The sequence below is a fragment of the Aotus nancymaae genome, unplaced genomic scaffold, assembly GCF_030222135.1.
Source record: "Aotus nancymaae isolate 86718 unplaced genomic scaffold, 86718_ANA_hifiasm-v0.15.2.pri h1tg000057l, whole genome shotgun sequence".
NCBI classification, from domain to species: Eukaryota; Metazoa; Chordata; class Mammalia; order Primates; family Aotidae; genus Aotus; species Aotus nancymaae.
The window spans coordinates 37,172,825-37,435,782 of NW_026988471.1; the positions used below are offsets into that span (position 1 = coordinate 37,172,825).

Genomic DNA, 262,958 nt, shown 5'->3' on the forward strand with positions numbered 1-262,958 from the left:
TTCTCTCTGTTCTCTTTTTGGTGTTCTGCCTATCTTGGCTCCCAAACCCACTCTCTCCCCCATCTGTGGTTACTATACCTGAATCAAGAGGAGTCAAATCCTTATTTAAAAAAAAAAAATGCTTACTCCGGGTGCACAGCTCAAAAAAAAGCATTAATTAATTAATTTTTAGCTGTCCAGAAAAAAGGCAGTGATTCCTAAGGAAAACTTTTCCCTGCCACCTCTCAGGGAGACACTCCTTCTTATAAGTCTATGAGAAAAGGAAAGCACAGGGTACTGAGAATATGAGAACTGACTAGAATCTGCCCTACATTGTATTAACCTTCGTGGAGATGGTGTAAGATAGAAGACATGGGCCAGGCATGGTGGCTCATGCCTGTAATCCCAGCACTTTGGGAAGCCAAGTTAGGTGGATCCCTTCAGCTAAGGAGTTTGATACCAACCTGGACAAAATAATGAGACCCTGCCTCACAAAAAAACACAAAAATTTTCCAGGCATGGAGGCATGCACTTGTAATCCCAGCTACTGAGGAGGCCAAGGTGGGGGGATTGGTTGAGCCTTGGGAGGTTGAGGCTGCAGTGAGCCAAGATCACACCACTGCACTTCAGCCTGGGTGACAAAAAAAAAAAAAAAAAAGATAGAAGGAAATTTCCTCCCTGTGAGAGGTAGAGATTTAGATATCCATTTGTGGAAACCACTCTCTTGGCTGAGGTAACCAAGATGGATGGGTCAAGGTTAGAGTAGGGAAAAGCCAAGGACAAATATAAAGCAGTGACATCAATAGAAGTGTTGGATATTGCTGAGGCTGAAATGAGATACATTGCACTCTGAGAATGAAAAAGCCTGTCTATGTTGGGGGCCAACTGCATCTCTGTAGACCTTGTTATCTTTTCAGTGATGTGTTTCCTGGAAGTTTTGTTTAAACTACACCACACTTGCAGACTGTTGCTCCTGAAGATGTGTAAGAATGGTTGACAGAAATGAAAAAGTTGTTTCTCTGCGACTATGTGGAGTTCTGGACACAGGCAGTGCTGCTTCAGGTCCAGGTTACGAAAAACAGAACAGGGCTGCGAAATTGGCCTTGGAGACCTGAAGCACTGGAGGCACTAGAAAGCAATGAGCTAAACCCAGTCTCCAATATTCTCATGATGGACTCTGTAGGCTCCTTCCATTGACCTGAGGGGTAGTGACCATTGATTTGTCCCAGAAGTTGTACAGTGACTGTCACTAATGAACTGATTTGCCACAGGTGAGGTTTCCTTTGGGGTAGTGGACAGGGAGGAAATATTTTGTAGGGACAGAGGGAAACTGGAGTTCCTGCTGGAGTAGATGTGGACAAGAAAACGGACTCTGGTCTTGGCTTTATCTTTGTACTTGAAAAGTAAGTAAATAGAATAGAAGAGAATAGAATAGGGACCCTGGGTTATTGATTGGCAGAACAATTTTATTATATCCAAAGCTAGTGAATCAGGGTCATTGGAACAGACCTTCTAAGGGAGATCAAATTAAGAACATGAAGGGTTGCCAGGCATGGTGGTTCACGCCTGTAATCCCAGCACTTTGGGAGGCCAAGGCAGGCAGATCATGAGGTCAAGAGTTTGAGACCAGCCTGGCCAAGATGGTGAAACCTCATCTCTACTAAGAATACAAAAATCAGCCAGGTGTGGTGGCGCGTGCCTGTAATCCCAGCTACTCAGGAGGCTGAGGCAGGAGAATTGCTTGAACCTAGGAGGCGGAGGTTGCAGTGAGCCAAGATTGTGCCACTGAACTCTGGCTTGGGTGACAGAGCAAGACTCTGTCTTGGGGAAAAAAAAAAATCAAGGGTTTCTGGGGCCAATACTTGTAGGAGCCTGGACATGGGCACATGCCTTTCTGGCACAGCCATTCACGTTGAGACTTGTGGGCATCTTCAAAGGCATATATTAGCCCCATAAGGGGTAGATGGGTTTCCACCTGGGCTTACTGCTTAATATTAGGTGTCCATTTTTTTCTAGAGCAAGGGATAGACAGCTGTCCCTTATTAATGCAAGAGGGAAATAATGATCCTTCTTACCTGTATTCATCTGCAGGGGCAATGACTGAAACTGGGATACATGAGCATCAGTAGGGCTTAGTGGAAAGAAACAGCAGCTTTGAAGTTCACATCCCAGCTCTATCTACCTCTTGGTTTTATGACTAAGATCATTAACCTCTCTGACCTTCAGTTTCCTCTGCTGTAAAGTAAAGGTCTCTTTCTTGCATTTTTCATTATGATTATAGATCACGTAAAGTATTTAGCCCAGTGCTGGCACGTGGCAATAAATGATAGCCATCATGATTACTGCTCTAATAAAGCAGCTCTTTAAAGTCTAAGAAGGGCTTCAAGAGCAAGAACGCAATTAATAATAATACCTGTTCATAATTTCATTTAATCTACAAAATACTTCCATTATTGACATCATCCTTACCATCAGCCTTCTACAGAAACTGGGGCTTTAAAATGTTATATAATCTCTTCAAGGCCATATGACTGGTAAATTGAAGAGCTGAGATTTCAATCGAGTTCTGTCTGTTTTTAGAGCCAATGTTCTTAACCGTGTATCTTCAGATAACACACTGGCATTGTGGCTAGGCACTCAAAACTATATTATCACATTCTACAGACAACTAAATAGCTAGAAGCATAGCTTCTGGATGTCCAGGAGACTGTTTTGAATAGCCAGAATGGACAAGATCCAGAATTAGGGCACCCATGATCAAGATGACCACATTGTCCTAGATGAATTTGGTAGCTCCTACTTGAACGACTGACTTCTATAGAGTTCATGGGTGTCTTGCAGTTATTAAAATAATTTGGTAGCAGGAGGAACAAAAGTTCAAATCCAAAAACTGGACTTTTTATGTTTAGAAAAGTAGATAGATACTGGTTTTTTAATTACAATTCTCCTACAAAAAAAAAAAAAAAAAAAAAAAAAAACTGTGGCAGGAACTCTAGGCAAAATATAATATCCTATAGTACATCTTTAAAAATAAAAATGAAGGAGTGAAAGTAAACACCATGACACGGAAAATGTGCTTGCAGCTTGAATCAAACATTGCCATGTACTTTAGGCTCCTCTGAAAACGGGGTAGTGAATGGTGTCCTTCTCAGACAGCCTCACTGGACCACGCCTAACGTGTTTCTCATAACTTGCCTGCCCTCAGGAATGCCTTTGAAATCAGTGGGAAATCCAGACTTCACAGAAGGAACTCCATATCTTGGCCTCTTTCAAGATTAAGACAATATCTACATTGGCCTTATTACAGCCAACATACTGTACTTTTAACTGGAGAGCAGCCAAATCTTTCCTTTCATCTCACACCTAAGCTTCATTCCCAACTCCCCAACTGGCTGGCTGGTTGGGAGGAAGGAACACTGCACCTTGACAATGCCCTTAGAGTCACTGCCCTTGTTGTAACCTATTTAATTCTTGGATTCACTGCCACTAGAGTCATTTCATCATTATACTTTGATGGTGAAATATGTACTGACCTCAAACACTTCCTCCCAGTCTCACACCATTTCTCCCCTTCCCAAATATTCCTGGGGCCTGTCTACAATTATAAATACTCAGAATATGGTTTCATCTTTTCATTTTCCCAATAGTTCTTTGCTCAAACTCAAATATTGCATGTAATGCCACTGCCACTCGTTCAGCCTGGCAAATATTTATCTTTCAAGCTTATCCTGATCACCCTCTAAGAAGGCAAGATACAGTAAGACATAATACAATGATTGTTGTTTTAAGACATTTTGTTCTGTAACTGGAGAGCCGCCAAATATTTCCTTTCATCTCTGTAATTTGTTATAGAGCAATAGGTAACCAGGGCACATGTTCATTGTGTCATACCAATATATAAATATATTTATGTGGTAAATGTATAAGCAAATACCTAGCAATAATATGCTCTGAATTCAGTTGGTGCTAATCACTCTGATAAAGTTACTTGTTTGCTCCTGCTATCTAAAGCAGTGGTTCTTAATTTTTTCATGTTGCTTTTTTTTACAGGGATACAAATGACAAATGGCATTCACCAACAGGACATGTTCCATGGTGTGCCTCCATATCCATTGGTGTTCACTGTAAATGAGACTATGGGCCATGTAGCTGCCATCAGGAACAGATTTAGTATTTTGGAGAGCCTGAAGCTTCTACAAATTTGAGAAATTTCTTTAAGAAAACTAATCATGAGGCTATGCCTGTAAAGCACTTTGGGAGGCCAAGGCAGGTGGATCACTTGAGCCCAGGAGTTTCAGTCCAACCCAGGCAACATGGCAAAGCGTCATCCCTACAAAAAATTAGCCAGGTATGGTGGTGCGCACCTATAGTCCCAGCTACTTGAAAGGCTGAGGTGAGAGGATCACTTGAGCCCAGGAAGTTGAGGCAGTGAGCTGACATTGCGCCACTGCACTCCAGCCTGGGCAATGGGAGTGAGACCCTGTCTCAAAAAACAAAAGAAAATCAAAAAAGCCACAAAAAACAAATTGTGAATTAAAACAAATTATGAAAGTAAATGTTTATTTAGAATAGGAAAAGAAATCCCCTCAAAATCCAAATTTTATGAAGCTAACACATACCACAAACATTACAAACATACAGAAAATTTTTTTTTATTTATTAACTTCATGGCATACCTTTCTCAACCATATTTTCTTTTTTCTTTCTTTCTTTCTGTTTTTTTTTGAGACAGAGTCTTCTCAGCTCTGTTGCCCAGGTTGGAGTACATTGGTGCGATCTCAGCTCACTGCAATCTCTGCCTCCCAGATTCTCCTGCCTCAGCCTCCCACGTAGCTGTGACTACAGGTGTGCACAACCATGCATGGCTAATTTTTGTATTTTTAGTAGAGACAGGGTTTTGCCATGTTGGCCAGGTTGGTCTCAAACTCCTGATCTCAAGTGATCCACCTGCCTTGGCCTCCCAAAGTGCTGGGATTACAGGCATGAGCCAACTCGCCCAGCCTAAACCATTTTTTTCTGACTTTTTCACCGTATAGTCTTTGACTCTTCATATTATGCCAATTTGGGGATATCATTTCTGAAGACAGAATAGAAAGGCAATTCAGTTTTTCCTGTAGTGTATGAATAAAGTTTTTATTTATTGGTGACTTAGAAAAGTCTCTTTCAGTCTGGGCACGGTGGCTCACACTTGTAATCCCAGCACTTTGGGAGGCCAAGGAAGACTAATTGCTTGAGCCCAGGAGTTCGAGACCAGCCTGGGCAACATAGAGAAACCCCATCTCTCAAAAAAATGTAAAAATTAGCCAGGTGTGATGGCATGCACCTGTAGTCCCAGCTACTAGGAAGGCTGAAGTGGCAGAATCGCTTGAACCAGGGAGGTTGAGGTTGCTGTGAACTGTGATTGTGCCACTGCACTCCAGCCTGGGTGATGCAATGAGACCCTATGTCAAAGGAAAAAAAAGAAAGAAAGAAAAGAAGAAAAGGAAAGGAAAGGAAGAGTTCAGCAAATTAAAAATGATGGTTCATGGTGGTTAGGTGGAAATCGGCCTAGTTATCCCCTCTTAGCTTCCCTTGGCTGGGGCCCAGAAGTCACCACACACACTATAGAGGATTAAGGAGGTAGCTGAGTTAAGAACCAGAGGTCATCGTAGTGGTACAGGGGTGTTCAGTCTATGCCAGGAATCAGATGGAGGCTGTAGGTGAGATTCAGACAGACACACCAAGGAGACCTGAATCACAAAAAGGAGTACCAGGTCCTGGGTAAAAACCAACGAACAAACCATAGAGTCAGCTCCAATTCCAGGGATACGAGTGCAAGGGACCCAGGAAACAGACTAGCCAACTCACCTCACAGCAGAGCCCACCGAGGCCCCACACAAGAGCACTAAGATCCAGACACACATCCCAGGCCCCCTCCCGCAGCTAGATGGTCACACAAGAAACCTTCCCACCCTGTCTGCAATCTTGTTCCTTTAACTATTGTTCAAGGAAGGAGTAGAAGAAACAACGGAGCTTAAGATACCCAGAATCAGATTCTCAAGTCACAGAGGAAACTCCCTGGAATCGTCTGCTAATACTTAAAATAACATCTAACATTTATCAGGTGCCTATATGTGCCAGGAATTCATATGACAGTAATAATCTATTACTTTTTTTTTTCCAGTTAAACCTCACAACAACTCTAAAACAGATACATTATTACATTTTACATTTTATGCTAAAAGACCTGAAGCCAAGAGAAATTAAATAATTTGCCCAAGACTAGCCAGTGTATAAAACAGTGGAGTTGGGCCGGGCGCGGCGGCTTAATCCCATCACTTTGGGAGGCCGAGGCGGGCGGATCATGAAGTCAGGAGATCGAGACCATCCTGGCCAACATGGTGAAACCCCATCTCTACTAAAAATACAGAAATTAGCTGGGTGTGGTGGCGCGCGTCCGTAATACCAGCTACTCGGGAGGCTGAGGCAGGAGAATTGCTTGAACTCAGGAGGCAGAGATTGCAGAGAGCTGAGATCACACCATTGAAAAAAATATAGTAGAGTTGGCTTTGACCCCACAGATAGAAATCTGGGGTTCACACTCGGACTACTAAACTCTGTTGCCTGTAGTAGCTTGAAGAACTCCAGATGTATGATGCCAATAGCCCTTGGGGTTGGCCTGACCATCCCCGACCTCAAGTCCCTTCCTCGAATTAGGATAGGTGATGAACAAACCATCCAAGGGTTCAGAGTTGTCAACTCTCCACTGTTGAGTCAAAGATCATGTTGAATACTTATAGTGTTTCCACTGGGCTTTTTTTTTTCTTTTTCTGTTTTTTGCCACCACCATCACCATGTGGCATCAATGGCAGATCGCAGAAGAGAAAATGAGTGCTGCTCCAATGTATTCAGTGTAGTCTGCTTCTCAGATTCAGAGCACAAGTTGCTCTGTGACTGGAGAATTGTGTATCTGCCATCACTACTCTGCCGATACCACATTGGGGCTGTTACCCATTGCATTAAGTCACATGGGCATTGCAAGGCCTATGTGACGTTGGTGGACCCCTACCCTGCTTTTGTTGCCCAATGCAATGCCTATGTGACTTAGCAAAATTCCCACTCTGCTTTGACTCCACATATTTTCAGAAAACAGGGGCTGGGCGTGGTGACTCACGCCTGTAATCCTGGCACTTTGGGAGGCTGAGGCAGGCAGATCACGAGGTCAGGAGTTCAAGACCAGCCTGACAAACAAGGTGAAACCCTGCCTCTACTAAAAATACAAAAATTAGTCAGACGTGGTGGCGCATGCCTGTAATCCCAGCTACTCAGGAAGCTGAGACAGAAGAATCACTTTAACCCAGGAAGCGGAGGTTGCAGTGAGCTGAGATCATGCCACTGCACTCAGCCTGGGCGAAAGAGAGAGACTCCATCTAAAAAAAAAAAAAAAAGAAAATGAAAACAGGATGCCTATGGTCAGAGGTTCCTTCCTGGGCAGCTTACTCAATCTCTGAAGAAGCTCTAACTTCATTATAATCCAATTTCCATACTAAACGATACTACCAGGGCGCCATGACAATTGACAATTATCATGACAACAGGAGGAAACCAAAAAAGGACAAAAAAGAGGCATCTCCTTGATTCCAAGTAAATCTCTGTCCCTTCCCAAGAAAAAGCAGGAATATACCTCTCCTCGATCTTAACACCCAGCCCCTTCAAGAATACCCTATATGTGTAACTTCCTAGCTCCCAGGAGCTGAGAAGTTGATTTGTGAGCTACGCTCCCATTTCTCCCATTCTGTCGCCATGAAATAAAGCCTGCACCGCCTGACACTCACTTTCAGTTTTGTGTAGTGACTTTACAATGCTGAACAGAAAAGAGCCCCTGTTGGGGTAATTGAGAGACCTGGTAACAGGGTTGTGCTGGCAACAGCAACCCACACCCTCCACCTTGTACCCATTTTCTGCTCCATTCGAGAAGCCTCTGCGGCACCTCAATGGTACACTCCCTCCCAGCACAATGATGTGGTACATATTTTTAGAAATAATCACACTTAGCAGGGCATGATGGCTGACGCCTGTAATCCCAGCACTTTGGGAGGTCAGGTAGGCAGATCACAAGGTCAGGGGTTCGAGACCAGCCTGACTAACATGGTGAAACCCCGTCTCTACTTAAAAACACAAAAATTAGCCGGATGTGGTGGCGCGCACCTGTAATCTCAGCTACTTGGGAGGCCGAGGCAGGAGAATTGCTTGAACTCAGGAGGTGGAGGTTGTGGTGAGCCAAGAGTGCGCCATTGCACTCAAAAAAAGAAATAACCACACTTGCTACGAATAACCCAGAGACTGGAGCAGCAGTGCTCCAGGTTCCAATTCTGAATTTGTGGTAAGAACCCTTGACAATGTGTTTAACCTTTATGTACCTTCATTACCACAAATCTGAAGGGAGTGCAACATACTAGTATTATTTATAGGCTTGTTGGTTGGTTATTTCTTGAGCAAGTGTTGATGTTCGTGTGATTCTGTGCCCAGCCTTGCCATCCCCTCCAATACCCGCTCCATCAGCATCTGTTTCCCTCAGCACTCTCAAGATAGAGCCATATTCTTGCAGCTGCTGACAGTGCCCATAAAGAAAGCCAGGGTCTGTGCCAAGCATGCAGACTGCTGATGCTCCTAGAGTCTCTGGTCCACTGGGTACCACAGCTCAGAAGAATTCTGTGCACAGCTATGCTTTGTTCCTAACCAATTCTTCTTGTGCCTAAAGATTCTCAAAGTCTCTCATGAATAGTTTTGCAGTTTCTTGCTCTCACCTCTTGCCGGGAATGCCTCAAAGTCTCATGAAGCCAACTCCTCTGTTTCTGTCCTCACCCCTCTAACCAGGGGTCTCTGACACCTTCCAAGAGGGCAAGCAGGGAAGAGAGACTGTGTCTCTTCCCCACCATTCACTTCTCAGGCCTTGCTTGCAATGAATCCTACCTGTCTTCCCCACAAGGGCCTGGATGTTGACCAACCCAGCACAAAACAAGGAGACAATAATAGGTGCAAACTGACACTGGGAAGAAGGAGGCACGAGCTGAAAGGGACTGAAAAAGAAATATTGTCCTCACTAGTTACATTTTGGCCCCAGCTTGGTAGGTCAAAGTTGCCCCATAACAGATGCTTATGATAATCATAGTAATTTCAGCATAGATTCAGTATTTTCCTCCTGTTCTTATTTTAAGTAGGGAGAACCAAGAATGTGCAGGTCTATATGGGAAAACAGCATTTTTAGATTCCAATTTATGGGCATATTTAAATCTGAAGGTCAAGACCTACAGCACCCTTGTATCCCAAATTAGGGCTCTCTCCTCAAATACATTCATGTTTTCCTTTAGTTCATCCCTAATTGACAGTGACTGAGAGGATTTTATCACATGCAGCTCAATGACAAAAAGCTAGAGGGGGGCCGGGCGCGGTGGCTCACGCCTGTAATCACAGCACTTTGGGAGGCCGAGGCGGGTGGATCACGAGGTCAAGAGATTGAGACAATTCTGGTCAACATGGTGAAACCCCGTCTCTACTAAAAATACAAAAAATTAACTGGGCATGGTGGCGCGTGCCTGTAACCCCAGCTACTCAGGAGGCTGAGGCAGGAGAATAGCCTGAACCCAGGAGGCGGAGGTTGCGGTGAGCTGAGATCGCGCCATTGCACTCCAGCCTGGGTAACAAGAGCGAAACTCCGTCTCAAAAAAAAAAAAAAAAAAGCTAGAGGGAATTCACCATGTCTGTAGGTTGGATACTTGTTCTTTACAAGATTGGCAGGTTATTTCTATCATAAAAGTTGCAATTGTATAAAAGAACACAGACTCTTTCGGTCTAATTCTTTGACAAGGAGAACTACTATTGAGTGGTTTTAATATTATAATACTTATATGAAAACTGGAGAGCTGGTAGTCATTCTGCAGGGAGCCGAAAGTGGTGGAGATTAAGCACTATATTCAGAAGACTGCTATGTGGCTATTTCCCCCAAGTAAACCAGGAGAGTTACAGGAGGCCACTGCGGTTCCAGGTATACACTCAGACGCTCTCAGAAGGGTGGAAGAGGCCGGGTGCAGTGGCTCATGCCTGTAATCCTAGCACTTTGGGAGGCTGAAGTGGGTAGATCACAAGGTCAAGAGATCAAGACCATCCTGGCCAACATGGTGAAACCCCTTCTCTACTAAAAATACAAAAATTAGCTGGGCATGGTGGTACATGCCTATAGTCCCAGCTACTGGGGAGGCTGGGGCAGGAGAATCACTTGAACCCGGGAGGCTGAGGTTGTGGTTGCAGTGAGCTGAGATTGCGCCACTGCACTCCAGCCTGGTAACAGAGCGACACTGAAGAAGAAGGAGGAGGAGGAGGAGGAGGAGGAGAAAAATAACAGGCCCCTGATGAAAAGTCAGGGAAATGATCCTGAAAGACTAGCTTCTCCTGGTATAAATAAATAAATAAATAAAAGTCAGGGAAAGGAATATGGGATAAAGGAGCTCCTTGTGAGCAGCCGAGAATGGGAAAGAGGGACAAAGAGGAAGTTAGATTTATGAAGGTGTAACTGAAACAAAGGAATGTCCATTGTGTGTCCAGAGGAAAGAGAAAATTAGGCACCAAAAATTCTGGATCCAAAAATAAAAAAGAGAAAGAATAGAATGTACTTGAGTCCAATATGATTCTGGGGAATCCAAACTCAATCACTAAATAATGGAAGTCCCAAGCCCCACAAGCAAGGAATGAAGAATAACATCTTGGTTTCTGGTCTGTCCTCTCCAACATCCACTAAGGCAATTCCCCAAAGCAGTAATTTAGCCAGCTATTTACTCCCCTTGTGGGGCAGGGAGAAGGATGCAGACAACAAAGGTGAGAGGGAAATAGGAAGGACAACAGCAGCAAATACTTTAATAGAGGAGACATTTAGGAGGTGCTGCTAGGGAAACAGAGAGAAATGCAGGATCTACAGGGGGCGGGGATCTGGTAGATCCAGCCTGGGGGAGCAGTGTCTGCAACGGGCTTGCTAATAGTGATCACAGCCAAAAGGTGCTTTTGTAGGATTGAGATCCTTTGATAATCTGGACCCTTTACAGTTCACTAAGCATGGTGATTTAAGTCTGAGTGCAAGGTCAGGCTCAGTGGCTCATCCTGTAATCCTAGAAACTTGGGAGGCTGAGGCAGGAGGATCACTTGAGGTAGGAGAATCACTTGAGGCCAGGAGTTCAAGACCAGCTGGGCAACATAGCAAGACTCTGTCTCTACAAAAAATTTAAAAATTAGCCCAGCATGGTGGCGTGCACCTGTAGTCTCAGCTACTCAAGAGGCTGAGGCAAGAGGATTGCTTGAGGCTGCAGAGAACTATGACCACACCACTGTATTCCAGCCCAGGTCACAGAGACCCTGTCTCAAAAGGAAAAGAAAAGAAAAAAACCCTTCAAGATGGCATTTGATTTCCTATATAGTACACCTAGGGATATGGTATGGGGCACAAGCTCCCAATGCACCACAGATACCCAAAATAGCTCTCTTCTCCCACCAGTGAGACCTCTGATCACACTCAAGCCTTCAGCAGGTTCCTCCACACACAGACAGTTGTAACCTGTGGAGGCCTTTTCTTTGAACATAAAGGCCAACGTTAAAATTCATAGCCCACCTCTAATAAATTCTTTGTGGACACAATCTAGTCTTGAGAGAAAAGCTGGGCATTTTCAATATTCTAAGTGGTATAAGCATTGATAATACATTTTTCAGTTAGGATGCTTTAGGAGAAAGTAACAGAAAACCCAATCAGAAATGGCATCAATAAAAAGGAGAAGATAATATCTCCTATCACAGTAAGGTCAAAGGCAGGATGGTTTCAGGTTTGGGTTAACTCACTGCTCAATTACAGCATTAAGGCACCTGCTTTGTTTTGTTTTCCAATTTACTGCTTTTTTCTTTCTCTATAGGTTGACTTTTGTCCACATATTTACCCTGCATAGCTCAAACTGATTGCCAAAGTTGTAAGTGCCCCATAAAGATACAACAGGGGAACAAATGAGTGTCTATTTCCTGCCTTGAATCTCTTCTCATTAGAAGGAAAATTTCCCAGAAGCCCCCTTAGACTTTTCCTGAGCCTCTTATGTACTCAGAAGTGCTATACATGTCCACACCTATACTAATTTCTGGCAAGGAAAATGGACTCAACATGATTAGTTTGATATAATCAAGGTCCACGCTGCTTTGGGTTGGAACCAGTTTTCCCTGAAACATTTAAGTTGCCTGATATCTGAACAAAATTGGGATATTGTTAGCAGGAAGAAGGGTAGAATGGCTGATGGAAGGGCAGCCCATAAACTCTGTCATTGATAAGAACACTGGACATGACTTCAAGCACACTCTGACCTACCATCTCCTCTTTTTTCTCCTATAATCCACTTGTCACAAAGTAAATGTCCCTTTCACTTGGGTATAATTGAAGTAATGAAGGCCTTTCTAGAAGAGGAAGCCCTGAGAACCAGTCAAGAATTCTACAGTTCCCAGAGAAATTAATGTGAGTTACATGTGGTTTATGCTGCCAATTGAGAAGCTTAAGTTACACCACTGATGATGATAAAGAACCTTCCAATTATCGCTAAGCATCAGCCATGTGCTGTTCTTGTTCTTCCCTTGACCTGGGTTGTGTACAGAGTTCCTGGGTTTCAATGAGGCCTTGTTGCATGGTTGAAAATTCTGGGCCAGGTGTGGTGGCTCAAGCCTATAATCCCAGCACTTTGGGAGGCCGAGGCTGGCAGATCACAAGGTCAGGAGTTCGAGACCAGCCCGGCTAACATAGTGAAACTCCATCTCTACTAAAAATACAAAAAAAACTGGCCGGGCATGGTGGTGCACGCCTGTAATCCCAGCTACTCAGGAGACTGAGGCAGGAGAGTCAATTGCTTGGACCCAGGAGGCAGAGGTTGCAGTGAGCGGAGATTGTGCCCCTGTACTCCAGCCTGGGTAATAGAGGGAGACTTCATCTCAAAAAAAAAAAAGAAAAAGGAAAAAGAAAATTCTGTTTATCTTATTGTCACATGTATCCTTATAATATAGCCCCCCATAATTTGAAGTGACTTGAATAAATGTTAGGTTTTTCCCTTCAGAAAATCACCTTAGACAAGAGACTTAGGATTGGGAGACTGAATGAAACCTGAAGCTTTGTTTTGTTTGATACTCATATAGTTGACTTACAAAGTGATTTTTTAAAATTTTAAATTAATTACAAACATTTAAAGTCAGAAAATTACACATATTTTTTAAAGTGTGCCCCATCTCTACAAAAATTTAAAAATTAGCTGGGTGTGGTGGCACACGGCTGTAGTCCCAGCTACTTGGAAGGCTGAGGTGGGTGGATTGCTAAGCCGGGGATGTCAAGGCTGCAATGAGCCATCATCATGCTACTGCACTTTAGCCTAGGAAACAAAGCAAAACCCTGCCTCAAAGAAAAAGAGGTACATTTCTGGTTTAAAAAAATATCTGAAGATCTGACCATCTGAGCCAGTCCACTTAAACAGTGATCACTGTCTGAAGCTGACTAGTGGATCTCCCTTTGATCACAAACAGATTCTCCCGCTTGCCACAGACTCCGTTTCTCACTTGTGCTACCTGCCTGGCTCATCTCCAACATTTGAACTCATGGCCCCTGGCTACCTAATCAAAACCACCTATGGAGTTACCTAATGGAGTCATATCCAGTACAGTAACCAAAACAGCACGGTACTGGTACCAGTACCAAAACAGACACATAGACCAATGGAACAGAATAGAAATCCCAGAAATAATGCCACACACCTACAACCATCTGATCTTCGACAAAGTTGACAAAAACAAGCAATGGGAAAGGGACTCTTTATTCAATAAATGGTGCTAGGATAACTGGCTAGCCATATGTGGGAGATTGAAACTGGACCCCTTCCTTATACCATATATAAAAATCAACTCAAGACCAAGACTTAAATGTAAAACCTAAAACCGTAAAAACCTTGGAAGTTAACCTAGGAAATACCATTCTAGACATAGGACTGGGCAAATATTTCATCACAAAAATGCCAAAAACAATTGCAACAAAAACAGAAATTCACAAATGGAACCTAATTAAACTAAAGTTTCTGCACAGCAAAAGAAACTATCAACGGAGTAAACAGCTTACAGAATGGGAGAAACTATTTGCAAACTGTATCTGACAAAGGTCTAACATCCAGAATCTGTAAGGAACTTATATTTACAAGCAAAAAATAAACAACCCCATTAAAAAGTGAGCAAAGGACAAGAACAGACACTTTTCAAAAGAAGACATACATGTGGCCAACAAGCATATGAAAAAATGCTCAACATTACTAATCATTAGAGAAACACAAATTGAAACCACAATGAGATACCATCTCACACCAGTCACAATGGCTATCATTAAAAAGTCAAAACATGTAGCCATAAAAAAGAATGAGATCATGTCCTTTGCAGGGACAGGAGTGGAACCAGAGGCCATTATCTTTAGCAAACTAACAAAGAAACAGAAAACCAAATCCTGCATGTCCTCACTTATAAATGGGAGCTAAACATCAAGTACACATGCACACGAAGAAGGGAACAACAGACACTGGGGCCTACTTGAGGATGGATGGTAGGAGGAGGGTGAGGGTCAAAAAACCACCTATTGGTACTATGCTTATTATCTGGACGATGAAATATCTGTAGACCAAAACCCAGTGACATGCAATTTACCTATATAACAAACCTGCTCATGTAGCCCTGAACCTAAAATAAGAGTCGGAAAAAAAAAAAAAGAGAGAGTTGGCCAGGCCCGGTGGCTCATGCTTAAAATCCCAGCACTTTGGAAAGCCAAGGAAGGTGAATCACTTGAGGCCAGAAGTTCAAGGCCAGCCTAGGCAACATGGTGAAAATCCCGTCTCTACTAAAAATACAGAAATTAGCCATGTGTGGTGACACACACCTGTAATTCCGGCTACTTGGGAGGCAGGAGAATCGTTTGAACCCGGGAGGCGGAGGTTGCAGTAAGCTGAGATCACACCATTGCACTCTAGCTGAGGCAACAGAGCGAGACTCCACCTCAAAAAAAAAAAAAAAAGAGTCATAGCCAGTTCTGAGAATGAAAAGCAAATACACTGACGAAGGAATTTCAGGAAATCTGAAACATGAGGCCCATCCCGAAAGAAAAGGCACTCTGAACCTCACAGCTCTTCTTCCTTTCCCCACAAATTTTGGGAAGCTGGCCAACCCTGATAGTAGAAGAGTAGAGAATAAAACATCCCATTGTTTCTTGGTCTAGTGTACAACAATCACTGAGTCATGGGAAGCCCCAGAGCACTAGATCTGATTACCTGCTGATCATGATTTCAGCTTGCAGAACAAGCCTATTCCCATTAGTTGACAGTATACAATTACTAGCTGACATGCTTACAGGATCTTACCACAATATTCTTTTCAGGAATTTATTTCTTCTGCCATCCCCTGCCCACAGACACCCACATATCCTATTTTGATATGCCCGTCAGCAGGTGGCCCAAATGGATTCTGGAAACTGGCTCAGATAGACTCGTTTTATTAGCTCTCTATATGTTTCGCAAGGTCCATATTTTCTTCCTTCTTTAATCCCCACATTATGATTATGACCATTAAAACCATCTGGTTTTTTGTTTGTTTTTTGAGACGGAGTCTTGCTGTGTTGCCCAGGCTGGAGTGCAGTGGCGCAACCTCGGCTTTCTGCAAACTCTGCCTCCTGGGTGCAAGCGATTCTCCTGTCTCAGTCTTCCGAGTAGCTGGGATTACAGGTGCCTACCAGCACACCTGGCTAATTTTTGTATTTTTAGTAGAGACAGGGTTTCACCATGTTAGCCAGGCTGGTTTTGAACTCCTGACCTAAGGTGATCTACCCACCTCAGCCTCTAGAAGTGCTGGGATTACACGTGTGAGTCACCACGCCTGGCATTTTATTTAAGACAGAGTCTTAAATTGCCCAGGCTGGAGTACAATAGTGCAATCTCTGCTCACTGCAACCTCCACCTCCCAGGTTCAAGGGATTCTCCTGCTTCAGCCTCCTGAATAGCTGAAATTACAGTCACATGCCACTATGCCTGGCTAATTTGTGTATTTCTAGTAGAGTTTCACCATGTTGGCCAGGCTGGTCTTGAACTCCTGACTTCAAGTGATCTGCCTATCTTGGCCTCCCAAAGTGCTGGGATTACAGGCCTGAGCCCCCACATCTGGCCTAAAACCCATCTTTCTTGTTGGATGGCAGGGGTCAAAACTGAAAGAAAGGCTAGGAGGGATATTTCCACCAATTATTTTCAATCAGTGCCTAATGTCAAACTCAGAGCTACTAAAATGTACTAGCTTAACATCTCAGGATCTCAATCCAGAAATAGTCAGTATTCAATATGAATAAAAATATGCATAGCATGACATAGTGCTGCATGTTGAAATGGGCAATTGAGTACAAATCCTTTAGCTTATGAGAGGACAGAAATGGTTCTTAAAAATTAGTATGAATTTTTTAAAAATCAACAAAAAGGGGAACTAAGTATCCTAGAGATTATTGTGGCCTTTGGAGCAATTTCTATCACACTGGATTCAGCCATTAGAAAATCGGGTTAGTGTTATAAGATCAGACATTTTGAGTCCAAAACATCCCTTTAAGCATGGCGGGACACCACAGTGCTCTTTCCTAACAAACCAGAGTAAGATAGTCTTCTGTTTTGTTTTCTGGTAGCCTAAGGTACATGCCTCAGGAAAATGCCGTTGAAAATATGGCCGGGTGGTGGCTCATACCTGTAATCCCAGCACTTTGGGAGGCCGAGGTGGGCGGATCACCTGAGGTCAAGAGATGGAGACCAACCTGGCCAACATGGTAAAACCCCATCTCTACTAGAAAATACAAATATTAGCTGGGCGTGGTGGCATGTGCCTGTAATCCCAGCTACTCAGGAGGCTGAGGCAGGAGAATTGCTTCAACTGGGGAGGCAGAGACAGTGAGCAGAGATCGTGCCACTGCACTCCAGCCTGATGACAGAACGAGACTCTGTCTCATTAAAAAAAATAAAAGAAAAGGGTTGCAGGAGTTTGAGACTGACCTAGGCAACATAGGGGGACCCCTGTCTCTTAAAAAAAAGAAAAACTGTCAGGCGTGGTGGCGCATGCCTATAGTACCAGCTTCTCAGGAGGCTGAGGTGGGAGGATAGCTTGATCCCAGGAGTTAGGCTGCAGTGAGCTATTATGGTGTCACTGCATTCCAGCCTGGGCACCAGAGTGAGACCCTGTTTCAAAAAAAAAAAAAAAACATGGTGAGAAAATAGACAGGCTCATCCTACCTAAAGATTTTCAGCATTTGGAATGTAGGCTCTGGAGGAACACAAAGGATTTGGAAATTTTCTAGAATTTCTCTCTCCTGGTCCTTTCATCATCCTAAGCAGTACCTGAGCTGGGTGTGGTGGCTCACACCTGTAATCCCAGCTCTTTGGGAGGCCGAGGTGGGTAAATCACCTGAGGTCAGGAGTTCAGGACCAGCCTGGCCAACATGGTGAAACCTTGTCTCTACTAAATATACAAAAATTAGCCAGACGTAGTGGTATACCTATAATCCCAGCTACTGAGGAGGCTGAGGCAGGAGAACTGCTTGAACTTGGGAGGTGGAGGCTGCAGTGAGCCAAGATCATGCCACTGCACTCCAGCCTGGGTGACATAGCAAGACCCTGCCTTCTGTTGGTTTTGTTAATAAAAAATCATTTTTTTAAAAAAAAAAAAAAGACCCTGCCTTCAAAAAAAAAAAAAAAGTACCTGAAAATGGGGTAACCAGGCAGAGAACTGTGAACAGAGAGCTATTTAATCAATCTTGGAGAGATATTCCATCAGTCTTGGTGGGCTTGCCTCTGTCAGCCCACTTCAATCAGAACTTCCTCAGCACCTACTCTGTGCCAATACTGTGCTAAGGGCCATATCAAGGATAAAAGAAGCCTACGACAAAGCCCTTGGCCTCAGGAAGTTTGCCATCTTGTTGAGTGGTCAAACCTATACACATGAAGGGATTAGAGAGCAAGCCAAGACAAGAATATAATTGGGAATCAAAATTGGTATAGTCTCTACCTAATCTTAGTTTCCTTATGTATCATTTCACAGTTAAATTTACAAAATTATAAGACTTAATCTGTCCGGGCACAGTGGGTCATGCCTATAATCCCAGCACTTTGGGAGGCCAAGGTGAATGAATTGCTTGAGCTCAGGAGTTCAAGACCAGCCTGGGCAACATGGCAGAATCCTGTTTCTACTAAATATACAGAAGTAGCAGGGCATGGTGGCATGTGCCTTAGTCCCAGCTACTTGGGAAGCTGAGGTGAGAGAATCACCTGAGCCTGGAAAGCAGAGGTTGCAGTGAGCCAAGATGATGACACTGCACTCCAGCCTGGGTGACAGAGTGAGACCCTGTCTTAAAAAAAAAAAATCAAATTAATCCTAATTTAAATATATTAAAATCCATTATGAGTCACATTCAAGCATGGCTAAAGTGAAAAGCTAGACGATGACAAGTGTTGACACAGTTGTGGAGCAACTGGACCTCTCATACATCAACAATGGGAGAATCAATTGGCAAAATCACTTTGGAAAACTGTTTGGCACTGTCTATGAATATACGTATAACCTATAATCCAGCAGTTCTAACCCTGGATTTATATCCAACTGAAATCCTGTATCTTTTCACCAAAATACATGTACAAGAATGGTCATAGCAGCACTAGTCATAATAGAGCCAAAGTGGAAACAAGCCAAAAGATTATCAATATTAGAATGGATATGTAGTATATTCAGAAAATAAGATAACGCAGGGTAGTCAGAATAAACAAAATTTTAACTACAAGCAACATTATGAATGAGTCTCACCAACATAATGTGGAACAAAAGAAGCCAGACCAAAAAAGCTGACAACATACTATATGATTCCATGTATATAAAGCTCAAAAGCAGATAAAATAATTCATTGTAGAAGGACTCAGGATAAGGGTTACCTTTCCTTGGGGATGATATTTATTAAAATGAGGCAAAAGGAGAACTCTAAGGTCCTGGTTTCTTGATCTAGGAGTTGATTATGTGGTTGAGTTCACTTTGAGAAAATACACAGAACTCTTAATGAGTTACACTCTTTTTTATGTATATTATTTATCGATTAAAAATCCATAGAAGGGTCACATTCAAGTATTACAAATGCATTCACATTTCTTTAAAGATTTCTGTTAATGGACTGGGCACAGTGGCTCACACCTGTAATCCCAGCATTTTGGGAGGCCTAGGCGGGCGGATCACCTAAGGTCAGGAGTTCAAGACCAGCTTGGCCAACATGGTAAGACCCTGTCTCTATTAAAAATACAAAAATTGGCCAGGCATGGTGGTGCATGTCTATAGTTCCAGCTACTCAGTAGGCTGAGGTGGGAGAATCACCTGAACCCGGGAGGCGGAGGTAGCAGTGAGCCAAGATTGTACCACTGCACTCCAGCCTGGGCGACACAGTGAGACTCCTTTAAAAAAAAAAAAAAAGATTTCTGTTAATGGAGAATTGAAGCCCAGAATAGTTGTGGAAATTGACTTCCAATAGTCTTTACAAGGACCAGAAATTTCATGCTTCCTAACTCCCTGTTCTGTCACTGATTCTCTAGGCAATTTTAGAAAAACATTATTCCTATTACCTCAATTTCTAAAAATAGCGAAATTAGCTCTCATTCTTCATTCACCATCATTAGATTTGCCTTTAAGGTGAAATATGTGAAATTGTGCAGCAGTCAATGCTTTTGACATTAAATCAAAATGACAGTTCAAGTCCCTCACCATTTTCATGGCAGGTGACAAAGTCTACTGTACTGAGGGAGCATGTGATTATTGTCCAATCTTAATCGTTATCATCAGGTCATAATTAGCTGATTGGTAAACCACAAGTGAAGTTTGGGCTCTCTGTCATAAACCTTCATGTGGAAGCCAAGCTCTCTTTTCCCTCCCTTTGAGAGAGGTGCTTTCTCATACTTTACATGGACAAATTCTTTTGTTCTAAGGAGCCAGGAGAAATAACAAGATTTAGAAATATGAGGCAGAATGAGACAAGAGCTGGTCTTGATGGAAGAAGACCTGCTCCTGTCACTTATTGGCTGGAAAATTTTAGATAAGTCATCCATCCCAGTTTACTCAATTTGCTTTAAAAATGGATCTCAATTTACTCATCTTCAGACTTGCAATATTTTGAGCAAACACCACACAGAGATTCAGGGGTGGCTTCACTGTGAAGCTAATGGAGCATTATCTTAAGGGTGCCTCACTGTGCAAGCCCCTTCCGAGACCCTGGGAGGAACTTCAGCTTCTTGTAATCAAATTTGCATTTTTTTCACTAAAAGAACTTTCCCTAAACCTGTCCCTTCACCCCTGAATGTATCCAAATGTCACTGCAAATTTCTGGCATCAGAGCTCCAGCAACAAGTCAGGACCTAGAGGTTTGTAAATAGGCTTCCTTTGGTAAGCTCAGAGTCCTTCCATCCGGCACAGAAAGTCTGATACTGACATATATTTGTTTTTTTTTGAGACTGAGTCTCAGTCTGTCACCCAGGCTAGAGTGCAGTGGCATGATCTCAGCTCACTGCAACCTTCATTTCCCGGGTTCAAGCAATGCTCCTGTCTCAGCCTCCCGAGTAGCTGGAATTGCAAGTGCATGCCACCACTCCTGGCTAATTTTGTATTTTTAGTAGAGATGGGTTTTCACCATGTTGGCCAGGCTAGTTTGGAACTCCCAACCTCAGGTGATCCACCCTTCTCTGCCTTCCACCATGCTAGGCTAACATTGGCATCTCCTCCATGGGCTGCCCTACTCACTTCTCTTTTCCTTACTAGGCCCTGGACCCAGGCTTCTACAATCCAGGTCCAGGTAATCTTTCCAGCCTCATTCCCCACCTTCTCCCTTCTCCGGGTCTACTGTCTTCCCTGTACCTGCGCAAAGCCCCACCTACTTGTACCCATCCTGGCAACACACGAATCTTATGGCTCCACATTTTTGCACATGCTGTCCCGTGTGCTTTGACTGCTCTTCCCTCTCTTCTGTCAAACTCTTGCTGATCCTGCATGCTCTTTTTTTTTTTTTTTTTTTTGAGACGGAGTTTTGCTCTTGTTACCCAGGCTGGAGTGCAATGGCGCTATCTCGGCTCACTGCAATCTACACCTCCCAGGTTCAAGCAATTCTCCTTTCTCAGCCTCCCGAGTAGCTGGGACTGCAGGTGCCTGCCACCATGGCCAGCTAATTTTTGTATTTTTAGTAGAAACAGGGTTTCACCATGTTGGTCAGGCTGGTCTCACATTCCTGACCTCAGGTGATTCACCCACCTTGGCTTCCCAAAGTGGTGGGATTACAGGCATAAGCCACTGCGCCTGGCCCTCATGCTCTTCAAAGCTGAAATCTCTTATCCTCCTCCTCTGACTGCGGCTCCCATAACTCTCTTAAGGCACTGATCCCATTCTGTTATTCACTTACATGTTTGTCTTCCCGCTGTGGCCCACCCCACACTGGATTTATGAATTCCCTGAAAACATGCCCTGTTCACATCCTGCATTATCTTGCCCCTATTCCAGTACCTAGCACAATGCCAAGTAGTGAATCAATGGATGGTGACGCCCCTAATACTCAGTAGAACAGGAGGATTTGCGGTGATAAAATAAAAAATTCAGCCGAATTAAATTTAAAGGAGTTTAACTGAGCAAAGAACAATTCAGGAATCGGGCAGCCTTCTGAGCCAGAATAGGCTCAGAGATGGCAGTGCAGCCACATGGTAGAAGAAGGTTTATAGACAGAAAAAGGAAAGTGACGTACAGGAAGTGGAAACAGCTGCACTGATTACAGCTCAGCACTTACCTTATTTGAACAAGGTTCAAACAGTTTGCTACTGATTGGCCAAAACTCGGTGACTGGCACAAGCGTAGGCTGTAGTCTCTTTACTCCTCCATTTGCTACAGTTCACGATATACAGAAAAACCTTTAAGCCTAACTAAAAAAATGTAAGGAGGCAGCTTGAGGCTAAACTTGATTTAACAGAGGAGATGTCTAATTTTGCCAACATACCTCCAAACATGTAACACATGTATTATTTTTTTAACAGATACATCCCAGCGAGCCCAATGCCTAGCACATACTCAGTGTTCAATAATTGGCTGTTAATTACACGATCCTGTGCCAACCCCAGGCAAAGCTTGTGAGCCCTGTTAGACAGCACCCCTGCTCCTGGGGGGAGCTCACACCCCCGTGTGAACTAGGATCCAACAGTTATCATAAACAAAAATAACTAGATAACTTCAAATAGTAGTAAGAGTTATGAAGACAATTTTAAAAAACAATGGATAGAGGAAGGCAGTTACTGTGGGTGGGGCATAAGGAATGACCACTCTGGCAAGAAAATGATGAATGAATCTTGTCCTGGGGGTTGCTCAAAAACAAGAACAAAATTGTCTGGCTCTCTAGGAGGTGTGGTTTTAGAGAGGAGGCAGACCTGGGCTGGTTAGGGCTTGTTCTCTTGGGAAAACAAAACAAAACTCTTCCTGAAGCCCCAGCCAGAAGCAAAGCTTTTCCAGTGCAGTCCCAGGCCATTTGTCTGTCAGACCCCTGGATGGTGGAGTTGGTCTCGGTGTTTACTAAACAAACCAGTGCGGTTATCCCATCAAGATCTGAAAGAGAAACACAAAAAATTAGCATAAATACAAGGCCACCTATTCAATTAAAGTTGCAAACCAGGGCAGCTAGAAAGCTGAATATAAAACAGTCAGTGAGAGTTTTAATGGAAGGGAGTTACATAACTTGAGACATGTTTGAGACTCAAACAAAGGCATTCTTATCTCAAGATTAAAGGAAGGAAGGAAGGAAGGAAGGAAGACCAGCAACAGTTTCCAAGCACTTTCTTATAAACTTTCTACCAACAATGAGACTCAATAGTTGGGAACTGGGCAGGGACAGAAGCCTCCAGAGCTAATCATTCCTTTGGGTAAATTAGGATGTCCTCTGTGTAAGGTGTGGCTCCCTACTGGTGGTGGAGTCACCGGCTTTCAAAATCATCACCATTTCACATCCCAGGAACTGCTCCAGTTGGAAGCAACCTCTGAGACCATATGGCCAACCCCCTCCTGTTATGGATAAGAAACACTAAAGGTCATTCAGCTACTTACTGCAGAACAGGGACTAGAACCCTTGTGGTCCAGGCCAGCACCACTTCCACCCCTGTGCCTTCACCTTCAGACACGTCCACGGAGCAGCTGCCATCAGCCCACAGCTGGGAGGGCAACTGAGTATGGCCCCTCCAACCAATTTGTTGGTGCTAGACTTGACCCTCCTTCCTGAAGCCTTCCCTTCCTCCCTTTCTTTTCTTTTTCCCTCCTCTCTTCCTTCACCCTCTTTTCTTCTTTGACCTACGTCTATGTCCCCATCCCACTGGTGGCAGAAAGAGACCCCTAAACCTTGTTTTAATTTACCAGTGGCACTGGGAGACATTGGGATCTGGGGACACAATGTTTTCTCCAGGCCAACTCCTGGAAGAGGTCAACTCCCTCTTCTCTGTCTCTTCCAGCCTAAACCCTGAGAATCAGTGCCAGAACAAGGAGTTAAGCAGCATGAAATTCCTGATCTTAGTCAAAGACTGTTGGAAGTCAATTTTACAGCTGTTGTGGGCTTCAACTCTCCATTAACAGAAACCTTTAAGGAATTGTTGATGCATTTGTATCATTTGAGTGTGATCCTTCTATGAATGGTTCACCAGAAAACTGTTTCAGGAAAAACTCTCCACAAAATAATTACATTTTTGTAGGGTATTCTTTAAGACTCAACAACTTTCAGTCAGACACAAAGTCCTAATAGTAGACATATTAAAAAGAGAAATAATACATGGAGACAGGACCTTCCTGATCCCCTTTAGATCATAACTTTGAGCAGTCCAGTCTACTTCAGGTGGCTCACAGGGGAAATTGGACCTGCCCAACTCCCCTACACCACCATCAGCGAGCAGAGTCCATTCCTAGTGTCCATCACTTGCCCTGGCAGGGGAACTCTTTTTTTTTTATTCTTTGAGATGGAGTCTTGCTCTGTCACCCAGGCTGGAGTACAGTGGTGCAATCATGGCTCACTGCAACCTCCGCCTCCCAGGTTCAAGCAATTCTCCTGCCTCAGCCTCCCAAGTAGTAGCTGGGACTACAGGTGCATGCCACCATGCCAGGCTAACTTTTGTATTTTTAGTAGAGACGAGGTTTCACCATGTTGGCCAGGCTGGTCTCAAACACCTGACCTCAAGTAATCCACCCGCCTCGGCCTCCCAAAATGCTGGGATTACAGGCGTGAGCCACTGTGCCCGGCCGGGAACTCTTGAGTATCGGGAACATTTCCCTTGCTGTGGTCTGAGGTCACATCCTCTGGTGCTGTCCTCCTTGGGGATGTGCAACACTATCATACCCCATTTCTTCTTCTTTGTTATAGATGAATGGGAAGAAAAAGATAAAACCAGACACAGCTCAGAAATTCTGGCACACAAATGAGAAAAGAACTACTTCTTAGCCACCTGTGCCAGGTAGGTGGGTGGATTATAGATTGAAATCCAGCAGCATGTGGTCCAAACTGGTTCTACAGACAATGAAGTGGACCTTTGTTTGGGGGACCTGCTAGACCAGGTTGAAGTTGGAGGCAGGCTCTTCCAGCATTGGTAAGCTCCCAGAAGTGTTGGGATTACACAATCCCTCGCTGGATGTACGGGCAGAACTGGCAGGCTCACTGGAACAGAACAAAGCCTTAGGAGAGAGTTTTTTTTTTTTTTTTTTCCCTGCAACTCTGCCAGCATCCCTAAGTATTCTGGCTCTAGATTTGGGGATTTTAAATGACAAAATGATACGTCTAAAATTTATTTTGCTGCTCCGAAGAAAAGTGTAAGACTCTTTACAGGCTAGAGAACTTTAAAAGTCTTAGTTGTGAATAACTGACTTTTCCAAAACTCTGCAAGGTCAGCAAAGCATGCCACAGAGAATGAAAATTTGCGTTTCTATGGGGCCGGCTCCTGCACAGCTCCATTTCTCTTTCTTGAGCCATGATTGTCTTAAATTTGCATTGAAATAAAGGGCACCACCATCAAACTGGGTGGCTGTTGCTGGGTTGTTTTGCATTTTTCCATCATCTTATTTGGAAAGCAACGAGTCCTTTTTCATTCCTTTGGGCTTCCTCCAAGTGGAATGGTCTTTTAGATCTAGCATCTTTTGGGGTAAGTAATGGGCCCAAGAGAAAACATAGAGTGTGTGTGAGCATGTGTTTAAATTTTCTAGTGCTGTTTTTAGAGCAATTCAAGAATGAAATCTCCCCAGGGTGTCCGACTGCTCTCAGAATGCAAACCCACACAAACAGAGAGGGAGAAGGGATGCTTAAGACAGAGAGGGAGGCTCCTCTTCAGGGGCAACCAAAGCTTGGGCCTGATGGCTTACTTCTTTTCCTTTTTTTTTTTTTTTTTTTTTTTTTTGAGATGGAGTCTCACTCCCAGGCTGGCGTGCAATGGCACAATCTCACTGCAACCTTCACCTCCTGGGTTCAAGCAATTCTCCTGTTTCAGCCTCCTGAGTAGCTGGGATTACAGGTGCCTGCCACTATTACCTGGCTAATTTTTGTATTTTTAGTAGAGACGGGGTTTCAGCATATTGGCCAGGCCGGTCTCAAACTTCTGACCTCAGGTAATCCACCCATATTGCTCCCATAGTACTGGAATTACAGCTGTGAGCCACCGTGCCCAGCCAGGCCTGAGGGCTTCTGATTGCACTTCTATAAACCACCATCTGCCTTTACTGAGTGTAGCCAAAGGAAGGTACCATAGCACATCTCCATGGTGTTTCCTCATGGATGTTGTTGAAAACCTGGTGTATTCATTATTCAAGATCATCTTTAGGAGGGTTCTCAAGATAAACATCGTTTTGGTCCTGATACCAAGGATAGACATACTTTTCTTGAGCAATTATGTTACCTTTCCGGATTTTCCAAGATGTGCAAGCAGTCTTCAGAACCCAGCCACATACTGTGGATAGATCCCCACCCAGATCCTAGCTTCAAGAGGCCTGATCCCAGTCCAAAAGCAAATCCCTGGATCTGAGTTTCTTTTGACATATCATTCATTCAATAATAAATCTTTTTTTTTTTTTTTTTTTTTTTTTTTTGAGACAGGGTCTTACTCTGTTTCCCAGGCTGGAGTGTGGCAGCATCATCATAGTTCACTGCAGCCTTGGACACCTGACCTCAATCAATCCTCCTGTCTTGTTCTCCCAAAGGGCTGGGATTACAGGATTGAGCCACTGTGCCCAGCCCATTCAATTAATCTTTCATATGACAAATATATATAAAGTACCCATTATGTGGCAGGGGATATAGTTGTGAACATGACAAGCAAATCCTTATTTTCACAGAGTTTGGAATCTAGTGGGGTTCACTCTGCTGGATACACTTGAATTTGTAGATATGCTAATGAAATTAGTGAAACTGCCTTTGCAAAAAATTATAACTGAGGAAATTATGACAGTGAAAGACATCAGACCTAACTGAATCCATATTGCTTTTTTTAAAATTTTATTTATTTATTTTCTTTTTTTTTGAGACAGAGTCTTGCTCTGTCGCCAGGCGCCAGGCTGGAGTGCAGTGGTGCAATCTCGGCTCACTGCAACCTCCACCTCCCAGGTTCAAGCAATTCTTCTGCCTCAACCTCCCAAGTAGCTGGGACTACAGGCGCACGCCACCATGCCCAGCTAATTTTTGTATTTTAGTAGAGATGGGGTTTCACTATGTTGGCCAGGATGGTCTCGATCTCTTGACCTCGTGATCCGCCCACCTTGGCCTCCCCAAGTGCTGAGATTACAGGAGTGAGCCACTGTGCCTGGCCAACTGACTCCATATTGTTTCTAACATTTAAGTTGTCCTCGTTCATTCCTGGGCATAGGCCAAACTAACCTTGGGAAGGAATTTAGTTTATGGTTTGACTCCGAAACAAAATTGATAATAGTCCTTTCTGAAAAGACCCCCTTCTTGCCTTGGGACCCGTCTGCCTTTATAGGACTAACAAATTAGCTACGAGATTAGAAATTAGGCTTTAGGGGTCATGTAGCCTCTGGCTGCAAGAGTCTGAACCTCCTCCAAATTGCTCCTGGGAATAACATCACTATTGTAAAACCTAAAATCAGTGCTTGAGATATTTTGCAGACCCTGCACTTGAGGGATCAGCTGACACCACCCAGACCGTAATCTGGGTCAACCAGTTCTGTGCTCCCACCCAGGAACAGAAAACAGCAAGAAAAACTCACTTCAACCCTCTATGAATCCATTTCTAAACTGACCAGTCAGCACTCTCAACTTCCCAAGCCCCATCCACCAAATTATCTTTAAAAACTCTGATCTCTGAATGCTCGGGAGACTGATTTGAGCAATAAAACTCTGGTCTCCCACACAGCTGGTTCTGCATGAATTACTCTTTCTCTATTGCAATTCCAGTCTTGATAAACAGCTCTGTCTAGGCAGCGGGCAAGGTGAACCCATTGGGCGATTACATTAGCAAATAGCTGAAGTGGAAACCTCGGAGAAAGACTAGAACACCAAAATGACTAAAACAACACAGGTGTGAGTGTTTAAGACGTTTAGAAAAAGTGAAAGAATTATATTCCTATTAGCTGTGTGATCTTGAGCAAATGACAACCCCTTAGTCTCAGTCTTATCTAGAAAATGATGATGCCACAGAGATTTGTAATGAGAAATACATGAGATAATATGAATTAAGCTCTTCACACAGTGCCTCCTTATATCACTTACTCAATAAATACTGGCTCTCACTACTTTTATTCCAGGAGCACCAAGAGGAGAAAGGCCCTTTGCATGACCTGTTCAGCCTAGTGTCAGAAACGGGAACGTGGGGAGAAGCAGGGTTGCCATTCTGTAGAGGCCATGCCCATGGATGTCACCCCAAGTCCTAGTATTTCCAATAGAATCATATCTAAGCCGTCTTTATTTTTTTCTCTTCCATCTCAATAATTCTAATCATAATCCTCATGTGCATCCCCTATTTTGGCTAGAAGGTAACTTCCATTTAACCTTTCCATTTTACTGATAAGAGTAGTTTTCATCTTGGTCAATGTTCAAGAGTTAGCATAAATAGAAACTCCAGGCCTTCTCACTCACGTCTCATGTTTTTCTGTTATTTGTTTTGAATGAAGGGGGAAATCGATTTGCTTTTTATATTTGGCAGTAGTAAGCAGTGTCACGTGCCATGGATAAAGACCTAAATGATACATGTTCTAATCTTGGAGTTCCTTGCAACTGGCTTTGGGGTTACTCACTAAAGTCCCTAGTCAGATGCCTCATTAAATGTGACACCTAAATGACTGACCTAGAATTCTTAGATGTACAAAAGGAGGAAGGAAAAAGAAAAGTTCCAAGGACATGGGTCCCCTTTGGTTCACGTTCCAGCCTCAATGAATGGCCCACTTCTGTTTGAAGATCTTGAATCTTGATCTTGAATGTACAATACAGGCAATGAAAGCCATGAATATGTTCAATCAAGAAGATCCCCAAATCCTAGGATCTTGAAAACCACCTTCTGTACTTCGTCATACCATTAGCCCATACCCACACTCATTTCTCCATCTATCCTCACCATTCATGATCTTGAAGAACCTTCTCCAAGGCCAAGCACAGAGAGTTCTATACACAAAGTGGCAAGTGAGAGCAAATATCCACACGCCCCAAACTGGGCCCCTCCCTACAGTTCAGAGATGGTTAAAGGAAATGGCCTTACTGTGTAAAAACCAAGAAGGGATAGGAGATAATGGAGAAATAGCAGACCAACTGTAATTTCTGCTCATCTAAGATGGTCAGACCAGTATCATAAACACAAGAGGAAGGAATGGTTCAATGAGTCCCAACTCCAGACTCTCATGCCCTTATTCTCCATAGGCCTTAGAGCACAAATGAGCTACACATAACATGTCCTCTGTTATCAAACAGGCCAACCAAGAAATGGCCTCTCTCAGCCAGCTGAGCTCAGGTACCTTGGAGCAGTGTACCAGGGATCTAAAAATATTCACTATCTCGCTGCAGTCTAAAGCTTGGAGAAATTCCTTTTAGTTCAATGTACTAGAAGGCAAAGGTCAGTCTGCCAATTCTAGGTAACCTCTGTAAACATTTGGCAAAGATCTCTGAGCATGGACCTAAGCCTAAGTGTTCAAGTATAAAGGAAGGGGAGAAACTAGTCCCAGGCAACAGGCCTCTGCATTCTCCAGCACCTTCTGCTCTTCCAGTGGCTCTGAAGTTGGTGAGAGCAGTATTGTGTCCTGTACTTCCAGTCTACTAGAAATTACATTAGATGGTTCTATGGCCTACTTTGTAGCCCAGTGAAATGGCAAAACCTACCAGGTGTGTATCACCTTATATATTGCCCTGCCTCCATTCTCCTGTGGATGAAACCAGACTTACCTGAACTAAACAGATTATATTATAAAAAAAACTTCTGGGAAATCTCAGAGTATTATCATGTTTACTTAAATGATCTTATAGCTGCTACAGACTTTGCTTTTTGAATGCAGAATATGTACTAATTTTTTTCATATCCAAAGCTCTGGGAGTCTCTTTATTAGCATACTTTAACTATTGTGTATTCTAATTAAGTGTGAATGTAGCCCTAACTGACTCCCTTGATATTACCCCAATCAGAGATCACGAAAAATAGTTATGGCGCCCAAGTATTGAGTGTCTACTATGTAGAGGTCAGGAAATGTGTCAGGGACTTTACATAAGTTATTTTGTTTCATCTTCACAATAGCTCTGTAGAATTAGCTTCAGTTTACAGCTGCTGAATCTAAAATGCAAAAAGGATAAGATACGTAAGAGCACAGGTGCAAGTGGTAGAACTCAATTGCACACTCAGCTGTGTCTGGCTCCAAATACACTGACATGACATCCTTCTTTGTTGAGTAGGAAGAGTCAGTGGAGGGAAACTCCTTTTACTTTACTTTCTCCATAAAAATATTGGAAGGAATTCATGGAGCCTTCTTTCAATAAAATGCTCATGGTGTCCACAAGATGATTCCACTCTACTCCACACCAGTGACACCTTATCTGGGGTGTTGTGAACACTTGTAAAAGCCACAGTTTTTTTTTTCTTTTTTTGAGACAGAGTTTTGCTCTTGTTGCCCAGGCTGGAGTGCAATGGCGCGATCTCTGCTCACCGCAACCTCCGCCTCCTGGGTTCAGGCAATTCTGCCTCAGCCTTCTGAGTAGCTGGGATTACAGGCACACACCACCATGCCCATCTAATTTTTTGTATTTTTAGTAGAGACGGGGTTTCACCATGTTGACCAGGATGGTCTTGATCTCTTGACCTCGTGATCCACCCACCTCTGCCTCCCAAAGTGCTGGGATTACAGGCGTGAGCCACTGCGCCCAGCCCTCACAATTTTTTTTTTTAACAGAATCTTGCTCTGTCACCCAGGCTGGAGTGCAGTGGCACGATCTTGGCTCACTGCAACCTCTGCTTCCAGGGTTCAAGCAATTCTTGTGTCTCAGCATCCCTAGTAGCTGGGATTACAGGTGCCCGCCACCATGCCTGGCTAATTTTTTTAATTTTTAGTGGAGACAGGTTTTCCCCATGTTCACCAGCCTGTTCTTGAACCTCAAGTGTTCTTGACCTCAAGTGATTCACTTACCTCGGCCTCCCAAATGCTGGGATTACAGGCATGAGCCACCATGCCCGGCCAATGCTACAATTTTTTTTTTAATTAAAAAAAAAAATTATACTTTTTTTTTTTTTCTGAGAAAAATGTGAAAACTTTTACTGTTATATTAAGAACAGGCAGTAGAAGAAACCTCTTCTGCACTTTTCAAAAGATAGTGGGGGGCACATACGCCACGCTGGAATCAAGAACACAGAGTCCAACACGTACAAAGGTCCCACAGCAGGTTATGGTTCATACAGGACTTTAACTGACCTAATGCTGACAATACAATTTGCAAAAAATATGAAAAAGCAATACATATTTCTGAAACAAAAACATACCTGTTGTAAAAAATAACACGCATAGTATCAGAACAGAACAGTCGATGGAGCAGCCGTTACTGAAGACACGCAGGAGGCAGCTGCGCCGGCCATGGTCTATACTTTTTTTTATTTTTAAAAAAAAACCCACTCTGCAGTTGTTCCTCATAATCCTTATTTTATTTTATTTTATTTATTTATTTATTTTTAAAGACACGGTTTCACCATATTGGTCAGGCTGGTCTCAAACTCCTGACCTCAGGTGATCTGCCTGCCTCAGCCTCCCAAAGTGCTGGGATTACAGGCGTGACCCACTGCGCCCAGCCAAAGCTGCAACTTAATAAGAACGCCAGCAAAGGAAGTTGACAAGACAAAGTGGGTCTGAAAATGCAAGGAACTGTTGAAGAGTAATTAGCTCGTTAGAAAGAAAAAAAAAGAGGCTGGGCGCAGTGGCTCACGCCTATAATCCCAGCACTGTGGGAGGCCAAGGCAGGTGGATAACCCGAGGTCAGTAGTTCGAGACCAGTCTGACCAACATGGAGAAACTCCATGTCTACTAAAAATATAAAATTAGCCGATCGTGGTGGCGCATGCCTGTAATCCCAGCTACTCGGGAGGCTGAGGTAGGAGAATCACTTGAACCCAGGAGGTGGAGTTTGCAATGAGCCGAGATCACACCATTGCACTCTAGCCTGGGCAACAAGAGTGAAACTCTGTCTCAAAAAAAAAAAAAAAAAGATGGGAAACAGGAGAAACAACCCAACAATTGTCTCAATATTTGAAAAGCTGTAATGTAGAAGAAATGGATTTTGTTCATTCATTTCTCACACATTTCTCAGACATCAAACATGGGCCAGATACTTGCTCGGCATTGGAGAGCAGCTAGAAAGAAGTCAAATGTGCCTGCACAGCATAACAAGAAAAACAGATGTAAAAAAGCATTGCAAGTGTGGTGATTTCTGCAAGGTATAAAAGGGAGGCAAGAAGTCATTGTTCCTGCTCCCTGAGGTACAGTAACACTGAATGACTTTTTTTTTTTTTTTTTTTTTGAGCTAGAATTTTATTCTCATCACCCAGGCTGGAGTGCAGTGGCACAATCTCGGCTCACTGCAACCTCTGCCTCCTGGATTCAACCAATTCTCCTGCCTCACCTCCTGAGTAGCTGGGACTACAGGCACATACCACCACACCTAGTTAATTTTTGTATTTTTAGTAGAGATGGGGTTTCCATGTTGGCCAAGCTGGTCTCGAACTTCTGACCTCAGGTGATCCACTCGTCTCAGCCTTCCAAAGTGCTGGAATTACAGGTGTGAGCCACCGTGCCTGGCCTAACACAGAACGACTCTTACTGGGTGAAATATCAATAGGTAAAAATGAAAGGGAGGCAGATTTCAGGGCAGAGTAAGAAAAGTTGTCCTGAGTTCCCAACAATGAGACAGGTGTCAGGAAGAAGTGAGTTCCTGTCAGTGGGAGGGTTCCATTGGTGGCCGACTGACCACCTGCCAGACACATTCCGCAAGGGATTCCCTCCTAGGAGAGGAGGTTAGCATAAGCACTCTCTACCAGCACAGATGCTGGTGTCCCAGAGTCCTGGACTTCATCTCAACAGAGTGAACAAAAGTTCTCTGAAAGAGGGCCATTTTTCAATAATGCCGTTTGGCTCTTCCAGTGTGCTACTGTCCAACAATTCAATAGAGCTGTCCAGTCTACAGAAAAGAAGGCAAGGGGCAACTTACTCCCAACTAAATGATACCCACTTACCTTTAGCAGATAAGTGAAACCTCCCCAACCCACTGTTAACAAAAATTTGAGTGAGGGAGAATTTACTGGGTAAAAACTGTAGCATCCAGAATGACAGTTAGCTGTGCCTCCTGGAAACAGTTTTTGGATAGAGAGAAATGTTTTTAGGAACCCACCTCTAACATTGCTCTGCACCATACATTCCAGAGACCACCCTTTCTTATCTCCTCAGCCTTGCCTTCAGAGGCAAGAATTGTTGAGTGCTCCTCAGGGATCCATTCTGGTAGAATGATAAGGAAGAATGCTCTTGTTTTCTATGATAAAGCCTCCATTTTCCGTTTTCCTGCTGAGGCAAGTAGCTGCAAGCCTGAGAGATTTATTATTTTGTGACTTAGGCCAATTTTGGAAGCTTGCAACTTTGAATCAAACTAGGAATGTGAAAAAAAAAAAAAAAGCAAAAAAAACAAATGTACAAACTTAGCAAGCCAGTGTGGAAAACTCAGAAGATAAAAAATATATCTCCTTTGACTAAATTATTCAAGTTGGCAACATCCCACCTCACAGATCAATTACTCATTTAATCATAATAACTTATAGCCACGTGGCACTTCAGGGACAGCTTACAAAGCATGTTCTTTCTTATTATCTCCTAGCTAGCTCTCCCAGCAGTCCTCTGCAGTGGGTATGGCTGGTGCTATCACGGAGCAGGTCCTGGACTATGAACCAGAAGAATCAGGCTTTATCTCCAGCCACCTCTTTAACTGATGTCCTTGCACAATTTCACTTAAGCTCTCAACCTCAAATTTCTCTTCTGTCCAAGAGAAGCTGAAACACTCACAAAGCTTCAGCTTCAGGGCCTGCCACTTGCACAGGTTGTGAATCTAATTTTGAATTCATCGTTTTGTGTTCTTGTCCTTAAACAGGGCTCCCCAAATTACAATTTCAGGTCACACAAAACCTAGATCAACCTCTTAATAATATTATACCTCCTCAGCCTAATTCTAGGAAGCCAAAATACGACAGGCGTCTCTATGACCTCCCTCAGCTCTGCCCCATGGCCTGTGTTGGTCATTAGGAATCCCAATGTCACAGGTGAACTCTGTTGGTGTCCCTCCTGGATGGCTGCAAAGGGCTCACAGCTGGCCTCTTCTCTGGAGAAGTGCTCTCAGCCACACAAGAGCCCCTCATCCTGGAGTGTGCACCACCAATCCCATCCAGGATAGCCAACAAATTCCTGATGGACGGGGAGTGAGCCCCTATACCCAAGGCTGCACCCCTGCCTGAAGGTGGAGCAACTCTGTGGTGCAAGTCATGTCCTTAGGGGTTAGATTGAAGCTAGACTCCTTCTGGGATCACATTCTTGCTTGGTTTCTCTCCATGTTTCATTCTGTTTCACTCACCCCTTTCTCCTACAGCGCTGCCCCACTAAGATGTGCTCCCGAAGCCTCACCTGGGGATCAGCTTCTAAGGCACCCAAGCTGAGACACAGAATAAGAAGAGTGCCATTTATTTCCTGTATTGAAGACTGTCTGGTTCACTTTCAAACGTAGTCAAAGAGCCATAAGCCTCCAAAACCCCTTGCAGCTCAGGCTATGGTGGAGATGGGGGTATATATATTCCCCAATAAGCAACTTGGTCTGAGACCCATCCTGGGCCCCAAACAAAGTCCATATACTTAATGAGTTATAAGTACCTTCAGGGCTGGGCGTAGGGGTTCACGCATGTAATCTGAGCACTTTGGGAGGCTGAGACGGGTGGATCACGAGGTCAGGAGTTCAAGACCAGCCTGGCCAACATGGTGAAACCCCATCTCTACTACAAATACCAAAAAATTATCCAGGTGCAGTGGTGGGCACCTGTAATCCCAGCTACTCAGGAGGCTGAGGCAGAGAATTGCTTGAACCTAGGAGGCAGAGGTTGCGTGAGCCAAGATTATGCCACTGCACTCCAGCCTGGGAGACACAGCAGGACTCCATCTCAATAAAAAAAAACAGTACCTTCGGAATAATACATTTCGGAGGCTGAAGGTGGAAGAGCTATTTTATAAAACCCTACACTGTGACCAACCACCCTAGTATCTTCTCAGAATCTTTTGCTTTGGGTGTTAGGAAGGGCACCAAAAGAGGAGAAAAGAATGAACAGTGGCATCGTGTCCCTTTTAATCATTCTCTTGGCACCTTCTACCTGCAGGAGATTTATAGCTAGTTCTTTGTCCTGGCTAAATAGAAGAGGAATCAAAGAGCTCTCCAATGTTGTCTATCAGTTTAAAGAGAGAGTTTAGGAGTAAAGGGATTTAGAGCCTGTTTGTGTCTCATCCCATACTCAGTTTGTGACTTTAAATTAATTAGTCATCGCCCTTCAGCACCCCCATGTGAAGCATGGAGATTTACTTCCACATCTCACAAAGACCAAAGATCCCGAAAAGGATCATCATAACAGCAAGACTGCCATCCGTAAGAGAGACATAATTTTTAAAAATTAAAAAACATAGGCTGGGCATGGTGGCTCATGCCTGTAAGCCCAGCACTTTAGGAGGCTGAAGTGGGTGGATCACGAAGTCAGGAGTTCAAGACCAGCTTGACCAACATGGTAAAACCCCATCTCTACTAAAAATATAAAAATTAGCCAGGCATGGTGGCAGGTGCCTGTAATCCCAGCTACTTGGGAGGCTGAGGCAGGAGAATCACTTGAACCCAGAAGGCGGAGGTTGCAGTGAGCCAAGATTTCACCACTGTACTCTAGCCTGGGCAACAGAGCGAGACTTCGTCTCAAAAAAAAAAAAAGATAAAGACAGAGTCTTGCTATGTTGACCAAGCTGCTTTCGAACTCCTGGCCTCAAGCAATCCTCTTGACTCAGCCTCCCAAAGCACTGGGATTACAGGTGTGAGCCACTGCCCCTGGCCAAGACATAATTTTTAATCATCAGAAAGAACACACAAGAAATTCCTCAGGAAAGGGAATAAAATGTGAGGCAGAAAGGAAATATTCATCACTCGGGCAGGTGCTTCTTGCTCCCCTAGACTCTTACCCTGAGGCATCTGGAGATAACTAATCCTCTATCTGCCTCTATTAAAGAGATAGGTATGGGCTTTGCAGACAAACTATGAGGATCTAGGACAAATCCAGGGTCATCTTTCAAGGGAGGGAGCAGCAGGTGGGCTTGATAAACTTCAGATTTCAGAATCAGGCTACAAGAAGTTGGGAAAGACTGATTCAGTGACTGGGACCCATGGAACTCACCCAAGTGAGGCTCCAAACGCGCTATGTGAACCCGAGCAGAACCACTGCTTTTCTGAGCCAGCAGCTTCCTGTAGACTCTTGGAACTGATCTCAGGATGTGGCAGCCTTAAACTTGAGTGGGGAGCAAAATAACTGTATGTGCCTTTGGTTAAATTGCTTGCTATTCATTTCCTCATGTCTCTTTTACTCATCTTTCAAGGCTCGTGTCAGATTCAGATTGAGGCTCTGATGTAAACTGTGAAGTAACAAATGTAAATGTAAGATAATAGTACCTGTGGAAATAAATACCAAAGAGAGTGAAAAGGAAAGCTCTTAAGAATTGAAAGAAAGGAGGCCGGGTGTAGTGGCTCACACCTGTAATCCTAGCACTTTGGGAGGCCAAGGCGGGAGAATCACAAGGTGAGGAGTTCAAGACAAGCCTGGCCAATATGGTGAAACCCCATCTCTACTAAAAATACAAAAGTTAGCGGGACACGTTGGCGGGCACCTGTAATCCCAGCTACTCAGGAGGCTAAGGCAGGAGAATTGTTTGAAGCCGGGAGGCAGAGGTTGCAGTGAGCTGAGGTTGCACCACTGCTCTCCAGCCTAGACGACAGAGCGAGATGTTGTCTCAAAAAGAAAAAAAATACTGGAAACTAGGTAATTTATAAAGGAAAAAGGTTTAATTGAGTCACAGTTCTGCATGGCTGGGAGGCCTCAGGAAACTTACAATCATGGCAGAAGAAACCTCTTCACAGGGCAACAGGAGAATGAGTGCCCAGCAAAGGGGGAAAGCCCCTTATAAAACCATCAGATCTCGTGAGAACTAACTCACTATCACGAGAACACAATGGGGAAAACTGCCCCTATGATTCAGTTATCTCCACCTGGTCTCTCACACAGTGGGGATTATGGAAACTACAATTCAAGATGAGATTTGGTGGGAACACAGACAAACCATATCACCTACTGTTGAGGGGGAGGTGAAGAGTCTCATGCCCAGTGTTTCCGGCAAGAATGAATCTGTCTATAGGAGTGTGCACCTGTGTCTCCCTATCACAAGCCACTGCACGTGGCCCATCTGTCTTACTGTTCTCTGCCGTGACCTCTGGTTCCAATTACCTTTCCAGCTCCCTATCCTTCCATGAACACTGGTGGCATTGGCTGGGGTTCTGTTTGTTCTAGTCTCTTTCCCAGGACAGATGGATGCTTGAATAAATATGTTGGATACAAATAGGGCACCCAAACTCTCCTTAGAAATCCCATTTTGTGCCCTGCATGTTCAGCCCAGATAGAATTCCCACGGACCAGACCAGCTGGATCAGACTCAGCTCTACCCTCGCTTAGTGGTTTGGACCACAGTTCCCCCTCCTGAGGAGGAGGGGTCTGCGGCCATTCTCTCCCCTCCACTCCAAGTCAACATTGGTTGCAATTAGCTCCCTCCTCCTCATTAGGAGCCCATAGTACTGATAATGACCATTTTTCATATCTTTTTCTAAAAATATCAGCAAAAACAAGAAAGGCACAAGATAAAAGGCTCAAAGGAAATATGAAGCACATAGTTTTAAATTTTTCACCCTGCAAAGGAAGAATCAAAGACAATTGAAATATTAGTGAAGGGAGTACAGGTAGATAAAAATATGTATTTACATATTAGTATGCTGACCCTTGGTGGGGGGAACTTTCAATTTTAAAAACTTAGCTGATAAAATGATAAAGCTTGCAAAACCCAGGATGCCTGTGAAATAAACATACCTTGCATGTGCTGCACAAATTAATATGATTTTATAATATATAAACATTGTTGATGTACTGGGTGTCATGGTTAATTTTGTGTCAACCTGACTGGGCCACAGGGTACCAGATATGGTCAAACATTATTTTGGATGTGAGAGTGTTTTTGGATAAGATTAACATTTAATTTGATAGACTGAGTGATATGGTTCGGATCTGTGTCCCTACCCAAATTTCATGTCAAATTGTAATCCCCAGTGTTGGAGGTGGGGCCTGGTGTGGAGTGACTGGATCAATGGACAGATTTCCCCCTTTGGTGCTATTCTTGTGATAGAGTTCTCAGGAGACCTGGTTGTTAAAAGTGTGTGGGGGCCGGGCATGGTGGCTCATGCCTGTAATCCCAGTACTTTGGGAGGCCAAGGCAGGTGGATCACGAGGTCAGGGGTTCAAGACCAGCCTGACCAACATGGTGAAAACCCGTCTGTACTAAAAATACAAAAATTAGCTGGGCGTGGTGGCAGACACCTGTAATCCCAGCTACTCTAGAGGCTGAGGCAGAAGAATTGCCTGAACCTGGGAGGCAGAGGTTGCAGTGAGCCAAGATCGTGCCACTGCACTCCAGCCTGGGCGACAGAGTGAAACTTTGTCTCAAAAAAAAAAAAAAGGGGTGTGGGACCACCCCGCTCTCTTTTGCTCCTGCTCTAGCCAGGTAAGACGTGCCTGCTTTCCCTTCACCTTCCATCATGATTCTAAGTTTCTTGAGGCCTTTCTAGAAGCTGCTATGCTTCTAGAAAGCACAAGAGTGCCCCTTGACCTCTTTTCTTTATAAATTACCCAGTCTTTATATTTCTTTATAGCAGTGCAAGAATAGACTAATACACTGAATACAGCAGATTCCCCTGTCTGATGTTCAATCAGTTGAAAGACTGAAGAGAACAAAAGTTTGACCCTCCCCTAAGTAAGAGAGGAATTCCTTCTGTCTGACTGCCTTTGAACTGGGACATTCGTTTTTTTCCTGCCTTCAGACTCAAACTGAAACATCAGTTCTTCTTGGATCTCAAGCCAAATGGCCTTCAGACTGGAACTACACTATCAGCTCTTCTGGTTCTTAGCACTTGAACTGGAACTACATCATTGGCTCTCTTGGGTCTCTAGTTTGCTGAATCACCCTGCAGACCTTGGAACTTGCCAGCCTCTAAAACTGAGTGAGCCAGTTTCTTCACACACACACAAACACACACACACACCCTACTGGTTCTGTTTCTCTGGAGAACCCTGACTACCACACTGGGTCATCCTCAAATAAGCACAAAGCAGATATTAAGCTGCTGGGCCAGAATGAAATAGCTTCTGCTATTCATCTAAGAGTTTGCAAATAGGTGGTGCCATGATTGTTTCCAAGCCGCATCAGGCAGGAGTGGACTTGGAGTGACAGAGTAAGAGTGCAGTGCCCCTTGACCTCAAAGCATTGTGCCTGGAGCCAAGAGGAGTAATCTGGGGCACCCAATGCCAAGTGAGGCTGGTTGCAAACAAAGTGCCAGTTGATAAAAAGCAGCTTGAAGGGCTTGGACTGGAAATTCAGGAAGCAGAAAGACAAAGGTGGGAACAGAGATGGGAAACTGTCCATTAGGAGAGTGGCTGGAGTAGCTTTCAATAAGGCCCCTGTGGCCTCACGGGGCCAGGAAGGAAGCCATGTAGGCATCAAGTGGATCTGCATATTTCTCTTTCTCCAGGAGCCCATCCAGGAAGTCCCAGAGGTGAAGGAACACTGACAGCATGCCTGTTTGTAATGCCAATTTATCTGCCAGTCAGAAAGCAGACAAGGACTTTCTCCTGCAGTCACAACTCAATCTACTGATCTCTAAAATTCATCATTCTTGTAACAGGCAAGGATGACTACAGCCCAAAACTTAAACTATCTAAGCCTCTGGAACCGAGATTCAAACTGTTTAGCGGGAAGTCCCAACTTCTTTTATCTTGACTATTGTATTTCTCACACTGGTATAAAGAACTGCATGAGAATGGGTAATTTATGAAGAAAAGAGGTTTAATCCACTCACAGTTCTGCATGGCTAGGGAAGCCTCAGGAAACTTACAATCATGGCAGAAGATGAAGGGGAGAAACAAGGCACGTCTTCTCATGGCTGGAAAGGAGGCAGGGAGAGAGAGTGAAGTGGGAATGCTACGTACTTTTAAACAATAAGAGCTAAACAACCAGATCTCAGGTGAACTCACTATCACAAGAGCAGCAAGGGCAAATCCTCCCCCACCTGCCCCATCCAATAATCTCCTGCCAGGCCTCTCCGCCAACATTGCAAATTACAATTCAACAAGATCCGGGTGAGGATGCAGAGCCAAATCATATCAACTCTTAAGGAATATGATTAACCATTTAGGTCAAGCCTGGCAAATAGAACAGGTCATTGAATGGGTAATATGATTTGGGACCCAAAATCATACAGTCTGGGAGGATGCAGGGCCTCTGACTGAAACGGCCACCAGGGGTTTTGCTAGAGCTAGCTAGTTACAAATGTGGAGAGCAGAAGGTACATCCTGTCAGAGGGCAAGAGTGACCAGTGAGAGAAGAGAAGGAGGGACCCTCATGTGGACCAAAAGCTGGAATTGCCACAGTTACTCTCATGCTTAAAATTCTTCTTTGGTTTCCTCTTGTCAATGGGGAAATTTCAATTACCACTGCCTATTAACGGGACACACAGGGTTTGGCTCAGCCCCATCTCTCTCTTTATTTATTTATTTTATTTTTTATTTTTTGTAAAAGGTCTTACTCTGTCATCCAGGCTGTGGTGCAGTGGCACAATCACCTCCACCTCCCAGGTTTAAGCAATCTTCCCTCCTCAGCCTCCCAAGTAGCTGGGACTACAGGCACTCATGCCCATGCCTGGCTGATTTTTTAATTTTTTGTAGAGATGGGGATCTCACTATGTTGCCCAGGCTAGTCTCAAACTCCTGGGCTTAAGCAATCCTCCCATTTCAGCCTCCCACAGTGCTGGAATTAAAGACGTGTGCCATAGTGCCTGACTTAGCCCTGACTCTTCACATGATCTCCAGTCTCCCTTCAGGCATCCAGACTATTGGCGGCTTGATTGACCCAGTGATGTGACCACACATCAGCTTTTCTCCCTCTGGAATAATCCCACCTTCCACATGCCCATATGCCTTGGAATTGCCCTCTCATCCTCAAGAATCAGCTGCTCCCTCCCCAGTAACCTGTCTCCCAGGTGACCACTCCCTCTTGGGCCACTACAGTAGCCTCAGCACCTATTTAACAACTCTGTAAATCCCTCCAGGTGGAGGTGACCATGTCATATCAACCACTCTATTTCCAGAGCCCAGCACCATGCGTGCCATAGAAATAGATATTTAACTGATGTCTGTTGAATCAAATTGGATTGGAATTGGCTGTAACTCCAAGGTAACAAGCCATTTTCTTTGTTGATTCATAAAATGTGTGAAAAGAAAAATGAAGTTATAAGTGCCTATCATCCCCAGACAAATTAAAAGACAAATTCCATGTGAATTTTGGATATGAATATTCTGGGCTGGGCATCGTGGCTCACGCCTATAATACCAACAGTATAGTAGGCCAAGGCAGGCGGATCACTTGAGGCCAGAAGTTCGAGACCAGTCTGGCCAACATGGTGAAACCTCATCTCTACTAAAAATACAAAAACTAGCTAGGCCTGGTGGCACACGCCTGTAATCCCAGCTACACAGGACGTTGAGGCATGAGAATTGCTTGAACCTGGGAGGCAGAGGTTGCAGTGAGCCAAGATCACACCACTGCACTCTAGCCTGGGTAACAGAGCAAGACTATGTCTCAAAAAAAAAAAAAAAAAAAAGGAAAAAGAAACCAGGCACAGTGGTTCACATCTGTAATCCCAGCACTTTGGGAGGCTGATGGCAGCAGATCACCTGAGGTCAGGAGTTCGAGACCAGCCTGACAAACATGGTAAAACCCTCTCTCTACTCAAAATACAAAAATTAGCCAAGCATGATGGTGGATGCCTATAATCTCAGCTACTTGGGAGGCTGAGGTGGGAGAATTGCTTGAACCTGAGAGATGGAGGCTGCAGTGAGGCAAGATGGTGCCATTGCACTCCAGCCTGGGCAACAGAATGAGATTCCATCTCAAAAAAAAAAAAAAAAATAGAAAAAAGAAAAAGAAAATTCTGTCAGGATATAGATGGAGGTAAAACCAAATTTGTCTCTTTAGTTTATAGTCACACTTTAGACCCAGGATTACACTCAGTTGACTTTATCTATTAGTGGTTGTAAAACAAATGGGCTTTCTGGTTAATCAAATAAAGAATCACCATAAAAGAAAACTGAAGTCTTAGGTTCTTATCCTGATTTTCCACTTACTACCACCTATGGACTTTGGGCAAGTCCCTTCAGCTTAATTCCTTCAGTTTTAAAATGTGGATTATAGGCTGGGCATGGTGGCTCACGCCTGTAATCCCAGCACTTTGGGAGGCTGAGGTGGGGGGATCATGAAGTCAGGAGTTCGAGACCAGCCTGGCCAACATGGTAAAACCCCCGTCTCTACTAAAAATACAAAAAATTAGCTGGGCGTAATGGTGGGTACCTGTAATCCCAGTTACTCAAGAGGCCGAGGTGGAAGAATCTCTTGAACCCAAAAGGCAGAGGTTGCAGTGAGCTGAGATCACACGACTGCACACGACTGCACTCCAGCCTGGGCAACAGAGTGAGACTCTGTCTCAAAAAAAAAAATGTGGATTATAACATTTTCTTGTTGAAAATGCAGGATAAGCTGGAAATAAATCTGTCAATGTAAGGTATTATTAGGCATAGATGGCCAATTTCCCAAGAATGAACTTCAAACATATTTAACACCAAAAAATATTAAACAAAGATTGCACCTTTCTTGCATGATTCAGAAGGTACTACAGTGAGTGCTCCAGGCTCTTCATGATAAATATCATTTACTATTACAACATAAATTTGTTCAAATACCAGTTCATAGACAGTTTCATTTGATAGAATGGTACATAAGCCACTTTAAAATAATATTATATCATTTTGGTATTGGCATCCTGTAGAAAAATCTAATGAGATGATTACCAAGCCAGCTTTAAGGTTTTGGGACTTAAATGGATACTTAAGAGATATAAAGGTTTATTTCAGCTCTGCCAGCGTAATCACTGTTTACTGGTCCCGAGTGGATTTGGAAGGATGGTGGTAAGCATTACAATGTGTGGTCAGTGATTCACACCCAAATCATTGTTTTCAGGCCAGCACATCAACTATTGGGCCTTGTAAACTTCTTAGTTATAGGGAGGTTGGACAGCCTTGGGGATTAGTTTCATCCAAAGAGAATTTGAAAGGCTGATCTTGACTGTAAGCCTGAAAATTCTTGTTTACCACGGTGACATAGAAAGTGCATTCAAGGGAAAATATCAGTGCTCCTTCAGACTTTCCAGAAACTATACATTGTGGTGGAGATTTCTTCATAAAGAAGTGGCCTGGGAGATGAACAAAAGCAATACATTGAGTCTAATCTAATTTCACTCAACATTAAAAGATGCTAATTTCAGGCAGGCACAGTGGCTCACACCTGTAATCCCAGCACTTTGGGAGGCTGGTGGTGGGCGGATTATGAGGTCAAGACATCAAGACCATCCTGGCCAATATGGTGAAACCCTGTCTCTACTAAAAATACAAAAATTAGCTGGGCATGGTGGTGCACCCCTGTAATCCCAGTTACTCAGGAGGCTTAGGCAGGAGAATCGGAGGAACTGGGGAGGCAGAGGTTGCAGTGAGCCCAGATCCCGCCACTGCACTGCAGCCTGGCAACAGATCGAGACTCCATCTTAAAAAAAAAAAAGAGAGAGATGCTAATTTCATTCCTGGTGGGATCAAAAAGAAAAAGTGGAAACTATTCTTGGTGCAGACTGTGCATTAAAGTCTTAGATTAGCCAGGCATGGTGGAGCACACCTGTAGTCCCAGCTACTCTAGAGGCTGAGATGGGAGGATTCCTTGAGCTCAGGAGTTCAAGACCAGCCTGGGCAACATAGCGAGACTGACCCCGCCGCCATCTCAAAAAACAAAAAAATCTCTAGAGAAATAAAACGAGTTTGGATAGAGAGGAGAACAGAGAATTGAATGAATGAGTGATTCAAACTAAGAAAAGGCTGGAAATGAGATCAAGAAATCAAAAATCATGGTAAAAGGGAAAAAGAAGCTACTTGAGAGGCTTTGAAAGATATTTCTCCCATGTAATGTTGAGGGAAGCTTTATAAAGCTTTCGAATTTTTGACATTATGTACAAAAAAATCCAAAAGTACTGGCAGTGATGCAGGTGGTAACAGTGGTCTGGGAGGTGCTAGAGAGAACCAGAAGTCAAGAGCAGCAGCAGTGAGGGAGAGTGCCTTTGCATTACTGCTTTGAAAGCACAGCCTGTGCCAGACCTTACTTCTCCAGTGAGGTCCCTGGAGCAGCAGCCTCACTGGGAGCTGGTTTGACCCGAAGAATCCCAGCCCCTGCAGACCTACTGAATCTGAATCTGCATTTCAACAGGATTCCCAGGAAACCAGATGCACATTAGATTGAGCCTTAACCTTTTTTAGGGCTCTTGCAACTCTATCTCCTTTTTTTTTTTTTGATACAGAGTCTCACTCTGTCACCAGGCTGAAGTGCAGTGGCACGATCACAGCTCACTGCAACCTCTGCCTCCCCGGTTCAATCAATTCTCCTGCCTCATCCTCCTGAATAGCTGGGACTACAGGCACATGCCACCATGCCTGGCTAAATTTTGTATTTTTAGCAGAGACGGGATTTCACCATGTTGGCCAGGATGGTCTTGATCTCTTGACCTCGTGATCTGTTCACCTCGGCCTCCCAAAATGCTGGGCTTACAGGTGTGAGCCACCACGCCAGGCCATTTTTTAAAAAATTAAGATGGGATCTCGCTATGTTGCCAGGCTGGTCTCAAACTCCTGGACTCAAGCACTCCTCCCACCTCAGCCTCCCAAAGTACTGGAGTTACAGGCATGAGCCACAGTGCCCACCCCTCTCCTTCTATTTTTTTCTTTTCTTTCTTTCTTTCTTTTTTTTTTTTTTCCTGGAGACAGAGTTTCACTCTGTTGCCCTGGCTGGGGTGCAATGACACGATCTTGGCTCACTGCAACCTCTGCCTCCTGGATTCAAGTGATTCTCCTGCCTCAGTTTCCTGAGTAGCTGGGATTACAGGTACCTGCCACCATGCCTAGCTTATTTTTTTATTTTTAGTGGAGACAGGGTTTTACCATATTGGTCAGGCTGGTCTCGAACTCCTGACCTCAGGTGATCCACCCACCTCGTCATTCCAAAGTGTGGTAATACAGGTGTGAGCCACTGCACCCGGCCACTATTTTTTCTTCTTTTCCCCTTCCCCTTTCATCATCTTCTTCCTCAAATTCCAAAAAAGCATCATGTGTGAAAATCAATATGTTGTGTGTTTACACCTCTACTTTGTCCTAATTCAAAGCACAAGCTAGCCTCAATTCATAAACACGTGAACAACACAGTTGCACTGGGCCCCAGAAAGCCAACAGGCAAGAAGATCCCTCCCCCACAACATCTATATTTGTGTCATTTATTTATACAGAGGCTTAAGTATACACAGTGCTTTGTGGGGGAACATGCCCAGAAAAGAATACAATCCTTGCTCTTTACAAAATATTTTTCTTTTTCTCTCATAACCCTAGGGAATAGCAAGGGTGGTGATGGAATTATGAAATCTTCAGACAAAAATATATAAAATGAATAGAAGGAAGCCATAGGCATTTTTTAGAGCCTCCAGACCTAAGAAAACAAGGCTCTTCCAAACAATATGCATGAGCAGATTTTTGCTTCATGTGAAAACAAGCTCTCAGTTATCTGAAGGAAGCTAAAACACACACACGTGCGCACGCGCGCACACACACACACAAGGAGATTTTAAAGGCATTCGGTCAAAGATATTTATAAAAGTACATTTTAAAAGACTGGGGTGAAGTGGTGCGATCTCGGCTCACTGCAACGTCTTCCTCGTGGGTTCAAGTGATTCTCCTGCCTCAGCCTCCCGCGTAGCTGGGATTACAGGCACATGCCATCATGCCCCACTAATTTTTGTATTTTTAGCAGAGACGAGGTTTTGCCATGTTGCCCAGGCTGGTCTCAAACTCCTGGCCTCAAGCGATCCACCTGCCTCAGCCTCCCAAAGTGCTGAGATTAAAGGCATGAGCCACCATGTCCCGCCTGGTATAATTTTAAATTTATAAAAATGTTGCAGAGATAGCTCAATGAGTTCCCATACAGTTGTCCCCCAGCTTCTCCTAATGTTAACATCTTTTTTTTGTTTGTTTTTTTAGAGAGTCTCGCTCTGTCGCCCAGGCTGGAGTGCAGTGGCATGACCTCAGCTCACTCAACCTCCGCCTCCCAGGCTCAAGTGATTCTCCTGTCTCAGCCTCCCGAGTAGCTGGGATTACAGGTGCATGCCATCACACCCGGCTAATTTTTTTATTTTTAGTAGAGACAGGGTTTCCCCACATTGGTCAGGCTGGTCTTGAACTCCTGACTTTGTGATATGCCCACCTCAGCCTCCCAAAGTGCTGAGATTGCAGGCCTGAGCCACCACGCCCGGCCATGTTAACATCTTATTCAACCAGGGTACATATGTCTAAACTAAGAAATCAACCTTGTTACAATACTATTAACTAAACTACAGACTTTTATTTGGACAGCACATTTTTCCACTAATGTTCTTTAGTCCAGGATCCCAAGTTTCATCGAACATTAATACATTTTTATATAACAATACAGAAAAATCACAGGATAATACATGATAATATCTCAGCAGTGAAACGACCCAGGTCGCGCCTGCAGGGGTGTGAGGCTGTTTCATACAGCATTGGGGGCAGGCATTCCGGCTCTCAGGAAAAACTAACATGGTTCAATGTATGCTGACTGCCCAAGGAATTTGCAGTTCACGTTAGGTAAAGGATATAAAGCTCTGATTATGAACTCTGGGGCCAGAGTGGACCACGGAGTCGAACATTTCCATGAAAAAGAGGGAAGACTTACTTTCCCAAGCCCTGAAGTCACACTTCCTGCCCCGTACTCTAGGCGCCATGCAAGCCTCAGGACTCATGCTTATTTCTGAATCGAGGTCTCAAGTAAAAAGAAGAAAAATAAACATATAGACTTGCCCCTTCTGTGGAGTCTTCTACGCCTCTCTAGGGGCCACCTTCCATGAGGCTGGTGAGGCAGGGGGCGACAGCGGGAGGGAGAAACGTTGCACACTCCTCGCCGCAGCGTCATCGGCGTCCGTGGGGGGGCTCTCAGCGATGGCTTCTCCGCTTCAGGGCCATTGGTCTTTGAGCCAGACTCGCTGCCTAAGACAAGCTAAGACTGGCATATTAGCATTCCGACTATATTTAACTTGGAATAAATTCGAGATTTAGCCCTGTAGCTGGGATGGAATTTTTCCCCTTCCCCTGCCCTCCCTCTTCCTGCCCTGGAGCTGGGTCTAGGGTGAAGCAAATGAGGGCCGAGAGGAAGATGCAGGGAGGCTCTTCCACCACCATGAGAGTGAGCGCCCGTCCCCTAAAATTTTTCACTCTGGGTTCCTTGCTTGTCCACACCTCAGCGAGGTCACCTCTTCCTCATCTGCTGCTTCACGCCCACCGTGTTGTCAGGATGATTTAGCACCTACAAAATGAAAAGGGGGCCAAAAAAATCCCCAAAAGTCTAGCTTCCCCCTGTTAAGTGTTCAAAGTGTCCTAACTTCCAGCTTTGAAATTGGACTGAAGATGAATCATGCTCCTGGCACCCCCTGGTGAGGGCCCAAGTTGAGCAGATGGCAGCCATGGGGGACCAAAAATGGAACCCTAGACAGAGACACTAGCTGGGTGACCCAAGGCAAGGTGCACTTTGATCTGGCACATCTGTTGAATCTATATATTAAGAGTTTGGGGTTTTAGAAAGAAGAAAGATTCTAGACTCTGAGATTTCCTTTTTTTTTTTTTTTTTTTAGATGGAGTCTCTGTCGCCCAGGCTGGAGTGCAGTGGCATGATCTCGGCTCACTGCAACCTCCACCTCCCGGGTTCAAGCGATTCTCCTGCCTCAGCCCCCTGAGTAGCTGAGATTACAGGCAGGCGACACCACACTCAGTTAATTTTTGTATTTTTAGTAGAGAAAGGGTTTCGCCATGTTGGTCAGGATGGTCTCGAACTCCTGACCTTATGATCCACCTGCCTCAGCCTCCCAAAGTGCTGGGATTACAGGTGTGAGCCACCATGTCCGGCTTTTTTTTTTCTTTTGAGACAGAGTCTCATTCTGTCACCCAGTCTGGAGTGCAAGGGCACAATCACAGCTCACTGCAGCCTCTGCCTCCCAGATTCAAGGATTCTCCTGCCTCAGTCTCCTGAGTAGCTGGGACTACAAGCACCCACCACCACGCCCAGCTAATTTTTGTATTTTTAGTAGAGACAGAGTTTCACCATGTTGGCCAGGCTGCTCTGGAACTCCGTACCTATAGCGGTCCGCCCGCCTTGGCCTCCCAAAGTGCTGGGATTACAGGTATGAGCCACCCAGCTGACACTCTCTGAGATTCCTGACTTAGAAATGTAAACAATGGAAAGAAGCTGAGAGAGCAGACAAGTAGTCTCCAGAGAGATCTAATTGGCAGATGAGAGCAGAACTTTACAGGTTATTGTTCTGTCTCCAGATACCCTGGACATCCAAGCAGGACTAGTAGCTCAGAATTGCCCCCAAACACCTCAGTCTTAATTTTCTCATATGAAAAATAAAGGAATTTTGATTAGTGAATGGTTATCAACCATGACTATACATTAACATCACAAGGAGGCTTTGCAAACACCAGTGCCTGAGCACCCACTGGAGATGTGATTGAATCAGTCAGGCCTAGCCACCAGTCCTTTTTAAACTCCCCAGGTGGTTCTACTCTACTGCCAGGCTTGAGAACCTCTATGATGGGTGAGGTTTCAGATTCCTTCTTTGACTCTCTGTGATCCTGGGAGATAATAGGTAACTGCTTTTTGACTTGGCTTCTTGGGATAGAATCCAATTCAGGTGTTCCCATTAAAATAACCAAAAGTGTAAAGAAAGGTTAAGGGTCCTTAATTAAGTCTTTGACCCTCTGGAAGAAGGAAGTTGGGGAAAAGACAGCCATGAGGGCAAGGTTAATGAATACATTTTAAGTAAAAACTGCTCCAGAGACTCACAGCCTCCATGGCAGCTAAAAAGTCAAAATTAAGTTGCTCTGTGTGCTCAGAAGCCAGCAGGCCCAGCCCAGGGGCATGGCCTTGTAGCCCTGATCATTATGCAGTTCCAGCTGCCCTCCTAGGCGGGTGCAGGCCCTTGAGTAATCAGCTGACAATCTCAAGTTGACCTCCTGGGAGGCCACCAAAGCCCAAAACTAGAGGTCACCCGGGTTTGACAAGAATGGCGGCCAGCCTGGGCTTCTGAGCAGCAAATGACAGTCAGCTGCAGTGAGTACGGTAGGTGTTAGAGCCTTAGCAAGTTGATCGCATGCTGAGCACAGTGAAAGCCTGAAAGGCACATGGAAGACTGGGCAACGGTGGATTGGAGGACCCAAGTCCCAGGGCAGAGGTACATCTAGTACCTCACAGTAGATAATCCTAATACAGCTGCACAGTGCATTACAACAGGCAGGCTCTTACCCAGGGCATAAAGGTGTTTTTTTCTTTGTTTTTGTTGTTTTGTTTTGTTTTGTTTCTTTCTCTCTAGACTTTCCATGTATACTATGAATGCCAAGTCCTGTGAACACCAACTGATGCTTTCAAAGAGCCTGCTGCCTCAGAGCATGTGATGTGGAACTTTCTGGTGGCCTGAGCGTGGAAGTTCTCAACCTCAGCTGCACACTGGGTTTAGTTAGTCCGGAGTGAGATCTAGGCATCAGTATATTTTTTAAGCTCCCCATGTGATTCTAGTATGCAGCCAAGGGAAAAAAAAACACTGGGCTAAGCCACTCCTGGCCGAGTTGGGGAGGTGACGAGATGGATTGGAAGGGACCATGGCAAGGATTCTTAGGGGAATCAAGGAGGAGATGAAAGGAGGACGCAGACATGGGGATCTGGCAAGTTTTCAGAAATCACTGCTGATGCCTTTTAAAGCTAAAGCCATTATCAAGTCTTATTCATCCATTCATCCACTCACCAGTGACTAATATTGCTGTGTGTCAGGAATATAAAGATGAATTAAGACCCAGTCCCTGCCCTTAGGGAGCACACAGTAGGAGAGACAGACCCGTGAACACATGGTGGTGTAATCAAAGTTGGTCATGGACTGTATATATACTCAATTCTGGGGCTCCTAGGGCACCCCATTCTGTGGGTGAGGGGCAAGCTCACCCCAATGTCAGGCGTGCTGGGAAGAGGCTAAAGCTAAAATATCCAATGAGAGCTTGCAAGGAGGGCCTTGGACAGGGGAAAGGCAAGAACTTCTTGGGCTTTCTGGGCTTCCACTCCAGAGCCTGTGTCCTGAGAAGACTGTGAAGTAGGTACTCAAGGATACTCTACTGGACAACTCCAGGGGGTGTCATTCATTTCTATTTTATGAAAACACTGCCCACTAGAGTTGTGCACCTAAGTAGCATTGCCAGTGTGATAAGAGAAGCTGACCCTGACCCGAGAGCTCTGGGAGGTACCTCTGCCATATCAAATAATGGCAGAGGTACCTCCCAGAGCTCTCGGGTCAGAGTCAGCTCCTATGAGAAACACGGGAACAGATCTAGGCCTGTGGGCTCTGAGAACAGCCACATCTAGAAGCCAGGCAGAAGATTCTCTATTTTTCTTTCCTGTTTTCCCAGAGCCTTCAGTGAAATAGAATTAAGGAGAGGTCTGTGGCCACCCTTCGGGCTGGCATGGTTCCAGACACTGGCATCCACAGTGGCCAGGGTAGTTGTGGCATCCCCAGAACTGCAGAGAGATTCACCACAACATGGGTAGTGCTATGGTTTGCACGTGTCCCCCAAAAATTCATATGTTAAAAACTTAATCCCTAATGCAACGGTGTTGGGAAGTGGGACCTAGTGAGAGGTGACTGGGTCATGAGAGCAAAGCCCTCGTGAATGGATTAGTATCATTATTAAAAGAGTGGGTTGTTACAAAGCAAGTCTGGCTCCTGATGCCTGTTGGTTTTGGGTGCTCACTTCTGCCTTCTCCCTTCCACCATGGGATGACCCTCTCCAAATGTCAGTGGCATGTTGTTGGATTGCCCAGCATCCAGAACTGAATAAATCTCTTTTCTTTGTAAGTTACACTGTCTGTGCTATTCTGCTGAAGCAGCAGCACAATGGACTAAGACAGGCAGTGACCCAGAGTGACAATCTCCCATGCCTCAGACCTCACCCAAACACCCACTGAAATACACTAGATGGAAGGGAGGCTAGAAAGGGGAGTTGCAGTCCTGCCGCCATGCTGGTGGGGATGTGCAGCCAGCGTGGGCTTAATTATTGTTGGCTTTTTTGTTTTGTTTTTGAGACGGGGTCTCACTCTGTCCCCCAACTGGAGTGCAGTGGCACAGTCTCAGCTCACTGCAACCTCCACCTTCCAGGTTCAAGCAGTTCTCCTGCCTCAGCCTTCTGAGTAGCTAGGATTAGAGGCGTGTGCCAATATGCCCAGCTAACTTTTGTATTTTTAGTAGAAATGGGGTTTCACCATGTTGGCCAGGCTAGTCTCAAACTCCTGACCTTATGATCCACCCACCTTGGCCTCCCAAAGTGCTGGAGTTACAGGCGTGAGCCACCATGGCCAGCCCTGGCTTAATTATTAATGTGACCTCATTTGTACTCGTAACATAGTGAGGCTTGGGGAAAATGTGGAAGTGGGTAAGAACATTCAAATGACACTTTAAGTATTGCATTAGATTAAAAAAAAAAAAAAAGCCCTGCATGTGGGCAAGAGGGACCCCAGTGATCTCTCTTAATATGTTCAAAGAAATCAAGGAGGGCCTCTCAGTGGCACTGTCTGAGCTGGGCCTTAAAAGGCTAATGGACCTCAGCTAAGTGGACTGAGCCAGTGACACCATCTGAGCTGGGTCTTAAAAGATGAATGGACCCCAGCCAAGCAATCCAGGTGCAGGGGACAGCATGTACACAGGTATATGGGGCAAATGCCTTCTGTGGTCTGGGAATTGTCTGTGTCTGAGACTTGAGATCTGATGCTGAGGGGCAGATGGCATCACACTGGGGAGAGATGATTGCATCAGCTTAGAAGTGTAGACCTCGTCTTGTAGTCAATGGGCAGTCCCAAATAATTCTTTTTTTTTTTTTTTTAAGATGAAGTCTCTCTCCATCACCCAGGATGGAGTGCAGTGGCGTGATCTGGGCTCACTTCAACCTCCGCCTCCCAGGTTCAAGCAATTTTCCTGCCTCCTGAGTAGCTAAGATGACAGGCACCTGCCACCACGCCTGGCTAATTTTTGCATTTTTAGTAGAGACAGGGTTTCACCATGTTGGCCAGGCTGGTCTCGAACTCCTGACCTCATGATCTGCCTGCCTTGGCCTCCCAGAGTGCTGGAATTACAGGCGTGAGCCACACCTGGCCCCCAAAGAATTCTAATTAGGGTCATGACAAGATCTGATGGGTAAGAAGACCTGTCCAGCAGTTGTGAGTTGTGTGGCACTGTTGCCAATTATTTTTTATTTTTATTTTTTTTTTGACACAGAGTCTCATTCTGTCGCCCAGGCTGGAGTGCAGTGGCACGATCTCCACTCACTGCAATTTCTAGGTTCTTTTGCCTCAGCCTCCCAAGTAGCTGGGATTACAGGTGCATGCCACCACACCTGGCTAATATTTGTATTTTTAGTAGAGATGGGGATTCAGGCTGGTCTGGAACTCCTGACCTCAGGTGATTCTCCCGCCTCGGCCTCCCCAAGCGCTGGGATTACAGACGTGAGCCATGACACCCAGCCACTGTTGCCAACCACTTCTTGATGAGATCAAGAATCCTTCCTTGCTAGCTGTACCACATCCTGCTTTTGGAAGAAAGGAGGAGAGCAGTGAGCTTCTGTTGAATCACTGACCACCCACATTTCCCCATAGCTGATGGGGAGGGAGTTGGCCATGGCCTCTGTTGCATTATCCATCGCTCATTCCCATAAAAACAAAGGGATATCTTTCAATATCTAGGCAGTACAGAAACCTTGCCTTCCACATAGGGTCTGATTTGGAGCCTCTCTGATTCAACTTACCAAGTAGCTGACTCTACGGCTGAGGGTAAAACAAAAAGAGTTCAGCTTTGGGCTGCAGAATTCAGCTTCCCAGATGGGAGGTGAGAGCTTGCTGGGCAAGTTCCTCCTCCACCTCCCACTAGTTCACTTTGACCTTCCTTGATGGTCAAACCCATTCCTCCCAACCCCCAGCATGATTCTGATCACGATTTGGGTCAACCTGCTGCCTGCCTCTCCACTTGGTCCTCTGCAAGAAAGCGGTGTGAAGCCCCTGGGCTTGTTGATTCAACAGTCATCTTTATACTATACTTACTTAGATCAGGACAAAAAATGTCTTTGTGAGAAAAGACAGACACCAGACACCATGCCTGATATAGTGTCAGAAAGAAGCACTCCTTATTCAACTGGCTTGATTAGTGAGTGTCAGACAGCTATTAGAACAGAAATCATGCTTTGGAACAACTATGTCTGTTTGTGTCATGGCAAGCCTTCACAGAGTGCCCAGATAATGCTTGTTATCATCGACCACATTAGCCAAATGTTTGGATACATCAAGATGTTGTGTGAAATTCCCTATCTGTTGCCTTAACACAAATTGACATGGAGTAGAACACTGGTGAGTCATGTTCCATTTCATGGCTGTGTGGTTTCCATGACCAAACAAACGGAGAAGAGGGCTTCCTTGGACTGGGAATCTGTGTAAGAATTTGTTTACTTAATCTGCTATTCTCCTCTTTGCCTCCTCTGTGTACATTCACCAGGTCCACCCCCAAGCCTGTGGTTCATTGCCCATTGGGTGACCTAATCCTTGAGTGATTGCTGGAATTGTCCACCTGGGACCAGTGTTTACTCTAAATATACCCACTACACACACAGATCAGAGGCCAATACAGGTGAGTCTTGGGCATGCCCATCTCATCCCATGGCAACCACTTTCTTAGATCGTCTACCTTTGTTTCCATCGGGCTGTGACTCCTTGCTCTATTTTGGTGTCTAGCTGGCTTGAAACCCTTTGTGTCTTATTCCCAGGCCCTGGTTGAGTATGATCTAATTCTGTGTCCTTGCATTTGACTGTCAACAGTGGGCTGGTACCAGCCCTGAAGCTCCCTTGTAACCACACCCCAACCTACTGGTACCAGTAAGACCCCTCCCACTCTCCTACTGGACAAGTTCTGGTTTCCCTCATGGAGAAGGGTTGGACAAAAATGAAAGATAAATCAGTTGTTATGACTAGAAAAAGTGATTACCAAGTCCTCCCTAGAATCCCATCTCATTCAGAGATAACCAAGTACAACACAGAGAACCAGAAGTGGCAATTCATCTTGCCAATCAGGCTACATAGACTCATGAGTCACCTAAGGTAGACACGACTTTTGAAAAAACAGCTGCAAACAGACCTAACACAAACACTTGCTTTTGCTGAGAGCAAATAAAAAGATTATATTACGTGGATACTAGAAACATTTCTTTTTTTTTTTTTTTATAGAGTCTTGCTCTGTTGCCCGGGTTCAAGCAATTCTACTGCCTCAACCTCCTGAGTAGCTGGGATTACAGGTACGTGCTACCACACCTGGCTAATTTTTGTATTTTTAGTAGAGACAGGGTTTCACCAGGTTTGTCAGGCTAGTCTCGAACTCCTGACCTCGTGATCCACCTGCCTTGGCCTCCCCAAGTGCTGGGATTACAGGCATGAGCCACTGCGCCCAGCCTAAGTTTTGGATTTTTTTAGTAGAGACAGGGTTTCACCATATTGGCCAGGCTGGTCTCAAACTCCTGACCTCAGGTGATCCCCCCACCTCAGCTTCCTGAAGTGTTGGGATTACAGGCATGAGTCACCACTGGCAATACTAGGAACATTTCTAAGATTCAAAGAAGAACCAAAGAATCCAGCTCTTAGAAAGACTTGGATGCAGCTGAACCTCACAAACAGCTAAAACCAGGGGCCACATCTCTGCCAGTCTCTGCTTCTTTGTACAGGTCAAGTTCCTACTCATGTCTAACGTCCAGCTTTCTCTTCACGGTTGAAAACCTGGCTACCAATAGCTTCTGGCTATTTCATCTTGCAGCTTCATCCACCAGAGAGAGGACCTCCACCCAGGCTCTCCTCTAGTCAGCCATCCTAAATCCTCAGAAGGAGCCATTGGTCCATCTTGTAATATAGCTGCTTCTACTGTGGTCCCTTGATGGGGGCGAAGGAGCAGCATGACATGACAGCCCCAAAAGAAGGGAACTGCTGCAACAAACCAGAATAGGTGAGGGTTATCACCTCATCTTTTTTCTCAGTTCCACCAATCCCAGCCCCATCTAGCAAAACAAGAATTCCCCTGTTGTGTCCCAGCTATGTCCAAAGATGAAGGCTACATACAGTCTGTTTCCACAAGCCACTTTTGGAATCCTTGCCAAGTATTGGCTTGCAATACAAAGGATCCCTTTTCTACTACAATATAATTTAAAAAACACACACACACACACACACAACAACAACAAATTGAGCTGCCCAATCTGAAGAGTCTCTGTATCTTAGGAAAAGACTTCTGTATTCTGGATTAGGTCAGTCCTCAACAGAAGGCAATATAACAGAAAGCTTACGTTCACAGATTCTGGAGTTAATTTAGGGATGAGTTCAAATCCCTGCTCCAACAGTTATAGGTGTATGACATATAGCCTCAGCTTTACTCTCTATAAATGAAGATAACTGATAGTCACTTCCTGGTGTTGGTGTGAGGATAACTTGGGGCAATGCATGAAGGGCACTTAGTATGGTACCTGGGACACAAAAGGCCTTTAATGACGCTGGATAGACTGTTCTTCAGGGATATCCTCCACCTTTTTCTGCTGTCTTCTCCCTCCTGCCCTTCTCCCTTCCTCTTGGATTCCCCGGGGAATCCACGGCTCTTCCATATGACTTATCAAGGGATCTTAATGAAACATACACTCCCACCCTAATCTAAGACCTTTCATGTCGCATTAAAACAGTGAAGATAAAGTTGAACTCCCCTAGTGTGGGTCCCAAGGCTACTTTCAGTTTGGACCCTGCCTGCCTCTCCTACCTTGCATTGTCTCCTTTAAAAATCTCACCAATGCAGCCAGGCACGGTGGCTCACACCTGTAATCCCAGCACTTTGGAAGGCCGAGGCAGGCAGATCACCAGGTCGGGAGTTCGAGACCAGCCTGACCAACATGGTGAAACCCTGTCTCTATTTAAAAAAAAAAAAAACTCACCATGCTAGATCACTTGCTATTTTCCAGATAAGTCATGCTCTTTTACTACAATGCATGACTGCAAACACTGTCCCTCTTCCTGGAAAGCCTCTCCTGCTAGCTCCAACTAACCTAACTAGTTTTTTTTGTTTTGTTTTGTTTTGTTTTGAGATGGAGTCTCGCTCTTGTTGCTCAGGCTGGAGTGCAGTGGCATGATCTTGGCTCACTTCAACCTCCACCTTTTTGGTTCAAGCAATTCTCCTGCCTCAGCCTCCTGAGTAGCTGGGATTACAGGTGCCTGCCACCACACTGGCTAACTTTTGCACTTTTAGTAGAGACAGAGTTTCACCATGTTCACCAGGCTGGTTTTGAACTCCTGACCTCAGGTGATCCGCCCACCTCGGCCTCCCAAAGTTCTGGAATTACAGGTGTCAGCCACTGTGCCCAGCCCCTAACTAGTTTTCATGATGTTTGCAATCAGGGGATTCCTAGAAACTTTTGCTGACCCCAACCCCCATTCTGAGTTAGACAAGCTTCCCCTGGCTCCATTCATGCCCATGTTTGCCTCTATCAGAGTCCTTATTACACTGTATTTGCTTGTATGTCTTAGCTATTAAATTCTGCTCTTCTTGAGAACAAGACTGCAGTTCCAGCACGAAGCACAGAGCCTGGCATAAAGGTAATGTTTAATAAAGTGTGATTGCCTGAAACACAAATGAGTATATTTAGGAAGCCATGTGTGCTGGTAGAGATGAAGACGAAATGTACAGTCCTTTTCCTCTTGTAGCTAAGTGAGCCACTGGGTACAAAACCCATGACCTTGCCCGCAACACTCCAACTGGCACTTTTAGTTGCTTCACGGGAAACAGAATTCAACACGGCATGTAAAATAGCGGATTTTAAGTCCGGAAGCCTGCTTGCCAAGTCCCTCCTCCTTGTGATCTTGGTCAAAATGCTTAACCTTGTTTGCCTTGCCTATGAACAGAATTTTTTAATACTTGGCTGTAGAAAATAAATACAATAATCCCTATAAAATTTAAAAAGTATCTTTTTTTTTTCTGAATGGCATTGTCATGGCTGCTGTTGAAAAGATGACAATTATCCCAATCTCTAAGCCAAAGTCAGCCCTTGTTCTTGAATACTATCAAGTCATTGTGTGTTACAAGGTACTACTAGTCATATTTTGTGCTTTTCTGGTGTTTGAGTATTGCATCTCAAGTGGAGAGCTGGGTCTTTTGTATTTGTCTTGAACCTCTCATGACTTTTTATAGTATTCACTAGAGCCTAACTGTGGCCCGGAGCTGTCCTTAGAGGCCACGCTGTGGGATCGGACCACAAGCAAAACTATAATGAGTTCTTCCTGGCTTTGCCAGCAAAAAACAACTCTTGGATAAGGTCAATGAATCTGTCCTTACACAGATCTCTATGCTTTCACAGGTCAGCCTCTGGTGAGGTAAGTAATAAGAAGGAAAAGCTGAAATTAACTGCAAGAACAAGGGTTGCATTATTCATCTGTAAGGATTATGTATTGGGTTTTAAGGATACATATATTAAATATTGCTAAGCTTCTTCCTGTCTAGAATTCTTAACACGTTGCTGAGGGACTCGTGGTAATTATCATCTGGGAATCCCGCTCCGATAACACACAACTCTAGAAAGGTGGACTAATTCCTAAGGTCAGGCAACGTTGAGCAAGAATGTCAAAGTGTGCAGCATGTAAAATAATCAGGTAACTATGAGCAATAAAGCCACAAATACATCTAAGAGGTTTGAATGACCCAGCCCAGGAAGGAGGAACCACGGCCTTGTTAGGATTCGCACATTTCTAAACTTTATTCTGTTATTAATGGAGCAATCTGTGGTTATAACCAACATATGGAAGCCAAAATGTAAACCTGAGACAGGAGTCAGCAAGCCTTTGTTCACTGCACAAACATTTGGGAAGCACTCACTGAGTACCTGGCACAGCAGCAGATCTATTAAGATAAGTTCCTGGCCCCAAGGGGGAGGCAGATGTGTAAACCAGTGATGTGATAAGGGCAGTGTTCCACGTGTGTACAGAGTACCAGGACAGCCCCAAGAAAGGAGTGGCTAATTCCTCCTGGGAACATTGAAAAGGATATCTTTGAGGATGTGACTTTCAAACTAAGTCCTGAGAAGCTCCTTTGGCTGAGAATTGAGGAAAGGGCATTTCAGATGAAAGAGAAAAGCAAGAGCTGTTGAACCCCTGCTCACCAGGAGCCAAAACAGGGCCTTCCAGGGCAAGCTGGCCAGGAGCCTTAAAGCCAGGCTGAACAGGAATCAGGAGAGCCAGAGAGGAGTGCCAGACAAGCCCTTTAGAGAGCTGGGAGGTCAACATGGACAAATCCAGGTCAGATGGCAACAGAGTCAAAGGATCAGAAGCAGCGGGCAGAGCAGGAACAAAGGGCTGGAGGAGATGGAGGCGACTCCTGTTTATTGGTGGCAGCCACTTGGTGTGTGGGTCTGGTTTAAAAGCGCAGGGCCAGAACGGACAAGTTTCTAGGCACACAGCTGGGTGTTTGGGGAACCGTGAGCATTCAGCAGAACAGGAGCAAGTGTTCTTGAGGAAGGAGGGAGGCAGGAGAAGACCCCAAAATTGGGGCAGGAGCCAATGGTGGAAGGTCTTTCCTGTTAGCTGAGGAAGTGGGGAATGATTATGGTAACTTAAGCTGGGGAGCGACGCAGTTACATTTGAGAAAGATCACTCTGGAAGACAAACCACAGTCGTCTTTCTGAAACTTTGGTAAACACCTGCCTGTATCAGAACACCCTGGATGCTTATTTTGAATGAATAAGCATCATTTGAGCTCCACTCTAGGCCTACTGAATTTGAACTCAATGGGGATACCCAGGAATCTGTATTTTTAAGTAACCTCTACCTGGTCATTTGAGGGCACACTAGAGTCTACAAACAGTTTGGTTCTGGGGACAGAAATAAAAGCTGCTGGAGATTGCTGTTGTCTGAGCAAGAGAAGACAGGGCTTGGATTGCGAAGGAGCTATAGTAAAGAAACATGTAAACAAAGACGCTGCCACTCAACACAGCACATGATAAGCATTTACTGAATGTGTTAATGAATGAATGGAATATATCTGGCTTTAGAGATGGATGGAATGGAGAGAGAGGTGAACTCCAAAGTATTAGGCAGAACTATATAAAATTGCCATTAGTGGATCAAAACTAGTTCAATTTGATGATAAAATCAATAAAGCTATATCTTTACCATTTAAGTTCCATCAGTATAGTATCATGAAGTCTTACGTCACTCATCCCTCACTACCAGTGGTGGCTCCAAGGGATGACTGGTAGGGGTTTAGCTCCCCTTCCATATACTCTATGATAGCCTACCAGGTGTTTGAGGGACTTGGGTTGATCGAAAGAGAAGATATGCCCATTGGAGGCAGTAACGCACCGCTTTTTTTTTTTTTTTTTTTTTGAGATGGAGTTTCATTTTTGTCGCCCAGGCTCAAGTGCAGTGGCTCGATCCCTGCTCCCTGCAACTTCTGCCTCCCGGTTTCAAATGATTCTCCTGCTTCAGCCTCCCCAGTAGCTGGGATTACAGGTGACTGCCATCACGCCCGGCTAATTTTTCGTATTTTTAGTAGAGATGGGTTTTCGCCATGTTGGGCAGGCTGGTCTCGAACTCCTGACCTCAGGTGGTCCGACTGCCTCAGCCTCCCAAAGTGCTGGGATTATAGGCATGAGCCACCATGTCTGGCCAACCATACCAGCTTTATTGAGCAGCTCTTAGACACAGTTGCAGGAGAGGGGAAGTCCCTTCTAATATGAGACTGTCCAGGTTTATGGAGGACAGCAGAAATTCCCAGGGGAGAGGAGCATCAGAGACAGAGCTTACTTGTCTAGGTGATGTCACTCAGCTACAGGGGGCGGGGAATCTCTGGGTCAGAGAGCTTGGAAGGGCTTTAGCACCTTGGGGTTTACAACCACAAGGCTCTACCTTATCAATTGCCAGCAGATACTAGACTAGGTGCAGTTTCACAGGGTAGATAAAGCAGGCAGGCCCTGAATGACAAAAACAAACAAGCAAGCAAGCAAACAAAAATCTGCTTGTTTGGGCTATTTATTAAATAACTGGATGTGTAAAAATTTGAGTTTGGCACCAATGAGCTTTTGTGTCAACAGGTCTCAGCCTGCAGGAAAGAAGTAAGTCACCCAGGGGCCAATACATAGAGGCCATCACTGGCCCATTGATGGAACACTGCCCTGGCCTGAACCACCTTGGCGCCATTCCTCCTCCTGCCCCTCGGTAGGGCAGGAAGGCTCCCTCGTGGCTTCTCCCAATGACAGCTGAGTTTGGCCAATGGGAGGCACTGGCACAAGATTGGGAGGCAGGAGAAAGGGAGAATCTGGGATATTTTTCACTCTCTTCTCTGCCTTGGGGGCCATTTATAGCAATAGCCTGCTTTGTATTTGAGGTACCCCCTGCCCCTGGGCTGTACGAACTCACCTTCTCCCTTCCATTGTCCCTCCAGGCTAAGCATCCACAGTGGCTTCCAGCTATGGCTTCTCTCCCAGCTGTCTCCTTGCCCTTGGGTTGGTTTCTGAGTCCCACCCATCATCTGTGTAATCAGTTCCCTCCCTCACATTCCCGTTCTGATTAGCCAGTTGGATCCTGACTGACACCTGTCTTTTTGTTTGCCCCAGGCCTCCAAATTGTCATAACAATATAGTCTTTAACATAGACAACTGATGTTTTCACAATCTTATGTAAAATGCACATAAAGACATCTGTAAAAAGAAACAAAGTTTAGCTATCTAAAGAATATAATCCAAGGAATGTGATGTTTTTAGCCTCAAGATAAGGCCCTCAGCCTGTACCCTTCCCTCCGTCCCTAAGTCCTTCTGTGTTGAGATCCTGAGGTCACCCTTTCACAGCAATGTTCTTCACTTTGTAGGGCCGTTCATGATCAAACATAAGCACTGCAGAGAGATGGCTGAGGCCACCTCCAGTCTAGCAGGGGTAAAATCAGAATCAGAGTGGGAGTCTAGCTCTTCCAGACTATAGTACAGTTATGAATTTGACTCTCCCCAGAGAATTCCCTGACTCCTAAAGCTGGCCAGCCTTAGTCATCCAAGATCCACTTTTATATCTTCTTCCTAAAACAAAATAATAATGAAGTCACTTGTGATCCCACTGTCCAGAGACACCTTCTATTAACACTTTGGCATAGCTCCATATCAGTTTTTTCCCTTTAAGAACATAATGGTTCTCATAGGATCTTACTGTACATAATGCTTCAGAATCTAATTTTTTTCACTTAGTATGTTGTGAACCTTTCCCTAAATCTATTAAAAAAATCTTCTGCATCATTATTATTATTTATTTATTTATTTTATTTTTTGAGATAGAGTCTCATTACGTCACCCAGGCTGGAGTGCAGTGGTGCCATCTCAGCTCACTGCAACCTCCCCTTCCTGGGTTCAAGTGATCCTCCTGCCTCAGCCTCCCAAGTAGCTGGGATTACAAGCATGCACTACCACACTGGCTAACTTTTGTATTTTTAGTAAAGACAGGGTTTGACAATGTTGGCCAGGCTTGTCTCGAACTGCTGACCTCAAGTGATTCACCTGCCTCAGCCTCCCAAAGTGCTGGGATTACTGGCCTGAGCCACCTTGCCTGGCCTGGTATGTTTATCTTGATATCTCACGTGTGTCTACCCACAACAGTGCCATAAATGCTAAATTTGAAAAAAAAAAAAAAAAAAAAAAAAAAACGATTCACAAGAGCATATTCAACTTCTGTGAATGATTTTCGTAAAATAAGGGCAGACCATGCTCTATGATGCTGACTTCAGTGGTTTTCAATCCTGGCTGCATATTAGAATCACCTGGTAAGCTTTTCAAGATTATAATGAGGGCCAGGCATGGTGGCTCATGCCTGTAATCCCAGCACTTTGGGAGGCCCAGGCGGGCGGATCACCTGAGGTCAGGAGTTTGAGAACAGCCTGTCCAACATGGTAAAACCCTGTCTCTACTGAAAATACAAAAATTAGTCGGGTATCATGGCACATGCCTGTAATGCCAGCTACTTAGGAGGCCAAGGCAGGAGAAGTGCTTGAACCTGGGAGGCGGAGGCTACAGTGAGCCAAGATTGCACCTCTGCACTCCAGCCTGGGCAACAGAGCGAGACTCCATCTCAAAAACAAAGATTATAATGAGACTGCCAGGTGGGAAGGGCTCCCTGGCACAACCTCCGACCAACCTGACCACTAGGAGAATGGGGTGGAGCCTTGGGAAGTTTGCACCATTTGCAGGAGGGAAGAGCCAGTCATCTCCTGTTCTGGGGTTCCTTTTCACCTAATAAATTCCATTTTCTCACCTGTCAAAGTGTCTGTGAGCCTATTTCATGATTGCGTGACAAGGACCCAGCTCTTAGCTGAACTAAGGAAAAGTGCTACAACAATAGGAACCTGGACTCCATCCTAGTTCAGTTACATCAGAATCTTTGAAGGAAGGGGCTGTCCTGGCATCCATGTATTTCCAAAGCTTCCCCCAAATTATAATGTACAGTTGTGGTTAGGAACTGATAATCAAAAATGGCAGAGAAAGGAAAAGGAGTTACTTTTCCCTAATCAGCATGGGAATACAACACAGTAAAAATGAGAAAAGTCAGCAATTTGAGGGCTATAAAGACTCAAGGCTGGATTTCATGGCTTTAATCTGAGAGAGCCAGTTTAACATCTTTTAAAAGAATGTGTGTTTTCTTCTGCTCCCAAAGTGCCAAGCTTTCAAGAAATGCATATCTTTTCATTATCCCTGTTTGGAAACCAGGACAACAGATGGCAGGATAATGGATTGTGTCTGCTCAAGTTAGAGTTGCTTTAATTTGTGAGACATCAAATTCATATTGACTGCGGGGACAGGCTGATGTGATTTATTTCAAATAGAAATAGAGCCTTCATGGGCTCTGTCTTTGCCCATTACCATAAGACAAAGTCTCACCTATGACCAGGACATACTGGATTGCCATTGATAGAAACTGTTTGCAGGGCTGCAAGAGGTGACTCTTGTTCTCAGTGACTAAGTGTTGGAGAATCTCCAGATGCCCCATCAGGAAGCCTGAATTTCACAGCAATAAGGGCTCCCACCGAGCACTCCACTCCTCCAGATCAGTCAGCAAAGTGCAAGGGAAGCCTTGCTTATATTTATTTATTTATTTATTTATTTATTTATTTATTTATTTGCAGTTAACACTTTATATATTCCTACATGTGCTCTCAAAAAATGCAGCATGACATTTTGAAAAGAAAATGCAATAGGTGCAACCCATTCATTCCTGAAAGAAATCATCTCCACGGACAAGAAACAGACCCTGCTTGTGGCTCTTGGCAATCCCTCTTCAGCACAGCAGTGTGAAACCAGAGCCAACCATCAGTCAGAGGCTGCCTGCTGCCAGAAGTGCTCCCAGCTCCTGGTGAGGGTGGCTTAGGGAAAATCCCCAACCTCAGTGGGAAAGATAGAGCAAAAGGAGAATGAGCCAAGGGAAGAAGAGGAAAGGCTAAAAGACAAGCAGTGATTGTCCCCTACCTGCAAAGAGGTAAAGGGCAGAGCCAAGCCTCAATGGCCAGGCACCTGCTATCCCACTCCGACCTAGAAATGGTTAACAACATTTGGAGAAGTGTCAATGATGTGAAATGGCCCTGATATATGGTTTGGCTGTGTCCCCACCCAAATCTCATCTTGAATTGTAGTTCCTATAATCCCCAGGTGTCATGGAAGAGATGCAATGGGAGGTAATTTAATCATGGGAGCAGTTACCTTCATGCTGTTCTCATGATAGGGAGAGTTCTCACAAGGTCTGAGATGGAGTCTCACTCTGTCACCCAGGCTGGAGTGCAGTGGCACAATCTTGGCTCACTGCAACCTCTGCCTCCCGGGTTCAAGCCATTCTTCTGCCTCAGCCTCCTGACTAGCTGGGATTATAGACGCCCACCACCACACCCAGCTAATTTTTGTATTTTTAGTAGACACTTCTCCTTGCTGCTGCCATGTGAAGAAAGACGTGTTTGCTTCCCCTTGCACCATGATTGTAAGTTTCTTGAGGCCTCCCTAGCCCTGTGGAACTGTGAGTCAACTAAACCTCTTTCCTTTACGAATTACTCAGTCTCAGGTATGTCTTTAGTAGCAGCATGAGGACAAACTAATACAGGGCCTTAGCAATCTTCTGGTTCAGAACTCCCAATTTACAGATGAGAAAATGAGGCCAGAGGAATAACTGACTTGCCTAAGATTGTGAAATAAATCCAGAGCAGTGTACAGAATTCAGGTCTTCTGATTCTCAGATCCTTTTACTTTGTATCCTCAATAGTTTTCAACCTTGACTTCACATTTTAACTTCCTAGAGCGCTTTCAAAAAAACAAAAACAAAATAACATACCCAGCCCCAATATTGGTGGTCTGGGGTATTTCACAGCTCCCCAGGTGATAGTCACTGAGAACCCCTGTATCCTGGCCTAGCCTGACTCAGTGGTCTATTCCATTTCACTCCATAATAAGCCAAGCCTTGTGCTAAGGACTGGAGCTGTGAAAATGAATCAACTTGCTTCTGAAGCTGCTCAGCATGTGGCAGAAGAGCACACTGTGAAGAGCGCATTCCAACAGCAGAGTGATGAGTAACAATATCAATATAAATAAGTGACAGCAGCGATTAAGTCTGTATGGGAAGGTTGAGGGAGGTGGCATTTGAGTCCACGTTTAAAGGATGAATAGAAGTTTCTTGAGAGGACAGGATGCAGAAGCGTTTTCCAGAGAGAGGGAATAGCATGGGCAAAGGCCTGAAGGTATGAACAACGTGGAGCATTTGTAGTTTGGTTTATCTAAAGCAGGGTGCAAGGTAGGAGTAGTGGAATCAGAACTATGGAGGTAGGCAAGGGCTGGGTCACAAAGGGCATTCTAGTAGAAGCCATTCTAAGAGTTGGGGATTATCCTGAAATGATGGTAACCACTGAGATGTGCTAAGCAGAAAAATGATGAAGTAAAACTTGTATCAGGAAAAGAACCCTAATGGTGGTGTCGAAATGAATTGGAAGGGGAAGAAGCCAGAAACAGGGAGAGCAGTTGAGAGGGGAGGTGAAGAGATGATGAGGGTCTGAATGAGCTGGCAACATGGACTGAGGGCAGAGGACAGATGAGCTCTGCCCTTGAGCCACTGGATTTATTTATTTTTATTTTTTGAGATGGAGTGTCACGCCATCACTTAGGCTGGAGTGCAGTGGCATGATCTCGGCTCACTGCAACCTCCGCCTTGCAGGTTCAAGTGATTCTCCTGTCTCAGCCTCCTGAATAGCGGGGATTACAGGCGTGCACCACCATGCCTAGCTAATTTCTGTACTTTTATTAGAGACAGGGTTTCACCATGTTGGCCAGGCTGGTCTCAAACTCCTGACCTCAGGTGATCTGCCTGCCTCAGCCTCTCAAAGTGCTAAGAGTATGAGCCACCATGCCCAGCCACCCATTTCATTTAGAATGTAGAATTGATAGGGGAGAGATGGTGGATTAGCCAAGGGGCAGAAAGGTCTAACTCCAACCTTACTTCTCCCTATTCTCCTTCATATACTCTGGACCGAACAGCTCACTCTCCACTTCCTTCTAAAGTCTAGTTGTTGTTTTTTTTTTTTACTTTCTTTCTTTCTTTTTAGAGACAAGGTCTCATTCTGCTGCCCAAGCTGGAATGCAATGGCACAATCATGGCTCACCGCAGCCTCAAACTCCTGGGCTCAAGCCATCCTCCCATCACAGCCTCCTGAGTAGCTGGAACTATAGGTGTGTGCCACCATGCCCGGCTAATTTTTACATTTTTTTTTTTTTTGTAGAGATAAGGTCTTGCTATGTTGTCCAGGTCCAATTCAGCCTCCCAAAGTGCTGGGATTACAGGTACAAGCCACTGCACCAGTCAAAAGCTCAGCAAGTTCATGCTCCATGTCCTGAAGAGTAGGAGGCATGCTGCCTCCTGAGAATAGTCTTCCTTCTCATCTGCATGGTAAATTACCATTCCTCCAAAACCCTGCTCAAAGTCGGCTGCTCTGGGAAGATGTCCTTGGCCCCTAGAGCCACGGGTTGAGTGCCCACAGTCCTTTGTATTCCTGTATTAAGAGAATTGTCCGATGTCATCAGTAGTTATGACTTTATACATGCACCCTGTCCTCCAACCCATCGCTGACACATAAACTCTTTTGAGATGGGGGCACTGTTTTTTTTTGTTGTTGTCTCCTGTCCTAACACAATGCATAGAAAAAATACTTGTTAAAACCTTGTTGCATGAATGAATGCCAAAGGCTGAATTCTTGAATTCTAGGGAAGTGTTCTAGAATAGTAATGATGATGATGCTTATAGGACACTGTGATCCCTTCCCATAAGTGGACACCTTGGATTTAACTAACTGTCCAGCATCATTTGGAGCACAGGGTGGAGAATTATACTGAGGAAACACACCCATGTCATTTGAATTGTCTGCAAGACCACTTGAGAGACTTACTGGGACCATCACAAGGCTGCAAACCGCATTTGAAGATCTGCTTCTGGGGCATTCTTTCCAAGGAGCCTTTTAGCAGGGCAGAGAGTGAAAGGTGAGGACAAGCCTTCTCTGCCCTGGAAAAGTGAGGCTTCTTGTTGTCATCTGGGCAATTCTCCCTCAGACTAGCTCCTCTCCCTGGCCTCCTCTGGTAACTAATGTCTTCCAGAAGCACTTCTTCCTCCAGGAATCTTGAATCTTAGTTGAGTGCTATGAAGACAGTTCTGATTAATTGATACACTTAAGGTATGCACTAGTGGTTGCTATCCTAATCCTCCCAGGAGATTACCTCTTTAAAGCATTGGAAGATTAAGGAGAATTTCAGATGCCATAGCAATTTGAAGGGAAAAAAATGTTGGCCTCCACAGTGCCAGCTCCCCTGCCATGAGGGAGACATATTTGAGAGTCCTTCAGCTCCCTGTGGGCTGTACATCCAGGCGAGAAAGTCCAGATCTTGCATATGAGCTGGCAACTGAAGGAAGAGACCTTGAATCAGCACAGCAGTCAGAATTCTGCTTGAGGGCAGCTTTGCTGAAACTAAAAGGAATAATTCTATCTGGAACAGTCTCTCTGCACATTCTCTTTCCCATGCGGCAGTTGCGATGTTAGATTAAGTCTATCTATATGTGGGGCAGAAGCAAAGTACAGGAGGATGTGGAGAGAATGATGGAAGAAAAGACTCCCACTAAACACACATATATGTCAGTTTTACCAGGTGCTCTGCCAAAAGCGGTAGGATGAACACCTTCCACACAGGCTGCATTCCTCCTGAGGAAATTGAAGAGTTTCCACTGGGAAATTCCTCCCAAGGCTTTGGCTCTGCAGGGAGCTCTTGGCTGTTTTTTAGGAGATGTGTTTGCTGCAGGAGGAGGTATGGAGGTTGGGCAAGGCAGAGCTGGTAGGGCTGGCCCAGACTGTCTCTCTCAGACAAGTCTAGACTCAGGACTGTCATCCTACCTGGAAATGAGGTCTGGTAGGAATGTCCAGGCAGAAAAGCTGCTCTTCCTGGGAAACTTGTCAGCTTTAAATCATCTAGAGAAATTCTGGGGTGGAGGCTCAGCTTGGCACCCCTAAGGTAGTTGCAAATAAGGGGTGAAAGAAATCATGCTGAGGGCAAGTTAAAAAGAAGTTAGTCAAAATGAAAAACACAACGTCTGCATCTAGAGTTTCTGTAGCACCTATTGATCAGATGGGTCAGTGTGCTCTTTCAGGGTAATGCTTGGAAGCCTCCACAGGCTTTTTCTCCATCAGGCTGCTTGACTTGATTTTATTTTTTAAGGCTAGATTCTTACGGCCCTAGACCTTTAGTCTGACTGCCAGCATTACTGGACTGGAGCCTCGCTATTGAGTATTTGAATTTTCAGTAAAAATATCTCTGTGTCTCCAGATTATACATTTTTCTACTCTTATTTTAAAAGGAGCTTCTTGCCTCTGTCTCTCTAGATTTAGGTATAGAATTTTCCGACCTCAATATGAAGTTCTTACAGACTCTAACACCAGAACATTCAATGTCATCTAAAGCCTCCAAAAGAGACCATCCCCAAGTAGGGTTGTGGGATCCAAGGTCTTATTTAGCAGCTCCTCTTTTTTCCAGGGCACCACCTACCAAACAGAAAGGCCATTTTCCAAATAGTCTTGAAGCTTCCCCACTAAGTGCCTCCTTCTGGATTGATTTGGCAAACAGTATCTAAGTACCCATCATGTGCCAGCCACTTTGCTAGACATTGGGAATACAAAGACAGTAAGACCAGAGAGAGGAAACAGCAAGCCCGAAGCTTCTTTTCTCTGCTCAGAATAGAGAACTGAGCATAAAATCTGATATTAACTTTTTTTTTTTTTTTTGAGACAGAGTCTATGTCGCCCAGGCTGGAGTGCAGTGGCGTGATCTCGCCTCACAGCAACCTCCGCCTCCCATGTTCAAGCAATTCTCCTGCCTCAACCTCCCAAGTAGCTGGGACTATAGGCATCCACCACCATACCCGGCTAATGTTTTTTGTATTTTTAGTAGAGTCGGGCTTTCACCTGCCAAGCTGGTCTTGAACTCCTAACCTTGTGATCTGCCCGCCTCGGCTTCCATAAGTGCTGGGATTACAGGCGTGAGCCACCATGCCCGGCCTTGACATTAGCTCTTAAAGATAGCCAATAGTTTTACTTCCTCAGATATTTTATTTTATTTTATTTTATTTTATTTTTTTGAGATGAAGTTTCACTCTTGTTGCCCAGGCTGGAGTGCAATGGCGCAATCTCAGCTCATGGCAACCTCCGCCTCCCGGGTTCAAGCTATTCTCCTGCCTCAGCCTCCTAAGTAGGTGGGATTACAGGCATGCGCCACCAAACCCAGATAATTTTTTGTATTTTTAGTAGAAACAGGGTTTCTCCATGTTGGTCAGAATGGTCTCGAACTCCTGACCTCAGGTGATCCACTGCCTCAGCCTTCCAAAGTGCTGGGATTACAGGCGTGAGCCACCGTGCCTGGCTCCTCAGATTTTTCTAGGGCTCACTTCCTACCATCACAGCAATCAGTCTTCTGAGTGTTGCCCCAGTGACAACTAAGTCAAACTGTTGTAATTTTTTTTTTTTTTTTGAGACAGACTCTTGCTCTGTTGCCCAGGCTGGAGCACAGTGGCGCAATGTTAGCTCACTGTAACCCCCGCCTCCCAGGTTCACGCGACTCTCCTGCCTCAGCCCCTCAAGTAGCTGGGACGACAGCTGCCTGCCACCACACCCAGCTAATTTATTTTTAGAAGAGACGGGGTTTCACCATATTGGCCAGCCTGGTATCAAACTCCTGACCTCATGATCCTCCCGCCTCAGCCTCCCAAAGTGCTGGGATTACAGGCGTGAGCCACCGCACCCGGCCTGTTGCAGTTTTTCTCCTGGCACAAATACATATCTTTGATCCTGGGAGAAAGGTGTGAAAGAAGAAGAACCAGGTGGTGGGGAAGGCCAAGCCACCCCATGCATTCTGCCTGTAATTTGGCAGTGCCGCCATCTGTTGGTTTTTTCATATGTCCAAAGTCTGCAACTGCAGTCTTCATGTCCTTCCCTTTCCCTGCAGAAAGGGATCAGGAATATGCAACTATGCTAAACCCAGCCTGAGAGTCTTGACCCACTTTTGAGAGTTTCCAGACCAATGCAGCTGAAGCTGCTATACTGCAGCTGTGCCTTTAAGAGAATCATGCAGGCAGCTGAGTTCATCTTTCTCTGAGCTGCCGTGAGGAAGGTGTGGTCTTTGTTTCTAAACATTTTTCTTAACTTGCCAGAGTCTGAAGACTTGGAGGAATTATTGCAAAACAGCTCACCTTCTCTCTTCCCCAGGGAACACAGGTTGAAAGAAACATCAAAGTCTTAAAGAGTCATTACATTCAGAGCAAGAGTAATAAATAGGCATTTATATTCCCTTCCTTTACAGTTGTTGGTACCAGTCTTCAGTTCTCAGCCCCTAGGCCCCTGACATGGGGCACTATTCTGTACAGTTCCAGAAACCGACAACAGCCATTCAGCTGTTGAAACTGCAGAGTGTTCTCCACTGCTCTTCGTTGTGGCTGTGTTTGGAATAGTCAAGAGTTAGACTACAAAATACTAATCCTCAGAACTTGGTTTTGGACCTGGTTATAAATCTCATTCCTGCAACTCTGAACAATGTGATCATTGGGAGAGTTACTTAATTTTTCCGAGTCTCAGTTTTTCTCATCTATAAAATGAAGTTAATAATAGTATGGACTTTATAGAATGGACACGATGATTCAATTACTGAGTGCGTGTAATGTGTGTAGCACAATGCATGGTACATAACTAGGGCTCAAGGCAGGCACAGCGGCTCATGCCTATAATCCCAGGACTTTGGGAGGCCAAGGTGAGTAGATCATGAGGTGAGGAGATCAAGACCAACCTGGCCAACACAGCAAAACCCTATCTCTACTAAAAATACAAAAAATTAGCTGGGCATGGTGGTACATGTCTGTAATCCCAGCTACTTGGGAGGCTGAGGCAGGAGAATCACTTGAACCCAGGAGGCAGAGGTTGCAGTGAGCCTGGCTCCACTGCACTCCCACCCAGGCAACAGTGTGAGACTTTGTCTAAATAAATAAATACATATATAAGGATCAACAAATGGCCAACAATGTGTTGTTGGTCTAGGGTGGGAGAGAGCAATATCCCTTTGACTGTCATTACCCATTGACTGGGAGGATTGAGAAGGCAACAATGTTGCCTATTTGCTGTACTTAGCTCTACTTCTTTTTTTTTTTTTTTTTTTTTTTTTTAGACAGAGTCTCACTCTGTTGCCCAGGCTGGAGTACATTGGCACACTCTCAGCTCATTGAAACCTCTGCCCCCCAGATTCAAGCAATTCTCCTGCCTCAGCCTCCCAAGTTGCTGGGATTATAGGCGTATGTCATCATGCCCAGCTAATTTTTTGTATTTTTAGTAGAGACAGGGTTTCACCACATTGGTCAGGCTTATGTGACCAACCTGACCTTACATGATCTACCCACCTCAGCCCCGCAAAGTGCTGGGATGACAGGCCTGAGCCACCACTCAGGCTACTTCATTCTTGCTTGGTCGTTTGCCTGCTGCTCTCACCAAATTGTAAAGCTCATTGAGGACATGAACTAAGATCCTGTGGCCAGCAGGGTCTTTCTACATAGTAGATAGTCAATTCGTAGATGGATGCATGGATATTTTTTCAACTGACTAGTTGAATATCACTTCTGATACATATGGGTATCGGTGCCTAGGAAATACATAATCCAAGGCTAGGAAGACATGAGCTTAATATTTACTAACATTTTCTCTTACCTGCCACCTGTTTCTCTTGAGACATTAAATCCAAGGGCTTTAGATCCTGCTGCTTTGCATGGCTGGGTTAGATTGCATATGAGAATTTTGCAAAGCAAAAAAGATACATCACGCCAATTTGCCTCTCACTTTATGCTCCTCTCAAAAGGCTTTCAAGCCAAAAATCCCTCAGCAGTCATTATGTGTAAGGCAAAGAAATTAAGAACTCTGGCTGGGAAGACATTAAATGAGTCTCTGGAATATTGTAAAAGACATATATGCAAGGTTCTATCCTTCCCCTGGATTTCTTTCTGGCTCCTTGGTACAGGCTCTGAGGAGAACAAGCTCGCATACAGGAGTTTCCCCTTGAATACTGGAAGAAGATACATTAAAATCTAGTTATGAATCACAGCAGGGTGCTTTGAATTCAGTTATTTCCCCATGCACAATGGTGTGTATACAAGGTATCACTCCTGAAGGCAACAGAAACCTATAACATAGTTTCTAAGGCACAGAGTCCCTCAGTAATAAAAAATCTGCAAGGCCTAAACAACCTAGGAGTTATCTTTATTCCCTGCCATCAGCAATCCAGAGAACGTCTTCTGTGCTTCCCCGTCCTGATCTCTTAGGAATCATTGTGAATGTGAGAGCTTGTGAAAGGCAAGTGGTTGATGAATATGAGTGGGTTATTATAGTCCAAGGTGGATATATTTAAAAAATGAGTCTGTTTGAAAAGAAAGCAAAGGCCCAGCCTGGTGTGTAATGACCCTGAGGGAATCAGAATCCCAGAGAATCCAGAGTGGGCTTTGTTTGTGGGTTTTATTTTGTTTGTTTGTTTTTGAGATGGAGTCTGGCTCTGTCACCCAGGTTAGAGTGCAGTGGCGCAATCTTGGCTTGCTGCAACCTCTACCTCCTGGGTTCAAGCGATTCTCCTGCCTCAGCCTTCCGAGTAGCTGGGAGTACAGGCACCTGCCACCACGTCAGCTAATTTTTGTATTCTTAGTAGAGAGAGGGTTTCACCATGTTGGCCAGGCTGGTCTCAAGCTCCTAACCTTAAGTGATTTGCCCACTCAGCCTCCTAAAGTGCTGAGATCACAGGCGTGAGCCACTATACCCAGCCTTTGTGGGTTTTTTTGGTTTTTTGTTTGTTTGTTGTCTTGTTTTGTTTTTGTCTCGCTTTGTCACCCAGGGTGGAGTGCAGTGGCATCATCACAGCTCACTGCAGCCTTGATATCCCAAGCTCAAGAGATTCTCTGGCCTTAGCCTCCTGAGTAACTGGGACTACAGGTGTGTATCACCACACCCAGATGATGTTTTGTTTTGTTTTGGTTTTGGTCTTTGAGACGAAGTTTCACTCTTGTTACCCAGGCTGGAGTGCAATGGCGCGATCTCGGCTTACTGCAACCTCCGCCTCCTGGGTTCAGGCAATTCTCCTGCCTCAGCCTCCTGAGTAGCTGGGATTACAGGCACGCGCCACCATGCCCAGCTAATTTTTTGTATTTTTAGTAGAGACGGGGTTTCACCGTGTTGACCAGGATGGCCTCGATGTCTTGACCTCGTGATCCACCCGCCTCGGCCTCCCAAAGTGCTAGGATTACAGGCGTGAGCCACCGCGCCCAGCCTGTTTTTGTTTTTAGTAGAGACAAGGTCTCGCTATGTTTTCCAGGCTGATCTCAAACTCCTGAGCTCAAACAATCCTCCCATCTCAGCCTCCCGAAGTGCTGGGATTACACACGCAAGCCAGTCAGTTGGCCTGTGTTTGTTTCAATAGAGCAATATGAATAGGAAAAGTTTCTCAGTGGCCTCTGTAGATTTACTGCTTGAGTGAAAAAGACTCTGATATAATGATGAGACTTCCTCTTTCATCAAGGAAAGTGTCTACCTTCAGGAAGGCCCCGAAGGCTATAATGAGGCTCTGCCTGCCCACTGAGCATGGTGAGGTGGTTGCCCTTCCCATCTTCCAAAGTCATCTTCCTCTGGGAAGCCCTGCCCAGCTGACCCCATTTAGCTTGTTCACCAGATCACTCCAGGAAGCTCTTAACCCTCACCCACTAGAACATGAAGCACCTACATGGCCCAGGGTTTCCCTCCAAAGATTTCACCATGTCCCCACAAGTAGGCTTGTGTCTGACAGGTGTTCTCAGCGGGGAAAGCAGAGGTTGGAAAGAGTGGCCATGGCGCACGTCTCTAATAATAATGGATCCCCTTTCCCAGGTTCTCACCTCCTCATGCCCCCTCCCAGGGAGCCTTCTCAGATACACTCATTGAAGTGACGCTTTCCCCCTCCCGGACTCCCTATCTCCTAACCCTGCTTTCATTTTTCCCACAGAAATTATCACCTTTGACACAATTTATTTTTATTTATGTGCTTTCTGTCTTCTTTCACAAGACTGTAAGCTTTAAGAAGGCAGGGATTTTTGTCTATGTTGTCCTCTTAGTCCAGCACCTAGAGCAGTGTATGGCACATGGTAAGTACTCAGTAAACATTCTTGGAATCAGTGGCTACTGAGAGGCAGTGCTTTGCATTGATCACAACCTCCCAGCTAACCCTGCAAGTGAATGTTGGCCTCCCCAGAAACCCGAGAGTCCTCCCCATGCAGGGATTCGGTGTCCTAAAATGATACGTTTTCACGGCTGTTGTGTTAGTGAGTGGAGTCATTCTGCCTGGTTAAAAATCTCAGAATATATGATATGTTTCCTTCTTTCTTTTTTTTCTTTTCTTGAGAAAGAGTCGTCTCGCTCTGTCACCCAGGCTGGAGTGCAATGGTGTGATCTCAGCTCACTGCAATCTCCACCTCCCAGATTCAAGTGATTCTCATGCCTCAGCTACCCAAGTAGCTGGGATTATAGGTAAGCGCCACCACAGGTAATTTTTGTATTTTTAGTAGAGATAGGGTTTCACCACATCAATCAGGCTGGTCTTCAATGCCTGACCTCAAGTGATTTGCCCACCTCAGCCTCCCAAAGTGCTGGAATTACAGGTGTGAGCCACCATGCCCGGCCTCCTATTTCTTTCTTAAACCCAAACCATTAAAAGAGCCAGACTCACCCTCTTCTTCCCCCTTTTCTCCCCGTTGGCTTTGCTTTTGTCGAGAGGTCTGCAGAAAGAAGTCAGTCCCTTCACTCTGCCCCAATGCCTAGACTCATGTGTGCCTCACTCTTGTCCCTTGTCTTAGGCTAATATCTGATCTGGGATCTCTCTCTGCCTCTCATTCTCTAGTCTTTGCTCCCAGACTGAAGAGGATGGCCATAGAAAACTACAGAACCTAACTATATGTGCATTCGTGCTTTGAACGATTACTTAGTCCTGCCCACAATGCTGTTTGCCTCTGCTGTTGGACTTGAGGCCGCTGCCCAAGACAATTCATCTCCTCCAGCTTCCCGGAGCCCCTTCCTCACCCTTTCCTGCCGTCCCATCCTCAGCCTCCCCTCCAACTTTGTCAGGAAAGTCAAAGCCATTAGGCACACTCCAGGTTTTCCCTCTGCCCTGCTTTACTCTTCCACATATCACTCGCCTTTCAAGCAATTCCTCTTTGCTTCTTGCTCCAAGGAGCAGAGTCTGCCCAGCCTCCTGGTCTCATCCTTATCGTTCTCCAGGACTCCCGACGCCTCGGCTCCTGCTTGCATCCCGGCTGGCGAACCTCAAGGGCTCCCTGGCATCTCGTCTCTCACATTTTCCTCATTCCCTCCCCTTTGCCCAGAAACATACACAGAGGTCCACCCTAAAAATTCTTCACTGAACCTTGCTGCGCACATATTCTATTTGCTTTTCACCTTGACAGAGAAACTTCTCAAAAAAGCACCTTTGCTTTCTCAAACCACAGTCTCTCCTCAACCACCTGCTGTGTGGCTGCTGCTCTTGGCACTCTAAAAAAATGGCTTTTCCAAAGATCTCCAGTAACTTTGTAATTGCCGCATCCCAAGGCCTTTCCTCAGTTTTGGGGAAGTCCTGTCCCATGTTTTCTTCTCATAACACGTCTGCCCCTGCTCTGACTGTCATGGCCTATCTTGGCTCATCTCTCACCTTTCTGACAGATTCAGCTTTGACTCTTACTTGCTCCCCATCCTTCTCTCTACAAACTTGCTCTTGGTGGCCATCCCCTCTCAGCACACACAATTCCCTTGTCTCAGCCTCCCAAGTAGCTGAGACTACAGGCACACGCCAGCACGCCCAGCTAATTTTTGTATTTTTAGTAGAGATGGGGTTTTGCCATGTTGGCCAGACTGGTCTCGATCTCCTGACCTCAGGTGATACACCCGCCTCAGCCTCCCAAAGTCCTGGGATTACAGGTGTGAGCCACCGCGCCTGGCCTATTTATTATTGACAGGGTTTCACTCTGTCATCCAGACTGGAGTGCAGTGACATGATTACAGCTCACTGTAGCCTCAACCTCTTGGGCTCAAGCGATTCTCCCACTCAGCCTGAAGTAGTTGAAACTACAGGTGCATGCCACCACACCTGGCTAATGTTTGCTTTTTCTGTAGAGACAGGGTTTTGCCATGTTGCCCAGGCTGGTCTTGAACTCCTGAGCTTGAGCAATCTGCCCGCCTTAGCCTCCCAAAGTATTGGGATTACAGGTGTGAGCTACTGTGACCAGCCTGATCATAGTTATATTTTTTATAGCTAATTTCCTCCACTCCAGTCCCAGTCATATTAGTGCTCAATATACTTGTGATTATGCTATTTTGCTTCTCAAAAACTTTCAATAGCTCTTCGTTGCCTTGGGAGCAAAACACAAATTCATGAGCCTGGTGTTCGAAGTATCGTCATGGTAGAGGTCCTAATCTATATATCCAGGTTTATTTGTGTGAACCCTCCACCATAGTCAACTTAATCTACTTGCCACTCCCCAGATACACATCTGCCACTATCTCTTCCTGGAATTCTTCCCATCTTGTCAAAATGCTACCCATCTTATAAACCCTATGTCAAATATTTGTGTATATTTTATTGTCCCTGTTGGATTGTGTGTTCCCTGAAGACAAACAGAGGATCTTTCACATTTGTGTGTTCCATGGGCACCTTGCCCATGGTAGGGGAAGGGGGAAAATTAGCATTTATTGAATGCCTCCCATGTGCCAAAGATAGTGGAAATTGCTTTACATATGCTATCTCATTAAATCCTAAGAGCAACTCTATTCAGTAGGGATTACAATTCTAATTCATTGATCATAAAATTGAGGTTCGATGGCGTGATTTTTCCAAGGTCACAAAGCTAGTAATTGGTAGAGTCAAAATTTGAACCTAAGAGCTATCTAACAATAAATATATTTGAAGAAGGAAGAAGCAAATAATTATGCTCACAAAGGATGAATCACAAAAGAAATACAAATGCTAAAAAACACATTGGAAAATTAAGTCTCACTCATCAACTTTCAAATAGTAATGTTTTTTACCAATCAAAAGTTATTAAATATACTGACCACGCATGATGGCCCACGCCTATAATCCCAGCACTTTCGGAAGCTGAGACAGGTGGATCATTTGAGGTCAGGACTTCCAAACCAGCTTGGCCAACATGGCAAGACCCTGTCTCTACTAAAAATACAAAAATTAGCCAGGCGTGGTGACATGCGCCTGTAATCCCAGCTACTTGGGAGGCTGAGGTAGGAGAATCACTTCAACTGGGAGGCAGAGGTTACAATGAGCTGAGATCATGCCACTGCACTCCAGCCTGGGTGACAGAATGAAACTCCATCTCAAAAAAAAAAAAAAAGTGATTAGTATGCAGTAATATGCTGGCAAGTGTTGGGGAACAGGGATACTTTGCACTATTGGTAGAAGCAAAATTGGATAATCTCTGGAAGGCAATCTGACCTTTAAAAGTATGCAGAGCCTTTGACCTAATTAACTCCACTTCTAGAAATGTATCCTGAGGAAGCAGCAAGAGATGCATAAAAAGTATTTATAATTAAGGATGTTTATCTTGGCATGGAAAACCAGAAACAAGCTAAATGTCCAACAATTGGTGCTTATTAAACATACTGTGCTCACACTTATCATCGAACCCAGTATAGCAATAAAAAATATTATAAAAAGATACTTCATGACATGGGAATATGCTCATAATGTATTAAGTAAAAATATAAATCAGGTGGCAAAACAGCATTGCAATATGATGCAATATGTTTAGAAAATTATGAATATAAAATGACTCAACGGATATATTCTAAAATGTCTAATGTTTATTTTTAGAGGTGGGTTTTATTTGCATTTTGCTTATTGATATTCTCAAACTTTCCATGCTGAGTGTATAATACTTTTTTAAAAATTGGAGCCAGGGCAAGGCGGGGTGCAGGGGAGAGGGGAGAATGTGTTGATATTAACTTTACTTCCTAGGATCAGAACAATCAAAACCCATCAGCTATGAGGCCTTCTGAAGGGAGTGTCATCCACTGCTCAGCCCCTACAACACCACACCCTTGGGCTAGGCAAGCTTCTGGAACAGTGGGAAGTGCGGGGGCGAGAGCACAAGCGCCTCACCTCGGTCTCCAGCTCTGTTGCCTGTCGGGACAGCAGCCAAGGGCCTGTTAGGAGGCATCATGGTGGTGCCTAGCTGATGGCTGAGACCCCAAGAGAGCCTTCAGTGTAGGAAGCCACTGAAACTCAAAGCTGAGTAAGAAACACAGGTGCAGAGTCCAGAGGAGAAGTTCACATATTCACCTCCTGGAATGCTGCATGGTTTGTGGTCAACCTCACTGCCTGAGGAGCAGAGCAGGCTTGAAGCCAAGTGAGAACACAGCCTGGGAGTGAGTCATGGGAGATGGGAAAAAAGCATAGCAATCAACAGAGACTTCAGCTGAAACCAAGTGTAGGAGTTGACAGAAATGAGGGTGGAGATACAGACTTGCAAGGACCGACTTTGAAAAAGAACCTGTTTTTCCAACCTGGGACCTGGATGTTTTTAAAGTCAGACTGCCTTCTAAAGTAGATCTAATTCTTGCCTTTACCAAAAGCAGGAATTTTTTAGGTCTTATGTAACCCACACAAAGCCATTGGTTGTTGCTTTTTTAAAAACAAACAAATTTTGCTTATAAGAAAATGCTCAACTGAACAATAATACACGTATGATTCAGCCTCGTGGTAACTTCTTTTTTGAGAACGAGTTTTGCTCTTGTTGCGCAGGCTGGAGTGCTATGACACGATCTCAGCTCACTGCAACCTCTGCCTCCAGGGTTCAAGAGATTCTTCTGCCTCAGCCTCCCCAGTAGCTGGGATTACAGGTGCCCGCCACCATGCCTGGTTAATTTTTGTATTTTTAGTAGAGACAGGGTTTTGCCATGTGGGCCATGCTGGTCTCGAACTCCTGACCTCGTGATCCGCCCACCTCAGGCTCCCAAAGTGCTGGGATTACAGGTGTGAGCCACCATGCCCGGCCAGTGGTAACTTTTTAATACCTGCAAATCCCCTGACTTGATTATTCACATCTGTCTTCCAAGGTAGACTAGCAACGGTGGCCGGGTCCCTTTCTGGCAGATCAAAAAATAAAATACAATAAAAAACCTGAGAAATTTAAATCATACTCCCATAGCCTGACCATGTTGAAAGGTGATACTATAAGAGTATACCTCACTAGTTGATTTATTGCTCAAGTGCAGTTCTCAATCCTCAATTCTTTTTTTTTTTTTTTTTTTTGAGATGGAGTCTGGCTCTGTTGCCAGGCCTGAGGGCATCTCTGCCCACTGCAACCTCCACCTCATGGGTTCAAGTGATTCTCCTGCCTCAGCCTCCTGAGTAGCTGGGATTACAGGTGCACATCACCATGCCTGGCTAAATTTTGTAGTTTTAGTAGAGATGAGGTTTCACCATATTGGCCAGGCTGGTCTCGAACTCCTGACCGCAAGAGATTACCTGCCTCGGCCTCCCACAGTGCTGGGCTTACAGATGTGAGTCATCGCGCCCAACCCCCAGCTTTGTGAAATTCCATATGACAATATGTTTTCTGGGAAGGCCAAAGCTGTGATTTGGTAGAAGGAGTGCAGGACTTAGAACTGGAAGAGCTGCCAACCACCTCACTCTCCAAACTATTCCACTGCAATGAAAGTGTGAGTTCTAACTCCACATTTGAGAGAGCTGCTTGACCTCTTGAGCCATGGCCTCCTTGTGTGTAAAGTGGAGTTCACTCTTCCAACAAATATCTGTTGAGCACCTACGGTGTGTCAGACGTTGTGCTAGGCACCAGTGACACGATGAGCCCTTCCAGCCCTCAGAGGGATTGGCAAACTATGGCCATGGACCGTCTTTGTACGGTACAAGTTAAAAATGTTTCTCGTATTTTTGGATTTGTGAAAAAAATCGAAAAGAATGTCTTGTAATTTGCGAGAATGTATATAAAATTCCAGTATCAGTGTCCATACATAATCTATTGTTGGAACACAGCCTCATTCATTAGTCTACGCATTGTCTATGGCTGCTTCCAGACTGCAGTGGCAGGACTGAGCGGTTGCAACAGAGACCATATGGCCCCTAATGCCAAAAGTACTATCTGGCTCTTTACAGAAAAAAAAAAAAAAATTGGGTGACCCTTAGACTAAAGGAAAAAACAAGGTAATTGCAGACTCAGAAAAGTTCTATGACATTTAAAAGGTGGAAACTGGGTGCAGTGGCTCATGCCTGTAATCCCAGCACTTTGGGAGGCTGGGGTGGGCAGATCACTTAAGGCCAAGAGTTCAAGACCAGCCTAGACAACATAGTGAAACCCCTCTCTACTAAAAATACAGAAATTAGCTGGGCATAGTGGTTGAGGCAGCTGAATCACTTGAACCCAGGAAGCAGAGGCTGCAGTGAGCTGAGACTGCACCACTGCACTCCAGTCTGGGTGACAGAACCAGACTCCGTCTCAAAAAAAAAAAGAAAAGAAAAGAAATTTAAAATGTGGGAGGGTGGGATTTTTCAAGGCTGTTATGAAGGTGGAAATTAAAGCTCCTAAAGAGGACACTCTGTTAACTCCCACAACTAGAGTATTTCCAGGTCCTGCTGGGCCAACCTGGTGCCAACCAGCTGAAAATAACAGGTGTGTCCAGAACACCACTGGTTCCTGCCCTCCCATCCCGCTCAAGTCCTGCTGTTGCTCTGCGCTGCACTCTCAGGCTGCCCTCTGGGGATACACCTGTGTGCGTGCCAAGGGTGCTGCTTCCACTACACCAGTGGTGTAGGTGCCAACATGGAGTTATGTGCCAACATGGAGTATGCCCTCACACTCACAGAGATGCTCTGCTGCACAGCGGGGTGAGGACAATGACCCTCTCTTCCACTCAATATCCCTGAAGTTACTTTGGAACCTAAGCACATAGCTGTGGTCTTTGTCTTTCTGTGGAAATGGCTCCTTTAGTCCTTCCCTGCAGCCACCTGCCACTGGACTGGACTACAAGGTCAGGGACTGGCACTGCCTATTCTCATGCAAAATTCTTCCCCCGCTTCCTCTCTCCCTACGTTGTCATCCCCACTCCTTCTCCCGTGCAAATGCCCCATGCAAATGGATGCCTGTACGGACTAATGAAGCAGTGGTTCCTCTAGCTTTGTAATCTGCTGTATAATTAATATGATATGGCATTATCACCATTTCCTAATCCCCCTCCCAGTCAGCCACGCAGCCCCTTGTCTTTAGCCTACAACTCCTTCACCCACGGATACACAGTAAGGTATTTGTTGATTTGATCTGATGGAGGCCCAGCAGGTCAGGCGGTCAGTCCCAGCCTCCTTTGGCCCCTTCAAGTAGCCGGACAGGACCAAGGCAGATTTGTGAGTGTATCAGTCCCAGGCCAGTCTCCAGGGCCCAGTGTGCCAGGGGGAGATCTGGGCATCCGGGGGAGATCTGGGCATCTGGGGAGGGACCATACAGCAGGATCAGAACCTCAAAGGAGGCTCCTGCATGCAGAGCATGCTAGCCTGCCCTGAGCTTCAGCTGGTGGCCCAGACATCCTGCCACTGCCACCAACCAGGCCTTCTCACAACCATTACTTAACTTTACCTGAGCTTCGCAAGCCCCCTGGACCTTGCACCTGTATATCTTGGCTTGGTTAGCACCTTTCATTGTTCTCTCCCCACTCATGCTTGAGCTTCCTACCCGAAACTAAAAAAAAAAAAATCTTCAGCTACCTTCTTTAGCTCAGAAACTCTCCTCAGCTTGCATGAGAGAGGGGTTAGGAATAGAACAACCCTGCTGTTCCGATGGGTTAACTGCAGTCTTTCCCAGGACGGCTTCCTCCCCTCACTCTGAGGGGCCCATGCCACCAAGGTCCCAGCATGGTTCAAGGCTCAAGCCCACTTACCCACCATGGCAGCTGGTATCACGACTTGACTCCAAGCTCTACTGGAGCAGAACAAAAGGTGAGGAGACAGGTGGAAAGTGGAAGGGGCAACTTTCTTTTTTTTTTTTTTGGGATGGAATCTTGCTCTGTTGCCCAGACTGGAGTGCAGTGGCACAATCTCAGCTCACTGCAAGCTCTGCCTCCCAGTTCAAGCAATTCTCCTGCCTCAGCCTCCCAAGTAGCTGGGATTACAGGCGCAGGCCACCACCCTCAGCTAATTTTTTTGTATTTTTAGTAGAGATGGGTTTCACCATGTTGGTTAGGCTGGTCTTGAACTCCTGACCTCGTGATTGGCCTGCCTTGGCCTTCCAAAGTTCTGAGATTACAGGCGTGAGCCACCACGCCCGGCCAGGAGCAACTATTAACACACATCACACTATCTCTTGGTGGGCTCAGAAATTGAGGTGGGCCCAAACTAATGGGAAAAGGCATCCAGTGACCATTAGGTGGGAAGACAGAGGGTGGCGGCGGGAGGATGGCAGGCCAGTGCTGCGCCCTTCAGCAGGCTGATGTCTATGTTCTTCATTTCTGTGCCTTTAAGGAGGCAAGAAAGTAATGACAAAGGGACAGAAGACAATGCACACACAGGACTGCCAAGCAATCCTTCTCTGCTTATCCTTCCAAGCATGTGATGTGTCCAACTCCCTTGCCTCTCTGTCCCTCCTAATCCAGGGTAGGATTATTTTAAGTAGGTGAAAAATGTCTTTGACCATGTAAGGCCTTCTGTAACTCTGAAACCTGTTTTGTAAGAGTCTATGCTCATTTTAATTTAATTAGCAAACTTGGAATCGCTCACACTCTTTTCTGATCCTCCAAGATTAATAAAAATGTATGCAAAATGTTATGGGGAATTAGTAAACTGTGGTGCTCTGTGCCCCTACAGCAATGCCCTTAAAAAGCAAGCTATCTGAGGCTGGTGATCAGGCAAGCTTCAGAACAATTCTCCCACTGGGTGGAAAGTTGGAATGGGTGGCTTCCAAGGTTCCTACTAACTCTAAGCTCTTACGACACTAAGGTTAATGGACGCTGAAATGCAGGCCAAGAAAAATCATCTAACGTGAGAGGTTAAAAAAAGACTTGACAATGTGTTTTTCCCAGAACACGGTGAGCCCAAACATTTCTAGCTAGAGCTGCCATCAAAGAATGTGTTTGCAAACCAGTCAGAATTTAAAGTAAACTTCAACAGGCAAATGATAAACCTTCCCTAAAAAGGTAATCACATGGAGCATGACCAGATTTTGGATGTGGTCCGAAATGCTTTCACATTTTTAACTCCAAATGGGCTGGGGCACTTGCTTTGGGGGCCAAAAACATGAAAAGTTAGGATGATTGCTTCCTACTCAGCAGGCAGCCAGAGGAAAACTGCGAGAAATAAAGTACACGGTGGCCACTCTGAAAAGCCGGCCAACTCCTGAGGATTGTGGTGCAGGAAGAAAGGGGCATAGAGTGGGCACGCTGCAGTCCCAGAGCCATAGGAACAGGAGGTCCTGGGGATACCAGGGCACCTCTCAGTCCAGCTGCCAAAGCCCTGGCCAGGGGACAGTGTGAGGTGGTTTGCTGCCTTTCTTTCTCCTGGATGCTATTCCATACCAGTACAACACCACATCTGCAGCAGTCCTAATTCCTTTGAGGCTCAGACTAGTCAACCACATCAAACTCTACCTTTAATTGCAGTGTGGAGGAGCTTTGGTTTTTGGCTATATATGCTTTAAATTTTTTTGCATTGTGAAATAGATCATATTACAAAAGAATGTGCATAACATATATGTCCAGCTTAAAGAATAATAATAAAAACCAGACGCCCATGTCCACATCACCTAGCTTAAGGAATTGAATATTGCCAATACCTTCGAAGCTCCCTCCATGCCCACGCTTCCCAACTGTCTTGCTTTCCTTCCCAAACCCCGGGGCAAGTCACGGACCTGACACAGGTGTTACTCATTCCCTGGCTTTCCTTTACAGTTTGAATCCATTTGTTATGGATCTCTAACCAATATACTCCTTAGTGGGTCCTTTTGTGAACTTTGTGTGACAAAGCCATGCTAATCGTAACCTTCTTTTTTTTTTTTTTGAGATGGAGTCTCACTCTGTCACCCAGGCTGGAGTGCAATGGCACAATCTTGGCTCACTGCAACCTCCACCTACTGGGTTCAGATGATTCTTCTGCCTCAGCCTCCTGAGTAGCTGGAATTACAGGTGACCGCCACCACACTCAGCTAATTTTTCTTATCTTTAGTAGAGATGAGGGTTTCACCATGTTGGCCAGGATGGTCTCGAACTCTTGACCTCATGATCTGCCTGCCTCAGCTTCCCAAAGTGCTAGGATTACAGGCATGAGCCACTGCACCCAGCCAATATAACCTTCTTAATATGCTGTCTTTGCTGAACAGTATTTTTGGAATTTGTTCATGTTGATGGGTGTAGCTGTAGTTTATTTGCTTTCTTTGCTATATGTGATTCCATTATGCCAAAATTACATATTTATTCTACTACTTATGAATATCTGGTTGTTTACTTTTTTAGCTATTATAAATAAGGCTATTATGCACATTCTTGTACATGTCTCCTGCAGAGTACGTGCAAGAACTCCCCTTGGGCAGAGCTACTCGAAGTGTAGCAGCAGACATGGCTGGTGCCCAAACTGTTACCGCTTTACAACAAGCTCAAGAACCTGAGCCAGGATGTAAAGCAGCCACATCATTCAATTCACCATGTAGTTCAACTGCTACTTTTTTCATAGCAGGACTTCCTTTCAAAAGAACAATGGGGCTGGAACCAGTAGCTCATGCCTATAATCTCAGCACTTTGGGAGGCTGAGGCAGGCTGATCATTTGAGCTCAGGAGTTCAAGATCAACGTGAACAACATGGTGAAACCCCATCTCTACTAAAAATACAAAAATTAGCCAGGCGTGGTGGCACGTGCCTGTAATACCAGCTACTCAGGAAGCTGAGGCAGGAAGACCACTTGAGCCAGGGAGCCAGAGGTTGGTCATCAGTGAGCCAAGATCGCACTACTGCACTCCAGCCTAGGCAACAGAGAAATAACCTGTCTCAAAAAAAAAAAAGTGCAACTGATGCCATTCTGGAAGAAGCACCTCAATTCTTCCTCCCTCTGCTGCTTGGCAGGGCCCTTGGCATCCTCTACCTTTTCTCTTCATCTTCATCTGCCAATCTCTGGGCCCCCTCTCTCCCTCATCAGTGAAGACTTTGGCCCCTCAGCCTCTCAGTTTTGCTCAATAAAAATGTGCTCCATGAATGAATGAATGAATATGTTCTTCCTAACGTACACATCCACCTCAGGAGCTGCCATGTTCTTCCATGAATTCCACCTCCTCAGTTGATTTTTCCAAGGGGTGGGTAAAAGTCAAAGTCCTCCCCAGCCTTTTTCATCCTGGAATCAAGAAAAGGGGTCAGTGTGTCTCCAGTGTAAAAGCTATGATGTCATTCACCAGGGCTGGCAGCAGCCCTACGTACCACCTTGGGAGGAAGCTGCCTGCAGTGACAGAGGGCAGAGTTGAGGCACAGAGAAGACGAGCAGCGACACGAGTCGGAGCAAGCATCCGGCAGTGCCTGGTACCTGACCCCTGGGTCCCTAGGCCTGGCTGTGTTGGTTTCTCAGCCCCATCTTGGCTTCTCCTTTTTGTCTAAGCCGGTTGAAATGGTTGTTTCGCATCTGGAAAGAAACTGAATAATACACCCAACTATAGGCCTAGTGAGCTGTAGAAAGCTGGAATCAAGTCTGCCCTTCGGACTACAAAGCTGGTTATTACAAATATTTTTGGAGGATGTTGTTAATTCTTCAGATTGATGTTTCTGCAAACACCAAACTGAAACCAAAACCAAACCAAACAAAAATTCACAAGCAACTAGGAGATCTGAGGTTGCCATATTGTCATAAGGGACGTTCCCATCTCTCCTGCCGCAGCTCAGGTATCGGCTGGACAGTTCTGCTTGGCATGCACCTCACGACCATATATGCCTCCACTCTAATCTCAGCTCGCAACTTCTCAGGTCCTCTTTCCCAGGGGTTCCCACTGTGGTCCATCACTCCGTGTCACTTGACACCACCAGGAAGGCTATTTCCCCACAGCCGTGTAAAAGGACAGGGGAAAACAGCCAAACAGCACACAACTCCAGGAAGTATTGTTAACACCACCAGGGACAGCTAGGGATCTACCTCATAAAAGGAAGTGGGAGGCCGGGTACGGTGGCTGACACCCATAACCCCAGCACTTTGGGAGGCCGAGGCAGACGGATCACCTGAGGTCCGGAGTTTGACACCAGCCTGACCAACCTGGAGAAACCCTGTCTCTACTGAAAATACAAAATTAGCTGGGTGTGGTGGTGCATGCCTGTAATCCCAGCTACTTGGGAGGCTGAGGCAGGAGAATCGCTTGAACACAGGAGGCAAAGGTTGTGGTGAGCCAAGATCGCAACATTGCACTCCAGCCTGGGCAACAAGAGCAGAACTCTGTCTCAAAAAAAAAAAAAGGAAGTTGGGAAAAAGGAGTACATGAGAAGCTCTAAGAAACAGCAGGACTCTCCCAAGAAACATTTAGTCCAGAAATCATTCTTTAAAGCTGGGTGGGGCTGTAAAACCATTTTGCCATAGAAATCAAAAGCCCTTTATGGCATTTCATCTGTGCCAATGCCACGTAAAGTGGACACAGAGCACAATTCCAGTCCCTCTCCTTATGCCTACAGAGGATAGGACAGATCAGCCGTTCATCCTCTTCCCCATCCCTAGATAAAAACAGCAATTATTCTTGAGTCGCCTGATCACAGGGGGTACAGTAGAGGGGCACCTAGATATTTCAGGCATTCCCATATTTGAAGGTAGCTAAAGCTCAGAGAGGTTAACTGAATTATCCCAAGTCACCCAGCCACACAGTAACGAACCCAGACCAGAAGTCAGAAACTCTCATCTAGTGCTCATTTCTCTCCACTGTGCTGCTTAGGAGCACTTCTCAGGCAATGCCTAAGACATTTCAAAGAGTGTGAATTAGAATGTGAAACCAATAAAGTAACTACAATGTCCTCAGATATCAACATGACAGTCCTGGGACGCCTTGGGCATTTTGCCTCCACTCAGACATGTAAAGAAGTCCATGAGGGGCAATTGGACTCCTGTTGAACTGTAGGACTGTGCTTTTCAAACCCCGGATCATGAAATCAACTTGTGGATTGAACAGCCTTTCTGAATAGAATATAAAATATCAACACTGTATCCTATGGTAAAGTTAAATATTATTTCACAAAACCTTTGTTACCATGTGTATGTGTGTGTGATGTAAAAAGTTTGCTTTTTTAAAAAATGGTGGGTCACTGTCGAAATGTTTTGAAAACTCTGATTTAAGGAATAACTTCTAGAGAAATTTTCAGCTGTGACAGTTCAATGCTTTTGTATTCCCTGCAGGAAGAAATTAATGCAAAAAATATTATTTTTTAATGTAGTAAACAAGATTTAGAAGCTATTTCAGTAAAGATCCAATTAACCAGAACACTTAGGGAATTTAACATCCTGGTTAATTGAATCTTCATTAATGAGGACAAATTAAAACCCTTGTCAAGATACAGAGTCATAGAACACTATGGGTGGAAGAGACCTTGGAAATCGGTATTCACCAACTACCTCACTATCTTGTTGGCAGAAGCTGAGGCCCAGAAGGAGAAAGTGGCTTGCCCTGGGCCCTAAGGCTAATTGAGGGTTCAAGCCAAGACCTCAGCCCGTAATTCACCTGCCCAACTCTCTTGTGAGACTGGGCTGAACCTTAGTGAAATCATGCATAACCCTTGGACTTGCTTCTTAAGATAAAAGCTCAGCTTTTAGCTTGTCCATTGCCATTTGATTTTTCTCATAGCTCAGTGCAGTTGGTTTTAAGAATTTAGAACAAACCCCAAAGATCTTCTGATAGCATCAAAAGGTTGGTGTGATTGAGCATCTTTCTCTCTCTCTCTCTCTCTCTCTCTCTCTCTCTCTCTCTGTCTCTCCTTTTCTTTGTCTTTGTTTGCTCTGATCTTTTTTCTTCACATATATTATTGGTTTTCAAGACACAAGGTGATAACCTTTTTTTAAAATATATTTTTTACATTGCTTGAGGCTGAGAGAAGCTATTTTCGTTCTTGGAACTCCCTAAACCATTCCTGTGACCCGTTTCTGCCATTAAGCCACTATTTAATGAGTTCTATCATATGGAGAATAAGCCCTGGGAAACTGAAATGCACAGCCTTGTCCTTCGGTAGCATGCACTGTTCTCTTTCCACATTTGTTCACTGAACACATACACATAATGTAGCAGGCACTGTACCAGGCACTAAGGATGCAGCAGAGAACAAAACAGAAAAATCCCTGCCTTTAGGGAGCTTACACTCTAATAGTAATAAATAAGCAGACATTAAACAAATAAGCAAATAAGCACGTGGTAGTTCAGACGGCAATAAAGTCAAAGGAGTAAGGAAAGGCAAGCTAGAGGAAAATAGGGATTGCTGAGGGTGGGTGGCTACTATTTCACATGGAGTAGTCAAAGAAGGCCTTGGGAATCAAGAAGCAGGGGTCTGAAGAAAGTAAGGGCATGAGGCAGCTCACAGTCTGGGAGAAGAGAGCTCCTGACAGGGAAAAAATAATGCTGTGTCAGGCTACAAATACCTTCCACCAAGTACCAGTGATTTCTGACTCATCAAGTCCACCTCACCGATGACACTGTCCTGAAGATTATTAGATACCTATTTAGGGAGAAGACGTTGCATTGTTTCATTCCATGAGCAAGCACATGTGCTAAGGATTCTGTGATGAAAGATAGAGATGATCCCTGCCCACCTGATATTAGTGACCAATCAAAATATGACTGTCCATGCTGGTCAGGCTACAATTGCAGTAAGAATGTTGCAAAGGAGGGAGGTACAACATGTATGTCTTCCAGAATAGGAAGAAGGATAATTTCAGGCAGAGGAAATAGCAGGCATAAAGGCACAGAGGTAGAGAGGATGGTGCCTTCAGGGATCATCTGGCTGTTTGGTCTGGTTGGGAGGTGAGTGTCAAGAAATGAGGACAGAAGCAAGTAAGAAGTAGAAGTAGAAGGCCCAGCATGGTGGCTCACACCTGTAATCCCAGCATTTTGAAAGGCCGAGGAGTGCAGATCACTTGAGGCCAGGGGTTCGAGACCAGCCTGGCCGATATGGTAAAACCCTGTCTCTACTAAAAATACAAAAATTAGCCAGGTGGGGTGGTACATGCTTATAATCCCAGCTACTTGAGATGCTGAGGCATGAGAACTATTTGAACCCAGGAGGTAGAGGTTTCAGTGAGTCAAGATCATGCCACTGCACTCCAGCCTGGGCAACAGAGTGAGACACTGTCTCAAATAAAAAATAAAAAAAAAAAAGAAATGAGGATAGAATTAGGCAGAAATATGGGTGTCACTGTACCCTCTGTACATTATTAAAATGCTCTCTGTAACACTATTGTAATCCTTCCTGGTTGAAAGAAGCAAGTGGGGTGTGGTACTGTCATCGAGAGGCTTTACAGAGAAGGACAGGAGCACACATAAAATCATAAATGTTAATTTACAGCGGAGAAATAAACTGATCAGACTCGCCTTTTATAAAGATTCACTTGATACACAGAGGATGAAAAGAGGGAGAGCGTGGAAGCAGGTGAATCAGTGAAGAGGCTGACAGATCCATCATAATCCAGCAGAGAAATTCCCTCGGCCCACCCAGAGGGAATGACAGAAGATGGGAAAGAGTGGGCTGAAACTGATGGCTATTGTGAAGACAAGATTGACACCAGCAGGAGGGGGGTTAGATATTGGGCACAAGAAACAAGCGTAGGGGAAAAGGGAGTTGTTCTTTCACAGAGGACAGATGTTTTCTTTAACACAGTAATTGTAGAACTGGCCAATAAATTTGGGTTAGTAGATTCCAACTACAGAATATCACAAAATACAAGATGAGATACGAAATCATGCCATTAATTCTTCAAAAAAAAAAAAATACCAGGAATTACATATCTCAATATCCCCTCCCTGGAGGCTAGCCCTTTCCTCCTACAGTGATACCACTGCTAACAATTACTCTGGGCTTCTGAAAGGGATTTCCCTTCCGTATCCCAAGAGCTAGAAAATTCTCATCCTTTTAGGGAAATTTTGATTTTCTGAAGAGATGCAATGTCATTTGCTGCAAGCATATCCGTGGTTGCCTTGGACAGGCAGGTGGAGGCATGGGGCAGGAGGGATGGAATACAGAAGGGTCACAAGAAAGCTTTGAAAGGTGTTGGACATGTTTCTTATCTTGATTGTGGTGATGAATGGATGAATACCTATGTCAAAACTCATTAAACTATACACTTACATATGTGCAGTTTATTGTAGACCAATTCTACCTTGAGAAAGCTATTTTTTTTAAAGTTATTTGCTGCAAAAAGTAGTGACTAAGGTCCATCACCAAGCTGAGGAATCCCCCCTCCTTTTTTTTTTAAGTGAAAATGTAAGAGAATACTTTTCTTGTGTGTCTTCCAAACTGACTTGGAGCCAATTCTCAATTGTAGGTGGTTGTCTTTTGTTTAAAAAAAAAAATTATAGAATCACTGAAACAAGTGATCTTTCTCCACTGCAGCACAGCTCTCATGTGGGCATGTAAGTTCTAGAACACATGTTTTTGAGCTTTACAGGCATGTTCTGTAATCTAAATTGGAATCCAGTGACTTGGTACCTTTTGGTTCTTCTACTCACGCTCCATGGGAGATAGCTCTGCAGGTCTCAAATTTCCTCATCTGGAAATGCATTTTTCCCTTTGCTTAGCTCATTCAGATAAAGGTTTGGATGAGAAGTGTCATTGCTTCCACTAGCTAGGATTTGGGTTTCATATATCCAGAGCCAGCCTTACAGAATCCCAGAAAGGTTTCTTTGCACCTGCACACACATACACACATGCATACCCAGCCCCCTGCCAAAAAAACAATTGTCCTCTGACCAGTTTGCCAGTGTCTGGAAGTCTACCATTAGAGCATTCCTCCCTCCTTCCTCTTGGGATAAACATTTCATTCTCTCAGAAACCTGTTTGAAAATAGAATCCTGGAGGTCAGGCCTGGATGCTGTGCCAACGGGGAGAGCTGAAGGTATCCAGGGGCACCATGAGAACATTGGTGTCCAAGAGTAGAGGCCACCAGAGGAGGGCAGGGAGTGCAGAGGGGACAAAGTGTCCCTGGGGGCCTGAACTATAGCTACTTCACCATTTTCTTATTCATTTATTTATTCATTCAAAAGGCATTTATGTTGCACCAACATACCCACCTTAATTCAACGTCTGGGCTTAGCACAGAGCATAGCTATACAAAACAGGAAGTGTACCAAAGTTAATTAGCAAGCTAAAACTGCACTCCAAAATCTATCAATAGCAAGAGAGCTGACCGATGGGTCAGCAGTTGGTCCCACAATACCTCAGAGGGCACACTACATGTTGTACCTTTAACAGCAGTTTGGAATTAAATGAGACTGAATATTGACAAATGGAAATTTCAGAGAAGTATTAAAAATATGAATGCAAAACAGGTGGGGACAATATTAAAATCATTCATCTAAAAATAGTCTAATTCCATGCAGTAGCCAAACCCTACTAGGTTTCAAGTTCACTTGGGTTCACAGTTTGTCTATTGCCTTCTTTGACTTTATGAGGGAAAGACTGGGAGGAAACAGGGTCCCTTTCACCATCTTTTGTTTGTTTGTATTTTTTGTAGAGATGGGATCTCTCTACGTTGCCCAGGCTGGTCTCAAATTCCTGGGCTCAAGTGATCCGCCTCAGCCTCCCAAAGTCCCGGGATTACAGATGTAAGCCACCATGCCCATCCCCCTCCACCATCTTTTTATACTCAACCATGCATTGGCATCATCTGAGGCCGAGGTCAAGAATTTAGAGTTCAGGAACCAGGAATCAAATGTTGAACAGGAGCTGCTGAGAGTTGGAAAGGACTTGGGAGTGATTTACAAGGAAAGTTGATCTCTTAAATCTCTTAAATCTCTTTTTTGATTTGTCTTCCTTCAGACAAAGGTAGAACCACAGTGGGATCAGGCACAAAATTTCCAACCACTTGGCTGGGTATGGTGGCTCGCACCTGTAATCCCAGCACTTTGGGAGGCCAAAGTAGGCAGATCGCTTGAGTTCAGGAGTTCGAGACCAGCTTTGCCAACATGGTAAAACCCCATCTCTACTAAAAATACAAAAATTAGCCATCCATGATGGTGGGTGCCTGTAACACCAACTACTTGGGAGAACTGAAGCAGGAGAATCACTTGAACCTGGGAGGCGGAGGTTGCAGTGAGTGGACATCATGCCACTGTACTCCAGCCAAGGCAACAGAGCAAGAGTCTATCTCAAAAAAAAAAAAAAAAATCCAAACACTTACTTGGCATCTCCTATGTGCCTGCCAGGTTCTTGCTAGGCCCAGGGGACATACAGGAGAAGGAAACAAGGCCCCAGATGTGCCGCAGTTCACATCTACTCAGCTGTAACCCGGGACAACGGTTTTGAGAACCAAGCTCCCTCTTCAAAGCTCATCTGTGAGACTGGCAAAGACACAGCTGCCCAGGAAGTTCCACTGTTGAGGGAGAGAGTGGGAATCAGAGCCCAGTCTGGGGATTGTGGGGAGTTTCATGGTACCTTCCACCTGCTACACTCCTACAGGAACTGCCCCCTGATAAAGGACTGAGCCCAGGATGCCAGGATGTATGCCATATCACCTTGTGCTCTTACCATGCCCTCCCTCTCCACACTGACTGGAGGAGGATTGGGGAGGGGCCATCTGCCGAGCCAGTGACCCAGGTCCTCAGGCCCTATATGGACCACGGGCTGGGCCACTTGGCTTCTCTCTTGTGGCAATGAGAGCAGCCTCACTCCACTGGGTATGGCTGGAGACAATATTGTTTTACATCTATTGCTCTTTTCACGCTGCTCTGTTGAATGTGCCTTTCTCCTGTTGATTTGGAGTAAGCCAGACAGGGCATGAAGAGCCAAAGGCAAGAGGGAGCCAGGGAAGAAGCTGGTGGCAGGATGGGAAGCAGCAGGCCCAGAGCTTGCCAAGGTACCTGGAGGGGCCTGGGATGAAGGTGGCCAGTGCCACTGCAGGGTCTTTAGAGCCAGCCAGACAGGCTCCAGAGACACCCACTGTCCTCCCTGCTGCATGGCCCCCGGAAGGCTTGACCCTGTCTGGCTCCTGTCTTAGATATCTGCAGGATGCCACCCATCACTCCACTTGGTGCACCATCAAACTCACCCCCAAACCCTCTTACTTGAGTGTGCTTGAGAAAGTTTCTGTTCTGGCAAACAAATGAGCCAAATGGCAGTTGTGCCAGAAGCCCCCTGCCTCTGCTGAGAGCAAAGGGTGGAAACCATGATGGGGTCCCAAGGAGACCAGGGTGGTCTTTCCTAGAGGCCTTTGCTCACTTTGGAACAACGAGGGTGAACCCACAGCTCTGTTTCCCTGCTACGCGCTTAATATGTTTTTTGGTATTTTCTTTTACAAATCAGTTTGCCAAAGAGTCAGCAATGTGGTGCAGCAGAAATTAAACTAGAGCAGGGTCACACACCTGTACCTACCTTAATTAGCTGTGTGATATTGGCCAAGTAATTTAAGTCTATGTCCTAGTTCTCTCATCAAAAATACAGAACAAGTAATATTTGTGTTGAAGCTTTCGTGTGGAGATCACATGGGAAAATAGGCACAAGAAGCCTTGGAAACGCGTAAGAGCAACACTGTTTCGTGGAGTGAGAATGAAAATGGGAGGCATGAGGGTGGTATCACTCACGTCAACCAACCGAGAAGTGCCTCCCAGCCCCCTCCACCAAGCTTGACGGCCTCAACTAAAGAAGCCAAAAGATCAGTGTCTGAATTGCTCTCAAACAACCCAAAGGCTGTGGCTACCTGCCTACACCAAAGTTGCTAATTCCACAAGGAATGTCAGCAGAACTGGAGTTTGTTCCCCTTCTCCACCCCCTCTGTCCCCATCCTCAGATACAGATATAGATACATAGATTAGATATAGATATAGATAAGTATAGGCATATACATAGATATAGATATAAATAGGTATAGCTATAGATATAGAGACAGAGATAGATAGATATAGATAGGTATAGATGGGTATAAATATCAGTATAGGTGAAACCACCTTTGCAAAAATTATAACTGAGGAAATTATGACAGTGAAAGAAATCAGACAAAACCAACTCCATCTTGCTTCTAACCTATAAGCTGTCCTTGTTCATTCCTAAGTGGAGGCTGAACTAACTTTGGGAAGGAATTCAGTTTATGGTTTGACTCTGAAACAAAATTGATTATAGCCCTTTCCCAAAAAGATTCCTTCTTGCCTGGGGGCCAGTCTGCCTTTGCAGGACTAACAAATTAGCTACAAGATTAGAAATTACAGTTTAGGGGCCAGGCGCCGTGGTTCACACCTGTAATCCCAGCACTTTGGGAGGCAGAGGCGGGCAGATCTCTTGAGGCCAGGAGTTTGAGACCAGCTTGGCCAACATAATGAAACTCCATCTCTACTAAAAATATAAAAATTAGCTGGGCATGATGGTGTACTCCTGTAATCCCAGCTGCTCTGGAGGCTGAGGCAGGAGAATCACTTGAACCCAGGAGGAGAAGGTTGCAATGAGCCGAGATCGCACCACTGTACTCCAGCCTGGGTGACAGAGGTGAGACTCCTTCTCAAAAGAAACAACAAGAAAAAGAAATTACAGTTTAGGGGTCATGCAGCCTCTGGCTCCAAGACTCTGAACCTCCCCAAATTGTTCCTGGGGATAACATCACTATTATAAAACCTAAGATTAGTGCTTGAGACATTTTGCAGACCCTGCACTTGATGGATCAGCTGATACCACCTAGACCGGTAATGTGGCTCCACAGTTCTGCCACTCCACCCAGGAACAGAAGACAGTAAGAAAAACTCACTTAGACCCCCTAAGAATCCATTTCCAACCTGACCAATCAGCACTCCCCACTTCCCAAGCACCTACCCACCAAATTATCTTTAAAAACTCCGATCCTCAAATGCTCAGGAAGACTGATTTGAGTAATAATAAAACTCCAGTCTCCCACTGCCGGCTCTATGTGAATTACTCTTTCTCCATTGCAATTCCCCTGTCTTAATAAGTCAGCTCTGTCTAGGCAGCAGGTGAGGTGAACCCGTTGGGTGGTTACATAGATATAGATAGTTATAGGTATAGGTAGAGATACAGAGATAGAGACAGAAACATATAGACATCAAGATGCTTCCAGCTGCAGGTAGCCACACAACCCAGTTGAAACTGTTCCAGTAACGGAACAAGGCTTAATAGATTACGAGTGTGTTCCAATAACAGAAGCAGGCTTCAAAACGTGGGTGATAAGAAACTTCTGTGAATTAAAAGAACTTGTTCTAACCCAATGCAAAGAAACTAAGAACCTTGAAAAAAGGTTTGACGAAATGTTAACGAGAATGGACAATTTAGAGAGGAATATAAGTGAATTGATGGAGCTGAAAAACACAACACGAGAACTTCGCGAAGCATGCACAAGTTTAAACAGTCGAATTGATCAAGTAGAAGAAAGGACATCAGAAGTCGAGAACCAGCTCAGTGAAATGAAACGAGAAGACAAGATTGGAGAAAAAAGGATGAAAAGGAATGAGCGAAGTCTCCAGGAAATATGGGACTATGTGAAAAGACCTAATTTACGTTTGATAGGTGTACCTGAATGTGATGAAGAGAATGAATCCAAGTTGGAAAATACTCTTCAGGATATCATTCAGGAAAACTTTCCCAACCTAGCAAGGCAGGGTAATATTCAACTCCAGGTGATACAGAGAACACCACAAAGATATTCTTCAAGAAGACCAACCCCAAGGCACATAATTGCCAGATTTACTAGGGTTGAAATGAAGGAGAAAATACTAAGGGCAGCCAGAGAGAAAGGTCAGGTTACCCATAAAGGGAAACCTATCAGACTTACAGCAGATCTCTCAGCAGAAACCCTACAAGCCAGAAAAGAGTGGGGACCAATATTTAACATCCTTAAAGAAAAGAACTTTCAACCCAGAATTTCCTATCCAGCCAAACTAAGCTTTATAATCGAAGGAAAAATTAAATCCTTTGCGAACAAACAAGTATTTAGAGAGTTCACCACCACCAGGCCTGCTTTACAAGAGCTTCTGAAAGAAGCACTATACATATAAAGGAACAACCAATATCAGCCTTTCCAAAAATATATCAAAAAGAAAAGAACATTAACACAACGAAAAATTTACACTAACTAATGGGCAAAACAGCCAGCTAGCATCAAATGCTAGTATTAAAGTTATATATATTCTAATCGGATAAAAAGCCAAAACCCATTGCTATGCTGCATCCAGACCCATCTCACATGCAACGATACACAAAGACTCAAAGAGAAGGAGGAAGATTTATCAACCAATCAGAGAGTAAAAATAAACAAATAAAAAGCAGGAGATGCAATTCTCGCCTCTGATAAAGTAGACTTTAAAGTAACAAAGAACAAAAGAGGCAAAGAAGGACATTACATAACGGCAAAAGGATCAATGTAACAAGAAGAGCTAATGATTCTATAGATCAATGAGACAGAAAATTAACAAGGACATCCAGGACTTGAACTCAGACCCGGAACAAGTAAACTTAATAAACATTTATAGAACTCTCCACTTCAAATACATAAAACATACATTACCACCTCACACCTATTCCATAAGTGACTACATAATTGGAAGTAAATCACTCCTCAGTAATCGCATAGCATTTCATAGGTTTAAATGAAATGTTGGTTGGCTGCTTGTTTGTTATTTTCTTCCCTTATTCCTTCCTGTCTACATCATTAAGTATAATTATTGGTATAAAAGAGGTTTTCAATACCCATTACTAAACTGCATTCTAGCCTGAGCAAGAAAGCAATACTCCCATTCTCTCTCTCTCTTTCTCTTCCTTTTTCCTCCTCTTCTTTATTCTTTTTCTTTCTTTCTTTCAAAAAAAAAAAAGAACTTACTTTCTTTTCTTTTTTCTTTCTTTTTTTTTAAAAAAATAAATAAATAAAAAACGATAAAAAAAAAAAAAAAAAAAAAAAAAGAGAGAGAGATCCAAGATGGCTGATCACTAGCAGCTCGGGCACGTAGCTCCCAGTGAAAGCGCAGAGAACGAGAGGACGCCACACTTTCAGACGAATATTTGTAGCTCACGGACCAGGAGATTCCCAGCGGAGGAGCCCCACGGGTCGCCAGTGCGACTCTTGTGGCTGGCGCGGCGGTTTTGCTGGCGCCTTAAAGCGGCAGTTCTTGGTGCAGAGTCCGGAGATTCCTGGGCAGAAAGGCACCATCAATCTTAACACCGCTGTCTTGGCCGGCGCAGTGGATTGCTCAGTTTTCGGCGCTGGGAATCAAAAAGTTGGACGTCCGCTCAGAGACCTAGTTAGAAAGCTGGTAATTACAAAGACGACAGATGGATAAATATATAATCAAGGGAAGAAAGCAGCCTAAAAAGGCAGAGAATACTGAAAATCAGAATGCCTCTCCCTCTACAGGGGATCGCAATTCCTCATCAGTAACGGAACAAGGCTTAATGGAGAACGAGTGTGTTCCAGTAACAGAAGCAGGTTTCAAAACGTGGGTGATGAGAAACTTCTGTGAATTAAAAGAACTTGTTCTAACGCAATGCAAAGAAACTAAGAACCTTAAAAAAATGTTTGACGACATGCTAACGAGAATGGACAATTTAGAGAGGAATATAAGTGAATTGATGGAGCTGAAAAGCACCACACGAGAACTTTGCGAAGCATGCACAAGCTTAAACAGTCGAATTGATCAAGTAGAAGAAAGGATATCAGAAGTCGAGGACCAGCTCAGTGAAATGAAACGAGAAGACAAGATTGGAGAAAAAAGGATAAAAAGGAATGAGCAAAGTCTCCAGGAAATATGGGACTATGTGAAAAGACCTAATCTACGTTTGATAGGTGTACCTGAATGTGATGAAGAGAATGAATCCAAGTTGGAAAATACTCTTCAGGATATCATTCAGGAAAACTTTCCCAACCTAGCAAGGCAAGGTAATATTCAACTCCAGGTAATACAGAGAACACCACAAAGATATTCTTCAAGAAGACCAACCCCAAGGCACATAATTGCCAGATTTATTAGGGTTGAAATGAAGGAGAAAATACTCAGGGCAGCCAGAGAGAAAGGTCAGGTTACCCATAAAGGGAAATCTATCAGACTTACAGCAGATCTCTCAGCAGAAACCCTACAAGCCAGAAAAGAGTGGGGACCAATATTTAACATCCTTAAAGAAAAGAACTTTCAACCCAGAATTTCCTATCCAGCCAAACTAAGCTTTATGAGCGAAGGAAAAATTAAATCCTTTGCGAACAAACAAGCACTTAGAGAGTTCACCACCACCAGGCCTGCTTTACAAGAGCTTCTGAAAGAAGCACTATACATATAAAGGAACAACCAATATCAGCCTTTCCAAAAATATATCAAAAAGCAAAGAACATTAATACAGTGAAAAATTTACATCAACTAATGGACAAAACAGCCAGCTAGCATCAAACGCCAGTATTAAAGTTATATATATTTTAATTGAATAAAAAGCCAAAACCCATCGGTATGCTGCATCCAGACCCATCTTACATGCAGCGATACACAAAGACTCAAAGAGAAGGAGGAAGATTTACCAACCAGAGAGTAAAAATAAACAAATAAACAAAAAGCAGGAGATGCAATTCTCGCCTCTGATAAAGTAGACTTTAAAGCAACAAAGATCAAAAGAGGCAAAGAAGCACATTGCATAATGGTAAAAGGATCAATGTAACAAGAATAGCTAAAGATTCTATAGATCAACGAGATAGAAAATTAACAAGGATATTCAGGATTTGAACTCAGACCAGGAACAAGTAAACTTAATAAACATTTATAGAACTCTCCACTTCAAATACACAAAACATACATTACCACCTCACACCTATTCCAAAAGTGACTATATAATTGGAAGTAAATCACTCCTCAGTAATCGCATAGCATTTCATAGGTTTAAATGAAATATTGGTTGGCTGTTTGTTTGTTATCTTCTTCCCTTATTCCTTCCTGACTACATCATTAAGTATAATTATCAGTATAAAAGAGGTTTTCAATACCCATTACTAAATTGCATTCTAGCCTGGGCAAGAAAGCAATACTCCCATTCTCTCTCCCTCTTTCTTTTCCTTTTTCCTCCTCCCCATTCTCTCTCTTTCTTTCTCTTCCTTTTTCCTCCTCCCCATAAAAAAAAAAAAAAAAAAAAAAAGAAACTGGCTTAAACAATAGAAAATTCTCATAACTAGTCCCAGTTCCATTAATTTAGTGGCACCTCAGTGCCATGAAGGACTCAGAACTTCCCATGTACTTCCTGTCAACTCTCCTACATTGGCTGATGTCTTCAGGCTTATTGCCACAGGGTGTCACAAAGGCTGTTTTAGTGCCACACAGCACATTCTCCCCCAACCACATCCAAAAGCAGGAGGGGAGATGTTTCTCCAATGCCTTTATTAGGGCAGAAAATATTCAGGAATGTTCTCCTTCTCACACACACCCACTCCATATAGACCCAGCCTCTCTGGAGGGAGTGGGCCCTACCAGCAAGGAAGAAGGACAGGGTGAGGGGGTGGCGTGGAGGAGACAGCTGTAGGGATGGGGAGAGGGTTCAAGTGCATAGAATGGCTCAGGTGCAAGAATTCAGTTAATTCTCGCTGAGCAAAGCAGAGGAATTTGTTTCTGAGTCTTAATTGGCCCACAAAATTGCTATGGAGGCTGAAGAAATCCTAACGGTCACCCTGCAGTCCCAGGCCACCAAGCAAGTTGCTGCTTGGTCTGTGCTCAGAAAGCCAAGGGCTCCATAGCCAGACTCCCATGGCCACACTCAGGAAGCCCCCAGGAGTGCTGCCAACTCAGTGACCACGTGGTGCCCATCATAGGGCACACTGCCCAAAAGGTGACCCAGCCTGCCTCTTAACACCCACAAGGCCAAGGACCAGACACTGAGATGTCCACTCTGGCTACTGCAGAAAAAAACAAACACTTCCCCAGCCAAATTTTCTAAGAGAATCTTGCCCACCCCCCAACTTCAGCCATTTAAACGTCACAGGACAGCATCCAATGGGCAGAATCAAGTCACAGCAGAAATTATAGCCACAAGAGAGTCCGGGAAAGGTGGTTGTTAACTCTCAATCCCCTGCAATTGCAGGAAGGCACCACAGAAGAAGGGTAGGGGACATTCAGCTCCAGTCCCCCCAAATCTACCACAGCAGTTAACTGTGTCTGCCACCCCCTTCTCTCCACAGTTTCTAACTTTGATTTGGGTCAGACCATATGCTGAAGAGGAGAAGGGAGGAGCTCTATCCCAGAATCCAGGGATGCAATGCGTGACAATTAACATTTCTTTCTCCTGGACAGAGTAATTGGCTGAGGCAGTCACATGACTGTGGGCTGCTGAAACTGATCAAACCTCAGGACTTTTGCTCAAGCTCCTGAAAAACAGGCTTGTTCTTTCCAGCTAAGCATGAAAAACTCTGGAGCTGCTATATCCACCTTCCACTGAGAGAGAAGAACCTGGCTGAAAAACGGAGCAACTGAGATGAGGCAAAGCCATTATGATATTTTGAACCCCTAGATTCAGCCCTTCCTGAAGCCACCTGGGCTTTTTAGGTACATTAGCCAATATCTTTTCTTTTTGTTTAAGTCAACTTGAGTTGTTATCTGCAAGAAAAACAGATAGAGGAATGTTATCAAAGACTCACTTCGATTATTTTCTTGAACACGCAGGAGATGGTCACTGGCTCACTGAGATCCGCCCTCCAGCTCCTTCAAAGTTAACTACTCATGCTGAAGTGACAAGGTCCAGAGAAAGTGGAGAGCTGTAAGCAGCCAGAGCAAAGGCTGCAGGACGCTCAGCGGCAGCCTCTTCTGTCTTCCACTCTACAGACGCCACTCCTGTCTCTGACTTGCCCATGGGCTGGAGCTGTGTTAATTTTGTTCTGAAAGATATAGAGGTCTTAACATCTTCCTTGGGGATCCTTCTGAAAAGTAATAATATCAGAACACATTATTACATTTTCGGATATATCTTAAAATACATACTGTATCTAAAATTTTACATGTTGGGTGAATAAACACTCTCATTAATCAAATAAACCAATTAATAGAACTAATATATATATATATATATACACATTTTTTTTGAGACAGAGTCTTGTTCTTTGCCCAGAGTGGAGTGCAGTGGCGTGATCTCGGCTCACTGCAATCCCCGCCTCCCAGGTTTGAATGATTCTCCTGCCTCAGCCTCCTGACTAGCTGGAATGACAGGCACCTGCCAACACGTCTGGCTAATTTTTGTATTTTTAGTAGAGACGGGGTTTCTCCATGTTGGCCACACTGGTCTTGAAGTCCTGACCTTAAGTGATCTACCTGCCTCGACCTCTCAAAGTGCTGGGATTATAGGCATGAGCCACCGCACCCCACCTACCCCATTTTATATAATGTGATTATTATGCATTGTGTGTCTGTATATGAAAACATCTCACATACTCCACATACACCCACAAAAATTAAAATAGAAAAAATGTTTTTAAGTATAAGGAATATTAACAATATCCACAGAAGAAACACAAATGATCAATAAACATTTACACAGTTTTTAAAAACTAATATATTTTTCTTCCTTTCTAATATTAAAGATGTTGCACATATGAACTATTCAACACATTTAAGCTGATTTAGTTTTTTTAAACCACAGCCTGGGTAAAGAGAGACAGAGGCCCAGGGAGGCTGACTGTCCTCAGCCTTGAGTGAACAGCAGGGCAGGGAGAATCCCAGTGAGTCAGTGCTCAGGGGACCCTGTGAGGCACGGCCCAGATCCCCGTTTGGGAAAGGAAAGCTGATTGCCCCAGATGCTGGAGGGGTTGGCAGCTGATAGGTCTCAGCCATCAACTCTCTTGGGGCATTATCGTGGCTGAAGATAACTGCCTCACCCAAGAACATGCCTCCTTTCAAGGGCAGCCCGTATCCCCGGTGCATGGAGAAAGGTCAGGCTCCCTCACCTCAGCTGGGACAAGTGAAGGCCCCATTCAGCTCCAGAGCTCCCTGGTGCCTGACTGAGGCCTTCCTGGGGCCTGAATTACAGTTGGCTTCCTTCCCTTCCTTTCCCCTTCCTTCCTCGGGCACTGATCCTAAAGGCACTCCCTAGTAAACATCCTGCTCTAATCTCCATCAGAGTCGGCTTCCCAGGAAATGCCCTGCGCCTTTGTAGCATAGGGCAGGAGTTCCTAGATTCCAGATTTAACCAGGCAGAACAGAAAAGAATTCCAAACCAAGTTACAGCATCTATTCCCTCCCTACTCCATCTTCTTGTGGAAATAAAATTACCCTTCAGGGTCCAGCTGCATGGCCCGCCTTCTCCACAAAAACTCCCCTGAACCCGAAGCAGCCATGTCCCTCCCTGTCCTGAACTCCCACAGCATTTCATGTGTCCCTTTTTCAGGAAGCATCACCTATGGGTATTTCCTCATTTCTGCATTTTCAGTGTCCGCCACTGAGTTCTTCGGTCTGTGAGATACATTCTCAGAGCCAGTTTTCTGATCTATAAAATGGGAGCAATGGGGATAACAAGCAAGCAGATAATCCCCTACCGCAGTGCCTGGCCCACAGGAAAAGCTCATTAGGCTAATTCCCCTTCCCCTTCTTCCTGAAGGGACCACTCTCCTGTCACAACGGGGTGTTTTCCCTGTTACTGCTCTTTGGGGAAGAGGGGAGCAGCAGGAACCCCCCAGGGACATTTCTGCTCATGGGTGTCTGCCTTCTCCAAACACTGACCTCCGTGGGGTACTGGCTACTTGCAAAGAAAAGTGGTGTCATTTGGGCTTTAAAGAGACAAAGAACTGGCCAGGCGCGGTGGCTCACACCTGTAATCCCAGCACTTTGGGAGGCCGAGGTGGGCAGATCACCTGAGGTCAGGATTTCGAGACCAGCCTGGCCAACATAGTGACACTCCATCTCTACTAATAATACAATAATTAGCTGGTCATGGTGGCACACGCCTGTAATCCCAGCTATTCCAGAGGCTGAGACAGGAGAATTGTTTGAACCTGGGAGGCAGAGGTTGTAGTGAGCTGAGATCGCACCACTGCACTCCAGCCTGGGTGACAGAGTGAGACTCTGTTTCAAAGAAAAAAACGGGACAAAGAACTCACACAGGTACTCCTAAGTGGTCAAACTGCAGTCAGCTTGTCCTAGAACATCTAAATCTCCATCTATTTTTAGGATCAGAGTTAATTTTCTGGCTTGGTGTGAGCTGCCAGGATGGGGGAGGTAGTTGAAAGTAGATGGTGTTTCACTCCTAGGTCTCTATCCAAAGGAAATGAAAACAGGGACTAGGGCAGGTGCTTGTACACCTATGTTCATTGCAGCAGTATTCACAATAGCCAAGAGGTAGAAGCAACCCCAGTGTCCATCAACAGATGAATGGATGAAATATGACATACACATACAACGAAATAGGCTTCAGCCTTAAAAAGAAAGTAGTTCTGGACAGGCATGGTGGCTCATGCCTGTAATCTCAGCACTTTGTGGGGACGAGGTAGGGGGATCACATGAGGTCAGGAGTTTGAGACCAGCCTGGCCAACATGGCGAAACCCCGTCTCTACTGAAAATACAAAAATTAGCCAGGCATGGTGGTAGGTACCTGTAATCCCAGCTACTCAGGAGGCTGAGGCACAAGAACTGCTTGAACCCAGGAAGCAGAGATTGCAGTGAGCTGAGATCATGCCACTGTGCTCCAGCCTGCGCAATAGGGAGAAACTCCATCTCAAAACAAAAATTTTATATAAATGAGGCACCTGCAGGTCTGTAAAATATCGGGTCACTTCCCCACAAATGCTGAATCTGTCCCACCCCCTACATATCTTCAGCATGCCTCATCTTTGCTTAGCAGGTCCAACTTAAAAAAAATTACCTACATCAGAGATAGACTTGTGACCCATGCCAAACTTCAGCTCCATATATTTTTTTAAATTTTGAGGTAGGGTCTCTCTCTGTCACCCAGGCTGGAGTGCAGTGGCCTGATCGTGGCTCACTGCAGCCTCAACCTCTTGGGCTCAAGTGATCCTCCTGCCTCAGCCTCCCGAGTAGCTGGGACTACAGGCACACACAACCACCCCCAGGTAATGTTTTTTTTAAGTTTTTTGTGGAGGCAGGGTCTCACTATGATTTCCAGAGTGTTCTTGCACTCCTGGGATCAAGTGATCCTACTGCCTCAGCCTCCCACAGTGCTGGGATTACAGTCATGAGCCCTGTACCTGGCCAGCTCCATTTTTAATAGTTGACTCTCTTCTTCTTGACAGATGCTTTTTTTAGGTAACTTTTATAAAGTTCCAAAATAATAATAGTAATTGGCATCCATCCTTTCTCTTTTTTATTTTTATTTTTTTTTTTTTATTTTTGAGATGGAGTTTCGCTGTTGTTGCCCAGGCTGGAGTATAATGGCATGATCTTGGCTCACCACAACCTCCGCCTCCTATGTTCAAGTGATTCTCCTGACTCAGCCTCCCAAGTAGCTGGGATTACAGGCATGCGCCACCATGTCTGGCTAATTTTTTATAATTTTAGTAGAGACATTATAATTCTAGTAGAGACAGGGTTTCTCCATGTTGGTCAGGCTGGTCTGGAACTCCCTACCTCAGGTGATCCACCCGCCTCAGTCTCCCAAAGCGCTGGGATTACAGGTGTGAGCCACCATGCTTGGGTTTTTTTAAAATTATTATTCTTTATTCTTTGAGATGGAGTTTTGCTCTGTTGCCCAGGCTGGAGTTTAGTGGCACAACCTCTGCTCACTGCAACCTCTGCCTCCTGGGATCAAGCGATTCTCCTGCCTCAGCCTCCCCAGTAGCTGGGATTACAGGCACCCACCACCATGCCCAGCTAATTTTTGTATTTTTAATAGAGATGGGGTTTCACCATATTGGCCAGGCTGGATTCAAACTTCTGACCTCGTGATCTGCCCGCCTCAGCCTCCCAAAGTGCTAGGATTACAGGTGTGAACCACCACGCCTGGCCATCTTTTCTCTTTTAAAAAGGAGGGCAAGGGTGTAGGTCAGGACCCAATGCACACAGGTATGGACAGGTGGGCAGAGAGGGAGGGTTCAGCCAAGCCAGATGAAAGGGCTCAGGGGGACGTCCAGCACCCAAAGAGTGAAGCCAGCATCTTGGCCTTGAAACACTAGCTAGTCAGCTCTTTCCCCAGAGAGAGGCCCCTCTGGCTCTTGGGTATCTCTGTCTGCTGAGGAAAAGGAAAGGAAGAAAAGTGATGTGTACCCAGCACATTTGCTTTTTCTTTTCACTCCCCTCATTATGTAATAGTCACAGAATCTTGTTCATGCTCCTGAAGGATGCTTCTCGTCAATCCTTCATTCAGGGCTCCACTGAGGACCTCATCACCATTGGCCTTCGACTCCCTAACAACTGCTCCCTACTCCTCCAGCCCACCTTCTAGGGACCTGAGGCTGGGGCCAGGGGAGGCTGTACCTGTCATTCCTAAGCTGAGAGTGGGATGCAGACACTCAGTGGCTCTCAAGGGAAAAACGATTCCTTCGCCCCAGTCTGTCTGCAGCCTTAGGGCCCACTCCCACCGTGCACCCAGCACCAAAGCCACATTTCCTGAATAGGCCAGGCCTAGGCACAACTCTGTGCTGTTATTCACACTGTTGCCTCTGTGCCTGATTTTCTTTACCACAAGTCTTTAAGGTGTTATAACCCCATTTCTGCAAACAAGGTGTTATAAAAGTTGGGTCCCTATTACCAGGGTTCAATAAAAATTTCATGATGACACAAGGCATGTGTTAAAGAATATGCTTGACTGGGGGAAGGATGAACTTACCAAGCCAGAGCCTGCAAAATAAATGAAGACAGAGGTCCCTGAACCCATCCATCCTCCCACAGAGAGACACACGGGGTCCGGGGAGCTGCTGGGCCACACTATGGGTCTATTTAGCAATGGAGGCCCCCACTGCACCTGTCATTCTTTTTTCACAACCTACAAATAAAAAAAAACTCAACAGTGGTGCAAGGCAGTCTGGATTTGCCAGCTGTTTAGAGGAGCTGTCTGAAAGTACTGCCTGGCCCTTGGATTCCACAGGACAGAAGGGACCTCCTTGTCAGGGGAAGAACTGCTAAGGCCATGGGCTAGGCTCAGATGTAGCTTCTCCTGTAAAGAGGAGATAGGAAACTCCCACCCAGTCCCAAGCAACCTAGAGAAAGCCCCTGGGGTCACTTTAGACAGTTCTTCTCCTTGCATCAAGTGAGAAAACTGAGGCTCAGAGCTTAAGGCAGGTGGGAAAGATCACATACCTAGGAGGTGGTGGAGTCCAGATTCCAGATCAGGCTCTTCCTACCATGATGTATGTCACAATCACCCTCGTTATCCAACCCACGGTCCTCTGCAGCTGTGTGCAGGCCTCTCTCTCATGGAGTGGCCCCATGCAGTCAGCCTACCATAGGCATCTCAAGTTTTAGGAGGTGAGGGTCCTGCCCTCCTGGGTTCTCCAGAATGACTGGAACCAAGAAGCAGCCTTGAGGATACCAACAGTACAAGTTCAATTTTGCTGCCTTATCACCTAAGATTTCTAGATGGCAGGGTCACTTTTTCTAAGTTTGGTTTCCCAATTTTTGGTGCCCCCCTCAAAAATCTGTGCATGCTTAAGTAAGTGCAGCTACTTTAAACATCTCATCTCCCTTTCTCAACACAGCAGAAACAGGGGCTCAGCACAGGTAATAGTGAAGTCCTATAGTGGGATGTGTGTGTGTCCCTATGTGGGGTTCTGGGTTGAAAAGCCTGGCAGGAGGGTTTAATAAATATGTCCTTACCTTTCACAGGATTCTGTGCAGTTTTGTGATAGCCAATCTATATGGGTCAAAGGCTGCCATAAACTGTGCATCTCTAACAGACAGCAGATAGAATACAAAGCAATGTGTACCCTATACTTGCTGTAATGTCAAAGTTTCAGATAATTTAACATAGAGGAATTCCAAAAGTAGTTTAAACACATGCACACCATCATAAAATGGTGTTAAACCTGTCTTTCACTGGCCCAGGTCTGGAGGTTTCAAGACATATTTATATCTCTCACCTCTCCTCCTCCCCAGTCCTGGGCAGTCTTTTACTGCCCCATTTGGTCATGGTACTAGCCTTGACCCTGATCAAAATTATTTAAAACAATGATACTAGCCTGGGCCCTGAGGATTCATGTGTCTTCTGATTGGCCTCCATATGGAAGATACTCCTTGGTTTCTGTTGTTTGCTGGAATTCTTTTGCTGTGTTGAAGGGACAGTTTCATGCATCCAGAGGCTCTATCTCCTCTGCACAGCTGTGGCAACATCAGCCCTCAAGGTAAATGCAGTCAACACCATAGGAGAAATCCCTGGTTGGAGATAAGAGGCTGTGAGATGAGGATGACATTCCAAATAGTACAGCAGGCATTTGGAGGTCCAGCCCAAGAAATTCCGGAGGGCATGCAAATTGCTGCCAGCTACAGTAGATACTGGGACATGGGACAGATGGTCTGAGGGTGGATGATTCCAGAGTCATTTCAGGAATACACACTGACCCTCCCAAAAAGCAGTTGGCAGGAAGAAGGCCTGATGAGGATCCAAGAGTGACCTTGTGGTCCTCAACCTTACTGCCTTAATAATGGGTGGAAAACAACCTAAATATAAAGGCATTTCTTTTTCTCCCCTGTGCTTGTCTTGCTCAATCTGCAAGTCCAGGGACAAGGCCTGCTGTCTGGGATGTCAGAGAGCTAAGATTCCATTCTTTAATCATCCTTATTTTTAGTCATGGGGACAAGGGATTTGAATTACTATGCTATCATCTCCTTGGGCTAAAATTCTTCAGCTACTAAGAATCTTTTTTTTTTTCTTTTACATACAACTTTGCTCAGAAAGCTACTAAGAACCTTAATGGAAACATTAGGTCTGATTTTCTTTTCTTCCATAACCTCTATTTTGGGGGGCATAGGTATTCTTAAAAAACCACTGTTCAATAATCCAGATCTGCTAACCTATCTATAATCTTGTTATGATCTTCTCTGTCACCATCATTACTCCCCAGATCACTTAAGTCCCCCTACTTGCACACCTACTACCTAGAGAATGTTGTTTTTAAAAGTCATCTTTCCTTTAATAGATAACTGCACAGAACAGCAAGGAGGCCTTTGAGGGAGGTGGAGCGTTATGCTCGTCATGGAATTTGGAGAGCAAGCTTGCGTTTGGGAATTCAGCAGTCAGCAAAGGTGCCAGTCCTTTTTTTGGAGACCTGTCAGTCTTCAGTTGAATATCAGAGTACACTCCTGACCTGCTGCAGTTTGCATTCAGTGATGACCTTTCCAGCAGGGTGTGTTGCAATGGCAAGCTTCCCATTGGCTAAATGAGCCTCATTTGGAATCAGATGTCATTAGGTCTTTTCTGGCTTCCCACCCTATTCTAATTATTAGTGTTCTTCACCTAACCTGAGTCAGCAGCAACTGCCTCAAACTCTCTGCATCCCTTTCTACTTAATCTAAGACGCTTGCTGGACTAGACAGTAAATATCAATGGCTAAAAGACTCAGAATTTCTCCTCCCTGTCTCTGTCCTCTCCCATCTTTCTTCTTCCTTGTCAACTTATGTGATAATAATACTTTGATTTTTTTTTTTTTTGAGACAGTTTCATTTTTGTTGCCCAGGCTTGAGTGCAATGGCACAATCACGGCTCACTACAACCTCTGCCTCCCGGGTTCAAGTGATTCTCCTGCCTCACCTCTCGAGTAGCTGGAATTACAGGCATGTACCACCACGCCCAGCTAACTTTGTATTTTTAGTAGAGATAGGGTTTCTCCATGTTGGTCAGGCTGGTCTCGAACTCCTGAGCTCAGGTGATCCACCCGCCTCGGCCTCCCAAACTGCTGGAATTACAGGCGTGAGCCACCGCGCCTGGCCAACACTTTGATTTTTAATCATCCTGTTTATCTTTCCAGTTAGTGTCACACCTTTCAGCTCATCTGACAAAGGACTTTAGGGATAGGAAGTAGGGGGCAGGTTGGAGGGCTGGTCTGAGTGCCCTCAAGATGAGATCATTTCCGAGGCAGGGTCATCTGCTTAGACAGTTGTCCTGACCCCCTTTCCATGTGGGAAGAGAGGACAGAGCCCGGGCAAAGCTTCCTTGTAATGGAAATGACTGAGGTCTGGCTCTCAGGATGAGCAGCTTTGATGAAGGTCACTCAGAAGCTGTTGGCAGGTATGAACTCAAAACCTTGTTTGCTCTCATCCTACACATCCCCATGAGTTCAATGCTTCTCAAAAGTTTTAGTCACAGAACCTTCTCAAACAAAATTTAAGCAGAATTGCATTGTTTGGAGCAGATAGCAGATAGCAGCTGAGTAGCTGAGAGCCAGGAAATGTGGGGGTGCCAGGAATAGGCTTCCCCTCAGTTTCCCCTTTCCCCACCCCCTGTCCCTGCAGTACCCCCACCAAACATCCCAAGAACCACTGCCCCCAAGACCACACAGCCTCCTTTAGTCAAGGGGCATTATATGCTGAGCCTTCCCTATCCCCGATTCCTCTTTTCCACAACCAGAGAGGACAGATGCTCCCAAGTAAAGGAGCTGAAATTCAAGTCAGAGACATTCCTAGGGGCTGTTTACTCAGTGTTCCATGCCTAACGGGTTCGGGTGTGCCCTCTGGCTGAATTATGCCTCTGACAGTCCAGCAGATGCTGCCAAGAAGCAAGGTTGGCATTGGGCAGCAGGGTCACCACCGCAGACATGTGGCATCTGATACCTGCCCACCTGCTTGACCCTTCCAGCATGTCTCCCTTCCGCAGACAGATTCCTGGCTCCGTTGTCTGGGGTTTCCTCATGCCTTCTCATCCTTTCCATACTGCTTCTGCACTGAGTCTGAGATCAGGGCAGCATCTCAAATTACACAGCAGGGGTTTGGGAGAGGAGAGAAGACATGGAAATGTTAATACCCAAGAAAATCCTGCTTTTTAAAAAAAACATTGGGCAGCACTTGGCAAGCATCCAGCGGTGCGGGTAGTAGACGCCACATCCCTTTGTACTTAATCTAAAAGGCGTATTTGACTAGGCAATCTATATCTTGACATCTCCTGGGAGCAGTGGGAGTGTGCCGGACCCGGAGTCAGAAGCTGGTTCTGCTTCCAGCTCAGCGGCGAACAGTTCCAGTGACCCTCAGCAATGTCTTGACCCTTTAACTTGGCCTATATTGTTAATAAAATAAAATGTCATTTCCAAGGCCTCTTCTAAGCTCTACCTTTGTGTTTAACAGGCCACTGCTAGTTACTGCCTGGCAGTCAGTCCTCAGCCCCCTTCAGAGCAAAGGGGTCCAGGAGGCTCTTTCAGTGAAGTTGTTCTGGACAGTGTCCTGCATGTTGAATGAAATCAGCCTTGTGACCTTGCTCAGGCCAAATGCAACCATACAGTGGACCAAGGGAAATTAGCCACCAGTCAGGTGGCCCGTAGCCACTCTATCCAAAGGGGGCCCTTCTTATTGACGGTGACAAGACTGAGATTCTCTCATGCCAGGAGGATGACTGAAATTCTTACAGAGAACATGCTGGAGTAACGCAGGAAGACAGGGTAATCTGAACAAGGACGGCCATTGCTCCATTTCTGCAGGGCACTCCCATAGGCCAGCTCCGGGAGCATGGGGACCCAGCACTCAGTTTCTCACGTGGCCTTACAGTCAGCACCCGTCACCAGAGGAAGGTCAGGCCCATCTTGTCCTGGCAACCGAGAATCACGTAGAGGTAATGATTCCATTCTATCTTGCAAGGAGGTCATGATGTGTAGGAGTTAAGGCCTGAGTCTTAAATCAACTGGGATTGTAAACTGGGCATTGGGGATTACTCCTTGTTTCTAACTATTCAGTTAGGATTAACTCTATGTGGGTCAATGGCGCAAACATTTCTTCAAAATCAGGAGCCCTGAGTAGATTGTTACTAATAAGGTGACCTTGAAAAAGATGCTTGACCTCTCTCTCAGCTTCCTCACCATCTGGTAGGTACAATGTTGTTCAATCTACCTGCCTCCTAAGCTGCTATAGAAAGAAATCAAATGTAATCATATACAGGAACATACTCAGGCGTATACAATGGACTAGATAAATAATTGTCCTTAAAACTCAGACAGTGAGGGGCATGAGACAATAGACCATAGAACTAACAGCACTCACTCAGGAATCAGACTTGATTGAGTTCAGATCATGGCTCTGCTGATTCCTACAAGAGTGACCTTGGGGCCAGGCATGGTAGCTCACATCTGTAATCCCAGCATTTTGGGAGGCCAAAGTGGGTGGATCACAAGGTCAGGAGTTCTAGAACAGCCTGACCAACATGGTGAGACCCCATCTTTACTAAAAATACAAAAATTAGCCAGGCATGGTGGTGCACACCTGTAATCCCAGCTACTCAGGAGGCTGAGAGAGGAGAATCACTTGAACCCAGGAGGCAGAGGTTGCAGTGAGCTGAGATCACACCACTGTACTCCAGCCTGGGTAACAAGAGCGAAACTCTGTCTCAAAAAAATAAATAAATAAAATAAAATAGAATAAAATAAAAAAAGAGTGACCTTGGACAAATTACTTAGCCTTTCTAGGCCTCAGTTTTCTCATCCGTAAAATAGCAATAATACAGCACTTACTCTATAGGGTTGTTAATTAATATATGTCAAGCACTTAGAGAAGTGCCTAGCATATAGTAAATGCTTCCAAATGTCTATTATCATAAAGAACACCACATTCCTCTGACCAGAAGCACAGCCCTCCGGTGCCCATAGAAGGGAAGCACTTACTGTGGACCTTGGCTTTCTTGAAAGGATGCCTGGTGGGTCCTTCTCCAACAGAGGTTGTTCCTGGCCTCCTATTCTGGCACAGTTGACTGTGAGAACCACGTGCAACTTCCACCTTCCCAAGAGCCTCAGTTTCCTCTCCTAGAAAAGAAAGGCATTGGTAATGTCCTATCCCACAGATGGTCATTTGGATTCCTTCATTTGTGGTATCCTGGACAAAGCCCCTACTCCATGATTTTCTGGATGTACACCCTACCGCAGATGGACGCATGAGCCCACGCAAGCCACCAAATCAGCAAGAGAAGTCAAGGAAACAACCCTGGCCCTGAAGCGCTCCCTCCGGAAGACATGGAGAATTATTTTTGCTTTAAATATCTCTAAAGAAGGTTTAGAAAAGGGACTTTCCAGCTTTTCCTTTGCCTTTACGTTTTCTGGTTGGGAACCCAGAAATTTCCTATCTTGAGTCCAGAAGGAAGCGAACATTTTTTAAGGGAGTTTTGTTTCCAGAACACAGTCTCTTCTCTTTAGCAAAGCCCTTAATTGGAAACAGTTGTCATTGGCCCCACTGGCATGCCCGGGGGTAGGAAGGGCATGCACCCAGCCTGCAGTGACTTTGCTCTACCATTTCCAAGGAGGCAGCCTGAAGAAGTGAGCCCCAGATGCTGGGGCCCTTGCTAGGCTGACCAGTTTGCTTGGTAAAGGGCTGGGGCAGAGGGTGGTTTCAGCTGAGCACACTTGGTTTTCTGCAGTGGTTCTCATTCAGGTTATCCAGACGATCATCTGGACGACCCCTAGAAAGGTCCCCTCCAAAGCAGAACAGGAGAGGAAGAGGGTGGCCATCGCACTTAGAGTGACTCTTCCGTGTTGGGTTAGCTGCTGGCTGGATTTCTGCCCTTGGCTGCAGCCTCTTGTTGATGACATATTCATACCCAGCCAGAACGACAGCCTTGGCTGCAGGTGTGGATTTCTTAACACCCAGATGTGAGCTGTGAGTGGTGCACAGCAGTGACAAGTTCCTAATATTTGCTCAGATGACATAAAAGTCTTTGTCCTTGAAGCAGATTCCAAGCCAAACCTTGACCTCTGTCACCCCGGCTTCCACAGATGCTTGCTTCATAAGTCCTAAGGTAAGAAATAGCACAGCTCCATCCTTGAGCCTTACCACAAACAAATGCCAACGTGCAATCCCAGGAAGCTTCTGCATTAGGAAGAGGCTGCTGGAGCACTTGCGGTGAGTGACCAGATCACTCAGGCTCTGTCAGATGACTTATGTCACATTCCTCAAGGAGAAAATTACGCTCTTTATCTGTGGCTGAGGTTTTCTCTGTGGAGGTAAAAAAAGAAATATTTTGTAGATTTTGCCTTTTTTCACCTCAAAAATATTTTTAAATTTAAAATGTTTTCTGAGGTAGGGTCTACATGAGGTGTGACATGGTAATTGTGAATTGCGCCATCCAGCTAAGCTAAGGCCTATGGAGCATAATCCACTCTTTCCTTCGGCAAATATTTGAACAGTGTGAAACTAAAACAGCCCGTTAAGCAATGTGCAAGGTTCTCCCCGTGAAACGCAGCCTGGAGTCACAAGACTTGATCAGTGGTCTGCAGCAGTCAGAGTCCAATTAAGACCTTTAGAGACTGTAAAGACAGGACCCATTATGGAATCTCACCCCAAACTAAAGACAACACCGAATTGCATTTTTTTTTTTTAAGCATAAGGGAAGGAAATCAATGATCTGATTTTTCCTATGATGAATGTTTCAGCAGCAAATGATCTCCACCTCTCCCATCTTCCCACCCCCGATTATCCCATCCCTCCAATTCCCTCCACCAAAATGCTCATCCACCAGAGGAAAGTCGGGGTGGGGGAGGGGTTGCACTTGAGTGACAGATGTGAGATTATGGCTAGAAAGTGAGAACTCAACCCAGGGGAGAGAGAGAGAGACTTCCATTCACAGCAAAGTGGTCTAAAGTAGGCCAAGGCAGCTGGTTGGGAGAGAAATGAGAATTCTCAAGGGGAGATGAAACTGATGCTGTAATCTCAGAGTGGGGAAGACATGGCAGAATTTAATTTGGGAAGTTTCCGTGAAAGAACTGAGGCTGTTGGAGCCTATGCGAGAGTAATATCAGAATGAAGTCAAAAGAGTTGATGTGAAGGCCATGCAGAAAATTATCTTGATTCTTCCAAGAAACTAAGGACAAAAGAAGTAACTCTGTTTCCACAGAGAAATGTGTGTTTTTGGGGAAGACTGAGGGAAAAAAATCGTTCAAAGAGAAACATTGGCTTTTAAAGTCACTAGACTCAAAGATGGGGTTGGGCTCATGGAAGGGAACAGAAAACTAGAAAGGCTTGGAAATAACTTTGTGCTATTTTTGGTTGATACAAACTGAACTTTCTTTCTTTATTTATTTCTTTTTCTGAGACTGAGTCTCTCTCTGTTGCCCAGACTGGAGTGCAGTGGCATGACTTCAGCTCACTGCAACCTCCATCACCCAGATTCAAGCAATTCTCCTGTCTCAGCCTCCCAAGTGCCTGGGACTACAGGCACGCGCCACCATGCCCAGATAATTTTTTTGTATTTTTAGTAGAGACAGGGTTTCAACATATTGGTCAGGATACTCTCGAACTCCTGACCTCGGGTGATCCACCCATCTCAGCCTCCCAAAGTGCTGGGATTATAGGCGTGAGCCACCGCACCCAGCCTATACAAGCTGAACTTTCTTAACTCCAAATTCTATAGTCTTTGGTGGACTGTATCCTAGATTCGCCTTCCCTTAGCTATGTTCCAAGAGGTTGGATAAGGTAGGCATTGTGTGGGAGGGGCACTGTAGGAGCCACAAAGTGGAAAGGCTGTGAATCCCAGGGTGCCCTCTTTGGAAAAGCCATTGGTAGAGGGTGACCTACCACACAAGGAACGATGTAAAGTGCCTGGAGGCTTCTGCTTGTGACTATCCTGAGGCCAGGTCTTCACAAGCTGTTATGTCTATTTGTTTTATTTATTTCTCTCTTAAGTTTCTTTAGCTGTTAAAAAAAAAAAAAAAAAAACAGTTCTCAAAGCAAGGTCCCTGGACCAACAACGTCAACATCACTGGGGAATGTAGAACGTGAAACAATGCTCTGCCTGGCCCAGACCTACGGAAGCAGAATCTTTAGGGGTAGGGCCAGCGATCTGTATTTTAATAAGCCATTCTTGCAATCTTGTTTGACAACCACCTGTTTAGCAAAACGGCAGACCCATTGCGCTATCAGAGTCTTAAATATTTCACCCTTGTGCTATTTATGGGTCTATTTTTGGCTTTTGTATTTAAACTGTCTTTGCAGAAATAGACAAGGTTTCTGTGCTGTAGAACTCAATGTTTCTGGAGTTATTACGCATATTACCAAATCCACAATTTTAACATTGGGGGTGAGGAGAAGGCACAGCAGGACCGGCATGTAATTTGATCAACTCAATCTGCCTTCTTTTTCTAGGGTGAGGGGAGTGCAAAACAGTACAAAGAGATGTGGGGAGGGGGGCTCTGGCTGAATTTGGCTCCCCCTGAGCTGTCCATCTGAGGCAACTGAGAAGTGTCCTTGAGACCTGCACCAGCTGGCTCTTGCCTTTGGATACAAGTGCTCAGAGGCCGGCATGTGATCTGCCAGCAGCAGCGAGGTTGCTCACATGCTTTCCATCTCCTTTTCCTTTCCAAATTCAATTATCTTGCATTTCTCAACCCTGAGTTTCCTCTTTAACCCCAGGAAAAATGGGATTTTAGACCCTGGAGACTCAGTTATATAGTTATCCCTTAGCCTCCTCTCCCCTCCCAGCCACACATTCTGACCAGCACTCTCCCTGTCTGGGTTCCAGACCTGCCAAGACATTCCAGGACAGAGGCGATTCCTTCCTGCTGGCCGTCTAGCTCCAGTTGTCAAGCCAGATATGTGAGGCCAAGCACAGGTATCTGTTAGAGAGGCCAAGAGATGCATGATCCCTGCAGCCTCTGGCACGTGCAGAGGAGCAGGCAACCGGGGCTTGTGCAAAGCTTGGAGACAGCAAGGAGCAGGAGAAGACTGTGTGTTATGTAAGTGAAACTGTGGGTTGCGCGCTGCTGTTCACCTGTTGCTAATTAGTGCACTGCCTGTCAGGACTCAGGCTAGAAGACATCTTCCTCCGACCCACGCTCACCTCGCTGTCAGAGTGAAGACATAATAATCCAGTCTAGGCCGGGCGCGGTGGCTCACGCCTGTAATCCTAGCACTTTGGGAGGCTGAGGTGGGTGGATCACCTGAAGTCAGGAGTTCAAGACCAGCCTGGGCAACATGGTGAAACCCCATCTTTTAAAAAATAAAAATAATCCAGTCTAGAAGGGTTCTGTCCAACAGAAGAATTTATTGAACCACGTGGCATGTTAGGTGCTGGGGATACGAGATGAATAAACCAGGGGCCCTGCTCACAAGGAACTCACGATCAAGAAGAGGGACACAAGTAAACAGTTGTGTACAATCCATGTGATAGAGAAAGCGAAACTATCTTCAGTGTATAAAAATCCTGCAGTGCTTTGAAAGTTGAGTCAGGCCCACTCAGAAGTCTCTTCCACAAGTGTATTCTAGGCAGTGAGAAGAGTAAGTGCAAAAGTTAGGTAGTAGGGCTGGGGTTCTCAAATCCTGAAATGGCAAAACCAAGCTAAGGTTTCCATGCCAGATACAGAGTCAGGAGGGCTGCTTCCTCTGGACGGGCCGGCAATAAGACTCAAAATGTGAGTAGGAGAACCCAAGAAGAAAGTAGGTAGGAACAGGTAAGGACATGGACAGAGAAGGTGGGGAGAAGCGGGGGTGGACAGATTGCCGGGATCATGAGCTAGCACTGAGGCTTGTCTTTGTGAGCCTCTGAAGCGGACACTTGGGAGCAGGAGCCGAGCATACAAGGCAGGGTCAGAAGAGAGGCAGCTGGAGCCCAGAAACAGTTTAAATACTCCCCTGCCCTGCCCTACATGGCCTTCTGTATCCGGGAAGGCACTAGCAGGAATGAGAGGGAGAATCCAGAAGCGGAGAACTGAAATCTGCCCATTTGAACACAAGATAAAGTTTTGAAAAAACATCGAGGAGCAAAGAATATACAAGGGTCAAAAAGTTTATGAAGCAAAAAAGAATACCCCAGAGGCATGTTTTGTTCTATTTCCTGACCTACAAAGAGATCTCCCTCAAATGTCAAGCTCTTACGCCAGCTCTCTTTTCCTCTCATGGCCCCATCACCTGGGCTGTAACTTCAATTACCATGAACACCCTCAGTCTCCAGACCAGCCTCTCTCCCAGCTGATAAGTGCTTACTGGACCTTCACCTTGAACCCCCATGGATGCTGCAACCCTAATATGTCCAAAACTAAATACACAATCACCAGCCCTCCCTGCTGTCCCCTTGCCATTGGGCCCTAGCTCAGGGAATGGTACCTCAATTCACCTTAATGCCTGACCCAGAAATCCAAGGAGGCCTCTCTCTCACCTCCTCCCTCTGATTAGATTATTTTCTAAGCCACTCTGGAACCTATTCAGCTTGTGTTAGTTTGCTATTTCTGTTGTAACAAACTGCCACAAACTTGTGGCTTAAAACAACACAGGTTTATTATCTTATATTCTGAAGGTCAAAAATCCTACAATCGGGATGTCAGCAGGGCTGTGGTACTTTTGGAGGCTCCAGGTAAAAATCTGCTTCCTTGCCTTTCCCAGCTTCCAGAAGCCGCCTGCATTCCTTAGCTTGTGGCCCCTTCCTCCACCTCCAAAGAAAACAGCAGAGCATTGTTGGAGCTCAGAAAACAATACCCCAAAATGAAAGTCTCAGAAGCAGCCTCAGAAGCAAAACTTCTTCCCTGACCTTCTCCTGCACTCCTGTCTCTCAGTCCCATTCTCCCCTGAGGCAAGTCACAGAAACTAGAATCCCTCTTCTCCAAGCTGGATCACAGAAACCAGATCATCTTTTCCCCAAAGCCAGCCATAGAACCTAAAAATATTTCTCTAACTTTCCCTCTACCTTTCTGTGTAATAACTGGCCATAAGGTAACTGTCTCACCTACCTTGTTTGACTGGAGGTCATAAGATCCCCATTCCAGAGAGGGTCCTGCCCCACTCCCAGAAGGAAGTAATGCTGCTCAGAGAGAACAGGAGAAACTAGGCAGACAGGACTTGCTGTGTCCCCAGTCTATTAGTGAAGCTGCCTTTGCAGAAATGATGACAGTGAGAGAAATCTGACATAGAAAAATTATGATAGTGAGAGAAATCTGACATAGCTGACTCCACCTTGTTTCCGACCTCAAGATATCCTTGTTCTTTCCTGGGTATAGTCTAAGCTAACTTTGGGAGGAATTTAGTTTATAGTTTGAACAAAGATGTTAACAGCTCCTTCTCAAAACTAACCCTCTTCTTGCTCAGGAATGACAAACTGCCTTTGTAAGACTAATAAATTAGCCACAAGTTAGAATTATGGTTCACAAGTCATGTAGCTGAAGGTCACAAGACTTGTTACCTCCTCAATTGCTCCTATAGATAGTATCACTATTGCAAAACCTAAAATTGGTGTTTGAGGTATCTTTCAGACCTTCAATTTTGATAGACTAGCTGTTGCCATCCAGACCAGTTATTCCATACCAGGAAACTGGCTCTATTTGTCTTGTGACCCCCTACCCAGGAACTAACTCAGCACAAGAAGTCAGCTTCAATCCTCTATGATTTCCTTCCCAACCCCACCAATCAGCATACCTATTCCCTAGCTCCCTCTCCACCAAACTACCCTTAAAAAAACCCCAGCCTCTGAGTTCTCAGAGATGTGGATTTGAGAATTGTCTCCCATCCTTTTGCTTGACTGGCCCTGTGATTAGTGAAATCTTTCTTTGCTGCAACACCTGCTGTTCTCAGTAAAGTGGCTTTTCTGGGTAGCAGGCAAGAAGAATCTATCAGACAATTACATTAGCATTAGATCATAACATTTTTGTCCAGTCATATTTCTACATGGCTGTCCATACTTTTCTGAACCTAAGCATAAACATAGACAATTTCCCCTGTATCTTTAAGTCTTCATTCTGAAGGCACTTGTGTTATATGCAGAACCTTAAGTAAATAAGCCTTAAATATGTTTATATGCCTTTTCACCAAGTAATCTGCCATTTGTGAGTTGATTTTTCAGCAAATCTTCAGAGAGCGAAGGGGAAATTTTCCCTTGGTCCCTACAGTTTCAACAAAGTTCTCTATTTTTCCATCTTTTAAGGATTTTTGTGATTACCTTGGGCCTACCCAGATAATCCAGGATAATCTCCCCATCTCAAGATCCTTAACTTAATTCAAGTCCTTTTTGTCTTATAAAGTAACATTTTCACATGTTATTTTATAATCAGGCTCTCGCCCCAGCACTCTTTTAGGATTAGGAAATGAACCTCTTTGGGGGGCCATTATTCTACCTACCACACATCACTTCCTACCCAATACCACTGCTAACATCTCCTTCATTAGGAGTTACCAATACACTCCCAAGTGCATAGAAGAATCACAAAGTATTTAATGAGGGGAAGAACAAGAGAGAGAGAAGAAGGAGAAAAGAAAGAGAAAGGAGAAGAAAGCCTCTTCCCATAGACTCCTTGAAGCAAAGGATGCCTTTCATTCCCAATCTCTTCCTTAGTTTCATTGACCCCAGTATTTCCCGCTCCAAACCATTCTTGGCCTTGTTCTTTCCTTTTGCCCTTGCTATTTGCTCTGGCTAGAATTCAATCTCTATTTCCTAACAGTCATCCCCACTCTACCTCAACTCCTACACAGAGCACCTGGCTAAGTCCTGGTCCTTCAGGTTTCAGCTGAGATGTCATTTCTTCCCCAGGAAGCCTTCTCCAGCTCTCAGGTTTAGGTCTCCTGAGGTCTCCAGTGGGCACCACTGTACCTTGCTCTTATCTGTCCTAGTCCTTATCTCATCCAAAAGTCATCATCTGTTCTCTTGTCTATCTTCTGCTCTGAGCTTTCAACACTTTGAGAACAAGGTCTGAATCTTTTTCCATGTTGTCCCCCAAGTACATTTTAGGGCTCAATAAATATTTTCTGAATAAGATTTTAAAAATAAAATAACACTTCTTTTCACTAAAACTCTTTGGAAGCCAGGTCTGATCTAGTTGCTTGTGTTCAATGCTAGCCCGAGGTCTTGCTCTTTATTGGCACTTATTACCTGCTGTTGGCTTGATTGGAGAGTGTGGTGACAAAGTCAATAGATGCATTCCAGTGGGAAGGGAGGGGGCAGTGAACAGTTCAAGGCTTGTCAGTTGGTCCCAGATCAGGAAGGCAACTGAGGACAAGGCCCTGGCAGACAGGCATGGAAGATTTTCCAAAGCTGGGGATCCAAAAGAGAGGCTTCCCCTCTCAGGTCACATAGGCGAGGCTGGACTCTGCTGTCTGTAATTTCATCACTGGCCAGAGCAGGATTCCTGAGATGTAATAAGAATTCCAGGACAGCACACATGAGGCAGCAGCTGGCAGACAGCCTTATGCTAGATGAAGGCTGGGTGGTGAGGCAGTTCCCCAGCAGAGGCACACGCTAGAGGGGCCCAAATTCCTTCCTGCTCCACCTGCCATAATCCACCTCCCCTTCCCCCTTCTCATCTGTATTTCTGAATGCCAGGCCCACTCAGGCCAGACATTTAAGAGAGCACCACCAAACTTCTAGCACCTTCAACAGTTGTCAGGACTGATGAAAAAAAAATGTTAGCAAATGACTCTTCCCCACCTGTTTTTGATAGATGAAGGACTGAAAAAATCATAGTTTGTCTCCTTCAGGAGTTTGTGTGGCCAATACAAATCATGTCAAAAGTACTTGTTAATTTAGTTTCTATAGACTAGAAGATAAACAAGTATCTCTTTCTCTCTCTTCTTCTCTTTTTACTTTTTTAAAAAATCAAATAAAATAAATATTACAGGACTTTCACAGCCAAAGTCAACTTTTCACTTCCTCTTCAAAAATTTCCTGAAAATTTTTGTTTTGGTCTTTTGATTTTTTTTTTTTCAGATAGAGTCTCGCTCTGTCACCCAGGCTGGAGTGTAGTGGCACGATCTCGGCTCACTGCAACCTCCACCTCCCAGGTTCAAGCGATTCTCCTGCCTCAGCCTACTGAGTAGCTTGGATTACAGGTGTGCACCACCACACCTGGCTAATTTTTGTATTTTTAGTAGAGACAGGGTTTCACCATGTTGGTCATCTGGTTTCAAACTCCTGACCTTGTGATCCACCCGCCTTGGCCTCCCAAAGTGCTGGGATTACAGGCGTGAGCCACTGTGCCTGGCTGTTTTGATTTATTTCTCTTTTTAACATTTATTATTATACTTTAAGTTCTGGGGTACATGTGCAGAACATGCAGGTTTGTTACATAGGTATACATGTGCCATGGTGGTTTGCTACACCTGGTTTATTTCTTTTCACAGTTATATGATATTTACTTACTCATTTTTCTCTTAGTGAACATTTAGGTTGTTCTGGGTTTTTTCTTCTTTCAAATAATTCTACAATATATTATTCTGCATATCTTATGTACACATGGGAGAATCCCTTACATGGAATTGGTGGTTAAGTACTTCCACATCTTAACTACATAAGTAATTACTAAATTACTATCCAAAATGGTGGCATCAACTTATACTCTCACCCACAGTGTACACGCTGCTCTGTATCTTCTCGAATACTTTGGCAAATGGCTGTTTTTACCAGTCTTATAGATATAAAATGGTACCTTGCTTTGCTTTAATTTACGTTTACCTGACTACTACTGAGATTGGCATCTTTTCATGTATTTATTGGCCTTTTAGATTTCATCTTCTGTGAATTGCCTGTTAATATCTTTTGCCTAATTTCCTATTGAGACATTTATCTTTTTCTTAATTTATAGTTTGGATTGCCTATAAATTTGTCTATACGATTTGAATCATATAGAATGCATATGATTCAGAATCATATATATTCTGAAACACAGTCCTTTTTTTTTTGTAGAAATGTGGTGTTGCTATTTGGCCCAGGCTAGTCTCAAACTCTTGACCTCAAGCAATCCTCCCACCTTAACCTCCCAAAGCTCTAGGATTACAGGCATGAGCCACCATGCCCAGCCTGGATACTGGTCTTTGTTCTTTATAGGCTATGTTCAATCAAGTCTTCCAAGAAGCAGACATCAAAACATAATTGGAAGTGCAAGACAATCGGGGGTAATAGCTATGCAGGATAATGGGGAAAAGAGTAGACATGTTTGGGGAGAGTTTTCAGACCCCACGCAGGTCTTTATGCCTGTGAAAGGGAAGAAAAGGAAGGAGAACTGGGTAAGAAGAGCCTCCATCTGCAGGGCAACTCTGAGAAAGTTAGCCAGGCTAATGGGAAGCCCCAGAAGGAAGTCTGCCTTTTAAAGAAGTCCCACATTGAGCAGAAATGAGCAGAAGTGACTCAACTCTGGTACTCCCTCAAAGTGCTCAGTCATTGGCTAGCATCATCAGAGTGAGCAGGGCCTCTGCTCAAACACAGTAGTGGATCCTGAAGGTGGGGCAACTCCAGAGTGTCAGCCAATCATACCTCATAGGTGTGTCTCTGTTGAAAGGAACCAAACAGCACACTCCCATAACTACCACATTGCAAATATCTTCTCCCAGTTTGTGTTTGCCTATTTTTTATTTTCCTTTATGGCATCTTTTGAGGAAAAGAAGCTTTACCTTTTTTATTTGTTTGTTTGTTTGAGACAGGGTCTCTCTCTGTCACCCAGGCTGGAGTGCAGTGGCACAGTTATGGATCACAGCTGCCTCAACCTCCCTGGCTCAAGCAATCCTCCCGCCTCAGTCTCCTGAGCAGCTGGGACTACAGGGGTACACCCCCATGCCTGGTATGGGTTGGCTCTGTGTCCCCACCAAAACCTCATGTCGAATTGTAATCCGACGTGTTAAAGGAGGGACCTGTGGAAGGTGATTGGCTCATCAGGGTGGTTTCTAATGGTTTAGCACTATCCCCTTAGTGCTGTCTCATGATAGAATTCTCATGCGATCTGGTTGTTTAAAAGTGTATAGCACTTCCCCCTTCTCTCTCTCCTGCCACCATGTGAAGATGTGCTTGCTCTCCCACTTCACTATCCATCATGATTGTAAGTTTCCTAAGGCCTCCCCAGCCATACCTCCTGTATAGCCTGCAGAACTGTGTGTCAATTAAATCTCTTTTCTTTATAAATTACCCAGTGTTAGATAGTTCTTTATAGCAGTGTAAGAATGGACTAACACAGTTCTTGACTATGTTTGTCTATCTTTTCTAGAGATGAGGTCTTACTAGTTTGCCTAGACTGGTCTTAAACTCCTGGGCTCAAGTGACCCTCCCACCTTGACCTGCCAAAGTGCTGAGATCATAGGCATGAACCACCCTGTGCCCAGCTGAAGCTTTACATTTTAATGCACACAAATTTACCAATGTTTTTCTTAAGGGTTTGTACTTTTTCTGTTTTATGATATTATTGCCTATACTGTGATCTTGGAAGTTTTTCTATATTTTCTCCTAGAAGTCTGAAAGTTTTAAATTTTTTTCACCTAAAATTTCATATTGTTGGGTTTTTTCAATATGGGCTATCAAATTCTCAGTACCATTAACTGAATAATTTATCCTTTCTCTACTGATCTGCATGTCATCTCTGCCACATATCAAGTCTTCACAAGTACAGGGATCTGTTTCGGAAGTCTCTATTCTGTTCTATTGGTCTGTTTGTCTCTTTCTGTGCTAAAACCACATAGTCTTAATTTAACAGGTCTTATAATCTTATAGGGTGAGTTGCTCATCTTGTGTTTTTCAAAATTTGTTAACTATTTTTGGTCCTTTTTCACAGCAATGTCAGAATCATGTTGTCTAGACCCATAAAAAAAATCCTATGTGGATTTGGTTGGAGTCACATAAAATTTATAGATTAATCTGGAAAGAATTGAAATTTATGACACCAAATCTTCCTATCACAAATACATCTTATCTAACTATTAAAGAATACCTAGGCCAAACTGACACAAGAACAGAAAATCAAACACCGCATGTTCTCACTCATAGGCGGGTGTTGAACAATGAGAACACATGGACATAGGGAGGGGAGTATCACACGCTGGCGGGGGGAACTAGGGGAGGGACAGCAGGGGGTGGGGAGTTGGGGAGGGATAGCATGGGGAGAAATGCCAGATATAGGTGATGGGGAGGCAGGCAGCACATCACACTGCCATGTGTGTACCTATGCAACAATCTTGCAAGTTCTTCATATGTACCCCAAAACCTAAAACGCAATAAAAAATATATATATATAAAAAGAAAAAATACATATCAAAGAGGAAATTACATTGAAAAAGTAATCCGAGCCCTTTGCTTTAAAAATAGGGAGAGCTTCAAAGGCATTTATGTCCCAAATGTGGTAGCTTTCTAAAAAACAGAGGGAGTTCAGTGGCAATTGAAAAGTTAGCAGTTTGCAAAACCACAGTTGTTATCCATGGTTTGATAGTGACACATTCATTCATCCACTCCTATTTTGTCAGGCAGAATGAGAATGGAAATAAAAAGGTACGTGACTATTAAAAAAAAAAAAAAAAAAAAGAATACCTAGGCCAGGCAAAGTGGTTCATATCTGTAATCCCAGCACTTTGGGAGGCCAAGGCAGGAGGATCACTTGAGGCCAGAAGTTTGAGATTAGCCTGGGCAACATAGTGAGACCTTATCTTTACCCAAAAAAAAAAAAAAAAAAAAATTGGCCAGGTGTGGTGTGACTCACCTGTAGTCCCAGTTACTCAGGAGGCTGAAGCAGGAGAATTACTTGACTCCAAGAGTTCAAGGCTGGAGTGAGCTATGATGGTGCTACTGTACTCCAGCCTGGGTGACAGAGAGACACCCTGTCTCTTAAAAACCCTAAGAACAAAAACAAAAAAAAAAGAATAGCTAAATAAGTTTTTTAATTTAATAATATGTATAATTTAAATTTATAATATATATAATTTAATTTTATAGTTTTCTTTATAAAGATCATGTATATATTTCTGGTACTTTATAGCTTTTGTTTCTCTTATATAGATATTAGCTTTAAATTTTTTTATTTTCTAACTGTGGTTGGTACCTTAAAATGCACATTAATTTTTGTATAATGATCTTCTATCTAGCAACTTTGATGCATTCTCCTATAAATTTTATGAGGCTCTTTTTTATACATCTCTGGAAAGTTTAGATACTTCTGTACCCAAGAAAAAGTTATTGGCAAGCACTTATCCTTGGTGACCAAAGCAGTCCAAGCAAAGAACTAACTCGCTAACACCCGTGGCTAAACTACTGCAGCTTGTTCCTAAATCTTACTATCCTATTGACATATGCAACAGCAATGCCCTCTTCTGGACACCTGCCAGCAAGACAGGTCTCCAGGGAAAAAGCTCGTGCTTGTTTAGATCAAAGATCCAGACCAAGTGGCCTAGCTTGAGGTCAGCCTTGCTGTTACAAAACAGAATGATCCCCAGGCAAAGGGCTCAGAGCCAGCTGGGTTAAATGAGGGGCTGCCTGGATGACCTGATTAGAGGATGGTGTTTCTTGATTGGCCACATCCACTCTGTCCTTCCACTCGCCCAGCTTGAAAAGGCCTTGGGGACATCAGAAAGCAGGCCAGAAGGAGAAGGAAACACCGCATGGAGAAAGAGTTAAAGTGAAGCCTGCCCCTTGCCCACTGAATACCCCTGCTCAGCCCGCAAGCTGTTCCCCAGCTAGGCTTCCACTCAAATCGTCCATCTGGCTTGATGACTGGGGGCAGTTGGCAGCTTCGAGAGACCTGTGAGGCCAGGAAAAGGCATTCCATAGCTGTTGGCTTTGAGGTCATCCTATGTGATGCTAAAGAGAGACAGAAAGAGAAGGAGGATGAAGAGCTGATACCATTTGTTGGGCACTGGCATCTCATTGGACCCCAGCTGTCTCCACACAATGGCCCAGAGGCAAGGTGACTTTTCCAGAGATCCCACTTCCCCTTAAAGAAGGGCCATTTCTCCATGGCCTACTTGGGTGCATAGGACCCTAATGGCCTGATGTGAAGGGCTGGTTTTATTTCCATAACTATCAAAGCTGAAAGCCAGTGGGGCAGAGTAAAAAGTCAATGAACCTCAAGTCCTACAGACCTGAGTTCAAATCCCTATGTGAACTCAGGCAGGGTATAGTCAACTCTTCTGAACTTTGATTTCATCCTCTGTCTAAGGAAGAAGAAAATACTTTCCTTGTTAATTAAACTGAAATTAAATCATGTACATCGCAGCAGAGTGGCTGCCTGATAAAGCTGTTTTGAATCCTTAGAAGGATAGTCGCTGAGTCACCTCTCTAATGGATGTGGGATACTTGCCAATCTCAACCTTTTCCCAGTGAACTAGGAAATATGAGTTATCCTCAAATGGGAGGCAGTCACTAGGTCCTGTGTTGTGTGATCAGGATGGAGTTTATGTAGATATGGTAACTCATTCTATTCTTATGACAGCCCTGTGAGGTAGATAGAATGGATATTCTAGCCATGCTGCAAATGAAGAGACTGCGGTTCAGAAAAGCACTGTAATGTCTTAAAGTCACGAGCAGGACATAGAGAGCAGAGATAAGAAGCTGTGTGCATCCTTTCCAGAAGCCTTTGCTGTCCTGCCCAGGTCATTACTCTTCTCCTGTCTTGATAATCTCGTCCTAGACCTCAGGTAATCCCATAGGTTTTTTGTTTTATTTTCTTTTTAGAGACAGAGTCTCACTCTTTCATCCAGGCTGGAGTACAGCAGCACAATCATGGCTCACAGCAGCCTTGAACTCCTAGGCTTAAGCAGTCCTCTTGCCTCTGCCTCCAGAGTAGCTAGGACTATTGGCGTGCACCACTGGGCCTGGCTAATTTTTTTTTTAATTTTTTGTATAGAATAGGTCTCACTATGTTGCCCAGGCTGGTCTCTAACTCCTGGCTTCAAGCAGTCCTCCTGCCTCAGCCTTCCAAAGCACAGAGATTACAGGTATGAGCCACTGTGCCCTGCCTTAACCCCACAGTTTTTAACTTAGCTCTGGAGCAATCCTGATCTCTCTTTTTCAGAGGATAAATTAATTATTTCAGTTGCCAGAAGCAACAGTTCGTTGACCTACATGACCCTTCCGGACAATTCTTGTTAACAAGAATTGACTGAAAAGCTATGGCTTTTTTCTGTTCTTGCTTTTCCTAGGAACTGCCATTGTGTGTAATGACCATGAGCTGGAGAGTACAATCAAATAACATTAAAGAGGCAAGAAAGGCTCATGGGAAGAAAAAAAGGGCAAAAGAAGCATTTTTATAGGAATCAGCAAATCAATATTTAAACAAAAAGTGATTGCTCTTATTATATATTGTCTTTACTAGAATGATCTGTGCAGCTATACCGGTTCCTTCATTCATTTGTAAGGTTCTGGAGGAAAATGTGTCTCTGCCTGTGTTAAATCTTCTGCCACACCTGGCCTGGTATCTAGCACTCACACAATGACCCATAGAAGGAAGGAATCGGTGGCTCATCCTCCAGAAATGCCTTCAACTCTGGCTTTCAGTTATGTCTGACATTCTCACCATGAGTTCCATGTCTTGGAGGCTGTTCCTTTCCACCAGGTTAACCAGATCCCACACACTCTGTCCCTAGAGCAGAGCAGGACATCATGGGGAGAGCCCTTTAAAGAAGAAAGTTGAGGGAAAAGCTGACACATGGGACATGGCCAGTCCTATGAGGGACTCAAATGAGAATACATGCTAGGACACGGAGCATGGCTCCAACTCCCATAGGAGGGAAGAAAACTCAGGGTCCCTGAGAAGGCAGATATTGCTCACACCATCATTCTGGCAGGACGAGTTTGGTTCCATGCTGCAACCTGGGCTGCAATATTGAGCAACTCCAAGTGGCTCCTGTGTGAATCGAGATGATGGCCTTGGTCTCATTCCCTTGGTCTCCATCAAAATTGGGATGGACTACTATAGACCTCCGGGGAGCCCAGAATGCTCTTCAGAGCAGGAGATGCTCAGAGCCTCATTCCACCAAGGCACGTCAAGAGGCTACTGATGTATTATTTCTAATTTTTTCACTTACTGTTTTGGTCATTGACTTATTCAGTCATCCATTCATTAACATACTTATCCCTGTTTTGTTACAAAATGGATTTAAAGTAAAACTAATTTATCCAGAAGATAATTTTTTTTTTTTTTTTTTTAGAGATGGGGTTTTGCCATGTTGCCCAGGCTGGTCTCAAACTTCTGAGCTCAAGCAATCCACTGGCCTCAGCCTCTCAAAGTGCTGGGATTACATACAGGTGTGAGCTACCATGCCTGTCCTAGATGATATTTTTTAAAGTTAACTCATTTATATCATCAGTTGCATTTGATAATTTAATTCAACAAATAATTTTAAAATGCCTAACTCTACAAACAGTGAGACATCAGTGAAAAGACAAGCATGGACCCCACATGAATGTACATTATAGTCCAGCTATGAACAAGTAACAAACAATTTGAATATAATTGCACACCAGTTACTTCATAATTCTAGTAATCTTTATTTATTTATTTATTTTTGAGACAGAGTCTTGATCTGTAGCCCAGGCTGGAGTGCAGTAGTGCGATCACGGCTCACTGCAGTCTTCACCTCAGAGGCTCAAGTCATCTTCCCACCTCAGCCTCCTAAGTACCTGGGACTACAGACACACATCACCATATCTGGCTAATTTAAAAAAAAAAAATTGTAGAGACAGGGCCTCACTATGTTGCCCAGGCTGACCTCAAACTCCTGGAATTAAGTGATCATCCTGTCTCAGCCTTCCAAAGTGCTAGGATTATGAGCATGAGCCACTCTGCCTGGCAAATCTTCTTAGTCAGTCCCTAACTACTGCAAAAATTAATGTTCATAGCCATTTATATTTTATATACTTTAATGATATCTCATTAATTGTCATTCCATTCCTTGACAACCAAAAGTTGCTCTCCAGAGCAAGGCTGGTGCAACAGCTGCCCTCTGGCTCCCGCCCCCAGCCTTTGCTCCTCAACAGCCTGCTGCTACCACCCAGGCAGTGGCCATCAGTGAGCTCTCCCCTGAAAATGAAAGAACTTACATATAAACCTGTAAGTGAGAATGGATGTTAATCAGTAGACAATTTTTAATGCAACTTGCCAACTACAAGCAAGCATGAGGAAATAGCTAAATTTGTAGAGACCCATTCTCAAACAAGGTCTAGTTCTGTTTAGCTAAGCTCATCCAGCTTACTTCAGAATTCAATTTAACAAACCCCACCTCCCCACCCAGGGACTGACAAGGACTCATGAGTTATTTGTGCCTCAGGACACCCACGGAAGCCAGGCCTTCTCTAGCCCAGGATCCTCTGTCCTGGCTCCAGATAAGAGTCCCTTGTTTCACCAGCCTCCACCCCATGTGCAAGCCAGGGTTTCTTCTTCACTGAGGAGATGCTAGTGATTCAGGTCCTTCCTGGGTTTATGCAGAAAGAGACATTGGTTCTCTTGACCTGCCAAGCTATGTGAAAAAGCACTGAACTCAAGCCAGATATTTTACAGTCCTATCTAGAGGACTAAGGGAACTGCATTTGACCTCTAAGAGCCAGAGTTTTCTTCCTGGGGAAATAGTGATTCTGCTACCAGCCCTGCTTTTCTCCCTGGCTGGCTGCAAGACTTAGGGCCTAGTGCAGTGTACAGCTCTGTGTAGAAAGAGGGAGGGACTCATGCTCACACACTCATCTTCTGCTGGGATGCCTGGCTCTCTTGGCTCTATGTTTACCTGCATCCTAGAGGCTCCACTGTGGTCAGGATCAGATGTAAGTCAGGATACTTATAAAAGTTATAATTACACAAGTTTAAGCTGGTCTCCAACTCATGATCTCAGGTGATCCACACACCTCGGCCTCCCAAAGTGTGGGGATGATAGGCATGAGCCATGGCACCCAGCCCTAGATGTTTTAAATGAAATGTTTGGTGTCCCAAACCTAGATTACAATCTGAAGAAGATTGTAATCAGACCTCTGTATAAACCAACGCAAAAATGAAGCCAATCTTGGGTGCTGGGTCAAGGTTGAAATCTCATGATCTCCCAGCTGTGAGCCATGTTTGAGACAGTCCAGGCTAATCCCCACCTTTTAGAGATGAAGAAAGGGAAGCCTGGCCACTGGCTCCATATCACCCCTAAAGTTAATAACAAACCAGGACCCAGGCACCACATTCCTCATCTCCCCAGTCAGAAGCTGAGGGTAATGGCTAATATTTGTGCCTTGAGCTTTAAACTTTTTCTGAATGTGTTTGGATTTTTTTATATAAGTTATAATTATAAATATCCTGACTTAGATTCTTTCCTTCACAAAACAGAACAGCTAAGATCACTCAGTGAGTTAGAGACAGAGGCTGAGTTAGTGCACTGTGTGAGGGTGTTAGAAAGAGTTGGGAAAAAAAGATGAATTTTTTTTTAAACTGCCTTGAAAATAGTGGTAGGATACACAATATTGAAGGAGAAGAACAAAGTTAGAGGACCTACACTATCTGACTTCAGGACTTACTATAAAGTTACAGCAACTGAGACAGTATGGTATTGGCAAAAGAATAAATAAAGAGATCAATGAAACAGAATAGAGATTCCAGAGACAGACCCATATAAATATAGTCAATTGATCTCTGACCAAAATCACAAAGGCAATGCAATGGGGAAAAAATAGTCTTTTCAAAAAATGGTACTAGGACAACAGGACATAGGAGAAAATCTAGATGACCTTGGCTTTGGTGGTGACTTTCTGTTGTTGTTGTTTTGTTTTTTGTTTGTTTGGGGTTTTTTTGTTTTTTTTTGGAGACAAGGTCTCTGTCACCCAGGCTGGAGTGCAGTGGCTCAACCGGGGGGCTCACTGCAGTCTTGACCTCCCAGGTTCAAGTGATCCTCCCACCTGAGCCTGTGTAGCTGGGACTACAGGCACATGCCACTATGCCTGGCTAATTTTGTTAAAATTATTTGTAGAGATAGAATCTCTCTGTGTTGCCAGGCTGTCTTGAACTCCTAGGCTCAAGTGATCCTCCCACCTTGGCCTTCCAAAGTGCTGAGATTACAAGTGTGAGTCACTGCACCCAGGGAGGTTATGACTTTTTTGACGACACCAAAGGCATGATCTATGAAAGAAAAAACTGATAAGCTAGACTTCGTTAAAATCAGAAGCTTCTGCTCTGTAAAAAATACTTATGAGAATAAAAAGAAAAGTCACACACAGGGAGAAAGTACTTGCCAAAGATATATTTGATATGGAACTACTATCCAAAACATAAAAATAACTCTTAAAACTCAACAATAAGAAAACAAACAACCAATTAAAAATGGGTCTTTAGAGACACTTCACCACAAAAGATATACAGGTGGCAAATAAGCATATGAAAGATGCCCCACAACATATGTCATCAGGGAAGTGCAAATTAAATCAACCATGAGATACCACTACACACCTTTTAGAACTGCAAAATCCAGAACACTGAGGTAAGTAAGGTACGTGGATGTGCTTTGGTCAAGGAATACGCTGAGGTGGATATCCAAGCCTGCATGAGTCAGCAAGTTTGGCACACAGGCTCACACTTCCACTTGTTATATAACCTGTTTGTGTAAGTTCATACTTGACTTGGACCCACAGTTGTCTGTAAAAGGTATAACTGCCCTGTTAACACTGTGCACAAGAGACATGGCTCTTGGGCTCGGCTCAGCTCAAAATGGCTTGACATGGCAGGCATGCAGGCACCCAGAGAAAGAGAGGGAGTCAGAGCTGTCCATATTTGCAGATGGACAGAGGGAGCCAGGACAGAGCTCAGCTTGCTTGTGCCCAGAGAGAGAAAGAGTTAAGCTGCTGACTCCGAAGGCAACGGAGAACCAGCCACGCAGCTGTGGGTGGGAGCCGCCAGACTAAGCGGCCGAGACAGGGCGGACTGTGTGAGAGAAAGCTGTTGATGAGAGCTGCTGCTGCATAAAATCCTCTTTCACCTGCCTACAGCCCCCCGAGTTTTCTTTCTGCTCATCCAGCCACTCCCTGGACCTCAACTTAACATGTTGCGTAGTCGTGAACCTAACAACTGCCAACACCAAACGCCGGCAAGGATGTGGAGCAAAAGGAACTCTCATTCATTGCTAATAGGAATGCAAAGCAATACGGCCACTTTAAGGATAGTTTGGCAAATTCTTACAAAACTAAACATACTGTTACCATACAATGTGGTAATCATACTGTTTGGTTTTCACCCAAGGAAGTCAAAAGTTTATGTCCACACAGAAACCTGCACATGGATGTTTAGAGCAGCTTTATTCAAAATGACCAAAACTTAGAAGCAACCAAGATGTCCTTCAGTAGGTGAATGGATAAACTGTGGTGCTTTCAGACAATGGAGTATTACTCAGCACTGAAAAGAAATGAGCTATCACGTCATGAAAATAAATGGAGGAAACTTAAATGCATATTACTAAGTGAAAGAAGCCAATTTGAAAAGGCTACATGCTGTATGATTCCAACAATATGGCAACATGGAAAAGGCAAAACGATGGAGTTGGTAGAAAGAACAGTAGTTGCTAGGGGTTAGGGTGGAGGGAGGGATAAATATGCAGAGCACAGAGGATCCTTAGGGCAGTGAAAATACTCTGTATGATGGGTTAATGGAAGAAACATGCCATTATAAATTTGTCCAAACTAACAGAATGTACAACACCAAGGGTAAATCCTAGTGTAAACTGTGGACTTTGGATGATAATAATGTGTCAATGTGGGCTATCAGTTGTGACAAATGTACCACCCTTGTGGAACGGACATTGATAAGAGGGTGGCTATGCACTCTGTGGGGGCAGGGAGGATATGAGATATTTCTGTATCTTCTGATTAATTTTTCTGTGGACTAAAACTTTTTTTTTTTTTTGAGTCAGAGTCTCACTCTGTCGCCCACACTGGAGTACAGTGACGTAATCTCAGCTCACTGCAACCTCCTCCTCCCAGGTTCAAGCACTTCTCTGTCTCAGCCTCCCGAGTAGCTGGGATTACAGGCGTCTGCCAACATGCCCGGCTAATTTTTGTATTTTTAGTACAAACAGGGTTTCACCATCTTGGCCAGACTGGTCTTGAACTCCTGACCTTGTGATCCACCCACCTCGGCCTCCCAAAGTGCTGAGATTGCAGGTGTGAGCCACCACGCCCAGCCTGACTAAAATTACTTTTAAAAATAATGTCTGCCGGGTGCGGCGGCTCACGCCTGTAATCCCAGCACTTTGGGAGGCCGAGGTGGGCAGATCACCTGAGGTCAGGAGTTCGAGACCAGCCTGGCCAACATAAAGAAACCCCGTCTCTACTAAAAACACAAAAATTAGCCAGGCATTGTGGCGGTCGACTGTAATCCCAGCTACTCAGGAGGCTAAGGCAGGAGAATTGCTTGAACCAGGGAGTGGGAAGTTGCAGTGAGTCAAGATCATGGCACTGCACTCCAGGCTGGGTGACAGAGTGGGACTCTGTCTCAAAAAAAAATTTTTTTTTAAATAATGTCTATTTCTTAAGTTTTTTAAAAAAGAAATATGCAAAGGACAAAACAGGGGCCCCTAAAATTTCATCACTTACGGCAGTGGTCTCCAAACTACCGTGATCACACCAGACCATTAGTAAAGTAAGTTTGCACACTTTCCTCTAATACACATACACTGTATTTATTTATAAATTTTTAAAAATAATTGTAGAATCATAGGGCTACCTTTTTTTATACAGAGAGTACAGTTGCTAGACAGATAAGGACTGCTATATTTCTCTTATTCAAAGGGATATTTTTTCTCTTCCCAAATAAAAACTGACATGAGTTGGGCTAGTTAAGTAATTTCATCTTTTCTCTGGTTACAGATCTGATTTCACAAGACACAGTGATCTCCTCTTCTCTGAAAGGCTTTGAAGAGAACACATTGATAAGCTGGGCCACTCTGCAGAACACCATGGCCCACGTTTCTCTTGCTTTCTCTTCCCATCTGACCTTGTTTTGTGTTAAATGACACTCACACTTTTTCTGTCCACTTGCTCCAAGCATCCTAGATGTTTTAAATGGAATATTTGATGCCCCAAACCTAGATTACAATCTGAAGAGTAGAAACAGATCTCTGTATGAACTAATGTAAATACGAAGCTAATTTCACGTGCTGGGTTAAGGTTGAAATCTCATGATCTCCCAGCTGTGAGACATGTTTGAGACAGTCCAGGCTAATCCCCACCTTTTAGAGATGAAGAAAGGGAAGCCTGGTCACTGGCTCCACATCACCCCTAAAGTTAATAACAAACCAAGACCCAGGCACCACATTCCTCATCTCCCCAGTGAGAAGCTGAGGGCAATGGCTAATATTTGTGCCTTGAGCTTTAAACTTTTTCTGAATGTGTTTGAATTTTATTTATTTATTTATTTATTTATTTATTTATTTAGACAGGGTCTTTCTCTGTTGCCCAGGCTACAGTACAGTGTACACAATTTTATTTGTGGCACTGCAGCTCAAATACCTAGGCTCAGGAGATCCTCCTGCCTCAGTCTCCTCAGTAGCTACCGAGTGCAACCAACCACCACACTTGGCTAGTTTTTTTGTAGAGATGGGAATCTTGCTATGTTGCCTAAGCTGGTCTCAAACTCTTGGTCTTAAACAATCCTTTTGTCTTGCCCTTCCAAAGTGCTGGGATTACAGGTATGAGCCACCATGCTTGGCTTTTTTTTTTTTTTTCCTAATATTTTCTTTGTACTCTATGATCAATTAACAGAAGATAAATGTGTTCTAATTTATTCTGTCATTTCATCTTCTCAAGATGTATTTAGCAAATGAAGGAAAAATCAGGCCATATAAAGGGAAATGACTTCTCTGTAGATGTTCATAAAGTTTGTCTCTGGGTTTTAAGTAGAATTCTAGCAGCTAAGTTTCCTAATACCTACTTCTAACAATAAATAGAATATTACTATACATTGCAAGAGCAGAGCTCTGTAATAATTAAGGAAGTTGGTGACTTATAAGGAAGGCCTGGCATGTCAGTTATTGCAATTATATACATCTAAACTTGACATGAAGAAAAGTCTCTGATCTGGGTGAAGGCAAATCTACTCTTTAACACAACAGAACGATCTAGCACAGGAGATTTCTCAGAGTGGACCAGCAGCATCAGCAGCATCTGAGGACTCACTAGAAATGCAAATTTCCCAACCTCACCCCAGACCAACTAAATCAGAAACTCTGGAAGTGGGGCCCACAGTCTGTGCTTGAACAAGGCTTTGAGTTTGACCTCTTCTCTACAGCAGTGTTCTCAAATCTTGGTCCTGGGACCCCCAGCCTCAGGATGTCCAGAGGGGGCTTCTGAGATGGGTGATGTGGAAGTGCAAGGAAATGAAAGGACTAGTGGTTTGTTCCTTCAAGTTCAGTGTTTCCCAAACTGGCCTAATTGTAAGTACTACTGGGGACCTCTTAAAAAGATCAACGTTCAGGTCACATGTGGTTGCTCACACCTGTAATCCCAGCACATTGGGGGGTCGAAGCAGGAGGACCACTTGAGCTCAGGAGTTTGAAACCAGCCTGGGCAACACAGTGAGACTCCATCTCTACAAAAAAAGTTTTAAAAATTAACCAGGCATGGTGGTGCATACCTGTAGTTCCAGCTACTCAGAAGGCTGAGGTGAGAGGATTGCTTGAGGCTGAGAGATCAGGGCTGCGGTGAGCTGTGATTGCACTGCCGTACTCCAGCCTGGGTGACAGAGCAAAAAAAAAAAAAAAAAAAAAAAAATACCCAATTCCTGGCCCCTACTCCACGGGGTTCAGAATCAAAGCAGGAGAGAATAGTGGCAAAGGGCAGGCTCAGATTCTGATGCAGCCCCTTGGAAGATGTGGCCCACTCACCCTAACTCACTTGCAAAGTATTGCTCTGGGACTCCAAAACCACTGATTTAACTGATAAAATCCACCTCAGCCCAACACCATCAACATTCAAGAGGGACCCACTTGCTGTTCCTTCGTTCCATTAATAAGTATTATTCAGAATCTATTGTGTTTTATTATTCAGAATCTATTGTGTTTTAAGCAAGGGGATAAAAATGTTTTTACATAAAAATTTCTGTCTCTGATTTTTTTTTTAGGGTTATGATGGATGATGAGGCACACAGCAGCCCATAAAGACATCTGAAGACAAAGCATTCAGTCAAGATGGAGTGAAGACTGTCACTAAACGGAGGGAGAAGAGGGAGGTTATGTATCACAGAGCAGAGAAGAGATAAATGGGGAAAGAAGGGAGCAGAGAAGCTGAGATTTCCTGGGAAACTAAAGAAGGATGATTCTGGCTCCTTGGACCCATGGGAGGGAGCCCAACTTGATGGGTTAGCATCCAGGTGAAGGCTTTTGAGGCTGCTTTATTTAAGTATCCATTCTGTCTCTTTCCAACAGGCAGTTGGCTCAACCTATTTGAGCCTCAGTCTCCCCGTCCACAAATATGCTGATTATAGGACTGATCTCAAAGTGCCATGACTAGCAAATGTACTGAGGTTGATGGTGTTTCTCCATCAGCTGGTGTGGCCACACAGCTACAGCTAGCAAGAAGCACACAGTCAATGGGAACCATTATGATTCTAAACACCTTCGGGCAGAACTCAAACTTTTTCTTTCTAATTGATTGCCTCTTAGTCAAGGGAAAAGCTGTCACCTTGTAGACCTTTGCAGTGATGATAAGTCCTGTTTCGGATGTATTTTATTTATTTTTTTGAGACAGAGTCTTGCTCTGTCACTCAGAGTGGAGTGCACTAATGCAATCTCAGCTCCCTGTAACCTCTGCCTCCGGAGTTCAAGTGATTCTCCTGCCTCAGCCTCCCAAGTAGCTCGGATTACAAGTGTGTGCCACCATGCCTAGCTAATTTTTGTATTTTTAGTAGAGACAGGACTTCACTATGTTGGCCAGGCTATTCTCAAACTCCTGCCCTCAAGTGATCCACCCACATTGGCCTCCCAAAGTGCTGAGATTACAGGCATGAGCCACTGCACCCAGCCCTTCTGATGTACTTTAAAGACTACATATTAATAAAAGAGTTTATACACTTCATCTCATCCCATTGGTGAATGAGGAGAGGTGGAGCAGGAAAGAACCTGTTCCCGGGGTGGCGGGCCCAGCAGCTTCATGGCTGTCTATGCTTCCCTCTGGCTTTAAACTCAGCGGGGACTTAATCCCAGGTGCATCATCTGTTTGCAGCGGGGCCAAACAGGTTCCTTCCAAGGGTTATTTCTGCATCTCTTGCTCTTACTAAGTCTGATTGTCTCTTTCTCACCTTACCTTGCTACTCCAGGCAAAAACAAGGCAAATTGATTAGAAAAAGAGCTGAGATTAAAAAGAATTTAATTTTCCCTGGGACACCTTTTAAAAAGAGGCAGGCCAGTGCTCACAGCTAAAGCGGGTTAATTGACTAGTAATTGGTTAATTATCTACATCGTTGGTTCTCAAACTTAAGTGTGCATCACAACCACCTGGAGGGTTTATTCTTACGCAGACTGCTGGGCCCCATGTCCAGGGTTTCTAATTCAGCAGGTCTGGGGTGGGGCCTGAGAGTCTGCCTTTCTACCAACTTCCCAGGTGATACTTTTGCTGTTGGTTCCAGGACCATACTTTGAAGACCACTTACCCTACATTTTGGAGAAAGAAACTATGAATTATCAAAAGCTACAGATTATCATTAAAAACCCAAATTGAAAGATGCTTTTCCTCAATGGCTAATTGTAATGGGGGCTAAAAGGAAGCATAAAATATCACTAAGTAGGCATGAGATAATCTAGGACATCATACTCGATGGCAGTACTGGTCCTGATCACCAGTGCACGGTGTTCAGTTTATCATTTGTGAACATGATGGTCATCTTCTAATTTTGCTTTTAATTTATAGAGAACTCTGGCATCCAGTATAATATGAGGGCATTTGGATGACCCATTGTTCCAAAATCATCTCCTGTTTTGAGAGAAATTTCCAGCATCAGATTCACAAAGTTAGTGATGATGTGTCTAGACCTACATAGGGAACTAAACAGGGACCCCGGAGTAACTTCTGGTGTTCTCTCATTGAACTTGGAAGCATAATTAAATTAATTGTCAACACTTTGGCCTGAGACAGTGAGAAGGAAAGCACTACAGGTAGAACCATGGCTAAAATCTGCCTCAGGGGAAAAAAAATGAGACGGGGAAGTAGCTTGAAGATTTGGGTCTTAGAGCTGGGCATGGTGTCTCACACCTGTAATCCTAGCACTCTGGGAGGCCAAGGTGGGTGGATCACCTGAGGTGAGGAGTTTGAGACCAGCCTGGCCCAACATGGTGAAACTCTGTCTCTACTAAAAATACAAAAAATAGCTGAGTGTGGTGGCTCACACCTGTAATCCTAGCTACTTGGGAGGCTGAGGCAGGAGAATCACTTGAACCCAGGAGGTAGAGGTTGCGGTAAACCGAGATGCACCATTGCACTCCACCCTGAGCTACAGAATGGAACTCCGTCTCGGGTAAAAAAAAAAAAAAAAAAAGATGTGGGTCTTAGGTGGCTGTCCAAGGACAAAAGAAGGAGGGAGATACTGAAATAAGGTTTCGGACAGTATCAGGGCACCTGCTTTCGGGTACCACCATCTCGATTATCAAAGGGGTTACAAGATGCAAAAGAAAAGACTAAAGGTGAGAGCAAAACAGGTCCTGACTGCTCCAAAGGGAAATCAGCGGCATCATTAATGACTTGGCTCCTGACCAGCCCTGTGTGCCCTGTTTAATTCACAAGAGCCTCTCCTGTCCCTTATGAACTGCCCCAGTTCTCTTCCCATACCCAGGAAGTCATGCTTTCTGTGTAGGTCATTCCACAAGGAGGCTGGGTCACTTATTTCTGGGAGGATGTGGTGCAGGTCCATGGAGGGGAAAATCAACAGCTCAAGCTCAGACAGAAATACGTACCCTGAAATTCGAGATGCCTCGTGCTAATTCCCATGGAGACTGGTGTCAGGTAACCAAGGACAAGACCGTAAACACAGTCGCATCTGTCCGACCCTGTTCTGCAGGCAGTATCTAGGGGAAACGCTTTCCCTGGGGCAGCCTCTATGGTCCTAGCAGTCAGCTCTTTGTATAGAAACCTCGCTTGGAAAGGAATATTTCCATTGTGCAGGCTCAAAAGAGGCTTCTGGGTGAGCTCAGGGCCTACCTGGACAGTGATGTGCTCAAAGAGGGGGACAGATGACAGTGTTGGGAAGCAGGATGGGTAATGTTAGGGTCCTCAAACCCAGAAGGCTGAGGGTTACACCAAGAAAGGCTTTTGAACATGTCAAAGAAATTAATTTTTGTAGCCTTTGGCCCACAAGTCAGACACTTTGCCTGTTGTTTCATCCTCGCTACAACCGTGTGAAGGTGCAAAAATAGGCTTAGAACTAAATCACTTGCCCAAGGTCATCCAGCAGGTAGTGACAGAGCCAGGGTTCCATCTGACTTCAGAGCCCATGCTCTGTCCATCCCACCACGCAGCCCTCTAAAGGGGAACAGCAGTAGGATCTGTAATTAAGGAGGAAAAGGTGATATTCGGGCATTTCTGCAGCATAAGAGATTTAGGTTAGACGCAAGTGGGGGCTGTTCAAAACAAAAATTGGACTGTCTCAGGAAGTTAAAGAACTCCCTTTGTGGGATGATTCGGGAGCATGACCCTGCCCTGAAGTGGAAGAATGCAAAGGGAAGGAGGGCTTCTGCAATCCAGGGGCAGCCCGGAGGAAAAGGCATGGATGTGGGCGTGCATGTGGTTCTGGGAAGTCACAGGAGAGGGAGAGCTGCCAAAGCCTCCCAAAGCCACCAAACACACACACGCAATCCAAAGATTAACTGAAAATGTGCGGCCTTTTTTTAAACTTTACTACTCAAAGAAATGAAGCTGCAGTGTACAGCAGGTGTCAGGTGGCTGTTTTTGGCTGTTAGACTTGCCTACCCCTTCCCCCGGACACCCTTCCTCACCCAAGATAAATGTCACTTATTCAGACTGCTGGGGGGAGGAGGAAACAGAAGATTTGTGCCCAGAAGACCTTTTTTTTTCGAGAGAGAGAGTCTCGCTGTCACCCAGGCTGGAGTGCAGTGGTGCAATCTCGGCTCACTGCAACCTCTGCCTCCCAGGTTCAAGCAATTCTCCTGCCTCAGCCTCCTGAGTAGCTGGGACTACAAGCACGTGCTACCATGCCCGGCTAATTTTTGTATTTTTAGTAGAGACAGGGTTTCACTATGTTGGCTACAGCTGGTCTCGAACTCCTGACCCGACATGATCCACTTACCTCGACCTCCCAAAGTGCAGGGATTAACAGGTGTGAGCCACCACACCTAGCCCAGGAAACATTCTCAGCAGAAGTCCATCCAAGTGTAGGGGTTTGCACCCTGTGGGCCCTGTCAGGAGGGAGGCAGCTGTATGTTCCCATCTCTGGGGGTCTGGTGTGTCCTGCCCAGAGTCAGGGGTCCTCAGACCATGGGTGCCAGCCAAGAGTGGAATGATTAGGAAAAAAAGCAAATCCAAACCTTGATAGTCTCATGGACTACAGCATCCACAGGTGTCCCCATCTGCAAGCAGTTCACCACCAGAAATGAGCTCCCTGGGGAGGGGTTCTGTGTGTAACTGGCTCCTTCTGAGAGGCTCCCTGCCCCCAGCAACTGTGGGCAACCTCACCTCCTAGGAGGAGCAGAGAGCTTTGCTCCCCAGTCTGGATGAACAATGTCAGTTGCTCAAGGGATATCCTCTTTGACCACCTTGCCTACCTGGTGTCCCAGACACCCTCAGGTGTTCCCATTCACCTCTCCTACAACACTGTCTTTGCATTCAGGCACCTCTGTTTTCCCCAAGAGTCTAAATCCTATTCATCCTTCAAGGACTAACAGGAAGACACTTCCTCCCTGAAACCTCCCAGGCCACCTGGCCCAGGAAGATCTCTCTTCCCTGTGAATTTTTCACCTGTCTGCACTGCTCATTTGGCCTTCTCTGAGACCTCAGCTCTCACCATTAGTTGCCTTGACTTTTCAGCCATATCTGGACAGACGATTTCACTTTTTTTTAATGTTTCCTCCAGCACACAGCACACCCAGTCCCATGAGCACAGCAGACATTCTGGTGGCTGGACTGCCCAAGTAAGAATTATGCACAAATTCTTTAAAAAATGATTTTAGTGGGCCTGCATTATATCCTCTCAGAAATAAATGTCCCAGACTTCACAGGGTATATTTGTTAACACAGAGAAAAGAAATAAAACAGAAAATGGAAAGTATTCATAATGCCACCATCCAGAGTCAAAGAGTGCCTAAGTGTTAGGATATATCCTTCTCTCTCTCTCTGTGTGTGTGTGTGTGTGTGTGTGTGTGTGTGTGTAAACAGCTTCATTAAGATATTCACATACAATTTAATAGCCATGGAAAACACCAAACTAGATCCATTTCTCACATTAGGCACCAGGGTAAAAGCTTTTGGATTAAACACCAAATGGATCAGAATCTAAATGCAAAAATGAAACCATGCAAAGAAACAATGCAAAGAAAAAAACTGAGTGGAATATTTTATAATGTAGGAAAGACAAAATCTTTTCTTATTATAACTCATAAAATCCCTAACTCATAAAAGTAATAAAATGTTAACAAATTTGGTTCTGTAGCACTATAAAAACATCCTAAGCAAAATATCCAAATAAAATCAAAAGGCAAATGAAAACCTGGGAGAAGTAATTGCAAACTGTATCACAGACAGTTAAGGTTAGTTAACAGTTAAGGTTAATGAATTGTTAATATCCTTAACAATTAAAGAACTTCTCAGAAGAAAAAGCCTAATAACCTGATAGAAAAATGGGCAAAATAGGCCAGACACGGTGCCTCATGCCTATAATCCCAGCACTTTGGGAGCCTAAGGTAGGTGGATCACCTGAGGTTGGGAGTTCAAAACCAGCCTGACCAACACGGAGAAACCCCGTCTATACTAAAAATACAAAAGTAGCTGGACATGGTGGTGCATGCCTGTAATCCCAGCTACTTGGGAAGCTGAGGTAGGAGAATCGATTGAACCTGGGAGGCAGAGATTATGGTGAGCTGAGATCACACCATTGTACTCCAGCCTGGGCAACAAGAGTGAAACTCCATCTCAGAAAAAAAAAAAAAAAAAGGGCAAAATATGAACGGACATATGACAGAAAAAGAAAAGCAAATGAAACTAATGAAAATATGTTTACTATTGTTTTTCTAATAACAGAATTGCAAACTTAAAATACTGTATACTACGGTACCATTTCTTATCTTTCAGATAGGCAAAAGTCCAAAAGTTGGAATATGTAGTCTATTGGTGAGGCTCTGGGGAAACATTCTCCCCTATTGCTGATGGGAATTCAAACTCATACAATCTCTTTGAAGAAGGATTTTGTAATGTCTAGCAAAATTACATGTGCTTTTGTCCTTTGACCCAGCAACTGCAATTCTAGGAGTCTATTGCAAACATAACTACCAGAAATGAGAAGTGGCATATGCTCCAGTTATTCATTGCAGCTCTATCTGTAATAGCAAAGACTGAAAACAACCCAAATGTCCATCAGTAGGCGACTGGTTGAATATATTACGGAGTATGCACAGGGTGAACTGCTGGGCATACTAAAATAAAAGGAAGAAGGATAGATGGCCTCCAGAGTATAGTGGTAAGAAAGAAATACAAGGTCAGAAGAGTAAATACAGTATGCTAGCTTTTTTTGTTAGAAAGGGAGGAAGGGCATGACATGGTGGCCATGCCTGTAATCCCAGCACTTTGGGAGGCTGAGGCAGGTGGATCACCTGAGGTCAGGTGTTTGAGAGCAGTCTGGCCAACATGGCGAAACCCCATCTCTACTAAAACCACAAAAATTAGCCAGGTGTGGTTGCAGGCACCTGTAGTCCCAGCTACTTAGGAGGCTGAGGCAGGAGAATCACTTCAACCCAGGAGGTGGAGGTTGTAGTGAGCTGAGATCGTGCCACTGCACTCCAGCATGGGTGACAGAGCAAGACTCTGTCTCAAAAAGAAAAACAAAACTAATTAAAAAATATTATCTCTAAGATGAGATGAGAAAGAGAGTTGTGACAGCTAAGTGGGGAAGGGGCAGACATAGAGGCTACATTCTCTGCTTGTATCTCTTTTATAATTTTTACTTTCAGCATGTAAATATGTTAGAGTATTGAAAAACAAAATTATACTTAGAAAAGGCAACCCCCTTCAATCAAAAACAAACTTAGCCAAATGATTATTATAGTATAGCAAGTTGATTTTGTAATCACAGGGAGAATTATTTTAAGTGACTTTAAAATGCAGTACTTTGCCTGAACATCTCTCTAGCGGGGAATATAGCCTAGGGAAAAAGAGAACCACAGAGAAATCTTAAACCATATTTGTCAGTCTTCCTAGTTATTCTACCGGACAAATGGCCCAGTTTCTTCAACAAATAAAATGTACAAAAATTGAAAGGAAAACATTATTTTATGGATTAGAAAAGACTTAAGAGACCTGTGACCAAATCCAAGGGTGAAAAGAGAATTTTGAAATAATCTAAAGAAAACTGAACTGTGATATTAACTGATATTCAGGAAGTATTAATTTTGAGTGTGATTTTATTTAATTTCATGGTTAATTTTATTACAGTTCATTGTATTATTATGGTTCTGATTATTTCTATTAGGGTTTATTTAATTGAGTATTGTGGTTATGTTTTTGTTTTTGGTTTTTGGTTTTCTGTTAGAGTTTCCCCCTTACCTCTGTGGTATTTTTATTTATTTCTAATTTTATTTTGAGTTGTTGGTGCTTTTTAAAAATTGTGCCTTAAGTGAGATTCCCAGGAATCAGCAACAGAAGCTCGCGGTGACTAACGCCCCTCATGTCACAGGGCTCTGGGTCACTAAGTCCTACGTGGAATACCTAAGTCAACAGTGAACTTTTCAGAAGTGGCAAGTAAGAAATGACAGCCTTAGGAGGACGGCAGCGGCGGCCCACCCGGCTCGGTGCGTGAGCCCGCCTCGGCTCAGGGTCTGCCCGCGGGCTGCGGTGCCAGCCGGCGCCGCCCGCCGCCGCCACTGTGATTGGGTGGAAGATGGAGCTGGTCGGATGGATATCCTAATGACAGTCTCCAAATTCGCCTCCATCTGGACCATAGAGTGGTCGGAAAGATGCTTTAAAAGCAGATTCTCTACTGCACGCTGAGGAACTGTACAAACAATGGCTGAAATCAGGTGGACGTAACATCAGCAATGTTAAAGAAATCATATGAAGGATGAATCATTGAAGACTCCATTTCTCAACTAGATGATTGCTCTTTCTCACAGTTTACATTTTAGGAGAGCATTGATACTAAATGGACTATAGTGAAATGATTTTCGAGAAAAAAAATGACAGCCTTAAAGGCAATGGCCTTATAACAAATAGTCTGTTTGATCAAGTTGGTTGAAGCAGAAAAACTTTCTTGGCATGTCAAAATCACACCATCAGAGGCCAAGAGCACAGGCTGCCAAGTTCTAATTCCAGCTCTATCACTTCCTACTCTCTGGCCTTGGGCCTGTTAGCCTCTCTGTGCCTCAGTTTCCCTATCTACAAAAGGAAAATGGCTAGAAAGGAAACCTATTTCATAGAGTTTTGTGGGGAATAATTAAGTTACAGGTGTGTAAAGTGCTTAGAACAGTGACTGGCACATATGAAGCACAATATTATTAAATACAATAAATCTGTTATTTTAGCATTTGATTTTTAGAATAAATTGACCAGTCACGTATATGGCTCCTCTTAGTTTTTTGCACCTTTCTTTTTCTCTTTTCCTTTTTAAGATAGGGTCTTGTTTTATTGCCCAGGTTGGAGGGCAGTGGCATCATCATGGCTCACTGCAGCCTCAAACTCCTGGCCTCAAGCGATCCTCCTGCCTCCCAACTAGCTAAGACTACTGGTGTGCACCATCACAACCAGCCAATTTTTTTTGTAAATATGGGAGTCTCACATGTTGCCCAGGCTGTCCTTGAACTCCTGGCCTCAAGCGATCCTCCTGCTCAGTTTATTTTTGCACCTTAATAACATGCTAATGGAGGAAAGATGACACAATCTGCAATGATGCGCCCTCTTCTGGCGACTCCAGGTGGCATGAACTGGGGCCTGAGAGTGGAGGAGCACAGGCCACCCTGAGGGCCCACCAGGCTCGGTGCCAAATTACCTCAGGATGGCCTCCTCCAGGAAGTCTCACTCCTCCCTTGGTCCAAGTCAGGAACTCTTCTTTGCCTTTTTTCCACTGTGGATAGCTACTCCTCGAGGGTGCACTCATCACATTAAAGTAAATGAAATTCCCACGGTTCTCTTCTCTCCTGTAGATGGGCACATGTTGAGGGTAGGGCTCTGCCTCACTCTCCTGGTAACCCCCAGCACCGCACCCAGCTCCACAGCGCTTGAGATCCACTTGTCAAAGTGAGCAGAACTGGGGCCCAGGGGACAGCCTGTATGTGACAGACCCGCTTAGAGGACCTAATGCCTGCGCAAAGAGGCACTGTCAGAGGAGATAGCAGGAGGGGAAAGGGAGCCACAGGCAAACTCCTAATCTGCATTTCTTTATTTCTTTATCCTTCTTCTTTCCTTCCCTCCTTCCCTCCTTCCTTTTTTTTTTTTTTTTTTGAGACGGAGTCTCACTCTGTCACCTAAGCTGGAATGCAGTGGCACCATCTCAGCTCACTACAACCTCCGCCTCCAGGGTTCAAGCAACTCTCCTGCCTCAGCCTCTGGAGTAGCTGGGATTATAGGCACATGCCACCAGGTCTGGCTAATTTTTGTATTTTTAGTAGAGATGGGGTTTCACCATGTTGGCCATGCTGGTCTCGAACTCCTGAGCTCAAGTGATCAGCCCGCCTGGGCCTCCCAAAGTGCTGGGATTACAGGCATGAGCCACCATGCCCAGCCTTTTGCTTTTTGGAGACAGGGTCTCTCTCTGTCCTCCAGGCTGGAGTGCAGTGGCTGGGACACAGCTCACTGCAACCTGAACCTCCTCAACTCAAGCGATCCTCTCGCCTCAGCACCCCTGAGTAGCTGGGACTACAAGGCACATGCCCCCACGCCTTGCTAATTTTTGTATTTTTTGTAGAAACGGGGTTTCACTATGTTGTCCAGGCTGGTCTTGAACCTCTGGGCTCAAGTGATCCACTGGCCTCAGCCTCTCAAAGTGCTGGAATTACAGGCATGAACCAACACACCCAGCCCTAGTCTGCATTTGTACTTGGGGCCCACCCTTGCCCATCAACTTAAGTTCCACCTCCTCAAAAAGATACTTGCCTGATCATTTTCAGTGTATGTTCCTTGCTTTATTCCACAAGGCTTTACTGAGAAGCCCCCTGAAATACAATCTTGCCCCCATAAAACTTCAGAATGATAAAAGAGATGAACCTCATCAAAGAACATAATGAACAGAGTGAAAAGGCAACCTAAGGAATGGGAGAAAATATTTACAAATCATAAACCTGATAAGGGGCTCGTATCCAGAACATATAAAGAATTTCTACAACTCAACAACAACAAAGAAACACAAATAACTCAATGAAGGGCAAAGGACTTGAATAGACATTTCTCCGAAGAGGATATACAAATGACCCACAAGCACAGGAAAAGATGCTCCACATCACTAATCATTACGGAAATGAAAATCAAAACCACAATGAGATATCACCTTATACCCATTAGGATGGCTACTATCCAGAAAAACAAACAGTAAATCACAAGTGTTGGTGAAAATGTGGAGAAATGAGAACCCTGTGCACTCTTGGTAGAAATGTAAAATGGTGCAACCACTATGGAAAACAGTGTGCAGGTTCCTCAAAAAATTAAAAATACAATTATCAATTCCACTTATAAGTATATACTCAAAAGAAGTGAAAGCAGGATCTAAAAGAAATATTTGCACACCCATGTTTATAGTGCACTATTCACAATAGCCAAGAGGTAGAAGCAACCCCAGTGTCCATCAGCAGATGAGTAGATAAACAAAATGTGGTGTACACATACAATGGAATATTATTCAGCCTTAAAAAAGAAAGAAATTCTGGCTAGGCGTGGTGACTAATGTCTGTAATCCCAGCAATTTGAGAGGCTGAGGCAGGCAGATCACTTGAGGCTAGTAGTTCGACAACAGCCTGGCCAACATGGCGAAACCCCATCTATGCTAAAATTACAAAAAAAAAAAAAAATTAGCCAGGTGTGGTGGCTCACACCTGTAATCCCAGCACTTTGGGAGGCTGAAGTAGGTGGATCACCTGAGGTCAGGAGTTTGAGACCAGCCTAGCCAACATGGAGAAACCTGTCTCTACTAAAAATACAAAATTAGCCAGGTGTGGTAGCACATACCTGTAATTCCAGCTACTCAGGAGGCTGAGGCACAATAATCACTTGAACCTGGGAGGCAGAGGTTGCAGTGAGCCAAGATCATGCCATTGCACTCCAGCCTGAGCAACAAGAGTGAAAATCCATCTCAAAAAAAAAAAAATGTTTAAGACTGTAAATTTTATGTTATGTGTTTTGTTTTTTGTTGTTGTCATTGTTGATTTTTAGATGCCCAGGCTGGGGGTGCAGTGGCGCAATCTTGTCTCACTGCAACTTCTGCCTCCCAGGTTCAAGTGATTATTGTGCCTCAGCCTCTAGAGTAGCTGGGATTACAGGCATGCACCACCACACCTGGCTAATTTTTGTATTTTTAGTAGAGACAGGGTTTCACCATGTTGGCCAGGCTGGTCTTGAACTACTGACCCCAAGTGATCTGCCCACCTCAGCCTCCCAAAATGCTTGGATTATAGGCATGAGCCACCTTTCCTGACATATGTTATGTGTTTTATGACAATTTTTTTTAAAGAGATAAGCAGGTACAAACATAATTCTAACTGAGAGGCTAAGGTGGGCAGATCATCTGAGGTCAGGAGTTCAAGACCAGCCTAGCCAACATGGTGAAACCTCGTCTCTACTAAAAATACAAAAATTAGCCGGGCGTGGTGGTGGGTGCCTATAATCCCAGCTACTCAGGAGGCTGAGGCAGGAGAATTGCCGGGAGGCAGAGGTTACAGTGAGCCGAGATCACACCACTGCACTCCAGCCTGGGCGACAGAGTGAGACGCCATCTCAAAACAACAACAACAACAAAAAAAACATAAAGAGTTAATTGAATAGTCTCAACTACTTGGGGGATAAAACATGATTTTTCTCCTAATTTAAGTGCCCCCAACTAATCCAGATTGACCCATCCCTTTTCTTTTTCTCAAATAGAGGGTTCCTTAATCACATCTTTACTACCTTCCATAGCATTCTAGCAACGCTTGATTATTTCTGATTTAAGACGCAGTCCTTCGCATCCTGAAGCTTCAAGTCTCATCACCTCCCTGTCCACCCATGCAGACTGGGTCTGTCTGTGACTCTAGTTTAGGCTTGATCTCTTTACCCATCATCTCCTCCCTTCTCTAGAGCCAGTGCTCCAGGATGTGTTGGTGCAGGAAGGGAAAGAGGGAAAGGGCAAGTGTCTCCTCTCAGCACAGCGAGGTTGCATGGATCCATCCCGCACGCACTCAGGAGCCGAGAACTCAAGGCAGCAGTTCTGGGCCCTCTCTGCCAGGCAGTATATCCCTTCCCCACTATCTCCCTCCCATCCTCTTTTCCACACCCTGAGGGCAGATCAAGAAGCCCAAAGGCCAAGCAAACAACCATCTGGAGCACAACTCCCTTCCTGCAAACACCTCTGGTTTTTCCCTCATGATTCTCTTAGGTCTCCATCCCATTCCTTGGCTTCAAGAAAGAGAATGGATAACCCTCTCCCCAAAACCAGTCCAGCTCACTCTCTCCTTTGTCAACCCTCAGAGCTTGAACTGGGAATCATGAAACCAGTTCTGAGTCCCCCATAAGGTGAGGGGAGCTTGGCAGACTCCAGCTTCTGGGGGCTTACTGGTGGCTCTCAGAATGGAGAGACCTTTGGTTTTCACCCTCTATCAAACTAGTGGCGTCAGAGGAGGAAGGATCACTTTCAACTTTCAGTGATAGAGAATCAGAGGAAATGTTTTTGGAGAGGGAACATTTGAACTAAGCCTCAAAGGCTAGATTTGGTAAAGTGAAGATGAATGGTCGAGTGAGAGGGAGGGGAGACAGAGGCAAAGGCTCAGACACAAGGAGCTGCATGGCATGCAGGCGATACCAGTTAGCTACAACAGACATGCGCACAGGAGAGTGTAGAAATAGAGTGAGAGCATGCCCAGTATTTCACCTTGCCTTTGGCTTGGTCTGAGCTCAGTCTGTCCTGTGATGCTTGGAGGAAGGGGTAGGCAGCTATGCAGCCATGCTCAGGACCTGTATTTGCATTTGCACAGGTCAACAAAGCTGAGAGTGCTGAAGTACACTGACGCTGGCGAGGAGCAGTTTGGAACAACTGCCTGTCTTGAAAATAGAGTCCAAGTATGGCTTATATTTCCCTTTGTCTCAAGACATAAAATTAGCAAAATTCTTCTGCAGCCAATCCCATTTTCTTGCAGTCTTCATGCAGAAGCGCCAGCTTCTCCGAGCATTTGGATCACTCCACCCAGCTCCTTCTAATCCTGAATGACACTGCCCAAAATGCACTGAAGGTCTCTGTCCAGCACCCTAGAAATTCCACGCTTGCATCACATGAGAAAGCTGAGTCAAGGGAACAGGGGGCTTCAGATTAGCTGTGGCCACTCACGTGCTGTGTGATTTTGGACAAGTCAGTCTCTGAACCTCAAATTCATCAGAAACACAGGGGTGAGTACTAGCTGCTCTAGCATAGGGTTAAATGAGGGAGGTAATGTGCACAAAACATTGAAAAGTATCAGCTTGGCGCGGTGGCTCACACCTGTAATCCCAGCATTTTGGGAGGCTGAGGTCAGTGGATCACTTGAGACCAGGAATTTGAGACCGGCCTGGCCAATATGGTGAAACCCATCTCTACCAAAAATATAAAAATTAACCAGGCATGGTGCCGTATGCCTATAGTCCCAGCTACTTGGGAGGTTGAGGCAGCAGCCAATGGAAGTTTGAGCCCAAGAGGCCAAGGTCATAGTAAGCCAAGATCACACCACTTCCCTCCTGTACTCCTGGGTGACAGAGCGAGACTCTGTCTCAAAAAAAAAAAGTAATGACGTTGATGTGTATCTTACATGATAAATGCAGTTTCCACTCCTCTCAAGACCCCAGAGTATAGTACATAGGGAAGCAGAAAGCATTTGTGTTCCCAGGGGGAGACTGGCTGAGCAGGGAGGACATGATCAATAATACTGCCAGCTGAAAATAAGCATCAGTGTCACCAAAACGCTGCTTCCAAACCCCTGATGTTCTAGGTCCACCATTCTTCTGTCCCACCTCCCTACTTTACCTCTCTTTTTTTTTTTTTTTTTTTTTGTGATGAAGTCTCACTCTGTCCCCCCAGGCTGGAGTGCAGTGGCACAATCTCAGCTCACTGCAACCTCCACATCAAGGTTCAAGCGATTCTCCTGCCTCCCAGCAGTATCTGGGATATAGATGCCTGCTACCATGCCCGGCTAATTTTCTATTTTTAGTTGAGACAGGGTTTCACCAGGTTGGCCAGGCTGGTCTTGAACTGCTGGCCTCAACTGATCTTCCCACCTTGGCCTCCCAAAGTGCTGGGATTACAAGCATGAGTCACTGCACCTGGCCTTTCCTCTCTATTTCTATGGCACCTATCACCATGGTATCCAGGTACTCACATCAAATCTGCTTTTAAGTTCAAAACAGAGCCATACGTGGGAAGATGCATTTCTCTTCTGAAGCCTTATCGCCAAAGCTGAGCTTGGAGTAGAAGTGACAGGCGGAACTGACTCCTTGAAGGATGGAATCTTGAGATTTTATGTGGGAGCAGAAGAGAAGCAAGCACCAAATATCTATCAAATGCCCACAGAGGGAAACACTGTAGTAGCTGCCTGGAGATTCAGAATAAGAGTCCCTGTTCCCTGCCTTCAGGACCTACAGCCTCTAAGGCAATAGCAGATTCTTCAAACATGCAACCAGCATAGGGACATTAGAGCACATCACAGCTTGTTCTTGCCAAAAGGAGAGCTCATCTGCAGAACACAAGCTCAATTCAGGAGCAAACTCTGTCCCATCTCATACTGCCCAGGGGCATCCTGAACTCACAGATAAAAGTCAGCACTATGCAGATGTATGAAGGGAAAGTGCAGAGTAACAGAGCAGACAAGGTTAAACATGGGAAGCTTGCTCTCGAACAAGAAATGAGTCTTATATGTCAACATGGAAGTCAGCCCCGTTTGAGGATTCGCAAAAGTCTCAAATAATCCAGAGAGAAGTCAGATCTTGGTTCTAGTTCCTTTTTTTTTTTTTTTGAGATGGAATTTCAACCTTGTTGCCCAGGCTGTAGTGCAATGGTGCAATCTCAGCTCACCACAACCTCCACTTCCCAGGTTCAAGCAATTCTCCTGCCTCAGCCTCCCGAGTAGCTGGGATTACAGGCATGTGTCACCACGCCCAGCTAATTTTGTATTTTAAATAGAGACGGGGTTTCTCCATGTTGGTCAGAGTGATCTTGAACTCCCGATTTCAGGTGATCTGCCCTCCTTGGCCTCCCAAAAAGCTAGGATTACAGGCATGAGCCACTGCACCCAGCTCTAGTTGCTATTTTTTCACCACTTCACTAGGTAGGTACGTGTCTTTAGATCTAAAATGATTATCACTTCTGTTAAAAGTGGAGTTGTGGATCTTCATATTTGGACAGGACCCTATCATTTTACCCATATTTCTTTTAGTTTTTTATTTATTTTTTGAGACGGAGTCTTGCCCTGTTGCCCAGGCTGGAATGCAGTGGCACAATCTCACCTCAGCCTCCTGAGTAGCGAGGACTACAGGCATGCACTGTCATGACTGGCTAATTTTTTTATTTTTTACTTTATAGACACAGGGTCTTGCTATGTTGCTCAGGCTGGTCGTGAACTCCTGCTGTCAAATGATCCTCCTGCCTCAGCCTCTCAAAGCACTGGGATTACAAGCCTGAGCCACCATGCCCAGCCATTGCCCATATTTCTTAAACCACAAATTAGGATATGATTAGGCAAAACATTGTTATGCTGTTTCCAAAAACAAGAGGCCTTCTGGGGATGTGGAGTGAATACAGGCACATTGAAGTTTCTGGAACATCCAGTTGTTCATAGACACAGTCATGGAAAAAGTCTTGAAAATAGGACTGTCCCAGAAAGCCTGCGGCAAGGGATTGCAGGAATGCAGCCTCCCGAGCAGACTGTTCCTGCCCAGGGCACTGCCACATGGTCAGCAACAATGTCTTGAATATCTCCAGGGGAGCTCATTTTCATATCGAGGCAAAAATCTGCTCCCTGGTAACTGATTTCTTTGTCTCAATTTTGCCCTTTAATCCCACATGGAATAAATATCTTCTCTTCCACAAATATTCTAAATATTCAAATAGAGATCGGCCCTTGAATGTCTTCTTTATTCCAAACCAAATACTCCTAGTTCCTTCCACTGTTTCTTGGTTCCCAGGCCTGTCATCCAGAACACCATTAACCAACTGTCTGCTAATGGACCACACATCTTTCTAGGGAGATGGTTTGACCAGGCCAGGGCATCCTTTAATCACTAGGGGAGGCTCAAGGGTCTCCTAATCCACCCTAGTTGAAGCAACTAGACCCAGGTAAGGTACAGCATCAGGCAACCGTTCTTTGGCCTCTTCCACTCTCCTGATTCAAATGGATATCCCTTGGAAGCACACACCTCTGGGCTTGTCAGAAATACCTGGGCTGCCTTCTGAGTGGGAAGGGAACCTGCCTGCTAGCAGGCCTGAGGTGAGGCTGGGCAAAACACACAGTGAGTGGCTGGTCTAGAGATCTACTCTAGGCCTGGAAAGAAGTGCTATGGATCCTTTACCCAAACAAGTAAAAATTTCAAACAAAGGAGGCCACGAAGGCTTTCACCTGCCTTTGGCCTGGACTTAGGTTGGTTTTTTTGTTTTTGTTTTTGTTTTTCAAGATGGAGCCTCACCCTGTCACCCAGGCTGGAGTACAGTGGCACAATCTTGGCTCACTGCAAACTCCGCTTCCCAGGTTCAAACAATGCTCCTGCCTCAAACTCCCGAGTAGCCTGGGATTGTAGGCGCTCGCCACCACACCCAGCTAATTTTTGTATTTTTAGTAGAGACAGGGTTTCACCATGTTGGCCAGGATGGTCTTGAACTCCTGACCTCGTGATCTGCCCACCTCAGCCTTTCAAAGTGCTGGGATTACAGGCGTGGGCCACCATGCCCAGCCTGCCTAGACTTCGGTTTAAAGGAGAAGGAGTGCTTGGAGCTCACCCAGGCATCAAGGCTGGCTAACACCTAGTCATCTCCATCTCCTTTCAACAGAGCAACAGCCAACAACCAAAAAAGAGCAAGTATTATACAATGAAATCATTACGTCCCTTGGCTTGGATGCTGTGCTGCTATTAATACAAGCAAAATACTACATTTATCCTTGTAACCAGTTTTTGTATTGGTTCATATTGCAACCATTGATTACAAGGAAAAACTATTTCCTAAATAAAGTTAAGTCTAGATTTTCCAAGGCCCAGTGTCAGAAGGAGAAGTCAAAACAGAAGGGATGTCTATCTCTAACCTGCAGGCTGCCTCACTTCAGTTACCAAGTCAACACCACACTGGCTCCCAGGGGCTACAGCTACTGTTACTGCTGTACTCTGCTTAGTCCATTCAGGCTTCTGTAACAAGATAGCATAAACTGGGTAGCCTATAAACAACAGCAATCTATTTCTGACCATTCTAGGGGGTGAGAAGGTACAAGATCAAGGCATCGGCAGATTCAGTGTCTGGTGGTGGCCTGCTTTTTCACAGACAGCTGTCTCCTCCTCACCTCACATGGCAGAAGGGGCTAAGGATCTCTCTGGGGCTTCTCTTATAAGGGCACAAATCCCATTCGCCAAGGCTCTGTCCACATGACCAAATCACCTCCCAAAAACTTTACCTACTACACGATTGCCGTTGAGGTTAGAATGGCAACATATGAATTTGGAGGGACACAAACTTTCAGATCATAGCATCACCTAAGTGTGGACGTCACTCCTTCACTCATCCGTTGGTTTTTCTCTTGGCTCTGCCAAGCCCAAGTGGCTTTTCCAGCCAGGCAGTTGGCTCCAACATAGGTAATCTGTCCCCAGAGTTCACAAGCCCTAACCCAATTCACTTACGATCTGAGAGGCCTCAGGTCTGGCACAAGTCTGTAGGTGCCCTCCTCGGGTTCCTTGTTCCTACATGGAGAGCAGCAGCCTCCAGCCCAGCCCCCAGCAGTCCCCTCTTAGGCAATCTTGACATCCGTAACCACTAGACAAAGTGAGACCACCCACTCTGTGGCCCGCCCAAGTTTCCCTGCTCAGATCTCAGGTGCAATTTTGAGAAATGTTTTTCTTCCTCAGTGGAGTGACCTAATCAATGACCTCAGCCTTTATGGGGAGGCGTGCCCATATGCACAATAACACAGTACTCACAAAGTCCACAAGAGCCTGGTCCAGGCCTTGGCCAGGGACCCATCCATGGACTTGGGCGTTCACTGCAGAATCTTCAGACAGATCTGGATGATGGGTGAGGCCCTGGCTTGGAGGGGCTGCCCTCCCTCTGTGGCACGGAAGCCCTGCTGCCTGTGACAGGAAGTGACTGCACCTCACCCGCAGCCTGTATGCTGCAAGACCCAGCGAAGCGCTTCCTTAGCTTGCAGCTGTGCAGACACTAGGAAAGGGAGCACGTTCCAGAGAGAGTTGCCTTCTTGGTCCGGCAGCAAATGCAGTCCCGCTGGCCCACCTGGTACAGGTGGGAAGTTCCGTAGGCCGTCCAGATCTTCTTGGCAGGTTTATGGGGAGAGAAAGCGGTTCCCAGCCCCCTGCCCTAACGGGGCTGCACCTTCTGGAGCACTGCGAACACTCTGCCCCCTGCCAGGCTCCCAAAATACTCTTCTGTCTCTGCAGTTGTGCCACCTTCCCCCAGCACCAGGGAGCAGCTCGGCAGGACTAGGCTCTGGGGGCCAGCGCACGTGTTCTTCACAAGCCTAAGGGGGCTGTCGTGAGGGGAAAAATGGCATATATGACGTCATTCCAGCTTTAATACCCTTTCTGGAAAGAAGTGAGGATATAAAGAAATAGACATAGATTATGCGCACACATACATGAAGGGTAAGTGCTTAGAAATGTTGAAGAGTTCGTTTTAAAAGCCCTTAGGCAAAAGCACCCGCTTCTCAAGTTAATTCCCACTTGGTCAAAGGTGGGGCTCCGGGCTCCGAGGAGGCGCGGTCAAAGTGGGCGGCCTGGGCTGCGCGGACCGCGAGGGAGCCTCCTCGGTCTCCCATCTTAGCAGACAAGACCATCCAGGCTAAGGTCCGAGGCCCATCTTCCTTGGGGTTGTCGTCGCCCCCCTCCTCCCCGCCACCCTGGGTTTTGGCTTAGTCCTCTACCACGCCCCGGGAGTGCGCGGAGCAGTCGCCGTCCTGCCCACCGGGGTCGCGTTCCCAACGCGAAGGCCCAGACGGGCGCGCGCTGCTCGGGATCATCTACGGAGCTCCGGCCACCAGGTGGCGCCACACGGCTACCTGCGCGCCGCTCCGAGGCGGTCGGGTCGCCGCGCCGCAGAGGACCCCAGACCAGGGGTAACTGGTCACCCGAGCCGACCCACTGCCCGCACTGCCGAGGCTCGGGCGCCCCAGCTCGGTGCCCAGAGGCCCGCCCCGGGGCCAACCTGGACAGGCAGCTTCAGCAAAATTGCCGGATAGTTTGTTTCCACCCCACCCCCGACTCCCAAATCAATTCAAAAATTACAATTAAACTGTGGGTTGGGCGCGGTGGCTCACACCTGTAATCCCAGAACTCTGGGAGGCCGAGGCGGGCGGATCGGCTGAGGTCCAGGATTTCGACCAGCCTGGCGAAACCCCGCCTCTACGAAAAATACAAAAATTAACCAGGCTTGGCGGCGAGCACCTGTAATCCCAGCTACCAGGGAGGTTGAGGTAGAAGAATCGCTTGAACCCGAGAGGCGGAGGTTGCAGTGAGCCGAGATCACACCACAGCACTCCAGCCTGGGCAACAGAGCAAGACTCCATCTCAGAAAAAAAAAAAAAAAAAAATTAAACTGTGATGGGGAACGTTGTTGGTGACAATACAGACCCTCATGGATAAGGTATCGAGGAGCATGAGTTCTAGAGCCCAAATTGCAGTTCAAATCCTGCTTAATGACCTTGGGTGTGTTATTTAACTCCGTATAACCCCATTGCCTCGTCTGCAAATGCAGATAATTTACTTAGAACTCACATCCTGAGTTGCTGACAAGAATTAAATGAGTTGATACACCATATATATATATATGTGTGTGTTTTAAATATATATTTAATACACGTGCATATAAATGTATGTATGTATATATGCTGTGTGTATATATAATCATATGCATCTATCATATATAAAATTATATACATATATATGCCTAGTACATAGCACCAATGTTAACTATATTTTATATTGTTATGCAACTTCTATTTATTATTAATTTTTCAAAACATTTTCACTCAAAAGAAAGACATTATTGGGGTTTGTTAATTTTTTTTTTTTTTAATTGGAGTTTCCCTCTTGTTGCCCATGATGGAGAGCAATGGCTCGACCTCGGCTCACTGCAACCTCTGCCTCCCAGCTTCAAGAAATTTTCCTGCCTCAGCCTCCTGAGTAGCTGGGATTACAGGCGCCCGCCACCACGCCCAGCTAATTTTTTGTATTTTTAGTAGAGACATGTTTTCACTATGTTGGCCAGGCTGGTCTTAAACTCCTGACCTCAGGCGATCCACCTGCCTCAGCCTCCCAAAGTGCTGGGATTACAGGTGTGAGCCACTGCACCCGGCCTGTTAATTTTTATATGGAAAATTTCAAACATTTACAAAAGTTGAGAAAACAGTATAATGAACCCACATGGGCACATCACCCAGTTTCAGTAATTAACACATTGTCAATTCCGTTTCATCTATACCCCAGGACCCCTCTCACACTCAGGTAGGCTTTGTTAAAGCAAATCTGAGATTACATATAATTTCATTTGTAAATACTTGACAATTATGAAGTATTTTTTTAAAGCTCAATGTTTATTTGATAATTCCTCCATGCACACTATTATATTCTTCAGTCCATAGATTTCCCATGACACTGGAAATCTTGTCCAAACCAGCATTCAACACAGAAATTGAAATTGAATATTGAGTTTTATGAAAAATTTGGAGCTGTGATTTATTTGCCTGAAGCATTTCCACTTCTCAAGAGATGTGTGCTCCCGGAGGAAAGAAACACATTCAACCACTGGTTCTCTTCTAGTGAGAATCTATGGGGTGTTCTTTTATGTGCAGTGACACACCCCAGGTTGAATGATCATTCCAGGGAAGGAGATTTTTTGTAATTTGTCGTATTCCTGCACTCAGAGAAGGATCTAATCCGTTTTAAGAAGAAAACCACTTCTAAAAAAAAAAGAAAAGAAAGAAAGAAGGAAAGAAAACCACTTCTCCAGACACTTGAAGGTTCTAGGATATATGGCCAATACTGCAGGGTAAACCACTGTCTGCTCAAAGTGTCTTTACACCAGTGCCAAGTCCCATTCATACTAAAAATTTAAGCGTATTTATTTCCTCAAAGAATTCTGTAACCATGTTAATGTGTTAAATTATTGACTTAAGATACCAATACACACACATCCCTGCCTAATAATACAGTAAGAGCCCTTTGGGACAGGAGAAAGAAACCAGGGAAATAATTGTCCTCCTTCAACTGAATGCTTTTGGGGAGGTTTTTTGAGACACAGTCTCACTCTGTCACCCAGGCTGGAGTGCAGTGGCACGATCTTGGGTCACTGCAACCTCAGCCTCCCGGGTTCAAGCGATTCTTCTGCCTCAGCCCCTCAGGTAGCTGGAATTATAGGCATGCACCACCACACCAGGCTAATTTTTGCATTTTTTTTAGTAGAGACAGGGTTTCACCATGTTGGCCAGGCTGGTCTTGGACTCCTGACCTCAACCAATCACCATCTTGGCCTCACAAAGTGCTAGGATTACAGGTGTGAGCGACTGCACCCAGCACACCCTGTTGATCTTTAAGTTCCTCAGTGCCCAGCCTCATAAAAAGCTATTAGGAGGCTGAGGCACGCAAATTGCTTGAACCCAGGAGGTGGAGTTTGGAGTGAGCCGAGATCTCACCACTGCACTCCAGCCTGGGTAACAGAGTGAGACGCGGTCTCAAAAAAAAAAAAAAAAGTAGGTGCCCGATAAATGTTGATTGATGATTCCGATCACTAAGGCAACTTGCTATTGCCCCAACTTGGCTCTCTTGTGCACCATCTGCAGTTAACTTAGGAGGCAGGACTTTACTCTGGACCGCATTGAAGACTGGCTGAAACAGGAAGGAGGCAAAAGCACCTCTCCATAAAACATACCCATGAATGCCACATCAGTCTACCATTGCCATGGAAACACCCGGAAGTTACGGCCCCTTTCCATGGCAATGACCCAGAAGTTACTTTTTTTCTAGAAATTTCTGAATAACCTGCCCCTTAAAATGGTTAAATAAATAAATATGACTGCAGAACTGCCCCTGGGCTGCTACTCTCACCACACTGCCTAGGGGGTAGCCGTGATTTGCAGGAGCAGTCACGAAACTGTAACACTGCTGCCCCAATAATGCTTTCTTCTATCACAGGCTTGCTCTCGAATTCTTCCTGAGCAAAACCAAGAACCTTCCTTGGCTAAGACCCAATGTGGGGGCTTGCATCAAACTCACGTTTTTGGTTTAGTTTTTCACATTATTCACAAATCACCTCGGGGTTTTGTTTTTAATATAAACGCCCCGCATCCAAAGATCTTTGCTGAATGAAGCACCGTGAAGGCTCACTGGTGTATTATTAACTGTAGGTTTTAGGAACTACCAGGGGTAGAGCTGCTGAGAAAAGAGTGGCTGCAAGATGTAGCTCTTGACGTCGTTATCCTCTGTTTTCTTCTCCTTGAGGTCATTTGCCCTCCAGCTAAAGTGGAATGGTGCTGCAGCACTCATTCTCTCTGCCTTTGTTTCTGAATCTGATGCTTCTCTACTTGAATTTCTATAAGCTTCCTTTCTTGTTCAGAAGTAAGGAAGAGATAGTCATCTGGCGGGGTCGGATATGAAAAGGGATCTGTGTTTTTAACTCTTCCTTACGGTCTTTCAACAAGACCATGTTATGAGCCCCTCTCACCTCCAACTAGTTAACGCAATTGAAAGGTTCCAATTCTTGAAACTTTCAGAGTTCTGCTGTGTAAACAGGCATGCCTATTGGCATTTTCTCTGCAGGCTACTTTCCATTTTTCATCTGCTTCACATTTTTCAGTTTGTTGACATCACTAATTTGCTGGTTTCTTCTATCTTAGGTGGATTTAAATCATGCTTATTTTTTGCACAAGTGTGTAATCCACAACATTTATCTAGGAGTCAAAATAGTTTTGAATTACCAAGTAATAACCCTGACCTTTCGTGCCATCCAGTGTGGCTGCAGAGTTGTTAAGTCTAAGGAAGGGAGGGAGGCTGAAAGGTGGGGTCCTGTTCACTCAAATTAAGTATTTTAAAACAATATATTGTCATTTGTAAAAATACATAAGGAAGTGTAGATGACTATTTTCATTTTTAAGAGACAGTGTCTTGCTTTGTCACCCAGGCTGGAATGCAGTGGCATGATCACTGTAACCTCAATTGCCTGAGCTCCAGTGATCCTTCCACCTTAGCCTCCCAAGTAGCTGGGACTACAGGCACGCACCATCATGCTGAAGTGAGAATTGCTTGAAGACCAGTCTGGACAACATAGGGAGATCCCATGTTGTTTTTTAAAAAATTTTTTGTAGAGATAGGCTCTCCCTATGTTGTCCAGACTGGTCTTGAATTCCTGGCCTCAAGCAATTCTCACTTCAGCCTCCCAAAGTGCTGGGATTACAGGCATGAGCCACCTTGCTGAACCAATTTCTATAATCCTCCTGTAATGGTAAACCAATATAAAAGTAAAAATTAAAAATTGCAATGTCAGACAAAATTGCCCTTATATAAAAAGAGTAATTACAGATCAATAAAAAGATAAGCACCCAATAGAAAAATAAAGATGGTTAAAATATGCAAAAATAACTATGTTTTTTTATGAGCTATGTTTCACCTATGAGGTTAAGAAAATTTAATAGCCATTTCTTGAAGGGCACAATTTGGCAATTCCGTCAAAATGTGAAATGTGATTACTCTTTTTGACTGAGAAATCCCAGTTCAGGAAATATCATGAGCACATCAGGAGTACTTGAAAAGCTATATAATGGGTAAGCACAGGAAGAGAGTAACTACAACAAAAAAGAAAATAAAACTAAGAAAAGCTGTATGCAAAAACCCATCAGTGTGGGATTAATGAAATAAGTCATCATTCCATCTCACAGTGAGATATTCTGCAGCAATGAAAAAAATGATAGTGGAGAGGTGATTTTCCTTTTGTTTAAACCTTTTTATTTTGACTGAATCATTTCTAATAAGCATGTCTTATTTTTATAATCAGAAAAATCAAGATTGCAATTTTGTGTTATTCACTTAGAAGCAGTTTTGAATAGTACTTAAGAGTATGAGTTGAGAATAAGAGCTACTTAATTAGAAGAAACTAAAAAGGATAGGAAAAAAAGAAAAAGAAAATTGAGTACTTGGGAACAAAATTGCCTGGGTTCAAGTCTGCACCACTCCCTCATTCAACCTGCAGCAAGTTGCTTGATGTCTCTGCTCCTCTGTTTGCCTGTCGTTAAAAGGAATATAATAACTTCATGACGTTGTGGTAAGAATTAAATAAATTAATATATAAGATATTAATACTTGAAATCTATCTGGCTCACAATGGGCAGTTGATATGTATTAGCTATTATTATTTCATTTTGGAAACACAAAGATTATTTAACTATTTGTGTTTAGGCTGTGTCAAAATGTCTTTGATGTCAAACAGCTGTTTCAAAGTGCCAGCAGTCAATGAGAAAAGAACCAAGTGATAGGTTTAAATATTGGAAAGAAAGAAACAACATGTAATTATTTGCAGATAATGCAATGGCCAACCTAAGAAAATTCAGGAGAATCAAATGAAAAATTGTAAGATGAGTAAGAAAATTCAGCAGAATGGAAAAATTAAGACATATTCTGAATCCAATAGCTTTACACTATACTAGCAATAATTAGAAAATAAAACGGAAAAAAAAGATTCAAATCACAATAAAAAAATATAAAACATCTAGGAGAAAGTTGCACAAGAAATGTATAAATGCATATGAAGAAAATCAAGGTGTTGGCTCTTTTCTGGAGGCTCTAGGGGAGAAGACATTTCCTCGTTCATTCAGCTTGTTGGCAGAATTCAGTTCCTGACAGTTATAGGACTGAATTTACCTGCTGGCTGTCAGCTGAGGGCTGTTTCCAGCTTCTAGAAGCTGCCCACATTCTTTGGTTTGCACTCTGCTTTTTCTACCTTTAAAGCAAGAAACAGCATGTCAATTCTCCTCATGCTTTGAATCTCCCCTTCCATCTCCTCTTCTCTCACAGAAGATAGGAAAGTTTCTTACTTTTAAGGATTCATATGATTAGATTGGGCCACCTGGTTAACCCAGGTAACTTTCCCCATCTAAAGGTCGGTGACCCTTAATCACATCTGCAAAGTCCCTTCTGTCATGAAGGTAACATATTTATAGGGGCTGAGGATTAGGATGTGGCTATCTTTCGTGGGACATTATTTTGGGGGGCTGTTACTGTTAGAGTTAAGAGTGTCTGCTTTGGAACCAAACCTGAGGATTTAGAATCCTGGTTTCACCATCTAATGGCTGAGCAAGATTGAACAGGTTACTTTATATTTCCCCATCTTTATAATAATGGCCTTGGCCTCATCTGTCATAAGAATTACATAACATGTATATTTAATAGGATGCCTAACATACAAGCGCTCAGTAAATGTCAGCTATCATTATTAACAGTCAACTTAAATGAGGAAAATTTTCTGGTCTCAGGTTTTACCTTGTTTCCAACCCAGGGCTGCAGCCTGACAAGATAGTTTTTAATCTTGATTCTGTGGCCTCCAGTATTAACTTTCTTCTAGATTTGTGTTATATTCCCTTTGATAGCACACTTGCTCCTTCATCTCAGTCACAAAGTCAGGCAGGGTCACGCTGTGGCTTTGGCACAAATGGAGGCAGTTCTCATCTGTGAGAACAGCTTTACACAGGAGACCCTGACTACCTGGGCAAGGTCCTGAGAGGAAGGGGAAAGGAGATGCAAAGTTCCCTGCCATTATGGAGTGCAGAGACTAATAGCTGTTTTCACACAAAAAAAATAGAAAAAAAAAATGGGGTCACTGCAGTGGTACCCAAGGCCTACTCTATGCCACTCAATTTGTGTTCAAATGAATAAATAAGAGAGCTATTAACATCACTATTCTATAGCTTAACAAACAATTGAGGTTCACACCATCGTAAGGACTTGTTCAGGCTCATATGGCTAATATAGGGCAGCATAGGACATGAATCCAGGAATTTTTTACTTTGCTAAGTCCTATGCTTCCTCCCCTGACACTCTTCTTTTGACGGATATGGAAAGCAAAATGGAAAACAGTTTCCTAACACACAGTTCTGTTTGCCACATCTGAGAATCTCAAAAACCCCAGAAAGTGGACAACTAAATGACAGAAAAAATCTTGGGGCTTTGATGAAAGAAGAGCTACTTAATAGAAGAAACTAGAAAGGATAGAAAAAAAAAATTGAGACTCATCAACCTAGAAATGTTACAGTTAAGAAAAGAAACCTATCAAGTCCAGAACTGACAGAACTAAGATGGACAAAGACTGTTTATGACCATCTAGTTGGCACTTTTCAAACACCTGTTAAAGTACTTCTTCACAGAGCAGAAAACAAACTTATCAAACTCTGTATTTCCACAAAGAGTGCTGGCCAGAAATATTCAGGCAGGCAGTCATGCCAGTGAGTTCCCAGGAAAAAATATTAAGTTTAATCATTAGGAATTAAATTGTGTTATCCCATATGAACAGCAATATGATGAGGGGTCCTGGCCAAGGGGGTATCATGTCAAAAAACCATATATATGGCCAACATAATATTAAAACTCAATGTTTTCACTGGAAAACTCCATACTCATTAAAAATAGAAGGGTCTATATGTACCATATCTTGGTTATATAAGGAATGTCCATCTACCATAAGCTCTGTATACAAATATAATTTATACATATACAATACTAACAGTTCTATAATAAATTTCTCTTAAACCTAATGGTTAAAATTTAAAAAAAAAATTTTTTTTTAATAGAGATGAGGGTCTCACTACATTGCCCAGGCTGGTTTCAAACTCCTGGGCTCAAATGATCTTCCCACCTCAGCTTCCCAAAGTGCTACAATTACAGAATTGTATTCCTAAAATGATATTAACTTTGCCTGCTTTTAGGAGGGTTTTTACTGATGTTATATGAATGAGGCAAGTCTTTTTTTATGTGTATGTGACAGGGTCTTGCTCTAACATCCAGGCTGGAGTGAAGTGGTGTCATCACAGCTCACTGCAGCTTTAACCTCCTGAGCTCAAGCAATTCTTCTACCTTAGCCTCCCAAGCATTTGGGATTACAAACACACACCACCATACCTAGCTATAATTTTTTTGTAGTAATGGGGATTCACTATGTTGCCCAGGCTGGTCTCAAACTCCTGGGGTCAAATGATACTCCCACCTCAGCCTTCCAAAGTGTTGGGATTATAGGTGTGAGCCACTGTGGCTGGCCAGCAAATCTATAAGGAAAAACAAAAGCCAGGTGCAGTAGCACTGTGCCTGTGGTTCCAGCTACTCCAGAGGCTGAGGCAGAAGGATCGTTTGAGCCCACGAGTTTAAGGATGCAGCACACTATGATGGTACCTATAAATAACTAGTGCACTCCAGCCTGGGCAACATTGGGAGACCCCATCTCTCAGATAAAGCTGTCCAAGCAGGTTGGGATAATTTGAATTGCCAACTTATTGTTTCCTAGTACCTGAGCTAGACTACTTTTTAATCTATAAAATCCATTTGTATTGCAGAAAACCCACGAATTCCCAATGGCAATGATTGGATTGTGGCATTGTGGCAGTTGATGTTTTCTATTGTGGTAGTGTAGGGACCCTCTAGGATACCCTTATCTCTTGTAGAGATTTGTACTGAATGTCACCAAAAGTATTTTTCTACATATTATTTCATTATGAGATCAGCTGGTCAGGTATTATTGCTGTTCCCATTTTACATGAAAGGAATCTAACGTTTAAGTTACCTCAAATGACTTGCTCCCAGTCACACAGCTCTTTAGTGGCAGAGCTGGGATAAGAAGCCAGGTCTCACAAAGTCCTAACCCAGTGCTCTACTACACAATACTATCTCAAAATTATTGGGAATTATTTTAGGCTCAGCCAAAACAACCAGAATGTAATGAGTTGTTTCTGTCCTTTCTTAACTTCACCACATTACCTTGGGCTACATATAAACTGTGCCTTAAATGAAAAATACTACTCTTTCCCACAGGATAACCAGCAACTGTCTGCCAGCACAAAGATATTTCTTCCAAGAATCTTTGGGAGCCGGCGAGATGTATACATGGTCAAAGCAGGATTTCTAGTTGATAATAGTATGACCATAATCCAGACAGTATATGTGCCGGGAAGACTATAATCCAAGTCTTCCCAGCAACATCTTTCCTATTTAACCAGTGTTTTTCTTTGAGATGGGGTCTTGCTCTGTTGCCCAGGCTGGAGAGCAGTGGTACGATCTTGGCTCAATGCAGCTTCGACCTCCTGTGCTCTAGCAATGCTCCCGCCTCAGCCTCCCAAGTAGCTGGTAGTAGTAGTGTGCACCACCACACCTGGTAACTTTTTTATTTCTTTTGTAGAGATAGGGTCTCGCTATGTTGCCAAGACTGGTCTTGAACTCTTGGCTTTAAATGATCTTCCCACTTTGGCCTCCAAAAGTGCTGGGATTCTGACCACCAATCAGTTTTTTAAATGCCTATGATCACGCCCTCTCTCCACTAGATGGCCAATGGCATAGTGAGATTTTCTTGTGACTGCAAATGCAGTGTTCAGATTGTTCTCAAAGCCACAAGATTGCAGGGAGAAACATAATCAAAGTTCTAATTATTGCATCTCTTCTTCCCAAGTCTTTAGGATCTAGCATACCCCAGACATTTCTTCAAGCCCAGATAGGCTGGTCCTTAAACAACACAGCCTTCAGGATATCCAAATCCACTACCTAGGTGTGCCAACACTATGATTTCACTCCCTGCATCATAGCAACCCAATCTATCTATATCCTATCCCCCATCTACCTTACCCATAACTTGACTAAGAGGAGGTAGTTGGTGTTGATTAGGAATGCCACAGGATGGAACCACAGCTGCTTAACAACCATTTCCTCAGCTAGTTTCCCACAGGCTGGGATAGAAAGTTCCCAGTCTGACCTACCTCTCTGACCTAGACCAGCTATAAGGATCCTCACAGCATTTTTCATGATGCAGGGAACTGGCAGGCAGCCTAATCCTTTCATTTATTCACTAAGATTGTTGCTACAATACAGTTACTAGGGAACAAAAATAATACTAAGTTAACTTGATCAATTTAAGAACCCTATATGGATAATTCAGGCAAGAATAAAACCTTTACTCATGTCAGTTTTACCTATTTTATCCAAAGAACTTCAGCAGCCCCTTTCCACAAGTGTTAACTGCTGAGCCAGAAAATAATCAGAGAAAGTACTGAACAGAACTGCATTCTTGAACAAACCAAGCCATCTAGCCTAACCTCTGTTATATAGATGAGGAACTAGACCTATGAACTGTGTTCCCCAAGACCAAATAGTGACAGAAATTACTAAAATCCAGGCCTCGCCCCTCAGTCTCTGCCCTTTTCCCCTGTACCCTGTCACATATTCTTCGTTGGAAGAGCATCACAACCCATCACACGGTCCTGAGCTCTATCCCATGTGTCACACTTGGTGGCAAGTAGGTTGAAGATGGGACTCCAGAATGTATTCCCTCTGCACTTTCAGTGTCTTGCCCTACAGTTTATAAACCATGTGGTCTTCATTCACACATAATGCCAATAATTTGCCAAAGCAGTCTTACCTTCCTCAGAAACTTAAATAAACTAACAAAAATAACTGGTTTTACTGATCCTGAGACTAGTGTTTAAGAGGCAAAGCTGTAGGGAGCAAAGGGTTATTACACAGCAGGAGGAGGTACAACAGGCTGTGGAACTATTTTAGTCTTTTTGGTCAAATGGTGGAAATTATGGCTCAAACACTAGTGCCTTGTTGAGAAATATTGTGGCATAAGTATCATATTAGGCCTTTGTAGGACAAGCTTGAATTTGTATTGGCCACAGTCCTATTATTATTACTTACCCTTTTAACAGTCTGGCAAAAAAACTTCTACCATAACTGAGGTGGCTGATACTGGCACCAGTCCTCTCCATTTTCTATTAGGCAGCAAAATCTCGGGTTTTATTATGTATCATACAGGTGCATAAAACAAAACACATTAGTTATCTCACTTTAGATTTTTTTCAAAAATCCCTAAAATCCTCTAAAGGATTTATAAATGTATCACACATATAATTTTTGTTTTTATGCATTTCTGTCTATAGAAATCAGTCTCTTACTGAATTCCTCTTCAAGACTTTGAAGCAGCTATGTATATACATTAGCATGTGGGCCAAAGTCTAAATGAAACTGGGTAAACTGGGTAAAAGAGTCTCTTAATTTTTCAAGAAAATGTGAGTGCATTCATGAATAGATCCTCCTGCAGGCTGAGACTTAATGAGAGTAGCTCAAAATTAGTTAGGCTACAAGTCCATAAACTAAGCAACCAGAGCATTATTCAGGCTTAGAACGCAAGAGAGATTCTATTGTCTATTCATGGAATCATCCCCTCCCTACCTTCAAATCCTCGTTCCTAACTGTTCACTGTGCACAAGACCTCAGTGGGCTCTCTTCCCTGGCTCTAATCTCTTATCCCATAGTCCAAGGTGACCAGAGGTAGCCAGCCACCCTAGCAATACAACCATAAACCAGACTCAGAATCTCATTTCCTCCTAGTGTAGGAGTAAACTAACTCATAGATTCTCCCCACACACCTTCCTCAATTTATCTAACAGGCTACAGTTAAGCCTTGCAGACCTGTGTTAGCCTTTAAACTGAAGGATTGCTGGGCTAGACCTACTTTTTGTTATTGTAGTAAAATACACATAAATTTACCATTTTAACCTTTTTAAAGTATACAATTCAGTGGCATTCAGTACATTCACAAGGTGTACAACCATCACCACTATCTAGTTCAGAACATTTTATCACCTAAAATCTATCTTGTAGCCAATAGCAGTCACACCTCCATTACCCCCAGCTGGCAACCAGAATTTTGCTTTCTAATCATTTACCAAAGCAATTAACATTGCTTGGGCTAATACAGCTAATACTTCTAACTCACTGAGAAGAGCAAATTATTTCAATGACTCAAAAGGGCTTTTGTGTAAGGATTTTGAGCATTAACATCTGGATTCAAGTCACTACAGCCCCATTTATTTTGTTAAACTTGGGCAGATCACAAAATCTAGGTCTCTTCATCCCCAATTTGTGAAACAGAATTATTATACAGGCTTCCTGCCCCCACAAGTGCTGATCATTCCTTGACCTTATTTTTCCATCTTATAGTGGAATTCATAAAAGCCAAAAGATTAAGATTATATTACTCAAAGACTAAAGACTCACTAATCAATTTTCAGTTCCTCCTAAGGATTTAGGAAATAGTCTGCCTCATATTTAGAAAGAGGGCTTAGCCATTTTTTCTGTTGCTTCCCTTCTAAGCTCAAATTAACCTTCTGACTTTTTAAAGCTAACCATCTGCCTAAACTTGTACTGTCTGGCAAACTATGTGCACTTGATAGATGCTGGAATAAATGACTGAAATGTCCAGGCAAGGTGCGGTGGCTCAAGCCTATAATCCCAGCACTTTGGGAAACGGAGGTGGGTGGATCACCTGAGGTCAGGAGTTTGAGACCAGCCTTGACCAACATGGTGATACCCCGTCTCTACTAAAAATGCAAAATTACCCGGGGATGGTGGCACACACCTGTAATCCCAGCTACTCAGGAGGCTGAGGCAGGAGAATCGCTTGAACCTGGGAGGCAGAGGTTGTCAGTGAGCCAAGATCATGCCATTGCACCCGAGCCTGGGCAACAAGGGCAAAACTCCAACTCAAAAAAAAAAAAAAAAAAAAAAATCCAAGAAGCCAGATGGTTGCAAGTGACACTTCTGAAATGGTTTTTGTAGAAACTGAAGGTTTTTTGGTTTAAAACTATCATTATTTCTTTGAATTTCTAAGTTAAAACAAAAATAATCTTATCTATGTTACATTCATGCTTTGTGACATCAAAAAATCAGATACATAAATCAATGGCTAATAAAATTTGCTTTGAATATATACACACATAGTCCAATTAAGTCAGAATCTGCAGATTATCTATCAGTATATTTTAAAAGTTCAGTTCACCACATGATCCTATTTGCTACTCATGAAACCATCTCCCCACAAAAGAAAACATTCCTCTCCTAACTGTTGAGAACACTGCTAAATATCACTGTGCAGCACAGGCATTATCTACCTTTTCTTCCCCTACTCTTCTCCTAAGAAAAGGGTATTTCACATAAAGTCACATCCAAAAATCACCTTAATAACCTAAACTTCACAATCATAAGTTGTAATCAAGTTTCACACTCCTCTAAGTTATCCCACTGGTATTGTTATTTAATAAGCTATACTAAAATTATGGTAACAATCAAAATCTTTCAGGCCATTTACTGATTTTCCAGGCCCTCAATAAAATATGATTACTTCCCAGAAAAAAAAAAATTGCCTCTTAATTTCTTTTGGGATTACTGGGGAAAAAAAAAAGGGAAAAAGAAATGATGACCAGATTATAATTATCAAATCAATTCAAAGCAAACATTTCAAGGTTGCTCTGCAGTGTAGCCTGATTACTATGTCACACCCCAAGGGAACTGTGCTTTCTGCTCTTATAAATTAAATGACCCAAGTAGATTTTAAATGTTGTCACCACAAAAAATAAGTATGTGAGGTAACAGATATGTTAATTAGCTTGATTTAGCCATCCCATAATGTATACGTTATACCCTATATATGTAATTTTTGCCCATTAAATTTTAGAAACTCTTAAAATAGCCATTAACAAATCTACAATACAGTACTTTCAGTAAGTGTCCAGAAATATTACATCTATATCTAAACTTTGTGGTATCTGACAGAAGAGTAAAAGGGCTGGGTACAGTCGCTCATGCCTGTAATCCCGGCACTTTGGGATGCTAAACTGGGAGGATTGTTTGAGGCCAAGAGTTAAAGACCAGTCAGGGCAACACAGCAAGACCCCCATCTTGACAAAAAAAAAAAAAAAAAAAAAAAAAAAGTTTAAACATTAAGTAAAAGACTTAAAGAAAAAATAAAGCCTACAGTTGGCAAAAAGACAAATATTTCATGTTTAAAATAGGGCCTTCTGTCAATTATCAGTGCTTTCATTTGATTGTGTTGTTTGTAGATTAAACTGCTAGTTAAAGATGAAATTTAGGCAAATAAAGACCCTTAAAATACATAGGTTGTTCTTCAAACTCAAAAGAGAAATCTGAAGACAGATGTATTGTGCACAAAATACCAAGATGGCCTATGCTCAAGATGGTTTCCACTGTGTATCAATTTTTCTCTACTAGCTAGTTTCCCTCAAGACAGCAAAATGGTTTTAACAATCCCAGGCCTAACCTTACACATGCAGACCACACCCCTCAAGAGCCTTCTTCATCCATTCAACAAATCCTAGGCATCATTCTCTGATCAACCTAGGTTACCTGTTCAACACAGAATCAGATTATTACCTTGTTTACAGCAATGATTCCCCACTCAATCTGATCTCCTTTTACTATGCTGAAATAAAATTCCTAGATAATACCTACCTATACACAGACACACACAATTTGAAGAAAAACCGGATAAAACTCTAATTGTAATGTAAGGGAGAAATAAAATTGATGTTAAATGTTGTAATACATAAATGCTCAGGCATGGCTACAATAGAACACAGAGATGAATGTGGCAGCTACAAATGAAAACTGACCCTGGTGTATTATAAGGGCTATTCCAGTAATACTTTGATGATAAAATTTTCCAAAATGGCAAACGACTCTTGAAAGCATTCTAAACAAAACATTATTTCCTTGATTTATAAGGTAGTTGAATTGCTAGAAATTCAGTGTACTGCATATTAAAACCATACAAAAATATTTTGCATTACTATATTAAAAAATCAGACTCTGGGATCAGATCATTTTATAAACAGGTTTTTTACCTATTTGAATATCTGATAGGATACCAGAAAGTCATGTAGGACAAGGGATAATTCTTCCTGGTCCTACCCATCAAATTGTTTGCAGTGTCCCCTACACTGAAAAAAACACCCCTACAGACAGTCAAAATGCCCCTCTAGGAGGACCTGCCTCCCTTATTAACAGATACTGAGCTAGAGGTGATGAGACTAACACAAATCAGGCTCACTCAAACCTTGATTACTGCTACAAAATAGAGAAGGGTAGAATGGAGGATGGAGAAAACAATAATATCCAACATTACTAGCTTCCTCATTTGTAAATTACAACTAAGAGAATTTCAAGTGTTCCCTCGGATGAAGGTATTTATATGAAAGTAGTAAAGCAAAGTCCATTATATATGTTCAAGTTCAAAAACATTAGAACTTGGAAGATCCCTAGGAAGACAGTATTTAGCTAAACAAAGTATTTTAGGTTTTAATCAACACTTGACTCCATTTGATGAAAATGCTAGGTTTTAGGTAAAAGCAATGGTATTATGGATTAAATATCCACTATTTAAAATTCCAAATATCCACAGATTTAATACCCCAAATAATTTCTTTGGTTTAAACAGGATTCATACTTGCACATTCACTTACTTTTTGGTTGACAATGAAAATCATCATGAGCAGAGCAGTCGTACTAGGAAGACAAAGGCCTGCCAACTCTTCATATGTACCCTCAGTGGACTAAACGTCTCTTGGACCAAACCACCATATGGAAATAGGAAGTTCATCACTGTTATCTTTCTTACAAGTACTTTGGGTAACCTTTAAGTGAAACAAAGCTCCTTGTGCTTTAGATTCCTAAGTATGGGAGAATGTTCTACACTCAAAACTTCTTTATTCCAGAAAGAGTATCACTGATAGCTACTAAAAAGCAGTTCCCTAGCAACCTATCTGTAAAGAAAACAAGAAACAACTAACACAGTTTAGTCATTTTTCTCCCTCTTCTCAGTTCTGTTCAAGAAAATATAGTTTAGATAACCAAATCATTAGGATGTTTGCAAAGTATCATGTCAGCTGCAGTTGCAAATATTTTTATTTGGTGGGGTAACATCTTCAGCAGGAGAATAGAAATTTTAAAAGGCAGCTCATATTCCATAACTCAGTTTGGCAGATTTATTATCAAATATGTAGCAGGATTTGGATACAGAGATGGGATTTCATTATTTAAAAAAATAAACTCAAAGCTAGTATTATTTCTTTATAGCTCTTAAATCTGCTTTTTCTTGTTCTCTTAAAAGCATAAAGATAGCACAGAGAAGATGTTGCCAAGGCTAAGGAAAGAGGGAGTATTCACAAAGCAAACTTCATTAACAGCGGTCATGTCTAAGTAAACTATCAAATACATTAGTGACAGCAGCAGTATAGGGCTTACGCACCAGCACATGTATCTATCAGCAAGGTCCAGCTTACCAACTAGTTTACTCCCAATGAATTCACTTATTTTGAGGAAGAGACAGCCTTACAGATAGAAATCATTTCCACAAGTCAAAACTAGTTAAAGAAAATCTAAATGAAATAAGCCCTGCCAGGTTTATTTCTTAAAATCTACAGGTTTATTTCTTAAAATCTTAGGCATTAAAAAGTCTGACAACCCACATTAATTTTCAGAGGAGTAGACAACTATTATATAAACCACAAGTTACCTTTCAAGATTAAGATACTTCAATTTTTCAACAGAGGTAGAAAAGTATTTATAAGGGGAAAAAAAACTTTATTATAAAGTTAGATAAACTTAAGTATTATAGTGGCAACAAATAAACATACATAACCCAGCATAGAACACAGTTCACACAGTTACCCTTGGCATAACTTACTGGGTGCTGTGATAAGGGTCTAAAATACTTCTAGATTAAATTTAATTTTTTCTCTATTTTTAGAGGGCTAAATGCTGGTCCACTGCCATCAAAATGAGGGCAAATAAAAATGTGTGTTTAGTTTCCATCTAAACTTTCTATTCAACAGCTCTAAAATTTTAAACCCCTGCCTTATTTCTAAAATGATTTTTTTGCATTAAAATTTAAAATAAAGTCTTTACAAAAGATCTAAATGGAACTTTCATTTGGAAATTTGTTTAAAAGTGTCAGGATTACAAAACTGCTACTGCCAACTATGGATATCAGTTATGCTAGGTAAATGATACATACTCTCCCTTCTTTTAAAGATGAAAACAAAATGGCCACATCAGTTTTTCTATTGAAAAAAAGCTGTGAACTTGATAACAATTGTGCTATAGTCTCTTAAAACCATGTTTGGTCCTTAAATCTTACTTGCCTACGTATAAGATGTATTATTTTAAAAAGAAAAAAAAATCCAGTGGGAGAAAGAATGTTTTAATAAATGGTATTGAGACAAATAGCTATCTGTTTGGAATAAAAATAAAATTAGATCCTTAAATCTTGCACCATATAGAAAAATACATATTACTGATGGATCCAAGAGTAAAAAATAAAAATGTAAATATCCAAACTTCTACATACAATTTTAGGGGGTTCACAGATTCTCTGAAGCCCGTCCATGGATCCCAGATTATTCTCTATAAGAGGAATTGTTAATCATAACCTCTATTAAAATCTCAATGCCAAATACTGGATGTATTTAAGTCACATGCAACAAATGAAAATGAACACGTTAACTCATTGTTATAACTTTATAAAATCTCCAAACTGGACTAGAAACAGAGGCATGTCAATACACATGGACAGTGAGTTAAAAAAAATACACCAATTTAAATAAGTTTGAATGCGTACTGTACAAGTGTATCCATGTCTGTTAGCCTTTCAGAAATATAAAATCAGTTAAATCTGTAGTACTTAAAATTCAACATATGCAATGTTATTCTCAAACTTGATTAAAATAATAAATACAAGTTATGTTTGGGTAACTGCAACATAAACATCTAAACATAAAATAGGAATTCTATATTAAAATGCAATACTTTCACCTGCATTAATCTCTTACACAATGGAAAAATACTTGCAGATAATTAGCATTAAGAATGCAAATATATTTTTACTGTGGAAGAAAAATTACAGTAATAAGGTTAGAAATCATATATCTGTATAATCTACAATGAGGCTGTAAATAGTCTATATTATGATATTCTATCTTAAAATGAAAACAATTCAATATTTAAGTTTACAACAAATTTACTCAAGGCAAAATATGTTTATTACAGAACCGGATCTTAAAGTAAGCAAGGCAACATGAGATCAACCATTTTAGATTATTTTTTAATGAAGTGTAGCTTTGAAATTGTAATAAAGGTGAACATAAATTCTAACATGCTCTTCTCTTCTTATAAATGGGATGATGTAGAAAAGCAAAGCTTCAATGTATAGGGATTGGAACCATCTGTAAAAAGTAAAAAAAAAAAAAAGAGTTAATATTTCACTTTATCAAACTTTCAAGATCACCTTGAAGTAGCAGAGTAAATTATTTCACCCTTTTATAGTAAATATAAAGAATATGGTGAATATAAAGCAGGAATATAAAGAAATAAAATTGGCCAGGTACGGTGGCTCACCTGAAGTCAGGAGTTTGAGACCAGCCTGGCTAAAGAGGCGAAACCCTGTCTCTACTAAAAATACAAAAATTAGCTGGTGTGGTGGTGTGCGCCTGTAGTCCCACCTATTCAGGGGGCTGATGCAGGAGAATCACTTGAACCTGGGAGGCAGAGGTTGCAGTGATCTGAGATTGCACCACTGCACTCCAGCCTGGATGACAGAGCAAAACTCTGCCTCAAAAAGAAAAAAAAAAAAAAAAAAAGGAAGTAAAATTTCTATGTAAGGGGAAGATTTTTATTCATATTTACTAGAAGGCAAGCTCATGAAGGCAGGGACTTTTTGTTCACTGCTACATTTCTATTGTTCTCAACACTGTCTGGCACTCAATTTTTTTTAGTGAATTAATCATTAAAGAATAAATAGTACCAGGATTAAGCAGCAAAGCTCACATTGCAAAAATACTGCCAGCGGTTAACTCTCTATAAAAGCCAACTGAAATACAGCTTGGGAAGTAGGACAACACTGATATGTATATGAAGACATCTAGGATCCCAAAGGTTCCATGAAACTTAGTATTAAATCTCTGTTCATCAATGGAGCATATAAGTTTTGAAATTACTGGAAAAAAAAAACTGGATATAATTCACAAAAATATTTTCCATTTTATAAATTTTTCTTTCCTTTTTCAGATCTGGCATAAATAGCTCTTCCTCAATTGCATATATAAGAAATCAAAGCAAAGAACTAGTTTTGCTATCTTAATGTATCACAATTTTAGTATTAAAAGCTATAGTTCATTAAAGAAAAAAATTCCTGTAAGAGAAAAAGCATATGCATCAACAAGTGTGTACAGGACACTGCAGAGGATAAAAACATACGTAACTGTCTCTGTCTCCAAATAGTTTACAATCTATACACTATCTTTAATGTATTTCATATAACTTTAAAGCTTTTTAAAACTTTCTCTCAAAAATTAAGCCTAACTCACTACTTAATAAAATTTCCTTTTTTTAACTATAAGTAAAATGAGAAGAAAGCTGGTATCATGGCTTGTGCTATAATCCCAGCGACTACGGAGGCTGAGGCCAGAGGATTGCTTGAGGCCAGGAGTTCAAGACCACCAGCCTGGGCAACAGAGCAGGACCCCCAACATTTAAAAAAATTAAAAATTAAAAAAAATAGACATCAATAAGCTGGGCATGGTGTTGCAAGCCTGTAGCCCCAGGCATTCAGAAGGCTGAGGTAGAAGGATCACTTGAGCTCACGGAAGTTGAGGCTGCAGTGGGCCGTGACTGTACCACTGCATTCCAGCCTAGGAAATGAGCAAGACTCTGCCTCAAAAGGAAAAAAAAAAAAAAAAAAAAAGAAGTGGTTCTTACTTATTAAGAAATTTTTGAACATATGTAGATAGGTTTAATGAATCCCCATATACCTATCACCCAGCTTCAATATTTGTCAATATTTGGCAGTCTTACTTTGTCTACCTACCTTTCACACATAATTTTAAAAGCTAGAATATTTTAAAGCAAATTTCAAATGTTATTCCAACTATGAATCAGTGTTTCTCTTTTTTATACCATCATTTATCACCACATCCAATAAAGTAATTTTCCCCTATTATTAAAAAACAAATAAATAAAGTTGTAATACCCTTTAGATCCAGGATCCAAGTAAATTACACAGCACAAAGTTTCAAAATGTAAACTTGAGTTTTCTTGCATGGTAAAAAAGAGGCCATTGTTACTATTACAGAGACAACAAACAAACACGGTGACAATCTCACTTGACACAAATTAACACAATGGAATACCATTTTTCATCTCTCATAATGGTAAAAATTGAATGTCTGACAACACTCAATGTTGCTAAGAGTGTTGAGCAATGAGCCCTTTCGTATATCAAAGGTGGTAATGTAAACTGGTGCAAACTTTATAAAGTACAATCTAGCAACATTTTACCTAATTAAACTTTTATGCCCTACAGTAAACTGCCCTACAAATACACATTAGAAAGTGCAACTATTGTCTGGTCATGGTTGCTCACGTCTGTCATCCTAGTACTTTGGGAGGCTGAGGCAGGAGAATCACTTGAGCTCAGGAGTTCAAGACCAGCCTAGGCAACATAGTGAGACCTTGTCTCGATTTTTAAAAAAGTATAGTAAAAAATTTAAAAAAAAGTTTTTAAAATAAAAAAGTGCAACATAAACATGTTTATTACAATAATAGAAAAAACAAACAGAAGCGACCAGAATGTTCATCAGTAGGGAGATGGGTAAATAAGACAAACTGTGACACATCTTGACTATGAATAGCTATCCTGAAAATGCTTTAAAGCAGCAGCTTCATTGGAGGTGAAGGACAGGGGAGGGATAGCATTAGGATAAAAACCTAATGTAGATGATGGGGTGATGGATGCAGCCAACCACCATGGCATGTGTGTACCTGTGCAACAAACCTGCATGTTATGCACATGTACCCCAGAACTTAAAATACAATAAAAAAAAAAAGCAGCTTTGTACGTGCCAATATAAAAATAGCTCCAAGATATATTGAAACAGCAAGACATAGGAAAGTATGTACAAAAAAATCATTCTGTTTAAGTTTTTACTTTATTTTTTCGATTTTATTTCTTTGAGATGGAGTCTTGCTCTGTCACCCAGGCTGGAGTGCAATGGCACAATCTTGGCTCACTGCAATCTCCATCTCCCAGGTTCAAGTGATTCTCCTGCCTCAGCCTCCTGAGTATCTGGAACTACAGGTGTGTGCCACCGCACCCAGCTAATTTTTTTTTTTTTTTTTTTTTTTTGTATTTTTAGTAAAGACAGGGTTTTGCCACATTGGCCAGGCTGGTCTCGAACTCCAGACGATCTGCCCACCTCGGCCTTCCAAAGTGCTGGATTATGGCATGAGCCACAGAACCTGGCCAAGTTTTAAAAATATATACAATTAAATATACACACCAGGGAATTAAAAAAAAGGATGAGACAAAAAGGTTAGAGGTCATAGAAAGCGTTAACTTTTCATTTTGTATCTTTATGTATATAGTCTGAGTTTTCTAACCGTATGTATGCACTGCTTTCCTCTAAAATGATAAACAGAGATTGTCGAAGCTAGCTTGAAGGTGATTCCAACCTCCTGGTACTCCCACCCTTGTATAGTTGTTGCCTCCTACACTCACTGTACTATGGCTGGTCTCTGTGACCAAAAAAATTATAACCTTAAGCGATGGTATGCCACTTCCAATGTTAGGTTATAAAAACATTGTTGATTTATCTCTTGGATCACTCACTCAGAGAGAAATCAGCTGCCATGAAAAGACCAATGTGGCTCAACATAGCCAGCACACAACCACATGAGTGAGCTTGGAGGTGGATCTTCTGGCTTCAATCAAGCCCTGAGATTACTGCAGACTTAAGACAATAGTTTGACTGCAACTTCATTGGAGAGCCTAAGCCCGAACCAGCCAGCTGAAATGTGCCCAGAATATTAACCCTCAGAAACAGTAAGATAATAAATGTCTGATGTTTTAAGATGCTAAATTTTATGGCAATTTGTTATACAGCAATAGATAACTAACATAGGAATTACTGTCCCTTTTTCTTTGTATTTATCTGTTTGTTTGTTTTCTGAGATGGAATCTCACTCTGTCACCCAGGCTTCAGTGCAGTGGCGCGATCTCTGCTAACTGCAACCTCCGCCTCCTGGGTTCAAGCGATTCTCTTGCCTCAGCCTCCTCAGTAGCTGGGATTACAGAAACACACCACCAAGTCTGGTTAATTTTTGTATTTTTAATAGAGACGAGGTTTCACCATGTTGGCCAGGCTGGTCTTGAACTCCTGACCTCATGATCTGCCTGCCTTAGCCTCCCAGAGTGCTGGCATTACAGGTGTCAGCCACAGAGCCTGGCCTTTATCTGTATTTTTAAAGAAACCTATTAAGTGTTATTTTTATATTACTGTGAATGTTTCTGTGAAGGTAACTCCCACTAAATAATTCTGACACAAATAAAGCATTTTACTTACTTGGGACTCTTATCTGATAGTGATTCAGTGCCGTAAGGGCTTCTACTGCATCAGTTTTGCACTCCCATTCTAATAGCCCAGAAAGTGTTTTGGCTGAAGCTAAAACAAAACAAAGAAACACAAACTCAGTTGTTACTTGCTTATGACCAACTTCACCAGAAAATTTTAAAAGAGGGACTGTTCACTTACGTTTCGCATCAAACACTTTATATTTGATGAAGGTAAGAACTTCATGGTCATTACACAACTGCCAAAGAAGGTAAAACTTCATTAAAAATATAGCCAGAATAATATCCCACTTTTATATAGAAAGTAAACTTTATGGCAGAATTTAAGTTTTGATTCTGGAATGAATGGTTACATCAAGCATGTTTTTAGATTAGTATCAAGCTGTATGAGAAATCAATTAAAAATAGTAAAATTCTATAAACTATGTAAAGTAACTTAGTGCTGTACAACAAAACCACAGATTTGTTAACTGAAATATATATTCTCAGAGTTGACCAGGATTTATCTATTACCTAAGGTAGGGAGTAGAGTTCCAGAAAATCATTTCTTATCTGAAGTATTTCTTATAGTTCCTACTTAGAATCTTCTAAGTTAGGGGAAAAGACTGAGCTAAATAAAATTTTGTTATGGGTGAGATTTAAAGACATGATTCTTTAAATAAATTTCTTTATGCTGGAGTAAGACTACTTCATTCTAAATCCAACTCTCAAAAGGATTGAGCCATAAATCAACAAAGACCAGTGAGGAATGGAGGCCAGAAAAGTACAACGGTCAAAGAATAAACTATCAAGTACTCAGTAAATAAAATACTAGTAGTACCAAAAGCAAAAGAATGAGCAAGAAGACTTCAAAATGAAGCGAAGATATATTTTAAAATAGGAAACAGCAACATTTTACACACATTTGTATTTCAGTGCCTACCTTTGTGAAGGTCTCCTCTGTGACACACAATGGAACATTATAATAATGCAAAACACAGGAGGGTGGCTGGATTATATTCTTAGATGCTTGGCCAGCACTTGTAAAGCGATTATTTTTGCTCATTGCAAAATCTTTGTAGCTACTCGTACCATCCTCCAGCTCAAATATTTGACTTGGAACAACTGAATGTTGTTTAGACACGCTAAAGATTGAAAAGAAAAGACATACAAAAACACCTTGTTAGATAAAAAGCAAGTAGTCTCAGAATGCTAATATATTTGCTTGCATAAATCTTAACCAAAAAAGTCGTATGTAGAGCTATTTAAATAGAGGATTTAGTTTGGGTTATCATCAATCACTCTTGTAGTTAAGACATCAATTAGAAAGAAAAATCTATTAAATATATTCTCATATTAGAAAACTTTAACATAAAAACTGGCCCATTTTAACATGTTTTATCATCTAAGACTGAAAAGCAGGTACAGCTAAGCAAAATCTGAGTGACACGACCCCAACCCTTATCTAAAATAACAATACTACAGCTGTTGTTTCAGATGTGCCCTCAGTTACATTAAAATGTTCTCAGGTTGACATTACTGCCTCTAATAAAAAGTACAAGGATTTTAAAGTATTTTTAAAAATTTATCACTTAAGATAGATAATTACCAAACATTAAGTCTTTTCCCAAATAATTTGACATTATTAAGGTGTGTGACAGCTCTTTCTACAGCATACTCATCACCCATTTCTACCAGTGCTGTACCAGGAATGGTCTTCATAAATTTTACCTGTAAACACAAAATCCCGAAAAGGTAACCATTTAATTCCCTTTTACAGTAACAGAATTTTTTAAAGACAATATGACCTAAGTGGTTAAAGTAAAATACAGATCGCCTGGAATCTTTATATTCTGCCATGTTATAAGATACCCTTAACTCTTATCAAAATTCAACAGTTAAAAGGGAACACTGTACTACTATTGTATAGCACATTGAAGAACAGCACAGGCTTACCCTAACTCTGTTATGTATTAATTGTGTGATCTGAGGGCAATATACTTAACTTCTCTGAGCCACGGACTGTCTCTGAAAACACAAATAATAACATCTGGCAGGACTCATTAATATTTATTCTATCAACAAATATTTATTCAGTGTCTAATATATTTTGATAAGCACTATGGTAGGTACTAGGGATTTAATGGTGAATGTTAACAGACATTATCTTCTTGAATTTTATATTCTAGTAGTTAAGCCAGAAATTTAAAAATAAACAAAATAGTAATTACAAACTATGTAGAATTCTGTTAATGCAATAAATAAGACAAGATGTTATCTAAGAAATAATACAAAACAGCCTTGAGATAGCATGGTCACAGGAAGGCTTGTGGAACATAGGAGAATACAAGTTATTTCAGGACAGTTGGGCAGACACCATACTTATCCTCTTGTACTATTTCCAGTTTTAGAATATAATGCTATAAGAGTTAGAAGGTGTAAAAATCATTCAGCATAGTGCTTAGCCCTTGGGAAGTCCCTAAGCAGCTATTAAGTACAGTAGTTCCCCCTTATCTTTGAGGGATAGATTCCAAGAACCCCAATGGATGCCTGAAACTGCAGACAATGTGTGGTGCAGTGGGTCACACCTATAATCCCAGTACTTTGAGAGGCCAAGGTGTGATGTTTGAGCCTAGGAGCTTGAGATCAGCCCGGGCAACATAGTGAGACCCCATCTCTACAAAAAAATAAAAAAATCAGCTGGACATGGTGGCAAACACTTGTAGTCCCAGCTACTCAGGAGGCTGAGGCAAGATTGCTTGTGCCCAAGAGTTAGAGGCTGCAGTAATCTACGATTGTGCCACTGCACTCTAGCCTGAGCAACAGAGCAAGACCTTGTCTCAAAAACAAACAAAAACACTGCAGATAGTACTAAAACAGAGGAAGAGAGGGAGGGAGGGAGGCACATAGATAGATAGAGGTTAAGCATAGTATATACTTTGTATAAGCATAGCATATATAACTATGCTTTTTCCCATACATACATACCTATGATAAAGTTTAATTTATAAATTAAGCACAGTAATAAACAAAATAAAATAGAAAAATTATAATGATCCACTATATTAAAAATGATGTGAACATTCATTCACGCGCTTGGTGCTCTCTCTCTCTCACAGTATCTTACTTTACTATAGTCACCTCTTACTGGAGCAGCTAACAGTGAGTAACTGAAAGCAAAACTGTGGATTAAGGGAGGACTCCTTTACCAATGGCATAGATGACACCTTGAATAGTATTTCCTTATCTATTTACCTCAAAAGAATACTGAGAACATATTTACACAATAAATGCAATAAGGCATCTATTTCTATCACTTCAACTACCCATTTTAATAGGATATACTACACCTGTATTTGAACAAAACTCAGTCGTAACAGGATTTTTCAGCTTTATTTGCAATCTCTTGTCTTCTCATGTGCAAAATTCCTCTCCCTTGATTTAATCCAATGACTATCTACAAATCTAATAGTGACTAAGTATACAAGTTAAGTATGTAGTTCTTGTATTGATAAATCTCCAAAAGAAAGTTAGAAAAAATTAACTATACATAGATTTTTAAAGGATTATGATGGTTTGAGTTCAACATATCACAGCATATCATTTAAAATGTTTTAAAAACCTACGAGATGTAGAGTTAAAGAGACTAAAATTAGTCAAATAACATACAGAAAATCTGTTTTATTAGAAAAAGTAATTTGAGTTTCTAAATCATATGAGACAATTAGTTCATAACAAAAAAGACAAAGATCTACTCAAGATGTTGATTAAATTGCCTGATTTTGTCTGCATATGTGAAAAGCACAGAAAGAAAATACTCTAAAGATAAAGTTAAAATATACATTAAAGCCCATTTAATTATCAAACGTGCAGTTCCCTAGACTTAACACTTGGGTTCAAGATAAAGTGCGTGAAAATAATCTGAACTACTTCTCCCAATGTTACTAAATCTATCCCATGTATTCTTGGCCAATTACATAAGCAAAGGTATCCCATATGTTTTATCCCCAAACCAAATGTGGAGTTTCCTTTTTTTTTTTTTTTTTTACTGTGATCAAATGGTTGACAAAATTCGTGTTTCAGAATTCTGAAGAGTTGCTTCCTTAGAACAAGGAGGCTTTAGAATTAATGAACTAAGAACTAAGGTACCAACTTTTCAAGCCATGTTCCCCTCCCACACACAGTGACTCACATGCTCTAAGTACTTATTGTTGCAAAGTACACTAAAATCACTTAAAACAACAGGACAAAAAACACATTACTGCAGTACTAAAACTCAAATTAGCAAGTGTATCAAACAACTGGTAACTTAAGACTACCAGTCATTTTCCCATTTAAATTTTCCATGATTCTTTCAAAAATGATTTATCTCATTTTTGTAAGATATCAATAAATAAAATGTCACAGATTTGGGGAAACCACAGTTATTTGGTAAAAAGTAAAGATACAATTGTTAAAGGCCTTCAAAATATGTAAAACTCCAGACAGTTTTAGACACATTCTATCAAAGTGGGTCAGTTTGGAACACTGAGCTAAATGAACCCTGGCATTTAAGAGGCAAGTGTATAAATTCTAAAACTCTTTTGAAATTCATGACTTCTGGCTAGGCTCTGAAGCTTGTTTTTATATATACCTCCATGAAAGTAACTGCTCTTTCAACATGTTAAATGCTAGAATCTCTTTGAAATGAGAGCACCAAAATATAGACTTCATGCCTATCATACCATAGTAGTTGATTAAACTACTGCTTTAGACTTCTTTTTATATTGGTTATTTAAAAAATATTTGTAGTATCAACAACCTATTTACCAACAAAAAACATTTTCCAGAGTTCTTATATAATGGATTTTTAGCATATGGGGGTCATTACTGAAAGAAAATGGATGTTCCTGATGCAAGGAGAAGACACATATTTGCAGCCTTTTCAGAATTACTATTGAATATCCTAGCAAAAGAAACTAATACAAAGAGAAACTTACCTTCTCAATATTTCCATATAAGCAGAATAGGTTGAAGACTCTTGAACAATTCATTTTTAGTTGATGTAATCCACTAACCATTACAACTGAACCAGAGGGATTTCCTCCATGCATGTAAGAGGAAGAAGCCTGCGGTAATGGATAAGCAACAAGCTCAGGTGTATCTCGAGAGCCCATTCTGTAACGACTTGGTAAAGGCAATAATGGACCATGGGATCCTACAAAAATGATCAAAATAAATAAATAAATAAACATATACATATAGTTCTGTTTCTAAATACTTTATTAGATATGCTGCACCACACAAAAAATAAACTTTTAACATTAGCTAAGTTTGATGTACAAACAAAACTCAAATGTATTAATATTTAAGTATAACCCAAGGAAAACTAATAAAATCTATATTCATCTGTACCAGATCCAATATATGTTGACCTATACCTGTATACACCAGGATATAAGTTTATATTTTTAAAAAATGGTAGTTTAACAAAAAAGGCTATGGAGGGGTAAGAAAATGAATGTAAAATTTGGGGCCACTGTATATAAATTATACGTCGAATTTTAACATAAACCTCCTGTCAATGTCTTTTGGAGGAGGAGTAATATTACATGTACAGTAAAATCTAGGAAGCTATCTCTATACAGATACAACAAAAAACATCTTCAGTTCCACTGAAAAGTTGTTTCCTTGAATATATTTTACTATGTAGTTTCAGGTTGGCTTCTTTTTCCCCTAATTCTAATTTAGGAAATTAAAACCTAGATTTAGTTAATACCTCAACTACACACAGGTGGTCTTATTACTCTACAACTTCCATTTTTTGAAACAATATCAAGAACCCAGAAGGAAATAATCCCTGAGTATCTAAAACTATTTTAGCAGAAACACACACACACACACACACACACTCTCACACACAAATCTATGTCTCTTAAACTGAGAATCCTCATTAAGAATCAACTTGCTAATTTTAGAGTAGCTTTAAACAACTTTATCTGTTTTTTCCCATCCACAACAGAAGTAACAAAAAATAAAGCTAGGAGAAACTGTGACACTAAAAGTAGGCATAGGGCACATTTTACAGCAGTAAGAAGAAAGGCAGAGGAACTCAAAAGCAGCAACTAAGATGGAGACATGCAGCTTAGAAACAGAAACCCTTCACATCTTAGGTGCTCCTAATTATAACAGAAGCATTGCCTGGGGTACATGAAAAGGTCCCCCTGATGTGCAAAACCAATCCAAAAACCCAAGTCCATTCTCCATTTCTCAAGAAGTAAAAAGTATGTTATGCCACTGAGGTGCACTTGTATACAGGACTAAGGGACACCTGTCATCTATCTACTAAGTGAGTTACTAGGAACTACTAAATTTTGGTATTCATAACATACTATTAGAGCTTATGATGGACTCAAATTTTGAGTATTCTAATCACAGCTGCCATTCATAACAACACAGTAACGCTACCATTAAGTACATGCAAACACAGTGTGAATTTCTGCAATTTTAGGGAGGAATACTTTATCAATGCATCATCATCAGTGTTTCCTTAAATTGGTCATGGATTTCAACTAATCCTTTTATTAGCAATTGGTAGTTTAACAAAATAATCAATATGAGTGTCTGGTTAGTAATTACATATTTGGCTTCTAATTTAGCCTGTTTTACATATACCAAGATTCAAATATCAATCATTCTTATTCCTACTGCAAAAGTACACATACATAATATATTGCCTCCCTAACATCTACCATTCGCTTGTACAGTGATGACACTTCACTAATTTTTTTTCATGGGCAGTAGAAAGACATGTGGTAGATGGGCAGTGGAACTTTTACTCTGCGTATAGTGGCTAAGGTCCAAAACCTTTGAGATCTACTGCCCTAAGTAACAACCAAAATCAGTGCAAAACAGTAACTGATGTTTGTAATTATGGCTTTGAGCCAACATTATTAAATTATCTTATCTATACTATTTAGATTATTATCTATATTGTTTAAGATGAGAAAAATCATAAGTCTTTTAAAAGTTTTCTATATTAAATTGATGATGCAAAAAGTTTGGGTGTTTAAAAAAACTAATGCTAGGGAGGGGTGGGGAAAAAAAAAAAACTAATGCTTCACATATTTAAAAAATTCACTTGGCCAGGCACAGTGGCTCATGCCTATAATCCCAGCTATTTGAGAGGCCAAGGCAGGCAGATAACCTGAGATCAGGAGTTCAAGACCAGCCTGGCCAGCATGGTGAAACCCCATCTCTACTAAAAAAATACAAAAAATTAGTCGGGCATAGTGGTACCCGCCTGTAATCCCAGCTACTCGGGAGGCTGAGGCAGGAGAATCACTTGAACCCAGGAGATGGAGGCTGAGGTCAGCCAAGATCGTGCCACTGCACTCCAGCCTGGACAACAGAGCAAGACTCAGTCTCACAGAAAAAAAAAAGAAAAAAGAAAGTCACTTACGTGGAAAAATGCTACATAAATGGTATATTAACATTTTGAAGGCATTTTCCATCTTTCAAGCTTTAAAATCTTTGGTCCACAAACCATATCCAAAGATGCTAGCAATTAAAAAACAAACTCTTCTTGAGCTTATAGCAAATAAATCTATATACCCATTTTTGCCATGATTCAACTATGAAAGCTTCTACCAATTCATTTTGTAAAAGTCTGGGCTTCCCAAATTAAATTTAAAGAATTGTGATGATTCACATAGACTTTATACTGCTATAATAAACCAATGAACAAATTTAATCTGATGGAATCTATAGGTCCTAAACCATAATTAACTTTTTCTATTCCCTTTCTTATAGATAATCACATAGGAAAAGGAAAAGTCATCTATAATGTGATCCCAAAATGCCAGTAAACCTGTTTTGGTGAACTGCTGATCTGAAGGGATACAGTTGTGATTTGTAATATTTGTAAAAAGGCTCAATATCACTAATACACATCCCCATCTTTGCGTTTTCCCCTATTATGCATCTTACTTCTCTTCTCTGCCTCTCTTTATTCACTCTCTTTCCTCATATACCCCATTCTTCTTACGTCCCTAGAAAAGTAGAACGAATTAACTTCATAAATATTCTAATGGACATAGTTCAGAATGGATACCTCCCTATACAATCCCACCACAACTATCAAAGAATTTCACAATGGGCTTTTCAAAAAGAGTTCTTTTGGGTATATGACATATTTTGTTTATACAATTTTTCAGTAAAATATTTTATAAAGGAAGGCAGACTTATACTAAGAAAATAATCTGTTTCAACACTACTACAGTTGAGTTCCTTGCCCTTCATTTATTCTTTCACAGATTTTTCTAATCCCCTTCGGCAAAATATTTAACCAGTTTTTAGCCTTCAGCTGACTGCTATGACTCTACAACTATACCACAAACTTATAATAGCAAATTATTTGTAACCCTCCATTATGCAAAGTGCAACAGACTCTCAATATTTCTTTACTGCAGGATCAGAACTACTCATACAACCATGTTTAATATTTACTGTGTTACAAGGCCGGGCCCAGTGGCTCACGCCTGTACTCTCAGCACTTTGGGAGGCCGAGGTGGGCAGATCAAGAGGTTAGGATATCGAGACCATCCTGGCCATAGTGAAACCCCGTCTCTACTAAAATAAAAAAATTGGCCGGCCGTGGTGGCACACGCCTGTAGTCCCAGTTACTCAGGAGGCTGAGGCAGGGGAATTGCTTGAATCCGGGATATGGAGGTTGCAGTGAGCCGAGTTCGTGCCACTGCACTCCAGCCTGGCAAAGAGCAAGACTCTATCTCAAAAAAAAAAAAAAATTTACTCTGTTACAGGAACAACTAAGAAAAACAATCAAGGTACACACTCACTAAACCAATTGTAGTAAGATTTTCATTCTATACCACACTTACTGTTTTGACAAAACAGAGATGGTTTCAATCTTTTCTACCTTATAGACTATGGAATCTTGAAGATGCGCACGTGCACATACATACATACACACACACACACACACACACACTCCTAGAGTTCAAAAGAAACACACTAGAAAATAAGCTAAAACTTGGCCAGGCACGGTGACTCACGCCTGTAATCCCAACACTTTGGGAGGCTGAGGTGGATGGATCACAAAGTCAGGAGTTCAAGATCAGCCTGCCCAATACAGTGAAATCCCACCTCTACTAAAAATATAAAAATTAGCCAGGCATGGTGTCAGGTGCCTATAATCCCAGCTACTCAGGAGGTGGAGGCAGGAGAATTGCTTGAACCCAGAAGGTGGAGGTTGCGGCGAGCCGAGATTGTGCCACTGCACTTCAGCCTGGGTGATAGAGCAAGGCTCCATCTCAAGAAAAAAAAAAAAAAAAAGCTAAAACTCACAGTTAAGAATGGTCATTAAAGCAAATATGTAGGCAATTTGAAACATTTAGCACAATAGGCAATACCAGGGGCTTTTCAGTGACCAATCCCAAGACTATAATATAGAAATTTCTCTTTTCTCCCACTTTTAATAGCATTGTACTTCAACTTTAAAGCACAGAATAGGTGGATTCAATAACTACCACTAAAAACCAAGTAATATTTTAAAACAACTTACAGCTAGTTAAAAGTCTTATCAATAGCAATTCTCAACATCTACTTATAAGAACAACAGTTTGATACCTAATGTTACCTAACTTTTTCCTGGGGAAAAACATTATTCTAGGTTCCATAATCTTATCAACACAGCAAACAGTAAAGGCTGAGAAGTTTTAAAAGGGGAGTAAGTATGAACAAATTTAACTGAAACCGAAGTACCAACTACAGAACTAAAAGGTGAGTCTAACCAGAAGCATGTTTTCTTTTTGACAAATACCCTATTCTTTCTGCCTTTTATTACTCAAAATTCCTCTGTTCCTAATTGCTGGAATGAAAGAAAATACACTTACTGAACAATAAATACTTCTTTCTGGTCCTCTTACAAGCCAGAACCCATTAAAAATCAAAACCACACCAAAATATAATGGCAAAAAAGTGTTCAATCCCCAACCAGTAGCTCTCATTTATCTCAAGGATTTTTTTTTAATCAATATCCTAAGAAAACAAATTTTAGACAACTCCTGGGAATACATTATAAGGGACTGATCCCATATAAACCGAGTCAGACAAGCAGTAAAAATATAGAGACAAGAAATGTGCCATGGTTCATCAGAAATGCACAAAGTCAAACAGTTCATCTTTACTACTTTCTTTCTGCCTTGACAACTTACCATAGCCATCATGTCTAAACGAAGAAGGGTGTTCTCCCAAAATGGCTTGTCTCTGGCGACCCTTTCCTCTATCTGACACAAAAGTAGAAACATGGTTTTAACAATTTTGACCCAAGTACACAACAGAGTTCTCAAATGGGAAACACCCATTCAAAACATCCATTACAACAATTCATAAAAGAAATGTGATTCCTGGTTAACTTTAAACATCCATTCATATCCAATTTAAATACAACACCAAGAGTGTAAAAAATAATTCTATCTAACAAATTCCACTTAACTTGAATATATCTTTTTGGCAAAGGCTAAATACAATCACACTTGCAAATTTAAGGAAGAATGGATACTTTTCAGAAAGTGAATGTACACAATGCTAGATTTGACATTGTACAGAAGTTTTTACCAATACATGTCTTTAAAACAAGCTTTAAGTGCAGTACTTTTGAAAGACAGTACCTGAATCATACTATTAGCTTCAACAGCAACACATTTTCAAAGTGGGCTTCTTTCAAGAAGTTTCAGCATAAGCCAACAACAACCTGTATTACATGGTTTCACAATCAGTAAACACAGAGTATTTTATATGTATATGCACATATTTACAAACACCTACTGACTTGAGAGCTGAAAATGTTCACACCACTGGCTTGTATTATATCATGAATAAGTCATTGTCTATTGACCTTAACACCAGGCAGGACTATGAGCAACCCCCAAACTTTAAAGATGCCAAGATATAGCTAACCAAGGGGGCTACATTATTGGATGAGAATACTACAATACTCTAAAGGATAACTTTTATTCTAGCTACATTTTCAGAAAAGGCATGCCAATTTTCCCAAATCTAATTAGAGACATCAAAAAAATTACTTACAGGTTTCTAAAATAGCACCTCCTATATTGGTTAATAAATTTTAAAAATCATTATAACACTTTTAGAAAGTTTAGTGATCAAATTACAGAGCCCAATATGATTTTTAAAAATATGTATCTTAAGACTCTGGTCATTCTGATCCTTGAAAATTCAGAGAGGCTTTACATATATCCTTAGTCACCTAAACAAATGAGGTTTATGGGAGATGAGAAATACTTTAATTTTCACTTCAGTCTAGAGAAGTAGAGTTGTAATCACTATTCCAAGTTATTATAGCATTGAAAGGGACTGAGGCCATATGGAAAAATTCTCTTTACATCATTTCTATCAGTTAGGACCATCTAGCTTCTGCTTACCCAGTAAGTCCTAAATTGTGAGAACACTAATTTTTATATTATATAGAAATGGATCCTCTACCCATATTCTACCCCATTTGGGGCCTTATAGACTTAGTCTTTGTCCAAAACCTCTTCTAAATGTTCGACAAGTTATTATGACTTCCCATTCCCCCAAAGTCATTTCTTCTTCAATCTTAACATTCACAATTCCCTCTACTACATGGCTTCTAACATCTCTCATCATGTAAGTCTCACTCCTTTTGAACCAATCTAGTCTATTAATCCATTCTGTCAATGTTCCTCTGCTTAAGCATACACCATCAAACACTAATTCCTTATCTGACCTAGGAATGTTAAAACCAAAACAACCATAATGTCTTCATGACTCCGTTTTATTGATACAATTAACAGTGCACTTTATCATAAAGGAAAGAGAACTGGGTTGGGAATCAGATGATTCCAACTTTACCACTAGTTTGCTATATCATCGAAGAAACTCACAATTTTCATTCATAAAATGAAGGAGTCAGAGTAGATGATCTCCAAGGTATCTTTCAGCCAAACATTCTCATTAATAATTCACTTCATTTGAAGTATTCACTACCTAATATAAGGTCACGTAAAACAGAAGTGAGCAGAAAGTCAAACACTAAATATATCAGTTTCTAAATGGTGGTAAGCTTTCCCAGAGTCAACTGATCTGATGGAAGCTGTGGACCTTCTACCCGAAAAGATGCACCTATCTACGGATTTTGCTTAAGATTTCTGGAGGGGTTCCCTGGAGTCCCGGTTAGGAATTCTTTACACTAAAATATAATTCGAGCTGAAAAGGGCTTTGAAAATAGTGAAGTTATGTTTTTAAAAGTTCTTTTTTTTTGGTTGAAAAAATTTTATGAAGGTCTTTATTTGGGGATAGCAACCTAACAGTTTGAACAGCTATCAACTGGAGTGCAAGCTACGAGCTCTACAGAAACAAAAACATAAACTGTTACGAACTTGCAAGACAAATATCTGTAAGAAATTAGAAAACAAAAACTTTTTTTCCTTGAAAGTGTAAACTAAAACTATTTTACTTGCTTTAATTATATTTCACTATTTACATATCTACCTTATACATTTCTAAACTTATTTGACTAGAATTGTATGAAGAAGTAACCTAAGCTGGCTTTGTGTAAACTTCAGACCTTTTAAAAGAATAGATGTAAACACTGTTAAAATAAGAAGCATTATCTATACATGTTTTAAGAGACCCTGAGAAAAATGCAACCAAAACTATTTCAAATGAAATTTTTTTAAAAAACAAAACCGAGTGGTCGTTAACTGTAAACTGACAGAAGTGAGAGATTTCTCATCAACCACTTGTCCTGTTGTTTGAGTGCTAAGGATTTGCTTTCTAATACTGACTTCAACTGCACCAACCCTAGGCCAAGCAGATTGCATAAGTAGTGAAAAACATGGGGTCTAGCCAAAGCTGCATTACAAAACAAACCTATTTGCAATTTCATGCATAAGGCAAGATGATTTCCTGGGAATTGAGAGTTAAAGAAGCCAATCACCTAAAAGTCCTAAATATGCAAACATGCAAAAAGATCAGTCATCACACTGTCTTTTTCTTTTTGCTAGAGTACATGCACTATAGAGTACCCACTGCCCAAGATATTTTGTATGCCATAAAATTTTTTTCTAGTTACTTTTACAGACATATTTATCTTGAGTTTTTCCAACCTGTGGTTCAAACACTGATATTGTAGTTAAGATGTAGCCAATACTGAAGCCCCCTTGTTTTTACAAGATCCATATTTTAATTTGTATATTCCAGAATTGTCACACAGTTAAACAATTTTATCAAATTTATGCTCATGAAATCTAGCATTTATAGGTGAAGATGCATCTCAAATGAAATGCTCTTATTTTCAGATTTATCAAGTTTATATATATTCTACCTTGAACAGACATGGTTCACCTACATTTGAAATGTCAAAATTTCTAGTTACACAAATTGACATAAGTGATAACCTTAAATTGTTACAAAAAGTGACAACTTATAAACAGCCACTTTACAAAAATCAAACCACACAGAAGAACATCTTTCACATATAATGCACCTTTTCATTATGTTAAAATTTCTGTTCCATGTCCACAATTGAGGAAAAAAAACAAAAAATTTAAAAAGTAAACAAGTGCAGCAAGTGTGCACCTTTCTCATCCTTTTACTTTTACTATCTGTGTGGATTGGTTGAGCGTTATCAATTCCCAAGACCTATTAATAAACTGGTCCTGGTTATTTGCCAATTAACAATTTGAATCTAAGCTGCAAACAGTTACAGTAATGGGCATTAAGATTTACAACATTGCAGATGAAGTCTAGTTTCCCTTAGTGGAAAGTCTTAAATTCTACAACTGAAACCTTAAGGGAAATCAGACCAATATATACATACAACTTGAGTAAATGGGCACAGTCTATCATGGTGTTCATCCCATGCAATTCTGAAGTACTCTTAAGTGTCCTCCTTTAAAAACTTGGGGTGATGGTGCATGCAGTATGCAGTCAAGGTGAATTGCGAGTCTGAGTTTTTCAGAGGGCTTTTTGCTGTTGCCGATGTTGTGCATGATGAAGTGTAGAGTCAGCCTGCTGGTCCTCTATCCTTCTTAATGCCTCGTCCAGCTTGGGGGGAAAGTCCTTTCCATAGAGAAGCAGTGTGCAAGTCTGCAGTTTGTAAGGAATATTCTGAATCAGTTTCCTCTCCTCCAAAGAGAGAGAGCTGCTTGGAGAAATGCAAGTCCTTGAACTGCGGGCGTGCCTGAATGTGTGGGCTCCTTGTTGAACTAAATATAAATAGCTCAGATCATACCAGTAGGGGGCACTAATGTTCAAGGTTATTTTCCAGCATTACATGGCCTCTTGCAACAAAAGCATTCACCAAGGTTTTCATTTGAATTAACTAGCTCATCTCAGGAAAAAAAGAATCTAACTGCATATAAGAATTTGTCAGCAGATTAAGTACATTCTAAAATGCATAAAATACCTACCTCGTCTTCCCAAATATGGTTTAGTGTAGTCCCAACTGTCATTGTCATTCCTAATAACATTTAGACGAGTTGGCTGTTGAGATTGAAAATAAAGTAAGTTCAAATTGTATATCCAAAGCATAAATATTTCTTTGGTAGGGTGTTGAAAAAAATATTTACCCGTGCATATTCAATTTTTAGTGTGCAACATCCAGCATATATATCGGCTCCATTGAGTGCTGCTTTAGCTTTCTGGGCACAAAGGACTGATTCAAACATAAGCTCTATTAAGGAAATTTGGTTTAAAGTATCTGATAATCATTACTCACTCCCAAAGGATAGGACTGAAAATAATCAGAAGTAGCGTTTTTACTTCTGGAAGTGTTTTACCAATTTCAGGATGAATTTTAGGAAAATTTATTTTTAAGATCAAGGGTGGCTAGGTGCAGTGGCTCACGCCTGTAATCCCAGCACTTTGGGATGCCAAAGCGGGTGGATCACCTGAGGTCAGGAGTTCAAGGCCAGCCCAGCCAACATGGTGAAACCCTATCTCTACCAAAAATACAAAAATCAGCCGGGCGTGGTGGCGGGTGCCTGTAATTCCAGCTACTCGGAGGCCGAGACAGGAGAATCGCTTGAACCTGAGAGGCGGAGGCTGCAGTGAGCCAAGATCATGCCACTGCACTCCAGCCTGAGCAACAAAGATCGAAACTCCATTGCAAAAAAAAAAGAAAAAAAAGATCAAGGGTACCAAAGAAGACATAATACAACCAAACTATCTACCTTAATTCTTTTAAGTCATCGTTAGTACTTTATAAATTGGAAAGCAGAGGACATAATGGAGCATGGTCCCATTTCCTAGCAAAGGACAACTTGCAACCTTGAAACAGAAAAGATTTTACTCTTTAAGAACATTACAAAAAAAAAAAACAAAATAATACAAAATACATATATGATTTTTACATATTTTTGAAAAGGCAGAGTTTTATCATAATTTATCTAAAATTTTATCAGTTTTTAAAAAAATTACATAATCCATAATTTTTAAAAAATCAAATCACAAAGGTATATAAAGTAAACAAACAAAAAACAAAAGTACCTTGCCAGAAGTAAGTATTGTTAAAGAGTTTGCTGTATATCCCTACCTTTTCCTATTCATACACATGCACACATAGGTTGGGGTTTTCACTTTATTATTGTTATTTTTTTAAGATGGGTGTGTACTATCTATACTATTTTGTAACTTGCTCTTTTTACTCAACATATGACAAATTTAACATAAAGAAGTAGCTATTACATAAACCATGACCATTTTAACATAAAGAAGTAGCTCTTACATAAACCATGACCATTTAAAAGGCTCAATAAAAAAAGGTAAGAAAGATTTTACTGACTTAAAAGTTTTGGTACTTCCAAACTATTTTAAGAGGGAGTTAGAAAAGTTCATTTGGGATAAATTCCAAAATGGTACAAGCGTATGTATCTTCAGTGTTATGTAACAGCTTAAATAAAGAGGAAGCACTAGATTGCTTTCGGGTAGCAAGTTATTCTTATTATAAATAGTAAAATATCCTATGAATACTGCAGTTTCATTTTTTAAATCTAAGTCAAGTAGATTTTTGTGAGAGAAGAAGGTAAACACCAGTTGTCTAGAAATGGTTAAGCCGGAAAAAATAAGATCCATATGAATTACACATCAATAAAAATGTACAAATAAAGGATATTCAACCATTGCTTGTATCCCATTTCTCTTGAATATAACAATACGTTGCACTTTTCCGACAGGGTTGCATACAGTATATAAAACATCCTATGAAAGAAAAAGACAAGACTTCTTCACACTTTACATTTGGTAAAACATTAAAGCTATACTTTGTTTTACCTAAAAACCATCAACTGTCAAGATGTCATTTCTATTAATTATTAATGAAATTAATTTTTTAAATTATGACTTTTTTTTTTTTGAGACAGGGTCTCACACTGTTGCCCAGGCTAGAGTGCAGTGACTCAATCACAGTTCCCTACAGCCTTGACTTCACAGGCTGAAATGAACCTCCCATCTCAGCCTCCCAAGTACCTGAGACTTCAAGGCATGCACCACCATGAGTTAATTTTTCATTTTTTGTAGAGACAGAGTCTCACTATGTTGCCTATGCTGGTCTCAAACTCCTGAGCTCAAAGGATCTACCACCTCAGTCTCCCAAAATACTAGGATTATAGGCGTGAGCCACCATGCCTGCCTAAAATTATTACACTTTAATAAATCTTAAGTTGTTTCCTCACATACACAATATACTCACATTAAAGTTCCAATGGAACATTTGGAAAGTACTGTCATCTATTTTATCTCATAAATGAATTCTCAATTTTTATTTTCTTAACAGATAACTAAAATAACTTGGTAATATAAAATAAACCAAAACTATAATCAATATTTTTTTCCAAATGTGACACTGAAATGTTTAATTTTCTAATCACTTGAGTTATAGTAATAAATATGTATTAAGAAATCATATTAGAACAACTCTGATACTCATTTTCCAAGGGACAATGGCTATAAAGAAAAGACCCAACGAAGTTCATACAGTTAGATGTCACTAAACAAGACACCAGTCATCTAAGAAGGAATCTAAATATCTACTTAGGAGTACTTATTCAACTATCAAGAAATTTCTTGAGCACCTATAATTTACAGAGCTGCATTGTTACATACCAGAGATACAACAAAAAACAAATCAGAGTACCTATACTAGGTAAGTTATGTTTCCCAACACCAACTATTGTAAACATATTAATACTATTAAGTCTATCAATATTTAAAATAAATACAAAATGTCTAATTAAATCTAAAGAATATCTTATGCTTTCAGTTTACATCCCAAAATAATATGCCCAGACTACATATAATACCAACTGAAATTTCCCTTACTGTGATGTTCTTCTATGCCTTACAAAAATCAAGTGTCTGTGTTACTAGCTTAATATGAAACAACATGTGAGTAGGAAGAAAACTGGTCCAGGAAACAAATCCTTTTTAAGTCCTTTTTAAATCCTTTTTAAAAATTTTTACACTTTTTAAAAGAGTAAAGAAGTAGGGAAATTAAAGTAAATCAAAGAAAGATTAACAAGCTATTGCAAAATAATTCATAATGATATGTGCATCTTACTGTAACATGGGATTCTGTCATAACATAGTAGATGTTCTTATACATATGCTGGCATAGGAGTGAAAGATTTTTTTGAACTATTTCAAATAAGTCTCTATAATTTCTTATTACCAAAAATGGTACTGGTACTGATTATACATTAAAAATTTCAATGTGCCTGTTTAATTAGTATAACTGTGTTTATCTTTTTGGCTTCAGTGCTCAGCATTTTTTCTTTGTTCATTAAACTTGATAGCAAAAATTAAGATTAATTTTCATAATTAAAAAAACTATTTTCTAGTATCTAGATGGCAATGAAAAAACTACAGATCAGTCACTCTAGAGGCAAACTGCAAAATCACTTTTAATTTCATCTGTCATACTAAAATACATACCACTGTAATTGGATAAAGTGGATTTTGAATTGAGAGCAGAAGAACTTTGTTGCCTCCTGATGGATCATCAGTATTTCCTGGCCGAGTGATCCTTTTGCTTGTAGAGTAGTTGAAAAAAGCCTGTTGACCAGCAATGTACACAGGTTCATCCGCAGCAAATGTCACACATTCTTTGGCACTATCTACGTTTTCAAATTCCACTAGAGCCTGTCGTTTAAATGGCATCATCATCACATAGCTGAAAAGGGAGGTAAGGAGGATATACACAAACACAGTAAGTTCCATTAACATTATTTGTCCTCAATTAAGTAAAAGCAAATGCAAACTTTAATAAAAATGTGTCAAATCCCACAGATTAGTATTCTTCACTACCTGTATCCAATGTAAGTCAACTCTTTTTTTTTTTTGAGACGGAGTTTTCGCTCTTGTTACCCAGGCTGGAGTGCAATGGCGCGATCTCGGCTCACCGCAACCTCCGCCTCCTGGGTTCAAGCAATTCTCCTGCCTCAGCCTCCTGAGTAGCTGGGATTACAGGCACGCACCACTATGCCCAGCTAATTTTTTGTATATTTAGTAGAGACGGGGTTTCATCATGTTGACCAGGATGGTCTCGATCTCTTGACCTCGTGATCCACCCGCCTCAGCCTCCCAAAGTGCTGGGATTACAGGCTTGAGCCACCGCGCCCGGCGTAAGTCAACTCTTAAATCACCCAAAGAATTATCGTACACCAAGTAGATGGTACACATATAAAAGTTTATCTCTAATCTTGACAATTCTCCAAGCGATTAAGTTTATCTACCTCATGACCTCCTCAAACACAATTTCCTGTTATTAGTTACTAACAACACAACCCAGTTTATTCTTTGGGGTGCTACTCCGAAGCAGTATTAGAAAATATCAAAGACACAAACCAACGGAGATAAAACTCAACAGAAGGTTGGCAGACAGAGTCCCTACTTAACAGCAGAAACTACTACCTCTCTTCAATTATCTTCTTGAATAAAAAACCACACTAATAGCTAAGAACTGACTATACTTTTAAAACAGAGATAAATATAAATGAAGCAACCACAGACTGACCAAAGTTCCAAAGTTGATACAAATAATCTCCTCCAAAACATTTTAAATATCCATGAAAACAATTCATTAGAATATGGCAATCACGGTTGCCTATGAAAAGATGTTTACTTTTCATAGTATACTCTTTACTAGAGAAACAAAGCAGCTAAAATAATAATAATAATAATAACCCCAAACCATAATACAGTACATTCTTTTTGGAGGAATATATTTTAATACAGGAAATGAAGAATAAAAAAGTGAAGGAAGGGTAGAAGACAGAAATCACAGCACATGGATCACAATGGGGTAAACATGTCCTCTATTCACAGGAACGAGAATCTTAAAAATACTTTAAAATACAATTAAGTGTTTTTTATAATAGCAGAAGGTCAAAGAACTGTTGGGGCAGGCACTCAGTGATATCACTGCTTCTTAACCAGGCATCCAGGACCTACTGCTACACTATGGAAACTGACAAATGGTACAGTATTAATAAGAAACAGATCACTGTACAGCCTGGCAAACTATTATAATAATAAATGTCAGCTTCCTCATTTACAAAACTTGGAGAATTGTCAAGATTAGAATTATTACATACAAACTACTAAGCAGATTGCCTTGCACATTGTAGACCCTCAATAAGAGGTAACTATTAATGTACTTTTTTTTTTTTTAATAGATCTTGCCTCATTCAACTTCATATCCTAAGAGGCTAGAAACAGAGCCTGGCACATATTTGTTAGTCTGGGGGATTGTTATTTTTCCCCACCCATATCACTCAAAATTAAAGAAGTACAAAAACAAGGCCTTGGGTTTAAAGACTTACCAACTAAAAGTGCAAAATATAAATCCCTAGAAACATGCCTTTTAGAAACACAGATGCTTCATTGAAGTTCTAAAGTCTTGCACATGGAAAATAGAAAACCATGAAATCAGGTCTATGCTGAAGTTCAAGAGGAAAACATCTTTCATAAAACAAAAAAGGTGGTCTAATATCTAAATGTATTACTAAGTTTATGTTATTATTATGCTAATAATGCCATATGGAAACAAAAATTATAAAGGTACTGATACGGTTTGGCTGTGTCCCCATCCAAACCACATGTTGAATTGTGATCACCAGTGTAGGAGGAGGGGCCTAGTGGGAGGTGACTGGCTCATGGGGGTAGTTTCTAATGGCTTAACGCCATACCCCTAGAGTTGTCTCCTGATAGACTTCTTACAAGATCTGGTTGTTTGACAGTGTGTGGCGCCTTCCCCTTTGTGCACACGTGCTCTTTCTCTCCTTCTCTTTTTTTTCCTCTCTCTTCTGCTGGCCATGTAAAGATGTGCCTGCTTTCCCTTCACCTTTTGCCATGATTCTAAGTGTTCTGAGGCCGCCCCAAAAGCAAAAGCCTGTATAGCATGCAGAACGGTGAGCCGATTAAATCTCTTTCTAAATTACCTATTCAAGTATGTCCTTATAGCAGTGTAAGAACAGACTAATACGGGTATAGAAGTAAATTATTTATTGGCCTGTTATAGACTTAGTAAATTTGCTTTCTGTAACTAAAATAAGAAGTGAGCTAAAACCACAAACTTAAAAGTGAAGGTTGCCCAGAAAAGTAGCATCAATCAAGATAAAAAATTAAAATGTTTTATTTTCTTATTGCTAATATTCAATATAAACAAACTAAAATGTTATAGACATTTTAGCACGTACTTAAATTGTCTGGTACACAGTTTTTTAAAAATCTTTAAAATGCACTCATATGAAACCAGGTGTAGTGGCTTGTGCCTATAGTCCCAGCTACTCGGGAGGTTGAAGTGGGAAGACTGGTTGAGCCCAGGAGTTCAAAAAAAAGAGAAAAAAGGTATTAGTATCAGAAAGTGAGAGACCAAAGAGAGAAAAGGCTAAAGAAACAAAAAAGCTAAGGAACGTGATAGGATCAAGGCTTTTAACTCCAGCAATTTAAAAAACTTTACCGGCTGGGTGCAGTGGCTCACACCTGTAATCCCAGCACTTTGGGAGGCAGAGGCGGGTGGCTCACCTGAGGTCAGGTGTTTGAGATCAGCCTGACCAACACAGTGAAACCCCATCTCTATCATAAATACAATAATTAGCCAGGTGAGGTGGTGGGTGCCTGTAATCCCAGCTACTCAGGAGGCTGAGTCAGGAGAATCATTTGAACGGGAAACAGAGGTTGCAGTGAGCTGAGATTGAGCCACTGTACTCCAGCCTGGGTGACAGAGCAAGATTCCATCTTCAAAAAAAAAAATTTCTAAATAAAAACATAGGAGAAGACAATAGATTTAGTGCACAAACTGGGTCCCAAATGTTATATTGTAAAACTAATCATTTCCTAATATCTCCTTTAATGGGAGAGAAGGGGGAAAAGAAATACAACATATATTTTAAATATTCTTTTAATTATAATGCATAAACACAGTAAAGAATAGAAAAATAAAAAAGTTAAAAAACACAAGCAATTTTATCCTGACACAATACAATCATTCCTAATGTTATATTTTCTTCTGAGCTTCCTTCCTATGTATCTAGCTTTTTGGATATAAGTTTACTACATATTGAACTTGGTGATTCACCTTTTTAATATAAGCAGTTTCTGTATTGTTTATAAACCCACACATTCCATTAAATAAATACATAAAGAAGAAAATAGGTAAAGCTTACAAATTATAACATTTTTGAAGCAAAATTTCTATTGGAGGCTGTTCAATGTTCTTTCAGCCTTAATAGCAGCCACCTCTTATGCAAGTTAATTTCATACAACTGAAACACCTATTATACTTATTTATGCCAATTAAGCTCTTAATTACACACTAATTTGTTCCAATTATTTCAGACTTTTCTATCCACATAACTACCAATCTTGAGGGCAAAGTGATGCAAATTAACTGAATGACATTCATATATGAAAGACTTTACCACAGACTAACTATCAAATAACCCAGAGTCTAAAAATGCTAAGGCCACCAGGGAGTAATTCAAATTACTCACTAATTAAAAATAGTTCTATTTCTTTAATACCCAACCTTCAGGTCATGGTACTAATTAACATCAAAATAGTTAATGTTTCCTAAAGTTTCCATTTGTATTTGCTCATCAACTTGTTTTCTGGCATCTGCCTAATAACTTTTTTGTTTTTGAGAGGGAGTCTTGCTGTCACCCAGGCTGAAGTGCAGTGGCATGATCTCAGCTCACTGCAACCTCCACCTCCCAGTTTCAAATGACTCTCCTGCCTCAGCCTCCTGAGTAGAGTAGCTGGGATTACAGGCATGGGCCACCACACCCAGCTACATTTTGTATTTTTAGTAGGATGGGGATTCACCATGTTGGGTCAGGCTGGTCTCAAACTCCTGATCTCGTGATCCACTTGCCTCAGCCTCCCAAAGCACTGGGATTACAAGCATGAGACACTGCACCTGGCCTAAGAAAACAACTTTTAAAGCCCTAAATATACAAGAATAGAGGAAAAATAAACCAGAGACATCCACCTCTTTATAATTCCACAGAACAATGTGCCACTTATATAATCATTAGAAGGTCCTTACAGAGACTGGGGTTAATCTACTGCCAACAGCAAGACTAATGGTCTAAGGAGTCTGTCTATTTCAATATGTAACTCTCCACCCAGACTTAATCCCAATTTCCACTCCAAATGACTGAGAATTGATAGTCAACTTAGTGATACACTTTCAACATATAGACTTTACTATGCCCATGTGGATTCTCAGTTTGTAGATCCAAGGTTAATGTATCTTTGCCAAGTCATTTACCTCTCAATGAGTTCACCAAAGAAAATAAAATTATACCATGATAGAAGGTATCACCTAATACTACTATTCCTTTGAAGAAATAATCCATTTCTGCTGGATACCCTCTGCTGGACATCTCTGATCAGTACTTCACTATCTATTTATGTATTATCCTCTCAATACTCAAAAACTTAACATGAATTTTTATAAAACTGAAGCAATAAGGTTATCTCAGAAAATACACTGAAATTTCTATTTATATATTTCAACTTGATCTGTGTCTTTGATAGCTATAACAAAAACTCTAAATATATTCATCAAGACAAAATAATAAAGTCAACTCTAGATTATCTATACTAAAAAAAGAACAACAGCCAGGCATACTCCAAAAATAATTTAGAATTTTTGAGTGTCTATTTTTGGCAGCAGATTCACTTTTCTAATTATGTTTTCACTTAAGTTAATATTCTTAAGCATATACCAGTTGTGGGAAGAGACAGGGAACATGTGAGAATATGAAGCACAAAAAGCAGACAAACGGATAAAATGTTGCTCATGATTTGCACTAATAACTCATAGCACCTATAACCCCAGCACTTTCAGAGGCTGAAGTAGCAGGATAGCTTGAGCACAGGACAGCAGCCTGGGCAATGTCGAGAGACCCCAATCTCTACAAAAAAAGTTTTAAAATTACCCAGTCATGGTGGCATGTGTCTGTAGTCCTAGCTATTAGGGAGGATGAAATGGAAGGATCAGCGGGGCTCAGGAGGTGGAGGCTGCAGTGAGCCATCAATGTGGCACTACACTCCAGCTTGGGCAACAGAGCGAGACACTATTTTAAAAAATAAGAAGAACTCATAGCAATATGAACCTAAACAAATAATGTCTACTCTTAAATCTACTTACTTTTAGTTATCAATTAATTCCTAAATATCCCAAAATCAAGAACAACAAAAAAATCAATAGTTTCAAGCATCACTACTTGAAACTCTGAAGACGAAGAGTGTAATCAACTCACTAATTTAAAGAGTGTTTGAATAGGACTCACGGCCTCATTTGAAAATCAGATGGAATGTGTACATAATTTCTTTATACAACTTTGCTGGGGAGTGAGAAGTGATCATAGCTCCACAAAAATACATCCATGCATCACCCAGGAAGGTTAAAAATAACAAGCTTAAAGCGTTCCAAAGAAATAGTCATAAGCAAACAACAGATACTACGTTGTTTATATATTACAAACAATATTTACTATGCTAAACATCAAGGTTTGTTCCACCACACTGTTTTCAATCTGCATGAAGTCCCTATGGTCCTTACCATATTGTCCCAAATTTTTCCAGTGCTTCCACAAGGTCTGCTTCCACCACAGATTCACAGAGTCCTCGAACATGGACGACGGGTGAAACAGAAACTTTATGATGACTTCCACCTGCCTCCTAGCAAGAGAAAATAATTTTTCGTTAAAAAATTTTTAAGTCTAAGGCCAGACACAGTGGCTCACACCTGTAATCCCAGCACTTTGGGAGGCCGAGGCAGGCAGATCACTTGAAGTCAGGAGTTTGAGATCAGTCTGGCCAACAAGGTGAAACCCCATCTCTACTAAAAATACAAAAATTAGCCGAGTGTGGTGGTGCATGCCTGTAATCCCAGCTACTTGGGAGGCTGAAGTGGGAGAATGGCTTGAACCCAGAAGAGGGAGGTTGCAGTGAGCCAGTATCGTGCCACTGCACTCTAGCCCGGGAAACAGAGACTGTCTCTCAATCAATCAATCAATCAATCAATCAATACGTCTAAGTTGAATTGCATCTTTTAGTAAATTCAAATCTGCTTACAAAGTAAACATTTTTAATATCCCAAACCAAATTGCAATTCACAAGTTAGCAAAATGATATAAGAATAATCAATTAAATGTTTGTATAAAAAATTTTTATTTCTGAAAAGGGAGCATTCTACCTCAATAAGAAGTACAAAGATGTTACTTAGTAACATTTCAACTTCAAGAAAATCCCAGAAAGAAAATTTAGCAGATACATGGGGCATGCTACAACTGGAAGTATATTTGATACTCATTATTTCAGTGTTACCTCCATAAAATCAAAATCTCAACTAGTCCAAATGAACAAAAAGTTCCAACTAAAAATTCTTCCTCTACATGAAGATTATATACTTTTGTCTTTTGTTCTTGTTTAATTGGTTATCTAGTCCCACTATAACTTGAAGTTACTCACTTAGCAGTATAGTACACATGACAACTTAAATTTATACAAGGGTATCATCTTTACAAGGCAGGAGGATTAACAAGAACTACTCAAAAATGCAAGTCCTCCTGGGCATCTATGGGATATTGTGTATCTTCAGGTATGCCGGGCAGGATGTTTCAAACCTAAGAATACGGTCTTAAAGTTTATTTTAAAATGTAGTAACTGTAAGAATTACTTTGAAAATGCAAATAGCTTTCATTTACTTATTCAAGTTTCATTAAGATGAAGATATGTATTTACAAATGCCATCAGGCACTTCTCTTACATCTTAATTTCAGAAATGACTTCCACCATGTACATCTTTGTCTATACGAAAAGAAATTGATTCAACTTTTTCTCCTCCTATAAGCAGACTAATCTGAAGCACTATTTTACCATTAAAATTTAATGCTTGTTTTAAGAAAATTAAACCTCTTTAAGGCTATTTTAAATGACTCATCAGTTTTTCTTTATTATAAAGACTATTAGGAAAATATAACAAATGGAGTGCCCTGCCAATAAAAAAGTATGTCACAGCTGAAAGAAAGAAACTGATTTAAATATATAAAGTAACCACAGAACTACTCAGGATATTGTCAAATCTAAAAAACAAATTCAGTCCTTTGCCAATACTAATTCAATCCATGATATTTATTCGAATTGCTATGCTCAATCTTTGCTATGGTTAAACAGGTATCCCTTACATGCCACTAAGTTTGAAACGAATCATTCTGACTCTCCCCTAAGTAAATCAACACTTTCTTAAGGAACATTAACAATGAGATTCTGTCTAGATGAATTAAACAATCAAATGTGCATATCATCATTACATTCTTAAATGTAACCAGAAATGAATAAGCTGGAAGAGCTCTCAATATTACCTAAATGCCAAATTTAGAGCACGTATTTACTCTCAAAATAATTAGACAATAATAAACTGTAAGATATAATTAGGAGAATCATTTCAGTCAATTTTAGAAATCAGATGGCAAAGGTAAAATAAAAGGGCAAGAGAAAACTGTATTGGCCTGGACTCTTCAAAAAGTATCAAAAAACAGTGGAGGGAAGATTCTATATGGAGAGTAAGAGACACAACAGGCCAGGCATGGTGGCTCACGCCTGTAATTCCAGCACTTCGGGAGGCTGAGGCGGGTGGATCACGAGGTCAAGAGATCGAGACCAACCTGACCAACATGGTGAAACCCCGTCTGCACTAAAAATACAAAAATTAGCTGCGCATGGTGGTGCATGTCTGTAGTCCCAGCTACTCAGGAGGCTGAGGCAGGAGAATTGCTTGAACCCAGAAGGCGGAGGTTGCAGTTAGCCGGGATTGTGCCACAGCACTCCAGTCTGGCACCTGGCGACAAAACAAGAGTCTATCTCAAAAAAAAAAAAAAAAAAAGAGAGACACAACAACCAAATGCTGGGCCGGGAGCAGTGGCTCACACCTGTAATCCCAGCACTTAGGGAGGCCGATGCAGGTGGATAATGAGGTCAGGAATTCAAGACCAGCCTGGCCAAGATGGTGAAACCCTGTCTCTACTAAAAATACAAAAATTAGCTGGGCATGGTGTCGGGTGCCTGTAATCCCAGCTACTCAAGAGGCTGAGGCAGAAAACTGCTTGAACCTGGGAGGTGGAGGGTGCAGTGAGCCAAGATTGCGCCACTGTACTCCAGCCTGGGCAACAGAGCAAGACTCTGTCTCAAATTTAAAAAAACAAAAAACAACAACAAAAACACAACCAAATGCATATGTGAGCTTTTACTATATAACAGTTAAAACTGCTATCAGGGGCCAGGCGCGGTGGCTCATGCCTGTAATCCTAGCACTTTGGAAGGCAGAGGCACGTGGATCACGAGGTCAAGAGATCGAGACCATCCTGGTCAACATGGTGAAACCCCGTCTCTACTAAAAATACAAAAAATTAGCTGGGCATGGTGGCGAGTGCCTGTAATCCCAGCTACTCAGGAGGCTGAGGCAGGAGAATTGCCTGAACCCAGGAGGCGGAGGTTGCGGTGAGCCGAGATCACGCCATTGCGCTCCAGCCTGGGTAACAAGAGTGAAACTCCGTCTCACAAAAAAAAAAAAAAAAACCTGCTATCGGACACATATTAAGAACAACTAAAGAAATCTGAATACAGACAGGATATTAGGTTAACATAATAGAATTAATTATCATCGTCTTTTTTAAGAAAATAGTGATAATAGTAATGGTTACATAAAAGAACATCCTTATTCTTAGGAACATTGTGATACTTCATGAGATGTCATGATGTTTGAAATTTACTTTCAAATAGTTTAGAGGAAAAAAGTATGTATATAAATATACATATACAGACATAGAGATAAACCCTATACAGCAAAAAGTTAAAAACTGCTGAATCTAAATGAAGGGTATACGTAAGTTGAACATTTTATATAATAAAAAGTTGCAAAATTATTTTATAATATTTAAAGCCTACAAAAAGGTATGAAGAACTTTATTATAAATACCCATGGCCAGGCACAGTGGCTCACGTCTGTAATCCCAGCACTTTGGGAAGTCAAGGCAGACAGATCACCTGAGGTCAGGAGTTTAAGATCAGCCTGGCCAACATGGTGAAACCCCATCTCTACTAAAAATACAAAAATGAGCCGGGGGTGGTGGTCTGTAGCTACCCAGGAGGCAAAGTGTGCAGTGAACTGAGCTCGTGCCATTGCACTCCAGCCTGGGCAACAGAGCCTCAATCTCAAAAAAAAAAAAAAAAAAAAAACATGAACTCATCATCCAATTTAATAAATAAAACATATTGGCTGGGTGTGGTAGTTCACACCTGTAATCCTAACACTCTGAGAGGCAGAGGTGGGCAGATAACTTGAGCTCAGGAGTTCGAGACCAGCCTGGGCTATACGGCATAACCCCATCTCTAGCAAAAATACCCAAAATTAGCTGGGCATGGTGGATACACCTATAGTCCCCAGCTACTTGGGAGGCTGAGGTGGAAGGATTGCTTGAAACTGGGAGGTGGAGGTTGCAGCAAGCCGAGATTGTGCCACTCCAGCCCAGGTGACAGAGTGAGACCCTGTCTAATAAAAAAAAATAAAAATAAAAAAAAAAATAAACTGATCACATCTCTTACTACCCCCCATTTCCCATTATAGGTACCCACTATCATGAATATAGTGCTAAAAAAAAAAAGGACTGTTTTTCAAATTGGTCTTCTTACAAAGAAATGGATTATATACAATCAATTGTTAAATATCTCAAAAAAATCTCATTTTAATAAATTATTTAATATTTCTAAATGGAATAAAACTGAAACCACAGTTATCACTTAAAAGCTGGACGATGTTAAATATCATCAATATGATAATTAGGGGAAGATGCGATTATCTAGACCTCAAGGCAGAAAACATACACCTCACCCACCTTGTATTTCCCTTATTCCCACTCAATGAATCTGCCATTCATAAGTTTACCTACCTTGATATTTCTGTTTTTAAATTATGTCCCCTTTTCTTTAACATACAATTTTCTCATTCTTTCTGTAGTGTTTTACTTTTTAAAAACCTATGGCTGTTTCCAAATACAAAACTAATACATCAAAGGTATCTTTTCAAACTATTTGTCTACCATCCTCTCCAGAGCTTCACATTTTCCTCCCTTTTTCCCCCAAAATACTCATACTTTTCTTAAATCACTTATTTCTCAACCTATACTATATACTGATGACAAGAAACCTGGTGTCATGTATAGAGACTTTGTTTTTTGAGACGGAGTCTCGCTCTGTTACCCAGGCTGAAGTGCAGTGGCGCAAGGGCTCACTGCAACCTCTGCCTCCCATGTCAAGTGATTCTCCTGCCTCAGCCTCCCAAGTAGCTGGGACCACAGGAATGCAACACCACACTTGGCTAATTTTTGTGGTTTTAGTAGATAGGGTTTCACCATTTTGGCCAAGCTGGTCTTGAACTCCTGGCCTCAAGTGATATGCCAGCCTCAGCCTCCCAAACTGTTGGGATTACAGGCGTGAGCTATCTTGCCTGGCCTGTAGAGATTATTTTACCTATTCTAAAATAACCTCTTATAAGCATCATATCATGAATCTGATTCCTAAAGTAGTGAATAAATCAGTCTTGTTTTTGCCTCCCATCAATATGTTAATATTGTGGTCACGTTTTCTCCAGCTTAAGGAGTCCTTTTTTAATCCTTTCTCATACAGGAGCCCAAGTCCTTTCCATTTCAGATGTTTAGTTACCTAGGCTCTCTCCTTTCTGTATCTATTGGTTACCAGAGTAGAAACAATATCCCAGCTGCACATCCAGAAAAAGAAGGCATGCCTGCAACATACACGCAGTTTACAAACTTGCATAATCTCTTCTTTAGGTAAACTGGGTTAACTATAACAGTGGCATTATTTGGTCTCCACTATAGGCTCTAGACCAGTCTAGTTATAGCCATTGCAAATTTCCAGCCCTTCAAAGGCCATTTCAGGAACAAATTTTAATAATACTACTATTTCCTTTTTTATTTATTTTTTATTTTTTCACAATTCCCTCTTCACAGAAATACTAAATTGAAATGCTAATTTTGACTTCTGCAAATTAAGGACTAGATTCTACTGAAGAGAAGAAAAGCTTAGTACAGTATACACAAAGGTTCAATAAACATTAGTTAGCATACCCTATCTCAACTACATTTCCCTTTTCTACATGATAACCTTCCAATTACCATATTTGTAATGATTTATTAAGCCACACCTAAATTTACTTTTCAGGCTAAATATCCTCCAGGTTCTTCTGTCACTCCTTTTATGATGCGATTTCTAGTGCTTTCTCTATTCCAGTAAGCTTTCTCTGGATACATTAAAATTTATCAATGTAATTCTAATAATGAGTACAGTATTTCCAGACATAAACTATCCCCTATCTTACTCTGGACACTTCATATACATCAAGGGACAAAGTTTTAACGGGCAGCTGCAAATATCATTCTAACTCATACAATGTTTAATCACATTGTTTCCTTACTAAATTAAATAATTACATCTCTTGGTCTTTTTCTCTTTGTAAAGAAACAACATAACAGATCTAAAATATTGGGCAACTATCTTTCCTATCCAAAGTTTTTAGGTACATTTGACCACATAACAAAGATGTAAAATTACAGCCATATCAGTCAAGTAACTTAAAAATAAGCGGGTTTTTTTGCTCATATAATAGAAATCATTTGGTTTTGCCTACTCGGAATTCCTTACCCCTTCTGCTTAAAAATAAAAACATGCAAACAAAAACAAAAACAACCTCCTCAACTCCATATTATGATCATGCACTGGTATTTTCAATCACACAGTCATGCCTCCTCAACCTCAGAGGTGGCCTGGAGATTAGATGAGAGAAGAGGGGAAGATCAAAAATGCTTGATAAGAAGGGATAAATATGGGATGAGAAAGACAGAAGATGCTCTTTAGCTGCTAGCTGTAAGAATGTCAGCCTAGCTTTAGCACTACAGAGGGAAGGAGAATTGAATCATGGAAAGACAATCAAGTCCCTATGACATCATCTATATCCCTGGTTCCAGCCATGCCTAAAACCACTGTCACAATTTGGCTTTCCCAGTTACATGGGTCAATAAATCCTCTACCCCTACTCCCTTTTTTGTTTCCCGTAAGCTCATGTGAGTTGTTGCTGTGGCTGTAAGCCCTAAAAGTTGCATTCTGTTTCATGGAGGTAAGCAATATCCAATGCAGAATCACAGATTTTTAGATATGTAATTTTTTTCACTGTTATAGCCCCATCACCTGACATATGGTAGAAGCTCAATTATTATGTTTTTAAATGAGGTAAGAGATCATAGAGATCTCTGAGTTCCAGAGAGGTTAAGTGAAAAAACTTGTTAGCAGAGCCAAGACACTGGCTGTGCTACTGACTCTATGAACACCTCTTTTCACTGTAAAGTACTAACATGAAAAAACAATCACTTGTTAAAACCAAAAGATGGTAAAACCTACTACTTTTCATTTCTTGCCCCAAACTAGGCCTAAAAATCCTCACTCTACTAGAACAGCTTAGCTGGTGGAGACACAAGACAAGACTGCTATGCAAGTCTTAGGCTCTGGCATTTACCTCTGGGGCACATGTCCTTTAACTCTTTTATTTCCAGGAAGTAGCTACTACACAGTCTTCTAAACTTCCCCAGTGGGAGCTAAGTGACCTCATCCCATCTCCCAACCCATATGCATCCAATAGATCACAGTAGTATTGCTATCATCTATAATTTACATTGTGCAAGTACAATAGAATAGTGTATCTTCAAACTGGATTCTCTATGTGCTGTATAATCCTTTCTATGGAGATCCTAGGAGCTACAATTTTATCTTGGCATTTTGTCATCTTCCACGTCTATTTATTAAAAGTTGAGAAACAAATTTTCACTTCATCAGCAAACAAACCACTTAATAAACTTTGATTTGCCTGTTTATTCACAACTCCAGAAAAGAGTAAAATTTTTTAAATCTCCAAAATAAAAATTAGCACTCTGTCCCAATTCCTCAAGTGGTTTTGCCAAATGAACTCTTAGCATTTCCAAGTCAAGTTGCCTTCTTAAAAGTAAAGAGATACAGAAACTTACTATTAATATGATCTTGAAGGTCATGCCTATTAAATTTAAGAACAGTACTCCATAAGAAAAAAGTAATTGTATAATACGTGGCAGGAACCTCTATAATCAAGCCTTGTTCAACAATGCAGCTCAATGAACGTGAAAAACCCTAGGAGTTTTTTGCTCTATTAAAAAAAACTACCAGAAGACACAAATTTGAAGGGTGTTTTATTTCTCACATCCGAATTACTAATTCTCTCATTTTCTTTATACCTTCAACACAATGATCACTCATAATTATTCATTCAAAGTTCAGAGCATTTGTAGAACCACCATGTTTTTCTTAAATACTCATTTTCCTCTTTAAAATCTAGTTAATATATTATCAAAGCACTTAAGGTTAATCATAAAAACCAAACAATATAAGTCTTCAAAGTCTTACTTTGCACTTTACAAACTTTGAACTAGAGTTGAAAAGAATGCCATCATTGTACCTAATCTGCATTTACTTTAACAGTCTGACCACAAACGTATTTCTTCTCTGGGCTGAAGGGACCACTTTAGTTGCGTAAAACCCTTTTCAGTTACGATGAATTACCAAATCTCTGAATGAAGCAGCACAGGACAGTACACTTCTATCCGGAGAATGCCTATCCTAGTAGTAGAATGTTATATACAGGATTCCACAGTTGCCATGATTTCAAAATAGTACCAAAAAATTACATGAAAAATATTTTAAAACAAGATAAAGCTTCATTAGATTTCATAGTACAATAATGGTTTTACCGTTAAATGAAAACAATTCACCCTTTATCAGCAGTAAGATAAACAAAAAACTAAAATTTATACCTCAATCTGCTTATATCAGTTCCTGCCTGGGTAACTTACAAACAGCATTAGCATTATGTTAATCACTTAACTATAGCTTCTGGTAAAAAAGGCATGTGTTTCAACCTTCCTATTTTACAGACTAAGAGAACTCAGAGTAGCAAACTGACTTTCTCAGGCTCACATAAATTGTAAGGTAAGGCCAGGTGCGGTAGTTCACGCCTGCAATTCCAACACTTTGAGAAGCCGAGTCAGGTGGATAGCTTGAGCCCAGGAGATAAGAGACCAGCTTGGGCAACATGGTGAAACCCCTTCTCTACAAAATACAGGGTGAAAAAAATAATAATAATAAGGCCCGGCGTGGTGGTGCGGGCTTGCAGTTCCAGCAACCAGGGAGGCTGAGGTAGGACGCTTAAGCCAGGGAGGCTGAGGTAGGAAGATCGCAAGCAGTGAGCCTTGATTGCGCTGCTGCACTCCAGCCCTAGGCCATAGAGTGAGAACCTCTCAAAAATAAAAATAAAATGTGCGCTAAGACTAGACTCTTGACCATCCCCAAACCCTACTCAGTGCTGCTGCCATTGCTCCACACACTTCGCTTTGGATACATTCATTGTATGTTATTTTCTTCCCAACATCCAAAATAATGCTATTGGTTTAATGCTTTATCTGTTTTCAAAAACAAATTTTGATATACGGATTTAAGTGTCTTTCCAAAATGCCTGAAGACATTTCATAATGCTACACAAAAACCCAAGCAAGATTTCTAGCAAAGAGGTCCACTGATCAAATACGTCTAAATATCAGTTATAATATTCCTGTTTCCAATTTCCACAATAGAGTTGGCTTTGAATTGAAACTTGCTAAGAAAAAATGCATTTCCTTTGTTCACACTTCCAAGTTACACTTAGAATATTTCAAATAGCTAGGCACAAAAACCTAAACTAATAGCTAACCATAAGAAGATTTTGAGAAAGAAAAAGTTCCTTTTTTAAATGTGTTGCAAAGTTTGCCCTCATATCCTGGTAACTGAAACTGTAACGCTGGGGACTACTGACCAGCCTTTTTTTTTTAATTTAAAAATTCAAACGGCTTTAAAGGGCAATGTACGTCTTATTTTTAAAAAGTAAGGTTAAAAGCCTTTTAACCTAATACTAGGATATATGTGTACAATTTCGTAAATCCGGTTAAAGTTTGCAGAATTAATCACAATTCATATGTGTTAAATGTCTAAAAAGCATCTAAGTCATTAAGACAGCTTAAGTGCACCAAAAAAGGGCAATAACGTTTGCTCCGCTTTGTTTCCTTTAAGTTTCCATCCAACTAAAGCTAACTGCTGTGGACAAAATGATCACATTCCTTCTGCCTCACGCTAACATTTCTTGTAAGAGAAAGACATGGCTCTAGGAATGTGTGTTTAATGGAGCCGAGTTCAGTTCATCCTTTCACGGGGCAAATCTGGAATAAATTACCAATGAAAAACTTTAGTAATTCTAAGATTTGTTTTACTTGAAGGGAGAGATGTACCAACAGCGGCCAACACTTTTGTAAGTGTAACGGAAGAGGTAAAAAGTGTACTGAGCAATCATCACAAAACTGGGTAGCAAAGGATGCACGTCAAAAGAGTTTAATTTTACAATTTTTTAAATTAAACCTACAAGGGAACTAGCATGTGAACGCCAAGGCATAATCTGTTATTTAGTTACGGCTCTCCATAGGACCGAGGCGGAGAGAGCCCCAGGTGGAGCCGACTCAACCATCCCGAGATGGTGACCAGCGCGCGGAGACTGCGGGTAGAGGGGCTGAAGGGAACCGGTGGTCCCGACGCTGGCCCGGAGCCCGATGAGTTAAACTAACAAAGAGCTCTGCGCACCCCGAAACCCCCCTGAGCGGAAGCGACGCCTCCCCGCCGCCCCCGCGCCGCGACCCTCCCCAAGTTCAGGGCCCGGCACTGGACTCGCGGTGGGGCCTGCGGCCAGGACAGGGCCAGATTCGCAGTTGGGATGCGGGAAACAGGTAGAGGCCAGAATACAAGCCCCAAAGAAAAGAGGGGGCGCTTCCCCAGTTGGGTCGGCGCAGCGGAAAAGGCTAACGAAGCGAGCGGGAGGCCGCGCGCCGAGGCCCCGCCGCCCGGCCCTGCTTCCCGGGGAGCCGCCAAGCCCGGCGGACAGGGGGGCCGCGCTTTGTTACCGGCTGCGAAAAGCTCCGGCCGCCGCCGCCGCCATCGCCCCCGCCCCGGGGCGTCGCTTCCCGGCGGTTCTCGCCCTCCTCGGCCGAGTAATCGATCTCCCCCTCCTCGGTCTTGAGACGCTTGGCCTGGCTCTCGTACTCCCTGTCCTCCTCGTACGTCTCCCTGGGGGAGGAAGAGGAGGAGGACATGGCGGCGGCCGGAGGGACCGGCGGGCAGGCGGGTGGGGGTGGCGGTGGGGAGCGCGCCTCGGATGCCGTCAGCCAGTCCTCGCCGCCAGCAGCGCCTCTTCAGCGAGGGTCTCCGAGGCCCGGCCGTCCGCGGGGACTGCACGGCCAAGAGCCTGGCGGCTGAGGAGCGCGCACGGACTGAGAGGGGCGCCCTGGGATGACGCTCCGGAGCGGCCGCTCCCCTGTATTACCGAGCCAACATTCAGCCTCTCCCTCCTCCTCCGTCTCCGCTCCTGCCCGAGGGAGCGAATCTAAGGATGGGGACGCGACCGTAGCTTCCGGTCTTCCCTCCTCCCTTAGGCAGCTCCCCGCCGCCCGGGCCGAGCCTCCGCCCCCGCCTTCGCATCCGTCGCGCAGGATCGAATCCAGCTGCGGCCTGCGGGAAGCGCCCCCCGGCCCGGGTCCTGCTCCCTATTGGCAGGGGCGGGAGAGTCGACCGGGCTTCCCATTGGCTGTCAGGGCCGTTCGTCAAAAGCCGCCCGCGGCTGGGCCTCGCCTCCCTCCCCGCGCCTTCTGAACTCGCAGCGGTCCGGCGAGGCCCTGCACGCAACTCCTGCCTCGCGCCGCCTGGGAGCCGTTGGGACCCGGCGACCGTTGGCGCTGTGCGGCTCCTACCCGAAGCCAGGCGTGGAGTGAACACGGACGAGCGACGAGGCGTGTAGGGAGGCCTGGGCTGCGGGTGTTAACCGCCCTGCCGCTAATTTAAATGCTTATCACTTCTTCAAAAGAGAACGAGGAAAAAAACCTCTTAAATCCCGCAGACATACTCCCCGAAGAGCCCTAAAATCGCAGGCGATTAGGGGAGAAAAAGACTGGGAGTCATAAGAGTGCCCTTTCTACTGTGTTGTGTGCAAAATCTGGCAGAAGTGGGCGGACTTTCCCGCTCCTAGCTGGATGGTGGTGAACAGCTGTCAGCGTTAACTGAAGGCTGCGAGGCGCGCGTCTGCAGGCGGCGCTGCACGCGGGCGCTCGTCTGATCGTTATAATTCGTTTGTAACCTGGACCCTTTACTGACAATGTAAGGGACTTGTCTGTCCTTGTAAGTCCCTGCTCCAGTTAAATATATTTTAACTCTTCCGTATAAAATCTCATCCAACATCCCAATTCTTTCTCTTTCGGACAATGTATTTCATTTTTTCATTTACTGTCGAAAGATACAAAAGCCTTTCGAAATTCTGTGATTACAGCTCACTTCCTCTGTGGCATCCTGAGGGCTCTTCCAAGATTGTAGTTGCTGCTCTCTTTTTGCAACAGGGCCCCTTATAACTCCCTCTTAAGATGTTCTGTTTTAAAAACTCTAGGGAGTGTCTGAAGACAGAAACTGTGTGCACTTCTCATCTTCGTAAGCCCAGTTCCGGTGCAGTCTCCAGCACAGTTTAGGTGCTCAACAATGCTGAATGAGTAGTCCTTGGGAAATAAAGGTCCAGTTTTCAAGAGAGAAATTGGCAAATCAAGGCAACCTAACTGCCCTCTGTAAGGTGCCTCCTGGAGGACTGCCTGAGATCAGGAGCCTCTTGTGTTTCTGTTGTCCTTGGCCCTCAGCTGCTTCCCTAGATGTGGCTCTTCCTAACAGTGTAGATTGTTTCCTCCTTCAGCCTAGATCTCTCCAATGTTATTTCCTCCCCCCAAGAAGCTGTTTTTATTTATTGCTGACAGTGCTTTAACAGAACACTTTTGTACTTTGTAAATTACACCGCCTGTCATTTCGGAATCTAGTTGCAAGATTTTCCACAACACTGTTCAGCTATAATCAAACGTGTGTGCAGCTGCAGGTATACACTGACAGAAGAGAACGAAAAGATTAGAAATTTATTTTTTAAATTAAAATGGAAGCCAACAGAAGAAATAGCAAAAAGGAACTGCAGACAGAGCTGGCTGTGGATGAGAAAATGTCACTGGCAGAAAGCACTGCAATGGTTTGGGAAAGTAAAATAACAACAAGGGTAACAATGATACGATTCTGTTTAAAATACGTCCTATGGATTCATATGTCCCTTAACATATTCAGAATGCAGATACTACCTGGCCTTCAGAAAGCTGAAGATAGCAAGGGTCCAAAAAAAAAGTCTAAGAAACCTACTTCATGTGTTATCTTTAGCATCCATTGTCCTTTTTATAGTAGTCTCAGTATCAAAGAGCAGGAGAGGATAAGTGAATTAGCAAACTTGCTTACAAAGGAAACTTTAATGGGTGAGATGGGCCATTCCCAAGATACTTTTTTTTTATTTTAAGACGGGGTTTCAACATGTTGGTTAGGCTGGTCTTGAAATCCCAACCTCAGGTGATCCGCCTGCCTTGGCCTCCAAAGTGCTTGGATTATAGGCGTGAGCCACGACGCCCAGCCCCAAGATACTTTTAATTTGCTCAAATTAAAAGAGACAAAAGAGTTGGGAGCTTAAAACAATTATTTTTTAGGAAAAAGAAAACAGTAGAATATTATGTGAAAAAATTGAGAGTGACCGGAAGCACTAAATACCTTTTTGCTAAGTATGTTAATTTTGTTTTATGTACATTTTCATATGCTAGGTGAATTTAGTTTGGTAAACTCTATTCACTCCCAACTGTGGATTTACTAGGACTTATGCAAATTTTCCAAATATTTCTTGTGAAGATGCAAATATTTTAGATTCTCAAAGCCCTGCATTCAACCTATGGATTATACTAAGTTACGGTGCAACTCTCACACCACTGGGTAAGGAAACCCAGCCTTGCCAAACCTAGAGCTGCTGTATTCGGCATTTCACAAACAGGAGGAAGAAGTCAATATGTACCAGTATTAAACTTTATTCTTTCTGTGAATAGCCCAGTTGAGTAAAAAAAAAAAAAAAAGGAAAAGGAAAACAGAAGTAAAACTTGGAAAGCATTTTTTAAAAAAATCAGTCAGTTCGTTGACCATGGGTGATATGGTAGCTTGTTGCAGATGAGTTGTTCAGACAGTGATAGTCGGTCCTTTGATGGTAAAAATACTAGCTAGTTCATCACTATCCCATGAGAAGAGCTAAAGAGGGAGGACATAAATTATATTCTACATGATTTCACTTAGGTGAGACAAAGAAATTACAAACCGCCCAGTAGCCAGAAATACCTAAGAAACAAAGAAACAGCTCCTAAATCCCATGACTGTCTGGAAACTCTCATGCATTACAGCCTCAGACCTTTGACTACTTTTGTAAGCACTTGATTGAATTGGATGCTGTTAAGTAGTCAGCAGCCAAGAGCTCCCATTGCCACAACTCAAAGGGGACTCTGGTTGTACTAGAGTAGGAGACAGGCCTAGGGTAGGTCTAGGGAAATTGAGAATCAAGGGCCTTTATAATCAATCTAGCCTCAAATTGCCCTTTAGTTTTAAATTTTGTTACTGACCTATTAAATTTATAAGACATTGTGCTAGGTGATGAGAGGACTATGTGAGCTGGTCCTTGCCCTCTCAAAACTTGCAATCAAGCTGTGGAAACAAGGCTCATACCCAATAGATAGGTTACAAGCGTCCATATGTAATAATACACATACAGTAATTAACAGCCACATTTAATGTGCCAGTCACTGTGTTAACCAATGAAAGGGTTTTGTCAATAAATTCTGACAGAAGCCTTCTACCAGAGGCATTATTATTGTTCTTCTCATTATACAGTTAAAGAGTCTAGGGGAGATTAAGAAACCTGCCTTAGGCCGGGCACAGAGAGAGGCAGATGCAGGCAGATCACTTGAGCCCAGGAATTTGAGACCAGCCTGGGCAACACTGCAAGATCCTGTTTCTATAAAAATTTTAAAAATTAGCCTGGAGTGGTGGTACATGCCTATAGTCCCAGCACTGAGGAGCATGAGGTGGGAGGATTGCCTGAGCCCAGGGAAGTCCAGGCTGCCGTGAGCCGTGATTGCACCACTGCACTCTAGCCTGGGTTTTGGAGTAAAACCCTGTTTTAAAAAAAAGGAAAGAAAAAAAGGAAACCTACTCTAGAACTGCACTTAGTAACTTGAAAAGCCAGACTGGAACCCCAGCAGTCTGGTTCCAGAGCCAAGACTCTTCATCAGGAGACTGATGATTTAAGTATTGTGTTATTTACTACCATGGATATACAGATCTAATTTATAGTCACGTTTTATATTATGATGCTAACTCATTCTCTAATTTCTCCTTTTTATTTATTTATTTATTTATTTATTGAGACAAGATCTAACTCTGCGGACTAGGCTGTGGAGTGAAGTAGTGCAATCATAGCTCACTGCAGCATCTACCTCCTGGGCTCAAGCAATCCTCCCATCCCAGCCTCTCAAGTAGCTGGGACCACAGGCACATGCAACCACACCCAGCTATTTTTTTTTTTTTTTGTAAAGATGGGGGTCTCATTATATTTCCCAGGCTGGTCTCAAACTCCTAGGCTCAAGAGATCCTCCTGCCTTAGCTTCCCAAAGCATTGGGATAACAGGCATAAGCCACTGAACTCAGCTTTATTTACTAATTTATACCTGGGTTTATGCAGCTATAATTCTGGGAAGGGCTGAATAGATTATAGTTTTCACCATTTGCATTTGTATAAGGAAATTCAATTTACTTCCATAGGAAATTACAAATATAATGCAATGTTTTAGTGTTAATTTTTAATTTTAACTTTTAATTTTGTTTTAGAAAGGGTCTTGCTCTGTCACCCAGGCTCGGGTGCAGTGGCACAATATAGGCTCACTGCAACCTCTGCCTCCTGATTCTTGGCCTCAGCCTCCTGGGTAGCTGGGATTACTGGTGTGTGCCACCACTCCCAGCTAATTTTTGTACTTTTAGTAGAGATGGAGTTTCACCATGTCGGCCAGACTGGTTGTAAACTCCTGGCCTCATGCAATCTGCCCACCTCAGCCTCCCAAAGTGCTGGGATTATAGGCATGAGCCCTGAGCCTAGCCTTAAATTTAATTTCTGTAGAAAAAGCCCAGAAATGATATGAAAAGTGTCACCATTTTCTGATGGATGAATTATTTGAATAACTAAAGATGCAAATTACAAGTTTTTCATACCCAAACTCAATTTCCAATATTGCTGCCATTTCATTGAATATGCAAACTTTTGTTTCTTGCCTCAACTCCTATAAAAGTCTAGTAAAACCTTCATGCACATCTTATTCTGAGTCACACTTCCAAAAGATTACAGCCATAGAGATGTGTTATGATTTGGACAACATGAAATCCAGCTATTCAGAGACAAATCCGTTTCTGTGAAGTTTCGTTAAATCCAGAGTATACTATTTCTGACAATGCCCCTTGTTTGACAGAGATTGCTCTGAAAGAGCACTGAGGCGCTGTGGCTGAAACTACCCCCTTTAATTTAACTTATATTTGCTTAGGGTCAAAAGAAGCCGCAGTTCCAGGAGGATGCACTCCGCAGGAAATGCCTAGAGCACTATTAGCTCAGGATGTAGTCAAGTGTAACCACAGTGGTCTATTCTATCAGGAGCTGTCATGCACAGCTGCTCTGGGAATCCAGCTGCCACAGTGTTTGACCTCTTTAAAAAAAATTATGATAAATCTGCAAAAATAAAAGATTAACCTTAGAAGTTCTCACTCACATATCAGATAATGACAGGTAAAATTCAGGTACTTGTTATTGGTTATAGCCATTTGACCTTAGTCTTAGAAATACTATTTGAAGTATTTTCACTTTCCCTCTGACTTGCGTGACTTGATAGTGCTTTAGACATTTAAAAATAATTTTAATACATTATAATTTAGTAAAAAACAAAGTGATAGAATTTCTGTCCACGGTTGAGAGTGAACAGAATTTGCCAAACAAAATTCACCTTGCATATGAAAATATGGATTAAATTAACAACTAATTGCTCATACTTAACAAAAAGATATTAAGTGCTATTGACCATTCCCAATTATTTCACAGAATATTCTATTGTTTTGTTTCTCCTAAAGAAAAATAATTCAATTCTAAGCTTCCAACTCTTCTGTCTCTTTTAATGTGAGCAAATTAAGAATATCTTGGGAATGGCCCATCTCACTCCATCAGAGAAATTTCCTTTGTAAGCAAGTTTACTAACTCACTCATCCTTTCCTGATCTTTGATACTGAGCCTACTATAAAAAGAACAATGGATGCTAAAGATAACACTTGAAGTAGGTTTGTTAGACCTCAGTTTTTTCACCCTCACTATCTTGAGCTTTCTGAAGCAGGCAATGCCTTTGCATTCTGAATATGTTAGGGAACATTTGAATCAATAGGACATATTTTAAACAGAATTGTATCATTGTTTTCCTTGTTGCTATTTACTTTCTGAAACTATTGCAGCATTTTCCTCATCCTCACCCCGAAATCCAGAAAATTAATAGGTCACTGTATTAGTCCGTTTTCATGCTGCTGATAAAGACATACCCGAGACTGGGAAGAAAAAAGGTTTAATTGGACTTACAGTTCCACATGGCTGGGGAGGCCTCAGAATCACTGTGGGAGGTGAAAGGCACTTCTTACATGGTGATGGCAAGGGAAAATGAGGAAGAAGCAAAAGTGGAAACCCCTTATAAACCCATCAGATCTTGAGACACTTAGTCACTATTGTGAGAATAGCACAGGGCCAGGAGCAGTGGCTCATGCCTGTAGTCCCAGCATTTTGGGAGGCCGAGGGAGGCAGATCACCTAAAGTCGGGAGTTCAAGACTATCCTGGCTAATATGGTAAAACCCCATCTCTGCTAAAAATACAAAATTAGCTGGGCATGGTGGCCCAATCCTGTAATCCCAGCTGCTTGGGAGACTGAGGCAGGAGAATGGCTTGAATCCGGGAGGCAGAGGTTACAAGGTTGCAGTGAGCCAGGATTGCACCATTGCACTTCAGACGAGGCGACAGTGAGACTCTGTCTCAAAATAAAAAAGAGAGAGAGAGAAAGAGAAAGAGAATAGCACAGGGAAAACTGGCCCCCATGATTCATTTACCTTCCCCTGGGTCCCTCCTACAACGTGGGAATTCTGGATTCTGGGAGATACAATTCAAGTTGAGAATTGTGTGGGGACACCCCAAACCGTATCAGCCACTTTTATTTTAAAACAGGAAAAAAAGCCAAACTATGCATCTTTTCTTTGGTAACCACAAGTCATCTACTGGGTTTGCCTTAGACCTGTGTTGTCTAATATAGTAGACCCAGGTCACATGTGGCTATTTAAATTTAAATACATTAAAATCAAATAAAATTTAAAATTCAATGCCTGAATCATGCTAGCCACACTTTTAAGTGATCTATAGCCACATAAAAGTGGCTACCTCATTGCACAGGATTGGACTGAACTGTATCTCATTCATCTTCGTGCCTTCAGCACCTAGAACGTTGCCTGCCTAGATGTTTGTTGATCTAAATTAAGCTTCTCTTTCTCTGACTCAGGAAAAAGAAACACATGAAACAAAGCTTGTCAGCTTTACAAATTATATCTATGAAGATGTCTCGGCCGGGCGCGGTGGCTCAAGCCTGTAATCCCAGCACTTTGGGAGGCCGAGGCGGGTGGATCACGAGGTCAAGAGATCGAGACCATCCTGGTCAACATGGTGAAACCCCGTCTCTACTAATACAAAAAATTAGCTGGGCACGGTGGCGCGTGTCTGTAATCCCAGCTACTCAGGAGGCTGAGGCAGGAGAATTGCCTGAACCCAGGAGGCGGAGGTTGCGGTGAGCCGAGATCGCGCCATTGCACTCCAGCCTGGGTATCAAGAGCGAAACTCCGTCTCAAAAAAAAAAAATAAAATAAATTTTAAAAGATGTCTCAAAAGACTGATCTGTAATATGATTTGCTCCTCACCCATATTTGAAATGAAATTACTTTAAAAATATAATTCCATTTTTCAAATAACTACATAGATACGTCTCATTTTGTGTACTGGATGTACCAAAATGCATATGACTTAAATTTATAAATCAGCCAATTATAATAAATGTGAGAGAGGCATTTTAACAAAAAAATTTCCTATTGTGAATATTTTCAAAAGTGAAATTCCTTTACAAAGTGAGTAATTACTCTCTGATTTACCTGTAAGCACATCATTATATAGAAATCAGAATTTGGGCAGGAGGAGGGAGAGCATTAGGATAAATTGCTAATGCATGCAGGGCTTAATGCCTAGGTGATGGCTTGATAGGTGCAGCAGACTATCATGGCACATGTTTACTTATGTAACAAACCTGCACGTCCTGCACATGTATCCCAGAGCTTAAAATTAAAATAAAACTTCAAAAAATAAGAATTTGCCCTTAATTGAGGAATTAGGCAAACAAAAAATAGTTTTATTTGAATGTGCTATTGTAACCATCTGATGTAGAAAACTTTAGAGAATAAAGTTACTATTATTACTAACTACAAATAAATAACCAGCACTGTACAGCACTTTACTATGTACAAAGCAGTGTCACATACATTGCTTAATTTGATTCTTACAGAAACTGTATAAGGTAATAGGGAAGGTCCTTACTGTCTCCATTTGGCAGGTGAAGTTCAGAAAGACTAATCTTTTGTCTCTAAATTCCCTTCTTCTTTCACTGTACCAGTAAGGACATATGAACTATCTATGGTAACTACATTGGAATTGGAACTTTTAATTTTTCTGCTTTATTTATACAGAAATACTTTCCTAGAAATATAACCTTTTTTTTTTTTTTGAGACCAAATCTTGCTTTGTTGCCCAGGCTGCAGTGCACTGGTGTAATCTCAGCTCACTGCAACCTCCACCTCCTGGGTTCAAATGATTTTCATGCCTCAGCCTACCAAGTAGCTGGGACTATAGGTACCCACCACCACACCCAGCTAATATTTGTATTTGTAGTAGAGATGGAGTTTCACCATGTAGGCCAGGCTGGTGGTCTTGAACTCCTGACCTCAAGTGATCTGCCCACCTCTGCCTCCCAAAGTGCTGGGATTACAGACGTACGCCACCATGCCCAGCCCTAGAAATATAATTTTTTAAGCAACCTATAATTTGTGTGAACTAAAACTATTGTTTATAGCTCTGAAAAAAAATACATCTCATCACCTATTTATAAGAAGGCCCTCAATCAATATTTGCTAAAGGGTCAACGAATACATGAGTCATCCTGAAAACAAATAGAGCAGACTATTATCAGTCAAAGTTCAGTTGCAAAGAACCGAATCCAGTCTGGTCTAAGCTAGAAGTATTAAAGCACTTAAAGAACTGAAACTGCTAATGGAGTGACTCACAAAACCATTACTCAGAATTGGGAAACCAAAAGAGCTGTGCTCTTCCTCATTGTGAAGCCGACTGCTCCAGCACTACACCATCATACCACAGTCTGGAAGCCATCGTGATAGGGAAGCTGCCACTTTCATGGGCCAGTTCCAGAATCACACCATACCAACTATAATCTGCACTGGTAAAGTAGATGCACCACCCCATGTTTCCTGATATTCAGGAAACCAATAAGTGAATACTGGAACCTCCAGAACCATTGTCACAGAAGAAAAAAATGCACCCAAAGCCAAGCCTAGCAGCAGCAACAGGCTTCCAGATCTTACATAGAGGCATCTGATTGTTGAAACTTAAGTACTTATGTAGTAATAGGTGCAAGAGAGTCTAGAGATGCAACATTTGGCTTACTAGTCTCTGTAAGAGTCTTGGCCAATTGGCCAACATGCGTGCTCTTTTTAGAATCTTTTATTAGTAGCAGAAATTGAAAAAAAAATTCTTGCAACAAATTAAGAGAACTAAAGATAGCAATAATCAACTATCATATTAACCAAATCAACTCTTATTATTAGGATTTATTGTAAGATTTCAGTGAGAAGAAGAAAGTACCAATACATCATTTTATCTCAGTCCGAAAGCAAAGTCTCTAAGATGGCTTCAGCTATTCTGCAACTGGCACCAAAATGACCACAGGAAGGGAGAAGAGAGAAAGCTAACCTGCTTGATTGTTTCCATAGAGCAATGTTTTTTACAGAAAAATAAGTGAAATTTACAAAAATGATTCTTAGAAATGCTTCTGCATGAATACTAATGTGTATATCTGCAATTTAAGCATAATTTTTGGTGGCTTTTGTTTTTGTTTTTTTTTGAGATGGAATCTTGCTCTGTTGCCTAGGCTGGAGTGAAGTGGCCCGATCTCAGCACAACTGCAACCTCCATCTCCCAGGTTGAAGCAATTCTCCTGCCTCAGCCTCCTGATTGCTTCAGCAATTGGCCCACCTTGGCCTCCCAAAGTGCTGGGATTACAGGCATGAGCCACCATGCCCAGCCCATAATTTTTGTTTTTAGTCCTGTAGACAGTAAGACAAAACTCAAGTCCTTTTAAACTAGGGAAGGCAATAGTTCTACCTAGTCAGACTGAGTTATTTTCACAAGCAGCAGCATTTCCACCCCATCATCCAGCTAGAGGTGGGGCATTAGAGGGAAATAATTATTGGGTGAGAAAAGAAGAGAGAGAATTTTATAGCCACAGCCTCATGTGGTGAGGGATTCTATGAGCACTGTGGTGTGGCATTCTGAATGGTTGGGACACCACAAAGGCACTGTGTGGTGTGGTGGCCTTCCTGGGGAAGGAAGACACCAGAAGAAGAAAAATAAGTGAAGAAAGCTGAAATCACCAAAAACGAACTTCATCTACTTCACAACTTTAAAACATTAACTCTGCCCAGTCTTGTAGTGGAGAAGGATGATTGCCTAAAGGACCTCCAGATCATCAAATCCCAGTCTTTGAGATTCAAATATAAGAAAGAGAACAATGGGTCAAACAGACAAATGATCTAGAAATTAAACTTATTGGAGCATCAGGCCTCTATCTATTGCTATTCATTTACTTCCTGGCATTTTGGAGAGATCTTTGGAGGCAGCTGTGACATGCCAGGCATCAAAGTTCAATACTGGGGCAGATTCAATGATTCATAATCCCAGTGACAACCTTGACATATTGTGAAAGAATTGTTTCTCTCTTAGAGACCCACAACTACAAAATCAGTTCCCTCATGCCCCAACCTCCTACCCTCACCAGCAGTAATAGAGTTTTCGGCTGGGCATTTAACCACACAGAGGCTACATCTCCCAGCCTTCCTTGCAGCTAGGTGTGGTCATGTGACAAAGTTCTTGCCAATGAAATATGAACAGAAATAGTGAGTATATCTTTTGCATCACTTGCTTCAAAAATATTGTTTGCCCTCCACATCCTCTCTTTCTCCTTCCCACGTGCGGGAGTATAGAGGTGCCAATGAGTTAGCTTCCACCATACACAATGCTATAAGGGATGGCAGAGAAGCAGGATGGAAGGCACAGACAGCTGGAGGATTTGTACTGAGTAGAGCCACCCCAACCTTGACCTCACACTTCTAGACTGTTATTAGAGAGAGATAAACTGCTGTTATTTTGGGATCTGTTGATAGGCCATCTTTAGCCTATGTATCTAGTAAGTCTGCAGAGCGAGAAACTGGATGGATTGCTGGAAACTACAGCTTAATTTTCTTTAGATTGTATTTTTACACTTTTCAAGTTTTGTACTACATGCACTTATCTATTGTTGTTTTTTTGTTTTTTGTTTTGAGACAGAGTCTTGTTCTGTCGCCAGGCTGGAGTGCAATGGTACAATCTCAGCTCACTGCAACCTCTGCCTCCCGACTTCAAGTAGTTCTCCTGTCTCAGCCTCCCGAGTAGCTGGGATTACAGGCACCTGCAAAGACACCCGCTAATTAATTTGTATTTTTAGTAGAGATGGGTTTTGCCATATTGGCCAGGCTGGTCTCAAACTCCTGACCTCAGGTGATCCACCTGCCTTGGCCTCCCAAAGTGTTGGGATTACAGGCATGAACCACTGCGCCTGGCCTATTCTCTGGTCTTTAAAAATCCATCAATCAATTCCTTCATTTGTTAATGTCTTTGTATCCCTGTTAAATTAAATAAAAAACAATGTTATCTTCCTAGAGAGTGTTTTTTTCTGTCCCCAGACTGTTTTTTTCTTTTCTTTTCTTTTGAGACGGAATCTCGCTGTGTTGCCCAGGCTGGAGTGCAGTGGCACAATCTTGGCTCACTACAACCTCTGCCTCCCAGATTCAAGTGATTCTCCTGCCTCAGCCTACAGAGTAGCCGGGATTACAGACACCCACCACCATGCATGGCTAATTTTTGTATTTTTAGTAGAAGTAGGGTTTCACCATGTTGGCCAGTCTGGTCTTGAACTCCTGACCTCAGGTGATCCACCCATGTCAGCTTTCTAAAGTGTTGAGATTACAGGCATGAGCCACCGTGCTCGGCCCAGACTTTTCATATCTTGGCTTCAACCACTGACATTAGCAAATATTTCTAGCAGAGTCTGATAGCAAAAGCAACAGTCTTTAAATCATTAAGTGTGATGATGACTATAAGAACTAATTAAAACATGATGATTTTCATGTGTTTCGGAAACCATCCCTATAAACTTTATAAAATTAATCAGGAAAGAAGGGAGGGGAAGAAACAAAAATAAACCAAGCTCACAGCCCATTCATCATTAATCGTGAGGCCAGCTGCTCTCTGACTGCTTCCTCATGGTTGCTTGGTGCCTATTGCCTCAGAATTACATACACCCTGTTATAAGATTTTAGTTCCCCTTAACTCCTCCATAGATAACAACTGGAACATTATAAAATGTTTAGTTTTACGTTTAAGGTATTTTTTCAGGTCCCACATATCAACAGAACTACTGACATCAGCTGGTCTGAAGAAACCCCCAAGAGCTCCCTCACCAAAGAATGCAGTTTTTACATCCTGATAATTTCATTCCCCTTACCCTAACCAATCGACAACTCCAGTTTTCCAACCCCTCAGCCTCCATGATTCCGTTAAAATCCCCAGCCCAGAACTCCTGAGAAGGATGGATTCAAAGGTCTCTTCCCATCTCCTCACTCAGCACCTTGTGATCATTAAACCCTCTGCTGCAAACCTTGCTGTTTCAGTGTAACTGGTCTGTTACTGTGCAGTGGGCATACAAAGCTTTTGGTCCTACAACATTTATACAAAACATAATAATTGTATGGGAACACACTGCTTCCTCTGCTGTCATCTGCCCTAATAAAGTCAGCTATATTCAATCACTTTGTGTGTTACCACTTCTACATTCAAAAAACATTTATGATAAACATTTTCAACCTGACCCTGTGGTAGGCCCAGATAAAAGAATAAATAAGACACAGTCCCAACCCCCTCTGTGTCCATTCCAAGAACTCATATCTTAAAGAAAGCTAAGGCAGATGGTCATATCTTTTTTTCCTCCTCAGACTTAATGTGAGATTTCAAACACAGTGGATAACACAAATGAGGGTAAAGAGATATCCTCTCTGCAATGTGAAATCACATCATTACTCAAAAGCTAAAACCATCAGCTAGAATCCTCCCCTAGTGCCATTACTTCCCACTTACAGAACAATAGTGTTAGAAGTTGTAGTCAAAGGCAGACTCTCACTGATAAACTGTTAATAACAAATGTGTTTCATCAAAATTAATAAGACCCCCATACCAGGTATAAGAGCCATAAAAATAATACCCTTTATTGAAGTAATTTTACTCAGGAAAATTAAAGTTTAGTCCAAACCACTATGGAAGTCATATGCATAGAGATGTTCACAATATTGTCTATGACATCTAAGAGTCAAGAAATCATTAGATAAATTATGATTGTCAACCAGTTATACTGAGGGATAATTATATGACTCTTGTGACAATAAGAAATGATTTATTATTTAATGGAAAGTTTTCAAAAGTCTAATTTTTCTTCTTTTTTTATTTTTATTTTTTGAGACGGAGTTTTGCTTTTGTTGCCCAGGCTGGAGTGCAATAGCACAACCTCTGCTCACTGCAACCTCTGCCTCCCAGGTTCAAGCAATTCTCCTGCCTCAGCCTCCCAAGTATCTGGGATACAGGCATGCACCACCACGCTCAGCTAATTTTGTATTCTTTAGTAGAGACAGGGTTTCACTATGTTGGTCAGGCTGGTCTCGAACTCCTGACCTCAAGTGATCCACCTGTTTTGGCCTCTCAAAGTTCTGGGATTACAGGCATAAGCCACCACGCCTGGCCTGAAAAGTCTGATTTTTAAAAGTGTGACTATGTGTACCAGGGCTTCCCAACCTTGACACCATTGACGTTTTGGTCCAGATAATTCTTCGCTGAGAGGGAGCTGTACATTGTAGAATGTTTAGCAGCATCCTTGGTCTCTACCCCCTGGATGCCAGTAGCACCACCCACCCTCAGTAGTGACACTCAAAAATGTCTCCAGACATTCCCAACTTTCCTCAAAGCGGCAAAATCACCCTGAGTTGAGAACCATGGGTTATACTCTGATCACAGCTATATAAAAATGTGTGCATAGGTGGACAAAGCTGGGAGGAAATTTGGAAAAATTTAAAAAGGCATTTCTAATAGGATTATGAAGTTATTGAAGTTTTTAAACATCCTCTTTAATACGTTTGCAATAAAAATACCAAAGGTTAAAATTGAGTACTATTATGAGTCACAAACTCTTCTAAAGAGTTTTAATCTTTAAAGTTATTATACAGTCTCATTATTGAGATAATTTTAATCTTTCCATTATAATGACATCAAAGGAAACTTTATTTAGATGATGGCAAAATCATTTTTTAAAATCCCTTAAGGCCAGAACTGATATGTGATTCAGATGGAGAAGGACAGAATGACTCATTAGTACTAACCATAATTCTTATTCTGCAGCATGATTCTTGGAGCTTGCTCAAATTCAGAAGAATTTCTAAGGAAATTTTGTATAAGAAAAAAATGCATTCAGAATTATTCCATCACTGCTACCCAAAACTGGATTTGAGTAAGAACTTAATGTATGTTTGGCGTCAATGGGAAAGTTACTTAAAATATTTTGACAATTCTCAATTTTATTTTTAAAAATGTATTAAGGATTACAGCGTCTAACATTTGCAGAATATTCTACAGTGTTCATTCTCTCATTTAGTGAATTTGAGCACAAGAAATAGAACTTGAGTTGTGAACATGTGCTGAGTAATGTAAGTTGGTAATAGAGAACAAAGAGTGTAGGCTACTCTAACACTGCAGGGTTGGGAGAGAATAAAATTGTTGTCAGTATTCATATAGACATTCTATTCCTTGCTCCAGTACAACAGGTGATTTTAAACTGTTTTAGAAAGTCTCGATAACATTATTCTACAAAGCAATATACTGAGAAGTTGGTAACCCAGTGCCTAAACCTTGCCAGAGAGGCAGGTGTAGCTGGTTGACACTCACCCTCTTTTGTGCTGGGGCATAAATGTGATTCCATAAATAAGCTCAAATTCACATAAATGTAATTCCATAAATAAGCCCAGGGGTATCTGACTTATAGAGCTATGGCTGGAGGCTTGGGGAATTTGGAGGCTGAGGAAGAAAGGAAAAGGGAAAAGGCAATGACCAAGAATCTCCAGAGAGTGGAGAGAAAAACATGGTCTCTCACTCCTCCACCTTTACTCTACCCCAACCCATTTGGTCCTGCGGACCCAATTAAGTCTTTATGAAGATCACAGTTAGAAGATGAAGGAACTTTCTCATTCCATATTGTCAGATCCAGCATGTACAGCACTGTTCGAGGCCCAGGTAATAAAGGACAGAGTAGGCTGCGGGCATTGCCTTCATTTCTGCACAGTGGGTGCAAAGCAGTCCAGCAAGTGCTGTGTAGAACAGGGCAGCAGAAAATCAGAAATTACAGGAAGGGCCCCATCAATAGGGCCAGGACCTCCATCCAACAGATTTGGAACAAGGGACTTCTGCCAGGAGACTGGACCTTCACAGGAACATGAGCAGACTTGTTTCTAAGGACATACAGGAAACCTGCTCACAACTCCCAGAATAACTGGTGGAGATTTTGTGAGGGGACATTACTGAAACCTTTCAGCTAGGCATTTAGTGTTATTATGACTTTTTTTTTTTGTTTCCATGGGTTGACTAGATATGGGAATATTCCGACTACATCTGATTTACCAAAAAATACCCCACCAATTCCCAATTTTATATTTCATAGGTGTTCCTCACTTTAAAAATAAGTATTTCATAGAAGTTCGCTATAAATAAAATGTAAAGCAAATTCTATTTTTTCATAGATAGCCATTTTTAGGTATAATTTACATAAGGAGTCACCATCAAATTCTTTTTCGGTGAACAAAAAATTCCAATAAGTGGATCAAAAACTTTTGATAACAAAGGACATTGAAATGAAGGCTAGTTCAGAGTAGGCTGGGCACTGCAAGCCAATAGAGACACATCCCCGACTCTAAAAGTATTCCTCCACGTTAGCCACTGCCATGGTCACAGTTACCAGATTTTCAAGCTGGTATCATGAAGCCTAAGAAGTAACAGTGTAATAGCATCACTTCTGCAGGTACTATGAATTAAAGTTCACTTAAAACTGCATGGAACAAATCAGTTCTGTGTCCATTCTGAAAGTTTAGAATGTTTTATATTGAATGAGATGATCTCTGTTAGGGGTTATGCTAGTCAGCACACGAGGACAAGATTCTAATCCATTGGTGGTAAGTAAACCTGTAACAGACAGCTCTGATTGTTAACAGCTGGGTTCCTCCCTCTTCTGATAGAACTCTTCTTTCCTGTGAGGAACCCAATCCATGTGACTCAGTTGGAACTGCACTCTCACTCAGGGCTACACAGCCATCATCACAAGAGTGGGCAAGTGACCCGACCAGGCCAACCAAAGTTCTCCATTTCCCTAGTCTGCTTGGTTGTTCCAGATATATATATGTGACCAAGTAGAACATATCAGAATCTATCCCAGGAGTTTTTTGTCAGAGCTATTGGGAAAGACTGGCTCTTTTTACCAGATATATTAAACTAAGAATATAGGAGCCTGGGATTGGAGAAACTCAGAATGAAGCCACAAGAGGTAAGCAGAGCTGGGAGACAAAAACAGCCCTGAAGACATCATATGAGCCCCTGGATCCCAGTTACATCTGAAGCTGGTTCCACATTGACTCTCTTTTTTTCTCCTACCATCCACTCAGGAACAGTAGGCTTAATCACGCCAATCCAGACCAGTTTCCTAAGGTCGTCAGGAGTAGAGACTCCCACCATTTCCCAGTTCTGGGTTCCTGGGGTTTCTTCCAGACAGTGGGCCCGACGAAACAATTGGTGAGACAATAAGAATACGCAAGCACACGATTCATTGTTAGCTTTGACCAAAGTCAGGCTGAGAGGCAACAGTTGGAAGTACCTACAATCACTCTCAAACCTGTAGAGTCTAACTAAACCTTTTTATGTAACATGAATTATTTTCCTTCTATTTTTATTTATTTTATTTTGAGACAGGGTCTCACTTTATTGCCCAGGCTGGAGTGCAGTGGCACGATCTCGGCTCACTGCATCCTCTACCTCCTGGACTCAAGTGATCCTTCTGCCACAGCCCACCAAATAGCTGGGACTAAAGGTGCACACCACTTTGCCTAATTAATTGTTTTTGTATTTTCTGTAGAGACAGGGTTTCGTCACGTTGCCCAGGCTGGTTTCAAACTCCTGAGCTCAAGCAATCCATCCACCTCAGCCTCCCAAAGTGCTTGGATTACAGGTGTGAGTCACCATGTCTGGCCAATATTATTCTTTTATCAGTGGTACAAATCACTTTCAAAGCTCCTCTCCAGATAGTCCACCAAGGTTCAGTTAGCTAGACCACCTACAGTTTTGCTCCTAATTGTTGTTTACTTAATTGGCGTGTGATCTTTGATCTTTGTCATTATCATAGAGGGTGTTCTATTGTCAGAACTGGAAGAGGAGTAAACCAGCACCCCACAACCTGAATGGGACTTGAATCATACTAGGTGAAATTCCCATGGATTCTTGGCTCCCTTTGCATTTGCTTTCACATAAACAGACGTTCTGCGATTTCTGCCAATTTGTGTCCTTTGTCTCCCTTTCTAAAACTTTTGGCTGACAGGTTCACTTTGTCCTGAATTTACTGATTTAACTCATTTTACTTCTAACTAAACTAAGGAGCTTTTTTCCTCCTACATAATAGATTTGCTGTCTGAATTTCTCCTTTAGATCAAAATTGTCCATTCAACTTGAACCACCCACTTTAGTGAAACAATAAATTCCTCTTTTGGAATTCTTGGAATCCTACCTGTTTGGGCAGGATTTCTTTCACCAATAAGTGATGTGGGCTCCTGTCACAATCTGCTAAACTATTCAATTATTCTTGGGGGTTTTCATTCATACAGCCAACTATTAGGATGCTACTATGGTTTGAATCTGTCTCCCAATAGTCATGAGTTGGAAACTTAATTGCCATTTTAACAGTATTAAGAGGTGGCATCTTTAAGACATGATTAGGCCCTGAAAGCAATGATGTTATCTTGGGAGTGGGCTCCTGATAAGTAGATAAGTTTGGCCTCCATCGTGTCTGTTGGTCCTGTATGCTTGCTTGCCCTTCTGCCATAGTTATGACACAGCAAGAAGGCCCTCACCAGATGCAGACCCATTGACATTGGACTTCTCAGCCTTCAGAACTATACGAAATAAATGTATTTTCTTTATAAATTTCCCAGTCTGTGATATTCCATTAGAGCAACATAAAACAGACTAGGACAAATGCTCACTACCATAAATTCTGGAATTCAGAATAAGGTTAACTAGAAAAAAGAAGGAAAACATGGTACAGTGACCACACTTCTGTGCCTCCTCCCAAACACCAGTGACACAATAGTAAAGGAATATACAAAAAAGGGGTTTTAGCCCCCAGCAACAAGTTGGAGAAGAAACAAGAACAAAGAATATTCAACAAACTTAAGGAAGATGGAAAGTGAATGGAGAAGTAAAAATGACATAATAGAGCAGAGGAAGTGGAAATCTAAGCATCTTGGAGGGGAATTTCAATGAGTAATGAGCTATAAACAGAGTTTCAGTGATTGCAGGCAGCAAGAACCACAGAAAGACTTGAAGCTGTGACTCCAAAATTAATGGGATTGGAGGGCTATATGTGTTGGAAATGGTTGGACTTCCAGTCTCCTCAACAACTCTCAAGCAGCCGAATATTCCCCTCTCTGCTCACTATCCCAAAAAAGAACAGAGGTCCATACTCTGAAGAAATTAACCCAACAGTCTCTGAATTTGAAGACTAAGCCATATGCAGGACAAAATGAGTTACAGAGCTGAAAACTAGAGTTTTATGCAAGACTTATGTGCTGAACTGTGAACATGTCAGGCATGTCCCTTTCCTGCTCCCAAAATGCTAGCAACCAAGCATATACCTACTCCCACCCCATGCCCCACCACCACCAAACCTAATCAATTAGAGAGTATCCTCTGGAGAAACTGGGTAGTCCCAAAGAAAAGGCCTTCAGGCTCTGACATTACAGGGTTCCACAATAATAAAGCTGGTTCACCATCTAATCATCCTACAGAAAAGCCCGTTAGGCAACATACCTTGCCAACGCACCCAGAGTTTCCAAAGAGCCTTTTTTGTTTGTTTTTTTATTTTTGAGACGGAGTCTTGCTCTGTTGCCAGGCGCCAGGCCAGAGTGCAGTGGCGCAATCTCGCTCACTGCAACCTCCACCTCCAGGGTTCGAGCAATTCACCTGCCTCAGCCTCCCCAGTAACTGGGACTACAGGCATGTGCCACCACGCCCAGCTAATTGTTGTATTTTAGTAGAGGCGAGGTTTCACCATATTGGCCAGGATGGTCTCAATCTCTTGACCTCGTGATCTGCCCACCTCTGACTCCCAAAGTTCTGGGATTACAGCCATGAGCCACCATGCCCAGCCCAAAGAGCCTTTTTAAAAGTCACTCTTAAAAATAATAGCCAGCCTGGGCACGGTGGCTCACGCCTATAATCCCAGCACTTTGGGGGCGGGCAAATCGCCTGAGGTTGGGAGTTTGAGACCAATCTGATTAACATGGAGAAACCCCATCTCTACTAAAAATACAAAACATTAGCTGGGCGTGGTGGTGCACGCCCGTAGTCCCAGCTACTCAGGAGGCTGAGGCAGGAGAATTGTTCGAACCCGGGAGGCAGAGGTTGCGGTGAGCCAAGATCACGCCATTGCACTCCAGCCTAGGTAACAAAGCGAGATTCTGTCTCAAATAAATAAATAAATAAAAACCAAGGATTCCAGACATTTCAAAAAATGTCTTCAACATGCAAGACAAATACCAAAACAGAGAAAAATGAAATTCAGATGTTAGAAGGCAGAGAGTTCTTGACCCTGGAAAGAGTAAAGTCAAGTTACAATCACTGTTGGTGAAGCTGTTTGATCAACAGAGTTAGTGCTACTATGGCTACAGTCTCATATCGCCAAGGATTACATTCAGCTGCAAGTAACAGAAAACCAAACTACAAGGGCTTAAACAAAGAGCCGTTTATTTCTGTGACATAACAAGAAGTTGGAGGTAGCAGCTGCAGGCATTGGTTCAATATCTCAATCATGGCAGAAATGACACCTCTGCAATCTTCTCACTCTTTTCTTCAGGGTCCAAGATAGCTGCTGCAGTTTCAGGAATCACATATTGTTCAAGGCCACAGAGGGAAAAAAGGAGGCAAAGATGGTACCACCTATATCTGTCTTTATTGTATCATCTTATTGGCCAGAACCATGTCATGTGGCCTTCCATTTGGCTGAGAAAGTTCATACCTACACTAGGAAATGTCATTGCTGCCCCAATAAAATTAGGATTATCTCAACAAGAAAGAAGAGGGAAATGGTCACTAAACAGGTAACTAGCAGTGTCTATCACAGTCTTCAAACCAAATTGTAGCTCTCTGGAATGTACGCTTTCATAAGATCATAAATGATTGGTGGTGATATAGAAGAAAGACCTGGAAAATGTTGATGAAACTAAAGGTAGAGGTTTTGGTGTTTTATCTTTCAGATGACAAGAGTTTAGCCTTTTTATATCTGACATCACTTAAATGTCTTTCTTGTAACAAGGACCAGGAAGGAGCCACAGTACCACAAAAACATGAGGCTCTAAAGACATAGAATTCAACCTAAATGCCCATCAATGGCAGACTGGTTAAAGAATATGTAATATGTGCTCTGGAATACTACACAGCCATAAAAAGAATGAAATCATATCTTTTGCAGCAACATGGATGCAGCTGGAGACCATTATCCTAAGCAAATTAACTCAGGAACAGAAAACCAAATACTGCATGTTTTCAGTTATAAGTGGGAGTTAAACACTAAGGATACATGGACACAAACAAAGGAACAACAGAGACTGGGGCATACTTGAGAGTGAAGAGTGGGAGGAGAGTGAGGATCAAAAAACTCTATTGAGTACTATGCTTATTACCTGGGTGAGAAAATAATCAGTACACCAAATCCCTGTGACACGCAATTTACCCATGTATCAAACCTGCACATGTACCCCCGAACCTGAAATAAAAGTTGGGGGAGAAAAAGAAGGGACATATTTTAAAAGGAGAGACAACTTAACTTTAGGAATTAACATAAATGTTCACAAAATTAAAAAAATATGTATATATCACATTTATATAATATTTTCAAGTTGTATTTCCTACCTCTAACTTTAGTTTCGAGTTTTTACACACAATTACAAAATCAGTTCCCTCATGCCCCAACCACCTACCCCCACCAGCCTTCTTCTGCAGTAATAGAGTTTTCAGCTGGGCATTTGACCACACAGAAGCTACATCTCCCAGCCTTCCTTGCAGCTAGGTGTGGTCATGTGACAAAGTTCTTGCCAATGGAATATGAATAGAAATGATGGGTACATCTTCTGCATCACTTGCTTCAAAAGTATTGTTTGCCCTCCACATCCTCTCTTTCTCCTTCCTACGTGCAGGAGTATAGAGGTGCCAATGAGTTAGCTTCCACTATACACAATATTATAAGGGATGGCAGAGAAGCAGGATGGAAGGCACAGACACCTGGAGGATTTGTACTGAGTAGAGCCACCTCAACCTTGACCTCACACTTCCAGACTGTTATTTGAGAGAGACAAACTTCTATTGCTGCAAGAATTCTCATAAGTGAATATTTGCGTTTAATATCTATGGTATGTTCCAAAGTAGCTATAAGAAGCATACTATAGGCTCAAATGAGAACATTACACATCATTATGCACCAGCAGTTCCCATACTCATGTCAAGTATAACCTTATTCCAGTTAGAACTCCAAATGCAGAAATCTTTGTTTTGCCTCTCTTAACAGTGCCTGGAATAGTGCTGGAATATACAGGGCTCATGAGTATTTGTTGATTTAATGAATCTCTTTGGTCATTTCTCTTTTCTCCTTGGTTCCCTATTCCACCTCCCACTTCTTTTGCAGAAGAAAACCACATGTCTGATACATGAGGGCCTTGATCACAAAAGATAGAACTGTCCCCTACTTCTCATTATATGCTACAGTATTTTCATATTGTGCAGCCAGCAAAACGGTACGACCAATCACATACAGATAGTTGAATGTCTAGAATTTTTAAATTACACCTAAAAGATATGATGAAGAAAAAGAATTTGCATAGGCTTTACCTCTGCTCCTACTATTCGTGAAAAGCATATTGTCATGGTTGGTTGTGAATGGATTCTTCCTGACCTGTGCCACGGGCAAATGCTTCTGTGATCTTTAGGCTAAAGTTTTTTTGCTTTGCTTTGTTTTGTTTTTCTTTATGTTTTTGTTTTGTTTTGAGACAAAGTCTCACTCTGTTGCCCAAGCTGGAATGCTGTGGTCAATCTCGGCTCACTGCAACCTCCACCTCCCAGGTTCAAGCAATTCTCCTGACTCAGCCTCCTGAGTAGCTGGGACTACGGGTACCACCATGCCTGGCTGATTTTTTATTTTTATTTTTTAGTAGAGACAGGGTTTCACTATCTTGGCCAGGCTGGTCTTGAACTCCTGACCGTGATCCACCTGCCTCGGCCTCCCAAAGGGCTGGGATTACAGGCATGAGCCAACATGCCTAGCCTCTTCAGGCCAAAGTTTTAAGGAGCGGGAGTGAAGTGGTGAGGATAGGCAGCCATTTTGATGTAGCCAGGTCAAAATGGCCCTGTGTAAGTGTAAAATCACTGTTTTTTAAAAAAGCGCAAGTAATGGATGTGACAGACATTCCTGAACTTTGTTCCCCTCCTATCAGCACTGTCACTAAGATACTACCTATGCATTTAATGAGGTTTTTTTTTTTTGAACTGAGAATAATGGATTCTGTTTGGTGTGTGTGTGTGTGTGTGTGTGTGCGCGCGCGTGCATATTTTTCTCCCCAACCAGAGTCTAATGTATACAAGATCAAGGATAATATAATCCAGAGGTCTACAGAAAGCAGAGTGTCCATCCTCTAGCGTAGAACAGTTTAAAAATACCACTTAAAAAAATTTCTCTGACACAGTGGCTCATGCTTATAATCCCAGCACTTTGGGAGGCCGAGGTAGGTGGATCATCTGAGGTCAGGAGTTCAAGACCAGCCTGGCCAACGTGGCGAAACCCCGTCTCTACTAAAAATACAAAAATTAGCCAGGTGTGGTGACAAGTGCCTGTAATCCCAGCTACTTGGGAGGCTGAGGCAGAGAGAATTGTTTAAAACCCAGGAGGCAGAGGTTGAGATCGTGCCACTGCACTTTAGCCTGGGCAATAGAGCAAGATTCTGTCTCAAAAAAAAAAAAAATTCTCCTCTTTCAGTATAAGAATCCAAGATCCTATAGCAATTCATTTTCCTATTACCCAAAAAGATTTCATCAAGCTTTACATTCTTTAATAATTTTATTAATATTAATTATACTAATTAATAATTATGATTTTACCATCAGAAACAAGGGGACCATTAATTTTTCAGCCTGGAGGGATTAGAGAGAGGTCCTTAGCTCCACAGCCCGTGTGGCTTTGGTTCCTTCAGAGGCAGTTCATTGGTCATTTGGGCCAGTATGTGATTTGCATGAAGGCCTTATAAGCCAAGGAAGAGTGATCATGAATGGTCCACCAGGACTGGTCACTATGGAGAAAAAGACTGAAACAAACAGATGTCCACCACTTAACTGACCTGTGAGCACCAGGAGAGAAAGTGTCCCTCACTGAGGGGGAGTAAAAGTCAAAGTGGAAAAGTGAATCTAAGATGAGAACCGGGTTCTAGATTCCAACTATTTGAAAACTGTTTGACTAAAGGCTCATATTCTTGTCTCTTTTTTTTCTTGCTCTGTCACTCAGGCTGGAGTGCAGTGGTGCGATCTTGGCTCACTGCAACCTCCAACTTCCCAAGTTCAAGCAATTCTCCTGCCTCAGCCTCCTGAGTAGCTGAGATTACAGGTGCGAGCCATGACGGCCCGGCTAATTTCTGTATTTTTAGTAAAGACAGGGTTTCACCATGTTGGCTAGCTGGTCTTGAACTCCTGACCTTGTGATCCACCCACCTCAGCCTCCTGAAGTGCTGGGATTTCAGGTGTGAGCCACAGCACCCGGCCAGTCTTATCTTTTAAACAGTCTTCTGGCTGACTCAGTCATGGGGACAGATGTCCTGTGGCATCCTCAGGATGGCAGCTCAGTGATACTGGATTGAGCATTCTGGGGCAGTAGGTGGGGAGGGGCTTCAGATCCAGTTGGTATCCAGGGTCTTTGCTGGTCTCTGCTGTGGAAGGACTAGTTTAATCTTATTCCTGGATCATGACCCCTGAATGAAAATGTTCCTTTCTCCCTGCTACTCATGGTATTCTGCCACCACTGATGGAGTTGATGCTTTTGTCGATTTGCTTTTTAGTCGGGAAGTTTCTAAGTACACGGCTGTTTGTCCCAGCACATGCCTGTATTCAGTGGTGTGCTGGCAAATGTTTAACTGGCTATCTCCAAATTACTTCTCTTCCTCGGGCACCTAACTGCTCAGGGCTGTCCCTAGCATGCCTCTGCCAGGACTGTCCGTTACTCTAGCTATGCCCCCATGGGCTCTCCCTAATCTTCCAGTATACCGCATTTTGTCCCAAACAGTTTACATATGTGACCTCATGCAATCCTGAGAGCAACTCTGGCAAGGTAGATACCAGAGGGTAGAGCATCTCAAAGATCACACACATTTCTTCTCTGGTCTCTAGGTAAATAGAGATGAGAGCCTGGGATGGCCAGAAGCAGACAGGGACTCCAGAGAGTGGCACTGAGAAAATTCATGGTGATGTCCCACATTCCCTTTCCCTTCAGCCCTCTTCTCATGCAAGACTGTGCTACTGGCCAAATCAGAGAGGAGCTGGGGAACAGGCAGCCTTGCTGTCACCTCCTGGTCCCAGTCCTAGCCTCCACACCCTCATCTTGATCAGCCCCATTCACTTTTATTTTTTCTAAGACAGAGTTTTGCTCTGTCGACTAGGCTGGAGTACAATGGTGTGATTTCTGCTCACTGCAATCTCTGCCTCCCAGGCTCAAGCAATTCTCCTGCCTCAGCTTCCCAGGTAGCTGGGATTACAGGCATGTGCCACCATGCCCAGCTAATTTTGTATTTTTAGTACAGACAAGGTTTCTCCATGTTGGTCAGGCTGGTCTTGAACTCCTGACCTCGGGTGATCTGCCTGCCTTGGCCTTCCAAAGTGCTGGGATTACAGGTGTGAGCCACCACACCCGGCCACTTTTTTTTTTTTTTGAGATGGAGTCTCACTCTGTCACCCAGGCTAGAGGGCAGAGGCATGATCTCGCCTCACTGCAACCTCCACCTCCCAGGTTCAAGCAATTTTCCTACCTCAGCCTCCTGAATAGTTGGGATTACAGGCACATGCCACCACGCCCAGCTAATTTTTTGTGTTTTTAGTAGAGACAAAGAGTTTCACCACATTGACCAGGCTGGTCTTGAACTCCTGACCTCAGATGATCCACCAGCCTCGGCCTCCCAAAGTGCTATGATTACAGGCATGAGTCACTGTGCCTTGCCTCCATTCGCTTTTTCAATAAATATTTATTAATTGTCTTTTATGGACAAGGTACACACTAGGTATTTCAGGGAATGCAATCGTGAGTAAACCATGATTCTCATTTGTCTTCTAAGAGATTATAATCTAGAATAGATGAGATGCATACACAAATTATGATTTTTAAAATTTGCTACTTTATAAGTGTCAGAAGAGTTTTAAAGACATAGCTCACAGCTCAAGACCAGCTTGCATTTAGATTGGTGATTTGTCATTTAACGAAATATGTCAATCACCATTAAAGACAGATGGACTAAACATGGAAAAATGGAAATATTTGTTAATGTGGTGGAATTATGGGTGATTTTTCCCCAGTGGTTTTGATTTACATTACCATTATATAATGGTGCTTGAGCTTTGTTATGTTTAAAAGAAAAAGTTGAAATTGTTGTCATCCACAACCCAGCTCCAGGGACTCATTCCCAGGTTAGCTTAGCTCATCTCTGAATTAATCTCCTGAGGATCCGAGAAAACTCTATAGAGTTCCACACAACACCGCCAGCTTTACATAGTCATAGTAAAATATTTTTAAACCATTTGAGGATGTTTTCTATATTATATAAAACATGAAATAGTTTTTAAAGACACATTGTGGGTCTCTTTTGCCCCCACATCCTTTTGATGTTGGTGATAACAGTCCCACAAGGGCACACTGTCAGTTAACTGGATAGGAAGCTTTATTAGGCAAACAGGTGCCAGCAGTGGTGCAAGCTACTAACTTACAAATGATTGTATTAGTCAGGATTCTCTAGAGGGACATACCTAATACGATATAGGTATATATAAAGGGGAGTTTATTAAGGAGTGACTCACACAATCACAAGGTGAGGTCCCACAATAGGTCATCTGCAAGCTGAGGAGCAAGGAAGCCAGTCCGAGCCCCAAAACCTTAAATGCAGGGAACCAACAGTGCAGCCTTGTCTGTGGTCAAAGGTCCACGAGTCCCAAAGCTGAAGAACCTGGAGTCAGATGTTTGAGAGCAGGAAGCATCCAGCACGGGAGAAAGCGGAGCCCAGAAGACTCAGCCAGTCTAGTCTTTCCATGTTCTTCTGCCTGCTTTTTATTATGGCTGTGCTGGTAGCTGATTAGATTGTGCCCTCCCAGGTTGGGGTGGGTCTGCCTTTTCCAGACCACTGACTCAAATGTTAATCCCCCTTGGCAACGCCCTCACAGACACACCCAGGAACAATCCTTTGCATCCTTCAATCTAATCAAGTTGACACTCAGTATTAACCATAACAATGATCATTACCTGATTACTTGCATTTAACACCAATCTAAGCCAAGAGTCCTCTGATGAGAAACTGGGCTCCATAAATATGAGGAAAGAGTCCTCTGAGTCCTTGGCAGCCATTAAGGCACTCCCATTAACAGCCTCCCTCATACCCTATATAGGATTTCCCACTCATAAAAAAGCACATGGGGCCTATATCAGCCTTTAACAAGATATAATTCCTGAAGCTGCAATGACCGTCTTGGACCATGAGGAAACGAAGGAGAAAACCACAAAGGTGCCATTTCTGCTGTAATTGAGATATTGAACCAATGCCTGCAGCTGCTACCTCCAACTTCTTGTTATGTCACAATAACAAACAGCCATTTGTTTAAGCCATTACAGTCTGGTGGTGGGTTATTTGCAGTTGAACGTAATCCTTGGTCATATGAGACTGTGGTCATAGCAGTGCTAACTACAGATCAAACAGCTTTACAAGCAGTGATTGTAACTCAACCTTACTCTTTCCAGGGTCAAGAACTCTCTGACTTCTAACATCTGAATTCCATTTTTCTGTTTGTTTTGGTATGTGTCTTTCATGTTGCAGGTTTTCTTGAAATGTCAGGGTCCTTGGCTGAGTTTTTAAGACTGCCTCCTGCCGGGCGCAGTGGCTCACGCCTATAATCCCAGCACTTTGGGAGTCCGAGGCGGGTGGATCACGAGGTCAAGAGATCGAGACCATCCTGGTCAACATGGTGAAACCCCATCTCTACTAAAAATACAAAAAATTAGCTGGGCATGGTGGCACGTGCCTGTAGTCCCAGCTACTCGGGAGGCTGAGGCAGGAGAATTGCCTGAACCCAGGAGGCAGAGGTTGCAGTGAGCCGAGATCGCACCATTGCACTCCAGCCTGGGTAACAAAAGCAAAACTCCGTCTCCAAAAAAAAAAAAAAAAAAAGAAAAGACTGCCTCCTAAAAAGGCTCTTTGGAAGCTCTGGGTGCATTGGCAAGGTGTGTTGCCTAAGAGCTTTTCTGTAGGACATTTAGATGGTGAACTAGCTTTATTTATTTATTTATTTTTTCTTTCTAAGGATTTAGACAAGCATGAACCAGCTTTATTATTGGGGGACTCTGTAATGTCAGCAGCAGCCCCTCCAGAGAGATACTTCCACCATTTCTCCTCATCAGCTTCACCTTCCACTGTTCCCAACCCCAACTCCAGCCTCTCCAGTGACCTGAGACTTTCAGGAAAGAATTTAGGGAATATAGATCTTTATTTTAGAGGATGATATAGCCAGAATGTATCTGAAGCTCTGTGTCAAGTCATGTTATAGCAGTGCTCTATATTTCTTGGTGATATCACAGTGTTCTGTACTCAGCTTAGTGACAGCCTGACTGAAAAAAAAATAAGTAATAATAAATAATGATATTTGACATATTGAGTGCCAGGTCCAGCCGGTAGACCCTGACTCAGCAATGGATGAACAAATGCACTCAGACACAGATATCCAGTGAAAGAGCAGGCTGGGGGTCTGGGCAGCTTACAGACTCCAAGGAGGATGCTGTAAAGAGTCAGCAGCCATGGCCCTGACCAGCTGGTACTCTGGCCATTTATTCAGTATAGATTTAATGACAGAGGCTTTGAGTCAACACGCTTGTGAATAATGATTAAAGGCCAGGTTCCCAGGCCTAAAGCAAACACCATTTGTGGGTAATAACATTGTTGAGACACCCCCTCCCTCTCCCCCTTCCCACCTCCCCTTCCCACCCCCCCAGGTTTAGTGGCCCACACCTGTAATCCTAGCACTTTGGGGGACAGAGGTGAGTGAATTACCTGAGGTCAGGAGTTGGGGGTGTAATCCCAGGTACTTGGGAGGCTGAGCCAGGAGAATTGCTTGAACCCAAGAGGTGGAGGTTGTAGTGAGCCAAGATTTCACCACTGCACTCCAGCCTGGGCAACAGAGCGAGACTCAGTCTTACAAAAAAAAAAGAAAGAAAGAAAATTTAACAGTAGGCTATCATGACAAAAAAAAAAAAAAAAAAAAAAAAGAGAGAGAGAGAAGATCAGGCCAGGCAAGGTGGTTTATGCCTGTAATCCCAGAACTTTGGGAGGCTGAGGCAGGTGGATTGTTTGAGGCCAGGAGTCCAAGACCAGCCTGGGCAACATAGTGAGAACCCATCTCTATCTTAAAAAGTAAAAAAATTTTAATTAAAAAAAAAGTCATTAGTAAACTAGAAGACAGAAGTCAAGAAATTTCTCAGAATACAGTACAAAGAGAAAAAGAGTATCTTCAAAAACCCTCTAGCAAGTGGTACATTAAAATCATATCCTTTAAAATCTGAAATTTTAAAATGATGCCTACTATCATCACATCTATCAAATATTATACTAGGGGTCTAACCAGCCCAATAAGAAAAGAAAGAAAGAACTGGAAAAGTAGAAAGAAAACTGTAGTTATTTGAAAATGATAGATGATGGAATAATCTACGGATAAATTCTTAGAATAAGAGTTGGTAGTGTTCTTGGATATGAAAATCTATTCACAAATATCAACAGTATTACTATAAAGTGTAAGATATAATAAAATTAATTTTTTTTTGAGATAGAGTTTCGCTCTTGTTGCCCAGGATGGAGTGCCATGGCATGATCTCAGCTCACCGCAACCTCCACCTCCTGGGTTCAACCAATTTTCCTGCCTCAGCCTCCTAAGTAGCTGGGACTGCAGGCACCCACCATCATGCCTGGCTAATTTTTGTATTTTTAATAGAGACGGGGTTTCATTATGTTGGCCAGGCTGGTCTCGATCTCCTGACCTCATGATCCACCTGCCTAGGCCTCCCAAAGTGCTGGGATTAGAGGCGTGAGCCACCACAACCAGCCAAAATTAATTTTTTAAATACCATTAAAATGGCAATTAAAACCATAAAGTGATTAGAAATAAATCCAGCAAATTATTTTTGTAACAGCTATGTGTAGAACAATACTGCATTTGTGTCCTATTGCTGCTGTAACACATGACCACAAACTTGGGATCTTAAAACAACTCAAATTAATTATCTTACTGTTCTAGAGGTCAGAAGTAGGAAACGGTCTTATGGGACAAAATCAAGTTGTCATAGCCACGTTCTTTCTGGAGGCTCTAGGGGAGAACATTTTCATTGCCTTTTTCATATGCTACAGGCTGCCTGCATTTCTTGGCTAGTGGCCCCTTTCTTGATCCTCAAATTCAAACCCTGCTTCAGTCCTCACATCTTCTCTCTGACTTTGACCCTCTTATCTTCCTCTTATAAGATCCTTGTGATTACACTGGGCCCATCTGGATAACTCAGATGTAAGGTAACATATCACAGGCTCTGGGCATTAGGACATGGACATCTTAGCAGGGGGCATAATTCTGTCTGCCACAAATATAAATGGAAAGACATACTCTGGTTTTTTGTTTGTTTGTTCGAGGTAAGGTCTCACTGTTAGCCCAGGCTGGAGTGCAGTGGCACAACTATGGTTCACTGTTACCTCAATATCCTGGGCTAAAGCAATCCTTCTGCCTCAGCCTTCCAAGTAGCTGGGACTACAGGCACGTGCCATTGTGCCCAGTTAATTTTGTATTTTGTGTAGAGACAGGGTCTCACCATCTTTCCCAGCTGGTCTTGAACTTCTGGCCTCAAGTAATCCTCCTGGGATTGTAGGTGTGAACTGCCATGCCCAGCTAAGACATACCTTTTTCATAAACGGAACATCATAAAGATGTCTGTTCTCTCAAATTAATTTATAGATTGAATGCAATTCTGAATCATATTCCATCAGTGTTTTTTTTTTTTCATTAAACTTTACAAGGTTTTTCCCAGCATTTATATGAAAGAACAAAGTGCCAAGCATAGTTAAGACACTCCTGAAGAACAGGTGTAAAGATCTGCCCTACAAGATATTAAGACTTTGTACGACGAAGCTATAATATTTAAGACTTTGTGGACCCGGCACAGTGGCTCATGCCTGTAATCCCAGCACTTTGGGAGGCTGAGGTGGGCAGATCACCTGAGGTTGTGAGTTCGAGACCAGCCTGACCAACAGGAAGAAACCCATCTCTACTAAAAATACAAAAATTAGCTGGTGCGGTGGCTCATGCCTGTAATCCCAGCTACTCAGGAGGCTGAGAGACAGGAGACCTGCTTGAACCTGGGAGGTGGAGGTTGCAGTGAGCCGAGATCCTCCATTGCACTCCAGCCTGGGCAACAAGAGTGAGACTCTGTCTCAAAAAATATATATATATATATTTAAGACTTTGTGGTATTGACCAGAGACAAATCCACCAGGAGAACAGACTCATGTAGAGACCTGATATATAATAGCACTGTACTGCAACAGGTCATAGAAGCATGCATACACTATATTGCATTTATACAAAAGTTGAAAACAGGAAATATCAAGCAATATATTATTTAGAGACATACACACATACACACATATGTATGGTAAAACTATAAAGAAAGCCAAGACATAAAATTTAAGACTGGTAACCCCAAGACTAGGAAGGTTGAGACTGGCAAGTTTTATACAACGCTTTCCAAAGTACTGCTAATGTTCTTTTTTTTTTTTTTTTTTTTGAGACGGAGTCTCGCTCTGACACCAGGCTGGAGTGTAGTGGCACAATCTCGGCTCACTGTAACCGCCACCTCCCAGTTCAAGTGATTCTTCTGCCTCAGCCTACCAAATAGCTGGGACTACAGGTGCGCACCACCATGCCCAGCTAATTTTTGTATTTTTTAGTAGAGACAGGGTTTCACCATGTTGGTCAGGATGGTCTTGATCTCTTGACCTCGTGATCTGCCCACCTCGGCCTCCCAATGTGCTGGGATTACAGGCGTGAGCCACCACACCCGGCCACGTTCTATTTCTTTTTTTTTTTTGGGGGGGGGGGGCTGCCCCACAGGGCAGACAGGTTTATTGAGCAGCAGCCGGGAAAATCAGCGGTTGGACTTGGACATACGCTCCAGCTCGTCCTTCTTCTTGATAGCATAGGAGTTGGAAGAGCCCTTGGCAGCATTGATGAGCTCATCTGCCAGGCACTCAGCAATGGTCTTGATGTTCCGGAAGGCAGCCTCACGAGCGCCTGCGCACAGCAGCCAGATGGCCTGATTCACCCGGCGCAGTGGGGACACGTCCACAGCCTGTCGTCTCACAGTCCCGGCTCGCCCAATGCGTGTGGAGTCCTCCCGGGGACCACTGTTGATGATGGCGTTTACCAGGACCTGCAGAGGGTTCTCGCCTGTGAGCAGGTGGATGATCTCGAAGGCGTGCTTGACGATGCGCACGGTCATGAGCTTCTTGCCGTTGTTACGGCCGTGCATCATCATGGAGTTAGTGAGGCGCTCCACGATGGGGCACTGGGCTTTGTGGAAGCGTTTCGCGGCATACCGCCCTGCGCTGTGAGGCAGGTACTTGGCATACTTCTCCTTCACGGCAATGTAATCCTGCAGGGAAATGTCATTGATCTGCACATCATCGGTGCTCCACTTCCCGAAGAGCTTGATGTCAGGGGTCTCTGCTACTGCTGGCGCTGCTGTCTCCCACTCGGTCATCCTGAGAGCACAGCTTGAGCGTCTCTCTCGTTCCGCGTGGAACACGCGCCGCTCTGGTACAGAAGGAAAGACGTTCTATTTCTTAAGCTAAGTGTGGGGTACAGAGATGTTAATTTTATTAGTCTTTTTTTTTTTTTTTTTGAGACAGAGTCTCACTGTGTCACCCAGGCTGCAGTGCAGTGGCACAATCTCAATTTGAGCTCACTGCAACCTCCACCTCCCAGATTCAAGAGATTCTCATGCCTCAGCCTCCAGAGTAGCTGGGATTACATATGGGCGTGTGCCACCATGCCTGGCTAATTTTTGTATTTTTAGTAGAGACGAGGTTTCACCATATTGGCCAGGCTGGTCTCGAACTCCTGACCTCAAGCGATCTACCTGCCTCAGCCTCCCAAAGTGTTGGGAGTTACAGGCGTGAGCCCCTGCACCCAGCTTATGATTACTCTTTAAATTGTGCCATATGTTGTAGATACCCTTTTGTTTGAATAATAGCATCATATTTTTACTTTAAAAGGTAATCTGAGTTCATTTAAAAATTTGCTTAAAGCAAGTTAAAAATGCATAAAAACAATGTAGAGTTAAAGTATCAGCGTTGTATCCAGTTCATATAAATTGATCAGATAAATATTCAGACCATATTAAAAATGGCATACTTTCATTAATAAACAAATTCACACAAAAAGAAATCTAAATGGCAGTTAAATATATGGAATTTTAAAATCTTCCATCAATCTCGTAGTTAAAAAATGAAATATTTAAATATTATGCCTATCTAACTCAAAGGGGTTTAAAAATATCATATTGGTTGCTGGTATGACACTGCTGATACGCAGATAAATCAATATGAATTTGTAAAAACAATTTATTAATATCTATCAGGGGTCCTAAAGTATTTATGCCCTTATGTTAAATAATACCACTTCCAGAAATCTGTAGTAGAGATAATTCTTATATATCAAGAAATATTTTTGTGACAAAAAAATAATAATATCAGCTGAATGCTTAAGCTAGTGCCAAGTATGATGCTAAATCTGCCCCACGAATTAGGTGACTTGGGTAATTGCCAACATTACTCAGCCTAGAAATACTAGGAGGGCCAGGATCGAAACCTGGCAATGTGATTCCAGAGCCCATATTTTTAAGTGCCACACCATACTGTAGCATTGCCACCTCGTTCCTAATTATTGAGAGGAAAAAAAACCAATTTAATGATTCAATAAACAGTGTGAGACAATTATTCAAAATGAAAATAAAAGAAAAAAACTAGCAATGACCTGAATATTCAGTAATACCCAAATAGCAAAATTAAGTATAATATATTTATATGTAACAGACAGGGGAAAACCACTCATTTCAGAAATTTTAATACATAAAAAAACACATCTTAAAATTGAAGAAATATGGTATTGTGATTCAGTACAAATGTATCATTGTTATAATTAAACTAAAAATTAAAGTCCTACTGATTGTGTGTTCACAGTATCATCTTAGCAAAGAACCACACATTCTTTTTTTTTTTTTTTTTTTTTTTGAGATGGAGTATTGCTCTGTCTCCCAGGCTGGAGTGCAATGGTGCAATCTCAGCTCACTGCAACCTCCGCCTCCTGGATTCAAGCGATTCTCCTGCCTGAGCCTCCTAAGTAGCTGGGATTATAGGCACCCTCCACAATGCCTGGCTAATTTTTGTATTTTTGTAGAGACAGGCTTTCACAATGTTGGTCAGGCAGGTCTTGAACTCCTGACCTCAGGTCATCTGCCTGCCTCAGCCTCCCAAAGTGCTGGCATGAGTCACTGTGTCCAGCCCACACATTCTTTATTTCTATTTTAATTTAATGTTAATAGATAAGACATTCATTCACATTGTCCAAGCAGCAAACAAGTATAAAAATATACACAATAGGCCAGGCGCAGTGGCTCATGCCTGTAATCACAGCACTTTGGGAGGCCAAGGCGGGTGGATCACGAGGTCAAGAGATTGAGACCGTCCTGGCCAACATGGTGAAACCCCGTCTCTACTAAAATACAAAAATTAGCTGGGTGTGGTGGCTCACGCCTGTAGTTCCAGCTACTCGGGAGGCTGAGACAGCTTGAACCCGGGAAGCAGAGGTTGCAGTGAGCTGAGATTGCGCCCTGCACTCCAGCCTGGCACCTGGCAACAGAGCAAGACTCTGTCTCAAAAAAAAAATAATAATAATTACATATATATATATATATATATATATATGTGCACACACACACACAATAGGCTGGGTGCAGTGGCCCACGCCTGTAATCCCAGCACTTTGGGAGGCCTAGGCGGGCGGATCACCTGAGGTCAGGAGTTTGAGACCAGCCTGACCAACATGGAGAAAATCCGTCTCTACTAAAAATACAAAAAATTAGTCGGGTGTGGTGGCACATGCCTGTAATCCCAGCATAATCAAGAGACTGAGGCATGAGAATCACTTGGGAGGTGAAGGTTGCTGTGAGTCAAGATCGCGCCATTGCACTCCAGCCTGGGCAACAACTATATATATATATAGTCTTACCCCTACTCTGTGCCAGTGCCTGCTGGTTTACACATTCTTAGCCTCAAATAGGTTATGAATATTATTAGTTTCTTGTCTGGCTTACTAGGAGGCTGTTCCTAGTCAAAGGCAATATATATTCTTTGTCCTCTTCCTTTTTTATACAAATTATAAAAGACTACACCCGTTTTTCCAGCAAGTTACTTTTCACATTTAATAGATCTTGAAGATCTGTCTAAATCAATACAAAAGCACTTACTCATTCTTTTAATAGCTGTGTAGTATTCCACAGTGTAGCTATGCCATAAATAATTTAAAAAGGCCTGTACTAATTGATATTTATGTTGCTTCCAATTTATTTTCTAAAAAACTTTTCTAAAGTGACCATTTCTTTTGCTATTAAAAAAAAAAATGGACAGGCACCATGGCTCACACCTGTAATTCCAGCATTTTGGGAGGCTGAAGTGGGCAGATCATGAGGTCAAGAGATCAAGACTATCCTGGCCAACATGGAGAAACCCTGTCTCTACTAAAAATACAAAAATTAGCCAGGTGTGGTGGTATGCACTTGTAATCCCAGCTACTCGGGAGGCTCTGACAGGAGAATCGCTTGAACCCAGGAGGTGAAGGTTGCAGTGAGCTGAGATTGCGTCATTGCACTCCAGCCTGGGCAACAAGAGCAGAATATCATCTCAAAAAAAAAAAGCAATAAATGACATTTCTTCAATACTCTCTCTAGAAATTATTAAAAGTATAAGAGAATGCTTGGTCTAAATATATGTACATTTGTAATTTTTCAAAATAACTTTAACTTTTATTTTAGATTCAAGGGATGCATGTGTGGGGGTACATTTTAGATTCAAGGGGTTCATCATGCACTGTACCCATATTTGCTACATCATGGGTATACTGTGTGATGCTGAGGTTTGGGGCGTGAATGATTCCATAACCCAGGTAATGAGCATAATACTCAGTAGTTAGTTCTTCAACTCTTGCTGCCCTCCCTTCCTCTCCCATCGAGTGGTTTCCCAGTGTCTTTGTTGCCGTCTTTATGTCCCTGAGTACCCAATGTTTAGCTCCTACTTATACATAAGAACATTCAGTGTTTGGTTTTCTGTTCCTGCATTAATTTGCTTAGGATAATGGCCTCCAGCTGCAACTATGTGGCTGCAAAGAATACGATTTTTTTTGTGGCTGCACAATTGTAATTTTAATGGATACCTCTAATCTCTAATCAGCTAACATCGTGATGCTGTTAAGTTCCTCCCTGAGAACATGGTCTGCCTTTCCGTATGTCCCAGTCTTTTTTTGTGAAGGACAACACGATCTGGATCCACTACTTTTCAAAAAGCAGTATATATATGCAAAACTTTACCAATGAGTTCAGTTAAAAGGAAATGGGTCACTATGTTAATATTAAATAATCTATCAGGACAGGTGGGATTTGGAGTTATCTGGAATATAGGTTATATGGGTACTCTTCTTTATTCTTTCTTGCATTTTGCAATTTCTTGTTTTATTTTGTCTCATTACCTTTGTAATACCCTGGGTGACAGAGTAAGACTCTGTCTCAAAAAAAGTTTTTTTTCTTTAATCACAGAATAGTCAATAACTTTCAAAGTAATAAAATTTAGCATGGTTCACCAGAGGAAAAGCAGTAGAAATCTATCAAAGATTGCCCCAAAGAATTAGGTACTTTGAGATGAAATTTAAACTGTATAGATAAAGCACATTCCCCCTTTGACCTCACCATGTCCCTATATCGGGTGACAAAGTCATGAAAGACCAATAAAGAGGAAGCTGTACCCTTGCTCTGAGTTTGACCTTTCTCAAAGCAGAATGTGGTTTTGCTAAAATAAGAAAAGAATCTATCAAGGTCATGCAGTACTTGATTGTTATCTTACAAAATTTGGCAGAAGCTTTCCCCTAAATCAGCAATGCTGACAATTCCATTAAAAAATGTATTTAAGCTGGTACCAATGCTGTTGATGCATAATCTCATTTTAGGAAACTTCATTGTTTTTGGAAATCACAGTTTTAGAGATTTGTAATTTGATTTTTAAGTAGGATAATTTAAATAAAGAGTGCCTGAAAGGAAAAATTCTAATATAATTGAGACTCATTGGAGGAAAATTTTACTGAAAATACTACATAGGACATTTCCTATGTAGTATAAATGACTTTTCCCCTTTAGTCAATTTTTTAAGTCTTTTTTTTATGGCCCCAGACCTTTTGTTGGTTTGTTGTTGTCATTATTTTTTGTATGTTTGAGATGGGATCTTACTCTGTCACCAAGGCTGGCATGCAGTTGCACCACTGTAGCTCACGGCCGCCTCAAACTCCTGGGCTAGGCGTTCCTCCTGCCTCAGCCTCCCAAGCAGCTAGGACTACAGGCACATGCCACCACACCTGACTTATTTTTTAAAGTAATATTTGTAGATACCAGGTCTTGCTATTTTACCCAGGCTTGTCTTGAGCTCCTAGCCTCAAGTGATCCTGCCTTGGCCTTGGCCTGCCAAAGCACTGGGATTACAAGAATGAGCTACTATACCTCAAAACCTTTTGAACTTCTTATTTTGGGAAGAAGGAAAGAGGGAAGAAAAGAAAAGCAGGTCTTAAAATCCTGGGGGAAGCAGAGGAAGGACTATCCTTAATTATATTAGGGGCTCATCCTAGGCAAGATTACAAGGACATTTCCTTTTCTTCTGCTATCATACTTCCCAGTATCCTCTCCAACTTACACCTGTTTTGTATTTCTTCAAACTCTTGCTCCCAGCTAGATGTCAAACATGGATAACTATCTAATAAACAGATCCTCTCTGAGATGGTTTCCCTTTCCAAAGATTATTCTGATTTCTAAAGACCAAATAAACAAACGTAAGTCTGATAGTGGTATTTTAGAAAATATGAGAAAGCACTGGGTGTGGTGGCTCATGCCTGTAATCCCAGCACTTTGGGAGGCCAAGTCGGGAGGATAACTTGAGGTGAGGCATTTGAGACCAACCTGGGTAACAAAGTAAAACCTCATCTCTACAAAAAATACAAAATTTAGCCAGGTGTGGTGGTGCACACCTGTGGTTCCAGCTACTGGGGAGGCTGAGATGGGAGGCTCCCTAGAGCCCAGGAGGCAGAGGTTGCAGTGAGCTGAGATTGCACCACTGCACTACATCCTGGGTGACAGAATGAGACCTTGTCTCAAAAAATAAAAAATAGAAAGAAAATATGAGAGGTGGTGGAAAAACATCAGAGGCTCTTATCAGCATCCCTGGCTCACAACACACAGGTTGGTCACATATGCCACCTGCTTAAGATTAGTCTCAGGTCCCCAAAATGCCCTAGAAAATATCTTGATTATTTCTGCCTTCAAATAAAGAAAGAAGGAAGATTTAAAGTGACAGCATATAGGTTTTGTTTTTTGAAGCAAAAGAAAACTTCCAAATCATATGTCATTAGGGTTTTGTTTAATACACTCAGAATATGCTTAAACTATCAGACACAGGAGATTCACAAAGTATTCATAGAAAAGTAATAAATGAAGATATATACTACATCTAATGTGTATCTCAGTACCAGAAATAATTGATCCTCCTAATTATAGGAGGATTTTTTTTGTTACTTGGCAGTTCACTGAGTGTTTCCAGATCAGGGACAATGAAAGCTCCCACCTACTATAGACTTTTGTTCTCTGTCTGAGTGCAGTGGCTCACACCTGTAGCACTTTGGGAGGGCAGGCGGGGTGGATCACTTGAGGCCAGGAGTTCGAGACAAGCCTGGCCAACACGGTGAAACCCTGTCTCTACTAAAAATACAAAAAAATTAGCAGGCATGGTGGTGGGAGCCTGTAGACCCAGTTACTCCAGAGACTGAGCCACAAGAATCACTTGAACCTGGGAGGCGGAGGCTGAAATGAGCCAAGATCGCACCACTGCACTCCAGCCTAGGCCACGGAGCGAGACCTCCATCTCAAAAAAAAAAAAAAAAAAAGGCTTTTATTCCCCTGACTTAATAAAAATGGGGCAGCCTAGAGAGATTCATAAACTACACAGTATAAAAATATACAAATCAACATTAAAAGAAATCATAAATTCTGGTTAGAAAATAAAGCCACAATGTAGTTAATACACAAAAGTAATGCCATGAGAATTTTTCCTGTTAATATAGGCAGACTTGTCTATTTGGCTTTGAGCTTCCTAGCAGCCCAAGTGGGAATCTAGATTAGTTAGAACAATCAAAAGGCAAGTTAGACTTCTGTTTACAGAGTCCAAGACAACAGGGCCCAGATCTTGTTCAGTGCGCCATCATGCATTTATCTGAGCTATTCTATGAATGTCACTGAAATAATTTAGCTCTGTGCCCCTACCCAGATCTCACGCTGAACTGCGGTCCCCAATGTTGGGGGAAGGACTTGGTAGGAGGTGATTGAATCGTGAGGGCAGATTTCCCCCTTCCTGTTCCTGTGATAGTGAGTGAGTTCAGCTGGGCGGGGTGGCTCATGCCTGTAATCGCAGCACTTTGAGAGGCCGAAGCAGGTGGATCACCTGAGGTCAGGAGTTAGAGACCAGCTTGGCCAACATGGTGAAACCCCAACTCTACAAAAATTAGCTGGGCCTAATGGCGGATGCCTGTAAACCCAGCTACTCAGCAGGCTGAGGCAGGAGAATCACTTGAACCCAGGAGGCGGAGGTTGAAGTGAGCAGAGATCATGCCATTGCACTCCAGCCTGGGCAACAGAGTGAGACTCCATCTCAAAAAATAAAGATCTGGTTAGGTAGCAGTTCCCCCTTCTTTATCCTGCTCTGCCATGATAAGGTTTGCTTGCTTCCCCTTCACCTTCCACCATGATTGTAAGTTTCCTGAAGCCACCCAGTCATGCTTCCTATATAGCCTGTGGAACTGTGAGTCAATTAAATATCTTTCTTCATAGATTACCCAGTCTCAGGTAGTTCTTTATTACACTGTGAGAACAGACTAATACAGTTACCAAGGGACTAGGATGCAGAATTATAGTAGGGAGAAGTCAGGATATGTCTAGGAGAGGCATTCCACTAAATCTGATGGCTAGAGGGAACTCGCAGACCAACTTCAGCAACACCTGGTGTCGTGATACAGCTGCCACCTGGCTTAGCTTAATCCATCGGGGAAAACTGTAAGTCCCAAGATTAAGAGAAAGCAGCAAGAACTCCATCCAAAATAATGAAGAAAGAGAGAAAGAGAGAGAGAAAGAAAGAAAGAGAAGGAAGGAAGGACAGACAAATGGACGGGAGGAAGCGAGGCAGAGAGAAATAGAAGGGAAGGAAAGGCATTTATTACACAGAATAAAGAAAATAGTAGAAAGTATGAAAAGTGAAATTTGACCGAGTGTGCTGGCTCACACCTATAATCCTACCACTTTGAGAGGCCAAGGCAGATGGATCATGAGGTCAAGAGAGCAAGAGCATCCTGGCCAACATGAAGAAACCCTGTCTCTACTAAAAATGCAAAAATTAGCTGGGCATGGTGGTGCATGCCTATAGTCCCAGCTACTTGGGAGGCTGAGGCAGGAGAATTGCTTGAACCCAGGAGGTGGAGGTTGCAGTGAGGCAAGATTGTGCCACTGCACTCCAGCCTGGTGACAGAGTAAGACCCCATTTCAAAAAAAAAAAAAAAGAAAAGAAAAACAAAATTCAAAAGAGTCACAGCAGATTATGGTAGGGGATGAGACTGTGATGAGGGTGAGGGTCAAAGATACTTCACATTTATTGGGGAATATTTTATTGCATACATATAAAGCCTAAAAGCAACTATGTCAAGACACAGATAACTTTCAATTCCAAAAGGCAAGAAAACTTTATAGTTATCTGTATTTTTAACTTATTAAAATTTTTTTTTAAATAGAAGCAATTGAAGTAGAAGGGGGTGCATTCGTAAAGGATTCCTGAAGAAGATGAGTTTTGAATGTTTATGTAACGTACCCATAAATCTAAAAACTGGACCTTGGAGGAGTTTTCCTTTTGGATACTGTGATGACACAGAAAGCATACTTAATAGTCCCTGTTTTTCAGAAGCTAGTTCGGGATATAAAGGATATAAAAATTACCTCTGTGAAACACTCAGTGACCAATATATAGTCAGAACTTAAAGTTATCACTTATTCTAACAAAAGAGAAAGCAAAAAAATTACTCAGAATGAATGATTCAGAGTTTTTCATGCCTCCACCTCAAATACATCATCTCCATTTCCTTCATCTTTCCCACCCACCATTATCTATACCTATGCCATCATCACAGCAATGATTCCTTTGGAATGGTCTTAAACTGAAAATGCAAGCAAAAAGAAAGGAATGAAGGAAGAAAAGGACGTAGGGAGGGAAGAAGAAAGAGAAAGAATGGGGGAACAAATGGAGGGAGGGAAGGAGAGAAAGAGGGAGGGAGAGAAGGTCAGAGACAGACAAGGAGGAAAGAGAGCAGAGAGCTCAATATATGTCCAGATAACTCACTAACAGGCAAGATTATCATTCATTCTAGAAAAAAAGGAAAAACCAGATAAACCCACAGTGTCACAGTGGACAATAAGAAGTTTTCTTTTTTGAGGGACAAGAGCTAAAGTTATCCTAGAAGGATACAAGTCTCTAACCCTGTGATTAAAATATACCGGAACATTTTTGGCCCTGTTGGTTTGGCTATTTTTATGCATATACGGTTTCAACAAAAATCCTCCCTCCTCGTGTTTCTCAGTCCTGTGTGTATCCACTGATGTTTTTGATGTCATGTTTTGTGTTAGAGTCCTTTTCTGTTTAAGAATAATTCATTTTATTATCTTGGTATCTTTGAGTACCGTGGTATCAATTAACAACATAAGCCATAGGATACCTGGCCGCAGGAGATGTTGCCACAGCTGCAGAACTCACCTGTGCCGAAAAACTCCATTTACATTTTGTCTTTTAGAGTTTGAATAAAGTCTGATTTCATCACTATGCTATTGAGTACATTTTTAGTGTGCATTCATAAACACCCCTTCATGATAAGATGACTCAGTTATGCTTTAGTTCCTGAACTGCTGAAGCCTGAGGTGCTACCTGTTAACAGCCTAAAATGAGAGGTCAGTCAGACCAAAAGGATCAAACAGTACGTCTTTTCCAGAAACATTTTTAAAAAAGAAATTCTGATCCAAATAAAATGTTTAAAATGTTTAAATGAAGGGGGAAAGTAAAAACATTCAAATCACTCTGAAACTATATAATGGTAAATTATAACCGCTTTCAACAATACTTAGTTCTCATAAAAAGTATTTACCATGGCAATCATTGCATCAAATTGCTCTTAAATAAGGAATAAATTCAAGAGATCTATTGTACAGCATGGTGACTATAGTTAATGACAATAATATTGTATCCTTGAGAAATACTAAGAGAGTGGAGGGTAAGTGTTCTCACCACAAAAATGCTAACTATATGAGGTGATGTATTTGTTAATTTGCTAGTTTAACCATTCCATAATGTATATATATTTTAATACATTATGGAGTATATAGTAAATTCTTACAATTTCATATCAATTTTTTAAATAAGTTAATTTGTTCAGCAACAATAACAAATAAATAAATTTAAAAATATTAAATTGTTTAAATTACAGGTGGCTCACGCCTGTAATACCAGCACTTTGGGAGGCCGAGGCAGGCAGATCACCTGAGGTCAGGAATTTGAGGCCAGCCTGGCCAACATGGTGAAACCCTGTCTCTACTAAAAATACAAAAATAAGCTGGGCGTGGTGGCAGGTGCTTGTAGTCCCAGCTACTCGAGAGGCTGAGACAGGAGAATTGCTTGAACCGGAGAGGTGGAGGTTGCAGTGAGCTGAGATCGTGCCGCTGCACTCCAGCCTGGGTGATACTCTGTCTCAAAAAAAAAAAAAAATTGAAGAAAATTGTTCTTAAACAGGTCTCAAACTGTAACAAAAAAGGGAAGCAAGAGATTATCTCCTAGAATTTTATGCTTTCCCTACAAACGCTTATCCATTTTTATAAACTCAAAAGCTCACTTTACAAGTAATAGCACCCTCTGACCCAGCATGTCACTTCCACTCGTTAGTACAAATATTAGAGAAGCACTCACAGGACAATAAGTACACAAACATTCATAGCAACATTGAAATTACAAGAATTTGAAAACAAACTGTATTTCCATCAATAAGAGTTAAATGAATTATACACGTAATTCATGCTCAACTACACAGCACTTATGAAACTGAGTAACTTGAACTACATGTAACAACAATAGCTAATCTCACAAATAAAAAGTGGAGCAAAAAAGCAGGTTGAGGAAGATTACTTAAAGTACGTAGCACTAAGCCAGACATGGTGGTTCAGGTTTGTAATCCCAGCTACTCAGGAGGCTGAGGGAGGATAGCTTAAGACTAGCCTGGGAAACAAAGCAAGACCCTGTCACTTAAAATATATATATATATATTTTTTCATATTCATATGAACAATGTTTATATATAAATATTTTTATATATTATCAATATATATTTATAAAATATGTAGCGCTACTAGAAGTATGCCAATCAACATTTTGGCAAAAGGTCAATAAATTGAAATCAATATTTAGTTGAGGAGAAAATAAATATCAAAGAATGGTTTCTGGGGTACAAGATTAAACCTGAAATTATGGCTGGGTGCAGTGGCTCACACCTGTAATCCCAGCACTTTGGGAGGCCAAGGCAGGCAGATGATCTGAGGTCAAGAGCTTGAGACCAGTCTGGCCAACATGATGAAATCCCATCTCTACTAAAAATACAGTAAATTAGCTGGGTGTGGTGGTAGGCACCTGTAATCCCAGCTACTCGGGAGGCTGAGGCAGGAGAATCACTTGAACCTGGGAGGCAGAAGCTGCAGTGAGCTGAGATCACAGCATTGCTCTCCAGCCTGGGTGACACAATGAGACTCCGTCTCAAATAAATAAATAAATAAACCTGAAATTATATTTAAAACATTGATGGTTATTGTGTTATTAATTTTTGTAGTAATTGCATCATAGCACATGAACAACTATTTCTTTAGCACTGTCAGATGCTGTGTTGCTCTCAAAGTCACTGATCTGCCCATGTGTGATACCAAAAAGACACTTACTTGCACCTGAGGTCAGTTGAGGAGCAAGATATTTGGGAGATATCTAATTTTTCAATTTTTCTCTAAAAGTTTTTTCTTTCCTTTATATATTTTATATTTTTTATTAGGTTTGAATCAAAAACTGATTCATTATAGATGTTGCACATGAATTTGAAGCTTTTCCTCAGTGAAATTTTGAGATGACAAAAGTAATATTCCACTTTAAATTTAACCTCATAAAGGCCAAGTTCCATAGCTCATGTCTGTAATCCCAGCACTTTGGGAAGCTGAGGCAGGCAGATCACTTGAGGTCAGGAGTTCGAGACCAGCCTGGCCAACATGGTGAAGTCCCATCTCTACCAAAAATACAAAAATTAGCATTGCATGGTGGCACACACCTCTAATCCCAGCTACTTGGGAGGCTAAGGCTGAAGAATCGCTTGAACCTGGGAGGCAGAGGTTGTAATGAGCCGAGATCAGGCCACTGTACTCCAGCATGGGAAAAAGAGTGAGACTCAGTCTTGGGGGAAAAAAAAATTATCCTTATAAAGAGAAAAGAGTTCAGATATGGTGACTCATGCTTGTAATCCCAGCACTTTGGGAGGCTGAGGCAGGCAGATTGCTTGGGGTTAAGAGTTTGAGACCAGCCTGGCCAACATGGTGAAACCCTCTCTCTACTAAAAATATAAAAATTTGCTGGGCATGGTGGCACAAGCCTGTGGCCCCAGCTACTTGGGGCGCCAAGGCAGGAGAATTGCTTGAGCCCAGGAGGCAGAGGTTGCAGTGAGCCAAGATTGTGTCATTATGCTACAGCCTGGGTGACAGAGCAAGACTCCATCTCAAAAAAATAAGTAAATAGATCAAATAAAAAAGAGAAAAGAATTCTCAAATGACACGTTTTCTTGAACACTCATGATCTAAATGGAATTTAAAAGCTAAAAGTCAAATAGAGTTCTTAAAGATTATTTGTTTTGGATACTAGTATACAAACAACTGTACAATGATTAAAATTATAATATAATGTCTATTATTCTAACTTGTATCATTATTTTTATGAGGAGTTATCAAGTCAATAAAAATCTACCATTCTTCCTAAAATTGTCAACTAATACACTGTCAATATTTGTATTAACTATTTATTTCCATATTGAACTATTGAAAAGTTCTTAATAATTTTGTATGGAAATTAACAACTTTCCAAATAGCAATTAGTTCTTCCCCCCATTTCCCCCTCCCCCACCCCCCACTAAAAAAAATAGTAATTATTACCGCATATACCTCTTGAAATAATAAATATATATTTGTACTTCAGCCTACTGAAAAGCTCAACATACACAGGGACACAAAGATATTTTCACTCCCAGTTACATCTAGAATATGCTTAACAGTATTTGAAAATGACTTTCCAGCTATTAACAATAAATTGAAAGAACATGTCTTGTTCATATAACTGATACCATGGCCTAAAATGACTATGATCTGCCCACGTAATCACATGATCATTGATAGGGCCTCTACTGCTGAAGCAGGTGCCAGAAATTACACTTAAATAGGCATTCTGCTGTTTAGGTTTCCAAAAACCAAAGCTGAGGCAAGAATTATAGCCCTTCCCTCACCTTGAAGTTTAAAATATGCAGACACAACCTGATTTTGTTTGGGGAGTATAGGAATATTTATCACAAATATAAAGATATGCCTGAGAACAGGCATGAACCCAAGGCATAAATTTGATTCTTTCTGGGGAGAAGGTGGGGGAATTCACTAGGGGAAAGATACACAAAAGGGCCAATTGGGTTTGTAGTGGTTTTTCATTTGTTTTTTGTTTTTGAGACAGAGTCTCGCTCTGTCACCCTGGCTGAAGTGCAGTGGCATGATCTTGGCTCACTGCAACCTCTGCCTCTCAAGTTCAAGTGATTCTCCTGCCTCAGCCTCCTGAGTAGCTGGGATTACAGGCATGTGCCACTATACCCAGCTAATTTTTGTATTTTTTGTAAAGATGGGGTTTCACCATGTTGGCCAGGCTGGTTTTGAACTTCTGACCTCAAGTGATCCACCCATCTAGGCCTCCCAAAGTACTGGGATTATAGGTGTGAGCCACTGTGCCTGGCCTGTAGTGTTTTATTTCTTGAGCAAAATTTGGAATTCAAATGTTTATTTTCCTCTACCTTTTTTTTTGCATGCCAAAACATTTTAATAGCAAAAGGATAAGAAAAATAGCAGCTAAGCAAAAACTGATTATTAAGAAGCCCATACATTCTAGAAGCCAGAAATACGTTCTCAATTATGAACTTTCTAATTTGGAAAAAATTTGAAAACAGGGACTTTTCTTCAGGGATGACATTATTGGTTATTCAAGTGATGCTGACTGTATTCATTCTGCCAGAGCCCAGTAAAGCAATCACTATGCCAATGGGTTTTGTAAAAGAGAAGATTTATTCCCAGGGCAGCCCAGCAAGGAGGTGGGAACATAGCTCTCAAATGTGCCTCAGCAAAGATAAGGCTTAGGAATATTTATGGATTAGAGAAGTGGGTGGTCCAAGGCATGGGGCAAGGTGACTGGCAGTGTGGAAAAGGAAGTAATCAGTGCTCTGTGCAGGCATAATCCAGGTCCATGGCTCTTTACAGGATGCATGGTCAGAAAATAATGGCGTTAACATGATTTGAAGGCGGAGTTTTTGGCCCTCTGACATCAAAAGGCCATGTCTCATGCATTTGAACAGGTCCAGTTGAAGGGGAGGTGGTCTTAAATGGTTTGAACAGAACAGGAGCTGCTCTCAAATTCCTGACAAACAACTTAAGCAACTGTTACCATGGTGACGTATACATCAGAAATGTTATCAATAAGGAAACCAGTGAAGGTTAAGTAATAGCGTTTAGCAGCATGGCTTTTAGATGCATGGGTAAAAAAAATTAACAAAAAGCAACCGACCAAAAGAAAGCAGGGCAGGTTAAGTTTGGCAGACCTAATCAGATTAGCCCTTCAGTTTCGAAAGCATCCACTTAATGAGTGATTTATATAAATCTCAAAAAATAAGATAAAAATAAGAAAAAAGCTAACTTTCTAGTTGATCATTTTATTTCGTTATTTTATTTTATTTTTTGAGACAAGGTCTCACTCTGTTGTCCAGGCTGGAGTGCAGTGGTGCAATATTCACTCACTGCAACCTCCACCTCCCGGGTTCAAGTGACTCTCCTGGCTCAGCCTCATGAGTAGCTAGGAGTACAGGCGTGGACCACCATGCCTGGCTAATTTTTATATTTTTAGTAGAAATGGGGTTTTGCTATGTTGGCCAAGCTGGTCTCGAACTCCTGGTCTTCAGTGATCCACCAGCCTAGGCCTCCCAAAGTGCTAGAATTACAGGCGTGAGCCACCTCGTCCAGCCTACTCAATCATTTTTAAACAGCAAACTGGTACAAAATGTCTTTCTGGGTCGGGCACAGTGGCTCACGCCTATAATCCCAGCACTTTGGGAGGCCGAGGCGGGCAGATCACAAGATCAAGAGATCGAGACCATCCTGGCCAACATGGTAAAACCCCATCTCCATTAAAAATACAAAAATTAATTGGCCATTGTGGCAGACGCCTGTAGTCCCAGCTACTTGGGAGGCTGAGGCAGGAGAATCACTTGAATCGGGGAGGCGGAGGTTGCAGTGAGCGGATCATGCCACTGCACTCTAGCCTGGCGACAGAGCAAGACTCTGTCTCAAAAAAAAAAAAAAAAGAAAAAGAAAAAAGTCTTTCTGCTACAGCAATAGTAATTAAAGCCAAAAGAAAACAAATAGCTCAAAGAAAAAGAAACTTGGTAGTTTCTTCCTGATTGAAACCAAATGAACAAGATTCAGATCTGCAGATCTGCAGTCGTGAGGGGTAAATAAGACCCAATATGAAAAGCCAGCACACTGGGATGCCCCCTCACTTCTGTTTGGGCACAGCTTTCTTTTCTCCTAGTATCTGGTACAAATCTGGTTTTCTTTACAGCTCCTCAACCTTTGACCAGAAAGCCTTGGCCCTGGAACCTCTTGGTGAGAGTCGTTTGCCTTTACTAAATAACAACCTCATTTCCTGTTTTCTCTTTTATATCAACCCAACAGGTATAAAGTGGAGCAGGATGTGACAGAGGGAATGTTGCAACAATAATGAAAGCAATTACTCTTGAGTCCTAGGCTTCCTTGCTGGTTTTCATTTCAGTAGATTATCTCTTGTGAATAACACTTAAAGTGGACAGGTCCTGTACAGATATCAGGGGAGAAGAAAAGGCTCGTGGCTCCAGTGTCACTGTCAATGAGCAGCTTGTTTGGCCGCTTCTGGTGTGAGCTTAATATTGTTTTTGTTTTTAATTAAAGCCTTACCTATAATCACACCCCGAGTTTCTTTCTTTTTCTTTTTTTTGAGATGGAGTTTTGTTCTTGTTGCCCAGGCTGGAGTGTAATGGCGTGGTCTCGGCTAACTGCAACCTCTGCCTCCCAGGTTCAAGCGATTCTCCTGCCTCCGTCTCCTGAGATTACAGGTACCTGCCATCACGCCTGGCTAATTTTTGTGTTATTAGTAGAGACAGGGTTTCACCATATTGGTCAGACTGGTCTCGAACTCCTGGCCTCAGGTAATCTGCTCGCCTCAGCCTCCTAAAGTGCTGGGATTACAGGTGTGAGCCATCATGCCCGGCCTCAGACCTTAAGTTTCTTTTAATTTTTCTAGTAATTTTATATTTACTTTGTGTCTTTATAAATCTCACTTACCTTAAAGAAAGGCTGAACTATAAGATAGCCAAGATTTAGAAAACAGCATGATTAGGACAGTGAAATGAGGAAAGAAATGAAGTGCTTAGAAATTTTGCTTTCACCAAGTGTGGCATGGAATCAGTTTCTTCACAGAAAACTGTCTGATAACAGATGAATTGCCTTTGATGATATATTTAAATTTAAGTACCTATACTGCAGTTCTCTTTTTTTTTTTGAGATGGAGTCTCGCTCTGTCACCAGGCTGGAGTGCAGTGGCACGATCTCGGCTCATTGCAACCTTCACCTCCCAGGTTCAAGAACTTCTCCTGCCTCAGCCTCCTGAGTAGCTGGGACTACAGGTGTCCACCACCATGCCCAACTTATTTTTGTGTTTTTAGTAGAGACAGGGTTTCACCGTGTTGGCCAGGATGGTCTCTATCTCTTGACCTTGTGATTCACCCACCTTGGCCTCCCAAAGTGCCGGAATTACAGGCATGCACTCATTTTTATAGTGTTTTCTACTGACTTTATAACAGAAAATCTGGCTCTTTTAAACATTTTTGCTCAAATAGAAGTGAAATTAGTGGTTGCCTGGCGGTGGGGTTTGGGGTGGGGCTAGGATTGTCTGCTGTGGGGTGGGGGGTACTTTTGGAGATGATGAAAATGCTCTAAACTTGGATTTTGGTGGTATTTACACAACTCTGTGAATATGCTAAAACCATCAAATTGTACACTTTAAATGGGTGAATTTTATGGTATGTGAATTACATCTTGATAAAGATGGTTTTTTAAAAACCTATTCTGGAGGAAGAATCTAAAAGAGAGAACACTGCCATAAAAGAGAAGTTAGAGGTCTGTTAGATTTGCATGATTTCTTTGCTAAAGCGCAGAGGCCAAGAAACTAATGACAGACTTTGAGGATTTTTGATCCAATATACCCGGCCGGGTGCGGTGGCTCACACCTGTAATCCCAGCACTTCAAGAGGCCAAGGTGAGTGGATCACTTGAGGTCAGGAGTTCAAGCCCAGCCTGGCCAACATTATGAAACCCCGTCTCTGCTAAAAATAAAAACTAGCCAGGTGTGGTGGCAGATGCCTGTAATCCCAGCTACTTGAGAGGCGGAGGCAGGAGAATCGCTTGAACCCAGGAGGCGGAGGTTGCAATGAGCTGAGATGGTGCCACTGCACTCTAGCCTTGGCAACAGGAGCAAAATTCCGTCTCAAAAAAAAAAACAAAACCATAACACTTCACCATTCTCTCTCCCCACCTTCTATCAAGTTCCTTCATTGTTTATTTGATGGGCAATATCACCCAATACAGCATAGTGATAGGCATGAGATTCCTGTTCTCTTGCCCTTTTCTGCTACTTAAAAGCTAAAAAGCAAAATATTTCTGGGTTGTTTTTTTCTTTTTTTCTTTTTTTTTTTTT

The 262,958-nt window shown here is 42.5% G+C and overlaps 2 protein-coding genes and 2 long non-coding RNA genes across 7 annotated transcripts; 1 reads left to right on the forward strand and 3 right to left on the reverse strand.

Moving 5' to 3' along the window:
- Positions 1-47,500: 47,500 nt before the first annotated feature.
- LOC110569036 (uncharacterized) lies at positions 47,501-49,723 on the forward strand. Its single transcript, XR_002479178.2, has 2 exons — positions 47,501-47,645; positions 49,493-49,723. It is a non-coding gene; the product is annotated as an uncharacterized LOC110569036 (long non-coding RNA).
- A 36,244-nt stretch (positions 49,724-85,967) lies between these two features.
- LOC105733235 (uncharacterized) lies at positions 85,968-154,270 on the reverse strand. Of its 3 annotated transcripts, XR_010337922.1 has the most exons (9): positions 154,204-154,270; positions 124,436-124,569; positions 119,857-120,112; positions 112,845-113,006; positions 111,686-111,823; positions 109,664-109,789; positions 107,069-107,261; positions 100,591-100,869; positions 85,968-92,373 (listed from the first exon to the last, which is right to left on the reverse strand). It is a non-coding gene; the product is annotated as an uncharacterized LOC105733235 (long non-coding RNA). The 3 variants fall into 3 exon arrangements; XR_010337923.1 differs by lacking the exon at positions 119,857-120,112; XR_010337924.1 differs by lacking the exons at positions 119,857-120,112; positions 124,436-124,569; positions 154,204-154,270 and adding an exon at positions 114,585-114,699.
- Positions 154,271-171,297: 17,027 nt separating this feature from the next.
- HNRNPLL (heterogeneous nuclear ribonucleoprotein L like) lies at positions 171,298-212,900 on the reverse strand. 2 transcript variants are annotated; one of them, XM_064364010.1, is made up of 14 exons: positions 212,760-212,900; positions 212,341-212,503; positions 201,825-201,943; positions 195,686-195,923; positions 193,874-193,954; positions 192,325-192,426; positions 192,166-192,238; positions 187,924-187,995; positions 182,689-182,906; positions 179,319-179,440; positions 178,653-178,854; positions 177,912-177,969; positions 177,723-177,821; positions 171,298-173,549 (listed from the first exon to the last, which is right to left on the reverse strand). In XM_064364010.1, exons 1-14 carry the CDS (start codon positions 212,768-212,770, stop codon positions 173,494-173,496), a joined length of 1,614 nt encoding a protein of 537 aa, XP_064220080.1. In that variant the 5' UTR covers positions 212,771-212,900; the 3' UTR covers positions 171,298-173,493. The 2 variants fall into 2 exon arrangements, with proteins under 2 accessions (XP_064220080.1, XP_064220079.1); XM_064364009.1 differs by lacking the exon at positions 212,760-212,900 and having other exon boundaries at positions 212,341-212,529.
- A 31,669-nt stretch (positions 212,901-244,569) lies between these two features.
- Positions 244,570-245,278, reverse strand: LOC105733148 (small ribosomal subunit protein uS7-like). Its single transcript, XM_064364274.1, has one exon. It carries the CDS (start codon positions 245,219-245,221, stop codon positions 244,607-244,609), a length of 615 nt encoding a protein of 204 aa, XP_064220344.1. The 5' UTR covers positions 245,222-245,278; the 3' UTR covers positions 244,570-244,606.
- Between the last annotated feature and the right edge of the window lie 17,680 nt (positions 245,279-262,958).

What these genes read in the sequence shown, in the direction of transcription:
- HNRNPLL (XM_064364009.1), bottom strand. Translation starts at nt 212,529, where the DNA reads ATGTCCTCCTCCTCTTCCTCCCCCAGGGAGACGTACGAGGAGGACAGG. An exon ending in TAAAAATTGAATATGCACGG is followed by an intron (nt 192,239 to 192,324) that starts GTAAATATTTTT and finishes CAATCTCAACAG; the next exon opens with CCAACTCGTCTAAATGTTAT. An exon ending in CAGAGGAGACCTTCACAAAG is followed by an intron (nt 177,970 to 178,652) that starts GTAGGCACTGAA and finishes CTTCTTTGGCAG; the next exon opens with TTGTGTAATGACCATGAAGT.
- LOC105733148 (XM_064364274.1), bottom strand. Translation starts at nt 245,221, where the DNA reads ATGACCGAGTGGGAGACAGCAGCGCCAGCAGTAGCAGAGACCCCTGAC.